Raw genomic sequence first — 288,358 nt, 5'->3', positions numbered from 1 at the left:
GTGCATTGTGCATTCAATGTGTACCATATCTAGAAGCCAAGCACCCCTCCACCCCAGTACCAAAGCAGGGATGCCTAGCATGGTATCAAAAGGCTGACCATACACCTGTGTATTGACAAGCAGTGTTGACTGGCATCAACAGCTTAATGTGATTCAAGTGACAACACTGCAAATGATGCTGGGACAGTAGGCAGGACACATGATGAAAACTCTGGAGGCCGCCCACGTGTGAAGAAGACACAACAAGACTTGGACAGAGTCATTGGCCATTGAACAGGCTGAGGCCTGTGAGCCACACAGATAGTCAGAGCCTAAACATGTGTGCAACGCAGGACTGAGCCACAGTTGACATGGGAAGGCTGATGAGATGGCAGGCAATGTATGTAACCAAGGACTTGTATTACAGTGATCATCCAGTCAAGGACACATAGGGGCATGCGTGCAATGCACATGGAGCATGAATGGGCACTCATGTCCCTGCGGGACATCTGACCCATGCACAGTACAAGTGAGATACCCTGCATCGAGTACTAAGGCTGTACCACACGGCATATGTCTGGCAGATTCTACGCTGGAAGTTAGCATCTACACAGGACACATGAACAAGAAAGTACACATTGGCAAGATTGAAGCAGACCAGTGCAAAGGTGGAACTGGGGTGCAGAGTGGCGGAGGAGGGGCAAGGGAGCATGCCTACATGGAGTCCTGCATGCAGGCAGAGGAGACATGCATGACGGAAGCATTGCATTACTTACACATCAGAACCATGTACACGTCACATGTAGCAGCAATCATGCACAACACATCCCACAAATGAAACACACACGTCCTCAACAAACACGCATCAACACTCACTGGACTGGGCATCAAAGTCCAGCATCTCTCCCACTCCTTCGACCAATTCAGGTGGTATGAACTCCGCAACGAGAGCCTCATGCGGAGTGAGCTCTTCCTCCTCTGGTGCAGGCCCACCGCCAGTCACCAGAGTCAAGTTGTAATTAGAGGCACGCTTAGCCTTAGTGCTGCGCTTGATGTCATTCCAACGCTTTTTGCACTCTTGCGCCGTGCGCACCTCATGGCCGAATGAACTGACATGTTTCGCAACATGCTTCCAGTGGGTGTCACGTTGGGCAGCCGTAGTCTGACTATTGGCACCCACTAGCATGTCACGGCTGTGGCCCCGCACGTAGTCCACGAGGAAGTCCAGTTCCTGCTTACAGAAAGGCTTCTTCCTCGACGTGCAGGAGGTTGTGGCTGTGTGTGGGGTCCCAGCCTGTGCTGCAGGTGCAACCTTCCTCCTCTTGGACTGTGGCACAGACCCTGGCTGGCTAATGCCGCCCAGACCAGTATGGCCAGTGGGTTCGGTGGATTGAGCCAAGGGAGTGGCAGGTGGAGGGATGATCAAAGGCCTGACTTGTGTCAGTGGCAGCTGGGTGCCCACTAATGGACCCTGCGCAGCAACATCAGCTGTGGCAGGGTCATTGACCGCAACGGTCCTGGTTGGCAGACTCACAACCGGGGTGCTGTTGGGTGCATCTGCCCCTGCACTTGCCAACACCTGGCTGTTCGGGGCAGCAGATGACATGACTGCCCCAGGGACACGTGTCTTGGTCTGAGCAGCCCGGCCTGCCCCTATGGTTTCCCCCCTGGCCTGTTGGAGATCTACCAAGGGCTCTTCAAGTGCCAACGCAGCCTGCGCTGGCAGACCCTGAGCCTGGGTGGCGGTGTCCACAGCTGCACCTGCAGCTACCACTACCCTTGGGCCCGTGGCAGTCGATGGAACGGACTGCCGGGTCAAATGGGTGCCAGTGCCAGATGCAGGAGCTGCATCCCCCAGAACCACAGGGGGTGGTGGCATGACTGCACCGACACATGGCTGTCATGACCGCTGTCTCCAAGGAGTCAGACCCAGCCCAACATCCTTGGAAGCAGGGTCACAACTTCCATTCCAGGCACCAGCCGGTCCCCACAGGGGCCTTTTGGACCTTGTCCTGGCGCCAGTGGCACCAGGCTCATAAGAGAACCCAGTCCCGGCACAGGATGCGCCGGGCTCATATTGAGAGGAATGGTGCTTGGGTGGACCTACCTGCTGCAGACCATGCTGCTCACTTACCTGTAGGATGATATCCTCATCCATTCCTGGCTGGAACTACTTTACCTTCTGGGTGTGGCCAGCACCACTCCCTGGGACTGGATACTGCAACTGTTCTGGAAGCTGGAACTTCTTTCTTGTCTGGGCGAGGCTGTGGAAGGAGACACCTAAGCACTCCAGTGGCCTATTTAAACCACACCCGATCAGTGCAACGTGCTTCGCGTTATTCTGCACTAGCAGCAGGACGCTCACTGTGTCAGCTCCAGGGAATCTTCAGCTTCTGCATCTGTGAATAAGAAATCTTCAGTCTTACCTCCCGGAAGATCAGTCTTCAGTCTTCAGCAGCGTCTGAAAGAGAACAAGGACACCAGGTTAGGACGAGACAAAACCAGCGCAGCACTTACCTCGTCCATCGGAGCATCCTGAAGCCGCGTGCCGCACTCTTCATACTCCGGCAATCCTGCGGAAACAAAGGACATTGGTTAGTGAACCTCTGTGATTATTCTGCTTACCTGTGCCACGTACGCCTCGATCTTCGTTCAGGCGCTGTTTGTACGCACCTGCTAAAACAAGAAGGACATCATTAGGGGCACAGTACGCCATCACTACTCACGTGCCTTCTAGCTGTCATCGGCTTGCCCATTCTCCGGCACGTACCTCGGCGTCCATCTCCATGCCGACTGCTACGGCTACCTGAAAAAGGGAAAAGAGACATTAAGAAGTCCATTTAACTTCGAAAGGGAAAAGAGACATTAAGAAGTGCATTTAACTTCGAATAACATTCTTTTACTTACGTGCCTTCACGAGCTCCGGCATTCTTCTCGCTTACCTTATCTACATTCCGGACCTGCAATGGCGAGAGACATTTAAGGGGTCATATAAATAAAACTCCATATTCAAGCAATCACCGTTCGTGCAGCTAACGACGGCCTTGCTCCCTGACTTCATCCTCTGCAATCAAGAGGCTGGGCAATTAACCAGTGAAGCAACTGGCATCAGCACCCCTGCACAGACGCAGGATGGAGAGCTCCGCTTTCACCTATATAAGGTGAGCATATTCAGCCTACGAGTAACGTGGGGAGTCCAGAAAAGGGGAAGGTCAGATTGGCCAACCAGACGTACATTAACCCCTTGTTCTCCTGCTTGCAGACACCTCACCCTCCAGGTCAAAATTACAGTGAGGAGAGGGTCTATCCAGGGTATTACCAGAGGCCTGCGCGTGACCCTAGAAGACACTGAAATCTCCAAGCCCGGACCTGCGCCTCCGAGGGATTCAGGTGAGCGTTACAGAACGCGAAGCCTACCGCAAAATTCCCACCCAGGCGCAATGGAAACCTCGGACACAGATCAGTTGGCCCAATTGCTTGGGGCACTGAGAGCTGAAGTACAGGCATCCCGCCAAGAGACAAATGCTTTACGAAGGGAGTTGATCGTTTCAAAAGAACGAACGGATGATCTGGCCAGACAGTTGTTACACACCCAAGCGGGACAGACACCTCTGCCTGCCTCGGGAGGGAGCTACACTCCTACAACCTCAAATAATCTGGTGCAAATTAATCTGCCAGGGAATGTGCCTTTGGCCCCGCCCGAACGTTTTTCAGGTGATCCAAAACGGTTTGCAGTATTCATCAATCAATGCCGCTTACACTTTCTGTGTAGACCCGCCGCATTCCCAACTGACCAAACCAAAGTGGCGTTCCTACTTTCCTATCTTAGCGGTAGTGCTGCAGATTGGTCCGTTCCTCTTGTGACACAAGATGATCCGATCCTCCATAATTTTCAAGATTTCCAGACCAGTATGGAAAAGTTGTTCGCAAGACACTCACAGGGGCAGGCCTTGGACAATGAACTCCTATCACTAAGACAAGGGAATCAGGATCTCCTAGCATACATAGCATCTTTTAACAGACTGGTGGTTGAGACTAGGTGGCCTGAGGATAAGAGAATCACGCTTTTCTACAGAGGGCTGCGTGGAGAACTTAAAGATGTCTTAGCGCAGGTGGTGAATCCCCCGCAAGATTGTTCCGATTATATCGACCTAGTAGTCCAATTAGATCACCGGCTACAGAACAGGAAGACCGATCGTTCCAGATTTGAAACCCAGAAATTTTCAAGACCTCAGAGCTCCGCTAAAGCCACTGATTCTGTGGAGCCCATGCAGATAGGGGTTGTTAAAGGACCATTAACCCAAAAGGAACGGGAAAGGAGAAGACAATTACAGCTGTGCCTCTACTGTGGGAATTCCGGACATTTCCTTCGTGATTGTTCAGTGAAACCGGTCAAGAAGGCTGTAGGAGCTTCCGATAAGAATGCTGAAAAACTAGAATCGGGAAACGACCTCGCCCGACAAGTGTAGAGGTCCGCTTGCCGAGCGTTAAAACCAGTTCCTTGACCTCGCATTTGGTAATGCCTATGGTCCTCATAAATCCAGATCGACCAGATCGCATGCATGCAATTAAAGCATACATTGATAGCGGAGCGATCGGTAACTATGTAGATCAAGATATGGCAACCAGGATGAATCTTCCTCTATGTTCTAAGATGGTTAAAGACATAATCACTACAGTGGATGGTACAGAAATAGCTTCCGGACCGGTTTCTCACACCACCATGGAAGTGATGTTGCTATGCCAAGATGGACATCGGGAGAAGATCGTGTTTGATGTAATCAAGGCCCCGCAGTTTCAAGTAATCCTGGGTATTCCTTGGTTGGAAAAGCACAATCCTCAGATAGACTGGCGAGCCAAGGTAATCCGGTTTCCAGAATGCGCCCCAACTTGCTACCCTCGACCCGATATCAGGCTAGCAGCCATCGCTTCCGAGAGCCCCCAATTGCCTCCAGAATACCAAGAGTTCCGCGACGTCTTCCAGAAAGATCAGGCCAATACCTTGCCCCCGCATCGGTCATACGACTGCCAGATAGACCTAATACCTGGATCTACTCCTCCGTCCAGTAGAATATATGCTCTCACTGAGCCAGAAAATCTCCATCTCAGGCAATACCTGGACCAGTACCTGGCTAACGGATTCATTCGTCCCTCGAAATCTCCAGTTTCTTCAGCTTTGTTCTTCGTTCCGAAAAAAGAAGGTGACCTGAGAACATGTATCGATTATCGCGCCCTGAACCAGATTACAGTCAAAAATAGATATCCTTTGCCTCTGATTCCCGAATTATTGGACCAAGTTAAAGGAGCCTGCATATACACAAAGCTAGATCTCAGAGGAGCTTACCACTTGGTACGCATTAAGGAGGGTGACGAATGGAAGACGGCCTTTCGCACTAAATACGGATTGTTTGAGTATCAAGTAATGCCCTTTGGACTATGTAACGCACCGGCCGCCTTTCAGTTCTTTATGAATGACATTTTCCGAGAACTTCTTGATGTATGCGTAATTGTTTATATCGATGATATCCTGGTATACTCATCCTCAGAAGCTGAGCACCGAAGACATGTCACAGCGGTTCTACAGAGACTTCGCCAACACCGTTTGTTTGCTAAATTGGAGAAGTGTACTTTTCATGTAAAGGAAGTCGAATTCTTGGGGTTCATCTTGTCACCCAATGGAGTTCACATGGACTCAAGAAAGGTGGACGCTATCACCAAATGGCCGTCCCCAACTTCCGTGAAAGGAGTACAGAGCATGTTGGGCTTCGCTAATTTTTACCGGAGATTCATTCCAGAATTTTCTCGAGTAGTTCAACCCATCACGGCCCTTCTGAAAAAGAATAAAAAATTTGAGTGGACTCCAGAGGCCGAACAAGCCTTCCAAGAATTGAAAGCTAAATTTGTCTCCGCTCCAGTCTTAAAGCATCCTCGTCCAGAACTTCCGTATATCGTCGAGACAGACGCATCCAGCCTCGCAATGGGGGCTGTGCTATCACAAAGAGATCCCGAAACACACCAATTTTACCCTGTGGCATTTTGGTCCCGCAAATTTTCGGCCCCCGAAATCAACTATACAATTACGGACAAAGAACTTCTGGCAATTAAGTCCGCCTTTAAGGCCTGGCGGCATTATCTCCTGGGAGCCCGGCACACAGTCACTGTAATCACTGATCATCGCAACCTCCAGTATCTGAAGTCAGCCAAGGCCCAATCTTCGAGACAACTCCGCTGGGCATTATTCTTCGCGGAATTTGATTTTGTGATCACGTATCGGCCAGGGAATAAGAACGGAAAAGCAGATGCCCTTTCCCGAATAGGAGTAGACGAACACTCAGCTAATTCAGAGCCGATACCAATAATCCCCGAACAAAAGATACTGGGAGCGATCAACACGCTATCCCTTGAAGATATCGAAGCAAAAGTCAGTCAACTAACAACTCCTGAAGATTCATTGAATTGGCAACTGAAAGGGAAAGATTTTACGATAGATCAGAATCTATTGTATTTCCAAGGAAGACTATATTTGCCATGTGTTGACTTACAGAAGCAGGTCATCACCTGCTACCATGATTCTCTAATAGAAGGACATCCAGGGGTGGGCAAAACCCTAGAGAAAATCAAAAGACATTTTTGGTGGCCGACTTGGAGAAAAGACATTAAAGATTTTGTGGCTTCTTGCGGCATCAGCGCACAAAACAAGAGTCAAAAGGAAAGACCAGCAGGTCTGCTACATCCAATAGACATTCCACCATGCCCTTGGCATACTCTCTCAATGGATTTTATCACGGATTTACCCACCTGCTCCGGATACAACACAATTCTAGTAATCGTGGACCTTTTTTCAAAAATGGCTCATTTTATTCCACTGAAAGGTTTACCCACAGCTCCCGTTTTGGCCTGAGAATTCCTTGAAAACATCGTCCGGTTGCACGGTTTCCCTTCAGTGTTAATCTCCGATCGAGGGAGCCAATTTATTTCCCATTTTTGGCGAAGTTGTTGTCGTTTAGCGCAAATTGATGTACGACTTTCCACCAGCCATCACCCCCAAACTGACGGGCAGACTGAGAGGACTAACCAAACTCTGGAACAATATCTACGCTGTATGTTGCAACAATCAGAGGGCACTTGGAAGGATGTCCTTTGGATTGCTGAATACGCCTACAACAATTCAATCCATTCAGGAACTGGAAAAACCCCTTTCTTCCTGCTGTATGGAAGTCATGCTCGAACCTCTAATTTGGATCCACCTCAAGCTCTCGGAACGCCCGCTGTAGACCATCTGCATGCGACAATAACTCAAGCATTTAAGGAAGCCACAGCTCACCTTCAACGAGCCAAGGAAATGTATAAGAAAGGAGCGGATCAACATCGAAAAGAGGCCCCTCAATACCAAGTAGGAGATCAAGTCTGGCTGTCCACGAAGCATTTATCCCTAAAAGGACCACGCACCTTCAACCCAAGATATTTAGGACCCTACACGATCACGGCGGTGATAAATCCGTTGGCTGTGAAATTGGAGCTGCCTACTCGGATGAAGATACATCCCGTTTTCCATGTTTCTCTCCTTAAACCTATGCAACCCGGAACCCGTTTGACTAACCATCCAGAGCCAATCCAGGTGGATGGAGAACTCGAATTTGAAATTCGAAACATCTTGGATTCCAAAATTTCCAAATCGAAACTGTACTACCTGATTGATTGGAAGGGATTTGGCCCCCAGGAGAGATCTTGGGAGCCTTCAGAATATGTCCATGCACCTCGTCTAGCCAGGAAGTTTCATCAAACTTTTCCCAACAAGCCAAAGCCTCCGGAGAAGACAAGCTTGGGAGGGGTCTTGAAGGGGGGTGCTGTCATGACCGCTGTCTCCAAGGAGTCAGACCCAGCCCAACATCCTTGGAAGCAGGGTCACAACTTCCATTCCAGGCACCAGCCGGTCCCCACAGGGGCCTTTTGGACCTTGTCCTGGCGCCAGAGGCGCCAGGCTCATAAGGGAACCCAGTCCCGGCACAGGAAGCGCCGGGCTCATATTGAGAGGAATGGTGCTTGGGTGGACCTACCTGCTGCAGACCATGCTGCTCACTTACCTGTAGGATGATATCCTCATCCATTCCTGGCTGGAACTACTTTACCTTCTGGGTGTGGCCAGCACCACTCCCTGGGACTGGATACTGGAACTGTTCTGGAAGCTGGAACTTCTTTCTTGTCTGGGCGAGGCTGTGGAAGGAGACACCTAAGCACTCCAGTGGCCTATTTAAACCACACCCGATCAGTGCAACGTGCTTCGCGTTATTCTGCACTAGCAGCAGGACGCTCACCGTGTCAGCTCCAGGGAATCTTCAGCTTCTGCATCTGTGAATAAGAAATCTTCAGTCTTACCTCCCGGAAGATCAGTCTTCAGTCTTCAGCAGCGTCTGAAAGAGAACAAGGACACCAGGTTAGGACGAGACAAAACCAGCGCAGCACTTACCTCGTCCATCGGAGCATCGTGAAGCCGCGTGCCGCACTCTTCATACTCCGGCAATCCTGCGGAAACAAAGGACATTGGTTAGTGAACCTCCGTGATTATTCTGCTTACCTGTGCCACGTACGCCTCGATCTTCGTTCAGGCGCTGTTTGTACGCACCTGCTAAAACAAGAAGGACATCATTAGGGGCACAGTACGCCATCACTACTCACGTGCCTTCTAGCTGTCATCGGCTTGCCCATTCTCCGGCACGTACCTCGGCGTCCATCTCCACGCCGACTGCTACGGCTACCTGAAAAAGGGAAAAGAGACATTAAGAAGTGCATTTAACTTCAAAAGGGAAAAGAGACATTAAGAAGTGCATTTAACTTCGAATAACATTCTTTTACTTACGTGCCTTCATGAGCTCCGGCATTCTTCTCGCTTACCTTATCTACATTCCGGACCTGCAATGGCGAGAGATATTTAAGGGGTCATATAAAACTCCATATTCAAGCAATCACCGTTCGTGCAGCTAACGACGGCCTTGCTCCCTGACTTCATCCTCTGCAATCAAGAGGCTGGGCAATTAACCAGTGAAGCAACTGGCATCAGCACCCCTGCACAGACGCAGGATGGAGAGCTCCGCTTTCACCTATATAAGGTGAGCATATTCAGCCTACGAGTAACGTGGGCAGTCCAGAAAAGGGGAAGGTCAGATTGGCCAACCAGACATACATTAACCCCTTGTTCTCCTGCTTGCAGACACCTCACCCTCCAGGTCAAAATTACAGTGAGGAGAGGGTCTATCCAGGGTATTACCAGAGGCCTGCGCGTGACCCTAGAAGACACTGAAATCTCCAAGCCCGGACCTGCGCCTCCGAGGGATTCAGGTGAGCGTTACAATGGCACAACATTGTGCTCAAGTGGCACACCCCTGCCTCTTCCCCCTCTGTGGCCGCCCTGGACACCCTGGAGTCCCCCTACTCCCTGGTCACTACGGCTACGTCCCCGACCACGCACGCCACGAGGAGGACGCCCAGCTGAGGCGCCCCTCACCTTTGGTGGCCTCCCAACCATGGCACTGATGTAGTAGTGCTGGCACAGATGGAGTGGTGCCAATGGGAGGTGTACACCACAATTGACCTGGGCAATTGGGGTGAACGGGGTGGGAAGCAAGATGTTAACAGCCCCCCTGCACCTGCAAGGCTGTATGTGACCCCGGTGATGTGGTGACGGGTCACGCAACGCTCAGGCACCCCAAAACTGCAGTAAAACCGTGCACGCAACCCTGCAGCCTACGTGCATGGATTCAACCTCCCGCAGTACGCGGTGGCACCCAGTAACACGAATAACGCATACGTGTGGGACACGCAGGCTACTATGACATCAAAAATGGGTGCGATACACAGGGGCACCCGCAGTGGGAAAAAGAGCGTGTGCGACTCACTGTCTGACTAGCGCGATGCAGAAAAACACGCGTAGCCAATACCCCCGCCAAAAGAAGAGATACGTCCTTGATAGCTGTGAAGTTGTGATGGCGCGTGAAACAACAGGAAGCAGCAACACACGTCGGTCTCCACGAAAGGCACATACAGCGAACTGCTGGGCCCGCTCACCTTTAACCCGTGCTGAGGGAACGCATGCGCGCATCACGTCACTTACGCCCATGGGCCCTTTCCTCGTATTACACGGGGACGTGCAGTTTTTCACACGCGCTGAAATGCCCATGCGCGCCTGTACACGTCACAGGGGCGCTTGTGCTTCAGGGGCCTTCTGTCCAATGAAATTGCGTATGCGTGCAGACGCGCTTACGCGCTAAGGGCCTTTCCTCGAATTACACGCTGACGTGCCGAATTTTCATGTGCCAAATCACTCCGTATCAAGCTGGCCACGCGTAAGCACATGGAAGACCACGCTCCTGCCCAGAAGGCCGAACTACTGCCCCCCAGAGCTCTGAGCACTCTCCCACCTGCCATCTGCTGCTGCCTGAGTGCCTGCTGCCCACGTGCCCTGCCATTTGCTGCCTGCACATCAACCAGGGGTGCTGTTGCTGTGACCACCCCTGCTGGAACCGAAGACTCCCGACTGGGATTCCATCGCTCCACAGCCCCGCCCCAGGACCCAGTTGCCCACCCACTCCTGCCTCTGGGGTTGTCATGTCGGGGCAAACACCATCTGAGACCACTGGCGACCCCCAGTCAGAGAGGCAGAGGGCCACCAGCTTCAGTGCCACCGAAGTTGGTGTCCTGGTGGAGCAAGTCCTGGGGCAGTATGATGCCCTCTTCGGAAGTTCCCCCGCCGACAAGGAAGGACGGACTCGGATCTGGACTGACATCGTGACTGCCATCAACGCGGAGGGGGTGGCAGTCCGCGACTTACAACATGTCAAGAAGCGCTGGGAGGACTTCAGGTTCAGGACCCTGAACAAGGCCCGACGCCTCTTGAAGGCAGCGGATGCCAAGGGGCGCAGGGGCCACTTGTCGGAAGAACAGATGAGGGTCCTGGAACGCATATTCCCAGCGCTCTACGTCCAGGTCCTTGAGAGGCAGACCTGTCTGGAGTCGAGCGGTAAGTGTACATGCATCCTGATTGTGAGCTGTGCGTGTGGTGATTTTTCAGTAGTGTGCAGGTTGCACATCTGTTTGTATGGGGTCGAGTATGGGTGGGGGTGTACAGGGCCGTGGGGCTAACACATGCAAGGGCTGGAATGTGTGAGACATGGATGGTGCTTGTGTGTGTAGGCTTGCATGCCAAATGCAGTTGTGTGGGCACACATGTTTGGATGAATGTGTATGTAAGTAGACATGTCCGTGATGTCACGCATGTATGTTGGTTCAGTTGCATGTATCGGCACTGTGTAAATGTGCATCTGTGTGTATTTGACAAGGGTGCAACTGTGATGCAACATGGATGCATGTGACAGCGGTATGTGGAAGCCTGATTGGCAGATGTGACATGGATGCCCATCTGAACACTGCGACACTTGGCAGAGGTGTACACATGCATGCAAGTGTGGTGGTGTGTGTACATGTGTGGTGCACTTCCTGTGTTGCATGTGATGTCTGGCTCACCTTTGCCTGCTCATGCTGTTGTATGTGTATGGATGGTGCTGGCAGTTGCGATATGGCTGTGGTATGGCTCATGTGAGCAAGTTGAAATGACATGTGTGTTGGGGATTGTGATGGCATGTCTGAAGTTTGCCGATGCCACTCATGTACAACTGTCATGTGTGTATGTGTCCATTGTACAGTGCCCTGATGCCTGTGTTTTATTTCTCCCTGTCTGCAGCGTCAACTGATGAAGAGGGCGGAGAAGGTGCTGTGGAGCACAGCGATGGGGATCCCACCGCCAGCCAGAGACGCAAGGCCCGGCTCCCCTCCCATGTTGTCATCTCGTCGGGGAGTGAGGAGTCCGGTGCCGCGTCCCAGGCCGCAGCTGCCGGGGGGAGGTCTAAGAGGCGGAGGTTGGAGTTGGACTCCTCGGCAGCAAAAGGGGCAGCTGGGACCCCACAGGGCCCAACGGGGGAAGATGGCACGGAATCATCCAGGTTGGTGGGGGGTTTGGTGGAGGAGGAGGCCGTGCAAGCAACAGAGACGGGGTCTGGAGGTGGGGATCCCACTGGTGCTAGTGGTGCAGTGCAGGACCAGGGACAGGAGGCAGCACAGGCCGCCGCGGAGGTGCCTGTGTGCAATCCTGTCCCTGATCCTGTCCCTGCATCCTCTTTCACCAGCAGGGATGCCTAGGTCCAGACCTGTTTTCAGGCAGGGGATGAGCTCATGACAACTGGCCTTCCTCTGCCTGCGGACGCGGCTATCCAGGTCCGTGTTGAGCCTGTTCTGACTGGTGTGGCGTTGCGTCAACGGGCCATGCGAGGTGACCTGCAGTCTTTTCATGAGGAGACTGCACGTCATCTCAAATGGCTCGTTGACCACGTCAGCCTGCTGGGACAGGTCACCCAGGCCGGATTCCTCCGTATGATGGGGCTTGCTACGACCCCCTCCTCAACTGAACCCCCTACGCGCCAGTCATCCTCTGTGCCATCTTCCCACCCATCAGTCACCTGGGTGCCCTGTGGAGCTGCCTCTGACGGTGCGGCCAGGCTGGTGGAGGAGGCATCCCTGCCACAGTCAGGAGTCGGACGTCCAGCAGGGGTGGCCACCTCAACGACTGCACCCCAGCCGGCGGAGGATGTGCAGGCAGCAGGAGGCAGTGCACGGGCAGAGGAACAGCAGCAGCAGCAACGTGGTGGGAGCCATGAAGGCTCGGGGCCTTCAACATTGGAGGGGCAGGCATCGGCCAGAGGGCAGGAGGACCCAGGACAGAGAGCGTCTTCCGTGTGGCAGCGGTTGGGCCACACCATAGATGCGGAGCGGCAGCGGGCGGAAGAGGCACAGCTCACAATGGTCAGGGCGGAGAACTCCATGCGGAGGGCCCTGAGGCAGGCCGAGTGCCTCGAGGCAATCCGCAGGGGTTTGGAGGTGGACACGTCGACAGCCCTGCGGACCCTCGGGGTCATGGAGGAGGACCGCCTCCGGGACATTGAGCAGGAGTTGGATGATGCCCTGGCCCGGGACATCCAAAAGTGAGCCGTCAAACTAGCCCGCTGCCCTTGTACATAGTTATGTAGGCAGTGTTAGGTTTCCTTTTTTTTGGATTTATTTTGGACCTTTTGGACATTGGCCACATTTTTGTATATAGTTTATTTTATTAGTTAGTGTAGTTAGATAGGTTTCATTTCTTTTGTTGGGATAATGGACCCTGGCTTGTTCCTATGTACATAGTTCACTGTTGGATTGTATTTTTCATTCACATTTTAACCATGGAGCAATGGCTTTCAATTTTATTTCCCATTGGATTTTGTTTTGTGGACAGTGACTTTGGACACCATTACTTTGGATTATGATTTTTGGTTTCGCTTTTTTTCACGGACATGCTTCTTTTCATTTTTGTACATTCCCATTTCTGTTTCTTTATTTTTGATTCTATTTATGTTTCCTTTAATACATATTTTTTTATTGAACTTCAATGTGTAGTATCTCATTGGTTTCATGCATATCATGATATGGGTTTTGAGATTCACTGACACCCATTGGGTGTATGTGAGGGAAATGTGTTTGTTTCGGAACTTGCAATTGGTGTTCTGTCATGTAATTGCCAATTTTGAGTGGGTGGATGCAATACTCGGGTGGGTGTTTTGCATTTGGAGGCTGACTATAGGGACCAGGGATCTAGATTGTGATGACATGTTGGCTGGGGAACATGAGTTGGACATGGGTGGGGGCCTGGTGGCAGATGCCCCACAGTGCTGGGGGGTGGGGAGGGGGGTGGGAGACATGGTTGGGGGCCTGGTGGAGAGTGGCCCTGCACTGCTGGGGGGTGGGGGGGAGACATCGGTGGGGACCTGCTGGCAGGTGCCCACAGTGCTGGGGGGTGGGGGTGGTGGGAGACATGGGTGGGGGCCTGGTGGAGGGTGACCCTGCACTGCTGGGGGGTGGGGGTGGTGGGAGACATGGGTGGGGGCCTGGTGGAGGGTGACCCTGCACTGCTGGGGAGTGGGGGGGGTGGGAGACATGGGTGGGGGCCTGGTGGAGGGTGACCCTGCACTGCTGGGGGGTGGGAGTGGTGGGAGACATGGGTGGGGGCCTGCTGGCGGGTGCCCCACAGTGCTGGGGGGTGGGGGTGGTGGGAGACATGGGTGGGGGCCTGGTGGCAGGTGCCCCACAGTGCTGGGGGGTGGGGGTGGGGGTGGTGGGAGACATGGGTGGGGGCCTGGTGGCAGATGCCCCACAGTGCTGGGGGGTGGGGGTGGTGGGAGACATGGGTGGGGGCCTGGTGGAGGGTGACCCTGCACTGCTGGGGGGTGGGGGTGGTGGGAGACATGGGTGGGGGCCTGCTGGCAGGTGCCCCACAGTGCTGGGGGGTGGGGGGGTGGGAGACATGGGTGGGGGCCTGGTGGAGGGTGACCATGCACTGCTGGGAGTTGGGGGGGTGGGAGACATGGGTGGGGGCCTGGTGGAGGGTGACCCTGCACTGCTGGGGGTGGGGGGGTGGGAGACATGGGTGGAGGCCTGGTGGAGGCTGACCCTGCACTGCTGTCGGGTGGGGGTGGGTAGACATGGGTGGGGGCCTGCTGGCAGGTGCCCCACAGTGCTGGGGGGTGGGGGTGGTGGGAGACATGGGTGGTGGCCTGGTGGAGGGTGACCCTGCACTGCTGGGGGGTGGGGGTGGTGGGAGACATGGGTGGGGGCCTGGTGGAGGGTGACCCTGCACTGCTGGGAGGTGGGGGGGTGGGAGACATGGGTGGGGGCCTGTTGGAGGGTGACCCTGCACTGCTGGGGGGTGGGGGAGGGTGGGAGACATGGGTGGGGGCCTGGTGGAGGGTGACCCTGCACTGCTGGGGGGTAGGGGTGGTGGGAGACATGGGTGGGGGCCTGGTGGAGGGTGACCCTGCACTGCTGGGGGGTGGGGGTGGTGGGAGACATGGGTGGGGGCCTGGTGGAGGGTGACCCTGCACTGCTGGGGGGTGGGGGGTGGGAGACATGGGTGGGGGCCTGGTGGAGGGTGACCCTGCACTGCTGGGAGGTGGGGGGGTGGGAGACATGGGTGGGGGCCTGGTGGAGGGTGACCCTGCACTGCTGGGGGGTGGGGGGTGGGGAACATGAGTTGGACATGGGTGGGGGCCTGCTGGAGGGTGACCCTGCACTGCTGGGGGGTGGGGGTGGTGGGAGACATGGGTGGGGGCCTGCTGGCAGGTGCCCCACAGTGCTGGGGGGTGGGGGGGTGGGAGACATGGGTGGGGGCCTGGTGGAGGGTGCCCCTGGTGGCTGGGGGTGCAGAGGGACATGCGTTGGTGGGCAGTAGTGCAAGTGGACATGTGGGTTGGCTGGGGGGCATGGCCATGGTGGATGGGGTGCCTGCAGGACATGTGCAGGGTAGGCCCCTGTGGTGTGAGCCACCTGCAGGGGCCGTGGAGGGTATAGAGGGAACACCTGGGAGGACCCACACGTGCAATTCACCCTGATGGAATCGCGTGTGGAACTTCCCGCGCACCCCTGGAATACACGTACCCTGCTGATGTTGCGTGTGAAACTTCCCCCGCACCCCGAAATACACGTACCCTGATGAAATCGCGTGTGGAACTTCCCGTGCACCCCTGTAGTACACGTACCCTGATGGAATCTTGTGTGGAACTTCCCGCGCACCCCTGGAATACACGTACCCTGCTGATGTCGCGTGTGAAACTTCCCCCGCACCCCGAAATACACGTACCCTGATGAAATTGCGTGTGGAACTTCCCGCGCACCCCTGAAATACACGTACCCTGCTGATGTCGCGTGTGAAACTTCCCCCGCACCCCGAAATACATGTACCCTGATGAAATCACGTGTGGAACTTCCCGCGCACCCCTGAAATACACGTACCCTGCGGAAATCACGTTCAGAACTTCCCGCGCACACCCTGAAATACACGTACCCTGCGGAAATTGCGTGTGGAACTTCCCGCGCACCCCTGAACTACATGTACCCTGCTGATGTCGCGTGTGGTACTTCCCGCGCACCCCTGGAATACACGTACCCTGCTGATGTCGCGTGTGAAACTTCCCGCGCACCCCGAAATACACGTGCCCTGCGGAAATCGCGTGTGGAACTTCCCGCGCACCCCTGAAATACGCGTACTCTGCTCGCACAGGGCCAATCACGTGTGGAACTTCCCGCGCACCCCTGAAATACACGTACCCTGCTGAAATCGCGTGTGGAAATTCCCGCGCACCGCTGAAATACACATACCCTGCGGAAATCGCGTGTGGAACTTCCCGCGCACCCCTGAAATACACGTACCCTACTCGCACGGGTCCAATCGCGTGAGGTACTTCCCGCGCACCCCAGTGATACACATAGCCCGCATGCCTTGCTGGTACAGGGTTAGCGCAGCCATTTGCGCTGGATTGGGTATTTTGATGGCTTTTCCCTGCGCGAGAGGCGTTCTTGGGGGAGTAACTGGCGCTGCTGCAGGGTCGCTGCGCCACTGTGCGCCACGGCTGGTTTTGGTGCCTGGAATCCATGAATACGCTGTGCGCGGAAATGGATTTTAGCGCACGCGGCTGGCGCAGGGATTCGCACACGCACACTGTGCGCCAGCCGCGTGCGCCACTTGTGCGCTGAATTCTATGAATTACCCCCTGAATATCATAAGCTAATTAGTGCATTAAACAATGCATTGATATAAACAGCATTCTATTATGAGGTTCTATCTAGTATACTAAGCTACTCATGCAGAAACATAGCGTTGTGTGCAGCATACATGATGAAGGTATAATATTCATAATGTTGATATGTTGAATAATGAAATGATAATTGTTTTCTTATTAGAGTTTTGTGTACTGTGAAATATGTAATAAGTAGCTAATAAAACCCATATATTACATAATTGCATTACTACAGACAAAACACAAAGAGACAAGAACACATACAAATATGGGTATATACAGGGAAAGTGAAGTAACAAAAAAGCAGAAGAAGTAGCAGAAACAATTCATAACCTAACTAATCATTTTCATGCAAATAAATGATTGCTCTGTTTCAAAGCTGCTATTCACCCTATGTATATGTATCACATGATGTGACTGGACCCTAAGGAAAGTAGTGTGAGTACTATGAGCATATACAGGGAAAGTAGAGCCATAAAAAAACAACAGAACTATCAGAAAGTGCTGATAACTCTATTGATTATCTTTATGCACAGAAAGGATTGCTGTTTTTCAAGCTTGTCTCTTCCCCTATGTATATGTTTCATATGATGTGACTGGACTCTAAGGGAATTACTGTAAGAACCTACTTGAAGGATAAGTCTACAAATATAGTATGTTTACAATTTTTAGTTCCTGACTGTTACTGAAGAAAACCATGTGGCCTAGATATGTCAGTAAAGGAAAAATGAGGGAGCCAGACATGTGACGTAATCAGTGATGTCATCAATGACATTTGTGATGTCATCTTTGATGTCGTGGGTGTTAGTCTTAGCAGTGCACGGTGGTGGCGCGAGTTATGGTTGCTTAGCTTACCATAACTGGCAAATTTCAGGGGTTTTTCGGTTTTACTTGGAACCATAATGTCCCTTTAACAAAGTTTTTTTCTCTTAATTTCATAGGTTTTCAGTAGCGCAACTTAACCATAAAGTCCCTTTAACAAAGTTTTTTCTCTGAATTTCATAGGTTTTTAGTAGCACAACTTAACAATAATAATTCTGACTTTAAACCCCTCTACTGAATTTGATGTCCGCGAACTCTTTTAATGTCCACGGACATGTTCGGACAACAGCACCACTACCCAAATACTCTGGGGGGGTATGTTTAATTGTTATATCATAACATATGAACATTTCACAAATTCACAATCCAGCACACATACACATTATATGTAGTAATACATAAGAAGTGTAACCCATATATGTAACACACTAACCATTCATTTAAATACAATATTTTCTAAAATGGAATATACCAAAAGAAGAAATATAGGCTTCCAACATAATTACCTCACAGAAACTCCACAACCAAGAACAACAGCAGATCTACAGACCACTCAGAACACCTGATATTATGTTTTCTCTTCTCACAGAAATGTCTACTACTCTGGAGTGGCTAGAGGAGCATTTCCCACGTGAGGAAATGTCAGAAGATAGTGAATCTAATGGTAGACACTTTACAATATAAACCAATTAATTATTATTATTTTATATACTTTTAAATTTAAATACCAAAATTGAAAGTACTACAGAAAAAGCTGTAGTGGATAAGACTCTTCACAACATAGAAGAAAAAATTGACCTACTGTTGGCAAACTTTAATAATTTAAAAAAATTGTGGAGGATAATTTTAAACAAAAAACTATATACCATTGTCCCACATGTACCTGTCCCCCTTCACCATATCCCATTCAAATATCCCCAAACCCTCTCCATGAACCAAAACGTTTTGATGAGACTTCCATCCCTTCTTCGCCTCTTATAAATCCAGTTGAAACCCCTAATTCTCCTGTTTTTGTTTCAGTTTCTGCCTCACCTTCTCTTTCATAAATTTATTATACATGCAAAATAAAGTAAAATTTTTATATTGTGTTCTAATTCATTTCTTGTTTTTTTTTTAAAAAAGCAATTTAGGTGTCAGCGGACAGCGCGGATGTCCGGAATGTTCGTGAAGAAACGAAAATGTAGGTGTCCGAAGAACACTATACCTGTCCATACTGTTCGCTAGCAAGTTGAAACTGTTCTAAGAACACACGCAGTGTCCTGAAATGTCCGTCAATGGACGAAATGTGGGTGTCCTGACGACTCTGTCTGTATTGTTCGCTGGCAAGATGAAAGTGTTCTTAGAACATATTATGTGTCCTGGGATGTTCGTAAATAAACAAAATGGGAGTGTCCTGAAGACACTCTACCTGTCCATATTGTTTGCTAGCAAGTTGAAAGTTTTCTAAGAACACACGCGGTGTCCTGAAATGTTCGTAAATAAACAAAATGGGGGTGTCCTGAGGACGCTATGCCTGTCCGTATTGTTCAGAGGCAAGTTGAAACTGTTCTAAGAACACAAGCTATCTCCTGAAATGTTCGTCAATGGACGAAATGTGGGTGTCCTGACGACGCTGTCCGTATTGTTCGTTGCAAGATGAAAGTGTTCTTAGAACATATTATGTGTCCTGGGATGTTCGTAAATAAACAAAATGTGAGTGTCCTGAGGACACTATACATGTCCGTATTGTTCGTTAGTAAGTTGAAACTGTTCTAAGAACACACGCGGTGTCCTGAAATGTTCGTTAAAAAACAAAATGGGGGTGTCCTGAGGACGCTATGCCTGTCCGTTTTGTTCACAGGCAAGTTGAAACTGTTCTAAGAACACAAGCTGTCTCGTGAAATGTTCGTCAATGGAGGAAATTGGGGTGTCCTGAGGACGCTGTCTGTATTGTTCGTAAGCAAGTTGATATTGTTCTAAGAACACAAACTGTGTCCTAAAATGTTCTTAAAGAAACAAAATGGAAGTGTCCTGAGGACACTCTGCCTGTCCGTAATGTTCGCAGGCAAGTTGAAACTGTTCTAAGAACATATTATGTGTCCTATAATGTTCGTAAATAAACGAAATAGGGCTGTCCTTAGAGCACTATACCTCTCCGTAATGTTTGCATGCAAGTTGAAACTGTTCTAAGAACACACGCGGTGACCTGAAATGTTCATAAATAAACAAAATGGGGGTGTCCTGAGGACGCTATGCCTGTCCGTATTGTTCGCAACCATGTTGAAACTGTTCTAAGAACACAGGTGGTGTCCTGAAATGTTCGTAAATAAACAAAATGGGGGTGTCCTGAGGACACTATGCCTGTCTGTATTGTTCGTAAGCAAGTTGAAACTGTTCTAAGAACACAGGCGGTGTCCTGAAATGTTCATTACTAAACGAAATGTGGGTGTCCTTAGAACAGTATAACTCTCTGTACTGTTCGTAGGCAGGTTGAAACTGTTCTAAGAACATATTATGTGTCCTATAATGTTTGTAAATAAACGAAATAGGGCTGTCCTTAGAGCACTATACCTCTCCGTAATGTTTGCATGCAAGTTGAAACTGTTCTAAGAACACACGCGGTGACCTGAAATGTTCATAAATAAACAAAATGGGGGTGTCCTGAGGACGCTATGCCTCTCCGTATTGCTCGTAAGCAAGTTGAAACTGTTCTAAGAACACAGGCGGTGTCCTGAAATGTTCATTAATAAACGAAATGTGGGTGTCCTTAGAACAGTATAACTCTCTGTACTGTTCGTAGGCAGGTTGAAACTGTTCTAAGAACACATCAAGTGTCCTGGGATGTTCGTAAATAAACAAAATGGGGGTGTCCTGAGGACGATATACCTGTCCGTATTGTTCGCATGCAAGTTCAAACTGTTCTAAGAAAAAGCGCCTGTCGTAACTGTTCGTTTGACATGTGACGCACTTTAATTTAATTACTTCAGGACCCGAACAGTGTCCGTAGAACATCAACGCGCATGCACAAAACAGTGTCAGTACATTTGGTGTCCTGCGGACAGCCGCTCCCTTCGCGGACATGTTCGCAAAACGATCATGTGACCGCGCCAACGCTGATCGTGTGTTCTGATTGCGGACACTGTTCGTGTCCCCAAACAATTTAAAAGTAAAAATAAAAACTCACCATAGCACAAGTCCCACATACTAATCCTGAGTTTCTACATACTTTTTGAAACTTTTTTAACCTTTTTTTGTGTTTGATCTGTCCGCAGACAGCGCGCATGTCCGTGAACCACGTACACACACCCCTATAAAAGACCACACCTTAGAGCTTATTCTCATTGTGTTTCTGGCTATACTACAGAGCACAGCGAATTTTACTGCCAACTGCAGATTTCCATCGAGAACCTGATTGCATCCATGGCTCCACTGCTGCCACCTGGTGCTGCATCTGCCTCAGCAACACCCCCACCCCCTCCACCACCACCACCTCCCCAAGGGCCTGAAGAGGGGAACAGGAGTGAGGATGCAGAGGAGGAAGAAGAGGATGACGAGGATGAGGTAGTTGAACTCCCTACTACCTACACTCGGTGTGAGTCTTGGGTGTGGCGGTTATTTAACATTCGTGGGAATGGTCCTAAGGCGCGTGCGAACCAACTCACCTTCAAAATGGTAGTCAGTCGCGGGAGGCCTGGTTCGTAGAACTTTGGGACCACTACCATGAAGCATCACCTAAAGTCATTCCACACTGGGGCCGTTTGCAAGGTTGTACTTTGCGAGGAGCGTAGCAGGTTGACTTCCTCTACTTCATCCTCCGTTTCTGATCCTGTCACCACAAGGAACACTCCTGTGGGACAGCATATTCCTCAAGCTGCCTCAGAGGCCATACACAATGCTGATGACCCTTACCTTTTGAGGGTCACAGTTGTGTGTATGTACTGCGATGCAGTACTCTGCGGGGGGGGAGAGACTTTGAAGTGTTTTTGAGACTATCGTCTCAGAGCACGACAAGATCTGCTCACTTCCCAAATAAAACCCACTCTACATCTTCCTCTCTCAGCTTGCCCTTTCTTATCCCTGTGGTTGGTGTCATCCCTTACCCTCCTTTCCCCTCCTCTCCTAGTGTGTCTTGTATAAAAAACCAAAAAAAATATAAAGCAACAAAAATCAAAAAAATAAGGCTCTTTTCAGAGCCGCCTTTCAGAGTTAAAAAATAGAAGTGAAAATAAATGAAGTGGGCCTGTGTATTTTTTAGAAGTCCGCTGACAGTCCGCGGACATCTAAAATTTTGGGGTGCTGCCCTATGATAACCATTGCAGTTTTATCTGGGAGGAAGTGGTGGCTCTGAAAAGAGACTTTTGGTGGTGTTTGTGTTTGAAAAATTTGAAATACTCAACACCTACTACAAAATGGATGCTGTAATTCTAAAAAAGGTCGCAATGCATTTTGTACATCTCTCAGAAAAATCTGATTGCCAGCATAAGTAAGATGGACTCCATCTCTGCGCAAAATGTATGTACTACGAAACATAATATTCTCATTGTGAAAAGAGGACATGCCAAAATCTCTTAGAAAGGCACAAACAGCCTTATTGACATTGTGCCTTGCTTTCTCCATTTGTGGACCAAATGAAGAAGAACAAAGCCACATTTGTCTCTGCACAATCCGTGAAAAAATTACTTGGGAATTTGGAAACATGTCCATGAACTTCCCAAGTCCTTCTTTCATTGCAAATTGCAAAGAAATTCCAGACACATGTCCTAAACTGTTCCCTCCACAATGAATTATAATTATATCTGGATGTTGCTCTGTCTCCAAAGTAGCACAGAGAGGTAGCAAGTCCAACCACTTCATTCCACGTACTCCATGCCAGTGTACTTCCACATGTGGGAATCCAAGATCTACAGCTACTCCACAGCTGTCTGCATGCACCTTCAACCAATGTATCCACGAGTCTCCCAAAATCCAAACAATCTGTTTTCTGAAACACACAGCCATAGCTATCTGTTCTTCTCTCAGCAAAAAGAGTATCTGAGAAACACTCTCCTGGCACAACACACCCACTAAACTTTCCTAACCAATCCCTTACTGTGCTCATTCTCATTTGCATGGCTCCCCAACTCAAAATCCCCGGATGCAATGACTACTGCCATGTCCGCGGACATATCATAACATGGACAGCCCTTCTACCATTTCCACTTCACTCTCTGTGCCATTCCCTCATTGGATGTAGCTAAGAAGTCACATGACCATCCACCAATCACATACAAGACCTCTACATCTAACTCCATCATCATAGATCAGCACTGCAAATGTACTGTTAATCTCTCTGAGTTCAAGTGTCATTTCATTGGAAAGCACCTTCTACAGGAAATACTGTACAAGTCTCCAAGATTTCTACTTGCAGCTCCATGCATATCCATATGCATGAACACATACTACAGGTATGCATATTTTCTGTAAAGTACATGTACAATTCTTCCAGTTTCATATAAACAGATTAACTGACATTTAGCTTGCATTATCTATAAAATGACCTTACTGTCTTTTTTTCCATCTCCTAAAATCAACTGCACTTCCAAACCTTTATACTATTTAATTTCTTTTTACACACACATATTCAAAGCATGTTGAACTAACATATTTTAAATAAAATATATAGAGTGCATATAGTCAAACAAAATTGCATGCACACACTATGTTCAAATCTCAAACAACAATACTTGTACAATAACATAAACATTTATTTATTTATTTATTTATTTATTTAATTCATTATCAAGTCTTTAGAAAGCAGCGCAGAAGTAGAAGCAAATGAAAATAAAAGTGTCCAACATAAGCATCCATCTCTAGCAGAATTTGTAAAAAAAAGTTCAAACAAAACAGCTAATACAGTCATTTAGTGAAACAAAAGAAGTTTCAAGTACAGAAACTTTTCCTCCTCTATCAAAATGTAAAACGAACCAGAAAACAATTAACAAAAAATCAGCTATCACTACAGATAAAACTGCTTCTATAAATCTTGATATAGTGCAAAGTAAGCATACCAAAAAAAGTATTTTAGCCAAAATGTCCCATCACAGAGTCCTTCAAAATCTTATAAAAACAGGAGAAACACCAGGCTCAACTCTTAAAACCTAGTGTACGAAATTAATCTTAGAAGCGTTGATAGACAGTGCAATTCTTCTCAAAAGAAAGTTATTTATTTTAGTGTTAAACAAAATGAAACCATTAACAAAACTAATGACTAAATTACAAAAAAGACTTCTCAATAAACGAAATGTCAACAGAAAGAACTTCTTAAATATCTGCGGAGGTGAATGGAGTCACACTACAAGCACAGAACCATACTTTAATGAAGAAGCATACAAACAAAAGCAAACAAATACAATTGCCATACATAGCAGTGGTCGAGGTTATGAAAAAGTTAATAATACCATAATGGAACAAGAAATACTGCTTACAAAAATATGCCCTGAAAACTTAGAATTACCTCTCCATTCAACTGAATCAGAACGTCTAGTATACAAATGGCCATGCACGTCAATGTGTAACATTCCCAAAAAATGTTTCAAGTCTTTACGCCAATTCCTCAATCAATATGTGAAAGGCAAAGATAAAATCAAAATTAATCTTAAACTACTGTAAAATATGGACACCTGTCCAGTGCGCAAGTACACACGACTACAAGGACATTCATTGGCTTGCATTACAGGACCTACTTGCAAAACCACCTTGCATGATATCAAAAGGATATCAACACATCATTCAACTATAAGAAATCTAGTCTATAAACTGTACTATGCTAAAAGTCCTGCTTTAGCACTAGCCAATTTAAATAACATCCGTATACATGGTACAGCAAAAGACCTACTTGAAGAAATTGACTATATCCAGAAAAAATATTTTGGAAGTGAAAGCCACTTACAGAATTAAATAGCTTTAAAGCAAATTAGCAACAATTCTATGCATGGCAACCTTTTACTACACACATACAAAAAATAAATACTAAAATTTAAAAGTACATCAGCTGAAGTACCAAACCATGTGTGTGTATGTTGCAGCAGAACTTTTTATAAAAGTAACACAAAAAATATAGACCTAGCATGCAAAATAGAAGACAATGAAGATTCTAAATGGTTTGAATTAGCTCTCTACCTTATAGCAGAAATCAAATACGAAATAACTGACCCCTTAATACTTTGCAGTTACTGCACTACAAAACTTGACAACAACCAAACTCCTTCACGTGCTATCACAAATAATTTGGAATTATATCCACTACCAAAACCCCAACAACAACTTAATTTATATGAGAGCATCATAATTCAAACAGTGCACCCATTTCAAGCAATAATACGCCTTCAACCAAAAACAGCAAAATTACCTCCCTCCGAATTAGCGAAAGGTATTTGTGGAAAAGTAGTGTATTTACCATTAGATTTAAAAGAAAATGTGCACACTCTAGGAGTGCAACGTCCAATGGAGCAATATTTAATTATCTTAGTAAATGGAGTACCTACAAAAGACAAATAAATATGGCAATAGCTTGTAGATTTACATAAAGTTAGACAAGCCTTGCAATATCTAAAAGAGAATAATGAATACTACAAAGAAATTAATATTGAAGAAAACTTGAAGGATACAACTGAAATAATTCAAGAGACACAAGAAGCTGGTCAATTTGAGCTCCTAGATCCCGCTACAATATCAAATATTTTAGACCATTATACAATTCATCCATTGCACTCTAATGACACCATAGAAGATGCACTAGAAACGTACCAAATGCGTCAAACAAAAGGACACCAATCAGCATATGGGAAAAAAGTATAGAAGCACGTGCTTTTCCTCTACTCTTTCCTACTGGCAAAGGAGGAAGGTACGATGATATACCTATTCAAATGTCAGCATCAGAATACCACTCATTACGGATGTATTCTGAACATCCCAGATTTAGACAAAATGTGGAATATATATTCCACCTACTCTTTGAAAGTGAACTAGCAACTTTATGTTACGGAGTTGCACACACATTAAATTCAGGATCCCACTTTCAAAATATGACAGCTACACAATTATTACAAAAAGTGCAACAAAAAGATGAGGTTTTACAATCAAATATTACAAATCTATTAGCAAATATGCGTGGAACTAAAGAGTACTGGTTTCGACGTCATGGAGATGTACATTGTATGATCAGAAACCTTGGCCCACCCACTTGGTTTGTTACATTAAGTTGTGCAGAATATGCATGGGAAGATTTACATGATTTCCTACGCATATCAAACAAAAAAAACAAACATAAATATACTAACACCTGGAGAACTTTGTTCTCTGGATCCTGTTAATGTTTCAAGATATTTTCACCATCGATTCATTGCTATGCTACACTTTATTTGTAATAAAACTGTTCCTCCCCTTGGAGAAGTGCAACACCTCTTTTGGAGAAAAGAATACCAAGCAAGAGGAGCACCACATATCCTCATGTTTTTATGGATTAAAGATGCTCCTAAATTTGGTCTAGACAGTGATGCCTCTGTTTTACAGTTTATTGAAAAATATGTCACTTGTGAAATTCCATCGAAAGCCACAAATAGTGATCTTCATGCACACATTTTACAATTTCAAAGACACCAATGTGGCAAATATTGTCGTCGCAAATACAAAAACAAAGGGAAATACTACACCAAATGTCGCTTTGGTTTCCCTAAACCGGTTACAAATACAGGTCAAGTGAACAACCTCATGTCTTCACTTAGACATAGTGTTAAAGGTAAATCACCTAAAAATGCATATTACATAAAAAGAACAGAAGAAGAAAAATATATCAATGATTACAATGAAATCATTGCCCACTTACGGAATGCAAACATAGATGTGCAGTACATTGCAGTTGCACAATATGTTACAGCATACTTAACCAAAGCAGAAAAAACAGAGCTCCAAGACCTCTGGAATGACCTGTCATCAGACAAAATAGTGTCTCAGAAATTATACAGCTTGGGCATAAAAATGCTCTCCCATAGAGAATGTGGATCCTATGAAGCAGCAGATCGTTTAACTGGTACTGCATTGTTTGGTAAATCTGAAAATATAGTATGGCTAAGTCTTGGTCCTGCTAAATCTAGAAAAATAGTTCTAAAATCACACAAAGATATAGAAACAATAGCCAAACATGATCCCAACAGCTAAGACATTTTAAAAAACAATTTATTGGACACATACTACCCAAACAGAAGTAATACTTTGGAAACCATGTGTCTATACCACATAGCCCAAAACTTCACATACAAAAATAATATAAAACCCGATGAAAAAAAAGGTAAATACAGAGTGACAAACTGTGAAGGCAGCTTAGTAAAACTCACCAAACCAAATTTAATTAATCATATCAAATTGTCATTAAAGACTCCTCAACATAAAGAACTATATTACATATCCCTGCTACAACTCTTTAAACCATGGAGAAAAGAAGAAGAAATACTGGATAACTATGACTCATATGAAGATGCTTTCAAAGCAAATGAAAGCACTATAACTGATGTAAACTTTACACAGTACAAAACAATGCTGCTTAATGAACAGCAACATGAAGAAGAACTCCAGGCCCAAGTAGTTAAGGACACTCCTGACAGTAGTCAACTTTCTGTAACAGGAAGTCAAGAACCACTGGGAGAACCACTAATAACAAATGAGGCAGAATTAGCTATGACAGAAGTAGAAAACACCATGTGTCAGTATGAAGATAAAGAAGACTTAACTATACTACAATCAAAACTAAACAATGAGCAACGTAGCATTTTTCAAGAAGTAACAAAACAAATTGCACATGGTGTACAACATGAAAACAAAGAATGCACCCGCAAAAATTACAAACTTATACGACTCTACGTCAGTGGTGAAGCTGGTTCTGGCAAAACATTCCTAATCAAAATCATCAGTAAGTTCCTTCAACAATTGACAAACAACAAACTGCCAGCTGTTGTCACTGCCCCCACCGGTTTAGCTGCCTACAACATAGGCGGTGTGACTTTACACTGATTACTACTCCTGTCAGTAGAACACCAAAACAAATTAGACCGTTACAAACTTTCTACAGAAGCTGCAATGGAACTACGCAGTGTATTAAAACAAATGAAAATGCTACTAATAGATGAAGTGAACATGGTGTGTAACCTAATGTTGGCTTTGATTCACCCTAGATTACAAGAAGTACTCAAAACAAACTACGAACAGCTCTTTGCAGGAAAACACATTATTGTTTTCGGAGATCTTCTTCAATTTACACCAGTAAAAGGTGAGCCTATTTTTAAAACATTAGGACACAAACTCTGCCGTAAAACTGTTGGCAGCATTGGAAATGTCAACCTTTGGCAACATTTCCAATACAGAGAATTAACAGAAAACATGCGGCAATCTGCAGATCTCACTTATGCCAACATCTTAAAAAGTATTAGAGTTGGTATACTATCTAAAGAAGCACAAGCAATATTGAAAACCCGACACATTCATACACTTTATGGCGATAATGCATGTGCTACAGATGTTATGGAACAATTAGCCCACAAAAATGTCAATTGTATGGCCTTAATGCCAACTCTTGCAAGCTGTTTCAAATTCAATTAAATAATGTTAAATAAAGAAATGCACCAATAATGGAAATTAGCGCCACAGACAAACTAGATGTACATGGTATGACACTACCCATGTGTGAGCAAGCCACAGCAAGACTAAACAGTTTAGAAAATTCAATCTCCAACACAGCTGGGTTGGAAAAGATATTAAAATTATCCTTAAATTGCAAAGTAATGCTTAAACGTAACCTTGACGTGGACCAAGGACTAGTTAATGGAGCACTGAGTACAGTTGTTGGCTTTCAAACATACCCACGTGACAACAAAATTCAGTTTGTCAATATTCTCTTTGACAAACTTTCAGAAGTAAAAAGGATAGGACGCTCAACAGCTCGATTCCTTCTCTTCAAAGACATGTATGTACGCACAGAACAATTTTCTCTAACTCTTGCATACGCAGTCACCATTCATACATCACAAGGTCTTATCCTAGACAAAGCAATGATAGACATTGGTAACACAGTCTTTAAAGAAGGCATGAGCTACGTAGCATTATCACGCTTACGTACACTTGATGGTCTATTTCTAATCAACTTTGATGCAAGTAAAGTAAACGCTGATATTCCTTGCATTTTAGAATACAATAGACTTCCTTCACTATACACCCCTCATCTAAACTCATATTCTGTCCACAAAAAGTAAAACATTGTACAAGAAAACTTACCACAAGTACTGGAAAACAAAAGCATACCTATAAATGAAATCTTCCACATTTCATACATGTGGAAACATACATGCACTCTATGCAACAATGTGACACAAGAACCAATCCCCAATGAACGCTTCGTATATATATCAATACCTAATTGTAAATCCATTCCATTTCAGCAACTTGTACAAAATGCAAACCATGGTAGATTATGTTCTACCTACAATTCGGATAATCACTCCACTTTACGAATACAAACACATAGTAAATACGTAATACTAATGCTTCTACGTTACAATGCAGATGGTACCAAAAAACAACTGCAAGCTGACTGGATTCACACATGGTCAAGTATCACTTGGTAAGAAAACCTTCACAACAATAGCTATAATCTACCACGCAGGAGCCACAACCAATTCAGGTCACTACACTGCATATATAAAAAAGAAATGTGGATGGTTTGAATGTAATGATAGTACCATTACTCTAAAGCAGAGATTACCAGCAAATCTTTCAAACGCTTATTTAATGTTCTTAAAACCAAAATGTATTAACTAAACTGTACTTAAACCTTAACTAAACTTGTAGTAAAAAAATATAAACTGTTAGAATATTCCAACAGGTATCTAACTGTCTGAAGATTCTACAACTAATCAGATAAATGAATACCACTAAATTATATCAAAAAATAGACAGTTAGAATACGCCAACTGGTATCTAACTGTCCCAAAATTGTACAATATCAAAACTGATAAATCAATACCACTAAATTATATAAAAAAATAGACAGTTAGAATAAGCCAACTGGTATCTAACTACTCCAAATTTTTACAATATCCAAACAGATAAATCAATACCACTAAATTACATCAAAAATTAGACAGTTAGAATACGCCAACTGATATCTAACTGCTCCAAAATTTTACATTATCCAAACAGATAAATCAATACCACTAAATTACATCAAAAATTAAACAGTTAAAATACGCCAACTGGTATCTAACTGCTCCAAAAATTTACAATATGCAAACAACTGAAAACAAACAAACAACTGAAAACAAACAAACAAATAGACTTTTTTTTTCTCCCACAGACCCAATGATTTTAGCAACAAACACAGAAACTGAGCAAATTGCACAGTACACTGGTTTGTAATCTACTAAATATGAGGGTAATTTTTTTTTTCGATTATTCAATGTTATAAGTCATTACAAAATACCAATACTAACATCATCTTTTCTTTTATTACAGAAATGAACAAGAAATACATGTACTCCAGTTACTAAACCAAACAGTAAGTATATCATAATACGTACAACCATCGCAACATATCACACCCATAGTGGCTTTTAACTTTGTTCCTTATAAATTTGTTCTTGGATCCCAAACTTATAAGCCACTATGAGTGTGATATGCTGCGGTTGTTGTGGCCAGGGCATAGAGTCTTGGGTGCATGGCCACCGCAGCATATCACACCCATAGAGTCAAACATTTTAACTATGCCTTAGGGGAACATTTAATGTCCGCGGACATGATGAGTGTTCTTAGAACACTTTCAACTTGCCAACGAACAATACGGACAGCATCCTCAGGACACCCCCATTTTGTTTATTTACGAACATTTCAAGACACCGCAAGTGTTCTTAGAACACTTTCAACTTGCCAGCGAACAATAGGGACAGCGTCCTCAGGACACCCCATTTTGTTTATTGAAGAACATCCCAGTGCACATGATATATTCTTAAAGCAGTTTCAACTTACCTGCGAACAAAACAGACAGGCATACCGTTCTCAGGACACCCCCATTTTATTTATTGACGAACATTTCAGGACACCTCATTCTCAGGACACCCCCATTTTATTTATTTAACAACATTTCAGGACACCGCAAGTGTTCTTAGAACAATTTCAATTTACCAGTGAACAATACAGACAGCGTCCTCAGGACACCCCCATTTTGTTTATTTACGGACATTTCAGGACACCCCGAGTGTTCGACAGCATCCTCAGGACACACCCATTTTGTTTATTTACAGACATTTCAGGACACCACAAGTGTTCTTAGAACAGTTTCAGCTTGCTTGCGAACAACACGGACACATGTTGCGTCCTCAGGACACCCCCATTTTGTTTATTACCGAACATCCACCGTCCTCAGGACACCCCCATTTTGTTTATTGACGAACATCCCAGAACACATAAAATATTCTTAGAAAAGTTTCCACTAGCCTGCGAACAAAACTAACAGGCATACCGTCCTCAGGACACCCCCATTTTGTTTATTGACGAACATCCACCGTCCTCAGGAAACCCCCATTTTGTTTATTGACAAACATCCCAGAACACATGATATATTCTTAGAACAGTTTCAACTTGCCTGCAAACAAAATGGACAGGCATATCATTCTCAGGACACCCCGATTTTATTTATTTACGTACATTTCAGAACACTGCGTTCTCAGGACACCCCAATTTTATTTGTTTACGAACATTTCAGAACACCGCAAGTGTTCTTAGAACACTTTCAACTTGCCAGCGAACAATACGGACAGCGTCCTCAGGACACCCCCATCTTGTTAATTTACGGACATTTCAGGACACCGCAAGTGTTCTTAGAACAGTTTCAGCTTGCTTGCGAACAACACGGACACATATTGCGTCCTCAGAACACCCCCATTTAGTTTATTTAGAACATTTCAGAACAGCCGTGTTGTCCGCAGACAAATCGAACACAACAGGAGGGTCTACCACATAAATAAATACAACATTTAACCCATCTCATACTCTCCCACCCTCCCCAAACACTCTTACACACCAACACACTCTACTAAATACAATTTTTCAACCAAGTTTCACTGCGCTGTCCGCGGACGTCCGCGAATCCAAGATGACGGGTGCTACCAAAAATCTGACGCGCTCCACGCTCTGCGCCGTCCAATCAGCAAACACGTTGCATGTCCGCGGACATGACACAGTCTGGTTGGCCAATCAGGACACTGTCCTCGGAGTGAACAGGGAAGTGTGTTCGCGGACCGAACACAGATATCACTAATTTTTTGTGACCTACTTTTCGGTCATTTTAAAAAAAACGACTTGACGGATTTTCACCAAATTTGCAAAAGCACACTTTCGGGACCAATCCGCTACTCCTGGTCCAAATTTGGTGAAAATCCGTCCAGAGGTTTGGGCTGTAGGCGTGAGCAAAGCTTTTTCCCCATTCAGTCAATGGGGAAAAAAAAAGTTTTGGGACCCCCTTATAACTTTGCCTCCCCTGGACTAATCCTCACCAAACTTTGCAAAAAAAAAGTCAGAGTGAGCCATATACTTTTTTTTGCAAAGTTTGGTGAGGATTCGTCCAGGGAGAGCGAAGTTATAAGACGCCCAAAATGTGCTCTTCCTATGGAAACAGCAACTTAACCATAACTACATGGCCATATATATACATGTATTCTCTTCATTGTTGTATTGTTGTATACTATAGGTCTTTATTGAAAACAGTCTCATCAAAGTATGCATTCATGATGAATTCCACTTTTCAGTTTTATGTTGATATGATGAACCATATAAACATTAAATAATCATCCCACGTCTTGCCTATCGCCCACCAAAACCCTGCGCTTTATCCTTGCTCCAAGCCATCACAACTACTTCTATAGCATCCTTATAATCCTACTGTTCTTCACCTTCATACTGCTGAACAAAGTACTGAACTTTTATACTCACACCATTTCCTTTTAGAACCTCCCATGATCCTCTCTCAGCTCCTCTCATCTCCATGGTTCTGGGTGGCTATTCATTTCACAGATATGTACTATTTGGTTTCATATTCGGCTTTGGCTGTATACTGGACGAACCATTCGGTATCCGGCCGAAGCCAAACATGAAGCCGAATAGTTATTTTATTTAATAAATAATTTTCCAAACTTGAGAAATTCACTATTTAGAAAAAAATGAAAGCACTCTTTAAAAACGTGTTGCCATGTTTCATTTATTTCTCTTCATTTTAATCAACATCTAGTAATTATTTAATGGGCACAAGCATGAAACGAACAGATTATTACAACATCAGGGAACACATTTATAGATGGATGTTGCATATTGTGGCAATCCAGAAGAAGGACTCAGACCAGAGGGCATGTTCTTAAAGGGGAATGTATTTACCTTAAAGACAATGCCTTTCTATCTCTATTTCTAAAAGGGGAGTTCCCTTCCCAACAAACTGTACTAAAGGTGCTTGTTAATAGTCAAAATAACAAATATAGTTCTCCGTCCAAATGCTATTCTGTAGACTAGCCCTACCTCTTAGAAAAAACATAAAAGAAAATTGGGCAGTATGTTCTGTCTTCTGAGTTGTTCACCCTAACCTCTCAAAGGGTTTCCAGGGATCCCTCCTGGTTTCTGGTCCAACGTTTGTCAGTAGAAAACAGTTCTGGCTACTCTAACAGCTCTTGTCCATCTTGCCAAAGTTCCAAATGTTTCTCTGGTTTACAAACTAAAGTCTCAAGTTCCAAAAAAAGATCAATTGTCCCAGTTGTTACAGGTGAAGGGATACCTCCTTAGTCCCTTTTCGCCTATAACATGGGTTTCTCCACCACTAGGTTCACGTCTTGCTTGTTTCCGTGTTCTCCTCGGATGTGGTTCACACTTGCCTTGTTGGTTCCCTCTCACTTCCTTCATTTACTCTGTCCCAACGAACATCTCATTTATCTCCTATGGATATTGGTGCCTTGCCTCCTTTGTATATATCTGTCTCTTGTTTCTTATTAGCTTTTGGGAGGTGATTGGCTAATTACAATAATTAGCTTTCTTGGGTTTCCATAACATCAGGACTCCTTTGGTTTCATTCTCTCGGTTTCCTCTCTGGTTCATGGATAACCCACTGTTCCTACTCTTGTTGCGGGCGGGGGGAACAGTAAACCACCTGGCAGTTTATTACATTTAGATTGTTTGAACCCCCTTGAATTCCTTTGTTTCAGTGTTTCAATTATTACTTTGGGGAATAGGAGGTCCCTCACACTTGGGTTTCTTGATTCCCATATCTCACTTGTCTCCCAAGGGTACGGTGAAACCCCACATGGTATGTGTATCTCTTGATTCTCTGGAGTTTCTGCAAGCTGTCTGCAATATTCAGATTTCTTGGCCTACTGCACCCCGTAATGTTAATTGCTTCCTTATCTCTTTCTTTCTCTCTTGGGCTTCTCTGTACCAATGTTTCACTTCTTTTTATATATGCCTCTCTAATTCTCGGGAGCTGCATTTACTCCTTTGGTTGATTTCAATATTTGGGTTTCTTGGGCTCTCGTAACCTTTGTTTTCTCTCTCTCTGGGCCTTGGATTTAGGATATTCCTTCCGTCTCCCACTTTCACTCTCAGATATCTCCACCCCTTCCACTATAAGCAGCCCCGGGTAGCTTCTCTGTCGTAGGATTTGCTCCAGCAAGGTGTTGGTGGCTCGGTAGCGGTGGCGTTCCTAGCGGCTTTCTGGCCTTCTTTGGTTTATGTGTGGGGGTTTGCGGCTCCACTTGTCTCAGCAGATCTCTGCTTCTCAATTCCTTTGGTGTGAGCAGAGGACTCATTCCTCCTTCGCTCTCAGGATGGGGTGTTGTTTTCTAGGGTCTGGGCCCACCACGTCCTCCATATGGTCGCTCCTCCAGATGAGGCAGGTTTTGTTTGGCCTCACCAACTTCGTAAATGAGTGTCTTGCTTTTACTCCAGTCTCTCTCTACGCCATAGCCAGCTCTGCTGTGCAGCGCAGCTCCGCTCGTCAAAGATATAGGCACGTTGAAGGATCCCGTCTGCATATTGCTTCTTCTCATTCTCCTTCATGCAAGGGGAATAGAGGAATTATTTTCACTCCGTAGCACAAAAAGGGTCTGGTGTTGAGGTTCAGCTATCAAACACACATAGAAACCAGAATTGTCTTGTGGCAAACATCCAAAGACACTTGCAGCATCATTGTGAGATTCTGAGTCCCACAGCAGAATGTAAGATCAGTTTCTCAGTTTCCCATATATGCAGACAATATTGGGCCTCATTACGAGTCTGGCGATAACCCTGCCGTGCTTCCAGCGGGTTTCCACTGGACTCGTAACATTTTACAAGCACCCAGATTCCCGGTGGCACCAGGACATTACAAGTCCCGGCAGAACGGGAATTTGGTTGCCAGAAAATGTTAGTCCCCATTCCTCTGGAGTCTATGGGAATGGTTTCCAGGAAGCACCGGCACCATTTTCAATGGTACCGGTGCTTCCGTGACGAGCCTGCCTACCGGGGCCGCTGCGCCCGGCAGGTCTGTCAGGCGCAGCAGCCCCGGCAGGTAAACTCATAGTGTGGTGGTCCGGAAACAAGTGTGCCAGTGAACTTACCGGGACCCTTGTTTCTGGACCGCTATACTCATAATGAGGCCCAATGAGGGGAGTCACTACCAGTGAGGTCCCATTTCCCCAAACCTCTAGAGAGGGTTTGGCTTAGCGGGCTCACCTCCCTAGCCTCAAAGGGTGTGGCTCCCCCAAAGGAAGAAGGGACTGAACATCCAGATTTGTCACAATATGCAAAATGATTGCTACTCAAGTGGGAGACTTCACAAATGAGTGCTAAATTAAAATTAACAACTGGGTACTGCAATTTACATTTGCCACTGAAAATCACACACATTTCAATGTCTTCCGAGTTGTAATGTAGTTTACGTGGAAAGTGATTTTCTAACCTTCCTTCCGTCTCACACAGAAATGTATAAATGGTTTCTGTCTGATCATGCAGGACACAAGTTGATGGTACACGTGAGGTAAATGGACACCACCTCCCTGTAATTTTTAAAGCAGGGACTCCCATCCAATATAGGCCTAATGTGGGAGAAGACACTGTCATAGAGGGTGTGTTGGTTGGAGCAGGGTAAGCACATGAAGGAAAGTCTGGCATGTAACTGCCCAAACCTGCATTCACTAAGTAGGCTTTTTGAACAGTTGCTCAATTTAATCAAATCTCAATACAAACCCATCCCAGACATTGGAGGATGCTAGGCTGTATGGCTTTGTCTATGTGTTTCTCTCTTCAACATCTCCCCCACCTCTCAACATCAGCAGATACAGTGCTCTTACCCTTCCTTTTGCGAAAGACTAGGCAACAATGTTATTTTAGAGTTTTCCCAAAAAACATGTTCTCTCGGGAGACAAAATTAGGTTGTGAAATGTTGTCCTCATCTTGTACTGCATGACATTTAACTGGCCTTTCCTCCACCCTTATAGACATAGAAGAGGCAGCCCACCTGTTGGGACATATTCTGACTTCAACATAACCTCCCCTCATACCAAATTCACCAACAGAGCTATGCTCTTAGGCTATGTCCAAAACAGTCTACCTACACCTATCTTTCTATACTCCTCTGCTCGATTGGCCCACAGGCGATCCAGAGAGATTTCCCAACATTGAAGTTCCCCAGACACCTCTTAAGTGGAGGCATATCCCTGACTGATATATAACTCAGTACTTCAGTCCTCTTGGTCTCCACTAACCATTATGAATTCACATTTCTCCTTAGGTATTTCCCAAAGGAGCAAACCATTCTCACTTCACTCACTGTTACATTGCATTATAATGAGAAAACAAAGTATTTGTCTGGGGCTGAATAGCAAGATATTATTTGGACGTAGCCGAATAATTATTTATCAGCTGGAATTTGGCTGAACACTTACTTGAAGCTGAAGTTCCGTACATCCCTACCATTTACTAATGATCTGTCTTCAAAATCCTCTTCTTGGTATTTGAATCGGGCTGCCCCCTCCCGACATGGACATATTCTCTGCATCTTATTTTTTTAAAAAATATATATATTTTTTATTATTGGTTTATGAAAAACCTTTAAAAAGAAACGAATCGAAAAAAAAGAAGAAAAAAAAAAAAATGCACACGTTACGAAATAATTACATCACTTAAGACAAATGCAACATCATGAATGTCAAATACAGCACCCAAATTTTGTAATAAGAGAAGAAAACTCAACAGTTCGCACTACACACTGGATTTAATAAGTTCTTCTTCAATTTTTGTAGGAAGCAATGTCAGAGCATAGGTTAGTTTTCTGTCTGTTTCTCTGAAGCATTCTTCCCACCATCCTTCAATTGTCCGGTGAGCTTTTTCTGCAACAATTGTTTCAAACAGTATCTTTCTTATTGCTTTAAAAGCATTGCAGCTAAGGATTAAGTGCTTCATGTTTTCTTCATGATGATTGCAAAACCCGCACTTTGGATGCGGGCTTTTCATATTTGGGCCATCGCATGATCACTTCTTTTGTTTTGAATTGATTCAGTCTGAATTTCATTCTTTTCTGTTTGTTTGGACATTTTTCCAGATATTTATACAAGGAATTATATGCTTTCCCTTCCAGTGGAACATTTTTCATTAACGAATATTTTGCTGTGCTCATATCAGTATTTATCCAGTCATGTTCCCACAATTTCTTCTGGATTTTCCATCAGAGTAGTCTTATCACTGCTTATATGCACCAAGATCTGATAACATTGTTTTGTCCATGCAGAAAAAACTGAATTTGATTGTTTGTTCTCTTGCTCGTGGAGAATTTTCATTTGCAGAGTACCATTGGGTAAGAGTATTCTGTGAAAAATAGCCAAGGTGTTCCAAATGACCTTCGCATTAATAGATATTAGTCCCAATTTGTATCGTACAACTGCTGCTGGCATACCCTTCCCCACTTTTAAGATTCTGGACCAGAAAATATTTTCGAGTGTATCCCACATGGTAGCTGGACATCCAAAGGCAGTTTTTGCACCAAATATTAAAGATGGCACAGCTTTTTGCTTATAAAAATTGATTATGGGTACCAAAGAAAATGTACCATATTTTTTATCAAGTGCTGCTCCTTGGGCGCTTAGCTGGCGACAATTGGATTTCGTTTTTTCTATCCAGATGTGGTCGTTTATGCTTGAGTTCAGCCACAGGCCCAAGTATTTTAGCTGATTCACATGTTGCAGGGGCACACCATCCAAGTGCCATTTACATTTTTTTGCATTTGCTGCACGTTTTCTAAGATCTTGTAAAGTAAGAACAGCTGATTTACTTGGGTTTATATACAACCCATTCTCTTTTACATACTGCTCTAAGGCTTGTATTTTGCGTTGCAGCCCAATTGGTGTAAGATCCATCAGTATCAGATTGTCAGCGTAGAGAATCCAATTCAGGGTAGCATCATCTATTTTGGGAGCAAAAACCTGAATTTTCTCAAAGACCTCACCAATATCAGAAATAAATGCATTAAAAATTATAGCTGCCAAAGGGCACCCTTGTTGACTCCACAACAAGTTGGAATAGATTTTGACAGAGTGCCATTTGCATCCAACCGAATATTAATTTCTTTATTTGTATGTAAGTCTTTGATAGCAGCGAGAAGGCTCTCAGGGCAATTCCAGTTTTTTAATTTTGTCCATAACTTTTCCCTATCAATACTATCAAAAGCATGGGACAGATCAACGGAAGCAAGATATACTTTTGAGCCTTTCCGTATTGCCTCCATTTTCAGAAGGTTAATTAAGATAAGATTTAAGGAACATCCCACGCCCTTCACGAATCCGCTTTGTCTAGCATCTAGATGATTTGTTAAAGCTAGCCAGTCCTTTAGTTTATGCTGGAGTTGGGTCGCATATATTTTGCCTATAGCATCTAGTAAGGGAATTGGACGATAGTCCGTTAGATTTAATCTGTTGCCTTTCTTAAATATAGGCACAACGATGGCCTTCTTCCAAGAAGTAGGTGTGGTTGCTTCTGCTGCGACTTTGTCAAAAAGAATTTTACAAAACTCTGCCCACATTTCTGGGTTCGCTTTGAGCATCGCATTTGTAATGCCATCTGGGCATGGGGCACGGGAGTTGGAAAGTTTTTAAATATTTATCAAGATGTCTTCCTGATCGAAATGTAAATCCCACTGTCGTAAGAATGGCATAGATGGGTCGATGGTATTACCCTTTTTTGCAAATAGCGTGGAGAAATGCTCAATCCATTTTTTTTCAGTCACCATATTTTTTTGTGGCGCCTGCTGCACACTGCATTCGTTGTTAATTACTGTCCAGAAGTCTGACAAATTCTTCTCTTTCAGACATTTCAACATTCTTTCTGCATCATGTTGTTCCATTAAGGATCGATGTGCTATGATCCAATTCGCATACCTTTGCCTGATATTTTTCTTCATCTACATTCCCCTTCACACCCTCAACTCCAAAGCACTGCTAAAAAAAATCTGACCTCCTCTGACAGTGCAAACATCCTGCCCCATCCCAGCATGCACTGCTCACCTGCCACCTTTCCATTGGACTCCTTTCAAACAGAAATATTAAGTCTTGCCACCTTTCAGGGTTTTAGGCATGCGCTTAAGCACCACCTCTGCAACCGTAATGGTGCAACCTTCCATCTTCCTGCATTCATCCCAAGAAACATTGGGAATTTTACTTTATTAAGAAATATTAAACTCCAAAGTTCTCGATCCAGAGATAAGGATTTTGGACCTATGGACTACCCGATACCCTCTTTGAGCATTTTCTCACTAAAACCTTTGAATTTTGACCCACTGTTTAAGGTAAAAAATGAACAAACAATAAGGGAAAGAGGAACCACAATATTCCAAAAAGTACTTAACACTGAAAAAGGTCCCACCAAATGGCCTTTATGTGATTAATTTAAACCATGTCTCCACCTCCCATACCACGAAAGAAATGAAAATAATCAACCAGGAGAAAGAAGTAAACACAGAAACAGAAAAAGATGAACAGTAAAGATATACAGTAGAACAGCTATCATTGCAAATGTTTTCTCCAGCCTTCCTCTATGTAAAGCTGGCACCAGCATACATTAAAATGGCTCAATTAGAAGCATGCACAGCCTTCACCATCTGCCTTCTCTTCCCTATACATATTAAGAAGACCACTCTCACCATACTACCATTATAAAAGTGTTACAGCTAAGTATAAAGTATTGCAGCTCTTCCTATCAGCACTACCTCACCATCTAGTTTCATCTGCACTGTTACACACAGCTGTGAACAGCACAGATTCATCTATAACATTCACTAATCTCTTTACTGACCCATGATGTTCTATGCAGGTTGCCCTGGCAGCCTGCAACAATGTAGAATTATTAAATGTAAAGGGAGACAGGCAACTCGCCAACAACCTGCCCCCATAACTGCAGTACTCACTCTGTAATCTTGGAAGTGCAGGCTCAGAAGTAACATAGCAATGCTTTTAAAATGCAGCGAATGACACAAGTGGCCTCTTGAAACTGATAATCCCCGATTTTCAACAATCATAGTGACCCAGACTTCAAACCTGGAAGACCCAGGTCTGTATGTGTCTGCGTAATGGCAGAACATTTTTGATAGCGCAAATCCAGGAAGATGGAACGTAGTGTTTGGGGAACTGTCCCTTCTATGTCGGTCATCAAGGCACATGTCAAGTCCCAGCTCAGTCTCCTGAGGTAACTGGATAGTGATCTCCTTTTCAAACCAAGATCTAGATTGGTCTCCAAGGGCAGATGTCATTTTGGCATAAACAGGCCTAGGCTTTAGAATCAGCTTCCTGGCACTTTGCAACCCCATTCAGATTAACACAAATTCAGATAATCAGTAAAATCCCTGTGTAAAAATTAGTTGATGATACCTACATTGGTAAGCAAGCTTATCATTCACTTGCTTACGTGATAAAACCATGTCAATGTTTAATGACCTTTCTTTGAAGAATTATTGTCATTGAATTGGAATTGAGATCTATCACCTATTTTTGGGTTTGGTCTATTTGCTATTTGGACAAAGAATAATGCAATACACTCTTGAATAAGCTACTGGATATTTCTAATGGACATTTATTGTATTTTTCAATCCCTTTACTGTGGACTGAGAGAGATTTGGCTGTCCATTTCACTGTAACTGGGGATCTGATACACACCCATCCCTTACTGATAGAACATTACATCTATTCAGATTTGGGAATGCTTAATCCATTCATATTTCATAAGCTAGAGTGTGTGTCTCAACAGTTCTGTACTAGGAGCCCTATTTACCAAGTAGTGTGTCAGTTTAGAAGTACTGCACATTTTTACTGTTTCCACATATCATTGTTCAACTCTTTCTATTTTTTGTGAGGCAGATACTTTAAAAACTAAACTATCCTTTCTGCTATGATTATATATTCTGGTTTTATATCATTTACATATGTGCTGAGTCCAAGTGCCATGAACGTTTGACACACAGGAAACTTACAGGGTAATTCATGGAAATTCGCACAAAAGTGGCGCAGGCGGCTGGTGTTCCCAGCCGCATGCGATAAAATCCATTTCAGCGCACAGCGTATTCATGGAATTTTAGCCTCCAAAACCAGCCGTGGCGCAGAGTGGCGCAGCGACCCTACAGCAGCGCCAGTTACGCCCCCAAGAACGCCCTCGCGCAAGGAAAAGGCATCAAAATCCCCAATCCAGCGCAAAGGTCTGCGATAACCCAAAACCAGTTTCCCGGACTGCCAAACAGCAAACGCCAAGCGGGGAACGTGTATTACGGGTTTCGCGGTAACTTCCACACGCGAAAGGGCCTATGCGTGCGGGTACGTGTATAACTGGGGTTCGCGCGAAGTTTCACACGCGATTGGCCTGGGTACGTGTATTTCAGGGGTGCGCGGGAAGTTTTACACGCGATTGGGCTGGGTACGTGTATTTCAGGGGTGCGCGGGAAGTTTTACACGCGATCGGGCCTAGGGGAGCGGTGTACGTGTATTCAAGGGTTGCGCGGGAAGTTCTACACGCGATTGGCCTCGGTACGTGTATTTCAGGGGTGCGCGGGAAGTTTTACACGCGATTCGGCTGGGTACGTGTATTTCAGGGATGCATGTTTTTTCACACGCGACTGGCCTGGGTACGTATATTTCAGGGGTGCGCGGGTGTTTTCACACGTGATTGGCCTGGGTACGTGTATTTCAGGGGTGCGTGGGAAATTCTACACGCGATTGGCCTGGGTACATGTATTTCAGGGGTGCGCGTGTGTTTTCACACACGACTGGCCTGGGTATGTGTATTTCAGGGGTGCGCGGGTGTTTTCACACGCGATTGGCCTGGGTGTGTGTATTTCAGGGGTGCGCGGGAAGTTTCACACGCAATTTCAGCAGGGTACGTGTATTACTGGGGTGCGCAGGAAGTTTCACACGCGATTTCAGCAGGGTACGTGTATTACTGGGGTGTGCGGGAAGTTTCACACGCGATTTCAGCAGGGTACGTGTATTACAGGGGTGCGCGGGAAGTTTCACACGCGATTACAGCAGGGTACGTGTATTACTGGGGTGCGTAGGAAGTTTTACACACGATCAGGCCTGGGGGAGCGGTGTACGTGTATAACTGGGGTGCGTGGGAAGTTTCACACGCGATTTCAGCAGGGTACGTGTATTTCGGGGGTGCCGGGGAGTCCTACACGTGATTTGGCAGTGTGGGTCCTCCCAGGTGTTCCCTCTACAACCTCCACGCCCCTGCAGGCAGCCCACACCACAGGGGACTACCCTGCATCCCTGGTCATGTCCCGCAGGCAGCCCACCCAACATGGGCATGCCCCCCAGCAAAGGCACATGTCTCCTTGCACAACTGATCACCAACTCATGTCCCCTTGCACCCCCACCCCCCAGCATTGCGGGGCACCTGCCAGCAGTCCCCCACTCATGTCCCACTCATGTCCCCCTGCACCCCCAGCATTGCGGGGCACCTGCCAACAGGCCCCAACTCATGTCCCACTCATGTCCCCCTGCACCCCCACCCCCCAGCATTGCGAGGTACCTGCCAGCAGGCCCCCACTCATGTCCCACTCATGCCCCCCTGCACCCCCACCCCCCAGCATTGCGGGGCACCTGCCAGCAGGCCCCCACTCATGTCCCACTCATGTCCCCCTGCACCCCCACCCCCAGCATTGCAGGGCACCTGCCAGCAGGCCCCTATTCATGTCCCACTCATGTCCCCCTGCACCCCCACCCCCCAGCATTGCGGGGCACCTGCCAGCAGGCCCCCGCTCATGTCCCACTCATGTCCCCCTGCACCCCCACCCCCCAGCATTGCGGGGCACCTGCCAGCAGGCCCCCACTCATGTCCCCCAGCCAACACGTCATCACAATCTAGATCCCTGGCCCTTATGGCAGCCTCCACATGCCAAACACCCACCCAAGTATTGCATCCACCCACTTAGAAATGCCAATTACATGATATAACCCCAATGGCAAGTATGTAAATGAACACATGTCCCTCACATACACACAATGGGTGTAAGTGAATGTCAGAACCCATATCATGATATGCATGAAACCAATGAGATGATACTACACATTGAAGTTTGATGAAAAAAATGTATTAAAAGCAACATAAATGGAATTAAAAAACAAAAACAAACGACAATGGGAATAAAAAACCAAAAGCAGCATGTCTGTAAAATAATGAAAAACCACAAATCATAATCCAAAGGAAAGGTGTCCAAAGTCACAGTTCAAAAAAGTAAATCCAAGGGAAAAACAAAACCGAAAATCATTGCTCCATGGGTAAATCCAAAACAAAAAACGAAAATCCAACAGTCACCTATATACAGATAAACAATCCAGGGTCCATGATCCCAACTGAAGAAATGAAACCTATCTAATAATGCTACCTAATAAAAAAACTATATACAAAAATGTGGTCCATTGTCCAAAAGGTCCAAAATAAATTAAAAAAGCAAAGGAAACCTAACACTAACTACATAACTATTTACAAGGGCAGCGGGCTAGTCCGACGGCTCACTGGTTGTTGTCATGGGCCAGGGCATCATCGAACTCCTGTTCAATGTCTTGGAGGCGGGCATGTTCCCTGGCCCCGAGGTCTCGCAGGGATAATGCAGTGTCCAGCTCCAACTCCCTGCGAATACCCTCGAGGCACTCAGCCCGCCTCAGCGCCCTCCGCATGGAGTTCTCCACCGTGACCATTGTGAGCCGTTCCTCCTCTGCCTGCTGCCGCTCCGCACCTATCTGATGGCCCAACCGCTTCCACACGGAAGACACTCCCATTCCAGGGTTCTCCTGCCCTCCGGCCAATGCCTGCCCCCCTGATGTTGATGGCCCCGAGCCATGATGCCTCCCACGTCGAGCCTGCCGCTGCCTCCGACGCAACTGCCTGTGCCTGCACGACAGCATCCAGGCTGATGAACTCCACCGACGCTGTCGTGCACGTGCCCTGCCCGATGATGCCGTCACATCCTCCATCTGCTGGGGTCCAGTTGCTGGTGTGTCCACCCCTGCTGGACCTCCGACTCGAGACTGTGGCAGGGATGGGATCCCCACCGAGTTGGCTGCGTTGGTCGGGGCAGGTCCACAGGGGGCCCTGGTGGCAGCTGGGCCAGAAGACGGCATGGAGAACGACAGCCGCATAGCCTCCACAGAGGAGGAGAGGGTCGCCAGAGTGCCCGACACATGTACGAAACCCCAGACCACGGCCGCTCCCAACTGGGCCACATTGGCACGGTGCTCTTCGTGATGACGTACGTGCTCCCCCGGGAAGCGCGCACCTCATCACGAATGACACCCGTGCGCAACGCGACACCAATCAGGACCTTCTCCATATGGCCAGGGGTCCCCTCGTCCGCAGGTAGAGGGGAGTCAGATGACATGGACATCCCCCCTACCTGCGGACGGGCCTGGGATGGGGCATCCCTGTTGGTGCATGGTGGTGCAGTCACAGTGTCAGGGACAGTGACATGCACAGGCACCTCCATGGCGACCTGTGCTGCCTCCTGCCCCTGCCCCTGGACTGCACCACTTGCACCAGCAGGGATGCCCCCACCAGGCCCCATGTGCGGCTCAGTAGCGGCCTCCACCTCCTCTGTGGAAACCACCAACCTGGATGGCTCCACCCCGTCTGCCACCATTGCAAGCCCCTGTGGGGGCTCACCCACCCCTTCCGCTGCAGCCGTGGGGGCATCCCCGCCGCTTTGCTCCACAGCGCCGTCTCCGCCCTCTTCTTCACTTTGCGCTGTGTAGAGGGAGACATAGAACACACGCATCAGGGTACTGTACAATGGTCCCCTAGACAGGAAGCAATAGCAGATGAGCGGCACTGTCAAAGATCACTTCCATCATGTCCCTCCACAACACATGGGTCAGTGCAGGCAAAACACGTGCAGTAACAGGCATGGCGCATGCTATGGACGTTAGCAAACATGTCCAAGGGACTCTTGAAACATACAATGTAGTTTTTGAACTCACATGCATCATGGGTCATGCCTATCACATGCACACACTTCACCGTACTTTCATCCATCTGGACTCGTACATCCCAGACACAGTGGATGCAAGTGGACCCAGTGTAAAACCTGTGGTTTGCAATTCTTCTACCACCATTTTGAATGCTACTGTGCCAAATGTATTACCACCTGTGCCCACCACCACTGAAAATGAGCCCCCCAGTGTAAAACCTGTGGTTTGCAATTCTTCTACCACCATTTTGAATGCTACTGTGCCAAAGGTATTACCACCTGTGCCCACCACCACTGAAAATGAGCCCCCCAGTGTAAAACCTGTGGTTTGCAATTCTTCTACCACTATTTTGAATGCTACTGTGCCAAATGTATTACCACCTGTGCCCACCACCACTGAAAATGAGCCCCCCAGTGTAAAACCTGTGGTTTGCAATTCTTCTACCACCATTTTGAATGCTACTGTGCCAAATGTATTACCACCTGTGCCCACCACCACTGAAAATGAGCCCCCCAGTGTAAAACCTGTGGTTTGCAATTCTTCTACCAACATTTTGAATGCTACTGTGCCAAATGTATTACCACCTGTGCCCACCACCACTGAAAATGAGCCCCCCAGTGTAAAACCTGTGGTTTGCAATTCATCTACCACCATTTTGAATGCTACTGTGCCAAATGTATTACCACCTGTGCCCCCCCCCCCCCCAGCCACTACCGGACCACACCTTAAATGCGCCTTGATTAACGCTAGGTCCATCAACGCCCACGCTTTAGACATCCATGACCTCCTAACCACCCATGACCTCGATCTACTCATGATCTCTGAAACATGGCTACACGATGCCTCTGGCCCAGCACTCGCCCTCGCACTACCACCTGGATACTCCATCACTAGACAAGATCGCCTCTCCAAAGGTGGAGGTGTAGCAATTATTGCCAAAGACTGCCTCTCTATCAGAAAGGTAGAGAAATCCTTACTCAACAGTGACTACCTCCAAGTCAAAATCAACCTATCCCCCCAATGTACCATTACTGTCCACATTGTCTACCGCCCCCCAGGCTCAACAGGTGACTTCCAAGCCTCCCTCATCCACCTCCTCTCTGACAACCTCAAAAAACAATCAAAAGCCATCCTCCTTGGGGATGTTAACCTAGGTCTCCTGGACAGAAAGGACCCAGCAGCCAAATCCCTGGACTCAGCCCTCAAGGCTCTGGGGTACAATAACACCATCTTTGGCCCAACCCACACCCAGGGCAGAACTCTCGACTGGATTGCGCAACACAACTGCCCTCTCATTATCACTGGCAACTCTCCCACCCCATGGTCAGACCACCACATCATCACCTTCAACATCCTCACTACCCGCTCCACCACCCCCCCACCCCAACCACTGCCACCCTGTCTTGCCAGAAGCTCCCGCCAACTCACTAAGGAAAAGCTACTGCCTTTCCTCCAAGGCCCAGCCTTCAGACCCCCTTTCTCCACAGACCCAGAAACACTCGCAACAGCCTACGAAGTTGCCATCAAAGCAGCCATTAATTCCATTGCCCCCCTTAAACCCTGTAAGCCCAAACCCACCAGCCACTCCAACTCCTGGTTCACCCCGGACCTCCTCGCACTCCGCATTGAAAAAAAGGCCGCTCTCACTCAGTGGCAATTGTCTCACTCCGACAAAGACAAGACGACTTTTAAATCTTGCTCCACTAGATATAAAAAAGCAATCACCCTAGCTAAGGCCAAATCCTTTGAATCCAGAATCTCTGAAGCACAATCCAGCACTAAAGAAATCTTTGCCATCTTCAGGGAGCTTGAAACACCCACGCCCGCCCCCCAGAACTTCACCAAAGACAAGGCCTGGTGTGATGCTATACAAACAGCCATGAAAAATAAATTGAACCTGCTCCAAAACAAAATACTAGCCACTAAGCAAGCCCTACCCAACACACACACCCCTGCCCCACCACCAGCCCCGGATCCCCCCCAACCTTTCTCATTCAAACCCATTCTAGAAAAAGACATCACCAACATAATGAGGAACATCAAACCCTCCAACTGCAAAGGTGATGCATGCCCAGCCACCATTATCAAAGACTGCTCTGAAGCGCTAGCTCCCTTCCTTACAGCCTTTGTAAATGCCTCCTTTGCTACTGGGAAAGTCCCTGCCTCCCTCAAGGAAGCCTGGGTCCGCCCTCTCTTAAAAAAGCCAACTCTCGACCCCACATCCCCCAACAACTATAGACCTATCACCACTGTCCCTTTCCTCCTCAAAATACTGGACAAAGCAGCCTACCTGCAGGTTCAACACTTCATTGAGGAGAACAAACTCCTAGGACTCCGCCAATCAGGCTTCCGCCCCAGACACGGGACTGAAACCGCCCTACTTGACCTGAAAAACCAAATGGACGATGCCAGAGACATGGCCAAACCAGCACTTCTCTTACTTCTTGACCTATCCGCGGCTTTCGACCTCGTGGATCATGACGTCCTATGCCACCACCTCTCCTCTACTGCCAAATTCTCCCCTGAAGCCACAGCATGGATCACTTCCTTCCTACAAGGCAGAACCATGCAAGTATTCTCGGACTCAGCATCCGCATCTCCAACTACCATTCTCTGCGGTGTGCCCCAAGGCTCCTGCCTCTCACCCACCCTCTACAACATCTTCACACAACCACTCTTTCTCATCCTCGACGCCATGGGCATTTCATACACTAACTACGCCGACGACACACAGATCCTCCTAACCCTCACTGGTAACTATGACACTGACTCCATGACCCTCAACAACCTCTACAACACCATCCAAGCCTGGATGGCAGACAATGGACTATGCCTCAACTCTGACAAGACTGAACTCCTTTTGGTAGGCTCACCTGACACACTGAAAAATCTAGACTCCCAATTCAGCCACTTCACCATAGACTCTATCAAAATACCTCTCTCAGAATCAGTCAAAACCCTTGGAGTCTACTTGGACTCCAACCTATCCATGGATAAACAAGTCAACGCTATAGCCTCTGCAGCTGCATACCATGCCAAACTTATCAACGCAGTCAGGCCCTTTCTCTCCAAAGAGAACTGCACTAACATAGCCAGAGCCATCACTGGATCCAGGCTTGACTATTGCAATGTACTCTTTCTAGGCACCTCCAACAGAAACCTAGAGAGGTTGCAAATCATTCAGAATAGTGCTCTCCGGGCAGCCCAAGGCATTGCCAAAAGGGAACACATCTCGGAGGCCAGAAAGCTAGCACACTGGCTCCCAATAAAAGAACGAATCATCTTCAAGACACTGACACTGACCCACAAGTGCATTCACCTCACTGCCCCTGACTACCTCTCCCAGAGGATCCACCCCGTCTCTTCTACGAGGCCAACCAGATCACCATATACTAACATGCTCTCTGTGCCATTAGTAAAAAAAGTCAGAGCGGGCGGATCCAGCTTCCCATATCTCGCACCCACGCACTGGAACGCCCTACCTCCCACAATCAGAGGCGAGTCCTCCCTCAGCACCTTCCGCAAAACCTTGAAAACAATCTTATTCACATAAGATGCGTTGCACTAGTCGAATACATCTCATATATTCCTAATGCATAAACTGTACTGTAATGACATACTGTACCAACCAAAATGTCAGCTCTATACTTTGTCGCACTCATAATGTACCTATGAATGACAATATGCCTGTAACTAAGATTTTTGCAAGTAACAGCGCCTCAATGCCCGTGGGTTACTTGCGCGCTATATAAATATAAATAAATAAATAAATAAATAACTAGGCTGCATCAGTGATTCTGAACATTGTCACAAACATGTGTCATGCATCCATGGCATTCACAAGTCACAGACACGCAGGTCAGACACACAGACATGAACACCATACATGTACATGGCATCAGCATCCATCCCTCACCCCCACCCATGTCCAGGAACAGAGACTGGCATGCTTTCATGTGTCCATTCCGCATAGGGCTCCCCATGTTGTATTTAAACACATACACCAACCGTGTGCTTCACACATTACTGGTCTCACATGCATGACCATGATGTCCCTGCACACACACACGCGTACATGGCCTATGTCACACATACAGGCAAGTATCAGACAACCAGCACACTGCAACATGCCCTGCCTCACACAGCAATGCTTGGCCACTTACCGCTCGACTCCAGACGGGTCTGCCTCTCAAGGATCTGGGCATGGAGCGCTGGGCGTACGCGTTCCAGGACCCTCAGCTGGATGGTACTCATGCTGCCCCGGCCCCCCTCCACGAGGGGCCGGGCCTTTATGAGGGTCCTGGACCTCAAATCCTCCCAGCGCTTCTTGACTTGCTTGCTGTTGCGGGTTGCCACCCCCTCCGCGTTGATGGCAACCACAAAGTCGTCCCAGATCCTGTCCCGTCCTTCCTTGTCGGCGTGTGATGATCCGAAGAGGGCATCATAATGCCCCAGGACAAGCTCCACCAGGACACCAACTTCCTTCTGACTGAAGCTGGTGGCCCTCTGCCCCTCTGGCTGGGGGTCGCCAGTGGTCTCGGATGGTGTTTGCCCCGACATGGCGACCCCCGAGGCAGGCGTGGGTGGGCAACTGGGTCCTGGGGCTGGGCTGTGGAGCGATGGTATCCCAGTCGGGAGTCTTCTGTTCCAGCAGGGGTGGACACAGCAACTGGACCCCTGCAGATGGCTGATGTGCAGGCACCAAATGGCAGGGCACGGTGGCAGCAGGCAGGCAGGCAGGCAGGTAGCAGCAGCTGGCTCGTGGGAGACTGCTCGGGGCTCTGGGGGGCAGTAATTCGGCCTTTTGGGCAGGAGCGTGGTCTTCCGTGTGCTTACGCATGGCCAGCTTGATACGGAGTGATTTGGCACGTGAAAATTCTGCACATCAGCGTGTAATTCGAGGAAAGGCACTTAGCGCGTAAGCGCGTCAGCACGCATACGCGATTCCATTGGACCAAAGGCCCTTAGCGAGTAAGCGCGTCTGTGACGTATCACGCACGGGAGTTGCCCTGGCAGAGCTTGAAGATCCCACGTGGATTTCCATTGCTCTGTACGTGCTTTTCGTGTGGTGCGGTGCGTGTGTTCTGCAGGCGTTGGGGTTCACACGCTATTACTTCACAGCAGGTGGGTGTTGGCTACGCGTTCTTCTACATGTAAGGCAGACGGTAAGTGGTACCCTGCTCCCCCAGGCCCGATCGCGTGTTAAACTTCCTGCGAGCCCCTGAAATACACGTACCCCGCTCCCCCAGGCCTGATCGCGTGTTAAATTTCCCACGAGCCCCTGAAATACACGTACCCCGCTCCCCCATGCCCGATCACGTGTTAAACTTCCCGCGAGCCCCTGAAATACACATACCCCGCTCCCCCAGGCCCGATCGCATGTTAAACTTCCCGCAAGCCCCTGAAATACACGTACCCCGCTCCCCCAGGCCCGATCATGTGTTAAACTTCCCGCGCACCCAAGAAATACATGCACATGCTATTATTCACACAGCGGGTGTCCGTGTTTGTCGCGTACCCCTTTGCACGTCATTTAGGGGTGCGCAGGAAGTTTCACATGCGAATTCAGCAGGGTACGTGTATTTCAGGGGTTCCGGGGAGTACTACACGTGAATTGGCCGTGTGGGTCCTCCCAGGTGTTCCCTCTACACCCTCCACAGCCCCTGCAGGCAGCCCACACCACAGGGGACTACCCTGCACCCCTGCTCATGTCCCGCAGGCAGCCCATCCACCATGGGCATGCCCCCCAGCCAAGCCACATGTCACCTTGCACTACTGATCAACAACGCATGTCTCCCAGGACCCCCACCCCCCAGCACTGTGGGGCACCTGCCAGCAGGCCCCCACTCATGTCCCCCTGCACCACCCCCCTAGCATCCAGGGGCATCCTCCACCAGGCCCCCACTCATGTCCAACTCATGTACCCCTGCATCCCACCCCCCCAGCAGTCAGGGGCACCCTCCACCAGGCCCCCACACATGTCTCCCAGCACCCCCACCCCCCAGCAGTCAGGGGGACCCTCCACCAGTCCCCCACACATGTCTGTCAGCACCCCCACCCCCCAGCAGTGCAGGGCACCTGCCAGCAGGCCCCCACTCATGTCCCCCTGCACCCCCCCAGCATCCAGGGGCACCCTCCACCAGGCCCCCACACATGTCCCCCTGCACCACCACCCCCCAGCAGTGCAGGGCTCCTGCCAGCAGGCCCCCATACATGTCCCCCCAACACCTCATGACGATCCATAATCATGGCCCCCACACCCCCTCAATACACTGCCCACGCCACCCCAGTCCGAACACACCACCAGGTATGGCATCCACCCCACAAAGAAATCACCAGCACATGATGCATCCCAAATGGCTAGTCTGCACATCAACATATATCCGTCAAACCCACACAATGACAGAATGTGAATGATAAAACACACATTGCGACATGCATGAAACCAAAGAGAGAATACCACACATTGAAGTACCAAATGATAATGTATTAAACAGAAAAGCAAGGCAATGAAATGGAACAGAAGAAAATGGAAATAATAAATTAAATCCAGCATGTCCAATAAATGAAAAAGACGCATGAAATCCAAATCAAAAGCAATCCAAAATCAAGTCTCCAAAGTGTCAGTCTGAGAAAATAAATCCAAGGTGCAAAAATAATAAAAAACCATTGATCCATGGAAAAAAAAAATCAACAATCCAAATCCATTGTCAAACTATGTACAAAGTGAACATCCAGGGTCCATGTGCCCAATCCTTTAAATGAAACCTATAAAATAAAATCCTACCTATTGAAGAACTATATACAAGAAGTTGGGGCATCGTCCAAGTGCCCCAAAAGAAAACAAAACCGAAAGGAAACTTAACACTAAATAACTATTTACAAGGGCAGCGTGCTAGTCCGACGGCTCACTTCTGGATGTTCTGGATGTTCCGGTCCAGGGCATCATCCAACTCCTGCTCAATGTCCCGGAGGCGGTCCTCTTCCATGGCCCTGATGGTCCACAGGGATGACGACATGTTCTCCTCCAACTCCCTGCAGATTGCCTCGAGGCACCCGGCCCGCCTCAGGGCCCTCCGCATGGAGTTCTCCGCCCTGACCATCGTGAGCCGTGCCTCTTCCGCCCGCTGCCGCTCCGCATCTATGGCATGGCTCAACCGCTGCCACATGGAAGACACTTCCCGTCGTGGGTCCTCCTGCCCTCCGGCCGATGCCTGCCCCTCCGATGTCGAAGGCCCCGAGCCATCATGGCTCCCACCTCGTTGCTGCTGCTGCTGTGCCTGTGCCCGTGCCCTGGCTCCTGCTGCCTGCACATCCTCCACCGGCCGGGGTGCAGTCGTTGATGTGGCCACCTCTGCTGGACGTCCGACTCCCGACTGTGGCAGGGATGTGTCCTCCACCAGCCTGGCCGCACCGTCAGAGGCAGCTCCACAGGGCACCCAGGTGACAAATGGGTGGAAAGATGGCACGGAGGACGACTGGCGCATAGGGTGTTCAGTTGAGGAGGGCGTCGGAACAAGCTCCAGCAAACGGAGGAATCCGGCCTGGGTGACCTGTCCCAGTAGGCCAACGTGGTCAACGAGCCATTCGAGATGACGTGCAGTCTTCTCATGAAAAGACTGCAGGTCACCTCGCATGGCCCGTTGACGCAACGCCACACCAGTCAGGAAGGCTCAAACCGTATTTGGATAGCCACGTCCGCAGGCAGAGGAAGGCCAGTTGTTGTAAACTCATCCCCTGCCTGAAAATGGGTCTGGACGTAGGCATCCCTGCTGGTGCAAGATGATGCAGTGACAGGATCAGGGACAGGATTGTACACAGTCACCTCCGTGGCGGCCTGTGCTGCCTCCTGTCCCTGGTCCTGCACTGCACCACTAGCACCAGTGGAATCCCCACCTCCAGACCCCGTCTCTGTCGCTTGCACGGCCTCCTCCTCCACCAAACCCCCCACCAACCTGGATGACTCCGTGCCATCTTCCCCCGTTGGGCCCTGTGGGGTCCCAGCTGCCCCTTCTGCTGCCGAGGAGTCCAACTCCGACCTCCGCCTCTTGGACCTCCCCCCGGCAGCTGCGGCCTGGGATGCGGCACCAGACTCCTCACTCCCCGACGAGATGACAACCTGGGAGGGGAGCCGGGCCTTGCGTCTCCGGCTGGCGGTGCGATCCCTGCCGCTGTGCTCCACAGCACCTTCTCCGCCCTCTTCATCAGTTGACGCTGCAGACAGGGAGAAATAAAACACAGGCATCAGGGCACTGTACAATGGACACATACACACATGACAGTTGTACATGAGTGGCATTGGCAAACCTCAGACATGGCATCACAATCGCAAACACACATGTCATTTCAACTCGCACACATGAGCCATACCACAGCCATATCGCAACAGCCAGAACCATCCATACACATACAACAGCATGAGCAGGCAAAGGTGAGCCAGACATCACATGCAACACAGGGAGTGCACTACACATGCACACACACCACCACACTTGCATGCATGTGTACACCTCTGCCAACTGTTGCAGTGTTGAGATCGGCATCCATGTCACATCTGCCAATCAGTCTTCCACATCCCGGTGTCACATGCATTCATGTTGCATCACTGTTGCCCCCTTGTCAAATGCACACACATGCACATGTACACAGTGCAGATACATGCAGCTGAAACCAACATCCATGTGTGACATCACGAATATGCCTACGTACATACACATTCATTCAAACATGTGTGCCAACACATCTGCATTTGGCATGCAAGCCTACACACACAAGCACCATCCATGTCTCACACATGAGAGCCCTTGCATGTGTTAGCCTCACGGCCCTGTACACCCCCCCATACTTGGCCCCATAAAAACACATGTGCAACCTGCACACTACTGGCACACCACCACACGCACAGCTTACAATCAGGATGCATGTACACTTACCGCTCGACTCCAGACGGGTCTGCCTCTCAAGGACCTTGACGTGGAGCGCTGGGGATATGCGTTCCAGGACCCTCATCTGATCTTCCGACAAGTGGCCCTGGCGCCCCTTAGCATCCGCTGCCTTCAAGAGGCGCCGGGCCTTGTTGAGGGTCCTGGACCTGAGGTCCTCCCAGCGCTTCTTGACATGATGGAATAGTCGGACTGCCACCCCCTCTGCGTTGATGGCAGTGACGATGTCCGTCCAGATCCGAGTCCGTCCTTCCTTGTCAGCGCGCAAACTTCTGAAGAGGGCATCATACTGCCCCAGGACTTGCTCCACCAGGACACCAACTTCGGTGGCAGTGAAGCTGGTGCCCCTCTGCCTCTCTGGCCGGGGGTTGCCAGTGGTGCCAGACGTTGCAGTGTCCGACATGACAACCCCAGAGGCAGGAGTGGGTGGTCAACTGTGTCCTGGGGCTGGTCTGTGGAGCGATGGAATCCCAGTCAGGAGTCTTCGGTTCCAGCAGGGGTGGTCACAGCAACAGGACCCCTGGCTGATGTGCAGGGAGCAAATGGCAGAGCACGTGGGCAGCAGGCAATCAGGCAGCAGCAGATGGCAGGTGGGAGCGTGCTCGGGGCTCTGGGGGCAGTAATTCGGCCTTCTGGGCAGGAGCGTGGTCTTCCGTGTGCTTACGCGTGGCCAGCTTGATACGGAGTGATTTGGCACGTGAAAATCCAGCACGTCTGCGTGTAATTCGAGGAAAGGGCCTTAGCGTGTAAGCGCGCGTGCGTTTTCCATGGCGCGTAGAAAAAATAAGCACGTCAGAGTGTCATATCGTGAAATTGGTGGAAAGGGCCTTAGCGCGTATGCGCGTCTGTGACATGCGTGCGCGGGCGTTTCCCTGTACACGGGTGCATGTTACACGTCCAATGACTGCACGTCAGAGTGTCAGCTTGTGTAATTGGAGGATAGGGCGTAAACGCGGAAGTGACGCTGGACGTGTGGGCATGTTTAAAAGGTACGTGTAGAACGCCATTTCCTTGTACGTGCTTTTCGTGGAGAGCGAGTGGGTGAAATCTGTACTTCTTGTCGGTTCACACGCGATTTTCTTCACGGTGTTCCAAGTTCGTACTCCCTGTTACCTCTGACAGCTTTTTCTCTTTTTGTCTTTTTCCTGGGCCTGTTTCCTCAAACAGCGTTCAATTCTTCTTTTGGTGGGGGTGTTGCCAACGCGCACACGCGCGTCTTTTTCACGCTATTTTTCCAGGCAGACGATGAGTCACGCAAGTATTTAACATCTGTGCTTGCCCCGTGTGTCGCGTACCCCTTCAGAGGTCATTCTAGGCTGTGTGTGACACGCAAACGTTCATTTTTGTGCTTCTGGGTGCCACAGCGTAGTGCAGGTTTATTTTTCCATGCACGTGGTCTAGGAGGGGTTGCGTGCACATTATCTCCCTTTTTTGGGGTGCCTGTGCGTTGCGTGACCCGTCATCTTCCCCCAGGGGTCACATACAGCCTTGCTAGAGCACTAGGGTACGAATTCCATCTAGTACCCTACCCCTTTGACCCCCAATTGCCCGAGACAATAGTTTACTGCAACTCCCATACGCACAACAACATCAGTGCAATGGTTGGGAGGCGAGCACGCGGTAAGGGTGGCAAAGGTGGCCGAGTCTCAAGAGGTGGGCGCGGTGGATACAGTAGGGGACGTGGCCGGGACTTGCAGGGTGCCCCTAGCCCCCCATGTGTGGGTGACCAGTCAGGGACACCCATGCCCCCCCGCCCCTGGTTGAGGGTAACATGGCTGACACCATCCCTGCTCAGTACTTGTTGGACCAGCCCATTGTGGCACCAGGCCTGGCACAGGGTGACTCCATGGCTGACTTCCAGGTCAGCAGGTCTAGGCCACGTGTGGCGGTGCACGTTGGTGTCACCAGGCCACATGGATCAGGGGCAGCTATGTCTTCTGCTGCCCCGAGTAGGCAGGGTGGGGAGGCTGCAGGGGCAGCTGCGGCTCCATCCACCCCAGCTCTGAGTCTCCCAGCCAGGACAGTGTTGGTCCCAGTCCATCCTGCTGACGTTCCCCCTGACTACATCACACTTCAGCTAATGCCTGCACCAAGTCCCATGGTGAGTGTTCATTCCCACACTCCTAGTCCACAGTCCACCGGGGCTCCTGCCCCTAGTGTCCAGAGCGGCGTAGGACACTCAGGATCCCCACCAGCTTCCAAACGGAAGAGGAAGAGTGCTCGTCCAGTACAGGCTGATGCCCCAGACACGGCTACACAGTCCGGCCCGCCAAGGAAGCCCAGCTTCAGTCAGGCCGAACTTGATGCACTTGTGGAGTATGTGTCCGCCCATGACAGCGAAATGGTGATTACTGCACGATGCAAGACCACACCTGCACAACGTCTGGCACACTGGCAGACCATCGCGGACATCATAAGTGCCCTTGGATTCGTGAGGCGCACAGCTAATGATTGCTATAAGCGCTGGAATGACCTGAAGAGCAGGGCAAAGAAAAAGCTGGCCTCAAGTCATGCCGCTACTCTAGTGACTGGAGGTGGGTCTCCAGCAGAGGACATTGAACTCACTCCCCATGAGTATGTTGCTGTGACCTACGTCACGGAGCGACAGATCCAAGGCGTGGGAGACCTGCCAGATTATGAGGCATTGTCCGGTGAGTGCACAAGCATGTGTGTGTCATCCATGTTCATGGTGTTTGTGTTAGGGCTTCTGATTGAGTGCCAGGTGAGGGTGTGTGCCTGAATGGTTTGGGTCACCCATGTGCTTCATCCAATACATTATGCGCACCAGGATTTGGGTATTGCAGTATCCCTTCTGGCAACAGTAGACATTTAGCCCAACCTCACGCCAGTTGCCCTTGAAGTGTCATCTTGCCACAACATTGTTGCGTATTATTCTGTGTTCATTCAGGCTGATTGTTTGCATTCAACCACTTTCACTAGGCATTTCTCAGTCCTATTGTCACATGTGTGACATGGGTATGGTACATGCCATATGTGTGATGGCATGTGTCATGTATGTGTATTGGACATGCCAATCACAGGCCAATGTGTGATGGCACTGCTAGCCAGCATGCAACAAATGTGTTGGTCTTCCATCTTGGTGTCATCAATGTGTGCCATTTGCCTCCCCTTCATACGCAGTGACGGTGCATGCATGGGAGCGTTATAGTCATGTGGGACATGTGTCAATGAAGTACTGGTTCTGTTGCTTCTCAACCCTAATTGTGTGCCATGGTGCTAATGCCTGTTCCTATTTCTTTTCTTTCATGTCTTTGCAGGGGATGACGCACTTGATACTGCTGGGGTTGTGGGGATGGTGCAGACCCAGGAGGGGTCTCAGGCCCGACCGTGCACCAGTGAGGGACGTGGTGTGGTGGTGGGTGAGAACCCACACTTGCTGCAGACCATTCTCTCAAGTGGTGTCTCTTGGTGCACCTCCCCCGAGCTCTATTCAGGTGTCGATTCGGATGATGAAACCTATGTGCCGTCGCAGGTAAGTGTTTCTGGGAGGGATTCTGTACTGTCCAACCCACCTGCACCAGGGGTAGAACCCTCAATGGGGATGTCAGTGTTGGTAGGCCCGCCTTTGGTGGTTACGGATGCAGGGTCACACTTCGCAACATCTGATCCTGTTCCTGGGCCAGCAGATCAGAGGGGGAATGCAGTCCTGCAGCCTCAGGCAGTGCCGGCACAGGAAGGCGCAATTCGCCTTGCCCCAGACAGGTGTGGTGCCCGCCGACGCGGTGGCCGTACGCCACCTGACAATACCGCATGGGAGCAACCCATATAAGGTATGGCAAACCAACAGGCAGCATCATCTGAGATGATGGCTCAGGCCATGGATAGGGTGGCCACTTCCATTGTCCCCCAAGAAAGGCTGATGGAACAACTACAGCAGGCAACAGACTCCATTTGCCAGTCACACAGGGAGGACATGTTGGCGTCCAACAGGGACAGACGGGCGGCACTGGAGACTCTGCGGGAAGCCATTTCTATTGAGTCCCAGGGCCACAGGGAAGCCCTGAGGGTGGAACTCCGTCAGCTCAGGGTGACTCTTGTTGATCTTGAGGCTTCAACTGACACGAGGACAGAACAGCAGCTGGAGCGGCTCACACGTACGCTCTCAGCTGAGATTCAGGCAACTCGGGAGGAGGTCCGGGCATCCCGAGAGTTGATGCATGGGGACCGCTGCACGATTATCCTCCAGAACCAGAGCTTTCACAACCGCATGCTTGCTGCCATGGAGGACCAGACTAAGGCTTTGCGTGGGCTGCCTCCCATAGTACCACCACCTCCTGATGCAGGTGCAGAGGGTGAGGAGAGCGACAGCAGCGATTCTCTCACAATAGGGTAGCAGTGCAGGCCATGAGCCCATGGAGGTGTTTTTTTCCCAGAATCCACACAGGTGGGTTTTGGTGTGCACCCTGTCCTCGGACCTCCTGGGTGGCCTCCCCCAGCCCCCTGGCCCATACATGGCCATTTTTGATTTTTGATTTTTGATTTTTGATTTTTGAATTTTGATTTTTGATTTTTGATTTTTGATTTTTGATTTTTTTTACAGTGTGTTGCCTTGTGTGGCTCCCGTGGGCATACGCTGTATTGTGGCTGGGCACATGCAGGCTTGCCCTGAATTTGGGTTAGATGCTTGGGTTTGTGTGACACACACCCCTCCTGCTTCCCGTTTCCATGGGCTTGCAAAGGGTGTGCCCAAGTGACATTGACTTACTCAGTGACGTTGGACTCCCATTTGATGTGTGGGCAGTCTGTAGGCAATACTGTGTATACATTCCTAGTGCATATTGTTGTTGTATTGTACACTGCATGGTGTATTGATATGTGCCTCTGCATCCATCTCATCCTCCTAATTTTCAGGTCCATTCCTCATGTCTTCACAAGGCGGTCCACTTTGGAAATGGAGTCCATGTTGTAAGCAGTGCACCTACACTTTTGCGTGGGGCTAACACTGTACAGTTGGAAGTGGTCGAAGTGCTGGCATTATCAGATAGTGAGACTACCAATTTTTTAAATCCGTACTGTCATGTTTATGATAGGTTTGAGGTTGTGTAGGTGATTGGTATTATTGCAAAATATTTGGTAATGTGTGTTGTTGGTCCTGCATTACTGTGAGCATTTCGTGTGTGGCCAGTTTCCATTAGGGACACTGTACTTTGTGACACTTGTGTCATGTTGTGGGGATTACTTTGTTTGCTCTCACATAGCATGACATGCCATGGTGTGTTGTGTGGCGGTGCTGGGGAGGGGTTGGGTGACATGGCAATGTTCTCATGTTGTATTTTGCAAGTGGGTATTCATTTTTGCTGCATATAAGTGTGTCTTTTGATGACACTGCATTGGTGGTGTTTGTGTAGGTAGGGATAAACACATTGTGACACTTCCAGGTGAACAATCTCAGGCTGCTATGGTTCTGACAGTTGACTGTCCCTTCATTCATCATAATTGTCGGATTGAGTCATCATTGATTGTCAGATGGTATGTGCCAGGGCTGTGTGCACTCCACAGGGGAGTGATTTCTATGTGAAGTAATTAGCCACCAGCTGCGTATGGGCTGCCTCACCCCGTGCCCTTTCCCCTCCCATGCGCAGCGGGCGTGCATGTGGTTGGGGATGTGGGGGCACCACCATGTCCACAGCCAGGCCCCGGCGTGTTGCAACATTGTGCAGGACACATGCTGCCACTGTGATCCTGCACACTACTGGGGGAGCGTATAACAGCTGCCCGCCAGAACGGTCAAGGGAGCGAAAGCGTGACTTGAGCACTCCGAATGTGCGCTCCGCTATGCCCCGGGTTGCAATATGGGCTGTGTTGTATCAACCTCAGGAGGCGTGATGGGGTTCCAAATTGGCGTCATCATGTGGGTGCTCAGAGGGTAGGCACTGTCCCCTGGGGATGTGGTGATGGGTATCATTAGTGCGGTAGTGACATTACTCTGTATCTGACATGCATGCGTGTGCTGTGGCATTTATACTCACCAAGCAGCCATGCATCGCCATGCCGCCCAGCTTCCATGTCCCGGTTTAGGGTTGACATCCTGTAAATGAAGCTATCGTGGGTGACCCTGGATAGTTGGCATATACTGAGGTGATGATTCCCTTGGCATCACATACTACCTGGACGTTGATGGAATGCCAGTGCTTGCGGTTTCTATAGATGTGTTCAGATGCCCTGGGGGGACGTAGAGCCACATGGGTGATATCAATGGCAACTAGCACTTTGGGGAATTGTGCCACCCCGTAGAAATCCTGGATGACAGCCTGCCTTTCTGCAGGTGTTCTGGGCAGGTATATGTGCCTGTGGACTGATGGCCGTGCAGTGATGATGGCCAACACCTGGTGCAGGCACCGTGACTGCGTGGCCTGTGAAACCCCCCCCACTATGGCACTTGTCCGATGAAATGATCCGGTAGCCAAGAAGTGCAGTACATTGAGGACCTTCTCCAGGGGGGTGAGTGCTTGGGAGCACAGGGTGGGTGATGTGAGGTCATCCTCCCACTCACTGACCAGATCGAGTATTATGTGCGGTGGAAACCTGTACCTCCCATACACCTGGTCATCAGGCATACCAAAAAGGCTGGTTCTGGGTGTAAAGATTCTGGCCCTGACTATCCTCCTCCTGCGGTATCCCACGGCCACTGCTGCTAGGAACGGTATATTCTTCCTGGCGTCTGAGCTTGTTTGTTGTTTGCGCACACTTTTATGCTGCGCGGGTCGACGTACGCCTTCTTCCTGCGAGTCGACGTGCGCCTGCTTCATGCTGGCGTACGTGTTTCCAGATTGGACCGTCTTTTTTGGCGCGTTGTAGGCGACCGTGTAAATCTTCCCGCCCACCCCAGGAATACACGTACCCTGCTGATATCGCGTGTGGAAGTTCACGCGAACCCGTAATACACGTACCCTGCTGTAATCGTGTGTAAAACTACCCGCGCACCCCTGAAATACACGTACCCAGGCCAATCGCACTGCTGGGGGTGGGGGTGCTGGGAGACATGAGTGGGGGCCTGGTGGAGGGTGCCCCAAACTGCTGGGGGGTGGGGGTGCAGGGGGACATGAGTGGGGGCCTGGTGGAGGGTGCCCTTGACTGCTGGGGGGTAGGGGTGCAGGGGGACATGAGTTGGACATGAGTGGGGGCCTGCTGGCAGGTGCCCCTGGATGCTGGGGGGTGGGGGTGCAATGAGTGGGGGCCCGGTGGAGGGTGCCCCTGGATGCTGGGGGGTGGGGGTGCTGGGAGACATGAGTGAGGGCCTGGTGGAGGGTGCCCCTGGATACTGGGGGGTGGGAGTGCTGGGAGACATGAGTGGGGGCCTGGTGGAGGGTGCCCCTGGATGCTGGGGGGTGGGGGTGCTGGTAGACATGAGTGGGGGCCTGGTGGAGGGTGCCCCTGGAAGCTGGGGGGTGGGGCTGCTGGGAGACATGCGTTGGTGGGCACAAGTGCAAGGTGACATGGAGGTTGGCTGGGGGCATGGCCATGGTGGATGGGCTGCCTGCGGGACATGTGCAGGGGTGCAGGGTAGTCCCCTGTGGTGTGGGCTGCCTGCAGGGGCCGTGGAGGGTGTAGAGGGAACACCTCGGAAGACCCACACAGCCAATTCACGTGTAGTACTCCCCGGCACCCCCGAAATACATGTAGGCTGCTGGATTCGCGTGTGGAACTTCCCACGCACCCGAAGTGTACGTACCATGCTGAAATCGCGTGTGGAACTTCACGCGCATCCCGAAATACACGTACCCTGATGATATCGCGTGTGGAAGTTCACGCGAACCCCGTAATACACGTACCCTGCTGATGTCGCGTGTGGAAGTTCACGGCAACCCCATAATACACGTACCCTGCTGATATCGCGTGTGGAAGTTCACACGAACCCGTAATACACGTACCCTGCTGTAATCGCATGTAAAACTACCCGCGCACCCCTGAAATACACTTACCCAGGCCAATCGCACTGCTAGGGGGTGGGGTTGCTGGGAGAAATGAGTGAGGCCTGGTGGAGGATGCCCCTGACTGCTGGGGGGTGGGGGTGCAAGGGGACATGAGTTGGACATGAGTGGGGGCCTGCTGGCAGGTGCCCCTGGATGCTGGGGGGTGGGGGTGCAGGGGGACATGAGTGGGGGCCTGGTGGAGGGTGCCCCTGACTGCTGGGGGGTGGGGGTGCAGGGAGACATGAGATGAACATGAGTAGGGGCCTAGTGGAGGGTGCCCCTGGATGCTGGGGGGTGGGGGTGCTGGGAGACATGAGTGGGGGCCTGGTGGAGGGTGCCCCTGGATGCTGGGGGGTGGGGGTGCTGGGAGACATGAGTGGGGGCCTGGTGGAGGGTGCCCCTGGATGCTGGGGGGTGGGGGTGCTGGGAGACATGCGTTGGTGGGCAGTAGTGCAAGGTGACATTTGGGTTGGCTGGGGGGCAGGGCCATGGTGGATGGGCTGCCTGCGGGACATGTGCAGGGGTGCAGGGTAGTCCCCTGTGGTGTGGGCTGCCTGCAGGGGCCGTGGAGGGTGTAGAGGGAACACCTGGGAGGACCCACACAGCCAATTCATGTGTAGTACTCCCCGGCACCCCCGAAATACACGTAGGCTGCTGGATTCATGTGTGGAACTTCCCGCGCACCTGAAGTGCATGTACCCTGCTGAAATCGAGTGTGGAACTTCACGCGCACCCCAAACTACACGTACCCTGCTGATATCGCGTGTGGAAGTTCACGCGAACCCCGTAATACGCGTACCCTGATGATGTCGCGTGTGGAAGTTCACACCAACCCGTAATACACGTACCCTGCTGATATCGCGTGTGGAAGTTCATGCGAACCCGTAATACACGTACCCTGCTGTAATCGCGTGTAAAACTACCTGCGCACCCCTGAAATACATGTACCCAGGCCAATCGCACTGCTGGGGGGTGGGGGTGCTGGGAGATATGAGTGGGGGCCTGGTGGAGGGTGCCCCTAACTGCTGGGGGGTGGGGGTGCAGGGGGACATGATTTGGACATGAGTGGGGGCCTGCTGGCAGGTGCCCTTGGATGCTGGGGGGTGGGGGTGCAGGGGGACATGAGTGGGGGTCTGGTGGAGGGTGCCCCTGACTGCTGGGGGGCGGGGGTTCAGGGAGACATGAGTTGGACATGAGTGGGGGCCTGGTGGAGGGTGCCCCTGGATGCTGGGGGGGTGGGGGTGCAGGGGGACATGAGTGGGGGCCTGGTGGACAGTGCCCCTGGATGCTGGGGGGTGGGGGTGCAGGGGGACATGAGTGGGGGCCTGGTGGAGGGTGCCCCTGGATGCTGGGGGGTGGGGGTGCAGGGGGACATGAGTTGGACATGAGTGGGGGCCTGGTGGAGGGTGCCCCTGGATGCTGGGGGGTGGGGGTGCTGGGAGACATGAGTGGGGGCCTGGTGGAGGGTGACCCTGACTGCTGGGGGGTGGGGGTGCAGGGAGGCATGAGTTGGACATGAGTGGGGGCCTGGTGGATGGTGCCCCTGACTGCTGGGGGGTGGGGGTGCAAGGGGACATGAGTTGGACATGAGTGGGGGCCTGCTGGCAGGTGCCCCTGGATGCTGGGGGGTGGGGTCCAGGGGGACATGAGTGGGGGCCTGGTGGAGGGTGCCCCTGGATGCTGGGGGTGGGGGTGCTGGGAGACATGAGTGGGGGCCTGGTGGAGGGTGCCCCTGGATGCTGGGGGGCGGGTGTGCTGGGAGACATGAGTGGGGGCCTGGTAGAGGGTGCCCCTGACTGCTGGGGGGTGGGCGTGCAGGGAGACATGAGTTGGTCATGAGTGGGGGCCTGGTGGAGGGTGCCCCTGACTGCTGGGGGGTGGGGGTGCTGGGAGACATGCGTTGGTGGGCAGTAGTGCAAGGTGACATGTAGGTTGGCTGGGGGGCATGGCCATGGTGGATGGGCTGCCTGCGGGACATGTGCAGGGGTGCAGGGTAGTCCCCTGTGGTGTGGGCTGCCTGCAGGGGCCGTGGAGGGTATAGAGGGAACACCTGGGAGGACCCACACGGCCAATTCACGTGTAGTACTCCCCGGCACCCCCGAAATACACGTAGGCTGCTGGATTTGCGTGTGGAACTTCCCGCGCTCCCGAAGTGCACGTACCCTGCTGAAATCGCGTGTGGAAGTTCACGCGCACCCCAGAATACACGTACCCTGCTGAAATCGCGTGTGAAGCTTCACGGGCACCCCAGAATACACTTACCAAGGACAATCGCGTGTGGAACTTCCCGCGCACCCTGAAATACACGCACACGCTATTTTTCACACAGCGGGTGTCCGTGTTTGTCGCGTACCCCTTTGCACCTCATTTGTCCTAGAGGGCCACAGTATGGATCATTCATCATAGCTGTATATAGGTGCCTTTTGTTAGCGCACATTTTGGCGCACATTTATTTCAGGCGCAGGGACGCTACCGCCTGCTTTCTTGTGGCAGACTTGTTTGGCCATGTGTGCGTCTTTGCCCGTGCGCTGGTTTGCCCTATTCGATTCCATGAATACGAGTTGTAGGCGAGCGTGTGGGCGTTCCGCGCACTTGCCTCCTGTACTTCCCCCGTGACGCCCATATTTTCACGCGTTGTTCCCCATACCAAGTGTTACACCCCGTGTTCCGCCTACTTTTGTTATGTGCGCCGCGCTATGTGCGATTTCGCTGTGGCCGTGGCGCACGCCGTTGGATGACCTGTGCGCCGGCGTGCGCCACGCACTTTTTCAGCGCACATCTAATATTTTTCTCACGCACGGACTTCCATGAATCGATGTGCGCTGGTTTCCCTGCGATTATCACACTTGCACTGCGATTCGCACGTTTTGGCACCTCTGCGCCGGAATTTTCGGCGCACATTAATTCCATGAATCGCCCTGTGTGTTGTTGCCTTGTCTCACGTTCCTTTAAACTCAATAGACTATTATTAACATGTATACAAGATGAAGTACCTTTTTTTCTTAAATGGTATTAATAGCATATTTTCCTTTTCAATATAATCTTGTTTATTGCATCTTGATTTATTAATTTTATAGTGGGCAGGGTTCTCCTTGTTTTACCTTTTGTATTAAAGTTTTATAAACTGTTCCATAACCCGGAATTGAGCACTATGATTGCTATGAACTTGGTCCAATCAAGAATTCGATCAAGATCTGACTGCCAATATAGGCTTTAGAACATTTTCTCCTTGACCTGCTGGCTATATGCCCATGTTAAGAACAGTATTATAGACAGATCCAGAAAGCTATTTCTATGTGTTTCATTTTTTTTTAAACATCTTGTTTAAGAGTTGAAGGTTGTTTTTTCAATTTACTTAGAAAGGTTTATGCTTTCGAATACTCATATTGATAGTTGAACTTTTTTAATTAAATTGGTCTTGTACCCTTTTAATATAATCATAAAGAAGAATATAAAACAATCTTCTATGTAACACTGGCACCCATTCAATGTTAGGAACAAATAATCCCGTAAAGATTAGAAAATAAACAGCAACCTATTTGTATCTATTTTCCTTATTTCATTAGACACATTACTTTTTGTGTACCAAGTACCATTCATTTTTATTTGTAATTGTTTCCAATGATTGTTGTTTCATGTTCAGATGTATTTGCGCTTGGAACGGGGGCTAAACACCACATTACATGATTAATATATCACTCCCCATGAACCAGAATATCACCCAGTGACCTGCAGAAGAATATTACCTATCTGAGCTGTTGCTGCCCAGATTTGAATCAGTAACTGGCAGGCTATTGATATTTGGCATCATAACCCAACTCACTTGATCTCATGTTACCTATTTTAGAAGCATGGAAGTCTATGCTTTTACTCCTAAAACTGAACCTTTCCACCTTCAGATTATTAACAGATGCAATTCATTCCATATAGTAAATATGTTATACACTTCGTAACGATGAAGAACAAGTAGTGTGTTTCCAGATTGAACCACACGTGACTTGCAGGTTTCTTTAAAATTACCTTACCGTACACATTGAAAACTCAAATGCTACAGGCACTAAAATGCCAAAAAAGCAGCAGAAGAACGAAGGAAAATACTTTACAGAGATGGTCACCATAGAAAGGGAAGGTGGGGCTCTGTACGGTGCCTCTCTTCCCTTTCCATGGTGGCCTGCGATAAGGTAAGTAGGGGGGATGAAAAAAAGCAGGATAGAGGGTGGGATAAAGATGGCAGCGGGGGAGCTGGCCATCAGGTGGCATGGAATGCTAGCTTTCACTGGCAGTTCAAGCCCGCGTTCCTACCCATCTGATTGGCTGGAACCCCCTGCCAGGGTGCTAATAAAAAATAGAAACACCTAGAATTAATTTCTTGACTGAATATTGATCTTAACATCCCCTGAACTATAGGGTGAGTGGAAAATATCTACCTTCATGCCTGCATCTTGAAATGGGGGTAAATCCTTCAGAGTAAATACAGAAAAGTCTCCCCCTTCAGCCAGCAATTAAGTGTTTGAAAGGGAGAAATTAGGAAAACGGCATTGCCACTTTCCAAGGTTAGCCCTGTTCTTATCATAACAGAATGACTGTTCCCTACAACAGAGCAGAATGCTGATGTTATCCCGTCTTTGACTAATGTGGTTGTGTGAACATATTAACATTCTGCTACAGTGGCAGTGGCTATGTCATGCATGTTATAAACCAAGACTCATTTAAGCGACATGCAAACGAGCTATTTTGATGACTTTTAAATTGTCTTATCTATATCCTGATGCTTTCTTTGAAAAGCAGCAATTTCATTGAGCATTATTTAGGTTTGCGCAGTATTCACATCACCATGTGGGCTTTTCCTTAAAAATGATCACATCAAATCACAGTGGGTAAGATGACTGGGACGGAGTTCCATCTTCTGGAGAAATCACCCTGTTTTTTTCCCCACATTTCAGAGGCTTAAATGAATGATTTCTGCATGAAACTCATTTCTGCTAACCAATTTTACTTTCATAAACACTCTGGACATCATTACAAGTACTGCATTACTGGTGATTCAGCAGAAATTCTGTTACCATCATATTAATGCTGTATTACTTCATCGACATATTATGAGTTTGCCAGTATTGTGGAAGATTTACCACGAGCAAACATCTGTAGGTAAATCTTCCACCTTACTGCCAACAATAGTTCAAAAGAAGGACGGAATTAGCCTGGTGGAACTACCGCCGGCAGTAATTCTGACAAAATCTCAACGGAGTCCTATGGACTCTAACCACTTGTAACCCCACAGTAAATCTGCAGGACTAAGTGAGGGTAACAGTAATCAGGTTTGGTTCTAAATTCGTGATTAGGCCCTCTGTGACTTAACAATTGGTGTTAATGGCGTCTACTCATTTGAATTACTAAATTACATATGTTAGACACCACTGTACCTGCTGGGCATAGACGTTTTATGGGACTGCAAAAGGGGCACTTGCCCAGGGCCCCAACTTGAAGGGGGGCCTGACAAGGCTGCCTGATCTACTATAGTAAGAGTCCATTGTTCACCAGACTTAAATAGCACATGTGAGGATATTTTATGGCATTCTACTTAGGTTCTAAACCCATTGCCTGTCTGTTTGGAAAAGTACATTCTGCTTGATCAATTCATCATGTAATACATTCTGTGTTCACTGTGGTATACATAGTTTGTGTGTTCCTAATGGCACAACTCTGTAGCATTCTTTCCTTCCTGTGGGAATTATGTTGATCATGTGCAATAGCTAAAGTTGAAATGCATATTGGTAAATTGAATGCCACAATAGTTTAGAAGTTATCTCAGTGTGTTAAGCACTCGTTGCAGAGATATGTGTTCATATGCAAGATTAGAATAGCACATTCCAGCAAAGCTGAATGAGCCTTTCCTATGTTTGAGGTTTATAAGCCTGTCTGCATATGTACCTGGTTTTGTAGCACAACAGGTGCTATTATCAGCAATGTACCTGCACCAGATAGGGGTTGCTATAAAAACTAACATATCGTCTGTACGGTGAAGGTCCAGACATCGGTTTGTTCCGAAGGGGTTATAAAACCTAGGCAATCACCTCCAATGATGAGCATAAACTGTTAGTCCAAGAGGTAAATAAGTATTCAAATTCAAGACTGTGGAACAAAAGCGTCCATGCTTGTGACCTGGCTTTGTCAGCAGACGAAACAGTGATCTTACATTACTGTGCTGTCTTCTGTGAGGTTTGCCTTTGTGCATGCAGCGGTATTGTTTAGCCCATTACTTGATCTTTCTTCTTATGTAGGCCATTTGACTGGAAGGGGTGGTAGACAGAAGAGAGTGGACCAGATGTTGTAGGCCTGAGGCAAGCATATTTTAAGGTGTGCTCGTTTGACACAAAAAACGGTTTGCTTTTTGTAAAAGTCAGAGGTTCTTATGTATGTTTATGAAGGTTTTTATGCACGTTTATACATTACAATGCCACAAGTCATTGTTTTGGAAGTATTTAAAGCTTTAAAATACAAAAGAAAACCCCAGATTAAATGTGTTAAATCACATCGATTGGTATGCTGGTGCTTATATACTTCCCTTGCCGATGGAGAGAATTAATCTAGAATCATTCCCATTTTGCCTAACACCTTTCTGTAATATTTTAGTTTTTAAAACGGTCATGTTTGGTAATGTGATTTGTGTACTTTCCAAGTCAGTTTTATAAAATTAGATTGTTTTATTTCATTATAAGAACTGGGAAAGAAAGTGTTCAAATGCAGAAATTGCAGAGTTGGCACACATCCACCCCTTAACTAATGTGGGATACTGATAATCTTATATTGCCTAACCTCTCAGAATTGCTAGTCCCTAATCCCTTTCAAAATGGTCAGCCCTTCAGAGTGATTTCTTTCTCAGGGTATGATCTTCATAAACGCCTCATTCATGATTTCACTATGGTGTTGCTTCCACTAGAATAGTGAAAATTGATATATTGGTATATTGCACACCACAGGAACTTGTTCCTTTGATCTCTAATGGCAACACTATTTGAAAACCATATCCCACTTCTTATCTCAGTCTGTCAGGATACAGACACCTTCCTGTTTGCTTCTATTCTGCATCTACTATCCATGCTGTGGTATGTGTAGCTTTCTCTTTCCTTGCAATTGGTCTCCTCTATCCATGCTTCAGCACTTTTGTATTCTGTGAGGCAATTAATGCGAGTGCTCAATCTATCCTGGGTTGCACGTACATTTTACACATGCTCCTGCATTAATACTACAGGCTGCATTCCTTCCTGGATGATATTGATTACACGTTTCCTGTATCTATACTAGAACAGAAGTAACCTCTTTGTAGACTGCTTATGGTGACCTTCTAATCAGAATGATGAACCAGTAGCATTTGAGCAAGAATGAAGAGGGACTTGGAGGGAGTAAACATGCTTATGTTGAATGCTGCAAGGCAGTATATCAGCCTATAGGATGTGATCGCAACGAGAGGCATGGGGGCGGGGGTGAGACCCAATATTCTTGATCACTTAACTCCTTTGGTTTAGTGGAGGGGGGCCTCAAAGATGTCCGTGCCCAGGGCCCCAAAAGTGGTTAAAATGGCACTGCTGCTGGGAAGGTCCTAATAGAAATAAATGTGTGATTTACCCCGCACTTACCATTTTCAGAAAACGTTTAGGTAAAAAACATAATCCTATTTTGCAGGTCATCTTTAAGTGGTCTGCAAAGAACTCCTGGTGGCAGAACTGCAGTCTGAAATAAATCAAAGACTGAGTTGAGATGAACTTCGTGGTGTAAAAAGAATTGAAGTTTTCTCGAATTTGATGTTAAAAAGATATTGTATACCTATTTAGCTCTCTACTTACTGGATGATTAGTTGAAAGGAATGCATACTGAAAGCTTCAACCCCCCACCCCCTTTGTTAACTATAAACATATGTGCCACCTTCACACCACAATATGCTGGGTGCCACTAGTGAGAATGTGATACCTCATCAGCACGAGAAAAGGCTGTTTTAATGAGCAGGGTTGAGTCACGTCCATTTCAAAGAAAAATTCAGGGGTGGATGGGCTTAGAGGAATTAATTACAACCAAGAGTCTTTGATGCGCCGGAGATATGGGTTGCGGGATACAAAGGAAGTTTAAGCCAGGTGACTGAGAGAATAATTGCTCTTGGAAACTACATTTCCACTTCACTTCCCTTTTATCCCACCTGACTTTACTGCAAAATTAGAGTTGTGTGTATAACAACAGAGAGCGAGAGAGAAGACACTTGTTACTACGACTGTGAGAGGCTCCTGGCAAAGGGGTTTGAAAATACACCAATCCTCTGTCAGAATTCTGCTATAGAGGTTGTGGTGTCTCATCACTCCTGTATATTTTATTGGAACTGATGCAGTTCCAACCCCCTCCCTCTCCCTCTCACACACAGGGCCTGGACATAATCTATCAAAAAGTCTGAAACATCCCTTTCTCAAAAAGCCCGTTACGACAGGTAGGCTTCCTGCTGATAGACCGAATGTTGCCAGGAACCAGGCACCCAGGTCTGTGCTCTATGCAACTGCTGTGGCAAACATCCTGAAAGTGAATTTGGACTGCTTCTCTGGCTTACGAAGCACAGCAACGTGCTCTACCTACATCTCCAAGTGAACCTGTTTGGAACCCAAAATGTTTCCAAGCCCAGTTGCATTTGCTGTTGCTCAGAGTATTAACTTTTCATTCAAGAAGAAGTTGAGCCTTTTTGAGACTGCAAGCCGCATTTTGACCACTGATTGAACTGCAGGCACTTCATGCAATTGGTTCACTTCTGAGCCTGAACTGTTTGCCCCATCAATAAACTAGTTTGACATTCTTGAGCCTACTTAAGACAGGTAGTGAACATTTATTTATTTATTTGGATTTGTAGAGCGCACTGCAGCTGCAGGCATCAAGGCGCTGTATCAGAGCTTAAGAAGTCTTGATTAAAGGTTACCAAGAAGCGGCCCAACAAAAGACTTGTTTACATTTCAGAGTCAATGGTTATGTAGTATCATAGAATACAGGTCTATACAGTCAGACAAAGAGGCGCATCCTGGAAGTGCATTTGGAAGTAATTACCTGGGACTAGTATTGGGTTGTGTTGGGTTGCGCATTGCGCATTGGTGCTGTTGTGTTGGGTTAACGCTGGGAGTGGGAGAGTCAGAACGGTGATCCCCTAATATTTGAACAAGGTTTTCTTTTTGTTTCAGGATCTGTGATTGGTCCTGCCCAGCCCACGCCCACTGACTAGTCCACGCAGTCCTTATAGCCCGGGTGCACGCGCATCTGCACGCGCATCCCGGAAGTGCATTCGGAAGTGCACGGACTGTTGGACTGCCTGTCCTCTTACTCTTCGTTACTGCTGGAACACTGTAGGATGTGTTTCCTGAGAATGCCTGGATTTGACTTTCACAGCTCGCTCGCTCCTCGAGTGCCCGTCGGCAAGAGGAAACGTGTGCAGTGAAACGTGGCTTGTGTGAACTGGTGTTGAACTACTGAAGACAACAAGTAATTACCTGGGACTTTAGGTTGTGTTGGGTTGCGCATTGCGCATTGGTGCTGTTGTGTTGGGTTAACGCTGGGAGTGGGAGAGTCAGAATGGTGACATCCTGATATTTGAACAAGGTTTTCTTTTTGTTTCAGGATCTGTGATTGGTCCTGCCCAGCCCACGCCCACTGACTAGTCCGCACGCGCATCCCGGAAGTGCATTCGGAAGTGCACGGAGTGTTGGACTGTTAGACGGGACACAGGCTGGGCTGGTATGGGGGTACTAATCTCCAATAATCTGTGTAATACACACAATTAAGTACTGCTGTTATCGTAAGGTTCCCAGAGGGATCTTAATTTCACTGGTAACGAAGTCAACCCAACCCTTCCAAGTATGGTTAGCGGCCTGCGTAGCGGGCGGAAACTCTGTGATTCCCCATTGGAACCTTGTAATGACCCAGTCAGGCTCAATCATGATTGCACTGGCGGAGCCTCATTATCTGTTAGCACGAGCATGGGGCTGCCCACGGCTGGGAGATCCTTGTGTGAAGGTCTGCCCCGCTCTCTGTGTTCTGCAGTCCTAAACAACATTGTTTTGTCGGGAAGTGTCCCTGTTGTCCGTCCTTTGAATGGGGCGGGTAGTGAGGGATCCTCTGAGGTCCCGGAAAATATTGCCACCTTTAAGGTGGAAGAATTGAACAAAAGTGCTGATATTGTGGTTGGAGATCTCCCATCTGTGGCACAGATGCCCTATGATGTGGTGAGATCACGTGCTATTCTAGGAGGCACCTCGATCAGGCCCAAGTTCTCTGATGTATCGATGAGAGCCCCGGGAATAGAGGCTGTTCTGGGGAAACGTATGAGGTTTTCCATGGGTCCTTCCACCCCAGTCACTCAATCTAGATATGGCATGGAGAATGTTCACTTATTTAACACAGTGCAGGGTAAACTGCCAATGGGGAGGGAGATGTCTTTTATTCCCCACAAAACTCTCTTCCCTGGTAAAGATTATGGCAATGTTAAATCCAGCTCTCCCACTGACATTAAATCCAACTCTGTCCAGATGGGGGCGCTATCCTTATCACGAAATTGCAATGTTTTCGTCATCCTATAACCCAGAGGCCAGACACTCCGGAATGGGTAATCCAACCGACCATCAGAGTGCTGATATTGAGACTATGGCCACCGATTTTCCAGTAATGACTAGATTGCTAAATTTGCTGGATAAGGGACATGAACAGACCCACTGTGAAATAGGCATCCTAAAAGGTGTCCTAGTCGAAGTTTTGTCAAAAATCAGTAAAATTGAAGGCTTCCTATTTGCCTGCGATGCAGTTGCCGCTTTGACTAGGGACAAAAGGAAATTGGAAGTCCCTAATGTAAACCAAATGACTCAAACTCCTCTTAGACAGGGTACATCTGCACCAGTTCTAAACTTAGAGTCAGTGAAACCTGGTATAATAGGAATACACCAGGCCACACAAACATTAGCTGACCCTAGGATGGTCGTGGTGGGTAAACTGTCATTTGCTGCTATGACTGCCGTACCCAAAATTAATGGTGAACCAATCTCAGACCCACTGGTGCATCAGCTGATGCAGGCGATCTCAGCAAATGCTCTGGCTATCCAGCAGTTGACCAAGTGCCCTAGTGATGTCCTTTCCACAGCCGTTGCTGCCGATCTTATCCCTGGAGATATGGGGAGTATGGATTTGGAGGCCTGTCAAGATGGTATTGAACCTACTACTAGTCCGTCTGATCTACCCAATCTAATAGATCTTGACGAAGAATCCCAAATTAATGGGCCCCCTCCGTCCACTCCGCTTCCCACTATTGAGTCCCAGGTATCGACCCATGCTGCCATGACTAGAAAACAAAGAAAAATGGCTTCAGAGCCCAAAAAAGAAAATTCCATCAAGCATAAAATCTCTGTGCTGCCACAAAAAAAATAAATAGGACTTTCTGAAAGCTAATCCCCCTCTTATTGATCCTAGGAAGCTCCCATAGACTTTCTGAAAGCTAATCCCCCTCTTATTGATCCTAGGAAGCTCCCAATTCCTCTAATCACTGATGAAGAAGTCATTGACTTGAAGCAACTTAATCCTGGATCCAAGGAGCTATTGAATCTCACTGTGCCCAATAATACTAATGGAACACCAACGGGACTCGTGATTCAAATAGTGGTAAGAATGCCAATAGGAAACTCGGCACCCCGGATACCGCAAAAAAAGGGGCGGTACAAGAGGGAACACCAGATACTGTAAACTCAAAACAACTGAACCTGCTGAACTTGAACTTTTATCCTACCTTATTAATCAAAAAGGCCTCACATATAATGAAGGGAGGGGGTGGCACTAGACCTCCCAACCCGTTGTCAAAGGGTAGTAGAAAAGTGGTAGAGAATGAGTCAGCTGACATCGACAAAAATACTCTAATTGAACCTCAATTGGGTGCCCAGATTCCTCGGCTTTCGAACCAACCTCCCGAATCACGTATTGCAATGGAGGGTTGTGGTCAAACAAATAGGGCAGACATCCACAATAATACATTCTCAGATGAGGAGGGTCCCCTGCTCTCGCATGAGATGCCTTCCATCATCAGTTGGGAACATAATGAAGTCTCTAATGGAAAAGTGAGCCTAAACCGATCTGCCATTCTTAAAGCATTTCAGGCAATACCAGCATTGAGAACCATCAGATCCGACGACATTGATTGGATCAGATTATCTTCTAATAATAACAACAGGATGATTTGTGGGTATCACTCACACATCATCATTAAGATGATCTGGGCCCAACAAAGTGACTTTGAATTGATAGGTTTAACCCCATTTATATTTTCAACCGAAGAGCAAGCTAAAACGTTTGTTGAAAAACCTCCTGCAAGGATGATGGTGCAAATGGGACCAAATGAGGGAAATCTCCCTGCCCCTCTCAGTGAGGAACTCTTCAGGCAATTCATGACTTTTGCAACGGCTTTCTCTGCTACCAAGTCTAATGATCTGGGGGCCCAAACTATGACCTCCCAGCACATGGCTAACAAATAGAGTAAGGGAAGGGGGCTGACTCTAATGTCTTGGAATGCCTGTGGGCTAAAGAATCTTAGGCTATGGATATCGCATCTTGACGCAGAGTCTCGCCCCGCGATCATCCTCATTCAAGAAACTATGCATTTGACTCATTTTGATGTGCCAGGTTATTTTACTTATGCTCAGACTGCCAAAAAATGCTCTCAAGGCCGCCCTTCTGGTGGCCTTGCGGTTCTTATAGATAAAGCAAGTAGAATCGCTTCTGAACTGGTCTTCGCTGACTATTCGATCTTAGCAGTTAAATTGAGTTGCATAGGCGGTGCAGGGTGCACGTTGCTGGTAATTTGTCTATATTGGAATAAAGTGAATACCGCACAGAGCGAGCAACTTGATTTGCTGAATAGAATTGTTGTAGATGCCATATCAGAAGATCCAGGAATTTTTGTTATCCTGGGGGGTGATTTCAGCGCTTCATGTATGGAATTATCAATCTACAGTGGCACCCGCCCTGTTACCCCCTCAATAAAGTCGGGCAAGAGGTGGGTGGATTACCTCCTCTCATGGGATATCCAACTGGTACTTCCTAATCTTGACCTATTTAGGTATACCTGGTCTCGCGAAGCGACATCTTCGATGATCGACTATTTCTTTGTTTCTAGTATACTTCTGGCCTACGTGGACACTCTGGACATATGTGATCCATCCCTGGGGGATCATATGGCTCTGCTCCTTACCCTAAATATCCGGATTAGGCACTTCACTCATGATCCGGCTCTAACCTTGGTTATCCCTGATCGCCCCCACATCAGTCTACGGTGGGATTTTAAACTATGTTTGAGAATGATGGCTCGCTTAAGGGATGATATCATGATCCATTTTCCGGAGGTAAGAGCAGGTACTGGCTGTCTCCTGGCTGAATGGACTAACAGTTGTAGAATACAGATTCACGTTGCTAATCTGACGTCCACAACCACACTGCATACCATATTACCGAAACATCGGCACACCTATAACTTATCGGTGGTAAATCTCCGTAAGGAAAAGCGTAAAGACATACGTGGTCTTGGACCGCCGCATCTTGTTGAGGTTAGATATGCTATGGTTAAATCCAAAATCAACCAAAGGTATCGCAATAGGCTCAAGGTTATGAAATATGATCTAATGATGGCAGATAATCAGAGCATGCTTCGCCATCTTCTAAATCATGACTCCTGACAAATATGGTCAGCATTGAGAGTGCTGACTGGAACGGGCGGGACATTGAACGAAGCAGCTGTTTCTGCCACAGCTTGGGCTACATATGTTCAAACTAAATATGCACTTCCTACATGATTTGCCAATATTGTAACTCCTAACTATCATAGTCTGATTCTAAGATACTCACCCTGGGTGCTTGATGATATTAACCGGGCGATTGGAAAGATAAAGAGCTCCCATGCACCTGGCCCCGATGGTATCCCTCCATGTCTGATCAAGGCTGATCCGACTTTTTGGGCTTGGATTTTGGGGAACAAATTTGGCAGTGTCTACTTCACAGGATCTATTCCGCCCAGCTGGTGTTCGGCAAATATCATCCCTATTTATAAAAAGGGGAGGTGGGACGACCCAAATAATTTTAGGCCTATCACGTTGATGGATGTCTCAGCAAAGATCTTCACTTATTTATTGCTGGAATCCATCCACCAAATCATAGTTCAATTGCACGTGCTGCCCCGATTTCAGGTGTGTTTCAGTAAACAACTAGGGTGCTCGCTCAATGCATTTATTTTAGCACATCTATATGCTCAAACAAAAGGTGAACAGACTTGGCCGATATACATCGCTGCATTGGACTTAACCTCTGCATTCGACTCAATTATTCGAGATGTGCTTTGGGAAAAGATGATTGCCTATGGTTTCCCGATATATCTTGTCGCCATGATAGCGCTCCTCCATCAAAATACCACATACCGAATTAGATTGACCAAGGAGGGTGACATGACAGATAAAATACCGACAGAAATTGGCCTTAAATAGGGCTGCAACTTAGCAGCTGTGCTTTTCAACCTATACTTAGCAGATCTTGAATCAGCATGGGGAGATCTGGTGATATTCCCAGTGAAGCTGGGTAGATTGGTTATTAACTGGCTTGCTTTCGCCGATGACCTTCTGTTTATGGACTGAACCCTGTTTGGTCTTCAGGCAAAACTTGCCGCATTTCAATCCTATGCTTACAAAAACAATCCCCAAGTTAACCCTATGAAGTCTTACATCATCGCAATTGCAGATGGAAAGAAAAGAACTGCCAAATTTACCTGGTGCCTAAATGAGACCATAATACCTAAAGTTAACGTGATACGTTACCTAGGCTACCAGCTCTCAGACGTATATTCTATGGGGACGTGGAAAGAGATGATTAACACCAAACTGAAATCACTCACTTCACAAATGAAAGTTGTATACCACAGGTACAGTACATTTTCACTATTGCCCACAATTTAGTTTTACTTATTAAAAGTCGAACCAATATTTCTGTATACTTTAGACATTTGCACCTATGAGATAGAAGATTTCATTGATTGTGTACAGGGGAAGTTGTGGAAACAGGTCCTTGGGATGGCTTTGTCCATACCGAACATGTTGATATGTCATGAAATAGGCATTCTACCCCTGTCGGTCAAATGGCATTGGCGACGAATTAATAGCTATGTCAAAATACTAGCACCACCAAAAAAGACCTTAAACAAAGATCTTGCTAAATTACTGAAAGAAGGTCGCCCACCGTCCATCGTTAAATTTAAAGATAAAATGGATAAAATCCTGAGTGATACTATGATTGATAAGGAGTTCCAGCATCTAAAAAGAAATTTCAATTATATTTTTGGTGTATGTTGGTCGATCGTATTGGTAAAAGCAAAATGTACTATGAATATGCAAAATTTTCCAGGAAATTTGGTGACCGTGCGCGTTACTTGGAAATATTTCCATGCTACATAGCAAGAAAGATCTACCTACGGTTTAAATTGAATCAATTAATCACCAATGAAAGGTTACAACTTTGAGCACAAGATAGGTCCGACAACTCCACTGGCAGTTGTTGTTTCTGCACCCACGGTAATGTATTGGAAACCCTGAAACATCTGACTCTATTCATTCTTTGATTCCCAAAGAAAGCTGTTAATTGGGTCCTACCTGTACAACGATTCCGCTACTTGTAAAGAATCCTTGTGGGAAAGGTTTATGTGGGGTTCAAGTCAACGGCTGATATTATGTCTGACTAATTTTTTAGTCCCCCTTGAGTCTGTTTTGTCTCTAAAATATAAAGCGCTTAAAGAGGAGACGATAGTTGACGTCCGTTTGGTCGTATAACTGAGTCGGACATCTAGGATTGGGGAGGCCGTTCCTCTTACTATAGGGTACTACTGGCAGTTTATATAACTTGTGGGGAGTTTGTGAGTTGTGTATAGAGTTTCAGTGAGTGAGGATTTTATGCTCCGCACCGCAATGGGTCCTAAGTTACCAGTCTGATTTTGTACGGTTTAGCCAATGCTTGAAACATTCTACCTGTTTTACTATACATAGTGAGTATGTGGACAAAGTATTGATGTGTATGTTCTATGGTGCTATGATGTTGACAGAAATGAATTTTATATGTATTTTGAAATTGTAAAAATCGATTTGGAAATGTGAAACTGTTTTGTTCTTTTTTGTACTAATTAAAAAAACAAGAGGTTTGTTTTGATGGCTTTGTGAAAGGCTAAATGGGATTCAATGAGCCTAATGTGAGGTGGTAGGGAGTTCCAGAGTGTGGGGGCAACCGTAGGGAAGCTGGAGCCACCAGCTGGGAACAGATAGCAGGTTGGAGTAGGGAGATCTGGATGGTCTAAGGGTTGTGGGTTTGGTGATCCTGCGTGCCAAGTGGGGGGGGGGGGGGCTAGGCAGGTCATGGAGGCACTTATGAGTCAGGGCCAGAGCTTTGAAGGTGATCCTTTCCTTAACTGGAAGCCAGTTGACCTGTTGTCATGCATCCAGGTCCACAGCATTATGTCTCCCAACACTCAAGCACACAGCACTACAATGGCCAGAATGCACCATCAGTAAGCCAACAGCACTACCATGCACAGAATGCACCACCAGTATCATTAAACACACCCATGTCCCGTGCCTTCACAGCGGCAGGGGGTGGTTCGCCGAGGCTCCAGTGCATTCCGACGGCCTCAGGGTCCTGGCAACCAATTGCGCCCATTCCTCTATTGGCAACTTCCTTGGCGCTTGTCATCGCGCTCGACAAGGAGCAGTGTTGCCATGACACCATGCTTCGATCCATGTCACGTGACACGGGGCTCCCTATCACGTGACCGGATTTCCATAGCAACCGCCTTAAAGCAGTGAAGAACACGCCTTCCTTTGCTTCACAGCTGTGTTTTCTGGCGTTTGGACTCTTGATTACTTTTGAAACTGTTACCTCGACCTCGGATACAGCTTTTTGGACTGCTCTTGGATTTCCCTTGATTTGTTGTTGCTCAGACTGCTCCCGGACTTCTTGACCTCGGCTTGCTTTACGGACTTCGATTTTGGATCACGCTGTTTCCGGATACCTCTTAGTTCACTGCCTCAGCCTGGCACTGACCGTATATCCACCAAGTGAACTATTCCAGTTGCCTTTACACAGGGGTTTCCAGTGAGAGCGCCTGCCACCACCTGCCTCTGCTTTCACTGAGGGTACACTGACACTCTCAGGGGGAGTTTTCTCCTTTGCCATACCTCCAACCCCCCTTTTTGGAATAGTGTTCCCCCACACTTAGGTAAGGTTTCGAAATCCTGCTTCCCTATTGTTTACAATTCTATCTTGTGACCTTTTGTTTACCTTACCTGCATCATTCCTTTTCAGCTGTCTGGGTGACCTGCATTCCTGTACCTACCACCTGTGGCCCTAACAGCAAGTTACTTTACCTTTCTATTCGGTACTTAGTGACGGAGGTCTAATATTCCGCACGACATTCAAGTCTTGACACCTGTCTTCTGTGTTCTGAGATGTGTTCTCTGCGCGTGAGACCAGTGGCGGCTCTGAGTGCGTCGTTTTGGACAATTTGAAGCTTGGTGAAAACATGTGGGCTATATGCCCCACATGGCATTTCTAGGTACTTTGGCCCCCTGGGCTTCTTTACCTTAGCATAAGAGACTTGTTTTGTCCCACTTTCCTACCTTTCCCAAAAACAAAGACATTGGGCCTCATTACGATTTTGGCGGTAAGGCAACAACGGCACCGGTAGTGCTACCGGCGCCTTTGTTACTATGCTGCCACATTACGAGTTCTGCTCGCAGGTGCCGCTCTGCATGCCTGGTCAGGCCAGGTGTGCAGAGCGGCAAATGTGAGCAGAACAGGATGGTAGCAACGGTACCGTTATTAACAGTACCGCTGCTACCATCCTCCCCATTCCCATTGAGCCCTATGAGGGTGGAAATGGGAATGGGGATGTAACGGCTCCGGGTCCTGTGCAAGGGGAATTACCAGACCCGCCGAGGTTGGAATGACCCGGTAATTCCCCTTTCGCGGGACCCGGAGCCGGACCCGGGTTTGGGGGTAGCCATGCCGGTATAAAGAGCATGGCTACCTCCAATCGAGTAATGAGGCCCATTCATTTTTATAAACTAGACAATTCTGTTTTTGTTTTACACTGGGCCTCATTATGAGTCTGGCGGTAACCGAGGCGGTAAAACCACCTGGTTACCGCGGGACTCGTATTACCATTCCACCTCCGTGATTCCCGGAATTACCGGGGCATTACAACCCCGGTTTTCCGGGAATCATGGAGGCGGAATGGTGTTAATCCCCATTCCCATTGAGTCCTACCGGCACTCAATGGGAATGGGGATCATGGAAACACCGGCAGCATCTCGTAATGCTGCCGGCGTTTCCTCGTCCGCCTGCAGGTGAGCTGTGTTAAACCTGCCAGGTCAAACCTGGCGGGAACATCACCTCTCGCCTGCAGGAGTCGGGATCAGGCGGTCCGTAAACAACGGTGGCGGCGGGTTTACCGCCACCGTTATTTCCGGACCGCCTGATTTGTAATGGGGCCCACTGTGTATTTCCTTATTGTCTGCAGTTTTATCCCTTCTGCACCATTCTTTATACCTCATGCCTGCATTATCTACTTGCCTTATAGGCGTGGGTTCTTAGTGTTTTAATTAGTTGTCAGTTTGCAAGCAAGGTTTTTATTGAAACTTGCCTCGACATTTCTTTTACGTTGTGCTATTGTTCCAATGCTTCCGCTGCTGATTTACACCTCTGAACTGTATGGCCTGACTATGGCCTATGTTGCAAAGGTAGATGGGGAGTAGGCACGCAATTCACTGTCTGCATAGTTTCCTTTGATGACTGAACCCTTTGTAGTGAAACTTATTTGCGCCAGATGTGGTAGGATCCGTGCAATTAGAACGTGTCGATTTTGGATTCACAACTCCTCCCTGGATTCTCTGGAGCATTTGCTTTGAACTTCTGTGACACTGCAAGAGCTAAGGCAAGCACACCTTTTAGATTTTGTCCATGATGTTGATTCCCTTGCCTCGCAGGAATTTTCGAAAAGAATATTAGGTGGGAGACATATTTCTCTTATGATTGCTGCTGTAGATTGCATTGAAAGGATTTCAGGAATTCTGTAAGTTCCTTTAGAAGATTGATAGGCCGATTCATGGAATAAATGTGCGCCGAAAATTCCGGCGCAGAGGGGCCTATACGTGCGCTGCGCCGAAAAATAGCGAAAAGCGCAGGGAAACCAGCGCACGTCGATTCATGGAAGTCCGTGCGTAAGAAAAGCATAGGACGTGCGCTGAAAAAGTGCGCGGCGCACGCCGGCGCACAGGTCAACCAACGGCGTGCGCCACGGCCACTGCGCTATCACTCCGAGCGCAGCGCACAGCTCTAAAGTAGGCGGAACACAGGGCGGGACACTCGGAATGGGGAATAAAATGGGGCACAACACTCGGAATGGGGAAGAATGTGGGCGGCACGGGGAAGTACAGGAGGCAAGTGCGCGGAACGCCCACACGCTCTCCGGCAACACGTATTCATGGATTCGAACAGGGCAAAACAGCGCTCGATCAAACCAGCGCACAGGCCCAAAAACGTACGCCACAAGTAAGCAGGCGGTAGCGTCCCGACGCACTCAACGAAAGTGCGCCAAAACCTGCGCCAACAAATACCACCCACATACAGCAATGGGCCATACCGTGACCCCAAAGGACTAATGATGTGCAAAGGTGTATGCCATTTACACGGACACCCACTGTTCAAAAATTCGCGCGTGTGTGTACAACGGGTTGCGCGAGAAGTCACTCGCGCGATTGCCCTGGGTACGTGTATCCCGGGGTGCGGGGAAGTCCCACACGCGATTGCCCTGGCCACGTCGATACCAGGGGTGCGTGTGAAGTTCCACACGCGAAAAGCCAGGGTACGTCATTTACAGGGGTGCGCGGGAAGTTTCACACGCGAAAAGCTAGGCTACGGGAATTCCAGGGGTGCACGTGAAATCCTACACGCGAAAAACTAGGGTACGTCATTTACAGGGGTGCGCGGGAAGTCCCACACGCGATTACAGCAGGGTACGTGTATTTCAGGGGTGCGCGGGAAGTTCCACACGCGAATAGCCTGGCCGCATGTATTTCAGGGGTGCGCGGGAAGTTCCACACGCGAATAGCCTGGGCGCGTGTATTTCAGGGGTGCGCGGGAATTTCCACACGCGAATAGCCTGGCCGCGTGTATTTCAGGGGTGCGCGGGAAGTTCCACACGCGAATAGCCTGGGCGCGTGTATTTCAGGGGTGCGCGGGAATTTCCACACGCGAATAGGCTGGGCGCGTGTATTTCAGGGGTGCGCGGGAAGTTCCACACGCGAATAGGCTGGGCGCGTGTATTTCAGGGGTGCGCGGGAATTATCACACGCGATTTGGCTTGGTACGTGTATTACAGGGGTGCGTGCGAAGTTACACACGCGATTAGGCTGGGTGGGTCCTGTCACCCTCGACGGCCCCTGCAGGCAGCCCACAAAACAGGGGACTACCCTGCACACCTGCTCATGTCTCCCACCACCCCCACCCCCCCAGTCACCAGGGGTACCCTCCACCAGGCCCCCACCCATGCCTCCCACCACCCCCACCCCCCAGCAGTGCAGGGGCACCCTCCACCAGGCCCCCACTCATGTCTCCCACCACCCCCACCCCCCAGCAGTGCAGGGGCAGGCTCCACCAGGCCCCCACCCATGCCTCCCACCACCCCCACCCCCCCGCCACCAGGGGCACCCTCCACCAGGCCCCCACTCATGTCACCCACCACCCCCACCCCCCCGCCACCAGGGGCACCCTCCACCAGGCCCCCACTCATGTCTCCCACCACCCCCACCCCCCAGCAGTGCAGGGGCAGGCTCCACCAGGCCCCCACCCATGCCTCCCACCACCCCCACCCCCCCGCCACCAGGGGCACCCTCCACCAGGCCCCCACTCATGTCACCCACCACCCCCACCCCCCCGCCACCAGGGGCACCAGGGGCACCCTCCACCAGGCCCCCACTCATGTCTCCCACCACCCCCACCCCCCAGCAGTGCAGGGGCAGCCTCCACCAGGCCCACACTCATGTCTCCCACCACCCCCACCCCCCCAGTCACCAGGGGCACCCTCCACCAGGCCCCCACCCATGCCTCCCACCACCCCCACCCCCCCGCCACCAGGGGCACCCTCCACCAGGCCCCCACCCATGCCTCCCACCACCCCCAACCCCCAGCAGTGCAGGGGCAGCCTCCACCAGGCCCCCACCCATATCTCCCACCACCCCCACCCCCCGCCACCAGGGGCACCCTCCACCAGGCCCCCACCCATGTCTCCCACCACCCCCAACCCCCAGCAGTGCACGGGCAGCCTCCACCAGGCCCCCACCCATGTCTCCCACCACCCCCACCCCCCCGCCACCAGGGGCAGCCTCCACCAGGCCCCCACTCATGTCACCCACCACCCCCACCCCCCCGCCACCAGGGGCACCCTCCACCAGGCCCCCACTCATGTCTCACACCACCCCCACCCCCCAGCAGTGCAGGGGCAGCCTCCACCAGGCCCACACTCATGTCTCCCACCACCCCCACCCCCCCAGTCACCAGGGGCACCCTCCACCAGGCCCCCACCCATGCCTCCCACCACCCCCACCCCCCCGCCACCAGGGGCACCCTCCACCAGGCCCCCACCCATGCCTCCCACCACCCCCACCCCCCCGCCACCAGGGGCACCCTCCACCAGGCCCCCACTCATGTCACCCACCACCCCCACCCCCCCAGTCACCAGGGGCACCCTCCACCAGGTCCCCACCCATGTCTCCCACCACCCCCACCCCCCAGCAGTGCAGGGGCAGCCTCCACCAGGCCCCCACCCATGCCTCCCACCACCCCCACCCCCCAGCACTGTGGGGAACCTGCCAGCAGGCCCCCACACATGTCCCCCTGGCCCCAGGTCCTGACGATACACAATCATGGCAGTAATGGCCAGCATACCCAGCACAAACACCCAGGCAAGGATTGCATCCACCCACATAGTGAATGCAATCACATGACACAACCCCAATGCCAAGTATGCAAAAGAACACATGTCCGTCACACACACATACACAATGGGTGCAAGTGAATGTCAAAACCCATATCATGACATGTAACAAACCAATGAGAAAATAACACAAGTGTAAGAAAATATAAAAAATGTATTAAATACCAAAAATAAGTGAATTTTTCAAACATACAACGATGTGGCTAAGTAAATAAATGGTCCATGTCCGAGAACAAAAGTGATAAACAAAAAAACAAAGGAAAAAAAAATTAAAATGAATTTGTCCAAAGCAATATCATGTAATAGGAAATTAATGAAAAACCATTACGTCATGGTGAAAACAATAAGAAATTAAAAAAATGCATCTCCCAAAAAAACAAACTATATACAGGAATGTTCCAGGGTCCATGAGCCCAACACCAAAAATGAAACCTACCACTAACTAATGAAAAATATATGTACAAAAAAGTGGCCATTGTCCGAGCGGTCCAAAATAATAAAAATAAATAAAGGAAACCTAGCACTAACTAACTAAATAACTATATACAAAGGCAGCGGGCAAGTCCTGCGGCTCACTTGGTGATGTTGCTGGCCAGGGCATCATCGAACTCCATGTCGATGTCCTGGAGGCGGGACTCTGTCCTGGCCCCGAGGTCTCGCAGGGACAACCCCATGTCCACCTCAAACTCCCTGCGAGCTTCCTCGAGGCACTCAGCCCGCCTCAATGCCCGACGCATGGAGAACTCCGCCCTGACCATGGCGAGCCGCTCCTCTTCCGCCCGCTGCCGCTCCGCACCTATCCGCTGGCCAAACTCCTCCCACACGGAACACACCACCATCCCAGGGTTGCCCTGCCCTCCGGCCGATGCCTGCCCCTCGGATCTTGATGGCCCCGAGCCATGATGCCTCCCACGTCGAGCCCGCTGCTGCCTCCGACGCCACTGCCTCTGCCAGCACGACGGCATCCAGGCTGATGGAAACCACCGACGCCGTCGTGCACGTGCCCTGCCCGATGATGCCGTCACATCTTCCATCTGCTGGGGTCCACTTGCTGTGTTGTCCACCCCTGCTGGACCTCCGACTCCCAACTGTGGCAGGGATGGGATCCCCACCGAGCTGGCTGCATTGGTCGGGGCAGGTCCACAGGGGGCCCTGGTGGCATCTGGGCCGGAAGACGGCAAGGAGAACGACCGGTGGATAGCCTGCACTGAGGAGGAGAGGGCCGTCAGATTGGCCAACACATGCAGGAAACCCCCGAACATGGCCGATCCCAATTGGGCCACGTCGGCACGGTGCACTTCGTGATGACGTGCGTGCTCCTCCCGGGAAGCACGCACGTCATCACGAATCACAGCCGTGCGCATCGCGACCCCAATCAGGACCTTCTCCACGCGGCCAGGGGTTACCACGTCCGCAGGTGGAGGGGAGTCAGGTGACATGGACATCCCCTCTACCTGCGGACGGGCCTGGGACGGGGCATCCCTGCTGGTGCATGGTGGTGCACTCACAGGGTCAGGGACAGTGACATGCACAGGCCCCTCCACGGTGACCTGTGCTGCCTCCTGCCCCTGGCCCTGGACTGCACCACTTGCACCAGCAGGGATGCTCCCACCAGGCCCCATGTGTGCACCAGTGTCGGCCTCCTCCTCCTCTGTGCAAACCACCAACCTGGATGGCTCCTCACCGTCTCCCGCCGTAGCAGGCCCCTGTGGGGGCTCACCCACCCCTTCCGCTGCAGCCGTGGGGGCATCCCCGCCGCCTTGCTCCACAGCGCCGTCTCCGCCCTCTTCTTCACTAGCCGCTGCGTAGAGGGAGACAAAGGACACAAGCATCAGGCTACTGTACAATGGTCCCCTAGACAGGAAGCAATAGCAGATGAGCACCACTGTCAAAGTACACTTCCATCATGTCCCTCCACAACACATGGGTCAGTCCAGGCAAAACACACACAGTAACAGGCATGGTGCATGCCATGGACATTTCCATGCATGTCCAATGGACTCTAGAAACATTCAATGATATGTAACTCACATGCATCATGGCTCATGCATATCACATGCACACACTTCACCTCAGTCACATCCATCTGGCCCCAAACACACCGAATACAGGCGAAACAAGGGTAAGTTGGGTGCGTCACTGAATCTGTGCATTGTCACACACATGTGTCATGCATCCATGGCATGCACAAGTCACAGACACGCAGGTCAGGCACACAGACATGGCTACCATATATGTACCTGGCATCAGCACCCATCCTTCACCCCCATCCATGTCCAGGTACAGAGACTGGCATGCTCTCATGTCCAAAATCTGCATAGGGCTCCCCATGCCGCATTTCAACACATGCAACAACCATGTGGGTCACACATCACTGGTCGCACATGCATTACCATGATGTCCCTGCACACATACATGCATACATGGCCCATGGCACACATACAGGCAAGTATCATAGAACCAGCACACCGCAACATGCCCTGTCTCACACAGTAATGCTTGGACACATACCGCTCAACTCCAGACGGGCCTCCCTCTCAAGGACCTGGGCGTGGAGCGCTGGGCGTACGCGTTCCAGGACCCTCTTCTGGATGGAACTCATGCGGCCCCGGCCCCCCTCCACGAGGCGCCGGGCCTTCACAAGGGTCCTGGACCTCAAGTCCTCCCAGCGCTTCTTGATCTTCTGGACGTTGCGGGTTGCCACCCCCTCCGCGTTGATGGCAACCACACAGTCGGCCCAGATCCTCTCCCGTCCTTCCTTGCTGGCGCGGGACGATCCAAAGAGGGCATCATACTGCCCCAGGACATGCTCCACCAGGACACCAACTTCGGTGGCAGTGAAGCTGGTGCCCCTCTGCCCCTCTGGCCTGGGGTTGCCACTGGTGCCAGATGTGGAAGTGCCCGACATGGCAACCCCAGAGGCAGGTGTGGGTGGGCAACTGGGTCCTGGGGCTGGGCTGTGGAGCGATGTAATCCCAGTTGGGAGTCTTCAGTTCCAGCAGGGGTGGACACAGCAACTGGACCCCTGCAGATGGCTGATGTGCAGGCACCAAATGGCAGGGCACGGTGGCAGCAGGCAGGCAGGCAGGCAGCAGCAGATAGCACGTGGGAGGCTGCTCGGGGCACTGGGGGGCAGTAACTCGGCCTTCTGGGCAGGAGCGTGGTGTTCCGTGTGTTTTCGGGTGGCCAGCTTGATACGGAGTGATTTGGCACGTGAAAATCCTGCACGTCAGCGTGAAATCCGAGGAAAGGCCCTTAGCGCGTAAGCGCGTCAGCACGCATACGCGATTCTATTGGACCAGAGTCCCTCAGCGCGTAAGCGCGTCTGACGTGACCCGCACGGGCGTTCCCCACTCAGCACGTGATGACGGAACACACGTGGAAATACTGCACGTCAGAGTGTCATCGCGTGATTGGCCTATGTACGTGTATTTAATGGGTGCGCGGCCACTTACACACGCAAGTACGTCAGCGAACCTGTATCCCGTGGTGCGTGTGAATTTCCACACGCTATTGGACTGGGAACTGGATTCCAGGGGTGCGCGGGTCACACGCTCGCCTAGAACACGCGCAAAGCATAAAATTGCGGACTTTAACAATAACAAGCTCAGACGCCAGGATGAACATACCGTTCCTAGCAGCAGTGGCAGTGGGCTACCAAAGGAGGAGGAGGAGGATAGTCAGGGCCAGAATATTCACACCCAGAACCAGCCTTTTCGGGATGCCTGATGACCAGGTGTATGGGAGGTACAGGTTTCCACCACACATCATACTGGACCTGGTGACTGAGTGGGAGGATGACCTCACATCACCCACCCTGTGCTCCCAAGCACTCAGCCCCCTGGAGAAGGTCCTCAATGTACTGCACTTCTTAGCCACTGGATCATTTCAGCGGACAAGTGCCATAGTGGGTGGGGTGTCACAGGCCACCCAGTCACGCTGCCTACACCAGGTCTTGAACATCATGACTGCACGCCCATCAGTCCGCAGGCACATATACCTGCCCAGAACACCTGCAGAAAGGCATGCTGCCGCCCTGGATTTTTACGGAGTGGCACGATTCCCCAAAGTGCTAGGTGCCATCGACTGCACCCATGTGGCTCTACGTCCCCCCAGGGCATCAGAGCACATCTATAGGAACCGCAAGCACTGGCATTCCATCAACGTGCAGGTAGTATGTAATGCCAAGGGAATCATCACCTCAGTATATGCCAACTATCCCGGGTCCACCCACGACAGCTTCATTTACCGAATGTCCACCCTATGCCGGGACATAGATGCTGGGCGGCATGGCGATACATGGCTGCTTGGTGAGTATGTATGCCACTGCACATGCATGCATGTTGGATACTGAGCAAGGTCACAACCCCACCAATGATGCCAATCACCACCTCCACAGGGGACAGTGCCTACCCTCTCAGCCCCCACATGATGACGCCAATTCGGAACCCCACCACGCCACCCCAGGTAAGATATAACACAGCCCACATTACAACCAGGGGCATAGTGGAGCGCACATTCGGAGTGCTAAAGTCACGCTTTCGCTCCCTTGACCGTTCTGGCGGGCAGCTGTTATACGCTCCCCCAGTAGTGTGCAGGATCATAGTGGCAGCATGTGTCCTGCACAACGTTGCAACACGCCGGGGCCTGGCCGTGGACATGGTGGTGGCCCCACATCCCCAACCACATGCACAGCCGCTGCGCATGGGAGGGGAAAGGGCACGGGGGGAGGCAGCCCGTACACAGCTAGTGGCTAATTACTTCACATAGAAATCACACCCCTGTGGAGTGCACACTGCCCTGGCACATTCCATCTGACAATCAATGATGACTCAACCTGACACTGATCCTGAATGTCTGGAGGATGAACCGGGAATACCATGTCAGCCTGAGATTGTTCACCTGGAAGTGTCACAATGTGTGCATCCCTACCCACACAGACACCACCAATGCAGTTTTGTGAAGTTACACATTGAAGCAGCTAAAATGAATACCCACTTGCAAAATGCAACAAGAGGACAGTGCCATGTCAGCCAACCCAACCCCAGCACCGCCACATGACACACCGTGCCATGTCATGCTAATTGCAGGTAAACAAAGTAATCCCCACAACATGACATCAGTCTCACTATGTACAGTGGCACTATTAGAAACCTGCAACACCTGAAATGCTCACAGCAATGCCGGACCAACAACATACTTGAGCACGTAGTACCATTAACATGACATCACAAATGTTACATATTAGTAGTCTCACCACCTGGAAATGCCTGCACTCCCACCACTACCAACTGTGCAGTGTTGTCGCCATGTAGAGTTGTAGGTGCACTGCTGCCAACATGGTCCCCATCTCCAGACTACAGGTCCTTGTGTGGACATGAGGAAGGGACCTGCAAATTGGGAGGTAGACACAGAAGAAGAGTTACACATCAATGCAACATGCAGTGTACAACACAACAGCAATATGCACTATGAATGTATACACAGTATTGACTACAGACTGGCCACACAGCTCATGGGAGTCCAACGTCACTGTGTAATTCACTGTCACTTGGGCACACCCTTTGCAAGCCCATGGAAACGGGAAGCAGGAGGGGTGTGTGTGACTCAAACCCAAGCATCTGAACCAAATACATTACAAGCCTGCATGTGCCCAGCCACAATGCAGCGTATGCCCACAGGAACCACGGAAGCCAACAAATCGTCCCAAAAAAATTGGGAATAAAAGAAATCAAAATAAAAATAAAAATAAGAAACAATCAAAAATGGCCATTGATGGGCCCGGGGGGGTTGGGGAGGCCACCCAGGAGGTCCGAGGACAGGATGCACACCAGAACCCACCTGCGTGGATCCTGGGAAGATAAAACACCTCCATGGGCTCATGGCCCACACGGCTACCCTATTGTGGGAGTATCACTGCTGTCGCTATTATCACCCTGTGCAGCTGCATCCGGAGGTGGTTGCACTATGGGAGGCAGCCCACGCAAGGCCCTAGTCTGCTCCTCCATGGCTGCAAGCATGCGGGTGTGGTAGGTCTGGTTCTGGAGGATGAGTGTGCGGAGGTCCCCATGCAACAACTCACGGGATGGCCGGACCTCCGCCCTCGTTGCCTGCATCTCAGCTGAGAGCGTACGGGTGAGACGCTCCAGCTGCTGTTCTGTCCTTTGGTGTGTTGAAGCCTCAAGCTCAACAAGAGTCGTCCTGAGGTGAAGGAGCTCCTGCCTCAGGGCTTCCCTGTGGCCCTGGGACTCAATGGAGATGGCCTCCTGCAGAGTCGCCAGTGCCGCCCGCCTGTCCCTGTTGGACCCCAACATGTCCTCCCTGTGTGACTGGCAGATGGAGTCGGTTGCCTGCTCTAGTCGCTCCATCAGCCTTTCTGGGGGGACAATGGAAGTGGCCACCCTATCCATGGCCTGAGCCATCATCTTGGACGATGCAGCCTGTTTGGTAGCCATACCGTAAATGGATTGCTCCCATGCGGTATTGCCGGGTGGCGTACGGCCACCACGTCGGCGGGCACCACACCTGTCTGGGGCAAGGCGAACTGCGCCTTGCTGTGCCGGCAATGCCTGAGGCTGCAGGACTGCATTCCCCCTCTGATCTGCTGGCCCAGGAACAGGATCAGATGTCGCGGAGTGTGACCCTGCATCCGTAACCACCGAAGGCGTAGCTGCCAACACTGACATCCCCATGGAGGGTACTGACCCTGGTGCAGGTGGGTGGGACAGAACAGAATCCCTCCCTGGAACACTCACCTGCGACGGCACGTAGGTCTCATCCGAATCAACACCTGAGTACAGCTCGGGGGAGGTGCAGCCAGAGACACCCCTTGAGAGCACGACCTGCAGCACTTGTGGGTTCTCCCCCACCACCACACCACGTCCCTCATTGGTGGTTGGTCGGCCCTGGGACACCTCCTGGGTCTGCACCATCTCCACAACCCCAGCAGTATCAGGTGCGTCTTCCCCTGCAAAGACATGAAAACAAAGAAATGGAAACAGGCATTAGCACCATGGCACACATTGAGGGCTGAGAAGCAAGAGAACCAGTACTTGATTGACACATGTCCCACATGACTAAAACCCTCCCATGCATGCACCCTCACTGCGTATGAAGTGCAGGCAAATGGCACACACTGATGACACCAAGATGGAAGATGAACAAATTTTCTGCATGCTGCCTGGCAGTGGCATCACACATTGGCCTGTGATTGGCAGGTGAAACACACATGCCATCACACAGATGGCATGTACCATTGCTATTGAGTGAAGATGGAGAGGAGGGAAGCACCTATTCATTCAGTCCAGTTCCCGCATGTAATAGCTTTTCTGATTCTAACAGGTCAGATTTTTCACCTGGAGCTGCCAGTCTGAAATGGTCCAATTGCACAGAACATGTGTGTACAAATGATATCCAGGTAACAAAGTCACTCCACTTTACCATACCCATGTCAGACATGTGACTAGTGGACAGCGACATGCCTAGTGAAAGTGGTGGAATGCAAACAAACTGACTGAATGAACAGTGAAAAAGAAGCAAATATGTTGTGTCAAGGTGACACTTCAAGGGCAACTGGCGTGCAGTTGTGCTAGATGTCTACTGTTGGCAGAAGGGATACTGCTATGGCCAAATGCAGCTGCGCAGGAAGGATTGCATGAAGCACATGGCTGACCCATACGACTCAGGCGCACACACTCTCACCTGGCACCCGAACAGAAGCCCTCACACACACACCATGCACATGGATGACACACACATGCATGTGCACTCACCGGACAATGCCTCGTAATCAGCCAGATCTCCCACGCCTTGGATCTGTTCCTCCGTGACGTAGGTCCCAGCGACTGACTCATGTGGAGTGAGTTCCATGTCTACTACTGGAGACCCACCTCCAGTCACTGGAGTTGCGGCATGACTTGATTCCAGCTTACTCTTTGCCCTGCGCTTTAGGTCATTCCAGCGCTTATAGCAATCATTGGCTGTGCGCCTCACGATTCCAAGGGCACTTACGATGTCCGCAACGGTCTGCCAGTGTGCCTGGCGTTGTGCAGGTGTGGTCTTGGATCCTGCAACAATGACCATCTCGTTGTCATGTCCGGACACATACTCGACAAGTGCATTCAGTTCGTCATCCGTGAAGCTGGGCTTCCTGGACGGGCCGGACTGTGTAGCCGTGTCTGGGGCATCAGCCTGTGCCGGACGAGCACTCTTCCTCTTCCGCTTGGAAGGTGGTGGTGATCCTGAGTGTCCTGCGCCGCTCTGGACACTAGGGGCAGGAGCCCTGGTGGACTCTGTATCAGGAGTGTGGGATTGCACACTCAGCATGGGAGTTGGTGCAGGCATTGGCTCTAGTGTGATGGTGTCAGGGGGAATGTCAGCAGCATGGACTAGGACCGACACTGTCCTGGCTGGGTGTGTGAGGGCTGGGGTGGATGGAGCCGCAGCTGCCCCTGCAGCCTCTCCGCCCTGCCTCCTTGGTGCAGCAGATGACCTTGCTGCCCCAGATCCACGTGGCATGATGGCATCAACGTGCACCAGCGCACGTGTCGTAGCCCTGCTGACCTGGAAGTCAGCCATGGAGTCAGCCAGGTCTGGTGCCACAATGGGCTGGTCCAACAAGGGCTGAGCATGGATGGTGTCAGCCACTTCAGCCTCAACGGGAGGGGGGGGGGGGGAGGGGGGGGCCTGGTGGAGGCTGCCCCTGCACTGCTGGGGGTTGGGGGTGGTGGGAGGCATGGGTGGGGGCCTGGTGGAGGCTGCCCCTGCACTGCTGGGGGTTGGGGGTGGTGGGAGGCATGGGTGGGGGCCTGGTGGAGGCTGCCCCTGCACTGCTGGGGGTTGGGGGTGGTGGGAGGCATGGGTGGGGGCCTGGTGGAGGCTGCCCCTGGTGGCGGGAGGGTGGGGGTGGTGGGAGACATGGGTGGGGGCCTGGTGGAGGCTGCCCCTGGTGGCGGGGGGGTGGGGGTGGTGGGAGACATGGGTGGGGGCCTGGTGGAGGCTGCCCGTGCACTGCTGGGGGTTGGGGGTGGTGGGAGACATGGGTGGGGGCCTGGTGGAGGGTGCCCCTGGTGGCGGGGGGGTGGGGGTGGTGGGAGGAATGGGTGGGGGCCTGGTGGAGGCTGCCCCTGCACTGCTGGGGGTTGGGGGTGGTGGGAGGCATGGGTGGGGGCCTGGTGGAGGCTGCCCCTGCACTGCTGGGGGTTGGGGGTGGTGGGAGGCATGGGTGGGGGCCTGGTGGAGGCTGCCCCTGGTGGCGGGGGGGTGGGGGTGGTGGGAGACATGGGTGGGGGCCTGGTGGAGGCTGCCCCTGCACTGCTGGGGGTTGGGGGTGGTGGGAGGCATGGGTGGGGGCCTGGTGGAGGCTGCCCCTGCACTGCTGGGGGTTGGGGGTGGTGGGAGGCATGGGTGGGGGCCTGGTGGAGGCTGCCCCTGGTGGCGGGGGGGTGGGGGTGGTGGGAGACATGGGTGGGGGCCTGGTGGAGGCTGCCCCTGCACTGCTGGGGGTTGGGGGTGGTGGGAGGCATGGGTGGGGGCCTGGTGGAGGCTGCCCCTGCACTGCTGGGGGTTGGGGGTGGTGGGAGGCATGGGTGGGGGCCTGGTGGAGGCTGCCCCTGCACTGCTGGGGGTTGGGGGTGGTGGGAGGCATGGGTGGGGGCCTGGTGGAGGCTGCCCCTGGTGGCGGGAGGGTGGGGGTGGTGGGAGACATGAGTGGGGGCCTGGTGGAGGGTGCCCCTGGATGGTGGGGGCTGGGGGTGGTGGGAGACATGAGTGGGGGCCTGGTGGAGGCTGCCCCTGGTGGCGGGGGGGGGGGTGGGGGTGGTGGGAGACATGGGTGGGGGCCTGGTGGAGGGTGCCCCTGGTGGCGGGGGGGTGGGGGTGGTGGGAGAAATGGGTGGGGGCCTGGTGGAGGCTGCCCCTGCACTGCTGGGGGTTGGGGGTGGTGGGAGGCATGGGTGGGGGCCTGGTGGAGGCTGCCCCTGCACTGCTGGGGGTTGGGGGTGGTGGGAGGCATGGGTGGGGGCCTGGTGGAGGCTGCCCCTGCACTGCTGGGGGGTGGGGGTGCAGGGGGACATGAGCAGGTGTGCAGGGTAGTCCCCTGTTTTGTAGGCTGCCTGGAGGGGCCGTGGAGGGTGTACAGGGAACACCTGTGAGGACCCACCCAGCCTAATCGCGTGTGACTTCCCACGCACCCCTGTGATACACGTACCCAGCCAAATCGCGTGTGATGATTCCCACGCACCCCTGTAATACACGTACCCAGCCAAATCGCGTGTGATAATTCCTGCGCACCCCTGTAATACACGTACCCTGGCTAATCGCGTGTTAAACTTCCCGCATACCCCTGTAATACACGTACCCTGGCCAATCGCGTGTTATACTTCCCGCGTACCCCTGTAATACACGTACCCTGGCTAATCGCGTGTTAAACTTCCCGCGTACCCCTGTAATACACGTACCCTGGCTAATCGCATGTTAAACTTCCCGCATATCCCTGTAATACACGTACCCTGGCTAATCGCGTGTTAAACTTCCCGCGTACCCCTGTAATACACGTACCCTGGCTAATCGCGTGTTAAACTTCCCGCGTACCCCTGTAATACACGTACCCAGCCAAATCGCGTGTGATGATTCCCACGCACCCCTGTAATACACGTACCCAGCCAAATCGCGTGTGATAATTCCTGCGCACCCCTGTAATACACGTACCCTGGCTAATCGCGTGTTAAACTTCCCGCATACCCCTGTAATACACGTACCCTGGCCAATCGCGTGTTAAACTTCCCGCGTACCCCTGTAATACACGTACCCTGGCTAATCGCGTGTTTAACTTCCCGCGTACCCCTGTAATACACGTACCCTGGCTAATCGCATGTTAAACTTACCGCATACCCCTGTAATACACGTACCCTGGCTAATCGCATGTTAAACTTCCCGCATACCCCTGTAATACACGTACCCTGGCTAATCGCGTGTATAACTTCACGCGTACCCCTGATATGCACGTTACCCGCTTTGCGTTCCTTGTTTGGCAGCCCTGTAAACTGGTCCAGGGTTAGCGCAGCCCTTTGCGATGATTTAGCGATTTTGATGGCTTTTCCTTGCGCGAGGGCTTTCTTGGGGGCGTTACTGGCGCTGCTGCAGGGTCGCTGCGATACTCTGCGCCACGGCTGGTTTGGGAGCCTAAAATCCATGAATACGCTGTGCGCCGGATTCGGTTTTGGCGCACGCGGCTGGCGCAGACTATCGCACGCGCACGCTGTGCGCCAGCCGCGTGCGCTACTTGTGCGCTGAATTCTATGAATTACCCTCTGAATGTTTTTTATATGGAATAACTATATACATTTTTTTGGTTTGATTTTTTAAATGTACTTTTGGAAGTTTTGGTGATTCAGGTGATTCTCACTATAATGCGCAATAAATAAATAATATTATGACTCAAAACATGTTGCCATGTCTGACTGAGCCCAGTTGAAGAACACATTTGGACATACGGCTTGAAAGCCTTTGTTCTCCCTTGTACTTCTGGCCAGTATTGACTTTTGTCACAGTAGTGGGCAGCAAGCGGATTTAGTACTGAACAGCACCTACTGCTTAGTCTGCCATAATAAAAGAACAACATAAGCAACTTCAAGAACACTAATGTAGGTCTTTTTAGAGACGTAAATGACATCCTTTTCAGGCATCGGAAAGAGGCTCGGTGAAAGGGGTTTGCAATACCAAGAAGGCCATAAAGCCTGAGTAAAATACTGGCCTGCTAGCTGGTGATTCAGCAAATCAGGTGTGTTGGACCCATGGCGATAGTAACAATCCCATCCCAAAAGTACAGTGGTAGTAGTCCCGGAGAAAGCTAATCAGAGTGGTGATAAGGGGACACAGATTGAATGCAATTATTTAACCTCCTCCATTTCCTCGGATTTCTGCAATGTGCATCTGGATATTATTGACTGGGTACAAATTCTGTGGATACATTTCTACTTACATGACAAGTGTTCTGGTGGATCACTTCTGTGGAGATAGGGAATATGATTGTGTTTTACTATCTTCTGGTGAACAGATGGGCGGGGCTGATCTCAAAGGTGTGCCACGGGTTCCACTGAGAGGGAGTGTATTGAGCAAATGGTGTCGAAAAATTGGTTCTAGGTCTATATCCCGCCTGGCGTAGGCTGTTCCTAGAAAAAGCCATATTTTTTAGACCTCCATTGAGTGGCCTCCAACGAGTGAGACTTTGCATCCATCAGGGTGTTTCACCCTCCAAAAGGCCTATTCCAAGCACCTTCAGCCCACTCTGGACTTGTCTCCCCCGTAGTGTTTTCTGCTCCTTGTTTCCTCATCCCTCGAACCCATCCAGCCCAAACCCTCCAAGTTAAACCCCCTTTCTCCAGGCCCCTTCCAGGCCACCTCACCGTCTCTATCCACTCCCTCGACCCCAGAAACCACTTACCTGACTGGTACCCTAGACATCCGTCTTCTGGGCGAGCTGCATGCCATCCGCCGGTCCAGTCCTTCTTTTGTGTTTCATTCTTCTGTGGGCGGCATTCAATGGGTGGCCTCTTTCAGAGGTGGTTCAGGAAATGTGGTTCAAAGACCAATGAGGAATACATCAGTACTTTTGAATGACCGGATTATAACACACATGATCTGAAATTAATGAGACCACTGCAAAGACGGTTTGTGATTCTGCTGATTCAAAATATTCTTTCTAGTTAACTCCCTGTTTCCCAGTTAATCCCCGTGCTACATCACTCAGGCAATGGGGTGCAGGTAACTGAAGAGTGTGTGAAACCTGAGGAAAAGACAGAATTCTTGGGAAGTATTCAACTTAGAGAAGGCTGCCCACAAAAGCAGAGGATTGCCAAGCAAGAACTACATAGAGAATTAAAAGCATGCCAATCCTGTGAAGGACGGCCAATTGAGATGTGGCTTGAACACATAATTAAAGCCAAACAAAGACGTGGGAATTGGCAAGGTCTATAAGTGTAGTGATATTCACCAGCAAGGGCGCCATGTTCTGAACATATTGTAATAATAATATTAATAATGTATTTCTTATATAGTGCTGCACACCCATAGGTCTCAGAGTGCTGAAATAACAGAATGCATTATTGAGGAAGAAGAATAGCAGGCATTTTTGGGCTTTGGTAAATCACTCGGGTATGAGATCGAAAAAGCTATTGAAATATAGAAAATATAGACAATATAGAGAATATCTGGTTGTTATTCCTTGAGGGTACCTTCAGGAGATGCATGAATAGTGGTATTAAGGATAACGTTGTTGTGTAGGGAATGTTTCTGTAGATAGTATTAGGAATTTAATTGTGAGGCTAAAGCCATTGCATGAACCATGGCCAGAAGGTTTTTATAAAGGACTTCTACCACTGGGAGGGGTTTGTTGAAAACAATATTAGTTAATATTGAGGACTAATTCCCCATTTCATGGAATAAAGCAGGTATAGTCACTATTTATAAGAAAGAAGGCACAGAGAATCCCTGTATCTAGTGGCTAATGCTCCTCTTGAACATTACTAGCAAAGTGTTTTCGACCATGTTACTGGAGTATCTGATCAACTGATCATCAAAAAATCATATTATACCATATAATCAGACTGGCTTTAGCTGAGGGATTATGGGTTCACATAATGGCTTGTGCCCTATCTTTCTGACAAAAAGAGCAATGACAAAAAGCAGCCCTCTATTATATATTTTATTCATGGGCTTTGCAGCAGCCTTCAACAGAGTAGTAAGAGAAATACTGTGGTGAAAATTGCAGAATCCGGGCATTGAACGAGAACCCACCTATCACCAAGAGGATACCAAAAACCCCCCAATAACACCTACAGGGCTATTCTTTTGTCTTCAACACTTGTTAACTTATATATTACAGACTTAAGCACAAATGTGCACTCTATTACAAATGTTCCTCCAGAATTTGGGCACTCTCATATTTCATTTTTGACATATGCTGATGGCAATGATTTTTACCCCGCAGTGTGGTTCTCCAGAAAATCTTAAATGCTATGAATGAATATTCCACATTGCTAAATCTCTAGATAAACACCACCAAATGTAAGGTGATGTACTTTGAAAAGATGGCAGATCAGAAACCGGGAATAAAAACAATCCAAATGTCATGGTTTATCAGGCAGTTAGTTGGGGCAAGCTGGGTGGAGGCTTGGCAGGCCTGGCATAGACACACAAAGAACCCATAACAAATCTGTCCCGTCATTCCTTCCTAGTGTTTGTAGTAACTTCCTGGTTACCACTTCCTGTTGCCAAACAGGAAGTGCATGATAACTCATGAGCTCTTTAGTGTTTGGGTGTGGCTGGCTATATAAGCCACACCCAAGATTCTTCCAGTGCTTCGTGTTGCTTACTGTGAGCGGTATCAGCAACACGCTTGCCGTGCTCTGGATCATCCAGCATCTGCTTACCTGCTCCGGATCATCCTACTTCTGCTTACCCGCTCTGGATCATTCAGCTTCAGTTTAACCAGTTCTTACTCCATGCCGCAGCTATTTCCAGTCAAGAGGGGACTTCTACACCGGCACTTGTAAGAACAAAGAAGAACAGCATTAACACGCGGACATCAGTAACGCTGCGCATACTCACCAAATCTTCCCGCGACGCCGGAATCCAGGTTAGTTTGCCGAGCGCACAAACCCCTGTAAGAAAGAAGAGACATTATTCATTGCGCTCGCTCCAATAAAACGAACACTTATTTCACTGCGCTCTCTCTCTCTCTCTCTCTCTACGTGGTGCATACTTACCAAAAGCCTCCGTGCAAACTTACCTAACCACCAAGTCTCCAGTAGCGCTGAACCCGGACTCGAGGCGCTAATACCACATAATTTCTCCTGCAAGGGAAATGGAGAGACATTACCAGGCGTGCTCGAATAGAAGGTGCTGCACAAACCTACCAGCAGCAAGCTTCTACACGCAGCGCTACTCATCCCAAAAATACCGGCAAACAAAGACAATACGGCCAATTTTGGACACTCAACATTCTCCGCTCAACGGTAACTTGTGGAAGGACTTTCTAGCCAGAGAAGAAATTGGCGCATTGAACTCTCGGCGTCGCTGTGAAGGCATAAAACAGCGTTTGGCATCTGAACTCAGCCTACAGTCATTGGCACCAATCACATGAGTGAATCGCGCCCCTGCAAATGCAGGATGGAATGCACACCCTACTAAAGATCAAGGTAAGCCAATAGGGGGACATCACAGCATGCAGTAAAGAGAAGGGAAGGGCCCAGGGGAATCGGGTGAATTCAGGTCTGAGTGTACACCTTGTATTTGATAGGTATTTCTCCGGGTGAAACAGGGGAAGTGAAGACTCGGGGTCAAGGGAGGCTCGTCCATCGCTCCTGCAGAGACACAGGTGAGTGTGGCAGAACACAAAGCCATCCTCAATACCTCTGGCCGAGCGATGGAAACATCTGAGGTAGACCACCTTTCCCTATTATTAAGTGAACTACGGGCCGAGGTGCATGCAGCCTGCACAGAGACGAATGCCTTAAGGCGTGAACTGGTAGTCAACAGGGACAAAACAGACGATTTGGCAAGATAGCTCCTACATACCCAAGCTGGTCTAGCACCCCTACCAGGTGGAGTTCCACAGGGGCAGCCTACCGTGGCACCTGTAGCAACACCCATTTAGGTATTGCTTCCAGGCAACATCCCTTTAGCACCCCCGGAACGCTTCTCTGGGGATCCCAAGAAATTTGGGGCATTCACGAATCAATGCCGGCTACATTTCATATGCAAACCAGACACCTTTCTGAATGACCAAGCTAAAGTAGATTTTGTCCTCTCCTATTTAGGAGGGCACCCGGCGGATTGGTCTGTCCCGTTAGTGCTTAGGGATGACTCTTTACTGAGAAATTACCCAGGTTTTCAGCGTGAACTGGAAAAACGATTTGCCCATCAGACTCGAGGTCAGGCCCTAGATGATGAGCTACTCTCTGTGACAGGGTGGTCAGGATCTAATCTCATATGTCACCAAATTCAATCGCTTAATAGCCGAATCAGGTTGGCCAGAGGAGAAACGAATAATGTTATTTTATCGAGGACTGAGAGGAGAATTAAAAGATGCGTTGACGCAAGTAGTTTATCCTCCCGAAGACTGCAGTGAATACATTGACCTAACTATGCAACTAGACCACTGGTTACAGGATCGCAAGGCCGACCAAACCAGATCAGAGCATACACCAGTGTATGTCCGACCAAAGGAAGCGTCCCATCGACAGGCCTCAGAAATACACTCAGAGCCCATGCAATTGGGTGGTCTCAGGGGACCACTCACCAAGGCGGAGATAGAACGTAGGCGTCAGGAAAAACTTTGCTTATAATCCGGCCAATCTGGTCACTTCCTCCGGAACTTCATGATTAAACCCCCACGGAAGACAATGGGGGTACTAGATAACATTGGGGAAGACACAGGTGTGGTAGTGGGAAACTCCAACACCCGGCAGATGTAGAGGTCGGTCTGTTGAGCCAGGAATGGAGCACTCAGATCTCACATTTCAGTAGTCCTGTGGTTTTGGTAGACCCTTCACAGCCCACCCGAATGCATGCCCTCAAGGCTTTCATAGACAGTGGGGCTATTGGGAACCACCTGGACATAAACACCGCAAAGACCTTGGGATTAGCATTCCACCGTAAGGACACCGCAGAAAGCGTGACAGCTGTTGATGGCACACAAATCCTTTCGGGACCAGTAACACAGTTCACTTCCACCATCACCTTAATCTGCCAAGATGGCCACAGAGAAAGTATTAGATTCGACCTTATCGCTGCACCCCAATTCCAGCTGATTTTTGGGATACCGTGGCTAGAGACACACAAGCCAAAGATAGATTGGCGAGCACGAACCTTACTCTTTTCCACAGAATGTGCCGCTTGATACGACATCAAAGGGTTCAAAGGAAGCCCATTTATTAGCTTCACAGGACAAGATAGCAGGTTTAGGCTTGGTGGGCACTTTACCAGAGGAATACCAGGAGTTCCAGGATGTGTTCGCGAAGGAGCAAGCTAATACACTACCACCACATCGAGTTTACGACTACCAGATCGACCTGCAACCAGGGGCACAAGTACCGTGCAGCCGCATTTATGCATTAACCGAGGAAGAAAACACTCATCTATGGACCTACTTGGATCAATACCTGGCCAATGTCTTCATTAGACCATCTAAGTCGCCAGCCGCCTCCCCACTCTTCTTCATACCGAGGAAAGAGGGGGATTTAAGAACGTGTATTGATTACCGGGCCCTAAATCAAGTCACCATAAAAAATAAGTACCCGTTACCTCTGATACCATACTCATAGATCAGGTGAGACAAGTGAAGATTTTCACCAAGCTAGACTTACGCGGCGCATGTCACCTGGTACGCATGAAGACAGGGGACGAGTGGAAGACTACGTTCTGTACCCGCTATGGCTTGTACAAATACCAGGTCATGCCCTTTGGGCTTTGCAATGCCCCGGCTATGTTCCAGCATTTTATGAATGATGTGTTACGGGAACTCCTCGATGTCTGCGCAGTCGTCTACATCGATGACATTCTGATCTACTCCACCACTCCCCAAGAGCACGTAACCCATGTGCGAGCTGTACTCCGCAAACTGCGTGAAATCCAACTGTACGGAAAGCTAGAAAAATGCTCCTTCCATGTCACCGAGGTGGAGTTTCTAGGATATGTACTGACACCACAGGGGATCAAGATGGACAATAGAAAAGTGGAGGCAATCCTCAGTTGGTCCTCACCCACGTCTGTAAAGGGAGTACAGAGTTTTCTAGGGTTTGAAAACATTTATCGACGCTTCATACCAGGATTCTCACATATTGTACATCCAATAACGCCCTTGCTGCGCATACACCGAAAGTTCGAATGGACTCCAGCAGCGGAAGAAGCTTCTCGAGCTCTCAAGGAAAAATTCACCTCAGCCCCAATTCTGCAACACCCACAGCCCGGTTTACCGTACATCGTGGAAACGGACGCTTCAAGCATTGCCATGGGGGCCTTATTGTCTCAAGAAAATCCTGAAACCGGATGCCTTCACCCCATTGCCTTTTGGTCAAGGAAATTTTCCCCAGCAGAATTAAACTATGCAATTTCTGAGAAAGAACTCCTAGCAATCAAAAGCGCACTGTGTGAATGGCGACATTACTTACTAGGAGCAAAACACACCATCACAATAATAACAGATCATCGGAACTTGCAATACTTACGCTCAGCAAAAGCTCAGTCTTCTAGGCAGCTCTGTTGGGCCCTATCCTTAATGGAATAGGACTTTGTAATCACCTACCGCCCCGGAGTTAAGAACGGGAAAGTGGATGCGTTATCCCGCATTGGCACAGGAGAGGAAGTCTAAATGCCCCTAACCCGGTGGAGATCATACCCAGCCATAACATTCTCGACCTCTTCATCGGCCCATCTCCGTTAAATACTCTGCAGGAAACAATAAAAGAAAATATGTCTGAAGAAGACCGACTAGCTTGGGACACGAAGGGAGATCAGTTCACCATTCAAGACAAACTACCATACTACCAAAAATGCCTCTATGTTCCAACTAAGGATCTGCAACAAGCAATCATATCAGACTACCATGACTCACTGTTAGAAGCCCATCCGGGTATAGCCAAAACCATGAAGAAAGTAAGCAATTCTTATTGATGGCCAACTTTGCGAGAAGATATTGCCACCTACATAGGCACTTGTGAGGTGTGTGCACAATACAAAACATCCAGGCAAAACCCAGCAAAAACCAGCCGGCCTCCTTCAGCCAATCACCATTCCACCAACGCCCTGGCACACAGTATCAATGGACTTCGTCACTGATCTACCTCCTAACTCAGATTATAATACCATCCTCGTATTAGTGGACCTCTTCTCCAAAGCTCTAAAAGGTATTCCCTCAGCTCAGAACCTAACTCAGGCTTTTCTAGACCGAATCGTCAAGTTACATGGATTCCCTACCATAATCGTTTCTGACAGAGCAGCCAATTTGTATCTCGTTTTTGGAAAAAATGTTGTGCCCTGGCAAGAGTAGAAGTCCGTCTGTCTTCTAGTCACCACCCTCAAGCGGACGGCCAAACCAAGCACACGAACCAGACCATGGAATAGTATTTGCGCTGTCTATTACACCAAACAAGCCAAAGCTGGACAGAAATTCTATGGATGGCAGAGTATGCCTACAACAACTCAACACATTCATCAACCCAAGTAACACCCTTCTTTACTATATATGGTCAAAACCCCAGAACGTCAGTCTACGATCCGCCGGAAAAGATTGAAATGCCCGCAGTAAAGAATCTACATGCCAACATCATGAAAGCAACAAGAGAAGCCAGCAGGAACCTACAGCAAGCCAAAGAAACACAGAAAAGAAACGCTGATCGCCATCGACGAAAAGCCCCAGATTATCAAGTGGGAGACTCGGTCTGGCTGGCAACTAGACACATTTCTTTAAAGTGTCCCAAGAAATTTCATCCTAGATACATTGGCCCGTATACAATAGAAAAAGTAATTAATCCAGCAGCCATGAGCCTGGTGTTACCTCAACATATGCGTATACATCCCGTATTTCACGTGTCACTATTAAAACCACCACACCCAGGAACCCGAACTTCCACACCTCCCGCACCCATACAAGTGGGTGAAGAAGCACTAGAATATGAAGTAAAGAACATATTAGATTCCAAAGAAGTACAAAAGACCCTGTATTATTTGATTGACTGGAAGAGGTACGGACCCCAGGAAAGATCATGGGAACCCAGCACGCACGTGCATTCCCCGAATTGGTGCGGAAATTTAATCGGGACCATCCTGAGAAACCAAAGCCCTCATACACACCATTGGGAGGGGTCTTGAGGGGGAAGACTGTCATGGGTATCAGGCAGGTAGTTGGGGCAAGCTGGGTGGAGGCTTGGCAGGCCTGGCATAGGCACACAAAGAGCCCATAACAAATCCCTCCCTTCATTCCTTCCTAGTGTTTGTAGTAACTTCCTGGTTACCACTTCCTGTTGCCAAACAGGAAGTGCATGATAACTCATGAGCTCTCTAGTGTTTGGGTGTGGCTGGCTATGTAAACCACACCCAAGATTCTTCCAGTGCTTCGTGTTGCTTACTGTGAGCTGTATCAGCAACACACTTGCCGTGCTCTGGATCAGCCAGCATCTGCTTACCTGCTCCGGATCATCCTGTTTCTGCTTACCTGCTCCGGATCATCCTACTTCTGCTTACCTGCTCTGGATCATTCAGCTTCAGTTTGCCCAGTTCTTACTCCATGCCGCAGCTATTTCCAGTCAAGAGGGGACTTCTACAAAGGCACTTGTAAGAACAAAGAAGAACAGCATTAACACGCGCACATCAGTAACGCTGCGCATACTCGCCGAATCTTCCCGTGACGCCGGAATCCAGGTTAGTTGCACGAGCGCACAAACCCCTGTAAGAAAGAAGAGACATTATTCATTGCGCTCGCTCCAATAACGCGGACACTTATTTCACTGCGCTCCCTCTCTCTCTCTACGTGGTGCATACTTACCAAAAGCCTCCGTGCAAACGTACCTAACCACCAAGTCTCCAGTAGTGCTGAACCAGGACTCGAGGCGCTAATACCGCATAATTTCTCCTGCAAGGGAAATGGAGAGACATTACCAGGCGTGCTCGAATGGAAGGTGCTGCGCAAACCTACCAGCAGCTAGCTTCTACACGCAGCGCTACTCATCCCAAAAATACCGGTAAACAAAGACAATACGGACAATTTTGGACACTCAACATTCACCGCTCAAGTGTAACTTGTGGAAGAACTTTCTAGCCAGTGAAGAAACTGGCGCATTGAACTCTCGGCTTCGCTGTGAAGGCATAAAACAGCGTTTGGCATCTGAACTCAGCCTGCAGTCATTGGCACCAATCACATGAGTGAATCGCGCCCCTGCAAATGCAGAATGGAGTGCACACCCTACTAAAGATCAAGGTAAATCCATAGGGGGACATCACAGCACACAGTAAAGAGAAGGGAAGGGCCCAGGGGAATCGGGTGAATTCAGGTGTACACCTTGTATTTGACAGATATTCCTCCGGGTGAAACAGGGGAAGTGAAGACTCAGGGTCAAGGCAGGCTCGTCCATCGCTACTGCAGAGACAGAGGTGAGTGTGACACCAAATGACAAAATAATGACTGCACTTCTTTGCAAGGAAAAACAAGGTTTATTACATGCCAAAAAGGTCTCAAAGGTCCCATAGAACCGAAATGACATGACGCTCTCTGATTGTTCAAATGGTTACATCTTGTATACTCTGATTAGCCATAATTAACAATACTAACATAATAATGAATTACACCTTAATCCCACCGCTCTCATTGGCTACCACATATAGAACATGCAAATCCCCCACTATAGTCCCTTCACCGATTGGCCAAATCTTTGCTACCCCCATTTCCCCAGACATGTGGTCCCCTAAATCGTCACTGTCAAACCCTGGTATATGACTGTTGGGTTCTTATCAATAGGTTTGTAAATTTAGGACCATCGCATGATGTACACCCTTCCATTCCAGATGCAATCAAAGTAACTTGGAAAGGCCAACTCTGCTTTTGATTAGACAATAGGCTTCCTCATTAAACCAGATGCAATGGCGCACATGAGCGGCTCCCCCTTATCTCCTCACAACACCAGGTACCCAGGGATTACATGACCAGGGCACTGCTTTTGAGTCTGAATTTCAAGGATTTGTTTGTATAAGTTGTGTGTCTAGTTATAATTCAAATGGGGTGTCTGCCCCGGGGTGAGGGCAGTGTTCTAAATCTTATTCTGGATATTTGGCATCACAGAGCCTCATTCCCTATTCTCATAAATGTGTCCTTCAAATGGTGCATCCCTTCCTGCTCTTCTACTAGCATTCCATTCCCACCACATTCAGGCCCCGCAGCTGGATATAATTAGTGCTTATCTGTGCAGCATGGGTGTCTCGGACCTTGGTTTCTCTCGTGGGGAAGGGGAAAGTTGATTTGTTTTTAAGAGCCGCATCTCCACACTAAGATCTGCACTCTCTTTTGTTCATCATGTGCTAGGCTTTAACATAAAAAATGGCAACACTTCTTTCAAGTTAACACACAACCTTGCTTCTATCACACTGCCTTGCTAACTCCATCTTCCGCTCATCTTAATCCTTCCCACACCCCACGCTACCCTACTTACTATAGTTACATCAACTAAATACCGGCACTATAATGCTTCCCTGTCTATGACCTCTGCAATCACAACATTAATAAATTTGTTGTTCTATCTGTGTTGCTATATGTGAGTATCTAATATGTATCAGACCTAAGACAATGTATGTGCTGTCCGCGGCACAACCTTTACTGTGCTCCCACGATTTTGCACTCTAAGAAGTTTTCCTCAACCTGAACCTTTTTGTTTGGCTGGGATGCTGTATGTTAATCCCAAAATTCCCCCTTTAATTAATACTCCATTAACTAACCCTTCTCCTTCCTTCCTTCTAACTCATTATCTCTAGTTACCCATGCTCTACATACATTATGTAACCCCCCCGATTGGGCATATTCTTCTGGAGTGCCAGTCATAAAACAGTGCCATCCATCTCCTGCTAAATTGACCCAGCACTCAATATAATTCTCTGGGTCTGGTGGGGGGTGATCACTGTCTCATGGGTCACAAAGACTATTCTATTTTCAACATTATTGGCCCAACAACCCCATGCTCCCTATCAGTCAGGGTGTACTTGTGTTTTGTGAGAGGAGGAGTTTTACCCACCCTTATTATAATCATTGTCCTGGTGTTCTTATGTAACGTCTTCGTGCAGCACCTCAGGATCAATTGACATGAACAATAACTAGCAACAATACTGCGATGGGAACAAGCATTTTTATAGCTATTTATGATGGGGCACATGAAAATATACATGGCACCAAACCAGTAATCTGCATTCACCCCAGCTTCTTTCTCCATGCCAATCCTCAAATTATGAAGGGTTCCTATTGCATGGGATAACGATCCGTTGTCAGTGTCATTTGGGGGTGTGTATGTACAGCAAGAAAGTCCAATTTTCTTGCAGAAGCCCCCTTCCATAGCAGTAAGCAAGTCCAGAACATATCATTCATGAGGGTCATGAGACTAACGGCTCTCAACTCAACCTCTATTAAGGCCCTGCTCTGTCTAGTTTGCCATCTGAATCATCTCCCATCTAGTTCTCTGCAGCCATGTTGTGTTGACTGCAGTCTGCATACCTGGCACCAGAAGGGAGGTAAAACAAATTCTGTTCTGGAGAACAGTCATTATTGGTCTGGAATCGCCTTTTGTTTATCAGAGGAATCTTTGGATAAGTAGTTAGATTTCTTCTGGCAATGACCTCTTAGTGAGTGATGGTTGGGGGCTTAGTTGGTTCAGGGGCCGGCACATATATAACTGATAGATGAGAATCAGGAACTACTAAAACTGCAGATTGCTGGATGGTCAGCGAGCATACACCCCTCCATCATGTTGGGAGGTGTAAATATACATATTGTTCACACACCCAATACACATCCATTAATGCTGCTGTGACCTCAGATCAGGGATAAAGAAGGTCTTGTTGCAATGGCTGTTCGTTCCTATGGGTACCGTGCCATTTCCTCAAAAGCAAAAGGAGTTCTATGTTTCATTTATCTCAATCCATGTCAATTTCAGCACTTAGCTAACCCATGTTTTGCCATAATTCTGGTTTACGCATGCCAACACGTCTTCGGGAAATGCCAGGAAGCCTCGTACTGCACAGCTCACTACTCCTGCCACCCATATAGTTTTGGAAAATAACGCTCCTTCCATCTTCAACAATGGTTGCACCTTGCACAGTTCTTTCTTCTTAGCATATTCTTCATCATCCTTGTTCATAATTACTGCTTGGATAGTGTGCCCTTGGAAAAGACTCCATACTCTGTGCAGGGCTAATTGTACCAGACACTGGGCTGTAAGAGGCAGCATTTCTTGGGGTATAAACAACTTGGGTGCAACCGTCACATGAGGTATCATACTTAGCAGCGCTCATGTGACCTCTCCTTCCCCACATTGTGCATGGATTATACCACATGTTGTCAGTTTCGGGGTGGTGCACATTAGCCATGGTGTCAAATATAATACCCTTATACTGACTGTACTCTCCTCAGTTTCCCTCCCAATTTGTGTTATCCCCAAGTGTGTTACGTTCTCAAAAACATTCCATAATCCCCTAACCCCCTTTTTATACCCCACCATACACAATAATCACACAGAAACAATATACAACCTGCAAAGAAAAACAACATATACAGCATAACATATATATTACACGACGGCTGTGATGTTGCACCTGCATAGGGAAAGAAAAAAAACAGACATCCATGTAAACAACCATAACTTTATCATCATTGAAAAGGTAATGAAATCAGCTGTAGTATTAAAATAGGGACAGTGGTAGTTTTTTGCACTTTAATCTCAATGAGCAATTGGATCAAAAAGGGAACATGGAGCACAGTACTATGTAACAGGTCAATAGGGAATGTAATGCACGATGCCACTTATAGTGGGTCAATAATTGGATCAGTTCAAACTTTGATAAGCAATGAAGAATGTAATGTAATGTGCGGGTTATTCTGGGTCAACATTGAGGTCTGTTTCATGAGAAGGTGGAGCGGTGTCAGGTGCCTTTCCGAACATCGAATAGGTGAACCCAATGTTGCAACTCCTTCAACTTAACAGCAAAGGGGTTCACAAACACTATTGTGAACGGCCCCTGGAGCCTATGCTGGTACCAGCAAAGGACAACATTTCTAATATATATGCTTCTATCCTGGAAACATTTGTAGAGGTTGCAAGTTCAGTTCATCGGTCACCGGAGTTACAGCTGAATCTTCACTTCTTGGAGCAATCTGTTGAGAGAGCACTTTAATGCATTTGGTTAATTCACACAAGTAACCATTAATCCCCTCCCCAAAACTCCTGCTGTCCTGTGAGCATCTGATGCTGTACATGTGGGAGTAAGAGGTGTGTGCATCCTCCCAATCACTATTACATGTAGTGAGAGGTGGGGTGTTTTGCTGCGCTGCATTCTTAGGCTAAACAAATCCAGAGGCAGACATTGCACTGAGTTCCTCCTTAATGTTACACATAACTTAGACAATTTTCTCTTTAAAAGTCTGTTAATCTTTTCTACAACACTGTTGGCTTGGGGGTGGTAGATGGAGCACAACCTATGCCGGTACCCAACAGAGATGCAATCTCCTTAAATAAATCATTAAAAAAGTGAGTTCAGATTTCAGGACCGCACGTACACCCCAATGAGGAAATACCTTGCATACTAGAATTGTTGCCACAGAGTTTGCATCTGGGTGTGCACAACGGACAGCCTCAACCCAATGTGAGAATGGAGATATTATAACAATAAGGTAAGAGTAATTACTACGCCTGTTAGACATATCTCCATAGTCCATGTGAAGCTCCCGTAATGGCCCAACAACCTCCTTTCATCCATATTCGGGACGCACTAGTGCTGTGCCCATGTGTCTCTAGCGAGTCTCCTGGTCAATCATCGATGAACCATCCACAAAACGGACCTCCGCAATCCCCCTTGGCGTCCTCCCGTGCCTGGACCACAACATTTTTGGGACCTTCATAAGTGATGCAATCATGTACCTCCTCCCCTTCCTCAACAGGTATAGCAATACATGCAACAGGGTTCACTGTGTGGCACCTTAAAATGTGAATAGATGGACTGGACAAAATCACTTCAATGCAGAGGCTCTGAGTGCAGGTAATGTGGATTTTGATTGTTCCAGTAATGCGAACAGAGCATGCTCTACATATACTGTAACTGAGCACCCCATAGTGATGGTTGAGCTATTCTCGATAGCAAAGGCTGCAGTAGCCAAAGCCTGTTCACAGGGAAATTGACCCTGCATTACTGAATCTAAAATACCACTTTAATATGCTAAGGATTTCTGTCCCAGGAATGTTTGATGATCCAATACGGCAGTCATTACTTGTCCATACGAATGTGAGAATAGATACAACTCTTTTGTGTAATCAGGTGTTGCTAGTACTGGAGCATTATTTATAGTATTTTTTAAGTCTGCGAAACATGTCACCATTTCGCCTGCCCATGTCTTGTCTTATCTTGTCTATGTCTTGTAATACAATTAGGATGTGAAAAATATGCTTAGGTTTTTTGCGTTTATTCCAATTTCATTTTTTTCATCTCATTTTCTAATTTCCAAAGGTACATTTTCTGTCTCCAAAAGAGTTCAAGCCTTTAGAGTTGGTTAATGGCTGTTGAAGTTCATTTACAAGCTGTGTACATTGGACATGCAGGTTAGCAGTGGATGCAACATGCCATTCCAACATGGCCGGTGTCGTGCATCCATCAGGGAACCAGGTCTGAGGTTGCATGAACACGACTGGGATACTGGCTTATGACGGGAAGGGTCGAACCTGCATTAGTTTGCCATCGGAGCTGTTGAAAAAAAGGCACTTCTTTGCAATACAATTAATAGGTGAGTGCATTTGGCATGCGGCCCCCTACATGCTGGATATATGGGTGATGCTACAGCCTCTTCTCCACTGAAGTGACCGTGACACTAACAGGTGTTTCCTCCCTTTTGCCCACAGTTGTATTGGCATGCAGTATTTGTGCTATGGTCAACATTAATCTGTTTTACGATTCCAGCTATGACTGACTGCAGCTATGTTTGGGAATCTCAAAACCTGCCAGAGGTCAGTCCTTTGTATTTGGCTTACTTGTGCACTATCTAAGTGTAGATTTTGTTAGGTCTTTGTAACAGCCGTGTCTATATATGTAAGAGTTTTGCTCCTGCATGGTTTATATTACTGTTTGAACTCATGTATTTTGATATGCTTGCTGCATAATAACCTTTACATTTCTGTAATGGGGCTCTGCATTTATTTTTAGACTATCCATGGTGTGAGGTCAGGCTCCAGCTGCTGGAAGTATTTCTCTGCGTTTGAATTATTCTAAGTATCCATGATTGCCTAGGTTTGCATATGGCTAATGCAATTAGGGTGTTTATACATTTCATGAACACTTTAGTTTTCACATCTAATTTGTTGACTTGTTTTTTAATAGATGGAGGAGAGTTGCCCATCCATTCTTTACTTCCTGAGTACATTTTTGCCCTGACAAAAGCTGATGAAGCAATCGTGGCCGCCGAGACTCCAGTTGGCATACTTGGTGAACCTACATTGGCCATTTTTCATGGATTTGTTCCATCTGTTCAATTACGAACCACTAATGTGCAGTGGGCCAACATAAACATGTGGCCCAAGGTGTAAACCTGTTATGGTTCTTCATCTAAAATTTGCATTTATTAACTTTTTACTTGGCATTGTCTGCCTTTCTGTGTACTTTGACCTTGTGTCTTCCTGGTGCACTGTTGTGTTCTTTCCTCATATTAGCCTTCTTGGCATCATGGGTTGGGTCTCAGTCTCTCATTTTTCTTTAATTTGTGCATTGTGCCTGGTGTATCATCACTAGCCTACATTTGGACATGTAATATGGATGTTTATGTTTAATTATAAAATGTGTTTGTATGATTATTAATTACTCAAAAAAAGACAATTTATAATGCCAGAATTGATAATGCCCAACAGGAATCTAAAGAGGTTTTTAGAATACTTAAAGAACGTGAGAAACCGAACATCTCTCAAGAGGATAGTATTATGAGAAATGCTGACTGATGTACCAGTATTCAAAAATCTATGTTAGAGAAGTTAGAAAAAATTGAGAGCACCATTCATAAAGAGAAACTCTTAGATCAGACATCTCCACCGATCTTCGACACAGGCCCCTCTCTAAGATTTGTCTCAGAGCAGAGGTTAGATTCATTCTATCTAAGCTTAAACCCTCAGCCTGTAAAGGGGATACATTTCCTGTCACGACAATTAAGGCCTGTTCTGAATGCCTCATAAGCTCTTTGACAAGAATTGTTAATGCATCTCTCAAAGAAGGGTGTGTCTTCACGTGCTTGAAACAAGCATGGGTGACCCCACTTTTGAAAAAACAAGTTCTAAATCCTGTGAGTCCCACCAATTACAGACCTATTACAAACTCCCCATTTCATCTCAAAATCTTGGATAGAATTGCACACAAACAGGTTTTAGCTCATCTAGAGAATTATATCCTTAATAAATACCAATCGGGCTTTCGGCCGGGCTTCAGCACAGAATCTGCTCTTTTGGATCTTAACTCGAACATGTTGAGAAGAATCAATGAAAGACTAAACCTGTGCTTATGGCTTTGGAATTCTCTGCTGCATTTGATCTGGTGGATCACTCTATGCTCCTCAAAAGACTTTGTGAAGTTGCAAACTGCAGTGACCATGCTTTTTTAAATTTTTTTTATTTCATTTCATTTAGTTTATACAAACTTTTTGAAGAGAATTCTTTATCCCTCCTCCTTTAGTGTGTCGGCGGGCCTAGAGAAAACAACTTTTAGCAGAATTTCGATACATAGTAACAGCAGAGTCTTTGCCACAGCTAGTCTCTTGACTGTCCTATGGTTCCCAATGATTCCCTCTTGTTCAATCAACCAGCTTTGTTTCCACCGCGCCGGCATCCGAAGAATAGTTTGGCGCAAGTTCGCACTTCTTCGTCTCCGACACACTGGTATTAGTTTTGGTATGATTTCCATTCCTTTCTTATTGGGTTTTTAACAGAATCTCCAAGGATTGTAGAAAGTTTGTCAACCCATATATGTCTTTTTCACGCGGACTGTAGAATTTTCGCCATAAATCTTCGCCACAGAGGGTAGAGTATTGTCGTACCAGGTTTCCCAAATGCACAGATCTCAAGTCTTTCAATCTTTCACAGTATAGGGTTAGATGCTTGAGAGTCTCTTGCTGTTTACTGCAAAAGCGACAGCTTAAGATCGCTGTCATTTTTCGTGCCCTTATCGCTTGACTCACCCGGTGTTAAAGAGATTTAGTCGGAATTTCATGTAGATAGCTGGATGTCTTGCATTAGCTGACTTCATCACGTATTGCAGCGGTTTCCTTCGATCTTTAGCCTCAGTTGCTGCATCTTCCATGAGCTTGTGACGATTCCGATCATCAATCGTTGTACACCAGTCAAGCTCCCATAACTTTTTTTTTGGGTTATTTTTCAGTGTGTCTTGGTCTGCACCCACGAGTGTTAGTTGATTGCTGCATCCAATGGCCCATTTACACAAGAGGGCTTCTTGGTTGCCCTGCAGTGCATTTTGTAGGATCTTAAACTGTGGAGTACAGTTTGTTAGGATAGTTTTCCTGTATATGGATAACATATTCCATAACACTCAGGCCTGCATGGATATTAGATTGAGTTCATATCGCACGCAAGCACTCGAGATTCCCTTTTGTAGGTGTAGTACTCACCTCCAGTAATGATTTTCTAATTCTGGCCACAGCGTTGCTGATACTCCTAAGGCACTTTCAGCACCATAGATAAATGTTGGTGTCACTTTGATTATAGTGGGCTAGCACAGGCAACAAGGAACATTTTCCGAACTTTTTGTTTATGATTACTCCTTGACATGCGAGTTGTTTACATTATTGTTTGGCGTTCCGACCCATGGTGCATCAGTTATATTACTGTTGATCCAAGTTCCTAGGTACTTTGCCTTATTTACACATTTCAGATTTTCATTAGATAACCTCCATTTTGGGGCACATTTCGTGTTTCTGTTATTGGTTCGAGAGAGATCTTGCAGTATTATTATTTTGGACTTGGCAGGATTGATTTTTAGTTTGTTTTTTCTTACATAACCTTCAAGAGCGGATAGCTTTCGTGTTAGGCCAATGGGCGTTAAATCTAACAATGCAATGTCATCCGCATAGAGCATAAAGTTTACAATCATCCCATTGATTTTCGGTGGGAAGGAATTTACAGCTTCTAAATCTTCTATCTTCTCCAATGTCTGACAGAAATAGGCCAAACAGCGTGGCTGCTAGGGGACAGCCTTGTTTCACGCCTTGATTTGTTCTTATTGACTTACTTAATGTTCTGCAGGCGTCTAGTCTGACCTTAATTTCTGTATCTGTGTGTAGCTCTTTTATGGGTTGGAGCAGGTTGTCCGGGCATTTCCATTTCGTTAGCTTGTTCCAGAGCATCTCTCGGTCGATGGTATCAAAGGCACTGGACAAATCGACAAATGCCACGTAGATCTTCTTATTTTGATGGATTTCTTCCATCTTTATGAAATTTAGAATTGTCAAATTTAGTCCGCAACCAACCCCCTTCACAAATCCGGATTGGCGTGGATCATATCTTTTGGAATCCTGGATCCATTTTAACAGTTGGATTTGGAGCTGAGTCGCAAACATTTTTCCCACCACATCTAGCAATGCTATTGGTCGATAGTTCTTCGGGTTTGTGCGGTCTCCCTTTTTGAAGATCGGTACAACAATAGCACTTCGCCAGGATGATGGAATCATCCGGTTCTGTAGGATCGATGTAAACAATGAGTGGGATAAGTCTACCCAGAGTTCCAGATGTTGTTTTAAGAGATGTTTTGTTAAGCCATCTGGCCCAGGAGCTCTTGATGTACTCAAATTTTTTATATTACAATATATGTCTTCTCTCTTTATTTCAATTGACCACTCAGACTCTGAGGTTAATGATGCAATTCCCTTCGCGATGTCATTATAGAAAGTTTCTGTATAATGTTTTACCCATGTTTCTTCCGATATTATGGATTTTATGATTGCTCCTTGGGGACTTGAGATGTTATTCAAGTATGCCCAGAAATCGCTTGTATTTCGGTTAGCAAGCGTTGTCATCATGCTTTCTGCGTCTCTTTGAAGCATTATGTGTTTATGGCTAATTAGCCAATTCTTATACATTTGTTTCAATTGTTTTATTTTACTTTTGCTATTTAGATCAGTTTTATTCTTTAGCAATCTTAGTTCTTTGTTCATTTTTTTTTTCCTCAGATTAAGCTCAGCATCCCATACATGACGTTGTGAGAAATTAGATCTACTTTTGTAAGTTTTCTTCTCTTGATAAGTTTCCAAGAGAGTAGTATATTCGATTTTATCCTTGTCTTGTTTTGTTTCTAATGATGTCTGCAGTGAAATTATTTGGGTTGCATTCAGTCGCAGTCTGTTGCGTCCTGGCCCCACTTCAAGAGCATTTTTGACTGCGTCTATTGTTCTGCCACATTGTTGTAATTTCACATCCAGCTTAACCAGGCTGTGGTCACTAGATTTCATTTCGATGATTTCCAGCCGTTTTACTTCACTTCTTAACTTCTCATTTATGAACATGTAATCGATTGTTGAGCTTTGCTCATTTCTTCGCCAAGTTGGATGGGTGGGAATATCTCCTATGGTCTGTCCGTTTGGCATCTGTAAATTCCATGCGTTCATTTCTAGCATCCAGAGTGTTGCCGCGTGTCCATCTTTGGTTTTTGTCTCAACATGGTTATTATGGATTTTATCTTGGAAGCAATTTATATTGAGATCACCACATATTAAGATATATACATCTTTTTCATGTCTTTTAATTTCGCAGATGAGTTCCGAAATTGTTTCAATTAAGTTTTCCAGTTGTATGGCAACTTGTTGCCAGTAGATATTTACTAGTATTAACACGTTCTCCTCTTTAACATATCTCGCCAGGAGTTTGATTTTACATACTTGTACGTACGTTGATACGTTAGTTGATGATAAGATTCGTATACCACTTTTGATTTTGGCAAGGATCACCATCCCGGACATGGGGCGTCCTTTGGTCCCTTTAATCGCTGGATTAAACTCGATCTCAAATCCTTCTGCAATTGGTGGTTCTAGTAGCCAAGTCTCTTGCAGGCAAAGTAAATCTACATCCTGCACCTCCTTGGGTATGTTTCCAAATAAATGCGTATGCCCTCGCGTGTTCCATGAGGCTACGCACATGTTACCAGGATCCTTAAGGTTTAAATATTAGCTGTTTTTAGTGATGTTGATCGTTTTAGAGACCCATGTCCAATCAAGATACTCATTTTTTACATTGATGTTCTTCTGTGTTTCATTGTCTAGGTTCACATCAATTACTACAGAGCAATCATTGATCTGATTTTTCATTTCGTCATTATTTGTTCTCATGACAGAGACAAATTTGCTCTCTGGGTTGCCTTTTTTGGCTTGTTGTACTGGCCCACAATTAGATCTTGTTTCGAATTTTGGAGATAATTTTGAATCTCTCAATAGTTCTTTCTCTTTTGGGTTCCAGATTTCATTTATATCGAATCCCTATGAGTTCAAGATCATGCTCACATTTAGTATTGAATCACGGATAATTTTGGAGGCTATGTGTAGTACCACACAGTCATTGATTTTTTCCCTTTCGAATTCCACCACTTGGATGTCTTTGGAAACCACAGTTCTTAGTTGTGGGATGTGGTGTAATAAGTTCATCACATTTTTCCTATTAAGCAGGAGTCCATCTCTTTCTCTTACTATTCGCTCAAGTCGCAAAAGATATTTCCCTGTTTTTTTGTTGTTTCTATCTTGACGACCTTGATAGTCATAGTTATTGCTGGTATCCGTGTTACTTTTAGAATGATAATGCCTGGTCTCTGACAATGGCTGAAGGTGATCGTATGATCTCCTTGATTGTAAGGAAAGATCTTTATTCAACTTCTGGGAATAAAGTTCTGATTTTTCCGAGTGCAGAGCTCCGCATCTTCCTTCCAGCTTTGGTAGGGCTTTGGTTAAGCCAACATCCATTAAGGCCATTTTTGCCTCTAGTGCTCCGAATTATTGCTCGTATTTCCACAAATTCGTATTACGAGAACTAGGCTTTGTGACAAATTGATCCCGTTTCATAGAGGTCAGAGTTAATATTCTTTTAGCTTCAAGTGTAATGAATTTTTGGGATGTGTCTCCTGATGAAGGTGGTGAATCGTCATCATGTTTCACTTCTTTGCGGATTTACGAGTTTCTCACTTGGAAGACAACTTAAATTGTGGTTATTTCCAGTTCCAGAAAGAATTGATGGCTTATTTGGAATAGTCTTTTTTGCAGATGTTGTGACTTCGTCCAGTGGAGCAGTGAGGTCGATGTTAATTAGGACCTCAGTAGATGCTTCGTTCAGTGCTAGATCAGGAGTCTCGATTAGGCTGCCTTTGTCTCTTTCACATTCATCATACGTCAAGAAATTTAAAAGATCTTCAGTAGAGCTCTCAACGAGCATTGGCTCATCATTTAGTGCCTCGATGTTGTCCATATGGTTGACATTTACCGAAGCTGTTTGGTTGGCGGTATTAGCCTTTACCAATGGTCCTGCCGCTTGCTTGGATGATGTTGTAAAGCTAAAGCTTTTAATATTCCTTAGAAATGAACGCACGCTTGCTCTAGTTCGCGTTTTCCTTTTCTTCATATTTTTCGTTTGTTTCCCATTTTTTGGTTCCACTGTTTTAGGATTTTTGTCAGGCTCCGTTTTTTTTGGTTCGAAAATTGCAAACACATCTTTTGAAGTAGCCTTTGCTTTCTTCAACATAGCATCCTCTACTTCGTTCTCTTTACAGTTTTCCAGATTATGATTGTCTTTATACTTGGAAACCAAGTTAGATTCAGATTGATCAGCATGTAATACAGATTCAATCGCCACACTTTTTTTCAAGTTGGTCGCTGATCCACCACTTCCAGATAGCAGCGGCGTTACAGCATCCGCACATCTAGGATGAATCACAATTGATCGAGGTAAATTCTGCTTTTCTTTCTCTCCAACACTTGCAGAGGTTCCATTTATTAAGGCAAATTTCTCATTAGTTTGGTCGGCATTGTTGTTGCTAGTTGAACCAGTTAGTCGTTTCAGTTTTTGTTTACATTTGGTCGGTCTGTCATTCGTACAATCTTCTCCGTTGCTTAGTTCTTGTAGGTTCGTCTTAGCAACGTTTCCCGTCCTCAGGACTGCAGGTTGCACATTCGAGTCGGTTAGATTGGTAACCGATGTCATTTTCGCACTGACGTCCAGGAGCTCTCTGTTCTCATTTAGTTCCATCTCCGTTGATGCGGAGTTCAGCTTCTGTTGTTTTAGCAGAGCAATTGCTTCTCTGGCTACTTCTGCAAATAGTCGTTTGTCGAGAGCACTGTTTTTGGTGTGTTCCAAAATAATTATCACATTTGTTGCAGCTCTTAAAGGATCATCTTGCCATATTTGTTTTGAAACTTTCAGATCTTGCTCTACATTGATCATTTTTGTGTTCAACATAGCTAAAAGTGTGGTTTGGTCCTTTAAATTCTCATTCAATTGTTCGTATAGTTTCATATATGGCACCATAGATATGGTGTGTGCGGACATTATAAGTGCATTAAATTCTCTAGAGATTTCTTTAGATAGGCATTCTGCTATGTTTTGTATTTTAGTGTTTGATTTGTTGTTATGTGTCAACCTTTATCTGGTGATTTTTGACATTTCTTTCCAACGCTTCTTTTTCTTTGTGGGTAGATCTCGTATATGGGATCAGCGGAGAGCGGCACAAAGTATGACTCAAATCCAAGACAATCCAGGCCCGCTGATTCTCGCACCTCGGCATGTCTTTTTTGCGATGCAAACAGCTGGTCTCTGTGATCATCATCTAAAGAATCAAGTCTTTTCCTTTTCGCCATAGGTTTGAGCCACGGATTCTGTTTTTCCTGGGATTCTTGGATTTCGGGTTGTAAATGTAAGGTATCTTTCATGTTTTCCGCTTGGAGCTCCATTTGGGGCTCATGCTTGTGTTCTTGTTCTTTGTGCAGTTCCCTAGAATGTACTTCCGCTCTGTTTTCAGCAGTATACTTGCTTCTCAGACGGGTATTTATTTGGATAAGATCTTTTAGTACTTTGTCCACAGTAGCAATCGAGCTACGTCGATTTGGGCTTCTGGTAATGCTGACTAGTTGGTCAGATAGGCAGGCTGAGTTGGACCACCCAGCATTGTTTTGTAAGCCAGTTGAGCCAGCCACTGGCAATTCACTTGTGGAATTAGATAAATTGTCGCTGGTGCACCATTCGATTTGAATTTGGGCACGGTGAGTTGATGTAATAGAGTCTTTATGGCTGCTTTCAATATCCTCGTCAAGCGATCGATCAAAGCTCTCTTCACTTTCATTCTCCTCAGACCTAACTTTACAGTCGCCTAAGGCGTGGTCCATTGACAGAGGCGCCGTGATAGGTTGGCTTTCACGGGCTCCAATTTTATTATCAGCTGTCGTGATCTGATGAACTTGTGTATCACTAGGGATATCTTTGTTTTCTACATTTTCGTCAGTGGCAAGATCAATAACAACCTCTGGGAATACTTCAGATATGACAAGGCTCTTGTTTGCTCTCTCATGGTTTATATCATGAGTTGTATCAATTATGCCATTCGATGTATGTGTTGTTAAAAATGTTTGCAGTGTAGAGGGGGTAGAGGGAGTAGAAGGGGCTGTAGCCATTGCAAGTAAAGGAGAGCTGCTTGTTCGACAATCAAAAAAAGTTTCAGAGTTAGTTGAAGGAATAGAAACACAGGTCCTTTTATGGGACCTGCTATAGCTTACCGGCGGGGCCACTCACGTTTCAATAGGCGTGCTTCCACAGGCAGCGGTAGCCAGAAAGCGACGCTGCTGTCTTGTGAGCGGGTGTGCACCTCCGCCATCTCCAGGAAATACCGCAGCCGCTTCGGTCAGGAGAAGACCCAAGGGACCTGGCTCATTCATTCGACCTCCATTAAGCACTCCGTCGATGTTCATTTAAATTAAACTTTGCTTGGAGTGAAAGTGAGTCTGCCCGGCACCTCCGTACACCCCTGCCAACACTGACAACACTCAGCTTCACTCCGCGTCGCTCCACGACAGAGCAGGGTATTTGGAAGATAGAAACGAACTTCCTTGCACAACGATGCCAATAGCCTGCAAAACAGCGAGTCCAACACTGACAACACTCAGCTTCACTCCGCGTCGCTCTGCGACAGAGCAGGGTATTTGGAAGATAGAAACGAACTTCCTTGCACAACGATGCCAATAGCCTGCAAAACAGCGAGTCCAACACTGACAACACTCAGCTTCACTCCGCCATGCTTTAACCTGGATCTAATCTTTTTTGGGTAAAAGAATCTTTAGGGTCTGTAGTACTATGGAAAAAGCCTCTCCTGTTCCTTTGAAGTATGGTGTCCCACATGGGGCCTGTCCATCACCCGTTTTGTATAATATCTTTACAACCCCCTCTCTACCCTTCTAGAAAAGAATGAGATCCATTTTTCTAACTATGCTGATGATACATAGTGACTCATCACTCTACAGGTAATTACCTACCTGGAGGATGTAAAATAAATTAATAAGATACATAGTCTGATTAATGGCTGGATGTGTACGAATGGCTTGGCACTTAATTGTGAAAAGCCAGAACTTATCATTATAGATTCCAGCTGTAGACTGAACAATCTCAGTACTGACTATTACCAATTCCTAACAGGAGACTGTGTACTCAAGATTAAAGAAAAAATAAAGACTTTGGAGGTTACGTTTGATCAATTCCTCACAATGAATGCCCACGTCAGTAGTCTTGCTTGTATCAACGTCTGCCTATTACATCAGATTATTGTGCCATATCTGACCCTATCTTTCGCAGAAATCAGGTGCAACTGTAGCAAGGACCATCAGTGGCTCTAAAATTGATTATTGTGGTACTCTCTAGGTAGGTATTGGTAAGAAAGAGATAGCTAGACTCCACATTATTCCATAGTACCGTAAGGGCCATTCGAGGCCTCAAGAAATTTGATCATGTCTCTGATACTAGGATACATCTGCATTGGCACCCCATAGAGGCAAGAATTAAATTTCACCTGCTTCCGATCACATTTAAGTGCCTAGCCGTTCAATTACCAGCCTATGTGGCACATAACTTGAAGAGCAAGAGAATTACCATGAATTTGCCATGCAACATTCTCAAACTCTTAGAAGTCCCCATGACCGACCTTGTTTTTGTCAATAAGGGTGATTTAGCAGTTTGTTTTGAGAGCCCCCTCAATGAAAAAGATCTGTGTTGGGCAAGCTGGACAGTAACAATTGGGATGATTTGAGAATTTAGGATTTCAGAACCCCCCTCTTAAAGTCTTGTGCTGGGAAGCTGGACAGGAAAATTTTGGATGATTTGAGAATTATGGATTTTAGACCCCCCCTCCACTTAAAGGCATGTGTTGGGGAAGATGGACTGGAAAAAAATTGGATGATTTGAGAGTTTTGGATTTAAGATCCCTCTTAATATAAAGGCCTTGATTTGTCTTATTGGGTCTTTCACAAAACCCTTGGTTTGTTCCCTGTCTGTGTCTTCTGACTCATAGCTGCTCTGCGTACTGCATTCCCTGTCCTCTAGGTGTTCCATATCTCTGTGAGATCAGGAATATCTCCCAGAGTCATAGGATCTGAACTCCTCTCGTCTGAACCACACTGAGCTCTCAGGGTCACTTTCACTGTGTTACTTTTAGGCCCAGGATTACATTGTCTCTTCTTCCCTCCTTTCAGGTAGTCTGGGGAAATCCCACCACCCCCCGAAAGGATGGACGTTTTTAATATTCTCTTCCTGGTTTGTATCTCTGGCTTTTTCTTCCAGCGAAGTGGGCCAGGTAGTCTCTTTGTATCCTCATCGTCTGCATATCTAACTCCCGGATCTTGTCATCATTGGAGTTTTCCGGGTCAGAGTTACTCACAAGATTCCTTTTGGCCTTCCAGGACACACTGGTCCAGCCACCTTCCATTCTTTGTGGTAGAGATGAATACTCATCATATCAGACAGGGGCCGGCCTTCCAGATCAGTTGGACTAGGCCTGGGTAAGTCTAACTGCCTCATGTGACCCTGTTCTTGATAGGTGGCATGCATTAGGTCACTTTCCATTTGTACATCAGAGGTTATAAGTGACTGTCCCATATCCTGATTAGTCAGTGTGCCTTAGAGCCTGTTTATCATTTTCAATTTCCTTGGTGAGACTCTCACACCTGTGTCTCTCTTTCCTTAGTTGCTGTTGGTAGTCAGAGAGCTGGCTTTTTGATACTGGCACTAAGGCCTGATAGTGTCAAGCACTCTGAGGTACCAACTGATCTTTTGTGTGCTGCACCTCATGCTGAAGTGACTCATTCTCCCTCTGTGAGCCTTGTATGCTGTGTGCATTTTCAAGGCACTTTTCCTTCAGAAGAATAATCTCTTTCTCTTGCTCATCCCTACAATTCGCTGCCTCTAATAGCTCAGCTTCTATTTGTCTCACACACTCTACTAGCTCATTCATTTCTTCTCAAATTCTGGTCAGTTCCTAAGGGCCTGACTGTTCCTTCTCTGCATCCACTTTCAACCTGAATGCGTCTTGATCTTCGAACAGTTATAAATTCAAGTTGTTTCAGAATATTTACATTCTGCCACATTTCATCAAACTCCTTTTGTGAGTCAATTTCTTTAATGGTGGACTGATTAGTCTCCCTTTCCAATTACCTAATGTGTTGTTTGAAGGCCATTATGTCATCTAACAGCCCTCTGTTATGACCAGTCTGGTCATTTAATTGGGGATGTAGGCGACTTGCAGTGTCTGCACCCTCAATGCATTCATTATGCAGTGCAGCAAACTCTATTTAACTCTCTGCACTGGCTTGCTGTTGTGTTTTCAGCTCATCCTGTGGCTGTTCAAGGAGCCTTTATTGTTGTAACTCAAAAGCTTTGCTTTGCTGCATTTTATCTCCAAGCTGCATGAGTTCTTTCTGAGCCTGTTTCCAGGCCTCAGTCTGGTACATCACATCAGCCTCACTCTTTTGCACTCGCTCTTCCACTAACTGCAAGTGCAAGTATAAATAAGCTGTCAGCTGAGCCATTTGACTCAGCTATTCACGAACATTTTAGGTCATATAAAATGCCTCTAATGCTTTGTGCAATGTCCCACCTTCACACCAAATATCAGTGCTGTTGCACCATCATAGATGGCCTGTTTCCAAATTCACCGTCACTCCATTCTCCTCGAATAAATAGCTTAGCCACGAGGTGCTTCCTGGCATCACTCACTTCTATGGTAGTCATATTAAAATGTCTTTTTTCAACTTTTGTAAAGCTTTCATTGTACAGGTGCAAAGATCACCCTGTTCCTGCTTGATTTGTACACAAAATGCCAAATCAAATATCAATTCTTACTCAATCTCCTTTTTGCCTTAGCACTCTACACAGCTTTGTTCGTATACACCTATACACCTCCCTGGAACTTAGGGGTCAAGCATTACAGTGGCCTTTCAACAATGCACAGCAACATTATATCTACCTCAATGCAGTTAGACCAAAATGAATATCCTGTCACCAATGCACCTGTCATGAGTCAACAATAATAGAGCAGATCCCAACCCACAAGATGCCAACTTGTTGCATTATATTGGGACCACCCTTAACCTGGTGAGTTCCATCCCCGCCCCAATCAAGAAGCCCTGCAATTCTCACTTACGTGTTTTAGTGCTGGCCTTACTGAAGACTCATATCAGGTCACACAAATCTCCCCTCCTGTGGCCACAGAGAGCCCAGAACCATGCCGGGGTTTAGGAAATATAGTTGTATTTATTTGGAAGATAGGTAATAAAGATCACACTAAAACAACACACACACCACCTTCTTTGTGGCTCACAATTAAACATCTTGTTACACAAATAAAGAACGCAAGTTGGTTGGGAGAAACTCAAATCACAATACTTTATACAGATTTTGCATCAAAAAATAATCAAACTGGTCAATGAACACAAGCAATTTACATCTATTTTTTTTTTTTTCAAAGTATTTTATTAGTTTCGTGGTAAGGTGAAACAATACAAACTCGTGAATTAAACAAGTGAAGAAGAAGGAAAGAAAGAATGAGATGGGGAGAAAAAGAAAACAAAAGGAAACTTATCTTAAACAACGATAGTCTTCGTGTGATGTGGTAAGTGAAGTTCGTGATGGTGGTTCAGTCCAGAGTGTGGCTTCTCAGGAAGTGGAGGGGAACAGCTGCAGGAGGCATATACTTTGTGATGGTGGGAGCCTGTTACTGTGAACTGCAACAAGTGTTCAAGGGGGCTTATGGTCCGCATTGAAGAGCATGTTCGTCAGAAGGGCCCTCCAGGCGACCAGGGAGCCGCTTGTAGCTTCTCCGCTGGATGTAGTTCCTTCCTGCCAGGCTCTGGTCTCTGCAGCCGTCCACCTCGCCATTTCGTTTAACCAGCGCTCATGTCTGGGGCCCGCTGGTGTCTTCCAAGCCATCGCTATGGTCCTTTTGACAAGTATACATGAAATGTCCATTAGTTTCACGAGGTGTTTGAATTTGCTCGGTCTGGGGTATGTACCCAATAGGCACTCTCCTGGTGACCATTCGTATCGCTCCATGCCGGCGTCTCTGCAGGATTGCTTGGCTTTCGACCAGAGTGTCATCACTTTGGTGCAGGACCAGAACATGTGGATCATGTCTGCCCTGTCGTTCCCGCACCATGGGCACACCGGTGGGACCTTCGCGTTGAATGAAGCAACTCTGTGGGGGGTCATGTAAGTTCGATATAGGACGTTCAGCTGTATCTGGCCAAATCTGGAATTTCTCGACACTTTCTTGGGGAATATTAGTGCTCTTTCCCATTCTTTATCAGTGAGCGGGGCTGCGAGGTCTGCTTCCCATTTTGCCCTCAGTGTCGCTCCCTTAGGGTTAGGTTTGTCGATGAGCCTGTTGTATAACCTGGAGACAGGTCTCCATCCATCAGAGAGGTCGTACATTTCTTGTAGTAGAGGGTCCGAGATTGGTTCCTCTGGCCAGGTGGGCCACTGATTCTTGGCGGTACGTTTGAGCCTATGGTACCAAAGGAACTGGCCTTTGGGTAGCCCTTCGATTTCTTGGATCGATTCGAAGTCCCTGAACAGTCCATCTTCAAACATATCTCCCCATGTGTATATCGCGGCTTCTTCCCACCTCCTTGCTATGGGGAGGTCTGCCTCCTTCTTGCACACATCTGCCATTATGGGATGGTCCGGAGAGTATGGGTGTTGCACCTTCCTGATGTGGCAAGTCCTGGTCCATATCTGTCTGCCAAGCTCGACAACCATGGGGGTTTCCGGAGAGCGGCAGATGGGAACCCATAGGATTTCCTTGGGAGTTAAGTTGGTGTGGTGTTGCTTCAGTAGCCCCAGTTCGGCTGAAGATTCGTCTGACAGCCATCTCGTGATGTGACTGAGCTGGGCGGCCAAGTAGTAGAACTGAAGATCTGGTAGTTTTATTCCACCTTCTCTGTGTGGGAGGGTCAGAGTGGCCAGTGACAGCTTATGCCTGTGAGGACCCCATATAAAGTCCTTGATAATAGCTTCCAGTTTCCTGAAGAAAGGGGGCCGTATGTAATGGCAAATATTCACAAAGAAGTATAAGAAGCGAGGGAGGATTATCATTTTGACGATCGCCGCTCTTCCCACCATCGCCAGTGGGAGTTTGGACCAGAATTTTATGGACCGTCGGAGGTTGGTGACGGCTGCTTCTGTGTTGTGCTCATGTGTGAGCTGTGGGGTGTGGCCGAGATTAATCCCCAGGTATCTGAACTTCTCGGGTTGCCATTTTATCCCTATGTTCGGAAGGTCCTCCGCTGAGACGTCTCTCAATCCGGCCAGGGGGAATGCTGAGGATTTGTGTCTACTAAATTGGATTCCGGAGTATCTCGCGTAGTTGTCGAGTACCTCCAGTGCCGTCGGTGCATTGAGCTCTGGGTCTGTTAGGTACAGGAGAACATCATCAGCGTACAATGATATTATGTTATGAACGTTGCCCACCTTGATGCCGGCGTCAAAGAGTTGCTGACGAAAGTATAAAGCAATCGGTTCCAGTCCCAGTATGTACAGCATGGGCGAGAGTGGGCATCCTTGTCTCGTGCCCCTCTGTATTTTCCAAGGTTCTGAAATTGTTCCGCCTGTCTTGACCCTGGCCACTGGGGAGTTGTAGAGAACCTGGACCCATCTGATGAAACCATTTCCGAAGCCAAAAGCCCGCAGGGCCTCCACCAGCCACTCCCAGTAGATGGAGTCAAAGGCCTTAATGGCGTCAAGTGACAGTATCGCTAGATCTTCCTCCGAGTCATGAGTTTCGGCCATGATGTGTTGAAGCCTCCTCAAATTGGCTGTGGTGTTGCGACCTGGGACAAATCCGTTCTGATCCTCATGGATTATGGACCCTAGCACTTTAGCAAGTCTGCTGGCCAGTATTGAGGTGAGGATCTTGCTATCATAATTGAGCATGGCCAGGGGTCGGTATGAGTCGCAGTCAGTAGGTGGTTTGTGGGGCTTGAGCATGGGGATGATTATAGTTTCTCTCATGGTGTTGGGGAGGATCCCGTTTGTGTAAGCTTCCTGATAGACTTCGTGTAGGATGGGGGTGAGGATGGGTTCGTATGCTTTATAGAATTCCGGCGTGAGTCCGTCGCTACCTGGGGTCTTGGAGGTGGCGAGCGACTTGATGGCCCATCTTACATCGTCGGGAGTAATGTCCATGTCTAGTTCAGTTCTCTGTTCGCTGGATATTTGGGGCATGTCGATCTCATCCAGGGTGTCTGTTATTTCGGTGGTGGGGATCCGGGCTTCATGAGCATATAGTTTTGAGTAGAACTCGGCAAATGCTTTGTTGATCCCCATCTGTGTCCTGTGGGATGCACCATCTGCATCTATTATTTCTGTTGGTAAGTGTTTAGGGTGCTCTCTTCTGCATAACCAGGCCAACAGCTTACCTGGTTTGTCTGATTCCCTGTGGGATCGAGCGGTGTATGTAGCGAAGTCAAATTTTTCCAGCCTGTCCCAGGAGAGCTGGCATTTTTCTCGGGCCGCTTTCAGTTCCGTTTCGACTCCTGGGGAGGTGTCAAGAGTGGACTCCAGACGGGTGATCTCTGATTCTTGGGCCTCAAGTGATGTCTTTAGTTGTCTGCGGATGCCTCCAGCTCTAGATATGATTTCTCCTCTGGTGACCACCTTCATGGCTTCCCACAGTGTGCTCCAAGTGGAGACGGATCCTTTATTGATATCGACGTACTCCTCTAGCCTCTCGGCAAGGTCCTCTCTGAACTGTGGGTCCTCTAGTGTCGCGGAAGGCATTCTCCACATGGGAATCGGGGGTCTGGGTCCTCTCTGCCTCCATTGCATGATTAACGGGGAGTGATCAGAAATAGATCTCCCCAGATACTCTGTGGTTATCGCCAGCGGGGCTTCGTCACGATCAATAAACAAGTAATCTATCCTTGTGTGGACGTTGTGTGGGGCTGAGTAATGGGAATAACTCCTATCGGCTGGGTGCTGTATCCTCCAGATGTCCACTAGGTTGAGTTGGTCTAGTGTTTCCGCCAAGGCACGGGTTGCAGGGTTGCTAGATTGGGGGGGAGGAAGCGATCTGTCCATAGTTGTGTCCATAACACAGTTAAAGTCTCCTCCCCACAGGAAGGTTTGGCCACGGTGGTGTGCCAGCTTGGAGCTCAGTGTGTTGAGGTACGACGGGATTCCATGTTGCGGGAAATATGTGTTAGCTAAGCAGATCGGGGTCTGCTCTATAGTTCCCCACATTATTACATATCTGCCGTCCTTGTCAGATTCGCATCCATGTAATTGGAAGGGCACATTAGGGTTTATCCATATTAACACACCCCTTGCGTATTTGGAATATGGGGATCCTCTCACAGTTCCTTCCCATCGGTCTGCCAGTTTAGACAGAGCGTCCTCGGTGAGATGTGTCTCCTGTAACATCGCTATCGAGACTTTCTTCCTCCTGAGGTAGGACTGTATGCGGTTCCTCCTGAGGTACGAGCCCATTCCCCTTACGTTCCACGTCATAACATTGAGTTGTGATGCCATTGGTGTGGTGTTCTGAGTTTGGCGTGGGGGGCAGCCGCGGCGGCCCAGTGTGGCATCAGAGCGTGATTGATAAGTTGTAAGTGATAGGCCTCTGGTTCATCAATTCTTGAAGCGTATCTTGTGGCCATCACGGTATTTTCAAGCATCAGTGGAACGAAGACTATGGTACTAACTGAACTGATAACATAACTCAAACTGGTGCGCCCAGCGACTACAACTATGTCGCGGTGCTCAGGCGCTCTCGCGCCGTCTGTGCCCATCCGGGAGTTGGGCGCGAGTTGGGTCGGGCAGAAACTCGCCCGGTTGGTTCTTTCGCTGGGGGCGGGGTTGCTGCGAGGCGGCGAGGCCAAACGAGGGTCGTTTCCATATGATATACTGTTAATTGAGTTACCTGCTTGGGTCCGGCTGTTTATGCTTCATGTGTGGGTGGTGTGGGGGGTCCCTGGGGTCCAGCCCTGCTCCCCCAAGGTTCAGTCTTCCCCACCTGGGTTATCTGCACCGTCGGCAAGGTTATTGTCTTCTAGCCACATGTTGGCCGCTTCTGGATTTTCGAGAAAGATTGCTCGCCCTTTGTGGATAACTTTCAGGCGGGACGGGTACAGCAGTCTATATTTAAGGTTCAGTTGGCGAAGCCTCGCTTTGACCGGAACAAACGAGTTCCTCTCCCTTTGTACTTTCTGGGTGTAGTCCGGGTATATGGAAATCTTAGCTTCGCCCCGTGTGATAGGGCCTGTTTCCCTGGAATATCTTAATATGGTTTCCCTGTCCTGGAAATTTAGTATCTTGGCTATAATTGGCCGTGGGTGTGATCCAGGGGGGGGTCGTTTCTGTAGGGACCTGTGGGCCCTCTCCACCGAAAATCCCTGAGTCAATTTGCCGGCCCCAATTTCCTGTAGCAGCAGGGTTTCAACATAGGACGTGGTATTTAGGCCTTCATTCCCCTCCGGGATACCTAAGATTCTGATGTTCCCTCGTCTGGCCCGGCCCTCGGCCTCCTCCGCCCTTTCTTCTAGGAATGTGACCTTCCTTTTCAGGTCCGAAACTTCAGATTGTAGGGTCGCCGCGGCCGCGGACCCCGCCTCTGTGGTTTTCTCCATGGCCGTCACCCTTTCCGTTAAGTTGCGGGCATCTTGGCGAATGAGTTGTATGTCTATTTTAAACTCGTCTATCTTGGAGTCGATGTGGGTCTTTAATGAGGCAATAGCATCCATTATCTGGGAGTGGTTATCTTTGGGGTCCGTCTCTTGTGAGCGAATGGTTTCGGTGGAGCTGGCCCTGGCTTGGGTGGGAGTCTTTGCCCTGGCTGAGACAAAGGAGTCCATGGTGGCGGCCCTGGTTTTATTTTTGGCGGCCATGTTGGGGACGTAATAGTGGTTGCCCCGAAGTCTTGAGTCTGGAGGGGTGAAGTTCGGGGCCGCTCTCTTGTGTAGCCCGGAGCGGTGTTCTAGGGTGGGTTGTGCCCTGGGAAGTTGTTGTTTCAGTAGTTGGAGGCTGTCCAGGGCGCATGAGGTGGGGCGCTCCTCCGTACTTCCAGGTGCTCTATCCGCTATCCTAGCACCTGCGTCGCTGTCCCTGGGCTTAGGGGTGATAGTGTTGGGGCGCTTAGGGTAGAAGTTGTCCCCTCTTGGTGAGGGAGTCCTGCTGGGCCGCCCGACCACGGGGACAATGCAGGCTGTGGTTGGGGAGGGTAGTTGGGGCCGTACTCACAGTTGCTCCTTGGCTCGGCGCACCGTCACGGCTTTCCGGGTCGTTTCCGATTTCCAGGCCTGGTCAAAGTAACGGGCCACAGTGGCCCAGCGCCCCAGCAGCTCCTCCGGCTCAGCCACCGAGCGGTGGCCTCCCTGCAGTTGAATGTAGGCTCAGGAGGGGGAAGGCCGGAGTTGTCCCCCCCTGGTGGAGGAGTCCAGTTGGGCGGCCCGGCTGCATGGACGATGCAGGCTGTGGTTGGGGAGTGCAGCCGGGGCTGTGCTCACGATTGCTCCGTGGGTTGGCGCTTCGTCGCGGCCCTCCGGGCCATTCCTGATTCCGGGACACCGGGCGAAGCAACGGGCCACAGCGGCCCAGTGCCCCAGCAGCTCCTCCGGTCCGGCCACCCGGCAGCGGCCTCCCTGCAGAAGATTGTAGGCCCAGTAGGGGGAGGCCGATGGTGTCGCCGCGTGCTCCTGACCCCGGAGTACGCGGCGTGTTCGTTTTCGGCTGGGTCTCCGGTAGAGGGGAGAAAGTAGGAGGCAGGTGAGCTCCCCACCGCCGTCTCCAAAATGCAGTTTGTGCCTCGGTGGAGCTCCGGAGATAGGGCAACTCCGGCACGTAGTGTCGACCGGGGCCTTCCGAAGTGGTGGTAGGGGAGTAGGGCGAGGATCGGGTGCCAGCCGCGGTCAGGTGTTGGGATGAGGGCCGCTCCGCTGTGATGCTCCTCCGCGGTGTTCCCCGCCTGGATGTGCTGGCGGGGGTGCTATGCGGAGGCTTCGCTAGACTCCGTGAGCCGCCATCTTGAATCCAGGCGCGGCGGGGGGAGGGAGTGCGTTCGGTGATCAGCGCCGGCGTCTGGGGGGCCGGAGAGTCCGACCCCTCAAGGAGGATTTATGTGGGATCGCCTCACACACCGCTGCGTTCTATTCAGGGGGCTGCTAACCCGCTGAAGCCGGAGATAAATGATTCGGAAACGGCGTCTCGGCCGGAGCTCGGCGAATCAGCCTCTGCTCGCCATCGACTCCAGGCCACGCCCCCCAAGCAATTTACATCTATAGTGCTGTGCATTTTCGATCATTCTGTGCACTTAAAAGGCTGGAGGTTTGGTTTATAAATTGGTACAAATGCATATGGCAATTATGATTTCCCCCACACTTTGGGTTTAAAATAAACACAGACTGATTTAGCGGTTTGTTTTCAGAGCCCTCTCACTGAAAAAGGTCTGTGTTGTGAAGCTGGACTGTAAAAATGGTGATTTCAGAATTTAGGATTTCATACCCCCTCCACTTAAAGGCCTGTGTTGGGGAAGCTGGACTAAAAAAATTGGGATGATTTGAACATTTTGGATTCCAGACACCCACCCACTTAAAGGCCTGTGTTGGGGAAGGTGGACTGAAAACGTTGGCATGATTTGAGAATTTTGGATTTCAGAACCTCATCCACTTAAAGGGCTGTGTTGGGGAATCTGACCAGAAAGAAATGTGATGATTTGAGAATTTTTGATTTTAGACACCCTTCCATGAAAGGCCTTTGTTGGGGAAGCTGGACCAATACGATTACCCAATAGAATTACAGTGTATAGTTTTCAGCGCACACTGGGAATGAGCTTTACTAATTTTGAATTTTAACAAAATTCACCCCGTGGTGTTCTGCCAACGGGAATTAATTAAATTCATATTTTAGTTAAATAGGCTAAGGATCTATACAGTTTTCCCCCCTCCTGGCCATGGTAACGGAAAAGGATTTATGAAAAGCAGGCGCTCCCACCTTCAAATGGCGCCATTCGACTTTCATGTAAAACCTCTGTTTAAAGTTCAGTAAAGCCATCTGAAATTCAGGACCCCCTGGGAGGACAGGGCAGGAGTCTGGTCACTTCACTCTCAAGGATGGTCCCCAGCTCTTCACCATAGGACCCACTCAGCTTTTAGGCCTTCCCAGCTATAGACCATGCCACACAGATGCAATTTCAGCAAAATCTCCTTTTGGTGTTTCCTTGCGGCTGTCAGATGGTAAATTACACCAGCTCTCCCCTTTCCTCATAGTGCATCCACTTTATATACCAGTGATGACACCATCAAGATTTAAATACTGGGCAATGCCCTGCAAGAATTTTCGTAACCAGGATTGGACAGTTACGCTTCTCCCTACCCCCTAGTCCAGCCTCTCTCTAAGGATTGGTGTAGCAGTCTGGAGCAGACATATGGCAACTTCCATTTGAAATCCCCTTTTGTTCCTATGTCACCTTTTGGCAAAAATATGGGTATATGTCAAAAACATCTGAATTTACTAGTAACTGCCAATAGTACATATATATGCCTCTCCAGCTAATCGTATGGAATTTAATATAACAACAGCCCGGTCCGCACAATGTTGCACAGCCATTTGGTAATTTTCCACTGTTTTTTCAAAAAGTTAAACAATTAGGAAATACAATTTACTCCCCACATTCCTAACTTTACCCTCCACCAGTTCGCCAACTCTCAAATTCGGTAAACATTTTCAGAGCAGCCGGGAACCCCTTTTAGCTGGTCATTACAATTCCCTAAATCACAGGGGGATGATTTATTTTTCAACCAAATTGCTTGGTAATTTTCTAAATAATGACACAAAAATGAAGGCAGTATGACTTACAGTTGCTGAGAAAAATGCATAAATGATAATAGTCTTTTCAAATTAATAGTAAATCTTTATGTCGTGCAAATTGTAGCTTTCTGATCTCCAGGCCATTTGCTAATCTGAGTCAGAGCTTTTTTGTATTAGTTTGTTTGTTATTTGAAGTATAGGCTAAATACCTGGGATCCACCAGCCACACAGAGATCCACCTGGCCTCATTCCAGTCATGCACTGGCTAAAACATTTGGCCTGCACAAAATACCCTCAGAAATAGCAAGTCTAGGGAAACTTTTGACACCTTTCGGGCAGGCCACATTTTATTGCAGTTGTAAATAGTGGGGATGCAAGCTAGGCTTTCAGTGGGGGAGTCCTTTGTAAATTTTGATCAGAAACCGACCATTTGTCTTTAGCTGAAAGGAATTCACATATTGCATTTTATGAGTTCAGCTTCGATTCTTTGACATACAATGTGTTTTGCTGATCAGGGTTCACTTTGCTTTTGCGCTGAAAGCACAGAGATGTTCCTTTCAGTCGTTAATAAAATACACGTTTAATTATCTTCTGCTGGTTTTTGTTCTGCTGAAATGTGGGTCTGAATTTTCACAGTGCACCACCTTTTGATGGACGCAGTTTCATTGAAAATACTGCATTTATTTCTCAGCTAGCAATGCGATGTGCTCTTCCAATCTGCACTTAGATTACATTTTTGTTTTTAGCTTTCTCTGAATTTCCACTACAGAAAGAGATCCACATAGTCTGCCTCAGGGCAACAAGAACTTTTCATGGAAACAAAGTGGGTTTTTCCTTTCAAATGTTTGTCAGTACTTTGCATGTGAACCATAACATACATAACATTTTGTCAACACACACTATGTCTTTCCCTGGCATCTTTATGTTAGCAGGGGAATTCTCATGTCTTGCTTTAAACTGCAAGCACAAATGCAAAGCCATGTTGGTGTCAAAGTTTGAAACTCCTGTTTTTCATGTGAAAGGGACCTTTGAATTTATTCTGCCACTTGTGAATTCAAATGTTGCTTTTCCTTTTGTAATGGCAGTTAGACCTTTTTCACGTGGCCCTTCCTTATGTTACTTGCAGAAACCCCACAATCTGCCATAATAGGCCTGTTTTCAGTGTGAAGGTTTTGTTATAAATGTGGGCAGGTCAGCTTTTTTCTCTGTCACTTTTTTTTACATTTTAACACAAGAAAATGTGTCCTGAGTTTTGCTTTTTACTATATGCCAGTTTACATTTCTAATTTGAATAAAATAAATGATTGCTTTGCCTTGCCCATTGCTGAACTTGAGACTGTTCCAATTCAGGCGCACGATTGTGCTCATTGCTAGGCCCCATCTTTTACAGGTTTTAATTTTTGCCATATGAATGCATCTGCATTAATTCAATGGAATATTACAAGATGGAACGAGGTAGAGCAAAACAACCAAAGCGCTTCAATACCAACAGTCCATTAACATACTTCTAATTCACCAATGTACACCATCAAATAAGGGCCCTGCTTCCCCAGTTATTATTTACTTTGCAAGGTCAAAAGAGGCTTGCATCACTGAGAATGAGAGCAGACTTTCTTAAGAAAATAAAAAACAGCCCTCAAGTCAGATGGCCTAGCTTCCCCGAAAAGTCAATGAAACTACCACACTGAAAGAGACTGAATAGCAAAGAGGAGAGTGACATATTTGGGTCTGCTTCTGCAAGCGTTTTTTTTTTTAAAGAAGCTTTTATCAAAGCAGCCGATCCAAGCACCGCGAGCTTCAGTCCATCTGTGAACACTGTGTCCTTAATCTCAACTTGCAAGATCAGGCGTTGTGAGGCATCCTTGTTTTTCAAGGGCAGGCTGCTGCAGTCCGTAGCTCTTTACTGACAATGGCAGCCGAGACGGATGCTTTGCATTTTACAATATCAGTGCGGTAAAATGAAGATGAAATAGGTCTTTATGCCTTCTGTGCTTCGCGCTAAGAGCCGGATTTATGTAACCTTTTCAGCGACTAAGAGCAAACAGACATAGGTTGTTAATGTTTGTGCTGGATGTTCTTTCTGCTGCCTTGTCACGGTGCCCCCACAATGTGTATTTGTTACTCATTGTGCAAGGACAGCATACACAAAGGTAAACTCAAAGAAGACTTCTGTGGCATTTTAATTTGCACAAAATGAATGGGTACTTTACATGATGTTATTTTTTTATATTTTGCATAGCATTCTGTACCTGCATAGGAAATATACTTGTGTTTTATTGACATTTCGGGCATCACTCAGAACAATTCATGGGAGGTGTGGATTTCTTATGTAGGTCATAAAATAGGCTTTTCATGACTCGGCATCTAGATTTTCATTGACTAGTACCAAAGAAGGTGAATTTCCGCTTAATGAAAATGCAGCCCTTAGCAAGGGCTTCCCGCAAGTTAGCAACCAGAAGGGCAGGAAGAACTAATGCTAGAGTGTTAGCACAAGCAAGCCTTGTATTGAAGGCAACACCCACTGCTAGTGCTTTGCCTTTAATAGAGAAGTTTCTCAGGACATTCATTAATCTTTTGTAACACACTCGAAACTGTGTTGCTCTGCGTTGACTTGCTTCCAAGACAAACGTGTTGCCCCTGAGCTATTCTCCCAGCCTACATTGAAATAAAACCTGTCAAGAGTTAACTTTTGCCTCCAGGCGTATGTATATTGACAGTCCAGGACAGAGGGGCGCACTCTGGTTCCCTGCACAGTTAACCTACTCAGCCACTGATGTTCTACTCCTGCTAGTTTCAGTGCTCTTCACATCGTCATGGAGGCAGTCTCAGTTTGGTGCTCACTGCCAGTGCAAGGACTTCTGGTATCTGTAGTACCGAGGTCTGCAGGGAAACCTGCTCACGTCCAGACCCATAGTGGGGGTGGGGAGAGTAGCCCACAGTGTGACACGTGTCACCCTGGTGCAGCACCTATTACATGGCCACGGTAGTGGCCATGTAGTTATGGTTAAGTTGCTGTTTCCATAGGAAGAGCACTTTTTGGGCGGCTTATAACTTCGCTCTCCCTGGACGGATCCTCACCAAACTCTGCAAAAAAAGTAGTTGGGTCACTCTGAATTTTTTTGCAAAGTTTGGTGAGGATTCGTCCAGGGAGGGGAAAGTTATAGGGGGGGTCCCAAAACTTTTTTTTCCCATAGACTGAATGGGAAAAAACTTTGCGCACGGCTACAGCCCGAACTGCTGGACGGATTTACACAAAATTTGCGGCAGGAGCGGCGGCCTGGTCCCAAAAGCATGCTTTTGTAAATTTGGTGTAAATCTGTCCAGTAGTTTTTTTAAAAATGACCAAAATGTAAGGCAAAAAAATTAGTGATATCTGTGTTCGCTTCGCGGACGGACTTCCCTGTTCGCTCCGCGGACAGCACCCCGATTGGCCCATGGCCTTGCGTCATGTCCGCAGACATGCAACGTGTTCGCTGATTGGACGGCGAGGGGCGTGGAGCGCGTCAGATTTTCTGTGGCGCCCGCCATCTTGTATTCGCAGTCGACCGCGTACAGCGCAGTGAAACGTGGAGAAAAAATTATATTTAGTGCCGTGTGTTGGTGTGTAAGAGTGTTTGGGGAGGGTGGGGAGTATGAGATAGGTTCAATGTTTTGTTTTTTTATGTGCTAGACATTTTTGTTGCGTTCGATTTGTCCGCGGAGAACACGGCTGTTCTGACATTTTGTAAATAAACTAAATGGTGGGTTGTTTAGAGGACGGAGTATGTGTCATTTTTGTTCGCAAGGAAGGTAAAAATGAGCTATGAACACTCACGGTGTACTTAAGTGTTCGTAAATACACAAACTGGGGGTGTCCTCAGGACGCTGTCTGTATTGTAATCTGTCTAGTTGAATGTGTTCTAAGAACACTCGCAGTGTCCCGAAATGGTTGCAATTACACAAAATGGGGGTGTTCTGAGAACGTTGTTTGTATTGTTCGTTGTCAGGGTGAAAGTGTTTTAAGAGCACTCCTTTTGTCCGCTAATAGTACAATTTCCTAGGGGCATCAACCGACTTTTTGTCCACTAAAGAAACGATAAATCCGGCTGGTGTGCGCCGACATTATGTGATAATCCTATAACTGGCGCTATTGACCTGGCTGACTTGCTTTTGCGACACTAAATCATATCTCCCGCCCCTAAGCCTGATATTATCAAAGCATTCATATTCCCCGCCTCTCTCCGTGACGTTACAGGGTGCGTAATCAAACGCGCCCAGTCGTCTCCAGTACTACGCGACTTTACACAGAACCCGGAAGACAACACACATTATGTCACAACACAGCGCGCCACAATTCGGAATATGAAACTGTGATTTAAAAGCAAACAGCAAGATTGTAAATGTTTTAAAGTACATTTATTTGACATCAAATGTTTAGAGAATATTCAGCAATTTGCATTTGTCTTTGTTGTCGATCAGCAAAAGTTTATTTGGAGCCACGCGTTGTTCCTTTGCGGTAGATAGGCTGTTGGTTTATGATAAAAGCAGTAAATGGTCGCTCTGATAATCGGTGGGTTGCTCCAACAACGAGCCATTAGACCACCCTATTGGTTGGTATGTTGTTTGTAGCCGCTAGTACTGCGTAAGGGCATATTGGTCCTTGGCGATTGTCCCATAAAATGGTGGGGGTCATGAAGTTGCATATTTGGACCGGCACCTGGCAGTTGAAGACCCCATCCGCTGGAGTCTGTAAATCGTGACATAGGCAAAATGGAGCCACATACCTGTTTTAAAAAACATAAATTAGTCTCACCAGCCGATCTTCATTAAAAATCATCATTTTATTTATTAGGGCGTGAAAATATTTGCTATCGAAGATAGTGCAACAGAGTATGTTAATAATAAAATAATAATATTTTCCCATTCATATAGCGCTAAGAACCGTGAGGTATCTAAGCGGTGCTTATTATTAACCACGGTGTGTGGTGCTCATTTATCGACCACGGAAGGATGAAAGGCTGAGTTTGGCCTTGCTGGGATTCAAACTTGCGTTAGCAAGCTGTGCACGGATGTCAAAGCGAGCGCTGTACTCGCTGTGCCACTTGACAGGCTACAGTGAAGTGGCACAGCGAGTAGAGCGCTTGACCGCCTATAGACCGGTTAAATTATTTCTATTAACCCACCCTGTGTCGTCTGCCTTTTTCAGAGCCCTCTAAACGACAGGGGATCAATTCGGCGGTGATAGTGCGCGGTATAAAACATTATGCCACTTTCAACGAACAAGTTCAACTTGAGCGGTCTTTAATGCTACGCTATTGTAATTATATTTGGTATAAAGTAATCTAAAGGGTTACTTACAGTACAATTGCAATTTCCATTGTCTACGAGTGGTGCAGTCCCAAAATACGACTTCGCGTGTGCCAACGATCTTTCGCATAGTGATATAATATGTAAAAGTGGTTTCGTTTCAGAAATTTCATCTTTATCTTCTCTTACGTTTTAGCAACACTCCTTCAAGAGAAGTCTTTCATCACAATCTCTGTCTGTCAAGGTCAAAACACAATACAACCTTATAGTACGCTTCGTGAGCCTCTCCGGGCCCCGAGAAAAAAATGGAAGCAGCTGACCTTCACTGTGAACGAGCATTAATTCTTACTTTGCAACATTCTGTGTAAAGCCATCTGTAGAAGTTGTGGAAGCAGCTGACCTTCACTGTGAACGAGCATACATTCTTACTTTGCAAAATTCTGTGTAAAGCCATCTCTAGAAGTTGGTTTTTGCACGCCATGTTTGTATATTGTTTGCGTGATATTAAAAAAAGTTTGTTTAAAGGACGTTATGGTTCTAAGTACAGCCGAAAGACCCCTGAAAATTGCAAGTTATGGTAAGCTTTGAAAAATAACTGGCGCCACCACCGTGCACTGCTAAGACTAACACCCAGGACATTAAAGATGACATCGCAAATGTCATTGATGAAATCACTGATGACATCACGTGTGTATGTACTTTTCATGGAATTTGTGTACTAGGGATTTTTATTATAATGTTGCGAAAAAAGTGTCAAGGATATTGCAATAAATATCATACCGTTATTAGTGCTTTGAACGATGCATTGATATAAATAGCATTGTATCATGGGATTCTATCTAGTATACTGAGCTACTAATGGAGAAACATAGCATTGTGTGCAGAGTACAAGATGAAAGTATAATATGGGTAATGTTAATATGTTGAATAATGAAATAATAATTGTCCTGAAATGTTCGAAAATTCACAAAATGGGGGTGTTCTGAGGACGTTATTCGTATTGTGTGATTGCTTAGCTGTATGCAATGAGGGAATGGCACAGAGAGTAAAGTGGATGCCGTCCGCGGACACCGCGGCTGTTCGTGGACAGGGTGTGCTACATCCGGGTTTTTCCAGGAAATCTAACATGGAAAGAAGACTGTACGGATCAGCCAATCAGATGTCGAGGTTGTGGATTTGTGTTGAAAGAGACTGTGTGTGGTGAAGATGGCAGAAGTGGAGAAAGTCAGGGTGTTGGTGCTCGGAGATATGTTTGTGCATGGTTTACAGCAGTACGCTGAATGCAGGCATGTTGCAAAGAACTTTGATGTGAAAGGAGTGGAGGTGGTATGGAGCAGTGTGCCTGATTGCAATGTACAGGGAATTGTACAAGTTTGTGAGGATATGGCCACGATGAACAGTCCGCATGTGGTAGTTTTGCACTATGGTGCTTTCCATTTGGGCAACGTCAGTGCCCCTACTTTGTTGGCTGATTTGGAACGCTTGGTTCAAGCAGTAATGAAGATCCTTCCAAATGCAAAAGTAATTTTTTCTGGATTAATACCTAGGGCAATATGGGACAATAGTTCAGTTTTTTGTCCTCAGCAAAATATTGCTAGGTGTGTCATCAACCGAGGCATGTGTGCCTTCATGCTTAGAGCTGGTATGTTCTTCTGTAACAATGAGAATATTGATGCCAGTAATGCTGTTAATTTTAAAGAAGATGGCATTTCTTTATCTTTTACGGGAATTGCCTTTCTATTTTGGAATGTAAGGGTTGCTTTGGAGAAGGTTATGTGAAGATTTTAGGAGTAAAGTAAGAAAAAAAACAAGAAAAAAAATACAAAATAACAGGTGTCTGTCAAGCATCTGTAAAAAAAAAAAAAAAAAAGGCTCTTTTCAGAGCCAACTTCAAAGGGGAAATGGGGCACACTATTTAAATTTACATTCACCACGCTCAGATTTTCGATGTGTCCGCGGACATGGCGGTAGTCCGCAGACATGAAAATCACTACAAGGGGGTTAGTATGTTCTATGTTACATGTATATGAAGTCAGGGATATTATGGTTAAGTTGTGCACTAAAAACCTATGAAATTCAGTGAAAAAACTTTGTTAAAGGGACGTTATGGTTAAGTTGCGCTACTAAAAACCTATGAAATTCAGAGAAAAAACTTTGTTAAAGGGACGTTATGGCTCAAAGTAAAACCGAAAAACCCCTGAAATTCGGCAGTTATGGTAACATAAGCAACCATAACCCGCGCCACCGTGCACTGCTAACACTAACACCCAGGACATCAAAGATGACATCACAAATGTCATTGATGACATCACTGATGACATCACATGGCTGGCTCTCCCTTTTTATCCTTTACTGACATATCGAAGCCACATAGTTTTCTTCAGTAACAGTCAGGAAGTAAAAATTGAAAAGGTACTATATTTGTAGACTTAGGGTCCAGTCACATCATATGAAACATATACATAGCGGAAGATACAGGCTTGAAAGAGAGCAATCCTTTCTGTGCATGAAGATAATCATTATGGTTATCAGCACTTTCTCATAGTTTTATTTTTATTACTCTACCTTCCCTCTATATGCTCATATTTGTATACATTATACTCAATCTCCATAGAGTGAATGGGAAAAAAATGTTGCTCGCGCCTACAGCCCAAACCGCTGGACGGATTTCCACCAAATTTGGACCAGGAGCAGCGGCTTGGTCCCGAAAGCATACTTTTGCAAATTTGGTGAAAATCCGTCCAGTAGTTTTTTTTAAAATGACCAAAAAGTAGGTAAAAAAAAATTAGTGATATCTGTGTTGGGTTTGCGGACACACTTCCCTGTTCGCTCCGCGGAAAGTGTCCTGATTGGCCAATCGTCTTGCGTGATGTTCGCGGACATGCAAAGTGTTCGCTGATTGGACGGCGTGGAGCGTGAAGCGCGTCAGATTTTTCGGTAGCGCCCGCCATCTTGGATTCGCGGACGTCCCCGGACAGCGCGGTGAAACTTTGTTCAAAATGTGTATTTTGTAGAGTGTGTTGGTGTGTAGGAGTGTTTGGGGAGGGTGGGAGTGTATGAGATAGGATGAAAGTTGTGTTTTTTATGTGTTAGACGTTCTTTTTGTGTTCGATTTGTTTGCGGCCATCACGGGTGTTCTGAAATGTTCTAAATAAACTGACTAGGGGGTGTTCTAAGGAGTCAATATGTGTCCGTTTTGTTCGCAAGCAAAGTGAAACTGTTCTAAGAACACTCGCGGTGTCCGGGGAGTGTTCGTAGGGGGTGTCCTGAGGACGCTGTCCGTATTGTTCTCTGTCAAGTTGAATGTGTTCTAAGAACACGCGCGGTGTCCTGAAATGTTCGCAAATAAACAAAATGGGGGTGTTCTGAAGACCTTTTTGAGAACACTCCCGGTGTCCTGAAATGTTTGTAGGGGGTGTTCTGAGGACGCTGTCCGTATTGTACTCTGTCAAGTTGAATGTGTTCTAAGAACACTCGCGGTGTCCTGAAATGTTCGCAAATAAACAAAATGGGGGTGTTCTGAAGACGCTTCTAAGAACACTCGCGGTGTCCGGGGAGTGTTCGTAGGGGGTGTCCTGAGGACGCTGTCCATATTGTTCTCTGTCAAGTTGAAGTGTCCTAAGAACACTCGCGGTGTCCTGAAATGTTCGCAAATAAACAAAATGGGGGTGTTCTGAAGACGCTTTTAAGAACACTCGCGGTGTCCGGGGAGTGTTCGTAGGGGGTGTCCTGAGGACGCTGTCCGTATTGTTCTCTGTCAAGTTGAATGTGTCCTAAGAACACTCGCAGTGTACTGAAATGTTCGCAAATAAACAAGATGGTGGTGTTCTGAAGACGCTTCTAAGAACACTCGCGGTGTCCGGGGAGTGTTCGTAGGGGGTGTCCTGAGGACGCTGTCCGTATTGTTCTCTGTCAAGTTGAATTTGTCCTAAGAACACTTGCGGTGTCCTGAAATGTTCGCAAATAAACAAAATGGGGGTGTTCTGAAGACGCTTCTAAGAACACTCGCGGTGTCCGGGGAGTGTTCGTAGGGGGTGTCCTGAGGACGCTGTCCGTATTGTTCTTTGTCAAGTTGAATGTGTCCTAAGAACACTCGCGGTGTCCTGAAATGTTCGCAAATAAACAAGATGGTGGTGTTCTGAAGACGCTTCTAAGAACACTCCCGGTGTCCGGGGAGTGTTCGTAGAGGGTGTCCTGAGGACGCTGTCCGTATTGTTCTTTGTCAAGTTGAATGTGTCCTAAGAACACTCGCAGTGTCCTGAAATGTTCGCAAATAAACAAGATGGTGGTGTTCTGAAGACGCTTCTAAGAACACTCCCGGTGTCCTGGAATCTTCGTAGGGGGTGTCCTTAGGACGCTGTCCGTATTGTTCGTTGTTAAGTTGAAAGTGTTCTAAGAACTATCGCGTTGTTCTGAAATGTTCGTAGGGGGTGTCCTGAAAACGATGTCCGTATTGTTCGCTGGCATGTTCAAAGTGTTCTAAGAACACTCCCATTGTTCGTGGACATTAAAAGTTTACCATAGATCATAGTTGAAATGTTTGACTCTATGGATGTGATATGCTGCGGTGGTTGTTGCCAGGGCATAGAGTCTTGGGTGCATGGCCATATTTGCTTATAACTTTGGGTGAAAAACAAATGTATAAGGAACAAAGGTATTAGATACTGTGGATGTGATATGCTGCTATGGCTGTCCTTATTATTGTATACTTACTGTTTGGTCTAGTAATGGGAGACCATGTTTTTCTTCTTCATTTCTGTGATAAAAGAAAATAGCATGTTAGTATTAGTATTTTGTAATGACTTATTACATTGTATAAGCAATATACTTTTATTTTTTTTCGACCCTCATATTTAGTAGAGTACAAATCAGAGTACTGTGCAATTTGCTCAGTTTGTGTATTTGTTGCTAAAATCATTGGGTCTGTGGGAGAAAAAAAAATCCATGTTGGATTAAAAAAAAAACCTTTTTCTGTTATGCTACAGTTTATTTGTTTGTTTGTTTTCAGGGTTCACTTGTTGTTTCTGGCTAATGCTTTATACTTTTTCTTGGAGCGGTAACAGATTCTTCATTTGTTTTGATATTATAAAATTTTGGAGCAGTTAGATACCAATTGGCGTATTCTAACTGTCTATTTTTTAATATATTTTAGTGGTTTTGATTTATCTATTTGGATATTGTTAAATTTTGGGACAGTTAGATACCAATTGGCGTATTCTAACTGTGTATTTTGTGGCCTAATTTAGTGGTATTAATTTATCTGATTAGTTGTTGTAGAATCTTTGAGCTGTTAGATAGCTTTTGGAGTATTCTAACAGTTTATATTATTTTAACACAAATTTATAATTTTGGGACAGTTAGATACCAATTGGCGTATTCTAACTGTGTATTTTTTGGTCTAATTTAGTGGAATTCATTTATCTGATTAGTTGTTGTAGAATCTTTGAGCAGTTAGATAGCTTTTGGAGTATTCTAACAGTTTATATTTTTTAACACAAACTTACTTAAAGGTTTAAATACAGTTTATTTATCAAATTTTGGTTTTAAGAACATCAAATAAGCGTTTGTAAGATTTGCTGGTAATCTCTGCTTTAGAGTAATGGTACTATCATTACATTCAAACCATCCACATTTCTTTTTTATATATGCAGTGTAGTGACCTGAATTGGTTGTGGCTCCTGCGTGGTAGATTATACCTATTGTTGTGAAGGTTTTCTTACCAAGTGATATTTGACCATGTGTGAATCCAGTCAGCTTGCAGTTGTTTTTGGTACCATCTGCATTGTAACGTAGAAGCATTAGTATTACGTATTTACTATGTGTTTGTATTACTAATGTGGAGCGATTATCTGAATTGCAGGTAGAGCATAATCTACCATGGTTTGCATTTTGTACAAGTTGCTGAAATGGAATGGATTCACAATTTGGTATTGATATATATATGAAGCGTTCATTGGGGATTTCTTCTTGTGTCACATTGTTGCAGAGAGTGCATGTATGTTTCCACATGTATGAAATCTGAAAGATTTCATTTATAGGTATGTTTTTGTTTTCCAGTACTTGTAGTAAGTACATTAGAAATTTGTGTGGATCTTCCTGTGAGTTTATAGTGAATTTCACCATTCCAGCACAGTAGTCCAATTGTCGTCTTATTCCAAAAACACTATATGTGTTGTCAGGATTGTTTGCTGCATTTCTGTGAAGTACTAACATTTGCAAACACGATGGGTCTGTACTGTGTAAGTAAATATTGTCAACAATTGGTGGTAATTGAAATAGAATATTCATTGCTACATTTGCATAGCAACTTACACCAACTATATTTGAGAATTTAAATGGTCCAGGTAGTTCTGTATCTAACTGCTTTTTTTGGAGTTTGTCTTCCTTCTTTAAAGAAGTACCTGGTTTAGTTTCTCTAATTGATTCTTTTTTGTTTGTGGTACTTGATGAAGTATTAGTTTATTTTACTCTCTTTGGAGGATTTGCAGTGACGTCCTGTTGCATTTCTGTTTGATTTAGATTTCTTTTACAACGTTTTAGTTTTTGTGGAACAGAATATGTGTTTAGATGGGGAGTGTATAGTGAGTGAAGTCTATTATATTCTAAAATGCAAGGAATATCAGCGTTTACTTTACTTGCATCAAAGTTGATTAGAAATAGACCGTCAAGTGTATGTAAGCGTGATAGTGCTACGTAGCTCATACCTTCTTTAAAGACTGTGTTACCAATATCTATCATTGCTTTGTCTAGGGTAAGACCTTGTGATTTATGAATCGTGACTGCATATGCAAGAATTAGAGAAAATTGTTCTCTGCGTACATACATATCTTTGAAGAGAAGGAATCTAGCTGTTGAGCGTCCTATCCGTTTTACTTCTGAAAGTTTGTCAAAGAGTATATTGACAAACTGAATTTTGTTGTCACGTGGGTATGTTTGAAAGCCAACAACTGTACCCAGTGCTCCATTAACTAGTCCTTGGTCCACGTCAAGGTTACGTTTAAGCATTACTCTGCAATTTAAGGATAATTTTAACATCTTTTCTAAGCCTGCCGTGTTTGAAATTGATTTTTCTAAATTATTTAGTCTTGTTGTGGCTTGGTCACACATGGGTAGTGTCATACCATCTACATCTAGTTTGTCTGTGGCGCTAATTTCCATTATTGGTTGCATTTCTTTACTTAGCATGATTTCATTGAATTTGAAACAGCTTGCAAAAGTTGGCATTAAGGCCATACAATTGACATTTTTGTGGGCTAATTGTTCCATAACATCTGTAGCACATGCATTATCGCCATAAAGTGCATTAATGTGCCGGGTTTTCAATGTTGCTTCTGCTTCTTTAGAAAGTATACCAACTCTCAAACTTTTTAAAATGTTGGCATAAGTTAGATCTGCAGATTGGCGCATGTTTTCTGTTAATTCTCTGTATTGGAAATGTTGCCAAAGGTTGACATTTCCAATGCTGCCAACAGTTTTACGGCAGAGTTTGTGCCCTAATGTTTTAAAAATAGGTTCACCTTTTACTGGTGTTAATTGAAGCAGATCTCCAAAAACAATAATGTGTTTTCCTGCAAAGAGCTCTTCATAGTCTGTTTTGAGTACTTCTTGTAATCTGAGGTGAATCAAAGCTAACATCAGGTTGGAGACCATGCTCACTTCATGTATTAGTAGCATTTTCATTTGTTTCAATACTCTACGTAATTCCATTGCAGCTTCTGCAGAAAGTTTGTAATAGTCTAATTTGTTCTGGTGTTCTACTGGTAATAGTAGTAATCGGTGTAATGTAACACCACCTATGTTGTAGGCAGATAAACCTGTGGGGGCAGTGACAACAGCTGACAGTTTGTTGTTTGTCAATTGTTGAAGGAACTTACTAATGATTTTGATTAGGAATGTTTTGCCAGAACCAGCTCATTGTTTAGTTTTGATTGTAGTATAGTTAAGTCTTCCTTATCTTCATACTGACACATGGTGTTTTCTACTTCTATCATAGCTAATTCTGCCTCATTTGTTATTAGTGGTTCTCCCAGTGGTTCTTGGCTTCCTGTTACAGAAGGTTGACTACTGTCAGGAGTATCCTTATCTAGTTGGGCTTGGAGTTCTTCTTCATGTTGCTGTTCATTGTGCAACATTGTTTTGTACTGTGTAAAGTTTACATCAGTTATAGTGCTTTCATTTGCTTTGAAAGCATCCTCATATGAGTCATAGTTATCTAGTAATTGTTCTTCTTTTCTCCATGGTTTGAAGAGTTGTAGCAGGGACATGTAATATACTTCTTTATGTTGAGGAGTCTTCAATGACAATTTGATATGATTAATTAAATTTGGTTTAGTGAGTTTAACTAAGCTGCCTTCACAGTCTGTCACTCTATATTTACCTTTTTTTCATCAGGTTTCATATTATTTTTGTATGTGTAGTTTTGGGGTATTTGGTATAGACAGATGTTTTCCAAAGTATTACTTCTGTTTGGGTAGTATGTGTCCAATAAATTGTTTTTTAAAATGTCTTGGCTGTTGGGATCATGTTTGGCTATTGTTTCTATATCTTCATATGATTTTAGAACTCTTTTTCTAGATTCAGCTGGACCAAGACTTAGCCATACTATATTTTCAGATTTACCATACAATGAAGTACCAGTTAAACGATCAGCTGCTTCATAAGATCCACATTCTCTATGGATGAGCATTTTTATGCCCAAGCTGTATAATTTCTGAGATACTGTTTTATCTGATGACAGGTCATTCCAGAGGTCTTGGAGCTCTGTCTTTTCTGCTTTAGTTAAGTATGCTGTGACATATCGTGCAACTGCAGTAGAATTGTCTGCAATGTACTGCACATCTATGTTGGCATTCCATAAGTGGGCAATGATTGCATTATAATCATTGATATATTTTTCTTCTTCTTTTCTTTTTATGTAATATGTATTTTTAGGTGACTTACCTTTAACACTATGTCTAACTGAAGACATGAGGTTGTTTACTTGACCTGTATTTGTAACTGGTCTAGGGAAACCAAATCGGCATTTGGTGTAGTATTTGCCTTTGTTTTTGTATTTGCAACAACAATATTTTCCACATTTGTGTCTGTGAAATTGTAAAATTTGTGCACGAAGATCACTATTTGTGGCTTCTGATGGAATTTCACAAGTGACATATTTTTCAATAAACTGTAAAACAGTGGCATCACTGTCTTGACCAAATTTAGGAGCATCTTTAATCCATAAAAGCATGTGGATATGTGGTGCTCCTCTGGCTTGGTATTCTTTTCTCCAAAAGAAGTGTTGCACTTCTCCAAGGGGAGGAACAGTTTTATTACAAATAAAATGTAGCATAGCAATGAAGCAATGGTGAAAATATCTTGAAACATTAACAGGATCCAAAGAACAAAGTTCTCCAGGTGTTAGAATATCTATGTTTGTTTTGTTTTTACTTGATATGCGTAGGAAATCATGTAAATCTTCCCATGCATATTCTGCACAACTTAATGTAACAAACCAAGTGGGTGGGCCAAGGTTTCTGATCATACAACGTACATCTCCATGACGTCGAAACCAGTACTCTTTAGTACCACGCATATTTGCTAATAGATGTGTAATATTTGATTGTAAAACCTCATCCTTTTGTTGCACTTTCTCTAATAATTGTGTAGCTGTTATATTTTGAAAGTGTGATCCTGATTTTAATATGTGTGCAACTCCGTAACATAAAGTTGCTAGTTCACTTTCAAAGAGTAGGTGGAATATGTATTCCACATTTTGTCTAAATCTGGGATCTTCAGAATACATCCGTAATGAGCGGTATTCTGAAGCTGATATTTGAATAGTTCTATCATCATACCTTCCTCCTTTGCCAGTAGGAAAGAGTAGAGGAAAAGAACCTGCTTCTATACTTTTTTCCCATATACTGATTGGTGATCCTTTTGTTTGACGCATTTGGTAAGTTTCTAGTACATCTTGTACGGTGTCATTACAGTGCAAAGGATGAATTGTATAATGGTCTAAAGTATTTGATATTGTAGCAGGATCTAGTAGCTCAAATTGACCAGCTTCTTGTGTTTCTTGAATTATTTCAGTTGTATCTTTCAAGTTTTCTTCAATATTAATTTCTTTGTAATATTCATTATTCTCTTTAAGATATTGGAAGGCTTGTCTAACTATATATAAATCTACCAGCTGTTGCCATATTTTTTTGTCTTTTGTAGGTACTCCATTTACTAATATAATTAAAGATTGCTGCATTGGACGTTGCACTCGTAGAGTATGCACATTTTCTTTTAGATTTAATGGTAAATAAACTACTTTTCCACGAATGCCTTTTACCAATTCAGAGGGAGGTAATTTTGCTGTTTTTGGTTGAAGGCGTATTATTGCTTGAAATGGGTGTACTGTTTGAATTATGATGCTCTCATATAAATTAAGTTGTTGTAGAGGTTTTGGTACTGGGTATAATTCCAAATTATTTGTGATAGAACGTGAAGGAGTTTGGTTGTTGTCAAGTTTTGTAGTGCAATAACTGCAAAGTATTAAGGGCTCAGTTATTTCATATTTGTTTTCTGCTAGAAGGTAGAGAGCTGATTCAAACCATTTAGAATCTTCATTGTCTTCTATTTTGTATGATAGGTCCACAGTTTTTGTGTTACTTTTATAAAAAATTCTACGGCAACATACACATACATGGTTTGGTACTTCAGCTGATGTACTTTTAAATTTTAGTATTTCTTTTTTGTATGTGTTTAGCAAAAGGTTGCCATGTGTAGAATTGTTGCTTAATTGGTTTAAATCTATTTCATTCTGTAAATGGCTTTCACTTCCAAAATATTTTTTCTGGATATAGTGAATTTCTTCAAGTAGGTCTTTTGCTGTACCATGTAGAAGGATGTTATTTAACTTTGCTAGTGCTAAAGCAGGACTTTTAGCATAGTACAGTTTATAGACTAGATTTCTTATAGTTGAATGATGTGTTGATATCCTTTTGATATCATGGAAAGTGGTTTTACAAGTAGGTCCTGCAATGCAGGCCAATGAATGTCCTTGTAGTCCTGTGTACTTGCGCACTGGACAGGTATCTATATTTTGCAGTAATTTAATTTTGATTTTGTCTTTGCTTTTTACATATTTATTGAGGAATTGGTGTAAAGATTTGAAACATTGTTTGGGAATGTTACACATTGACGTGCATGGCCATTTGTACACTAGACGTTCTGATTCAGTTGAATGGAGGGGTAATTCTAAGTTTTCAGGGCATATTTTTGTAAGGAGTACTTCTTGTTCCATTATGGTATTATTCACTTTTTCATAACCTCGACCACTGCTATTTATGGCAATTGTATTAGTTTGCTTTTGTTTGTACGCTTCTTCATTAAAATATGGTTCTGTGCTCGTAGTGTAATTCCATTCACCTCCGCAGATACTTAAGAAGTTCTTTCTGTTGACATTTCGCTTATTGAGAAGTCTTTTTTGTAATTTAGTTATTAGTTTTGTTAGTGGTTTCATTTTGTTTAACAGTAAAATAAATAAATTTCTTTGGAGAAGAATTGCACTGTCCATCAATGCTTCTAAGATTAATTTCCTACGATAGGTTTTAAGCTTTGAACCTGATTTCTCTCCTGTTTTTATAAGATTTTGAAGGACTTTGTGACGGTATATTTTGGCTAAAATACTTTTCTTGGTATGCTTACTTTGCACTATATTAAAATTTGAAGAAGTAGTTTTATCTGTACTGATAGCTGATTTTCTGTTTATTTTTTTTTTTGTTTTTTTTTACATTTTGATACAGGAAGCGAAGTTGTTGTACTTGAAACTTCTTGTGTTTCACTAAATGATTGTATTAGCTGTTTTGTTTCAACTTTTTTTTACAAATTCTGCTAGAGATGGATGCTTATGTTGGACACCTTTATTTTCATTTGCTCTAATTTTGCGTTGCTTTCTACGGAGTTGTCTTTTGGTAGGCATTCTTTAGGGTCTGTTGAAAAAAATAAAGAAGATATGGGTTGGGGTGTTCTGGGATGTATGTGTGCTGTGTGCATGAGTGTTTGAGTAAGATGATAAAGATGATTGTAATGGTGTGTGATTGTGCATTGGGAACTAAAACTAGTAGGGATAGGTATTCTTGAGTTTATGTGTTACTAAACTGGGGTTCAGATGACAAAAAAAAAGTAAGCTAGTGATGTGGAAAAGTACAAATAGTAAACCTAATGTATACAATTAAAACAGTTGTTTGTTCTATAATATGAAAATTGTAGTGGTTCAGTTGGCTAATTTGTGTGTCCAAAAATAGAAATTTGTGGGCCGTTCTGGCTGTAAATCGCTGTTTAAGACATGGAAATTTTTGGACAAAATGGTACAAAATCTCTATTTTAAGAAACCAAAATAGCTCGTATTAATGTTATAGTATATTTGATTAATAATATAAATATTATGGTGATATTTTACTTACTTTTTTTTTTAATTAACAGGTAACTTCTTAGTTTTTCTTTCTTCTTCGAATTCGGCTGCTTCTTTTCAGGAAACTGGTCTTCACTGCAATTGTAAAAGCTTCAAATTAGTAACTTTGTTTGTATATAGCACTGTTTTTAATTTAGATATTGATTTTTTTAATTGAAATCCTCAGTGCCTTCTGTAAAACCATTAAACTAATTTATTTACATAAGATACATTGCATCAGTTCAGTACATATGATATGTTCTTAATGAACAAATTGTATTGAATGACTAACTGTAGCAAAAAAAAAATATCTTTACTATGTCTTGTGAAATTTATAATATATTAGTGAATACCACTATTTCTATAAGTAAACTGTTCTAGGTAATAGCGCCTCAATGTCATGTCTAATTTAAAGTAATTAAGTAAATAAATAAATAAAAACAAAAAATATGAAATTGTATAAGTATTTTTATAAAGGTTTAAACATAGATTGTGTTTGCATGCAATTTTGTTTGAATATATGTAGTCTATATATTTCATTGAAAAAATGTTAGTTTAACATGATTTGAGTGTGTGTGTATAAAGAAAGTAAAAAGTATAAAGGTGTATAAGTGATAGTTGATTTTAGGAAATTGAAAAAAGTACAGTAAATTCATTTTACAGATTTTACAAGGTAAAAGTCTGTTTGAAAATGTGTTCATCTACCATAGCTCTCAACTCACACGCTTTTGGCGGGTGTCACACACCTTGTAAAGGGCAGACTCACCCGCCAAGCCTCCTGCACGCCCATTCATTCCAATGGGCGTCTCACCCGCCAAAAACAAAATCGGGTGATTTCACCCTCCTGTAAAACAAAAATGGTTGAGAGCTATGTCATCTACTATACAGAAAATATGCATACCTGAAGTTTGTGTTCATGCATATGGATATGCATGGAGCTGCAATTAGAAATCTTGAAGACTTGTACAGTATTTCTGGTAGATGCTGCTTGCCAATGATATGACACTTGTACTCAGAGAGATTCAGAGTACATTTGCAGTGCTGATCTATGATGAAGCAGTTAGAAGTAGAGGTCTTGAATGTGATTGGTGCATGGTCATGTGATTTTTGAGGTACATCCAATGAGGGAATGGCAGAGAGAGTGTAGTGGAAATGGTAGAAGGGCTGTTCATGTTACGATATGTCCGCGGACATGGCGGTAGTTCACGGACATCGGGAGTTACATCCAGGGATTTTTGGGTTCAGAAGTCATGCAAATGAGAATAAGCACTGAAAGGGATTGGTCAGGAAAGTTTGGTGGGTGTGTTGTGCCAGGAGAGATTTTCTCAGATACTCTTTTTGCTGAGAGAACAAAAGATAGCTATGGCTGTGTGTTTCAGAAAACAGATTGTTTGGATTTTAGGAGATTCGTGGATACATTGGTTGAAGGTGCATGCAGAAAGCTGTGGAGTAGCTGTAGATCTTGGATTCCCACATGTGGAAGTACACTGGCATGGAGTACGTGGAATGAAGTGGTTGGACTTGCTACCTCTCTGTGCTACTTTGGAGACAGAGCAACATCCAGACATAATTGTAATTCATTGTGGAGGGAACAGTTTAGGACATGTGACTGGAATTTCTTTGCAATTTGCTTTGAAAGAAGGACTGAGGAAGGTTATGGACATGTTTCCTAATTCTCAAGTGATATTTTCACGGATTGCGCAGAGACAAATGTGGCTTCGTTCTTCTTCATTTGGTCCACAAATGGAAAAAGCAAGGCGCAATGTTAATAAGGCTGTTTGTGGCTTTCTAAGAGATTTTGGCATGTCTTCTTTTCACAATGAAAATATTATGTTTTGTAGTACATACATTTTTCGCAGAGATGGAGTCCATTTTACTTATGCTGGCAATCAGATTTTTCTGAGAAATGTACAAAATGCATTGCGACCTTTTTTGGAATTACAACAACGATTTTGAAGTAGATGTTAAGCATTTACAATTTTTGACTTACAAACACCACCCAAAGGCTCTTTTCAGAGCCACCACCTCTTTCCAGAGAAAATTACAATGTTTGTGATGGAGTAGCAACCCAATTTTTTTAATGTTCGCGAACTGTCCGCGGACTTCTAAAAAATACAAAGACCCCTGCTTCATTTATTTTCACTTCTATTTTTTAACTGGGAAAGGCGGCTCTGAAAAGAGCCTTATTTTTTTTTGATTTTTGTAATTTTGTATTTTTTTTTGGTTTTTCAGACACGACACACTAGGAGAGGAGGGTAAAGGAGGGTAAAGGGGGGACACCAACCACAGGGATAAGAAAGGGCGAGCTAAGAGAGGAAGATGTAGAGTGGGTTTTATTTGGGTAATGAGCAGGTCTTCTCGTGCTCTGAGACGATAGTCTCAAAAGCACTCCGAAGTCGCTCCCCCTTCAGAGTACTGTGTCACAGTACATACATACAACTGTGACCCTCGAAAGGTAAGGGTCATCAGCATTCTGTATGGCCTGTGAGGCAGCTTGAGAAAGACGCTGTCCCACAGAGGTGGTCCTTGTGGTGACAGGATCAGAAACAGAGGATGAAGTAGAGGAAATCAACCTGCTACGTTCTTCGCAAGGTACAACCCTGCGAATAGCCCTAGAGTGAAATGACCTCAGGTGTCGCTTCATAGTAGTGGTCCCAAAGCTGTAGTTACCGTGCTTCCCGCGACTGAGTATCATTTTGCACTCATTGCAGGTAACATGTTTCGCACGAGCCTTAGGACCATTCCCATGAATGGTAAATAACCGCCACACCCAAGACTCACGCCTAGTGCGGGTAGTAGGGATTTCCTCTACCTCATTCTCATCATCCTCTTCTTCCTCCTCCGCATCCTCAGTCCTGTTCCCCTCTTCAGGCCCTTGGGGAGGTGGTGGTGGTGGAGGGGGTGGTGGTGGTGCTGAAGCAGGTGCAGCACCAAGTGGCAGTTCAGCAGCCAAGGATGCCATCTCGATGATGGTGTAGTCTGCAGGTGGCAGCAAAAATCACTGTGTTCTGAAGAATAGCCAGAAACACAATGGGAATAAGCTCTTGGGCGTGGTCTTTTATAGGGGTGCTTGTGCGCGGTCCGCGGACATGCGCACTGTGCGCGGACAGATCGAACACAAAAAAAGGATCGGAAAGTTTCAAAAGGTATATAGAAACTCAAGATTGCTATGTGGGACTTGTGGCATGGTGAGATTTTATTGAAAAATATTATGGATTAACTGAAAATGTACTTTTAAATTGTTCGGGGACACAAACAGTGTCCGCATTTCAGGACACACGATGAGCGTGGGCGCGGTCATATGAACTGTTTGCGAACTAGTCTGTGAAGGAAGCGCCTGTCCGCAGGACACCAAGTGCACGGAGATTGGTTAGCGCATGCGCATTGATGTCCTACGGACACTGTTCGGGTTCTGAAGTAATTAAAAGTGCGTCACACGTGAAACAAACATTTCAGGACACCGCGTGTGTTCTTAGAACAGTTTAAACTTGGTAGCGAACAGTAAGGACAGATATAGTGTTCTTCAGGACACGTGTAATTTAGTTTATGTACGAACATTTCAGGACACCAATTGTGTTCTTAGAACACTTTCAATTGGGTAGCGAACACTACGAACAGTTGTACTGTTGTTCAGGACACATCATTTTCGTTTATTTACGAACATTTCAGGACACCAATTGTGTTCTTAGGACAGTTTTAAGTTGATAGCGAACATTACGGACAGATATAATGTTCTTTAGAACACTTTAATTTTTGTTTCTTTACGAACATTTCAGGACACCACATGTGTTCTTAGAACAGTTTCAACTTGCTAGCGAACAGTACGAACAGGTGTGGTGTTCTTCAGGACACCTCCATTTTCGTTTATGTACGAACATTTCAGAACACTCGCACTGTCCGCAGACACTTTTATTGTTTTAAAAAAAAAAAACGGAAACTATTCACAATACAATATAAAAATTAAACTTTATTTAACATATATTAATAATTTATGACAGAGAAGGTGAGGCAGAAACAGAAACAAAAACATGAGAATTTGGGGTTTCAACATGATTGGTATTAGGTGAAGAAGGGATGGAAATCTCATCAAAACGTTTTGGATTATGGAGAGGGTTTGGGGATAATTGACTGGGATATGGTGAGGAGGGACAAGTACATGTGGGGCAATGGTATGACGTTTTTGTTTTAAAATGATCTTCAACAAAAGTTTTCAAATTATTAAAATTGGTCAACAGTAAATCAATTTTTTCTTTTATGTTGTCAAACGTGTTTTCTCTAACAGATTCTTCAGAGGTAGTTTCTATTTTGCTATGCTCTGTACAAAAAATATATATATATGTTAAATGTATACAAAATAATAATATTTAAATGGTTTATATTATAAAGTGTTTACCATTAGTTTCACTATCTTGTGACATTTCTTCATGTGGGAAATTGTCCTCTAGCCATTCCAGAGTACTAGACATTTCTGTGAGAAAAAAAAAAAGATAATATATTTTTAATCTAATACAGAAAGTTTATAAATATATGAGTAAAATGAAGTACACTTACTATTTCTGGTAAGATAAGTCCTATGTATTCAGTGGGTCTGGTCTTGTTCTCAGTTCTGTTGTGTCTGTGAGGTAATTATGTTGGAAGCCAATTTATGTTCTTGTGGTATATTCCATTTCAGAACATATTGTATTTAAATGAATGGTTAGTGTGTTACATATATGGGTTACATTTCTTATGTATTACTATATATAATGTGTTTGTGTGCTGCTTTTTGAATTTGTTAAATGTTCCTATATTATGATATAACAATCAAACATACCCCCCCACCCCCCCACAGTTTTTAGGTCGTGGTACTGTTCTCCGAACATGTCCGCGAACATTAAATAAGTTTGCGGACATCAAGTTCATAAGAAGAGATCTAGTCAGTTCCATATGACATGTATATAAAGTCAAAGTCATTATTGTTAAGTTGTGCTACTAAAAAACTATGAAATTCAGTGAAAAAACTTTGTTAAAGGGACGTTATGGTTAAGTTGCGCTACTAAAAACCTATGAAATTCAGTGAAAAAACTTTGTTAAAGGGACGTTATGGTTCCAAGTAAAACCGAAAAACCCTTGAAATTCGCCAGTTATGGTAAGCTAAGCAACCATAACTCGCGCCACCACCGTGCACTGCTAAGACTAACACCCAGGACATCAAAGATGACATCACAAATGTCATTGATGACATCACTGATGACATCACATGTGTATGTACTTCTCATGAAATATGTGTAGAAGGGATTCTTATTATGTTGCGAAAAAAGTGTCAAGAATCATTGCAAGAAATATACCCTAATAAGTGCATTGAACGATGCATTGATATGAATAGCATCCTATTATGGGGTTCTATCTAGTATACTGAGCTACTCATACAGAAACATAACATTGTGTGCAGCGTACAAGATGAAGGTATGATATTCGTAATGTTAATATGTTGAATAATGAAATGATAATTGTTTTCTTAATAGATTTTTGTGTACTGTGAAATATGTAATAAGTAGCTAATAAAACCCATGTATTACATAATTGCATTACTATAGACAAAACACAAAGACACAATAACACATACCAATATGGGTATATACAGGGAAAGTGAAGTTAGCAAAAAAGCACAAGTAGTAGCAGAAACAATTCATAACTTAACTGATTAGTTTCATGCAAATAAATGATTACTCTGTTTCAAAGCTGCTATTTACCTTATGTATATGTATCACTTGATGTGATTGGACCCTAAGGAAAGTAGTGTGAGTACAATGTATACAAATATGACCATATACAAGGAAAGTACAGCCATAAAAAAAAAAACAGAACTATCAGAAAGTGCTCATAAGTCTAATGATTATCTTTATGCACAAAAAGGATTGCTGTCTTTCAAGCTTGTGTTTTCCCATATGTATATGTTTCATATGATGTGACTGTACTCTAAGGGAATTACTGTAAGAACCTACTAGAAGGATATGTCTACAAATAAAATAAATTTCTTAGTTTCTGACTGTTACTGAAGAAAACCATGTGGCCTAGATATGTCAGCAAAAGAAAAAATAGTGAGCCAGACATGTGATGTCATCAGTGATGTCATCAATGACATTTGTGATGTCATCTTTGATGTCCTGGGTGTTAGTCTTAGCAGTGCACGGTGGTGGCGCGAGTTATGGTTGCTTAGCTTACCATAACTGGCGAATTTCAAGGGTTTTTTGGTTTTGGAACCATAACGTCCCTTTAACAAAGTTTTTTCACTGGATTTCATAGGTTTTTAGTAGCGCAACTTAACCATAACGTCCCTTTAACAAAGTTTTTTCACTGAATATATATATATATATTCAGATAAAGCCACCTTAACTTCTCACCCCCTGTTGCACAGCCTATGACCACATTGATGACATAATAGATCACATCACTGATGACATCACTAATTACATTACAACAGTAACTGGCATTAATGGCCTTCATCCATGGTCAGTGTGCATGGCTAAGGTATCCAGTTAAAATTTTGAATGCACAAATTCGAATGCATTGTTGGAAAAAAAAATGTCGAATTTCTTTTTCTGAATATATATTGTTTTTATTTTATAGTTTTTTTTGGGGTTTAGTTAGTAAAAAAAGGTCAATAAAAAAAACAGGGGGTTGGGGGGGAAACCCCCCCCATTAAAAAAAAAAAAAAAAAATCGACATTTTTCATTCCACATTAAGGCATTCGAAATTATTACATTCGAAAAAGTCAATATAAACCCATGGCCAAATATATGTTAACACATTAATGTGTACTAATCATGGCCTTCAGTCATGGACACTGGACACAGTCTTCACACATATGCACTGTATATTTTAGAACACTAACAGGCCACCAACCATGGATTTTAGCCTTCACCAGTGGCTACAGCATTATAATATACATTGGCTCTAGCATTCAGCTGTGTCCACTGTATATTATATACACTCATCAGCCACTAGCCATGGGCTTTAGCACAATACTGGCCAGTAGCCACAATCTTTGGCTGTGTCCACTATATATTCTAATATATAAATTGGCAACTAGCTATGGCCTTTGACCATGAGCAGTTTGTACATCTTTCAGCCATGTCCACAGTATATTTTAAAATACTAACATGCCATAAGCGATGGACTTCGGATGTGCCCACTGTGTATTATACAATGCTAACCAGCCCCTATCTATGGCCTTCAGCCGTTCCCACTGTATATTCTATACACTAACTAGTCACTAGCCATGGTATTCAACACAATACTAGCCAGTGGCCACAGAATTTGGCTGTGTCAACTGTGCATTCAAACATATTAATGGGCACTAACTATGGCCTTTAGCTATGGCCACTGACTACAGCTTTCAATGTTGCCCACTGTATATTTAAAAACAGTGACGGGCCACTAGGCATGGCTTTTAACCATATACATTGGTATTTTGCAACACTAACTGACCACCAGCTATGGTGTTTGGTGATGGCCAGTGAACGCAGCCTTCGTCATGGCCAAGTCCATGGCCCAAATTGTTATTAAGATAATTAAGGTTTTTATGAGCTAACTTATTAATCATGTTATGTCTAATGTCATTATTGATGTAATCTGTTCTATTTAATGTAACTAGTGTCATCAGTGATGCAATTTGTGATGTTATCAGTGTTCTCCTACAACATGTGATTAGTGATGTCATCAGTGATGTGATCTGTGATGTCATCATTGGGGTCACAGGCTGCGCAACAGGAGGCGCACAGTTAAGGTGGCTTTAGCTGAATTTCAGGGGTTTTCTTGCATTAAGTTCTCACCTTTATCTCCCTACAGCTTAGGTTTTCTCCTTGAATTTCAAGGGTTGTGTTATTCCATAGAATTTTCAGGCACATGGCCAGTAGCTACGGCCTACAGCCAAGCTCACTGTATATTTTAGAAAACTATCAGACCACTAGCCATGGCCTTCAGCAAAGTCCTAAGGCCACTCTATATTGGAAAACACTTGCACCCCATCACTTAAAGACATTAATCAATCCCAGACTAATCTTGACCTGTTTTGACAGTGGTATTGTTATGTATAAAAGATTGCAGACTTTGAAAACTCACAATGTTTTTAGTCAATGCGCTGTGTGATAAAAATGATTTGCAGAGGATCACACACTTTGGTAAATCAGCGTGCTACAAGCCCCTTGTTTTATGGCTGGTCTCTTGGTGGCTGTTGTGATACATCGCACAACCCCAACTAACCTCATTTAAGCAGCAAGGAAAAGGGAACAAAATGACCTGCTGCAAGAATAACATATGCCCAGGTACTTATTCCCCCACATATGTAAATCAAAGCTGGCCCCCATGAATACATGCAGAGTAAGTGAACATATATTATAAAGCAGAATATACAAATGTAGTTCAATTGACCTTCTACTTAAAAGAAAGTGCACAAGATTGTTACGCTCACCTGGTCTCTGCTGGGATGTTGGGGCACGGTTGGAGCCCTCCCAGGAGTTGACTCCCTTGGATCGCTTCTCTCCCCCAACTGCAGCGGTATCGTGGGCCCGAGGTGCTGGTACTGTTCCTGAGAGAAGATGAGAGGTGATGAGAATAACGTGGTGGTGCTGTGATTCCCCTTGATCCTTTCATGCCAAAAGGTAGTATGCAAGAGTTTTCTCATGCAAGCTCACCTGTATTGATGCAAAGATGGGCTCTCCGTCCTGCTTTCCTTCAGCAGGGGCGCTGTGGATGGACCTAGTTGCATCAGTGGTCCTGAGTGTGGAGGTCCAGACCGGCTGTAAACATTCCGTCTTGAAGGTAGGTTTATTGCTATGATTATTGTCCATGTCCTTAGTGATCATTTTCCCCAATGATTATTGTCCGTAACCTTTGTGAAAATGTTCCCCAATGATTATTGTCCATAACCATATATTGTCCTTTCTCTCCCTAGGTATGAAGATGGGCCCACGAGCATGTGAGGATAAAAAAGTCTGTCCCGGAGAACCTACTGGTGGTAAGTAGACTGTTCCAGAAACTGCGCTAAATTCGTGATTTGCGCTGCTTAACGTGTTATAGTCTATGCGATTGCTCACCTAGTGTTTTCTTGTTCCCTCTGCAGGTGCAGCTGGTCAGTGTTAGCTGATGAATGGTTTCCGGACTCCTGCAGACTGCCGGAGATGAAGATCTGCATGGATGCTGCACCGGGTGATGGCCCTGGTTAGATGGGAGTTTGGGACAGGTAAGGATGCTTGGAGGCACCCATGGAGGACTCGAGAAGACTGGTAAATTGGATGCGGCTGCTGCAGAGTCGGAAGCAGGAGCAGAGCTTTTTCAAGTGATGGTGAGGCTGACTCAGTTTAAGATGTGTGTGGAGACTCAAGAGTCGGAAGCAGGTAACAGGCATTCCGGCGGTGGCGTATTCTGAAGGTAAGATGTGCTGCGGCTGCGGAGGGAAGCCGATGGCAGTGCTTCTAGCGATGTCGTGGCTGATTCCAGGTAAGATGTTGGAGGGTTCCGGACACTGAAGATGCACATGCTGAACCAGGTAAGAGTTTTCTGGACGGCGGTAAGCATTACGCTGCACTAGTAGACTAACGCGAAGCAGGTGGGGCCGGCTTATATAGCCTGGCCACAGCCACTCCCTTTAAGCCCTGCCTTGTGGCCCCACCTTGCCACTCCTCTTACCTTCTGCATGTGCCTTCCCTGTACTGGTAGGGCCCTGCCTAGATGCACATGCTCTCTGTATTCTGTGTGTAGAGCATACTTTATAATGTGCTTGGTGCCACAGGCACCGAGACTGGGTCCATTGGGATCCTGCAGGTAGTGAAATGATTGGCCCTTGACCAGTGGCCATTACAGCACTCCCCCTCAAGGCCCCTCTCATACTTGTTCTTCCCTCCGGTCCCGGTTTGGTGGGGTTGTTCTGGTGAAATTGCTGATGAGTCGTGGAGCATGGACGAATTCAGCTGGCTCCCAAGTATGATCCTGGGGGCCCGTAGCCCTCCCAATCAATGAGATAATAAAGTTTTGAGCATACGTTCTTAGAGTCCAGGATATTCTTTACTTCATACACAAGTACACCTGCGATAATCTCCGGTTCTGGTGGTGCTGAAATTCGAGTGTCCGGTTTCACTGGTTTCAGAAGAGAGACATGAAAAACTGGGTGTATTCGCATGTTGGGTGGTAAATCCAATTTCATGGCCGCAGGGTTTATGATGGCTTTAATTGGGTATGGTCCCAGGTATCGTGGCCGAAAGGCACGAGGTCCTTTTAGTGGAATGTTTTTGGATGCCAACCACACTTTATCCCCAACGTGATATTGTGCAGCCTCCCTCCTATGTCGGTCTACAAATTTCTTTTGTTGCTCCTTAGCTCGAATTAAGTTTTCGCTAGCTTCTTTAAGAAATTGGGTGATTATTTTATGCAATGATGTAACAACTGGCATCTGCAACTAATCAACGGGGTCAAAGGAAGATGTTCTTGGGTGTCGACCGTTCATTGTGTAGAACGGGGTCTGTCCAGTGCTGGTATGAATAGAGTTGTTATATGCAAATTCACTTAACCAGAGGATGTTTTTCCAGGAGTCTCCTGTTTGTTGTAACATACATCTCAAATATTGTTTGAGCGTCTGTTTCGTCCTTTCAGTTTGAACATCGGTTTGGGGATGGTGACTCATGGAAAGACAAAGGTCAATTTGGGCTAATTTACAACACCTTCTCCAGAAGGCTGAAGCAAATTGAGATCCCCTGTCAAAGACCAATACGGATGGCAAACCATGCAGTCTGACGATCTGTTCCAGAAATACTGTGGCCAGAGTAGCAGCGGTGGGAAATGCCATCAGTGGGATGGAATGTGCCATTTTGGAGAAAAGGTCTACCACGACCAGTATTGTATTAAACCCATCACAGGGTGGCAGATCGATGGTGAAGTCCATTGACAACGTGTGCCATGGTATTGGTGGTATTCGGCCTCAATAGTCCTGCAGGATTTAATTTTTGGAATTTGTTTTGTGCACAGACACCACATATGGTAACGAACTGGGCAACATCCTTCCTCCAAGAGGGCCACCAATAATTCCTATGGATTTTGGCTCTAGTCTTGTCGATTCCTGGGTGTCCTTCCACCAGGCATGGATGGCCACTCATGGACTATGCCTGAATGATGAGAAAACAGAGCTTATCATCTTGGGTACCACGTCTAGCCTAAAGAAACTTAGCCCGGCCTACATCTCCTTCATGATAGATGGGAACAATATCAAAGTTGGACAGGAGGTCAAAACTCTGGGATTCTACTTAGATTCCAACCTTTCCTTCAAAAGACAACTGAGTTCCCTGGCAACATCATCGGCATACACATGCAAATTGATCCGTTCAGCTAAACCATTCCTTTCAGACACTAGCGGCGTCACACTCACCAGAGCCCTTATACTCTCCCGCCTTGACTACTGTAACGCCCTTTACCTGGGAACCTCCAAGGCTACTACCAACAAGTTACAAACCGTTCAAAACAATGCCCTGAGAGCAGCCCTAGGCATCCCTAGAAGAGAACGCATTTCAGGACTCAGCCAACAGAACAACTGGCTATCAACTAGAAACAAAATACTCCTAAAAACGGCATCACTTACCTATAAATCTCTCAACAATGCTGCCCCGATCTACCTGATCAAAAGATTCCACAGACAAGCCTCCTCGAGACCCCTCAGAACTGCATACAAAGACTGCCTTTCCATCCCACATTTCAAACTTGCCACTATAGAAGGCAACAGCTTCATGGTAAAAGCAGCAAAACTATGGAACTCCCTGCCTCCTAACCTGAGAATAGACATGCCTTATTTGAAGTTCCGCGCTAAGGTAACATCATGGTTGAAACTGAATGACCACTCAGATATCTAATGCTATGGCTTCTTTCATGCCTTCCGCACACCGTGTAACATGTGTGCCCACCCTTGTAATTATGTTGTTACTGCTTACATTGTTTGCCCTCCCTACCACTTTGTATATACTCCTTACTGTCAATGTGTACCTCTATACCTGTAAATAAGCTTTGCATATTCTTGTAACTGCTGCGCCCTGATACCCGTGGGTATAATTGCGTATTATAAATAATAAAACAAACAAACAAACAATGACTCATGATAATTCGCTATTATCTTAGTACGTATTTCCTTGTCCTGAACATATAGCCTTCCTTGAAAGTACGGCAGGTTATTTCTGATGGAGTATTGATGTCCCTTACTCAACCATTCATTTTGGGCTGTCGGATCCATCTGAGCTTGGAGATTAGTCTTTAACTCTTCCCAGCAGGTAGTTACGGCTATCTGATGTTTAATCCGGTCTTCGGGAATAACGGCTATGGGGTCGGATGGATTGAAGGCATCTTTGTCCTCTCCCATTCTCGATAGGGTGTCTGCCTTTCCATTACGCACCCCAGGTCGGTAATTTATCACAAAATCATACTCGGCAAAGAATAAAGCCCAAAGGAGTAGACGAGAGGATTGAGCTTTGGCTGTCTTTAAATATTGCAGATTATGGTGGTCTATAATAACAGTAACCGTGTGTTTTGCCCCTAAAAGATAGTGTCTCCAGGTCTTGAAGACTCCTTTGATTGCCAGGAGCTCTTTGTCGGTAATTGCGTAATTCTTTTCAGGTCCAGAAAACTTGCGGGACCCGAATGCTATAGGATGGAGCTGCCCTGTCTCATGGTCCCTTTGCAATAACACGGCTCCCATGGCAATACTGGAGGCATCAGTCTCAACCAAATACGGTAGATCCGGCCGAGGATGTCGAAGTATAGGTGCTGAGGTCAAGGCTTGTTTTAAGTCTTGGAAGGCGCTCTCAGCCTCTGCGGACCAAAAGAATGTCTTATTCTTCTGTAGAAGAGATGTGATTGGATGGACGATCTGTGAGAATTGTGGTATAAATCGTCTATAAAAGTTAGCAAATCCCAGAACACTTTGTACCCCTTTGGTAGATGTCGGGGATGGCCATTTCAGGATAGCTTCAACCTTGCGTGTCTCCATATGAACTCCTCGTGGAGTAAGCATGAAGCCCAAAAACTCGACCTCCGTGACGTGGAAGGAGCATTTCTCTAGTTTGGCAAATAACCGGTGCTGACAGAGCTTTTCCAACACTGCTCTCACATGGCCAACATGATCTTCCTTGGACTGTGAATAGATCAGGATATCATCAATGTAAACAAGAACACAGACATCCAATAGTTCATGGAGCACATTGTTCATAAAGAACTGCAATGCCGCTGGTGCATTGCATAACCCAAAGGGCATCACCTAATCCACGAAAAGTCTGTATTTGGTCCAGAATGCTGTTTTCCACTCATCACCACTTTTAACTCGTACGAGGTGATAGGCGCCCCGAAGGTCTAGTTTCATGAAGATTTGAGCGCTCTTTACCTGGACGAGTAGTTCTGGGATGAGTGGCAGAGGGTATCTATTGTTAACCGTGATTTGATTCAATGCCCTGTAATCGATGCACGTTCTGAGGTCATCTTCCTTCTTCGGTATGAACAAGAGCGCTGAGGAAGCAGGGGACTTAGATGGACGAATGAATCCGTTGGCTAGGTACTGATCTAGGTAGGTTTGTAGGTGTTGATTTTCTTGCTCTGTCAAAGCAAAATTCGGCTGCACAGGATTTGAGCTCCGGGTATCAGGTTGATCTGGCAGTCGTAGGGTCTATATGGCGGCAGTGTATTTGCTTGTTCTTTTTGAAATACGTCTTGATAATCCGAATATTCCGGAGGTAAGGCACCAGCAAGAGCCAGAAGTCCTTTTGCCTTGCTTTTGTTTTTTTGCAGATTCTTGCGATAGCAGGTTTTGGCGCATTCTTGTGGAAAGTTCAGCACTTGTGTTTTCAAGTCTATACTGGGGTTATGGGCCTCTAGCCACGGCATTCCAAGGATCATCTGGAACTGTGGTGCTCCAATAAGATAAAAAGAGATGTCTTCCCGATGACCGTCCTGACATATCAGCATAACTTTTTCAGTGTGTTGCGTTACTGGTCCAGAGGATAGTTGAAAGCCGTCCACTGCAGTCACGTTTTCCACCTGTGTTTCATGTTGAAGAGGGAGGCCTATTCGTGTGGCTAGACCCTGATAAATATAGTTACCTACTGCTCCACTGTCGATATATGCCTCCAAGGTGTGTACCCTTGATGGTTGCTGGTGGTGGTCTATGAGTACCGGAATGACTAGATGTGAGGTCTGAACTACTTTCTTCTTTTCGCTTGACAAGGGGACCCCTACCCTTGTCGGGCACTGGAGTATTCTGGAGCCTTGTCGTTATCGGTATTATCCATTGCACCTACAGTTTTCTTGGGTGGTTTCGTGGGGCAATCTTGAAGCAGATGTCCTGCCTTGCCACAATATAAACAAAGCTGTTGCTGCCTTCTCTTTTCTCTTTCTGCCTTGGATATAGGGGCCCGTAACCCCCCGATCTGCATGTATTCCGTTATTTTATGGGCCTTGACTAGATTGTCCCTGGGTCGCATATAGACTGACCTCCCTTCCATTCTTGTGCGATCGAATTTTTGGTCTTGTAACCTATGATCCAGTTGCAACGTGTCGGGGTGATTCTCCCAGGGCCGGCAGAGCTGTCCGCGGACCTCCGGGCTGGGGAGGCCCCAACTCCTCCCGTGTCCCCAAAAGGAGTATGAGACACACACAAGAAGCAAGGCGAGTACTGCTGTTTATTATAATAACGGCAGGGATGGGTCTCGGCTCGTATGCATCCGATGAGACTCTCATTGTTAGTGGGGCTCGCAGGCCCTTTTTCCAGCAGTATGACGCGCTACTCGTGTCACCTGGGAAAAATCATCACAAAACCTATCGCCACTCTGGATTGGGTCCCCGAGTGGTAGGGTTAGTATATGTCCCCTATGGGAAGAAATGTTAATGGATAAGGACGGGTCAGGTGGTACATTTGGGCTGTCCCTAACAGTTGTTACTTTAGAATTGTTACAGGAGGACCCTTGGTGATTGGCTAAGAGTACTGGCATCAGTAATAAGCCCCCCTGTATTCTGATTGGTTCTCCCGCAAGCCCCCAAGCCTGGGACCATCGTCGTTCCCAGCTCGCGGTGTACCTGTCATTAGCAACAATGTGCAACTATGTGTTTGTGCGGACAACGGACAGGTCTGCTCATGAGCTTGTGAGCAGGTCTTTCCCATCGCTCTAGGTGTCCATCTTGCCACTTCGTTGTTGCAACCTGTGTCCCAAACGTGGGACCCTGGCGACTGTCTGTCTCGTGAGCTTGGCACCTTGTCAGTTCGGCCTGTTCACGTGTGGAGAGACCGTAGCTGGAGCAGAATTATGAGCATTAGTTTTTGTATTTCGCCTCTGAGGGCTTGGCACATACAGGCGTAACCTTGGCGCTGGGCTCGTCGCATGCGAGTTGCAACATTGTGGCCTTGGCTGTGAGCTCTTATTGGGGGCTCTTTCTGCATGGTCAGCACTTGTACTCTTGTCGCTGAGAGGATTTTCATGGCGAGGCTCCTGTCTGGGACTCTTGCTTGTGGCCTACTCGGCCCTAGTTCATGAGTGGCAGTACATAATCCATAGTATGGAGGTCGCAGGGCGACAGAGTGTCACAAGCAGCACTAGATATACATGATGGTGTCGTCATAGGGATGGGTGGCGGGGAAAAGCATCAGCAAGCATGTACGCAAGCTCTTCATGCGTCTTGCGTTTCTGCGGTCTGTAGAAGGCCTATGTAAAAATAACAACGATGTACGTCAGTGGGTGTGTCAGTCCCCTACGTCATAGCACTGTGTATGTTCTTCATGCAGGTTGGTGTGTGAGTGACCAGTGTGCATGGTGGCACGTGTGTTCTTGTCTGTTGGCTATGTCGTCATGGGATCTCTAATGATGTGGATACTTATGGCTGTTCTAGTCAAGCTGGTCCATGTCGCAGGTGTCGGCTTGAGCCTGTTGCACTGGTGGGCACACTCTTCTTATGTTTAGGTTTCTGAACCAGGGTATTTTGTCATCTGGTAGGTAAATGAACTCCTCTCGTGGGGGGTGTCTGGGTCGTGATCCCCTAGGCCATGGTCTGGATGAGATTTGGGGAAGGGTGTTATCCCATTCTCCTACCTCAGTCCCCCCTCTGGTCGACTTGTCGACCACAAAATCATCCTTTCCTTTATCTCCTTTCATTCTCCATACTTTCGTTATTCCGGCCAGGTGTCCATAGTGGTTAACAGGATCTTCAAATGACCAGTACATATAAACACAGCCGCCGCCTGGTTTGCAATAGACCCATCTTCCAACATAGCTTCTCGGGTTCCTTGGGTTCTCCACTTTCACAGATGGTGGATCTATGTGAGTGTCCAATATTTGTTTGCGCAGTCTCTCACGTTCCTGTATAATCATGTCTGTGTATTTGTCGTCTTCAGCTGGTAGTAGGGCGTGCATGCCGACCATCTCCATCATTTCGTTCGTCGTACGTGCTTTTCTAGCTTTACAGAACTTTATTACGATCAACACAGCTGTCACCAGTATTATGCATCCTAGTATTAGCTTCAGTCCATCTGACAGCCATGAAGGCATCCATAACCATAGAAATGAAAACCAGCTGCCATCTTTCTCTACTCCTTTACTTTCTTCCACCATTTTGGAGTGAATCAGGGCGAGTTGTGATACTGCTTCAGAAAGTGTTCCATTCTCTGCGTCATTAGCAGGGCAGAATGTGCAACGTGATTGTCCTATTTTTGCACAAACTCCTCCTTCCATTGACTTGAGAAGGTCTAGCAGATACCTGTTTTGTAGTGCTACCATTCTAACTGCTCTGAGTTCTTCTTTTATCGCATTGAATCCATTGACAGTCACATTTATTGTAATTATCAGCTCCCTTCTGGTGATCTGTAACCATTTTGCATTTGCATATGCCTGCAGTCCTGGGTGTATTATGGATGAAAAGAACATTGGTGCTCTGCTAAATAGCCTGTGTTCTGGTGGGATGGAGGTGAGAGCTGTTTCCGATCTTCCCCACAGGTAGTTCTCCTTGTTTTTTCACTCTTGGCAAAACGTTATTGTTGTTGTTCTCGTCGCCTTCTTCTGATTGTACAGATCTTTTCCTCCCTTTGTTTCCTTCGTCCATCTGGGGGAAGTTGGCCATGTTGACATGTTTCTGAGGCACAACCAGGGATGGCACATTGATGTGCACCATAGTGCATATTCCGTTCCATGATGGAGACAAGGTGTGGTATGCCTTATCGCCGCAGGCCCAATAGTGGTCCATTAGAACTGCTGTGCCAACACCCCCCTCTGGTATCTCTATCGTTCTTTCACAGTTGGTGTTATGTCCCACATCCACATCGCCGTTGTGTTGATAGCACAATGTGGGTGCAGTTAGTGGTAGTATACTTATTGGATCTTCGTCCTTCTCCAGCCACGTCAGCATCGGTACATATTTGACCCACATTGTTCAACATCTGTCGTTGTGCTCTTTTATCGAGGTAATATTTTCGTGTGTTATCATATTGATCCCAGCAACTCCTATTTCCCATCCGTCATTCGTATATATTTTCCCAGTTATTGTTATTAGAGGTCTTTCCCAACACCCTTGTTCACCAGCAATTTCGCTGGCATACCAATCACACGGCAGGTATTGTAACGTTACTTTCTTCATTTCTCCTTTTTCGGTACCATCCGTAATGTATCTGAAACCTTCAGTATGTAGGCTCCTTTGATGGTACATCAGATATGTTTTGAGGAAATTATTTTCTGATTGATATGCGTCCCTTGTTTTCCATTGAAGTGTTACCACTGTCGCTTGAAATCGTCCTTTTGTTTGGAATAGTGCCAAATATATCAGACATTGCACTGTTTTTGCTGGTACTTCAGTAGCTACAAATATTCTTGATGCGCTCATAGCGTATGGGATCAACGAGCACACATAGCAGTTGTCTTCAGTTGTCTGCTTACCAATTTTGGTCATGTGCTGATACCACATGTTGTTCGAGACGTGTGCTGAATCTGTGATGTATGTGTCAATTCCCTTATCATCTCCATATGTGCTGCGTTTAACCCTACGTTCCTTACTTCTGGGGTTGTTTGTACCACCTGACACCGTACCTGTTGCAGCCGTGGGAGGGGGTAAGTTAGTTTTGGGTACAGCCATCATATCGTAAGCATAGTGTTTCTGCCAGACAGAGGCAGCCAATAGACCAGTGACAACCAACACATCTATGAACTTTATTACAATAGCTAATCTCACTGGCATTGTTGCTCTTACCTTTGCTGCTTTCCTGCAGCTTATTCTTGTGATGTTAAAGATGCCCGCCTGAAAATTCTGAAGATATGCGTTATTTGGTTAGTTTTCTTTTAGTCAAGCTCTGCCTACCAGATAGTCACATTGTACCCAGGCGAAAAGCTGCTCCCACGCTAATCTCAGCGACCTATCTCTCAGAGCTGGTAAGTGCTCGTGAAGATGTGGGAATGATTGTTCTATGGCCAAAATGAACGTGTTGTAATACACGCGTACCCTTTTCCTTTTTAGATACTTTGGTCTCTTTATATGGTATACAAATTGGTGTGACAGGGCCTCAGGGGAGTCATCATCTGTGGGTAGCATTTACTCCTGGGTAGAACACGACTTTAGTCACTTCACTTTTTATACAACACAGTAATATGCGGTACCTGCGTATGCGAGACAAAAAGAGAGCATACATGTGTTTATATGTGTGTGCAGCATTCAAGTTAGACAATGTCCTTTATTCGGTGATGGCAGGGACGGGGCTGGGCGGGGCAGAGGTTTGTTTGCTTTGAGATCTCGTGACCATGGGCTGGGCAATGGGCGATTGTCCAAAGTCTATGGCTGTGTCTGTGGCTGGGGAGGGGTCAAGGGCATTGTCACAATTGTCCTTTGTTGCTGTTGCTGTGTCTTTGTCTATCGTTGGTATTGCTGATGCTGTTGTTGTTGTTGTGGCCCTGTAGTCAACGCGAGGGTGGGTCTGGCCTTTGTAGGGCTTGACGTCATGGAGGTGGGTCCAGACTCTCTTGTCGGCTAATTTAATGGCTCTTGGAGCCACTGCTTCCACCTAGTGGGGCCCCGTGAACCTGGGGCTGTTCCACTTTCTGTTGAAATTGCATAGGAGAACGTGGTCTCCTTCGGCAATAGTCCACTGTTTTTGCTGCTCTTGTTCCTTGTTTGTTTCTTCTGGTTGGGTGATCTTCGACCCGCCCCGCGTGCGCTCGAGCTGTTGAGAGATAAAGGCAACAGTAGTAATCAAGGAAGATACGTATTCGTACATTTCATCACCAAAAACATTTGCAGAGCTGTCATAGTCAGTGAAGGCCCTTGACGCTGGTGTTAATGGAAGGCGCATCTGATGTCCAGTCACCACCTCCTGGGGAGTGAGGTGGTGATCAGATCCTGGCCTATTCCTCAGCTCAAACAGAGCCAAGGGGAGGCAGTTCAACCAGCTTTTCTTAGTTGTCTGCTGTATTTTGGCAATCTCTTCTTTTAGCAGGCCGTCCAGGCATTCACAGATTCCGTTGACCTGCGGGTGGTATGCGCACGCAAACTTATGTCCTTTTTCTGGGGGGGTCCACATTTCTCAAAAATACGCAGCATGTTTAGCATGTGCATCTTCTGTTTCGTTACCTTTTGAGATAGGGTCATCCCCGTTGGTGTGGGCCTGACACTTTACGAGGGCTATCTCTTTCGGGTCATCAATTACTTCAATTAGTTATGCAAGTAGTAGGGCATGTTGTACTGGCGTACCATCTGCTCTTCTGAACCCTCTCCTTTGCCATTTTATTAATCCTGAGTGTACTGTTGACGTGACGTATGCACTGTCAGAATATATCATTACTCATTTATCAAAGCTCTCTTTTAATGCCAAAATTAGGGCCACTAGCTCTGCGGCTTGGGCTGAGTAATGTTGTGGTAGTTGAACACACTTTACTGGCACATACATCCAGTCTTCTGTCAACTTAACCACTGCTGCTCCTGTCCTTCTAATACCATCGCTTTGGTTGATCGTTGATGACCCATCAATGTACATTATTTCTCCCCCTGTTAGTGCATTTTCCTCAACTTTTCTTGTGCTGGAGTAAAGTTCAATGGCTTGTGTGCAGTCATGAGCCTAGTCACCATCCTCAATTACTTCAGCTATGAATCTTGCTGGGTTTACATTGCTGCACCTTACAATTGTCAACTCTGGCCTGGAGAGAATAATTTCATAACCTGATGCTCTCCGGGTGATCAGTGTGGATTTAGGCCTGTTCAAGATGACAAAGAGAGCATGTTCCACGAATAGTGTGGTAGGGCACCCCATTGTTATCGATGAAGATTTTTCCACTGCAAAGGCTGCGACGGCCAGGCTTTGTTCGCAAGAGAAGTGACCTAACATTACAGAGTCCAAGTGTCTGCTGTAGAAAGCCACGGGCTTGTGTCCCATGCTTGTTTTCTGTGTCAGCACTGCCTTCATTACTGCTGAGTCACAATGTGAAAAAATGAAAAATTGGTGTTCATAGTTTGGAGTGGCTAGCACACATGTGGTGTGTTTCAATTCACCGAATGCCTTTTTCATTTCTCTTGTCCACCCCAACATTTTGCACCATTTTTGTGCTTCTCTGAGTGCTTCGAACAGGGGCCCTATGTATGAACTGTAGTCAAAAACCCATGCCCTGCAGTAGTTGCATAGGCCCAGAAATTGCTGTAATTCTCTGACTGTCTGTGGTTGTTGTGTATTGGTTATGGCTAGTGCTCTTTGTGGTGCAATGTTCCTTCCATGCTGAGAGATAAGTTGGCCAATGTAGAGTACCTGTTCCTGACAGTACTGTAACTTTTCTTTGTCCACCTTGTACTCCTTCTCAGCTAACACTGTGAGCATCTTTACTGAGTCCTTTTTACACCTCTCTTCAGTGGTGCTGCAAATGATGATGTCATCAACGTATGACATCATCGCTCTCCTTCTCAATGTTTCCCAAAAACATCTGTATTATTCTGTTGAAAATGGATGGTGACTCACAGTACCCTTGATGCAACCTTGTATGTTTCCATTTTGTGTTCCTGTATGTGAAGCTTGTCAAGTCTTGTCAATCTGGGTGCAGAGGTATCGAGAAAAATGTGTTTTTGAGGTCAATCACGGTAAACCGTGATGCCTCTGATGGTATTCCACATAGTATGGTGGCTGGGTTTGCTGCAATGGGGTACTCTGCCTCTACAATGTAATTCAAAGGCCTAAGGTCCTGAATGAAACGCCAAGACCCTCCTTTCGCTTTGCGCACTGGGTACACAGCCGTGTTGCATGGTGATTCTGATGGTACTAATATGCCATTGTTTATCAGGGCTGTTATTGTTTCATATATGCCCTCATCTGCCTCTTTTGAAAGTGGGTACTGTTTCACCCTGGGTAATATTGCTCCCTTTTTCAGTTTTATTTTCACTCTTCCAATGCTCTTTATGCAGCCAACGTCATATGGACTGGTGGTCCACATGGATGCTGGTACTGCTGCCAAGTCCTCCTCATAACATGGTACTGGTGTAGAGGCAGGTGCCTCTAGTGCCATTGCCATTTTTAGTGCCACTTGCTTGTATGTCACTCTCAACCAGATGTCAACACTCATCATAAACACCATCTCTCCTTCTCCTTTATTGTCTGAGAAGAGCTCCTCATCAGATACCTGTGTGAGCCTGCACCCCTCAGCCAGTGCTATTACTGCTCTTCAGGCCCTCCCCTCCCTGTCTTGGGCATGTACTGCGATGTAATCTGCAGTTGCCATGATGCTCCAGATGCTTACTGAAATTATCTTCACCTCTGGTTCACTTGCTGGGGTCTCTGGTCTGAACAAGTATGCTGCTGGCCTTCTCCAAATCTTGCCCTCAATTCCAGGCATCCATGCAAATGCCATGTCTGTTCCATATTGGAACATCTCTCCATCTACAGTCTCAGCCCGAGCTACAGTTTGGCCACAGTAAGCTTGCAGTATTTGTTGTGCTGTGAGCATGTTTATTCCTGGTGTGGAACAAATTATGCCATTCTCCGTGAAGGAGATTGTCATATTTAATTTGCTCATTATGTCCCTCCCAAGTATGTTTACTGGTGACTGCTTCGAGTACAGAAGTGGAAGAGACATGTCATGATCTCCTATAGATAAGAAGATGTTATCAGTAAAGGAAACCAACCCTTGAGCCCCAGAGAATCCTTGAGTGTACATGGCTTCACCTGACAATTTAAGCTTCTCTTCCCTTATGCAAGACCTAGGGGCCCCGGTGTCAACTAAAAAGGAAACATTTTTGTCACCTATCGCCACCTGTATGTGTGGTTCCTCCGCAGTGTTAGGTGTTTTCGATAGGATGGGACACATCAAGGACATCTGTGGGCTGTCCTATTGTGGGTATAGTGACTGACCGCTCCCTGTGTAAGGGTTGTGGCCCAATATCGTCACCTTCCCCAGCTGTGTATGCTGTAGTTGTTCATTAGTTGCTGATACTGCATTGTCTTGTACTTGTGTGAGATGTTGTACCGGTTGCACTTGATGGTGTAGTGTTGCTATCGTCTGCTGCTGTTGTGTTTGTACCTGTTGCTGTGGAGGTGTGTATGTTTGTACCTGCTGCTGTGGAGGTGTGTATGTTTGTATCTGTTGTTGTGGTGATGGGTGTTGTAGTGGCGCTTGTTGTTGTGGTAGGCATTGTTGTATACCCTGTTGTTGTCGAACCTTTTGTTCTTCAGTGTGGTCTTGTTCCCCCAGGCTGGTTGGGTAGGCCTCATCCTGCACGTGCGTGACATGTGCCCTACCATTCCACAGATCCAACATATTGGTGGTTCTCTGGCCTGCCATGGGAAACCCCCGCGTTGTCTTGGTATCCTTGCTGTCCGTTTTGGCAGTAGCCCCTGAACCCTCCTTGTTGTTGTGCCTGTTGGCCATAGCCCCTCCCTCTTAACATACCACCCCTCCCCCTGTAGTTGTTAGAGTATACATTTCCCATTTGCATGAATCCTCCTCCTGTGTACGCCGTGTATGGTGGGGGCAGGTGCATCTGCTGTGTTATTACTTGTGCTGGCTGTTGAAGTTGTGCTACCTGTTGTTGTGTTGTGTCTTGTGCACCCGTGACTTGTGTGGGGGCAGGTGTTGTTATTAGTGCTCCTTCTATGGCATATTTGGATAACTTCTTTTGTACTAGTTTTGCCTCTTCGGCCTTCCTATCTTCCTGCTTTTGTTTCATCTTTTCCTGCCACAGCCTGCAGTGGTGTACTATAGTCAGATGTATTTCCGACCAGGCCTTAACTTCCATACTCACTATTTTCTTCAGCTGCCTTTGTACTTGCTCCGGGAGCCCCTGTATTAGTATATGGTAGAAAATTGCTAGTGTTTTATCCCACGTTTCCCGCTTTTCCAAGCGCCACTTCTCCTGAATCTCCTGGATGTAATCAACAGGATTTTCATTCTCACGCATCTTGCGTGACGTTATTGCCCCTATGTCTGACGTGTCTGGGTACTGAACCCTTAAAGCTTGCCACAGCGCATGTCTGCAATTTGCAAATGGTGCTCCATCATGTGACGTGTCTGTTACTGTGACCCCTGGGAAGCCCGCCCTTTTCTAGATGTCATCTGCAGCATCCCCCAGTATTTATATTAAGAGCTCCTTTACGTCCCCCACCGCTAGTTTTTGTCTCGCCGTGTGTTTTTCCATCTCATATATCCACTTCCCTCCTCCTCCACTTAGCGATGGGAGTCTGCATTTAATATTCTCTTTATAGGCATGCTTCCAGGGGACATATTGTGGTCTGGCCCCTCCCCTTTCCAGAAGTGGCATTAGATTGTACCCCCTCATTTCCCCCCGTGGTCGTGGGGTAATGTTGGTGTATTCATCCTCATCCTCTGTGTCAGGTAATTCTTCAATCATATCAATAGTACAGTGGTCTGTTTTTCCATCTCCTCCATCCTTCCACCCTCTCCTGTTACCCTCTTCCCTTACCGTGGGCGTGCTCACCCACTCCTCCTGCCTGCATCCTGGGAGGTCTCTAAGTCTGTCGACACGTGGGGTGTGTGCAGAGGTGGGTGTCAGTGGGCGTGGTGCTAGAGGTTGTGTTGTTAATGTGCATGGCGTTTGTACCAGTGTCGGTGGTACTAGTTGTGACGCTGTACTTGCTACCTCCTTTACCTTCTCCTTACCTTTCGAATCTTCCTCCCTTCTTTCGCACGACCATGGTGACTCGTGGTTTCTGCGTGTGATGTACAGTTTCTCTAAACTTTCCCCATTGCCATCTCCGCTTTTCCCTAAACATTCTTCCTCCTCGCTACAAAATCCATCAGGAAAAATAATCCCCAGTTTGTGCGTTTTTCACCCACTGTCCCCGTTTTTAGATCTATTAGGTGTGTTTCCTTGTGCTCTTCTCCTTTAACAGCTGCCCCTTGTGTTGACGTTGTGGTCACCTCCGAATCCTGGCGTGTGTATGTTCTTACACCATGCTCCACCCTTCTATCTCCATTCTCCTCATCCTTTTTCCCTATTATTTCACCACCTATTTCCTCTGTTTTTCTTTTTAGTTCTTCCAACACTTCCGCACTTACCTTCGCTAATATCCTCTCTTCCTCTTCCCTCCTTTCCCATTTTGCCCGTTCCCTTTTCAATATGCTCTCTATCACTTTACCTTCTTGTTATTTCCTGGTGCTTTCAGATAGTATTTTCTTTTTCCACAGTTCCATTTCTCTTTCTTTCTCTTCCTCCCTCCTTTTCATGTCTCGTTGCTCCGCTCGTGACACCCTCTCTGCTATTGCCTTCATCGGCTCTGCATCCTTCTTCCTTTCTTCCATTCGTTCTTTCATCCTCTCCTGCTCGTCCCTATTCTCCTTTCTCTCCATCTTTCTTCCTCATGTTTCTTGCTCGAACTGTCTAATCAGTTCACTTTGTGTGTCTCTTAATTCAGCCAACCTCTCCTCCAACATTTTTTCCTCTGCCTGTGACAGTTGACCTTCTCTGTTCTTACTCACCTCTGTCCCTGTCTGTGTGTCACCCATTTCATCCTTTTACGTCCTTCTCACTATGTCCTCTTCTTCCCCTGTAAGTGTCCCTCTGAGTTTTAGGAGCACCCGTGCTGCTACCCATTCGTCTGGTCCTATGGTTGCGATGTGTTCCCCACTTCCTTTCCCCCTCGTTGTTACTGCCTGTGTGGAATTTAAGTTCACTGTGCTGGTCACCTCCTCCCCCCTCTGGTAGCTATCCGTAGGGGCATATGGTGGAGGGCTGTATGCGGGGTTGGAGTACCCCTCGGCGGCCGTCAGTTGTGGGCTGTCGGCTTCTCTTAATTCCGTTAATGGGTACAACCCCCCTTCTTCCTTCTTCACTACCTTTTCCAGAGGCATATTGTCTGTCCCTTCCTTCTTCACTTTCTCTTCTGATACCTTACCCGATCCTTCCTTCTCCTTCTTCCTCCCGTCTGCGCATAGTGCGTTGCTGCTCGCCATGCCCATGCTCTCTTAGCTGTCTTTCTCTTCCTTCACTCCCTTCATTTCCTCACTCCTTTTCTCCTCTTTTGCCTCTTCCATAGTAAACATTCCCATTGCCCCTGGCCTTGCTCCTTGGAACATCTTCCATAAGTTGAACACTTCTATATGGTGAGCTAATTTCTTTCCCTTGCATGTGTTATGTATATATGTCAATAGCGAGTTTTATGTGTATGAGTCAAAACTGCCGTTAGGCGGCCATGGTGTCAGTATTTTGTTGCTGTTCCTTGTGTCCAGTCGATACTGTACTTTATAATTTTCTCCTTGTATGGTGATAGCGATGTACAAATGTGTTGGAGGGGTGTAGTTAAAGTGTTTCCCCTCACCCCAGACTCCGACCCGTAATATGTGGCCATGTTACAGCTTTGTTTCCACAATATCAACCTTCTTTACCTGGCCCCGTAAAACTGGGGACTTCCGGCCGTCCGCTGAAAGGTAATACAAATCGCAAAATATACAGTTCTCTTCCTTTATTGTTTGTCCCCCTTGATGTTACCAGTATTGCCCCCTACGGCCGTGGCGCACAGAGCCCCCTGTGGCTACGTGCCCTGTGTGGCGTGCTTTTACAGCCGCCCCCCTTTTCTTCTTCTTCAAACCTCTCCCTCTCCTTTTCCAACCCCCTTGCTGAGCATGACCGGCGTTCTCCGTGCGCGGCCCTCTCACCTCTTCTATCCTGCCCTTCCCTTGTCCTATCCCCCGGCCACTCCTAGATCAACCCAAGATGATCGTGGTGTCCTATACAAGCCCTAGGGTGACGTCACCAACTTCTGCAGATTAATACAGGTAAGAGAATTTTCATAAGATCAGAACGTGCGCAATATGCTGAACCACCTCTTATCTTCTTTAACCCCACAGCTGTCTTCACACAATACCAATAGTGTAGAATGCAACAATCAATTAACTCATTACAATCGGACTGCGCACACTGCGTCGCCTCGCGTGTGATACGCCCCTTCTCCAGAGGAACTTAACCAGCCGATTGTCTTCCGCATTTGGGACCAAAACTAGCTACCTCCTGTGGGTAAATGTCATCTACCTAACAAGCTTCAACACTCAATCGGTAGGGATCCTCGTCTATTCATTGATCAAAAACGTCAATTCATAGGAAAGCCACACAGGTGCCCGCGACCTGGACAAATCAGTGCCTTCGAACAACTACATGTGGTACCTTTTTGGTTCCACCCACCTTGCTCTGTGACGCGGTAGAAGACGGCCCTTGTGCCTGTCCCGCTACCGCTCACTCGTCTGTCAACGCTTATTAATCAAATCTTTTGCAATGCACTGTAAAACACCTCCCGCTACCCTTACTACAATTCCTACCCCCTCTCGCACAACATTGCATTGCTTGTTGGGTGTGCCATACTCACCAAGTCCTCTTGAGGCGGGGGCGCTCGACTGCATGCACCCCTCCAAAGTAGCTCGCCACCTCCCCTCGTCTGGACCATGTCTGGACACTCGCCAACCGCGGGTGGGATACTTCTCAATCGGCTCCCGAGGGCCAATATCCGGATTGCATATCCGGACTTCTCGCAGTTCCGCGATGGTCCTGTAGTCCTCAAAAGGGGGCAATGGCAGAGGGGGCCGCGCTGCCGGGTCGCCTCGCTGCAAGGGGCCTTGCACTTGTGCTACCAGGCCAACGGACATCAACGATCTCAGCAGTGCCTCCAACTTGTCGGGGTGATTCTCCCAGGGCCGGCAGAGCCGTCCGTGGACCTTCGGGCTGGGGAGGCCCCAACTCCTCCCGTGTCCCCAAAAGGAGTATGAGACACACACAAGAAGCAAGGCGAGTACTGCTGTTTATTATAATAACGGCAGGGATGGGTCTCGGCTCATATGCATCCGATGAGACTCTCATTGTTAGTGGGGCTCGCAGGCCCTTTTTACAACAGTATGACGTGCTACTCGCGTCACCTGGGAAAAATCGTCACAAAACCTATCGCCACTCTGGATTGGGTCCCTGAGTGGTAGAATTAGTATATGTCCCCTATGGGAAGAAATTAGTGGATAAGGACGGGTCAGGTGGTACACTTGGGCTGTCCCTAACAGTTGTTACTTTAGAATTGTTACAGGGGGTCCCTTGATGATTGGCTAAGAGTACTGGCGTCAGTAATAAGCCCCCCTGTTTTCTGATTGGTTCTCCCGCAAGCCCCCAAGCCTGGGACCATCGTCGTTCCCAGCATGCGGTGTACCTGTCATTAGCAACAATGTGCAACTATGTGTTTGTGCGGATAATAGACAGATCTGCTCATGAGCTTGTGAGCGGGTCTTTCCCATCGCTATAGGTGTCCATCTTGCCGCTTCGTTGTTGCAACCTGTGTCCCAAACGTGGGGCCCTGGCGACTGTCTGTCTTGTGCGCTTGGCACCTTGTCAGTTCGGCCTGGTCACGTGTGGAGAGACCGTAGCTGGAGCAGAATTATGAGCATTAGTTTTTGCATTTCGCCTCTAAGGGCGTGGCACTTACAGGTGTAACCTTGGCGCTGGGCTCGCGACATGCGAGTTACAACATTGTGGCCTTGGCTGTGAGCTCTCGTTGGGGGCTCGTTCTGCATGGTCAGCACTTGTACTCTTGTCGCTGAGAAGATTTTCATGGCGAGGCTCCTGTCTGGGACTCCTGCTTGCAGCCTACTCGGCCCTAGTTCATGGGTGGCGGTACATAATCCATAGTATGGAGGTCGCGGGGCGACAGAGTGTCACAAGCAGCACTAGATATACATGGTGGTGTCGTCATAGGGATGGGTGGCGGGGAAAAGCGTCAGCAAGCATGTACGCAAGCTCTTCATGCGTCTTGCGTTTCTGTGGAGCTGTAGAAGGCCTATGTAAAAATAACAACAATGCACGTTAGTGGGTGTGTCAGTCCCCTACGTCATAGCACTGAGTATGTTCTTGGTGTAGGTTGGTGTGTGAGTGACCAGTGTGCATGGTGGCACGTGTGTTCTTGTCTGTTGGCTATATCGTCGTGGCATCTCTAATGATGTGGATACTTATGGCTGTTGTTCTAGTCGAGCTGGTCCATGTCGCAGGCGTCGGCTTGAGCCTGTCGCGCTGGTGGGCACACTCCTCTTATGTTTATGTTTCTGAACCAGGGTATTTTGTCATCTGGTAGGTAAATGAACTCCTCACGTGGGGGTTGTATGGGTCGTGATCCCCTAGGCCATGGTCTGGATGAGAATGGGGGAAGGGTGTTATCCCATTCTCCTACTTCAAGCGTAAGGTTGATATATTCTGCACAGCCTTCAGGAGGATTAACCACCTGGGCTAGCACGTCCTTTAGTTCCCCACGTAGTGCTCGGTAAAATAATGTGGTTCTTTTTTCTTCAGGCCAATTGGTTTGGGCAATGAGGTGATTAAAAGTGGCTATATACATCAGTAAATCATGATTTCCCTCTCTTAGGGACAACAGTTCGTTATTCAAAGCCTATCCTTGGGTGTGTCTCGCGAATAGCTTCTCCAATTCCCGTTGGAACTCCCCAAAATTGGGAAGTACAGGGTCGTCCTGGTTGACCAAAGGTATCGACCAGTCCACTGCGCTGGCTCCTAGATACGAAAGTACAAAGGCGTCCCTGGAACTGTCATTCGGGAATGCACCTAGATGGCACAAAAAGTGCAGGTGACACTGATTCATAAATATGGCATATTTGTTGGGGTCGCCGGTAAACCATTCAGGTGGAGCCAATGGTACAGCCCCTGGAAGTACCACTTGAACTGGTGGTGATAGTGGCAAAGGGGTTGGCGTGATTCCAGGTAGCAGAACTTGCCCTGCATGAGTTTGAAGCACCTGCCTTGCCAGTTTGTCGGTTCGTTCTCGGGCAACAATGAGATCTCTACTCAAGGAATTTGTCTCTTGTCTGGAGGCATGCACTTCGGCAATTGGGCCAATTGGTCAGTCTCTGAGGTATTCATAACTCCCAGGCAGAGATTCGGAGAGGCTTTGCGTTCTGTTACACTCACCTGGTCTCTGCTGGGGCGTTGGGGCGCGGTTGGAGCCCTCCCAGGAGTTGACTCCCTTGGTTTGCTTCTCTCCCCCAACTGCAGCAGTATCGATGGCCCGGGGTGCTGGTACTGTTCCTGAGAGAAGATGAGAGGCGATGAGAATAACGTGGTGGTGTTGTGATTCCCCTCGACGCTTTCGTGCCAAAAGGTAGTGCGCAAGAGTTTGCCCATGCAAGCTCACCTGTATTGATGTAAATATGGGCTCTCCGTCCTGCTTTCCTCCAGCAGGGGTGCTGTGGATGGACCTAGTTCCATCACTGGTCCTGAGTGTGAAGGTCCAGACCGGCTGCAACCATTCCGTCTTGAAGGTAGGTTTATTGCTATGATTATTGTCCGTATCCTTTGTGATCATTTTCCCCAATGATTATTGTCTGTAACCTTTTTGATCATTTTCCCCAATGATTATTGTCCATGACCATATATTGTCCTTTCTCTCCCTAGGTATGAAGATGGGCCCACGAGCATGTGAGGATGAAAAAGTCTGTCCTGGAGAACCTACTGGTGGTAAGTAGAATGTTCCAGAAACTGTGCTAAGTTAGTGAGCTGCGCTGCTTAACATGTTATAGTCTATGCGTTTGCTCACCTAGTGTTTTCTTGTTCCCTCTGCAGGTGCAGCTGGTCGGTGTTCGCTGATGAATGATTTCCGGACTCCTGCAGGCTGCCGAAGATGAAGATCTGTGTGGATGCTGCGCCGGGTGATGGCCCTGTGTAGATGGGAGTTCGGGACAGGTAAGGATGCTAGGCGGCACCCACGGAGGACTTGAGAAGACTGGTAAATTGGGTGCGGCTGCTGCAGAGTCGGAATCGGGAGCAGAGCTTCTTCAAGCGATGGCCAGGCTGACTCAGGTAAGATGCGTGCGGAGACTCAAGAGTCGGAAGCAGGTAACAGGCGTTTCAGCGGTGGCGTGGTCTGAACGTAAAATGCGCGCCGGCTGCGGAGGGAAGCCGATGGCAATGCTTCTAGGGATGTCATGGCTGATTCCAGGTAAGATGCTGGAGAGGTTCTGGAGACTGAAGATGCACATGCTAAACCAGGTAAGAGTCTTCTGGATGGCGGTAAACGTTACGCTGTACTAGCAGACTAACACGAAGCGCCAGCATGCCGGTGGGGCCGGCTTATATAGCCTGGCCCCAGCCACTCCCTTTAAGCCCCTCCTTGTGGCCCCATCTTGCCACTCCTCCTGCCTTTTGCACGTGCCTTCCCTGTACTGGTAGGGCCCCCCCCCGGCCTAGATGCACATGCTCTCTGTATTCTGTGTGCAGAGCACATTTTGTAATGAGTTTGGTGCCATAGGTGCCAATACTGGGTCCATAGGGACCCTGCATGTGGTGAAATAATTGGCCCTTGACCAGTTGCCATGACAAAGATGAAATAGCATTAGACTTTAAAAAAAGTAATGAACACCAGAAAAATAACGAGAGAGGAAATCTTCCAATAGATAAGCTGGCAAAGTATTAAAGACGCTCACCTTTTAAACCCATCAATCTGTCATGAAATAGTCCCTGGAAAACAAAATCCCAATACAAAACAAGTGCTTGTGGTCTTGTGCGTAAGAGTCTGCACTGGGAACATGACAACCTGAGTACAAGCCTGATAGTCAAATACTTGATCAAGCTTGCCGACCTCATAAAAAGCAAAGGGTTGAGTTTGCCCTCTGAAAAACAAGTTATGCTGTGCACCCACATGTGTCCTTTACTTGTTGGCCGAAATGCTGCCCCAATCAGGTGAAAATAACTACACCAGTGTCCAGGATTGCAAACTCTCTTACCACATTGTGGGCAAATACACAGGGCTTTCTTGTCCTCTCATCATTTCCCCTCTACACCCCCATGTCTGGCTTGCAACAATACTCTGCTCTATAACGATAACTTGAAAAGTACACATACCATAATGTCACTCAAATGTATAAATACTAGAACTATGTTAGGCAAAAAGTGTCCAATTGTGGCATTATTCCCCCCATTTTGACTGAGTGAATACAAATGCTAAAATACAATTCAGCTAAAGGCAAAGAAATTGTCTCTGAGTGCAAAGGTTTCAAGGACAGACAGAAGCGCGGTTTTACAAAAAAGAATGTGGATGCCGTGTTTTATGAGATGTTTAAAAACAGGAAAACACACAGCATTCAGGACTGTGTACTGTCTCCCATTCATGGTGTAACCAGGATCAATCCTGCTTAGTTTCAAATCAAGGAAGGATCCAGCCCCCTTAAGCCCATTCATGCATGACCCTGTTTAGCTTCAAAGTAAAGAAAGGGCCAGCCCATTTCTCTAAGTCGTCTTGTAACGTTGGCTCATTTATCAGGCAACATGGCCCGAGGGGGTTGGCCCCTTCCTCACATTGAAGCTAAGCAGGGCTGTGTTGGTTACTGTATGGATGGGAGTCCTGGATGGCCAGTGACCCTGCAGCTTACTATAGCTGTACAAATATCTTTTTTTTAAAAAACAACAAACAAAACTCTAACTTTGGTTACAGAACTACACATACCCTCTGCTATCTGGACCCTTCATAGCCTGGAATATTGGAAAAATAGCTGAGAATACTGGAAGAACTGCCGAAAATGCTTTCTTGCCCCCTCATCTGTGCCAGCTCCCCCCACTCTTCAGATGGCCTCCTCACCTGGCCACTGCCTTTCCCACCACAAAACACACTGATTCTGTGACGCAGTTTGCTTTGAGATGTCGGCTATTCGGGGATATGGCCGAGGCTACAGAAAGCTTTGTGTTGCAAACTCAGTCCCTAGACATGCTCCAACTCCCAAATTTCACTTGGTGCCTTGTAGCCACTCCTCCGCTTCACCTGTAGTAGAATGGCATGTTCATCTTTTTGACCTGCAAGTAGCTTTTTTCCTACATTTCATTTTCCCGTAGCCTCAGCTATATCCGCAGCTGTCACTCACATCGAGAGAAATGCAAGATGGGGGCTGTTTTTTATTTCTAAAATCCCACTGTTATGGTAATTTACTCAAGATATATCTATCAACTTTTGAGAAAGGGGCACCCACTTCTCCTTCAAATATTATAAAAATGACTGGATGGAATAACCCCAAACCACACATGGATCGCAAGTGAACGCTTCATGCCCAAGTTGTTTCGGACCTGGTCCAAATCGATCCAGCGGTTTGGGCTGTGCACTTTGGCAAAAATGTGCCTTGTTTGTCTATGGGAAAATGAATGGGAAGTAGGCGGCAACTTTGAAAAAACTTTTTTTTGTCTTCTGTTAGAAACCTGAAGGTGTCTCACCCGCTAGTCCCCAGGGAAATTTCATCCTGGTGGCCAGGAAAAGGGCATCACTTTTGGATCCAGTTCCTAGGGGTGGACCAGTGCGCCAGGATCACCTGGGTGAGGGGTCATCAGGGAGTGGGAAACCAGATGGCGAGACGCGGTATCCCCTTCCCAGTAACACCTCCCATCCTAACAGGTAGGATACTTAGGAACTCAACCCCCCCCACCTTCACAACACAAACACTTTCTCACGGACAGCTCGCTATGAGAGAAAACAGACTAACACCCGAGCCATACACCTGACATGTCCCAATTTCAATAGTCAGGCAGGGTCACGCAATTACTGACCATCACACACACCTGACTTCCATTACATTTCCCCACACAGATAAAATGCGGAGCACGAGAGCACACTCTGAGCATAGCAAAGCACACAAGGACACAGCAGTTCCAAGATAGCAATTTAACATGAGGCGAAAGATGGCAAAACAGAATGGGATTGCAAGGACGGAAGTGTCCTTGATCTTTTCGACGAGGAATCATTCCTTTCATGAAACCTCGAGAATAGAAAGTGTAAGACCAGGAAACGAGGCTTAAGAATCCTGCATTGTGTGTCGTAAGTACCTGGTGCCGTCCCGCGTTGATAATCAAGGCGGGGAGAATCGCCTGCTGCTGTGGTACTATCCTTGGCTCCTACAACAAAGCAGTGCCAGTAAAATCAACTAAGCCGGTGAGTTGGGGAGACCGATGCCAGACCAGTCAGTATTGAAGCCCAGGTTGCAAGCAGCAACATTGTATGGAGAACCCTGAAGCGAACAGTGTATGAATTGCACGTGATAACCAACACAAATAAAATTGGACAACGGATGAGTGATTGAACTTTTAAACCAAGATACCCTAGACAGAGTGGTCAGGCACTGCGTGCGTGCTCATTTCAAAGTCTCTTTGAGGTATCCAACTGAGAGGTGGCAAAAGCGAAAGAGTGACAAAGAATTGTGAATCAACGTGGTCCTGAAGCAGGTGAAGCAAAATCCTGTGCACAATCAAAAGTCTTCAATGTTAATAGAGTGAAGAAAGTTGATGTCAAAGTAGATGAAGTTGGTCCAAGCCCGAATGAGAGAGATCACCTGAAAGCTTTTGGTTAAAACAAGTTTGTACTAAAGTAAATTAAACTTGGTCCGAGCACGGCAGAGGGAGACTGATTGAACATTGTGTTGGAACAGATCTGAGCCCGGCTGAGGGGGATCAAGGGTGAACTGTGAATCACCCAAGAAATTGGATACATAAGTTGGATACATGAAAATCCTATGAGCATTGCACTAAAGGGAATCTGAGCCCAGCTGAGGGGTATCAGAGCTGAATAGTGAATCACCTGAGAAATTGAGTATGTGTGAAATTCTAAGAGGAAAGGAACTTATTGTTTGTCCCATCAGGCCATCTGAAAGAAGATATTTTGAAAGGCAAAGAGACCTGGGCACAGAAGGCACTGATGCTAATGCTTGAACAGCACCCTCATGCCAGAGAAGCCGTAGACTGTGCTAAGCTCATGTGTGGCACCTTGCCCCATGCATTAAACGTGCAGCAGGGAGGCCAACGGCCTGAATATCCTGACATATTTCTTGAACACTTTTCTTTTACATAACATTATTTCCCACACTATTTGTAAGGAATTGGAGTTGTTTTATTATTATAGGCCCTTTTATTTTGACAAGACACCACTAGGACTGGCTTATTATTATTTGATTGTCGTAGCTTGCTCCCATCTTTAGATGTAGGATTGGATAGGTGCTTTTCAAACCTTTTCTTAATTTCAGTAAACACTCTTGAACTGTGGTCACTTGTGTCTTTCTTATTGTTAACACCATGCCTTCCTTACACTTCTTAATAACCTTTTTGTTTTTTAACCTTTGCGCATTGATAGGTGGGGGAGCTGCAAATCCGTCCTCACTTTTGGAATTTCGGCCTAATCCGTACTCGAATCAAAAGTTATTAACAATAAAATTTTACCCACCTTAACTATTGAGTAGTGATCGTCACCCTATTATATATATATCACATGGCTTGCAGTAGCGCCCCTGTAGTTATGGTTAAGTTGCTCAACTCATAGAAAGAGCACTTTTTGGGTGGCTCATAACTTTCCCTCCCCCTGGATGAATCCTCATCAAACTTTGCAAAAAAAAGTATATGGCCCCCTCGGAATGATTTTGTGAAGTTTGGCGTGGTTTTGTTGAGGGGGGCAAAGATATAGGGAGGTCCCAAAATGTGGGAAAATCCTCATAGATGCAATGGAAAAACATTTTTGCTCATGCCTACAGCCCAAACCGCTGGACGGAATTTAGCAAGCTTGTGCTAGGAGCAACGGCTTGGTCCTGGACGTGTGCTTTTGCAAATTTGGTGTAAATAAGTTCAGTAGTTTTTTTTTTAAATGATCAAAAAGTAGATAACATATTTTGTGATATCTGGGTCTGGGATGCAGGCTCACTTCAATCAGGGGGCAGTGTGATGTTTGGTGACATTGTACGCAGCCGCTGATTGGACTTTAAAAAAAGTGAGGTGCGTCATGTTTTCTGAAACGTTCATCAGGTTGAATCTGTGGACAAATGTTGGAGTCGGCTGATGGCGCAGTGAGGAAAAAGTGTGGAAAACACAGGTTAATTGATGGCCGAAAGAGGGCCTCGAAATGGTCGTGGAGTGGAATAAAGTTGATATGGAGCTGTTTTTATCTGTGAAAAAATGCTTTGCTGGTGTTGCTGAGTCTGCGGTCAATTTTAGTGTCCACGGACATCATTTGGATGGCAGGGGATTCTGGTGAATCTTGTTATTTGAAGGTGTATTGTATGTAATTGTGATATGGTTCAATTTTATTGTGGTGGTTATGACCATTGCCCAGATTCCTGGCAACTCGTAGGGCCTCATTACATCTGTGCTGGTCCGGAAACAATGGTGCCAGTAATGGTGCCAGTAAGCCTACCGGCATTGTTGTTTTCTGGACCGGCACAGTACAACTCTGCAGGTGGCTGCTATCCTGCCCGCCAGGGTCTGACCTGCTGGGCGGGATGGTACCCACCCGCAGAGTTCTCACAGAGGCACCAGCACCATTGTTAATGGGGCTGGTGCGTCCCTGTCCTCATTCCCATGGAGTTCTATAGGAATCCATGGCAATGGGGACTAACACAATTACTGGTGCCTGACTTCCCGGCCAGCAGACTCGGAATAGCCTGGTGGCACTGGGAAGTCAGGCACTGGGAAGTCAGGCACTGGTAATTTCTTTTGGCTTTACCGGCAGGGTTACCGCTGGGCCAGTAATAAGTCCCATGGTATAGTATAGTACATAGTATAGTATTATGTGTATAGTAATTATAGGTACTGTAGGGGGAATACAGTATTTGCTATATGGTGGAATGATATATATGGTATTTATGATTGTAAGACAGTTGAGAATAGCGTTTAACGGATATGTTAATTTATTTGCATTTTTAAAGCGCTCACACAACATCGATGCTCTGTTACAGGAACATGTTTCTCTTAGTTGCGTATTTATAACGCGCTTAATACCTGGAGGTTTCTAAGCGCAGACCAGGGAATCGAACGGTGTTGCTTCGTGTGGTCTTGTTTTCAAGGCGAGCACCTTACAGCTGAACTATCCTCCCGGGACTAATGTATTTACGTCTGTGTGAAGATAACAAATAGGATAATATTTGGTATGGTTACATACAGTAATAAAGCTGCAATCTTTGGTTCTTTGTCTGTGAAAAGAAATGGTAAAATGTTCTAAGCAGGATAAGTGCATACAAAAGTGATCAAGCGCTCAGTTGAGCGCGAAACGCGTTGTGGTTGGGCCGTTTACCAGGCGTCCTGCTTTTGTCTGTCCTGCTGTTTCCCCCCCCCCCCCCCTATTGTGTCCTGTACACTTCGTGCAGGCTTTGTCTACTATTTTAAATCATGAAAATTACTATGTAATTCTTCACGTGTGAGCTTGCATTCATTGCCTGGGTCCTCTCCTGCCACGGGATTGTAGGACCCTTTCTAGATTCACGGCGAGTGCGGTCCGCCCTGTTTCCTCTAGTTTTCCTGATATATATATATATATATATATATATATATATATATATATTTTACAGGCATTTGTTAGATCTGGTGGTAACCTTGGCGTATTGTTATTATATTGGACTTTACAAGAAGTATTGCAGTAACAAGAACTGTTAAGGCATGTTTGAAGTGTATTGCAATTAATAGTAGTTAGATACCTCTTGGCGTATTCTAACTATCTTGCATTTTAAAAGAACAATTGTAGTTTTATGGACGTAGTTAGATGGATCTACATTATAAAACCGAATCCCAGAAACTTGCATTTAGTAATTCAAGCTTTCGGGATTTTGATTGGACACCCCTGCAACCTGCTCCCCTTTTTCGGTATTATGGGCTTTGGTCTTTTCTACCAGGCTGAATGCGCACGAAAAGTGCATTCAGCCTTTTATTTTGTATTCTGGGGTAAACCCAGTTAGTTACTTGTAGTTGTATTCTAACTGTTGATTGTGCTACAGTTTAGTGACTACACTTGGGTTGAAGCAATATTAAGTAGGCATTTGTTAGATTTTCCGTTAACCCATGTTTTGAAGTAATAGAGGTGTTGTTACATTCAAACCAATCACTTGTTATTTGTACATATGAAGTATAGTGGCCTGAAGTGGTTGCGGCACTAGTGTGGTAGCGTATGCCCACTGTTGTGAAGGTTTTCTTGCCAAGAGATACTTGGCCGAGTGTGAAACTTCCAGTTGTTTTTGGTACCATCTGCATTGTACCTTACACGCATTAGTATCACATGTTGGCCATGTGAGTTTATTTGTATGCTGGAATGATTGTCCGAATTACAAAAAGGCATAATATGCTGTGATTTGCATTCTGCAGAAGCTGGTGAAATGGAATGGATTCACAATGTGCTATGGATAAATACACAAATCGTTCATTAGGGATGTGCTCTTGTGAAACATGTTTGCAGAGATTGCACGTATGTTTCCATGTGTATGCAATCTGAATTATTTGATTTATAGGGATAGAGAGTAACTGTTTGGCTACTGCAATGGCTGATATGGGTAAGTGAAAACTTTCAAAGCCCATGCCATTGCAAGTGGCATTTGATGGTTGGTGATGGGGGAAATGACCATATGCTTTGTGAGAACGTTATTGAGGTTTAGTGGCCGGTACACTGCTCAGAGGCACTTATAACAGAGTTGCAAAAGTACTGTATAAAATATATTGATATCTGTACTTTGTGGTGATGGGTGCCGATGTGGATGAATCTGGATGCAGAAATCTTGCATAGTTTCACAGAACGTTCTACTGGAGGTGCTTTACAAGCACTCAACAGTTGTACTCTGAGTGTGTTGCTCAAAAAAGATACTGTTAGATGCAGAGGTCTTGCATGTGATTGGTGGATGCGTGTGTGACTATTTAACAGTACCCAATGAGGGAGTGCTGGATAAAGAGTAGTGGAAACGGAAGAAGCACTTACCCTGTTTTAGTAGGGCGCGGTCCTCGCAGTAGTTGGGGAAGCGCACGTGACACAACCTGTACTCCTCAGCTTGCTGGTTATGAAAATGCAGCTGTGGGGACTATCCAATCAGGTGTTGAGGGTGTGCTTCACAGGAAGGGCTGGTAATTCTTTTTTCATTGCTCTGTGTAGTGAGGATGGCAGAGATGGACAGACGCACAGTGTTGATCGTGGGTGATGCCGTTGTGCAAGATCTGCACAGGTATGCTGTGGAAAGAGGCTTTGATGGCAATTTTGATTTGGAAGGACTGGAGGTTTTGTGGTGCAACGTTCGTGAGTGCAGTTTTGGTGCTGTGGTTGCACTTTGAAGAAATGTGGGCACTGTTGCTACTGTTCAGGTTGTCGTGGTGTACTATAGTGCGCGGCACTTGGTTAACATGCCTTGTGCACGTTTGCTGAGTCAACTGAAGAAGGTGCTGAAAGCAGTAAAGCAGATTTTTCCCACTGCCAATGTGCTTTTCTCATTCATACCACCAAGAAGACTATGGGATTATCAGAATGTAATTTGTCAGCATCCAGAAGTCGCAAGGTATCTAATAAACAGACCCATATTTGAATTTCTGTGCACTGCTGGGATGTTTTATTGTCACAATGACATCCTTAATTCTCGAAATGTAGTGTGCTTTTTCCACTCAAATGGCATTTCTTCGACCGCTATTGGAAATGGTGTTTGTTTTACAAAATGCAGGATTCTTTGAAGAGATTCCTGTAAGAATGTAAGGAGGAGAAGAAAAGAACCCCCCCCCAAAAAGGTGTTTGTTTTCAAGTACCACAAAAAAAAGAAAAGGTATTTGTTTGCAAGCACCACAAAAAGAAAAGGCTCTTTTCAGAGCCACCACTAAAGACGAAATCCTCTACCTTAGTTGAAATGGGTTCACCCACTCCCTTACGCAGTACGATGTGTCCGCAGATATTGCGATATTTGCAGGATCGCACATGCCACATCCGAGGTTTTGAGGATGCCAGGCATGAAAATGGGATTGTGGAGGCTAACGGATTGGGCAATAAGGTTTCTGGGTGTGGTGTGTAAGCAGAGAGTGCAGTGTTGTAAACTTGGTGACATTCTCACTATAGTTAGCTAGAAATCACGGCCCCCCTAGCAACTTTGTACTGTAAAAGCGCATACTTGCCAACATTCTGTGACCAAAAACGTGTAGGAGTTTTCAATTTTCTAAAATAATACTTTGCATAACAATTACATCTCAGAAAAAAACAAAACATACATTGTTGGCACCACTGAACAGGCTAAAATACACAACCAATCAAACAACACAACATGGAAAGATATTCAAATGTTTAAAATGTATCATTCTGCATGGTAAGTTAACATCAAATTTAATTACTTACCTTTACAGAAGGTAATCACGCAGAGCTAGGAGGCAACGTTTGCCACTGCTCTGTAGCATCAGCCTAGGTAATACATATTTATTCCTGCAGTGAAAGATAAATAACTGAACAGCATGGAGACTGATACTCTCTTCAGTCTGATATGCTGATGCTGTGTGATGATGGTACGCTATGCCACTTGCATATACTGGTGGTTCACCTAAGGCCTGTCCCGGCCAGACTGCAGTGCAGAGTCACATAGCTGTCAGGTCAGTGGATTGGTGTGAGCCCATAACTCAAAGTAATCAGTTACCGGCCACCGCACAGACAGACTAACTAATGTGTTGTATTCTTTGTCCTGGGCCAGTCTCAATCAGCCTGCCTTAAAGTTACATAAATTACTTGGCCCTGTAAAAAGCAGTAGGATCTGCCACCCAAATCTGTGGCAGATCCTACTGATCTGCCTAAAAAGCAGTAGCCTACTGCCTAAATCAGTAGGGTTGGCAAGTATGAAAATGGGCAGAGCGTAATCTACCTACTTTCTTCCATTGGTTTGGAAACTTACACTTTTTTCTATTGCTTTCCAATTCAATTGAAAAAAGTTACTTCATTTCTTGCTAGCCGTGTGTCTAGTAGTTGACCATTGTTTCTGAATAAATACTCTGTAAAGTGCACAATTTGCATCACATTTCATCAACAACTCACAGTTGCGTACTAGTTAAAATAGTCTGCCACAAAAAGAAGGAAGAGCCATTTGCAACTGCGGCCCACTTTTTCATTGGTACCCGAGAAAATGTTATGCCCCAGTCCAACCGTGATGCTGGCCTAGCAGGGGTTTCTGCACATCAGAAGCAGCAATGTGAGTGGCTTTGGCAGAGCAGTGCATTGTGTCAGTCCTGGAACTGTCAACTTTCATGCGCTTCAAGGTTCCTACAGCATTGAAACTGTAGAGCTATTTAGAACTGAAATAGTTTCTGGTTTGGAAGCGGACAAGGGCCCTGCAGAGGAATTTTACATGTTTTTACCTTTTTCCTGCAAATCATAAAGTAGCAAAATATAGTTATTACTATTTCTGATAGGTATTTACTTCTGGCTATGACATATTGACATACATGATTCACTGCACTTATGCAGTATGTTATGTACTGTCATCTGTGGGTCATCAGACCACGCCCCACGTATACTTAGGCAGCTAGCTGGGTGAGAAATTGAATGAGAGGCTATAACAACCGTGCCCTCGGTAATTACCCATCATGCATATGGCCAATTATGCAAATAAGGGGATGACATTATTTTGCTACTTCTAGCTACATTTAGGACAGCCAATGGCTACTTTTCTTACTGATATGCTGGCAACACTGAGAGTCTGTGGCAGAAGGTCTGTTTGTAGAGAGGAATGAAGAAGCCTAAGGTTATGGTTGTGTGCTTCAGGAGGCTGAGTGTATGGGTTTTGGGGGGAATCTTAGATACAGTTGTTGGAAGTGCATGCAAAACAGTGTGCATTGGCTGCACATTTTGGATTCTGTCATGTGGATGTGTGCTGGTATGGAGTACGTGCAACGAAGTGGCTGATTTTGGTTCCTCTTTCTGCCACTTTGGCGATGCTCAAACATCCAGCCATTCTTATTCTTCATTGTGGAGGAAATAGTTTAGTACATGTTACCAGTATTTCTCTGCAATTTGCAATGCGGAAGGCACTTGGCTAGCTCATGGGAATGTTTACGAACTCCTGAGTAATTTGTTTCTCTAATTGCGCAGACAGATGTGGCTGCCTTCATCTTGCTTTGGTGCGTAAATAGAGAAAGCGAAGTGAACTGTCAAGACGACTGTTTGTGCCTTTTTGAGATATGTTGCCATGTCGTACTTCCACAATGCCAACATTGCAATTAGTAGCACAACCATTTTTCACACAGATGGAGTTCATCTTACTGATGCTGGTAATCAGCTTTGTCTGCAAAATATGACAAATGCATTGCTGCCCTTTTTGCAAGTACAGCAAGTATTTTTCTAGTAGGTGTTGCTCATTTCAACTCTTCAAAACACACTCATACACCAGAAAAAGCCTCTTTTTAGAGCCAGCACTTTTTCCCGGAAACAACTACAATGTTTTTGACTGAGATACCACTCCCATTATTTATCGTGCATTCTGCAGAGCTCATCGGCTGCGTGTCAGCCTGCATCCTTTCATTGGCAATTCTATTTTTGAACTCTGCAAGGTGGCTCTGATAAGAGCCATTTTTTAAAACTTTTTTTCTGTTTTGGTTGTTTTGTATCTTTCTTGGTCTTTTAACACACAGCACAGAAGAAAAGGAAGGGAAGCGGGTAGGGAAGAGGCACCAAACACAGGGATAAGATAAGGCACATGCACAGAGAGGAAGATGTTGGGTGGTCCTCAGTTAGGTAGGGGACATTAATTCTCATGCTCCCGGACTGACCCCTCGAACACACTTTGAAGTTGCTCCACCCTGCAGAGAAGCGCGTCACAGTACATGCACAATCCAATGACCTTTGAAAGGTAAGGGTCTGCTGTGGTGCATATAGCCTGCAAGGCTGATTTAGGGATGCGTTGCCCCACAGGAGTGTCCCTGGTGGTGGCAGGAGCAAATGCGGAGCATGCTGTAGAAGAAAGTAACCTACTGCCTTGTTTGAAAGGCACTACCGTCTGAACTGCTGCCTTCTGGTTCGCTTTGAGATCTCGTTGCATTGAGGTGGTGCTGTAACTGTACATGCCAGGTTTTCTGCAACTGAGTGAGTGCATCTTACCTGGTTAGCACAACATTTTGGCACGTCTCCTACGCTGCCAAACTGTTTGCACACCCAGCACTCACACTGCCTGCAGGCATTGGGGATTTGCTCTACTTTATTCTCATTTTCCTCTTGATCTATATGTAAGAAAAACACAGGTTTGGCAGAAAAAGTCACAAAACCACAGCGCTTGTATGAATAAATATTAAGAGTGCACATAGGCTGCAGGTGCCTGAGAGGTGTGGGAGTACTGCCAAGTACAACCCACTGTTGTGGAAACAATTAGAGCACGGGCAATTCTCAGTCGCACTGCGCCCAAGAGTGCAATATAGGCATGTGTTGCAAGTAATTGAAGAGAGATGTGGTTATAAGTCCGATGGATTTATTTGCAAAGGCGCCTGACACGTGTTTCGAGTCTAAACCGACTCTTCATCCGAGGCTGCAAATGGGAGATAGGACCTAAGATAAATTGAATGAAGGACAGTGCCAGAAAACTCTCTCACGGCTTCGCAATTGCGGAAATTTCAGCATAGCAGGAAAAGCCAAAGTGATGTGAAAGGGGCTACTTTGCAAATAAATCCATCAGACTTATAACCACATATCTCTTGAATTACTTGCAACACATGCCTATATTGTACTCTTGGGCGCAGTGCGACTGAGAATTGCCCGTGCTCTAATTGATCTATATGTACATACACATGTCTGTTCCCTTGTCCAGGCCCTTCAGAATGAGGTGGTGGTGGTGAGGGTCAGGGTGTGGGTGCTGGTGATTTAGGGGCAATAGCAGCAATCATGGTTTCCATTAGTTGAAGGGATAATATAGCACAGTAGAAATGATGAGAAAGCAATTCCAGCACAAAGCAACGTGGCCCCCTACTCTGCTCTGCAAGGACACAAACTGAATGCGGCACACCTCTGTGGTGTGGCTTTTTGTAGGATCTGCTGTGCAGCACTTGGTGCCAGAAAACGGACCTAAATCGTTCAAAAAATTGTTACATGCACAGTGGCACTGTGTGGGACATTTGTAAGGGTGTACTTTCACAAGAACACTCCTTATATTGCACAAAACACTAATTTTCCAATGCCGTGGGCCCCCATTGTCTCTGGCAAATAAGGGTCTACGCACAGCGAGTATGCGGTCACATACTATTTTCATGAATGTTATCCACTGGGACGGCTGTTTGAAGGACCTGTATTGGGTGGAATACTTTGTGCGCATGTGCATGTGTGTCCTACGAACAGGCTTCACCTCCCCGGACTAATTAAAAATGCAACACATGTCCGGGGACCATTTTCGCACCAGCTGGTTGTTTGTAGGCTGCAGCCAGTGCAATGTTTGTGTGCACAGCTGTCCGTAGGATGTGGGTGGATGCCTCGAAGTAATGAAAGTACATCACAACTTTCTCCTACCATGCTGCACAGGGCTGTTGGTACCAGGACACAGAGGATGATATACGCATGTGCATAGCTGTGGGACGGACAGACCTGCGCTCCCACAACTAATTAAAGGTGCATCACAAGATGCAGGCATGAGGCCAGTACAGGCATGCTATGGATACCTGCATTGTGATTGCGCATACGCCGGGCAGGTGCAGTGCCCGTAGGAAACCTCCTTATTGCTTAACTACAGCCATCCAAGACAGCACTGTGCTCTACACACTTAAGAAGGAATTTTAAAATTAAAGAAAAATCCACTCACACGCAGCAAAATTTAAAATCTACACCTTTAATTTCTGACATACATAGACACTATTAGGAAAGGGAAGGGGTACCTGAAATGTATACGTACACAGGGGAATTCAGGATTTGTACAAGGTCGTCATGAGGGGAGGCAAGGATTGAGGTTTCATCGTAATGTCTGTGCTCACAGGGAGGTTGTTGGGGATGGTGGGCTGGGAAATGGGGAAGGGGTACAAGTGCAGATGGGGCAGTGGTATTTCATGTTTGCCACATTTTGTCCTTGCACAAAATCTTTTAAGGTGGCTACATTGTTTAGCAATTGTTCCACTTTAGTGTACAGTCTGTGTAGACTGTTGCTTACAGAGTTTCCTTCCTTTCGTGTGGCCATATGTCGTTGTGGAAGAGGTGCCGGTTGTGGTGCATTCCTTTCATTTCCACTATGTCCTGTTAAAGATAAAAATATGTGTGAGGAATATATGAAGCAATACATATTAACTGTCTGACTTTTCAGACTGTGCTGCGTACCAATGGGGTTACTATTGTTACTCACTTCGTCATGACGTAAATTCTCTTCCAGCCATTCCAAGGTGCTCGGTATTGCTGCGTTCAATAAGAAAACTCATGGTTTTCCACTATTGTACACTGATCAAGCTGTGTAATTATAGAAGAAACGTCAGTGTACTTACTGTGTTGTAGTGATGTTCTGCTCTCAAAACTTTGCAGTCCAAACTCTGCCATTTGCTTCCTCGTTCCCATGTAAAGCCGCAGTGCTGTAATATTGAATATTGTTCCACAAAGACGTTATTTCCCTTATTGGTACATTCCATTATGGTGTATACCCTATGTATTTGCTCCATTTGTTTCCCTAGTACCAACTCTACAGACCTACTATATGTTTCCTTGCAATGCACGCACATGGTGCTCTTTGTATATGTTCCTTGTCTTTGCTGAATGTTACCACTATGTAAGAGAACCCCTGCCTTTTCCAGCAGTGTCATAGGTAGCTGCTATCCGCTAACAGATGCATAGTCCGCTGTTACTGTGCCCATCGGTATGCCGACATCCATTTGGTGTGCTGTATGATACATCTATGCAAACTAAGGGTATCCTGGTAAAAACCTATGAAATTCAGTGAAAATCATTGTTAAAGGGACGTTATGGTTAAGTTGCCCTACTAAAAACCAATCAAATTCTGTGGAAAACTGTTGTGAATGGCACTTTATGGTTCGGTTATCCTAAGAAAAACTTACCACATTAAGTGCAAACACTTTGTTAAAGGGACGTTATACTTACTTTGCACTACCAGCTACCTATCCACATTATGGGTACATGTAAAACTGAAAAACCCCAGAAATTCACCAGTTATGATAAGCTAAGCAACCATAACTCACGCCACCACTGCGCTCTGCTAAGATTAACACCCATGACATCAAAGATGACATCACAAATGTCCTTGATGACATCACTGATGACATCACATGTGCTTTTAGTGTTCATGAAATGCCTTCACAAGGGATTGTTATTATAATGTTGCCAGAAAACTTTTACAGTTAATTGGAAGAACTATGATGAGATACATAGTTCATTAAAAAATGCATTGCTATAAACACCCTACTCATGTAGAAACGTCGGCATTCTCTGCAGCATGCACAATAGAGACGCATTATTCAAAAACTTACCATGTTGCATGGTGCTATGATGCATGCTTTCCTTTCAGAGGTGTGTGTTCTCTGAAACATGTAATAAGTAGCTAAGGATGCCTCACTTACGATTTAATTGTACTACTACACAGAAAACATAAACAGACCACAACCCATAGAAACATGAGCATATATAGGAAAAGCAACGTAAGCAAAAAAGCAGAAATATCACCTGAAAGTGTTCATAACCTAACTGCATATCTTGATGCACAGAAGTGATTAATGTGTTTCACTCTTGTTTCTACCACTACGTATATGTATCATATGATGTGACTAAACCGTAAGGAATGCAGTGTAAGAACATATGAGAAGGCTAAAATCTAAAAATGTAGTACCTTTGGATTTTTAACATCCTGACTGGCCGTCGAGAAAACCACCTGGCGTAGAGATGTCAGTGAACAGAAAAAGAGGGAGCCAGACATTTGATGTTATTAGTGTTGTCATCAATGACATTTGTAATGTCATCTTTGATGTCATGGTTGTTAGTCTTAGCAGAGCACAGTGGTGGCGCGAGTTATGGTTGCTTAGGTTACCATAACTGGCGAATTTCTGGGGTTTTCCGATTTTATGTGTACCCATAATATGGATAGGTAGTTGGTAGTGCAAAGTAAGTATAAAGTCCCTTTAACAAAGTGTTTGCACTGAATTTGGTAGGTTTTTCTTAGGACAACCAATCCATAACATGCCATTTGCAATGTTTTCTCACTGAATTTTATTGTTTTTTAGTAACTTAACTTAACCATAACGTCCCTTTAACAACGTTTTTTCACTGATATATATTACACAGCCACAGTAGTGGCTGTGTAGTTATGGTTCAGTTGCTGTTTCCATAGGAAGATGCCCGCAGAACAGAAGGAGCGATGAATGATGGGCAGAAGCGCTGCAAGGTAAGGCTGTTCCTAACGGTGTTCTTGTTCTTGCAGGAGCTGAGCGCAGAAGAAAGATGCAGGACTACTGGAGACCGATCCGAACACGGTGAGTGTCACGCTGCAGGGGCAGAAAACACAAAGCATGTTTCTCAGTCTGGGCGTGGCTTAAATAGTCTCTGGGTATCCCAGGTGTCTCTGGGCTGAACCACACCCAAAAGACTAGACTGCACATGCACTTCTGGGAACCGAAATATGTGGGGGCATCCATCTTGTCCCCATCAATGCACTACAAGCCCAATCCCCAATGTTATCCTATGGGAGTGAGTGGGTCTGGTGCCACAAGCGCCAAGTCTGACTCCAAGTGGGTCTTTGGAGGGATGGAGAGGCCCTTGAGGGCCATGTAGGAATTGTGGCCTGGCTCCAGCCTGACATCTTGGAGGGATGGGGATATGAGGGGCAGGAATCATGACAATTAGCCATAAATTAGATTTCTCCCTAACACTCGCCCCCCCCCAGACTAAGGGACAGGAGGATTTAATACACTCCTTGATGGACCTCATACCTCTAGTTGGTTATAAACATCCTAGAGAGACCATCAGCATTTTGGTGGTGACTTTCTGCTCTGTGCTCAATGGTAAAATCAAACCCTTGCAGGCAGATTGAGCATTTTAGTAGTTTAGGGTTTTCCCCTTTCATTTGCATCATCCATCTCAAGGGTTGGTGGTCAGTCTGAATAACAAAAGTAGACCCATATAAGTATGGTCTAAACTTCTTCAGTGCCCACACAATAGCAAAACATTCACGTTATATTGTTGCCCACCTTGTCTCAGGATCCTTTAACTTCCTGCTGATGAAACAAATGGGATGTTCCCTACCTTTCCCATCCAGTTGCCTAAGCACTGCTCCTATACCTGCATTAGAAGCATCCGTTTGTACAATGAAGGGTTGGTGGTAGTCAGGAGCTCTTAGGACTGGAGCTTGACAAAGGGCTTTCTTCAGGCCTTCAAAGGCTTGAGTGCACTCGTCATTCCATCTGACCTTTTCAGGGAAGTCTGGAGAGGAGATCACATTCAAGGGAGAAGCTATGGCCCCATAGTTCTCTATGAAGTTCCTGTAGTACCCTGTGAGACCTAGGAAGGCTCTCACTTGGGTGTGAGTAGTAGGGGTGGCCCAGTTTTGTACAGCCTGTACTTTGCTAGGCAATGGCCTTATTTCACCCCCTCCTACCTCATATCCAAGGTAGACCACTTTGCTCTGAGCAATTTGACATTTACTTGCCTTGATGGTCTGATGGGCCTGTTCAAGAGCCTGCAAAACATATCCTAGGTGATCAATATGTTCTTTCCATGTAGGGCTGAACACTGCAATGTCATCCAAGTATGCCATGCAGAAGTCCTCCATCCCATTCAGAACTTGATTGACCATCCTCTGAAATGTAGCAGGTGCATTCTTTAGTCCAAAAGGCATTACCTTAAATTGGTAGAGGCCTGCTGGGGTGGAGAATTCAGTCTTCTCCTTGGCATGGTCTGTCAGGGCTACTTGCCAATAGTCTGACGTTAGGTCAAATGTGCTGAGGTACTTGGCTGCACCAAGTTTGTCCACCAGCTCATCTGTCCTAGGTAAAGGATGGGCATCAGTCTTTGTGACTGCATTTAGAGCTCTATAGTCCACGCAGAATCTCATTTCTTTGGATCCTTCCTTTGGTACAAGCACAACTGGGCTAGACCATGGGTTAGTAGAGGGCTCCATCACCCCGAGATCAAGCATCTTGTTGACCTCATTCCTTATATGGGTTCTTACATTGTCTGACATTCTGAACCCCCTGCTTTTCACAGGCAAACAGTCACCAGTGAGGATATCATGCTGGCCCCAAGGGGTCAAACCTGGTGACAGTGAGAACAGGCAGGAAAACTGATTTAACAGTAATTTGCACTCTTCCTGCTGGTCAGATGTTAGACTGGAAGAGAGATTAACTCCTTCCACTTTCTCATCTAAAGGTCAACCTCTGAGAAGGTCAGGCAGAGGTTCACTCTCCTCCTCCTCCTCTTGAGCTGAAGCTAGAAGTAAAGCTCCCATTTCAGGTCTAGAGACATAAGCCCTCAAACGGTTGGTGTGAAAGACTCTGGGAGCCTCCTTAGGATTGCCTAAATCCACCAGATAGTTCACCTCTCCAAGTTTATCCACAACTTTGAAGGGTCCTATCCATTTGTCCAGCAAGTCCCTCTGCCTTCTGGGTACCATAACAAGAACAAGATGGTCTTTAGTAAACCCAACCATGTTAGCCTTCTGGTCATGCCAATGTTTGACCAGAGCTTGACCAGCCCTCAAGTTATCACTTGCCTCTGCCATCATGTGTGACATTCTCCTCCAGAGGCCTATCACATAGTCAGTCACTCTGACTGGATTGGGGGAAGGAGCACTCTCCAACCCCTCCTTAATCAGGGCCAATGGACCTCTGACTGGATGGCCATAGAGAAGTTCAAAGGGACTGTAACCTACTCCCTCCTGAGGGACTTCTCTTTATGCAAAGAGAAGCCATGGCAGTAGAAGGTCCCACTTTCTTTTAAGGGGTTCTTCTAAAGTACCTATCATACTCTTCATAGTTCTGTTAAACCTCTCCACCAATCCATTGGTTTGTGGGTGGTAGGCAGTAGAGAACTTGTGCCAGCTCCTCTTTCTTAAGCCCAGCTTCTATTTCCAACTTGCGGCATTCAAAGGCCAATTTCATCCTTAATAACTCAAGTTCCACGGAATGGATGGGGTTTGGAAGAGAGGCAGCAGGAATGGTGGCATTCCCAGAAACAGATTCAGCAACAACCCCAGGGGAAGAGTCCTCATTGGTTGCACCCCCCCTTCACCATCAGCAGCTATCAGCTCAGCCCTAGACTTATCCACAAAGTGTAACTCCCTGGCTTCACAAGCACTCTGGAGAGCCTCTAAGCTCATCCTAGTCAATTTACCATTTGCAATAGACTCCATTGTTTGTAATGCAGTTATCTTGTACACAACTAAACCTTAATTTAACAAAGTACAGATATTTTGTAAGTGGCACGGTTATACACTGGTTCTTAAAACCATAAGCATCCCACCGCTGTCACCAGTGTAAAGACTGGAGGGGGTTGTCTGTACTTCTGCTCTCTATATGGTAGAGGAGAGACACAGAGGACCCCAGCCAAGATTCTCTATTATTGGTAACGTAGTCGAGCAATCAAGGCCTACCTTCTCAGGAGGTGATGCAGGTTGATTCTTAAGTACAGTGTAGTCCACAAGCCCCCACAAAGGAATGTCCACACACTGTATTAGTTACAACACAGTCTTTATATAATTAATATTCAAGGTTATGTACACTATCACAATAACTCACTTTGTACTCAGAAAATCTACAATGGTAAATATATACAGTTCTAAAGTGGTACCACAATTATTATCAGATCTCAATAAAGTGCATCAACTATACTCACTTAATAAAGGCAACTAACAATAGACATAGGAGGAAAGCAGTTGGTTAGAACAATTGTCAGAATACTGGCCTCTACAGTTAAACACAGTTCAGTGTGGAGATCCCCCGACCTGGGCAACCTGTAAAATAAATAGATATAATAAGCCCAGTCCATATATTGTTCTACAAGTCTTATTTCCTTCTATAATGTTTCTACCCCTCCAATACAGAGTTATTCGAAGAGGCATTGATGCATCCTTCTTGAGTGACTCCCTTTAAAGCAGGAGTCACGGATCGCCGAGTGGTGTCGAAGAAAGTGAACTTGGCGTCGACGGCGTCGATGGAAAGTTCGAGGGTGCCGAGACCAAAGCGTTGATCCAGGTGGTGCTTGTAGCCGAAGTCCTGCGAGGATGTGGTGTGCGGGGCACCTCGGCATTGTATAGTTCAGGACCGCAAAGAGTTTCTGAAGAACTGTGGCCCAACAAGGGCATCGAGTTGTCAACGTCTTTGTGGTCTTTGGCTGGCAAGAAACCCACCAGCGGATTCTCCTCGGTGCGTCGGCGTCCTCGACTTTCTCTGTGGGATAAAGTGGTCGACGGTGCGGACAAGGGAGTCCTTCGATTCAGTGGTTTTAGGCAAAGGAGTGGGCGGCTCCGGTCATCGGCGGCACAGCATCAATCGGTCCCCTCTTCTGGGCAACATGGCTTCAACGGGCCTCCAGTGGTTACAAAGATACTCTGAACCCTGGTCGACGGTGTCAATGTCCAGGTGCTTCACTTCCTTCTCCTCGGCGGTCCCCGTCTCCGGTCGGCAGCCTTTCGAGGGTCTGACTTCCAGGGAGCTTCGGCGAAGGTCGGCAGTGCTCGATGGTCCCTCGGAGCATGGGGAGAGGGCACCTAGCCAGGCTCTCTCTCGGATCAGTCCTCGACGAACTTGACAGCTTTTGGATCGGGTCGAAGCAAATGCAGAAGCAGTTCTTCTTCTTTTAGCTGGGCGTCGAGGATAAGCAGATCCAGTTACTTTTCAAGTGTTGACTCAGATTCTTAACAATTTCCAGTGGTGAGAGGTCCCCAGATATACTATTCTGCCTGTCATCCACACTGCTGGGTCACACTCAGCAGCCAATCATACAGAAGGGCATCCATGCAGTCAGTCAGCCAATCCGGCATACAGTGCATTCAGGCCATACTCCTCCCTCTCAGACTCTCACTACAAGAAATGTGTATTGGGACAAGTACCCAGCCATTCAACACTACACACTGCATTCATACCAGTTTTGGGCAGGGCTGTCTCAGTCTTTGTCTCTCATACCAGAAACCAGACATCCACAACAAGAAGTGCATATTGGTCACACACTCCATTCACCCAGGTCCCACCCACAGGGTGTACCCACAACATACAGTCACTGGGAAGGCTCCAGCCAGTCTGGCCCGGACTTCCCAACAACACCATATATGGAATTTCCACCCAACAGCCAGTCAGGGGGAAGGGACAGAGCCAGGGCTTCCCAGGACTTTGGGAAAACAAGGTAACAGGCAATAGAAAGGAAGAGGCCACAGGGGCCATCTTGTTTCTTATCATGAATCAACTGATTCCAATGGCAGGGCCTGGGTATCCCAAAATCGAGGATACTCAGAGCACCTGTCAAATTCAGCATGGAGCTGCCACCAGCCCGTACCCTGCTCTAGGGACACAGGGTTGCACCCCCACCCATGGGTGCAATAAGGGTATCCCATGGGTCTGTACACCAGAACAAAAACAGTAAGAGCTGCACTGCCAGGAGTCCCAGAGGGACTCCTGGGCAGAAAACAATACAGATCACAAATGAAAAAGGACTACAGGACAAGGACAGGGAGGCCCTGTCCCTCCAATGCATTTCCAACATCACACTCACCTCTCCCTTTCTTTTCAACCCTACCCAAACAACCCATTCCTCCATCCACCCAGCAAACTCAAATGAGGGCCCGACATTCCACATGCTACACTCAGCCTGCCCCAACCCACCCCACGGAATAGCCAATCACCATGTTAGTTCTTCTGCCCCACTTACTGGTATTTTAAGCTGCTATGCAGCGGCACAGAGTGATTTCAAGTTAACTGTGGACCCAGAATAATTGTCAAATGGTAATGAATATTTGTCCAGGGGTTCAAAGAGTAGGGCTAGATAAATATTCAAAAGAACCATGAAAAGGGAGAACCCTCCGTGCCTTCACAAGTGAAAACAAAATCAACCTACAGATTCGAAAAAGCTGGTTGCAGCGTGGAAGCATACTGAAAGATCAAGCATGACCTGAAGCGCTTAACAGCGTTCATCCGCTGTGATCATCAATGCGTTGATCTAGAATTCTAGAATCCTAAATGTGCAAATTTAGTTTAATGTTGCTGCTTAAAGCCTGACTGTGGTTAAAAGGTTGTGATGACCCACGAGAAAGGCTTTGTCATAGCACAACCACTGACTTCTGAATTTACATGGCAAGGATGGGTAGCTTAATGATGGGCATGGTGGTATCAAGGGTGCCTACATTAATTTGTTTACCCTGAACAGCATGTGATCCCGAGTTGCAGTGGCGCTGTTAGTCCCCATTTGTTATGGGTCCATAGGACTACATGGGTTTCTTTGGCGCTATTACCGCACCAGCGGTAATAGCGCTGAAAAGGGGTGGAAAGCTGCAGATTTACTTGCAGCTCTTTCCGCCCAAACTCGGGATTACCGCCACATTTTTGCTGCTCGCCCCAATCCCTGATGAGATCCTATGAGTGATAGATATTGTAATTTGTCTTCTCCGCAGTGGTGTGCTTGCCATTTTATTTCTGCATGTATAGCTTGTTTCATGTTTGGGATTAAGATTCGGGCAAAATGCAGTATTGATATAACTTGTAGATGACCTGTAATTGGTATTATCACCAAAGTACCTGATCTACGTGGTTAAAGAAAATGTGTCATTTAGAACCGTATTGGAAAATATTTGAGTGCGTTGTCTTAAAGTGTCCAGAAGTCTTGTGAGGGTTGCATGATAGAACATTATATTGCATAATCGTGGATGAGAATTTAGAGCCTGGTGACTACTTCTGGAGTGAAGATATGTCAGCATTAGTGGTGTAGATGACCTCTGGGGTGTGAGCTTTAAAGCGAGTGGGGCCATGAACAAAATGAGAAAAAACAATGGAGATGAGGGGGGTGTACCTGCTTTCTCCATGGCATAAACCTGTGGGCCTAACCACAGGTTCCAATCCCTGAGGCTAGTGAAAGTAAGGAAAGAAAAAGTCAGTGGTGCAAGGAGGTATAGCCATGACTTCAAACATAGGAATGCAGGGCCTGGATGTGCATAGCAGGTCAGTCATCCAGAGTTTGTGGCAGCAGAGCAAGTAATTGCAATGTGACATATGATCTGAGTGGTGCTTTGATGACTCAGGGAGTTTTTTCAAATAGCAGCTGAAACCTAGAGCTAGGCTGGTCATGCCATAGTTGTTTATAGTCACCTGGGTCTGAGTTAGCAATGGTGGAGCTGCTGGGTGAATGAGTCTGTTATAGGCAGCCGAACTCTAGTGGTGGAGGTGTGAAGCCGAGTATCTTGGATCTCAGCGTGCCATTTAACTGCTGAGCAAGTGTTAAGCATTTTACAGTTTTGCAGTGAGAAATTTAATCTGGCAGAGTAGCAAGTGATCCTAAACTGACAGACAAATAAAACACAAATGAAAAAAAGTTGTTGATTAAAAGTAAGCCTGAGAAATAAAAAGGTTGGTTTTGCGACTTCTGGCCGTGGACGTGTGAGGAAATCTGATGGGGCTGTGGAGTTTGGTGCTAGCCCCACTCCCGCCAGAGTCACCTATAACCCCTCAAAGTCAGTATGGGAGTTATATGAAACCACAGTGAATCTGCAAACTGAGATTGGAGACACTAGAGCCTCAATCTAGGGAAACATTGGCCAGGCACTACATCAACCAGAATCGTTTATGGAGGCATGGTATACGATGGCTACCTTGCAGATACCTATTCGAGATGATGTGGCATCCTTCACCACCTACCTTGAGCAGCAGCGAGACTGGAGGCCACCTTCTGGGCGCTCCCCTCAATGGTTCCCACTATTTGGGGGTCTCTCAGGCTCCTACATGGAAAAATGCCTCCGGCGGGTGCTGGGGCTGCCGGTAGGCATCTTCGCTAGCAGGGGTCGTCTGTTTTAGAACAAATGCGGCAGGTGGCACAGGCAGGTGATTAAACATTCCTCCCTGCGCACTACGTCCTCCATTGTGCCCCATGCTGGAGCACTGCAATTCCCTGGCTCTGGGAACAAACAAGCTGATAGCCGCATATCTCAGTGACTGATGCCCTTTTGGAACGAGAGTGGATACTGCGTATGAATGGGGCATAATCAGGAAAGCCACTATCCCCAAGAAGGATTGTGTTTGCTTCACTTACACCCCCTCCTAGATGGTTAAAAGAGTGGAATGAAAAGCAGGCTCAAAAGTGGTTAGCACTCTGGACTTTTGCCATCCCTGCTGGATATTAACTGGGGTTCTCCGCCTGATTAGAACATGAGCTGTAGGCTTAGTGCAATCAGCAGTTTCATTGATTTGGCAGTCACACTAACACTATGACCCTGGTGCTATGAATAACCGAACATCCGATTGGATGCGCTTACCTCTACAATTTACATACAGTAGCACAGAGGGGACATTCTACATTGGGCATTGGCAGCCCTGGCCTCTCTTACTCGCCTTTTGCTCAGTAGACACTGCTGGATGCTCCCTACATTTTCCGCTCCAGCTATGGTCCCTGGCTGTCATAAAGGACCAGTCGATGCCTACTGTGTGCAGCCAGAGACATCAGCACACTCCAGGGTGCCACAGAACATCCCCTCATAAACAGTTGACCCATATGCAGTGCTAACATGACCTGGGTGACAACGCGCCCCATGCCCCCCCCCCCACCAGGTACTACGCAAGACATTGGGTAAGTGTTGGCAATAAAAGGCCATGGGATTTTATTGCACAGTTATGGTCATAACAAACATAATCATAATTACAGTAACCATAATATGCTGTACCTTTGGGCATCGGGTCCCAAGGTTACCCCCTCTGTCCCGTGCCGCCATTCTTGTCCCACGACAGTGTGGTCACCGTACAGTGTCCTGTTTTCTTTCTCTTTCTTCTCGTCCTTTTTATAGGGTGGGAGGTTTCTGGGAAAAAGAAGAGACTCTGAGTGCACAGAGTACTCTTTGGTTTGGGTCCACGCACAGGGTCCACAAGCTGATTCTGTTTTCTGCTGTCAAAGCAGCTCCTTATATAGGACCCCGGGGCTGTCCCCTGGGTCTTCTCTGTGGTGGGGGCTGTGGTGCCAGCCCCCTGGCCTGCTGATGCCGACAACAAATTGCACCTTATGGTGCCTAAGACTTGTTCCCCCGCCTACTTCCTGTCTTTGGGGGCCCTGGTGCTTTGCCCTTACCTCTGTGTTTCCTGGTTCGCGACTCTGCATCGCCTTTGTAGGTTGGTGGGGGAGAGGGGGAGCACTGGCCCATTTGTTGGGCTGCTGCTCCCCTTCTCCGCTGCCTGGCTGCCATGGAGCACAGGCTACCAGGCCTCTCCTGGTGCCTGTGGCGTTGCCCATAACCAGTGAACCCATATGCAGTCAGAGTGGTAATATGACCTGGGTGACAATGCGCCCCATGCTCCCCGCCCCAGGTAGTACGCAAGACACTGGGTAAGTGTTGGCAATAAAAGGCTGTGGTATTTTATTGTACAGTTATGGTCATAACAAGCATAATCATAATTACAGTAACCATAATATGCTGTACTTTTGGGCATCGGGTCCCGAGGTTACCCCCTCAGCCCTTGCCGCCACGACTTGGATGGGTTACCGCCTGTCCTGGTTTCCCCAAAAGTTGTTTCTCGTTTTTCCCCTAGCTGAATTGTCTGTTCCCAATAGTTTGGGCTAGTCCCTTGACCGTGCCCGGTACTGTCCCCTGTAAGGGTTTTGTCATTACCTGGTCTTATCCTTAAAGGGGTGCGTTAATGCTGCAAAACCGTTCTCCCGCTATTTGCCCACATATTGCTGGCTTGTAGTTATGTGTGGCCCAACATCTTGTGTTGGCCTCTTATTTTCCCTTGTACGGCTGTCTAAGTTTGTTTCTTTTTAGTAAAACAATCAAAACCAGATTGTTTAAGAAAATTCGACCTTGGCTACCCCTTTGGTGGGATGGTTCCCGTACTGACTGCTCAGTGTCTTAAATGGTTCTAGGCCCCCTTCTATTTCATCTACTTGATGTAGTGCTTACGTATAGCCCTGCTTGGAGGGACCTTCTGCCCGTCTGCTGTGGTGTTGGTTTTCTACCCTGTATTTGCTGCAGGGTTGGTTTCGCTTTATTACTTCGGTTGCCTTGTGCTAGTGTTTGCACCTGTTCCTGGGGAGCCTCCTGCGCTGCCCATGCTTATCAGTATTGCTCATATTTCCAAACCGTTTCGGTTATCATGTTATTAGCTGCTTTCTGGCCCCGGCCCGTGCAGCGTTGGCCTATTTGTCTATTTCAACCCTTATTGGTTTTTATGCTTTTAAATGTTTTGTGCCCCGCCCCTTTGTGGCGTTGACCTGACTTCTTGTGCTGCGTGGTGTGGAGTGGACTGCGAACCAAAATTGGGAGCCCTGGAAGTAATTGTTCAAAATGGGCCCTGGTACATATTTCCCGCAAATCAAAAAACATTTTTCTTATAAAAGTGAGTTACCTCCCCCTTGTGACCCGAGGTGCAGTAACCTGTTGTAAAATTTCCGGGTTTCCTATGGGATGGTCCACCCCTGTTTTTCTATTTGCTTGTTACATTTTTAGCACCTGCATTCAGGTTCAGTGTTAAATAGTAGCTCCCTGGCCCAGGCCCTCGGACGTTGGCCTGTTATATAGTGCTGTGTGGTGCTTTTCTCCACTGCTTATTAATTTGTCGAACCCGTTTTCAGGTTCCGTGCTACCTGTAGCTCTCTGGCCCCAGCCCTCGGTCGTTGGCCTGTTATATTGTGCTGTGAGGTGTTTATTCCCCACTGCTTATTATTTTTGTAGAATCTGTTTTCAGATTCAGAGCAACTTGTAGTTGAAGAGTGGCCTTCCTCAGGTTCAGACATTGGAGCACTAAGCCTATCCGTTCGCATATTTCTTCCCAGACAGTTTTTGTCTTCACACAAATCCACAGTAAGTGACTTAGAGTACCCAGTGCCTGATTACACTTCCAGCATTTGTCATTATTTAAGAGTCCTCTTTTAAACATTCTGGCTGGCGACCAATATGATCTAAAAAGCAGTCTTTTTTGCAAGGCTCTAAGTCCACAGTCCATGTTCGAAAACCAGACATTGATGCAACATCTCTGCCAGCATTCAGGACTAACTTCCTCATCGAGTTCCACGGCCCAGACAGCTGCAGGTTTCAGGGCCTCCCTTCCTTTTGGATGCGAGGATATTATACCGAGTGGCAGCCAGATAATTTACTTGGGCACGAAGTTCCATTGTAAGCCAGGCTGCACTTTGCCCAAATTCCTCAGGCCTAAATTCGAGTTTGGCAGAAATTAAGCTTCTCAGTAGTCTATATTTGGCATAGCTGCAATTTAGCAGCTCAAAACGCCTTTTTAATTGAGTTAATGGGACTCATGATCCGTTCTCCAGGAGGTCTTTCATATATCAGATACCACTTAGGTATCAGGATGCCCAGAATATCACTTTCCCTTGTCTGGTTATGGATGGATTCCGCCAGATTGATGTTTCCGGATGGATGAAAGGGTCACACTCCAGGCACCTGGATAAGGATTGCCAACATTCACGTAAAAAGGTAGTAAGTGGGCTCAACTGCTGGCTTCCATTTGATGCTGTCGATGAGGCACATGGTTCCAGCTGGAAGACACGGTTGGATTCTAGCTCAACTCATCTATTCGGGTCAGCCTCCATTATACAGGTCAAATGCCTTATTGAGAATGCTAAGTGGTACTCTGGCAAATTCATACCCCCCTGGTTTAAAGGCAAGTACATGTTTTCTAAGGCAATCCTGGGTTTACTTTACCCCATAATGAGAGCCTTAGAAGCGAGCAATGAACAACGTCTGCTCTCAGCTTTGGCAACAGGCAATCGAAATTAATTCATGGCAGTGTTTTTATCTCAGGGCTGATCCAAATTCCAAGGTATTTAATCCTATCTGCACACCATGTAAAATCCATGTTATCGAACATGTGACGCATGCACTGCCTTGAGACAGGAAGGATCTCCGATTTACTCCAGTTATCCTTGTATCAGAGATGACAGAGAATATCCAAATGTCTTCCATTAGGTAGGACATGCCCAGTTCGGGATCCTGCATGACCACCAATAGGTCATCCGCATAAAGTCAGAGTTTTCCGGAAAAGCCAATGTTTCCAACGCCACCTATGTGTTCATTTGCCCTGAGCATTATTGCCAGAGGTTGCATCACAAGGATGAACAATAATGGAGAGAGCGGGCAACCTTGCCTCGTCCCTCTACCCAACTCAAACGCCTTCAAGACTAGACCATTTGTGAGTACACTCGTAGTTGGACTTGCATACAGAAGACCCACCCAACCCAAAAAGTTAGGCCCAAATCCCATCATCCTCAAATGTTCAAACATGTAGACCCATTCAATCCTATCGAAGGCCTTCTCTACATCGAGTGAGATTGCTGCCACTGGAGTATCCAATTTGCTCCCTTCTTTGATGGTTAAAAGTAATTTTCGCAAATGTCTGCCACAGCTCTTCCACTGACGAAGCCAACTTGATTTTCATGTATAAGCTTATATACAACCCTCTCCAGTCTTCTTGTTAATATCTTGGCTAACAGTTTGCAATCCGTATTTATCAGACTAATGGGTCTGTAGCTTCCACATCTCGTTGGAGATTTGTCCTTTTTAAGTAACACGGTCACTAGTGCATGCCTTGTGGTAGTGGGCAGCAGTCTTTTCTCAAATCATGTGGTGAACAAATCGCGTAGAATTTCAAGAGCACTTTCCGGCAATATCAGATAGAATTTTGTGGGGAGACCATCTGTTCCATTTGATTTGTTGGTTCGTAGACCCAGGATTGCGTTTTGGATTTCTTACACAGTGATAGCAGCCTCCTACGATGCTGTGAATTCCTCTGGTAATCTAGGAACTTGAATTTGGCTAAAAAAAAGAGACAATAGACACTGACACATTGTTTGATTCTGATTCATATAAATGCTCATAGAATTCTTTGAATCTGTTGTTAATATCCTTGTGCCCTAACAGCAGGTTGTCAGTATTATCTCTCACTGCCGCAATCATCGTCCCACTCGCTGCCATTTTTAATCTGTATGCTAACAGCCTCCCGGCCTTCTCTCCATTCTCAAAGTAATTGATCTTATTGCGGAACAGTGTGTATTCTATTATTTATCAGAAATTATCTTTTTCAATTCAAATGTCTTCTTCCTCAGTTCTACATGTAGTGCCTGGTCATTACTGTTGGCATAGCATCGCTCAAGATGTTTTGCTTTCCTTGTGAGCCATTTCATCTCCTTTTCTTTATCTCTCCGGTATCGACCAGTGTTTGCCATCAAGTATCCTCGCGCATAACACTTCAGGGCTTCCCAGACAGAGAAGATAGAAACATCATCTGTTTTATTTATTTCAATGAAGTTATCAATTTATTTTGCAATCTCCTCTTTCAGTTGATAATTTTGTATTAGATAGGTATTCATTCGCCACAAAAAGATTTTAGTCAAAGTTTAGTGCAATGCCAGGCGCATTGACACTGGTGCATGATCAGTGATCCTGACGACTCCGATATCTGTATCATAGCAACTCGGCGTCACACATCCAGAGGTTAGGAAGAAATCAATTCTAGAATAGATATCGTGACTCGTGGAATGAAAACTATAATCTCTATCTGTTGGATGCTCCAATCGCCATATGTCCGACAAATGAAATTCCTCAACCAAGTTGTCCAATGACAGACGACTCTGCCTTGGCAGTCTACTTCTTGCCCCATTCGAGCAGTCCAGCCTTGGATCCATCACAAAATTAAAATCACCCCCCAGAATGACAGAGTCCACTTGGCTGCTTTGGATGTGTTGTGCCACTTTATGAAAAAAATTAGAGTCTATGACGGTAGGAGCAAAGATGCAGCAAAGCAGTGTTATAGTATCCTGGATTTTTACCTTCACAGATATTATCCTACCCTCTGTATCTTATTATTTAAAGAGGCAGTTTTCTCTTGAACAGTATGGAGACTCCCCTTTTACTTTCTGCGAATGTGGAAAAGTATGTTTTCCCCACCCACCCCCCCCCCGTCTGAGTTTACCAACTTCTGTATCATAAAGGTGGGTTTCTTCGAGCATGGCTATGTCACAGGACATTGTTTTCAAATACGACAACACCTTTGTACATTTATCAGGGTTGTTTAACCCATTAACATTCCATGAGATTAGCTTCAAGTGGTCACCTTTTGTAGAGTCCAAAGAATGCATGTTTACAAATATAATTAGAAAACAACAAAAAACATAAAGGAAAAAAAAAGCAATAATAAACAGCCCCAAACCCAGCAAGGGTAAGGGGGAACAGGAAAAACCTGTTATCAGACCAAGGTGGATAGATCACCTGGGAGCAGAGCAACAGGATAAACAATAATAGCAGGAAGAGTATTATTAGAAGCATTTAAAACATGTCCCCCTCACCCCATTGAGAATGCTAAGTACTCCAATCCTACTCTACACCCAGACCCTTCTGTACAACCAGACCTGTTACAGGCTCGTCCTGCTCCCCCCGATACCAGTGCATATCCATCTCCCACACGACACCTCAGGCACGTGGCACTCGGACACAAATAATACACATGAGACCAGAAGTAGAGAGGAATGGGCTGTAATGCAAACACACACCAGTGCATGGGAGGGTGCTCACTGCTCTACCCCTCCCAGGCCTGGCCCATCCTTATGTACAAATGGGGTAGCTAAACCCATTCTCCACACATGACATAGCATCTATAATGCACCTATGATAAAAAAAACATGTTGATTTCAGAGAACAGGAGGAACAGGAGGAAAAAAGTAAATTTCACAACTGCAGGCTGTTTCTGTGAGGCCGCCTCTGGCAGCCCTAGGATTTGAGCCAGCAGCATCGTTGATGTGCACATTCTCAGGAGGGGCTTGTCCTTAGGCATCACAATCCCACAGCTCAGCTGTGCTCTGCTCTGCAACATCACTTGGCATGGTTGTTCAGCTATTAGGCCAGTCTCTTAGGGAAGTCTGTAGGCCAGTCCCATTGCATCTGATGTAGCTCAAAGAAACCAAAAGAAAGTGCAGTCTTAGAAATGCTAAGAAGACCTTCCTGTACACTTGAATCCTTCTGTACATGCAAACCACCCTGCACACTAAGACCCTTCTGTGCATCCAGCCCTCCCAGTAAACTCTGATGCTTCCTCACACCGGCCTTCCTGTACAGTCAAATACTTCTGTACCCAGAATGCCCTGTTTACCCAGACTTAGGTCCTTACATAGCTCTTCACTGACATGCTTTGGGTGGGTGTCACCCGCATTGTAAACGGTTCAATCACTCACCAAGACCCTTATCGCCAATATAATTCAATGGGCTCTCACCCGCTTGACCCAGCCATGGGCCTATATGTGTGATAATATTGGGAGGAATGTCTTTCTGTACAAAGAACTCCCCATCTACCCAAACCTTAACATGCACGCATACCCTTTTCTACACCCTGACCTCCAAGTATCCTTTAATCCTTCGTCACACCCAGACCTTCCTGCACACTTTTGTATAAAGATCATCCAGTATGCTCAGGGCCTTCTGTACATGCAGATCTTCCTATACACTCTGATCCTGTCAAACCTAAAAGACACTTTTGTGCACCCAAATCTTCCCATACGTTAAAACTATTTGGTACACAGACCTTGCTCTACTCTCAAACCATTATGTACAGGGGTTTCTGTGCATGCAGTCCCTTCTTAGCACCAAACATTACACTTGAGCCTCCTCCATCCATGTTCCCATAGCCCATTACCTGCAGAGGTGCCAGCGCTATCCCAGGCCGCAGCCTAGCGGTTTCTAGGCAGGATCTGCAGTAGTGGTAAATGGAAAGGGTTAAAGGAAGGAGTGCAGCAGCTTGGACTGTAGAAATTGATCACATATGCTACCAGAACCGCGTCACACATGCCACGGGTACCTCCTTCCTGTCCCCTTCCTCCCGTGCCCCTATCACAAGCGTTCTTACAGGCGGCAGGAGCCATGTCTCAGGAGGATAGCTCAGGTACAACGCGCTCGCCTTGGAAGCAAGACGACGTGAAGCAACACAGGTTTGTAAATAAACAATTACAATTACAATGTGCAGAGTGTGCTCAGAACTTCAGGCTGATCTTCATTCCGCCAGATAGGGGGAAAATAGGGGGAACACCGCATACTCATAATTCACCCTTCATGCACGCACACAAACACTTCCATCATGAACATGAAAACACCCTCGCTCGCATGCACCTGCACATACAAAAAAAGCTATTTTATTTCTTACCTGCTGCCGGCGAAGGACTCCTCAGCAAGGCAAGCATCTGACTCCCTGGGCTGCACCACGCTGATAGGAACCAGGAAGCTGGAGCTCTCCAGGCCCTGGTTCCTGTCATGCGCAAAGTGTTGCCTACATTAGAAATAAACTTTCCTGTTGCACAGCGCGAATGGATCTTTAATCCTGTGATGCAACAAAACATTTCTTTCTGAAAGAAATCCTCTCTTTCAGAAGTCGAGTTCTGGCTTCTGAAATAAAATATTTCTTTCAGAAGCTTTTGGAGGCTGGTCCCTACAACAGGACATAGCGTGGCGGTGCCGCCCGTACCGGGTGAGCTGCAGTTGTCCCTGCAACACCAGGGTTGGAGAATTTGATGCAGTCATCAATTCATTTCCCAAAACACATAATGGCTCTCTAAAAAAAACTTTAAAATCTCTCTAACCAGGGCCCTGGAAAATCTTGAATACATTGTTGAATTCCAGCAAATGAATACAATTGACGTCTGAAGCTAACATCTGTTTTACTCTTAAAAACTGTTAAACACTCACTAGAGTGTCCTTACCATACAACAGCACTCTTAAAGCTGGACATGAAAATCTTAGCATAGCTCCTAGCTCAGGGTCTTAATCCAATCATTTCTGCCTTGCTTCAGCCACCCAGATTGGCTTTATCTCACACGGTCAAACTTCTGACAACATTGGAAGAGTGCTTGGTGTCACAGCATAAGCTTGAAGGGATTTATTTATTTTACATTAATATAGCTCACAAGCAGCCCAAGCGCATCGTGGCGCTGTTTCAAGAAGGCTTACTTGGTTGCATGAAAAACACAGTGGGGAGGGAAAAACAAGGGAGACAAAATAGAACCGCCTGACTGTGGTTCAGGTCACAGTGAACCTGACAGCACTGAGGTAACATAAAAAGTAATGATAATGGTGTGAGGGAATGGGTGACAATGTTACAGAGAGCAGGATGGGGCGGGTCCATAGAGGAAGAAATAGGTCTAATGATTGATGTCGGATAGAATGGATTAGTTAAAGAGAATAGTTTTCCAAAAGGACAAATGTGAGGTCTCTGCCCTGAGGTAGTTTGGTAAGGCATTCCATAGTTTAAGAACAATGTGGGAAACTGGTGCCGCCTGCTTTTGCCCTTTTTACAGTGGGAATGTGCAGCTGGTTGGCGTGATGAACTCTCTTAGGTCTGGAAGAAGTGGCTCTAACAATTTTCTGAGACAGGTAAGTGGGGGCTGTGAGCGCCAGCCACTTATGAGTGATGGCTAGAGTCTTGAAAGTAATCAGTTCTTTGACAGGAAGCCAATGGTCCGAGCACCTGGCCTGTGAAATGTGGTTGCTTATAGGGATGTTTAATGAGGCTCTAAGCGCATTATTTTGAATGACTTGAAGTTTATCCACATTTTTAGCCTAAGTGCCCACTAGAAGGACATTACAATAGTCTAATCTGGCCCCAATGGTGGCACTAGCAATTGAGAGGCATTTCCGGTTGGACAGGGTTTAACTGCGATTATTAGTTTGGTTGTGATACGCAGAGAATTTGTTCGCACTCACCTGGTGTGACATGGAGAGCATGGAGTCTAGGTACACCCCTAAGGTCTATACTGATGGTGAGGCTGAAATAATTAAAGTCACAATATCGTTTACTGTGTTTGCTGAGAGTTTCTTTAGGTCCAACTATGAGAATCTCAGTTTTGTCTCCATTGGGACAAAGCCCTTTGGCTGCCATCCATGCTTGCATGGTGGTGGAAATCATGTGGAGAGACTTGGCGTCTTGATTGTAGGAGCCCGTGAGAGGTCTGAGGACCTGAGTGTTGTCGGCATAGTTTGTTTATGCTATGCCGAAGATGTCCAGATTGTCAAAAAGAGCCTTAGTGAATAGATTGTACAGCTTCACCTCACTGATGAGGCCCAACAAGGCTGAAACACATGTATGGGGTTGCTGTTGGTACTCTTGTTCAGAAAGGAATTGCCATAGCATTTTGGTGCTGGACTGCCCATGTGGGCGGGACAAAGACTGATATGAAAATGGATATTTCCCATCTGTGAAAGGTACAGTGAGCAAAAAGCAGATGGCTGCGAACTCTCAAATTGGTTAATACCCACTGAACAGGTTATCATGCCGTGTCCTTTCGAGAGAGGGGTGCCTGCTACCTTTTTGTATTAGTGAATAGATTGTTTAGGGTGGGTACCGTGCAGGAGCCCTGAGGGACACTGCAGTGGATAATTGCTGGTGCTGCACAAGCCTGGTTGGAGAAGACCTTCATGGCTCTCCCTTCCAGGAAGGAAATAATCCAAGTAGTGGCTGCTGAGGAGAATTGAGCTGCATTGGTGAGGTGTCTACTAAAAGTCTTTTGATCCACAAGATCAAACCCAGCAGAGAGATCCAGGAGGAGGAGGAGCGCTGATTTGCCTTCGTCCATCATTTCCAAAATTTGATTTTTAAGGTCAAGAAGGGCAGATTCTATACCGTGACCTTGGCGGAAGCCTGACTGCCTCTTCCAAAGGATGTGGTTGGACTCGAGGAAGTGCTAGATTTGATTGTACGCCGCCTTGTCAAGGATTTTAAGGCGGAATGGGACCGTTGTAATAGGTCGGTAGTTCTTTGGTGAGGTTGGATCTAGTGAAGTTTTTTTTAGGAGGGGGCATAACCAAGTTTCTTCGAGACAGGGTGGGACAAGGCCGGATGAGAAAGAAGCATTAATGAAGGCTGTCAAAAAATATGCAAGGGAGTCATCGTATTCTTTAAGGATATTGGCTGGACAGTTGTCACCTTTGCAGATGGACAGTTTTAGGTGTTTGAGGAGGAGGTCTAACACTTCAGTTTCAGTAACATCTCTGAAGGAGAAGAGGCATTTTTTATGGATAGTGGTGTTATTGGTGGGTGACAGAGGTTTGTCAGACTTGGCCAGGGCTTCATGGTGAGCTTGTATTTTGTTCTGCAGAAGGTCTATTTTTTTTTAAGCACGGCTGTTTGAATACTAGAACACCACGCTTCATCTTTAACAACGTCATTAGAACTCTTGGTGGAAGTGACTAAGTCTCAGAATATGGCAAATATTTCCTTTGAATGGGACTTGGCATTTGATGTTCTAGTGTTGAATGAGTTAGCCTTAGCTTGGATAATAGCTTTTTTATAGTGGCCAGACATCTTTTTGATTTCATCCTTCGATACATCACTGGGATTAGTTTGCCATTTGGTCAATGCATTACGAGTTCAGCTGTGTACCAGGAATTAACATGCATAGATTTTTGGGCTTTTTTTGCTTCTAATGGGGCGATGAAATCAATAGCTAGTTTAAGGGTGTCGTTGTATAGAGCTGGTAGCAAGGCCGGGTGATTGGAAAAAGGGGGCTTAAAGTCAGGGGCTTCAAGAAATGGTAAGAGGTTTCCTTTGGAGAGTTTTTGTGCACTTCTAGCCAATGCTGGTGGTGAGGATGCAAGTGTTTTAGTGGTGGCAGTTCTAGGGATGGTGAATTGAATGAGGTAGTGGTCCATCCAAGGGTAGGGAGTGTTGGATGTTATAGTAACGGAGCAGTTGTGGTCAGCCACCGAGTCTACGGTACGACTTTTGCAGTGGGTGGGGTTGGCGATTCTTTGCATGAGCCCAATTCCTTGAGTTCTTTAGCAAGTGCTTTAGCTGCTTGGTCTTTAGGGTCATTGAGGCCCAGGTTAAAGTCGCCAAGTAGAATGCTTTGGTGGAAGTCTTAAAGTTATCCCCAAGGCGGTGGAGTAAATTACCCTGAAAGTCTGAGACCAGGCCTGGGGGCCGGTAGACAATATGGATGGTGATAGTGCAGTTAGGGGAAATGGCTAATTTAGCGGATATGGTATCAGTGTTGCCTTTCAGTGGGGAGCTGACAATTCTGAGGGATAGAGCTTCTTTGATTTTAATAGCTACTCTGCCACCTTGTGTATGCTGTCTTTCTTGTCGGTGTATGGTGTAGCCAGGTGGGAGAGCTAGTGAGATTGCAGGACCCCCTGCTTCGTGAAGCCAGGATTCAGTAATGGATAAGAAGACGAGGTTGAGGTCCAGATTGGAGAGGAGGTCACAGATGTCAGTGGCATGGGCAGGGAAAGAACATGCATTTATGAGAGCGCATTTTAGGGGTCGGAGGGGGGTTCTGTTCTTTGATAGAGGAGAGATAGTGGATGCAGTGGGCAGAGGGTAAGGGACTCCCAATGGTTCTGGCGTAGTTGAGCGGTTCGAGGAGAGAGATGCGAGAACCCAAGGGGTGACCTGAGAGTTGTTGGGGAATTTATCAACCCAATGGGGAGTATTTTGGTAGCGACTTTGGAGGAGGTTGCAGGCATGGGGAATTTGTAGTCTGTGCGCATAGATAGATAAAGAAATGGTGAATGTGAGCCCAGCATAAGGTTCCTCAGAGCCGTAGACCTGGGGCAACTTTGGTATTGTATAGGATTAGTACGGGCCCTTAGCCTGTGAAGTCTAATCGCAATGTAGGCCGGAAGGCTGGTTGTGGTAGCGGCTTGCAAGGTAGAAACAGCATTTTTAGTAGGGGTGAAGGTAAGAAGGGGGTTGGTGGATGTCATTAGAATTGGGGGGAGAGGTGGCCATTTCAAGCCAGGGAGGGTGTGGCGAGCAGGTTTGGTGAGTATCTGTGTGCTGCAGATGAGCAATGGAGGTGTGCTTAAGCGAGGCAGGCTGCTCAGGTATGGCAGTAGGCCTGCATGTGGGGAAGTTCCTATGATGAAAACAGTATGGCAGTGAGTGCAGAAGAGGGCAGGGATGCTCTGCTGTGTCGCCGATGAGTTGTGGGGGGCTAGCATCATGCAGATGAGAAAAAATGGCAGCGATGCCGTTAAGAACAGTGTGCTCGGCAACAGCAGTAAGCAAACAGATGGCTAAGCTATGACATTATACATTTGTGAATTGGCAGAGATACTTAAATAAGTAGGCTGCTCGGGATTGGGGATAGTTCAGCAGAATGCTAAGTTGTGTCATTGTACATATTATGCAGAGGCAGCTGTACTATGTAAGGCGCAAGAGGCACTATGCATACATGCATACAAATATAACAACCCAAGCTATGTTAGCACGGGTGGTTTCTTGTCCAAGGTGTGGTTGATGCAGGCTATTGTGGAGCAGACTTTGCAGCAACTGTGCGACAGAGAGAGAAGGTGGCTGCAGCAGCAAGCAGGCAGTCAGAGGCACGAAGGGCCTTAACAGGCCAGTGACAACTACTGCAAAAAGTACCTTGGTGATGGATGGTGCCGAGTAGACCTAGGTGAGACAGATCAGATTTGACCAGAGGATTGGATTTTGTGGGCCGTGAGCATCACAGGCATTTTGCTAGCTGGTGCAGCTCAGTAGTGAGAGCGAATTGGGGCCATATGACCCGGGAAGCCAATGACTACAAAAGGCAGCACGAGAAGGGTCACAGTCAGAGGAAGGGAACAAGTGTGGAGCGGGAATAGAGGATTGGAACGTTACGTTACCCCATTCTTCCTGGCTCCAACTTGACTCCTGGCTTGAGGGGCCGGGTTTCGCCTGCCGAATATCCCTGATTGGGGGATAATGTGTTGGGCCACCAATCAGCTACGGTGGACAATTTCCTAGGTCTGCAGGTGAGAAATAACTGTAGTGGCCATCTTGGAATAGTTAACTCTTGCGGTTAACTTTAAAACAATGTTACAAGTTTCGCTGAGTAAGATGCATTCGCACAATTGTGCGCGATGCAATATTGAAAACACAAGTATTATGAAGCCGAGCTAGGAACTCGAGGCAAATTTGAAGAATAGGCAGATCATGTGGAATGAAGCAATAAGAGCCCACAGGCTTACCTCCAGCTGATGCTAGAGCACTGGATACTGAGAAGGTATTCAACAATCCCAATTGGCAATATCTAAGTGATGTCCTTAATAATTTGTGGTTTGGCCCTGTTTTGCCCCGATCAATATTGGCAAGTTTTAAACATACAGCAGCTTCTACTGGGGTGAACAGGTTTTTTCCATCCCTCTTATCTCCATTATTATTGTCATTAACTTTCAAACTATTTACAAAAAATCAGGAACAATTGCAACATATTGAGTGAGCTTTGCGACCCTCAGCACACCATAAACTGCTGCTTTTTTTTTTAGGTGATGTGATGTTTATGATCAGGGATTCCAGGTACACGCTGAAGGTTTTCGTTGCCAAATTCAAATCATTCCAAACTGTCTCTGGATTCAAAATGAAACATATAAACTATCCAGGGAAGCTTTATCACCGCCAGTGCTGTATAAAATTAACCCCACAAAAATGGTGCAGATGAGATCTTTTTAAAACTACATTAGTGTATCATAACTTAAACACCTAATGTGGGTGTACTAATACCACACCATAGCCTAGTGTTATTTCTGATTGTATAGGTAAATGAAGTCACAGTAACACACAGACATACGTTGTCATAAAAACAGTCTGGCAAATGCCAACTAATGATATATTTTCTTTTTTTTATTATTTTAGCTGAAACTAGTCAACTTTACAATTTTCATGCAATTCTAATAAAAAATAAAAGGAACAAAACAAAAAGAAACCAAAATAATCATACAATTCAACATTAAAAATTATACATAATATTACACTTATTATCAGATTTTCATTAGACTAAAAGTTTATACAGCACCACAATTCTTCCATATGGGTATTTAGCTCTGGTATATTTTTTAAGAATCGAATAGTGCCAATTCTCAAAGGTAAAGATAGCCCAGACATAATCATTAACCACAGAGTGTCCATAGTTACATCGCTAAGCTCTTTCAGTGGAGATTTTAAGTATGGTAGTATTTCATTGCATAAAGCTTGGCTTTCTACAAATAAATGTCTTAGAGTTTCCACTTGTCTTTTGTTTTTACATACTCTGCTGAATTTTTCTTGTAATGGAATGATTTTACGTTTTGCACGGACCTCTTGTGCTGGCCATAGATTTAGTCTTATTCTTAAGAAGTATGATCTGTGTCGCATGGATGAAGATTTAATCATATAGGATTCTGGTAAACTGTATTTCTTAAGTATAAAGAAGTTGCCATCAAAGGGCCTCATTACGAGTCCGGCGGTAACCGAGGCGGTAAAACCACCTGGTTACCGCTGGACTTCTATTACCATTCCGCCTCTGTGATTCCCGGAATTACCGGGGCATTACAACCCCGGTTTTCCGGGAATCACGGAGGCGGAATGGTGTTAATCCCCATTCCCATTGGGACCTATGGGACTCAACTGGAATGGGGATCATGGAAACACCGGCAGCATCTCGTAATGCTGCTGGTGTTTCCTTGTCCGCCTGCAGGCGGGCGGTGTTAAACCCACCAGGTCAAACCTGGTGGGAACATCACCTCCCGCCTGCAGGAGTCAGGATCAGGCGGTCCGGAAACAACGGTGGCGGAGGCTTTACCGCCACCGTTATTTCCGGACCGCCTGATTTGTAATGAGGCCCAAAATCTTGGTACCGAAGACAAATAGATCTATTTCTTGCCCAATCCCATTGAAATAACTTTGTTTTAACACATGTGGGATTTTGTGTTAATACTTCAATTGACGCATCTGCATAGGCCAGAGCACTTATTACTTCTTGACGCCAGTTTTCTGCAAAATTATCTTTAGATTGCAGAAGGTAACGAGCTAAGGACCCTAACAGCATGTCTGAATCATATGCTAGAATGCACTTTCTAAACAAGTTTATTATTTGCAATAGGTATTGGGCATATAGCGATGTTAATCCGAGTTCATTATGAATAAGCGCAATAGGTGTACAACCTGGGAGGCCAAGGATACGTCTCCAGAATTTGGCTTCAAATATTTCCCATACAGATTCCAGTAAAACTGGTAAAGTTTCTGATCCATACAGTAGAATTGGGGGGACTTTTTGTCTAAAGTATGATAATGAAGCTTCTGTGATATATGAAGATCCTGACCTTGAATCCAGTATACATACACATGGGGAAGACGTCCCTGAGATACAGGCGAAAGATCCCGATGAACTTAGCTTAATGGACCAGAAAAAAATTGGGAGCGAGAAATCTACCCAGCGTATATGCTTCATTAAGAACTTATACCCAAGTGGCAAAAACCCCTGGTTAGCACGCTCGGAGTTGCTAGCAAGATTATATCATATACCTCAATTGCGCGTGTTAAAATCGGAGGATTTTTTGTTTATTGAACCACTGGGGTGTCCGAATCCCAATGTATCTGCCATACACTGTGTTTTTCCAACTACGGCACAATTAATCAGGAAATATAAAGAAGAGTTGTTAATAGTGGACATTGAGATTGACGTGGACCCCCTGGAGAAGGATCCTGCACAGGAATCCCAGGATTCTACACCAGTAACTGTGGTAGACACTGTGCCTATAATAAGGGGAGGGGAAAACCCGGCGCTGAGGGAAATACAGCAAGTACTGAAGTCCCTACTAGAAGCAATTCCGCAATTGATTAAGAACCATTGATGTCTATCATTACTCTCCTGGAATTGCAGAGGTTTCTCTCACTTGTTGAGGTCGGAAGGCTCTGCACATATGATAGCCCAATAAGGCTGTATTTGCCTACAAGAGACGTGGTCTCTTGATCCGTTATTATTTGACGGCTTTGTGATACATCAAGCGCCTGCTAAACGGGGTAGTAAGGGGCGCCCCTTTGGAGGGCTCCTAATCGGGATTGTGAATTCAATTGTGTCTCGCAAATTACAGTGTAAAGCTGAGGAACAGCAATTGGCAGTTGAGCTTGAACTACATGGTGAGAAAGGCCTGGAAAGGTACTTACTAATTAATCTATATAATCCACCAGGAGACTTGGTATGTGACTCTCTGCAGGAGGCGATACAGGATTTGTTATCCGATTGGTGGCTAAAAGCAGGAAATGTTGCTGTGATGATCATGGGGGATTTCAATTGCCATATGTCTGATGAATCAAGCATATCTTCAAATCCAGACCTCAACACAAGATGCAAAATGAATCATGGAAAGAGGGATGTTGGGGGTCTGGGTTGGCTCAAATTGTTTGGAGCTTGGGACATGGCCATGATTAATGGCAGAACTCTGGGAGATCGACCGGGGAAACATACCTGGTCTAATGGAACTGCTGTTAGCACATTAGATTATATATTTATGTGCCCCGAGCTCCAGACAAGAGTAGTCGACATGAGTGTGAGGCAAAATGAATGGAGCGATCATGCGTCACTGCAGTGCTCATTTAATATCCCTTTATGCCCTTCGTCGGTTCTGAACATGGGTACCATCCAAACAAACGTGGTAGGCTCCAGAATTGTGTGGTCAGAGAAAAATATCAATTTGGCTACGGAGTCACTTAAAACCATTGCAACTCTGGGCCTCCACGATTTTGATCATATGACTATAAATGAAATTGAGGATTGGATATCCAGATTCACTCGTAAACATGCTTTAGCCAAGAAGGGATATATGTTAAAAACAGGGGGAGCAACGCCCTATTTTAACAAAGAAATCAGGGAAGCCAAGAGAGATTTAAGAGCGGCCATTCGGAGCGTTAAATGGGGGAATGTATATGGAACCGGGTACCGCGAGAAGTTAAGAAAAATTAAAAATCGATATAGAACAGTGGTTAAAAATATCAAGGCCCGCGAGAAAAATACTAGGTATCAAAAATTAGTGCAAACTATTTGCACTAGAAATCCTCGTGGTATCTGGGCCCTTCTTAATGAAAATAGAGAGAAGGTTAAGGGCCCCCTTATTAGCCCAATAAGTAAGAAGACGTGGGAAAAATTTCTATTGGACCGAAACAGAGGTGATATCGAAACCCCAAATAAAGAGGGGATAGAGGTGCCCTTTCCTCCGCCCATTGATGTTTCCCCTGAGGCAATATTGGAAAAAATAATTAGCCTCAAATCATCTAGAGCCCCTGGACCCAACGGTCTGGCGAATGTAGTGATTAAGAGCCATCCCTTGTTTTGGGCTGATTTATTCTCTTTGCTCTTTAATAAAATCCTAGAGCAAGGAATAATCCCCCGCACCTGGCAAACAGCTATCCTTATCCCTGTGTTCAAAAAAGGTAACCGTATGGAGCCTAATAACTATAGATTATTATCGATGCTAGATATTTCTGGTAAATTGTTTGCGGCACTGTTACTCAGTGAATTGCAACAATGGGTTGATAAGGCTAAAATACTTAGTAGATTCCAATGCGGTTTTAGACGAGAGTTTTCCACCTCCCATAATCTACTTGTCATGGAACTACTTCGAACACGGGCACTCAGTAAGGGGCAGCCCGTTTTGTATGCTTTATTTATAGACATTCAGGCTGCATTTGATTCCATCCCGCGATTAAGGTTATGGGCCAAACTTGAGAAATTGGGATGTCCACCTAACCTATTATACTATCTAAAATTACTCCATTATAACACAACGGCATGCCTTAGATTGGACCAGGAAGGTAATTCAACACGTAATGTGATACAAGATAGTGGGGTTAAGCAGGGATGTGTGACAGCACCTTTAGTATACAATCTTTATGTCTACGACATCCCTGCAGCCCTGGCTGAAGCAAATAACTGTCCCCTGAAAGTGGTTGATGTGCATTGTATGGTACTAGCGTATGCGGATGATCTTGTGATCTTTGATAATTCCATAAGCGGTTTGAGGCGTTCTGCTACCGCTTTGTGGGATTACGCCAGAATAAATGGATTGAAGATCAATCTAGATAAAACGAAGGTACTGAGATTCACGAGTAAAAAAGCATCCAGGGTGAATCTTATGGTACATGGAAGTGTCATACCTTATGCTCCATCCTACCGCTACCTCGGAGTGGATATTGAACCCCTAGGGGATTACTCATTGTGCAGACAGGGGCGCTCCATGAGAGCCATGCAAGTCACTTCACTCATTGCCTCATTTACAAAAAAACAGGGTGGCTTTACCCTTTGGGGAACGCGTCAGCTCTATATCCAAGTAATGGCACCAATGATTATATATGGGCTTGATTCTCTACATACAATGGACCTAGGATGGTTACAAGTTTTGGAGGGTAAGTTCTGGAGACGGATCCTCGGGTTACACCCGGGGATACCAATGGCCCTGATCAGATTAGAACTGGGACTACCCTCCCTTAAAGCCATGGTCTTAAAGAAAAGAGCTGGTTTACATCTCAAGATGACTGATGATTCGATCAATCCCCTCCTATTGGTGATCCATCAGGAGGTGACCAATAAATATACTACGTCACCCCTTTACAAAGATATGGTGACATTCCTAACTGACATTGGATGGACACATAGAAGGGTTAACACCTCCAAGGAAATCCTATATGCCCTAGGTAAAAAAGTGGATCTATGGGATTGGCTTGAGAATTACAATCACATGCGCAACCTCAAGTCGTATCAGTTTATTAAATATCGTTTGTTTAGCTTTATGAAGCCACAAACCTATTTATCCCTCTGTCCCTCTAGTAAACTTAGACGTTTTATTCTCTTACTTAGATTTGAGCAATTGCCCACCCTGCATAACAGAGGGGGTTGAGAAAAAATCCCGTCCGACAAACGTATATGTCGCTTGTGTAAATCCCCTGATCACCTAGAGACAGCTCGACACCTACTTACGGAATGTTTGAAATTGAGAGCGACAATCATTCGACATCTGGGTGATTTTGCACATGATCATGCTACTATACCTGAAATGTCCTTTTGGTTATATTGCACTAATACCAGCAATATGCATTTATTTATCGCCCTATATAACATCTGGCAACAAGCCGAGCGGGAGTTGAAGTGTGAATTAGTACCATCCTAAAATGGAGGAAATGTAAGGGGGTGCATGATGAATCCACTTAGAGACTGAAATGAGTAAGTTTGATAGTCCATATACAAAGGCCTCAATTAGACTCGGGTGATAGAATGTCAATGCTTATTCCTTAGTTAGGGTGTTTAGTTTTTAGTTTTTATATCAGTTTTTATATGACTTTTCTATTTCTTTTTAACATGAATATGTATATAGCTTAATTGAGCATAAGGTTATGTATTTGTGATTTGTAATATGTAAAAATTATATGTGTAAAGTTTGAATTATTTCATACTACATCACATTAAAGAATAATAATAATAAAAAAAAGTATGTTAAAGCTGGAATAATGGAGAATTTTCCAAATTGGGCCTGAATGATAAGTGATTGCGAGATCATTGTATCTAATTTTGTCATCTGTGCTATATTCATAGTACCAGAGATAGCAACACCCAAATATATGTATTCTTGGACACATTCTAGCTGCTTCCCTTGTTTAGTCCATTTGAAATTTCTGCAGTTAGATTTTTTGGTCGAGTTACATATCATTACTTTAGTTTTTTCTAAGTTGATTGTTAATAGATTTCTATCAACATAGTCAGAGAGTGCATCTAAGAGTTTGTGTAGTCCAGCCGGATTCTTCGATATCAGTACCAAATCATCTGCACAAAGAAGTGCAGGTGTTTTTTTAAGATCTAACTTTAGTGATTCTGATTGTATTTCGCTGAAAGCTTTGCACATATCTGCTATGAAAAAACGAAATTACGCTGCAGCTAAAATGCAACCCTGTTGCAACCCTCTATGGGTGCTAATTGATTATGATAAGAGACCTTCCAGATTTAATCTCACTCAAATTGGTATTGGTGTGAAGGGCGTGAATAAGTGTAATGATGTGGGTCAGACAGTTCTCTTGTGTCAATTTCCTTAACAACAATTTAGGCAACACTGAGACGAATGCTGCTCGTAGGTTGACAAATACAATGTATAATGACTGTTTGCTAGACTGATGATGATTTATAATAGATGTCAAGGTTAATACGATAACTGAGTTTCCCAATCCAGCAATAAATCCAGTCTGACAGGGGTCATGTAATGAGTGGTTATAAATCCATTCATTAAGGTCTCGCAGTATAAAGTGGGCGAAGATCTTGCCTGAACGTCCAAAAGGGTGATCGGCCTATAGTTGGATGGACCGGCTCAATCGCCCTTTTAAAAATAGGTACTATTACTGATCCTCGGCAGGAATCGGGAATGATGTTAGTTTCAAGTACTTGAATAAAAATAGTATACACGATCTTAGCCCATGACTGAGGGTGTTGTTTAAGGTTGTAATTACTAAGTCCATCAGGCCCAGGAGCCCTGGAGTTACTCGATTGGTTTTAAAGTATTATATGTCTTCTTCAAATATCTGTATTTGATCTAAGCTCTGTACTGAGTTTTGAATGTCAAACTCTTCCAGTTCAGTATTGGAGTACAGAGTTGTGTAATGCTACCCAATTAGCTGCCAGGACTCTGTTTGTTTGGACTGGGTAGTGGGTTAGATGGTTTGCAGTATTCAAAAGACCCCAAATTTCAGCTGTATTTGTGGAGCGTACTGCTGCCAACATAGTTTCTCCCTCATTTTGATACAGCCAGGTCTTCTAGGCTCTAGTCCAATTTCTGTATGTATTCTTTATAGCTCTAAGAGCTTCGAATCTTACAGAATCAGGTAGTTGTAGGACTAGTCTCTTCTCTTTTCTTCACTGTTGCATTTCTTTGTTAAAGTTAGGTCTCAATGTATACTTCTTCTGAGTGGTAGGGTAGGGATTCAGTTTATATAGATGTAAAGCTGAGATGTATGTTTGGTCTTCCCAGTTAGATCCTGCTTTTATTCTCAGAAGAACTCTGTTGAAACTATGTAGCAACTTTTCGTTCCATCTAATTCGGAATCTAATTTGTGAGTTGTTTACACTAAGTTTTGGTGTATATCTAGTGATGTGAGAGTCCAATGTTGCGCTGTCTGAATACCAGTGGGCGGTGAGCATTTCATGGTCACTTTTAGAACACTGCACCACTTCAAATTTAGTCACTAAACTAAATGTGGTACTATCGACATACATGTAATCAATTATGAAAGTATTCATACCTCTCTGCCAAGTATAATGGGCTGGGATATCGCTCTTGATAGAACCATTGAGCATCAGTAGGTTACGATTTTCCATAATTTCTTCCTATTTGACACATGAATTATTTTTCTTGTTAAATGTTTTTTCGCCAAACCATGTAGGTTCAAATCTCCAACAATAAAAATATTTGTCACCTCAGATGTTTGTAAAATGAGGTTTAGCAGTTTCTCTAACTCTATGAAGAATATCTTTTCTGCCAATCCCATAGGGTTTCGATAGACGTTTATTAGGGCCATCGTACCACTATCAAAGGTCATCTTATCCATTTGTAAAAATGGGTTTGGTTGGGCCCATGGAAAAATTCTGAATCCAGACTCAAGGCAGACAGCTTCCATTAACCCAGAGGCCGGTCTGCCTTTGATTCCCTTAATTGCAGGTGAAAGTAGGATTTCGTATCCATTCCATACAGGCACTGTGGTAAACCAAGTTTCTTGAAGGGCTATGATGTTATAAGATAGTAAGTGCTAACAGTCTTTCAACAGATGACAATGGCCACAAATATTCCAGCCTATAATCGAGAATTCTATGTACTTTTTCTCTAAAGGTAGTTATGAAGTATAAAAACCTTTGGTTACTTTGAATTATTGTCATGCGCCCTTGTATTTTGAGAAAAAGCAGACAAATGACCCTTCTTCTCTGTGTTTTATGAGAAATTGACTTTTAATTAAACATATTTAGTATTTCTTATAGTGTCCTTTGTGATAACACATGTTTCGACGTTCACAACATCTTTTTCAAATCAGGGCTAATCATGTCACACTTTCAAATTATACAATCCTTTTTCAAAAGCAAAAACCAAATTAATTGAATGAAAATACCATATGAAATTAACATATTCATTCCATAAATGCATTCATTCAGATGGCCAAGGGTAGGAGTGTTAGGGATGATTGAAAAAAAGGAAGAACAATGGATACATTTTGGCCCTAATATTCATAGATGAATTTCCTATGGTGTTAAATATCATATCATCTCTATTGGTAGGTTGAAAGGTCATTTCTACTGTTGTTAGTTTAGATATTATGTGAGAGGCAGTTGTATTGTACATTCAGAATTTCCTAGGGGTTCATTTGCTAAGGTTGTTATTACTTCAGTTGGTGTATCCTGATGGAGGAACAAAGCAGGTTTTGAAGAATTAGAAGTCAAATTGAACTGTTTGAATTGTTTATATTCTTCTAAAGATCTTCGAATTTCTGCTTGAACGTCCCTCAGGATTTCATCAGAAAGGAGAGATTTATTCTTACACACACGTATATCGTTCGAAGTAATAGACTTAGTTATACGTTCACTGTTAACATGTTTTTTCTCTTCGGAACTTTGCGTAACTGTATGTTTATTAATATGTCGGTTGAGATTTTTCCAACATCAAAACAACATGTTGAAATAGGAGTACAATCAATTACGCGGTCAGCAGCAGGTTGATTAGCTTTGAGTTCACTGTCTTGAGGAATGAGAGGAGTCTTTGCCAGTGCTCACATTCTTATTCAGATGTTCTTGTTTGTTTAGTTATTTGTATTTATTCCGTATTACTTTCCTTGCATTGGAACTTGAATTTTTAACCGATGTCAGACGTTGAACAAACCGTTTGACATTTCAACTACTGCTATACATCAAATTTCTTTGATTCTTAGTTTCATCGGGTTGTTCATTATCACATTTTTGGCAGAGTCTTATTTCTATTTTGAGTGAATGTCAAACAGATTGTACACCGGGACTGTTTGAACAGCTGGTTCTACAATTGGTGAGGGGACATTTCTGCATGGCAAATCATGTGGCTCCTCCTCGCAACCTCTAAGACAGATGATTTTTTGAAAGGTTGGAAGTGGGCAAGTGTGGATTGGAGTATTTGGTTCAAGAAGTTGTTTATCACATCTAGGAGTGTATTGAGCCATTTTGTCATTTTGTTCGGCAGCAGCAGTATCTCGTTTGATTTTAAGATTTATTTTCTCATCCCAATCATTCATCCACTTTGTAATTTTGTCTATTTTCTTGGTTTGTTGTGTAATTTTTGTATCTAAAGACTCAAATATTTAACCAATGACATCATTGTTGTACTCATAGCATCAAGAGTAATTTCTAGCAAGGAGTTGTGTATGTCTGGCACATCTTTCAGCACAGGGGACAAATAAGAGGTACAAATACCACGTTCTTTCCTCAGTGTAGGTCGAGCAAATGATGTGGGGCTATCTACTAGTGTATTGTAAGAATGATTAAATAAACTTGGTTACTGGTATAGACTTATCTCAACCACGTGTGAGGGTGTAGCAATTGGGGAGAGAGACTTTCTTAGAGATTGCAACCCTTCATCAATACTAGGTGGTATTTCCACAATTTCTTCATTGTTCGGACATACACTAACTGCTGAAATATTGTTCCATAAAAGGAAATATCCTTTCTATTGCTACATAGAACTCATAGAAGGACTTACTTGGTCAGCATTTATATTTCTTTGCGTGGTCAGGTCTACAACAGGTATATCACCCAATACATTCAAAACTACTGCCATAATTTGTGTATCTGAGATTATTGCATATGATGCTGGTGCTTCAATTCTATGATCACATATATCATTAATTGCAATTTGGTTGGTAGGCACATTAATGCTGCAATTCACATCAGGAAAAGAGTCAATAGAAGTACGTGGTGAATAAAATTCATGGATGTCTCCAGTAGCAGTTCTTTTTTCCGAGGAATTTGGAGGTTGGCCACAGATTTTCCTCTCAATTGCTATTGTTGGAGACGGTTTCAGGGGAGAGGCTTTGAGCTGAACAGAAGCCTGTGTCACCATTAAACAAGAAGGCATTCCGGTTTTCAGGATGTAACTGGCACCTTTTCGTGACATTCAGGTTTATAGAGCCCTACCTCGAAAGATTCTTTCCAATACCTAAAGTGAACACAATATCAAGACGAATCGAGAACACGAGAGGGAGGAAGTTAAGTTGTGTTGCGCTGTCAGCTTAATCAGCTTAACAGCGTAAAAGCAACTTCAGCAGCAACTTCCTTGAAGCGTGTGCGCAGAAGCATAATAGCCTGGCACTAACTCCTACCAAAAAAGAAACCTATGTTATGCGTCAGAATGTATGTTTCCACCCCTTATTGCACAAACAACCATATGTGTCTCTCGGAGGATGCTATTCCCTCATAAATCATCATTCCTTGGTTACATTTTCTTATATTAAATGTGAAATCTCCAATTTATAAGATGTTGTCAACCGTTTTCACTTAAATATACATGAATTTGAATTGGGGCAGCCTCAGTTAATTTGAACATATGGTCCCAATTTCACGATATCTTGTCAGATGGTATGTATCAAATTCCATAGATAGTGAGTGTAAGTAACTGGTGTGCCTATGTTTGATTTTCTGTCTGGCCTTGCCAAGATTCGGCATCCCGCTCCTATCCTCAGCAAGAATGCTGAACGTATGTCTGGTATCACTTCCCGCATTTGACCATACTTTCAGTTTCTCTTCCACTTGTCCTTCGAGTTGCCGAAATGCCAATAATAAAGCTTAGGCCTCAAACTTGACAGAGTCCCATGACACTATTCCTCATTTACAGGATTCCTTCCCATTCGCATGGGAACAAAAATATAACAAATATTTGGGAGGAAATATTACCCTGAGTTAGGATCAGCTATAGAAGCACAATAGAAGCACAATATCTGCTGCCCAATATGAGTTGCTCTCCATCACGACCTTACCATGGAGATTTTCTTACTGGGGAGAATGTCAAGTCTAAAAATTAATGTAATGCCTATCTCTTATCCATATTTCAAACCCTCCTGTTACAGCTCCCAAAAACTATTCATTGCAGATCCAGAACAAAATGGTGAAGCAGGCCACCCCCAAATCTCACAACGTATTTTGCAATATCTGTGGGTTTGGAGTGGCCTGTAGGCTTCAAGTATATGAAAGTTTATGCAGATATTCATAAGCTTCCCAACCAAAATTGAGGTTGAAATGGCAGTTATAGCATCCAGATAAATTTTGGTTGCGTGTGGAGGGGACTTTGCTGATGATATTGGGCCCTATCTTCACTGGGCGGCAACAAGCCCTTCACAGAATCCTCTCGGGACTCCCCCCCTCCATGGCTGCTTCTGTGTATTATTGTAGGAAAGCAATTTCCCATGAAAGGTTTACTACTTGTATCTCACACCTGAGCCCATTATTTGTGAATACTGTATTGTCTTCTAAAGCATGCATCTGGGTGACTGTTTCAACACTTGGCAGGTAGTGGGTCTGAAAGTGTTGGGTCAGTTGTATCATGGGTAAATGTGCTGGAGTTCACAGCTTACCAGTAAGCCTTTGGAATCTTGTAGTTTTTCATATGCCCAACTTTGCCATTGTGTATCATACAGGGTGACAACCAAAAGGGGTTATTCCAGACAATTATCACATTTCGAGAAGCTCCTCCATGAAGGTTACTCATCACATTTGGTCTCATCAATTCATAAAGCTCTTAATTTGGATAGCGGTACCAATAGACTACACTACATGATCCGGTAGGGTGAGGAGATGAGAACTACAATTCTTGAGGCTGCATGGACCTGTATCTAATAGAGTACAGTTACATTATCCCATTGCGTTCACTTTTGGGGTAGTCATTGCAAAGCCCTTTTAGGCTGGTATATGATTTCCCCCCGAATGCAGTGAGTATATCCCAAAGGTTCTCATCAGTATTGAAAGAATTATAGGTCAACTGATCGATGCTGCCTATCTGGTGGCCACGCCCGATATGCAAACCTTTCTAAAGGAAGTTCTGTCCCGGATTGAAAGGATAGTGCAGATGTGGCTAGCCTTGAATCTTGTGGTTGTGCTCCTAGGCAAAGTATATGCAGGCATGGTTTACACGCTACAGCCCCTTTCAAGTAAACTGCTGAGCCCAATGTTGTTAGGGGCAAGAGTCCCACTAACCCACTTATGAAAAAATATTGCCATATGAATATATTCAGGCAAAAACATTGGCACCAATTGGTCATGGATAAATATACACATGCAATCTTGAAAACATTTGACAAATTTGCAGAGATCTGGGGCCTCCTAATTGATTTCATTCATGCCAATAAGAGACAGGCTTCCGCACCGGAAGGATTTACAGCCTCATTTTATATGAGACAGTAATTGCCTGCAGAGGACCACCAACTTTAGCACTTAGCACTGCTGTAGAGTCCCATGCATGCAATTTTACAGGTAAAAGAGACAGAGTGGACATGTAAAGCGTAATACAAACTCTTCCATTTTCCACTGCGTCTAATGGAAAATTAACAGCATCTGCTAAAAGGTTTTGCATGTGGCGTTTGCTAATGGATTCCTATGACCAGTTACAAGACCAAGGCAGATTGCATAGGAATCCGTTCATTGTATGCCTGCATTAAAATATCATGCAGGTGTACAATGAGGCACCATGCCGAGACAGAGTAGTACTGCACGGTGGATACATTGGGCCTCATTATGAGGTTGCCGGTAACCCGCTGCTGCTACCGTCGGGTTACCAGCAACCTTGCATTACCGTTTCTGCTGCCTGACATTCATGTGTTACCAGGAGCTCCAGTGAAAAATCTGCCGGTAGGGGCCTGATCTACTGGCAGGTCAGGCCTGCCGGTTGTTCAGTGCCCCTACCGGCAGCGTCAGAGGGAACCTTGTGTCGAAAATAAAGGTGCCGGTGTTGTTACCGGTAACTTTATTTCTAGACCGGGTCACTCGTAATGAGGTCCATCTACTCTCTGTGCCGCTCCTCCGTCTCATCAGTGCTTCAAAATGAAGCAGTGCTTTAAATGGAGAAATAAACACATTACACCTCGCTTGTATGCCTCCATTTGATGCACAGCGTCATTTAAAATGAGTCTGTTAGTGTTTTCTCCCTTCGTTAATGGGTGGTAAATGGGATCTCACAATGGATGATGGAATCTGAGTATCTGCTGCTTTGTGCTAATCCACATGTACTAATCGAAACCAAGTTCATCATGTGTGCTGGAATGACTGCCTAAATGTCTCTCTCTAGAATAATCAGAATCCTTATCTATTAAATTGCCATGATATGCTGAGCAGGTTGTCCTTGTATTGCTTTGTTATAAAACAAAGTTTATACAGTCAGTTCTATTTTGAAGGTACATTTTTTTACACTATTCAATATCCTATAGAATACTTTATCATTGTTAATCTTGTAATAACAGAGTTGGCTGCCACAACATTTTGAAGCAACATCCATTTTATGAGTGAGTTTAATTCTCTTGTAATGAATTACAAATCTAACAAAAAGTTGTTCCCAAAAATAAAAGTTGATTTTGTAATATTTTATAGTACATATTATTTATTGATTATAATTCCTGCTCTGAAAAAAGCTTTCAAGCATCCCTTATACAAAAGCAATCAGTTTGTCAATGTTAAAACCAGAAAGATCGGATATAAGCAGTACGCTTCCCACTTTGCATATTCAAGTCAAGATGTTCATGTTCGTTGCTCGGGCTCTATGCAGCCCTTACATACAGGGCTGGCCTAAGAGGCAGCAGCGCCCTGGGCGAACTAGCCTAAGAGGCAGCAGCGCCCTGGGCAAATTGGCGCCCCCCTCCCCTCGCGCCCCTGGTCAAGAGGTGGATGGGGGGGGTTGGGGGTGGGGTCAGGAGCAGCACACCTGTTTTGGCCCTCCCTGCTCTGGCGCCTCGCAGGGGGTTAATCACTAGAATAGGACGCTCATGCTAATTAATGCATGATCATCCGATTCCAATAAAAACCTCCTCTCTCCCGCGTCGGAGCAGGGAGGTAATCATCATGTGAATTGGGTGCCATAAGCACCCTATTGTTATTAAATGCGCCCTGCCATCGCGGGCACATTTAAAACCAGAAGGGCACCTTCTGGGCCTTCTCCCACTACGCCAACTCGGGGAGCACTTAAAAAACTCCCCCGAGCTGGCGTGGCGGGGGCTAATGGTGCCCTGGGAGAGCATGGCGCCTCGGGCGGTCGCACGGCCCGCCCTGTCATAAGGCCGGCTCTGCTTACACAACCATATTATTGTTATTTTTATATCCCACAGGCTACGGTGATCACTGCCACCATTGAGGTAGATTATAATCTATTGTTGCACCAGATTTAGAAACTAAAGTATGTATACTGCCCTATAATTATGCCCCCCTGCGAGCGACCATTTTCAGTTCAGCAAAACCACTATGAATATTGATCAAATTTCTCACAGAAGATTATCCTTTTCTTAAATTACAAAGGTATGCACATATTTTGCCAATCAATTTAAATAAAGATCCAGCATTGTGGGGCTGCCCAAACTGCACTCAGGCACATACATTCTCTCATGAACTCTCTGGTGCACCCATAAAGAATTGCACGCATAAGTGCACTCTTCCATATCCTCAATTCCATGTTTTGCCTTCATACACAAACCAAGCATTTGTTACTACTATGTATCACACTAGAGCAGGGCAGTGTCACATGCGCGCTCATTAGTATGTGACACTTGAGTCAAAAGAATGGCTCTTTACAGTTACTGTTACAAAAGTGATAACATTGTGGTAGATGTGTGATGTTTTGTCTGTAAAGAATAACAGGTACAATCATCGTTCAAGGCATAAGGTGTGCTTTGAAGCTGCAAATTCACTCATACTTGTCCCCATCCTCCAGTCTATAACCCCTCGTGTGCCCCCATTGACTTGTTTGCTCCAAGACGGTCAAAGAGATGGTGCCTCTCACGTGCTCACATCTCTCTTCCCTCTGAAACCGTTCCCTTTGTCTTGGTGTCTTTCCAGGTTGCTTTAAGGTGGCCTTTGTCATTCCGATCATCAAAACGTCATCAGGTGACCCTGCCAATGCTGGCAACTGTTGGCTAGCACCTCTTTCCCCTTCTTTGTTTGAAATTCCTTCAAAGTCACGACTTGAACATTCTCCTCCTACCTGGATGCTATCAACCTTAGAGACCCATGCAATCTGGTTTCCGTAGCTGCTGCTACATTTTAAAAGCCCTCACACATGTTTATAACTTCCTCACCCCTTTTCACCTCTGCAAACATTTCCATGATAACTCGCTGAAAACAAATGACTTTGTTTTAATTAACTTCAAAGTGATTACTTCAACATTTGAATTCGAATTTTTTGGTGTGAAATGTGTGGGTTCCTCCCTTAACACTCCATTTCCCTTTACTACCACCCACCCTAAACCCCTTCCCAGCCCCTTTTTACCCCTTAACCCACAACTAATTGAAACACTTGTGTATAGGCGCGTTACAAATGCCATATCATATCATATCCTTCCTACCCAACCTACTCTCCCATTTGCCTAAGGCTCACAACCTTGGGGTTGCTTTAATTGTAACACCCGAACCTCCCTTGTTTGACTACCAAACTACAACCAAGTCCTGGATAAACCTTCTTCTTATCAAATAAATCCTCCCCTCCCTTATTTTCAACTGCACCAAAACCCTTATTCTTACCCTGGTACATATCCGCCTGCACTATTGTGCCATCCTTCTTTTTGGCCTCCTTCTTTTTGGTTTTTGCTCTGGGTGGGGAGGGAAAGGGGCCATGTATGGGGCTCTTGCTCTGGCATTTGGGGGGCAGTATGCCAGGTATGGTGCTTGCTGTCTTGGCGGTAGGGGGAAGGATGCCAGGTATAGGGCTTGTATGGTGGGTGGTGGGGGCAGGATGGCAGGAATGGGACCTGAGTGCTTGGTGGAGGGAGACAGGATTCTAGGTAATGGGTTTGTGCGTTGGGAGGTGGAGTACAGGATGCCAGGCATGGGGTGTTCAACCCTGGTGGTGGCAGGATGTGAGGTATGGGACTTGCTCACTGTATGGTGGGGGCATGTATTGGGTTTATGCTGTGGGTGGTGGGTGACAGAATGCCAAGAATGGGGCTTGCAATCTTGGGGGTGGGGGCAGGGAACAGGAAGGCAGGTACAGGGCTTGAACACTTGGCAGTGGGGGGCCAGGAGGCCAGGTATGGGGCTTTTGCTCTGGGTGGTGAGAAGAAGGAGGCCGGGTATGGGGCTTTTTCTCTGGGTGGTGAGAAGAAGGATGCCAGGTATGGGGCTTGTGTTCTGGGTAGTGGGGACAGGATGCCAGGTATGTTGCTGGAGCACTGGTTGGTGGAGGGGGGCAGAGTGCCAGGTGTGTGGCGTGCTTCGTGTGGTGGGGTTACAGGTAGCTAGTTAAGGCGGCTCACACACTGGGTGTTGGGGGCAGGTTTCCAGGTATTGGGATTCTGTGTGGGTGGTGCAGGCAGGATGCCAGGTATGGGGCTTCTGCTCTGGGTGGTGGAGGCCAGAATGTCAAGTATGGGACTCATGCTCTGGGTAGTGGGGAGGTGTAGTGGGGAGGTCGGATGCAGTAATGGGGTTTGTGCTCTGGATGGTTGGGGGCCAGGATGCTGGTGATGGGGCTTGTGCTCCGGGTAGTAGGGAGGCCTGATGCTGGGGGTGGGGCTTGTGCTCTGGATTGTGAGGTAGTGGTCTGGGTCATCAGGGACAGAATTTTAGGTATGGGTATTGTGATCTGGGTTAGGGGGCCGGATGCCAGATATGAGGCTTGTGTTCTGGTTGGTGGTGGGGGAGAATGCCAGGTATGGGGCTTGTCCTCTGGGTAGTGCAGGACAGGATGCCAGATATGGGGCTTTCAATATAGGCAGGGGGGATACTAGGTATATTGCTTGTGCTCTGGATGGTGGGGGCCTGACACGATTTGTATCACCCCTACCTCCAGAGCCCTCCCTCCACCTCCATGGGAGTGTCCAAGATCCCCCAGCAAGGGCTGTGGTGGGAGTAGGGGTAGGGAAAAGCATGGAGCTGTCAGTGTGCAACATTAAAAAGAGCAGGCAGAAACCCCTGCAGTAGGCGGCTGCTTTCAATTGCTAACACAGGATAGGTTTACAAATGTCCAATTATATTTTAATTGATAGTACACTGCTCACACCATCCAGTAACCCTTGGTGTGTATTAAAGGACACATACCCTATATAACACATCAATACACAATAGTTCAAATAGATGCCCCACACTTAATATGTTCAAATGCCTTTGATAACTCTAAAAAATGAAGAGTCAATGAATGCGTTTAACACTCTCATAAACAAAATCTTTCAATTCTGAGAAATATGTAATGAAGAAACATTCATGCTAGGCAATGGTCACAGAAACATCTGCCTCACCAAATCATGATCAGCAACCTTATAGAAGCACCTGTCCAAATACCTCAGTACCTCTTTCAATGTGATACTAATGAAGGGTAAAAGCCCTCTCATACATACCAACTGTACAAGGTAGAGAGATGAGAGCTGGATTTGAGTGGATGCCTGAATCAGTTTACACAACCTAGGCCAAAATGCCAAGAAATGGGAAAAAATATCAAAAACGACCTTATCAGAGTACAATAAGAATAGCATGAAAAATAGGATACAATGTTTCAAAAATAATTAAATTGTCCATTCAGATATATGGTGCCAGCATGTCGCCCGGCCCATCAAGAACAGGGCCTGCTTTTAGGTGGCGAGCTGATTTGCCTTGGGGAAGAAAAGCAGGATTATTCCCCATGCAGCCCACTCCAAATCAGAATTCTGCTCAAAAGTCAATAATCAAGCTGCTTTGGGACTCAAAATGCCTAAAAACAGCCATATTGTCCACCTTAATGGCTTTAAAATCCAGTAAACAGAGAAAGAGGGAGTTGGCCCATTCCTTCTTATAAGCCTCTGTCCTCTCCTTCCAATCCTTCGTCTTCTGCCCCCTCGTCTAGCACCATCACAGAACAGAGGCCGGATATTACTGCTCCATAGCAGTAATTTCAGCGAACAGCATTCATCTTATGTAAACTACAGCAAGGGCGACATTGTCATCCAGCACTAAAATGCTGGCTAAACAAATGATCAGTGAGCAGCATCGAACTTTTGTAAACTATAGCTGTCATGTTGTGTAGTCAGTTAGCCTTGTTATGTGAGGCAGGGCTAGGGTGGGGCGTTGATTGGGATATGACGGTGAGGACACGAAGTCCCCAATTCAATAAAGTTGGGAGTTGAGACCACCAGTACTGTGTGAACCTCCCTTTATTTGTACACTGTGCATTTAATAACATGCCCGTTGCTAGGGCATGACAAATGTCAAATGTGAGTTCAGGAAAAAAACACTAAAGTTCTTCGGTCACATATTTTCGGAACAAGGCATGCACCCGGACCCAGCCAAGGTCGCTGCTTTGAATGAAGCTCTGCCTCCAAAGAACACATCTGACCTTAGGTTGTCTTTGGCCTTGCAAACTACTGTTCGCGATCGTAGAGAACTATGCGACAGGGAGTGCTCCACTCTGGGAACTCACCAGAGGACAAGCAGGAGTTTCTCTGGAATCCTGGATGGGACGCAAGTTTTAAGGTGATAAAGGTGAACATTGCCTCCGTCACGGCATGGCTTACTTCAGCTCGTCCAAGTAGATGGAGGTAACGGTGGATGCCAGCCCGGTGGGCCTTGGCACCATCCTGGCGCGATTTGAAAGGACACCACACATCAAATTAGTTGTGTCATATACCAGCTGCAGTCTGTTGCCTATGGAACAGAAGTATTCACAAGCAGAAAAGGAGAGCTTGGTTGTAGTCTGGGCCTGTGAGTATTTTAATCTTTTTCTGTTTGGAAAGGCATTCACAATCGCCAGAGATCACCAGGCACTCCTCACCATCTATGGGACCCCAAGTCCAGGATACTTCCTTGCATAACGAGATGGGGGCTCCACGTTCAAATTTGCAATATGCCATTGGTCAGAGAAAGACAAGAACCCCACTGATTACTTGTCCTGCCGCCCCAAGGGGCCGACCAAGCCTGGACATTCCATCGCAGATGCATCCCTTCACTATGTCATCCATCAGATGAAAGCCCTTCCCAGTAGCCTGGCAAACCCTGCAGCAAGAATCGACGGCTGACAAGGCGTTTGCCATTATTGCACAGTGCTTCACCCAAGACAAGATAAAGCATGCAAGGGACATGGCATAACACCTTGACTTCGCCTCTCTTCTCGACATCAGGGCACTGACACTTGTACATTAAGAACTCACTGTTATGGAGGACCAGATCATGACCAAGGGCTGCAAGATTGTTCTGACCATGTCCCTGCACCAGCAGGTCGTAGATCTGGTGCAACAGAAGATGTAGTTCCCAGGGCTGGACAGTACTGTTGGGGACACACTGAAGAACTTCTCCATCTGTTGCATGGCGGCACCTGCTCCCTGACCCAATCCACTACAGATGTACCCACTGCCTGGGGATGTCTGGAAAGAATTAGCGATTGACTTTTTCAGCCCAATAAGAGACATTTCCTATGCACTGGTGGTAATTGATTAATACTTGAGGTTCCCCGAGGTATTGCTCATCCCCTCCATGGCCGCAATGGTGGTCATACCAGCACTGGCCCACATACTAATGCCCTAATGCATCCCCAAAACCATCAAGACAGACAACAGCCCACTGTTTACTAGCATGGACTTTGCAAACTTTGCACAGTACATGGGGTTCAAGCCTCGGAAGATCACTCCCCTCAGGCCCCAGGCCAAAGACATGGTTGAGCGCTTCAGCGGCAACCTTAAGAGGGTGCTGCATGTAGCCCACATGTCAAGGAAGCCTTTCAAACAGACCCCCTATCGGCTGCCAAGAGACAACCGCCACACGCCTCACAGCACCACTTGTGAATCCCCAGCAGACCTCATGTTTGGCAGGCGGGTGAGGACCCATATCCCACAAGTGCCGAGCCAGAAAGGCCAACATTCTTGGACGAGAAGCTGTGGGAAAAGGACACACTGGAAAAGAGGAAAATGAAGGAGGTGGCTGATTCCAGGAGGGGTGCGAGAAACAGTCCCCTCGCCATAGAAGACAAGGTGGTGGTGCGACTGTTTTAATGCAGGAAGGAGGACTCCAGGTCCTCCCTAAGGATCCTCATGGTCACGAAGAAGACTGGCACGATGGTCACGGCGACAGACACTGAGGAAAGGAAAGTTACACGCAACATTTCCCACTTCAGAGAATATGAGGGGAAAGACATAGGGGGCAGTGTCTCCCGAACCGAGTGGTCTGCTGAGGACCCGGTAGACCTGTACCAAGGTGACCGTATGGCATCTGATGGAGAGTGGGAAAACCCAGAGCCCAGCCCACCAGGACAAAGCCTGGTCCCGGGAAGGGCAGCCCGTTCGGGCCAAGTTCAAGGCCGTAAGACTTATCAAAGTACGTTATGTTTCCGTTTAAGAAGGGGGAAGGCGTCATGTTGTGTAGTCAGTTAGCTTCGTTATGTGAAGCAAGGCTAGGGTGGGGCGTTTATTGGGATATGAAGTTGCGGAATGGGAAGTCCTGTTACGGATTTTAAAGAGGTGTCACACTCCAGACCAGGACTCTTTATACTGGCCAGGGATGCAGGGCACAATTAAAATGCTTTTGAACCCATCTCACACCCCCCTTAGCGGACACCCCGTGTCGCAATGGACCATGTACCAGGCTTTTATGTAATGAATGAATATTTATATATTTGTTATTTCGAATAAAAATCAAGCATATTCAAAATAGGGCAGCAATCACCAGTGTGGTGATAATTACACAATAAAATGATAGAATACACTTAGTTTGACCTTCTATCATGAGGGACACAATGCACAGTTGAAAGAAAGCAAGATTACTTTTTGAGTAGTGCTTTTAAATGGCACCACAGTTAAGCATTCCCCCTGCAAACCCCCCTCAAACCTCTGTTAACCACATTTTGTGTGTGTGGAGAGGAGTAGCAAGGAGTCAGGTATAATAGGCAAAAATTGGAATGAGAATCCGACCTACGCCCCCTGAATGGGAGGCAAAAATCGGATTGAGCTCCCTTGAACAATGAGCAAAATGGCGCTCAGAATTACTCAATGCGTATTTTACATGTGCGGTTGAATGGAAAAGGCAGGAATGTGTGTGGCTGTATCAAAACAGCAAGACAACTTGCAAGCTACAAGGCAATGTACAAAACAACGGGCATACAGTTTAGGAAATCGACTTTGGAAGGAAAAGCAGTGCAGCAAGAATCATACGTGGCAAAATTGCAATTGCTACGTTACACGAGTTTAAAATAGCAAAATGGCTTAGAAAATGAGCTAAACAGACAAAATCGGAATAAGGTTTTAATGGTAAGGTACAAAGGCACATAGCCAGTATGATATGAAAGTGAAAGGGTGATTCTGGATGGATGACAATATGAGATTCTTAAAGGAAAAAGAAAAATTGGCTTTTTAAAATGAAAGCGGTTGCACTGAGAAAATCGGTTTAAAAAGGAAAATGACAAGTTTTACTGAAACTATATTTTAGTGGCTAGAAAAGAGGAATGCTGCCCACAACAAAGGTTAATTTGCAATTTTAACCCCTTCACACTGTGTGTCTCTTTATATGGGAATTAATTAATTCATCCCTGTTCCTCTAAAACCATTAAGGACCACATTGACACCCTGGCTCCAGCCCTTGCTGATTTTTGCAACCACTCCTTTGCCTCAGGATCCTTCCCTTCTCCTATGAAGCACTCCCTTGTGCATTCTCTTCTCAAGAAACCCAGAGCTGATCCTTCCTGTCCAGCTAACTATCGCCCAATTTCCATTGCTCCCTTTCTGGCCAAACTCCTGGAAAAGTTGGCCATCTCTCAGCTTAACCTTCATTCCAATTCAATTCTGTGGCTGTCTCCATGACCACCAGTCTGGCTTCAGAGCAGCCAGAAGCACGGAAACTGCTCTCCTGAACATCCGTGAAGATCTGCTCTCCAACCTTGACTCTAACATTCCCTCTATCCTCATCCTCCTCGATCTCCCTACTGCCTTCTACAAGGTCAACCATACCATCCTTCTCAACCGTCACTGTGATAGCTTGAGTATCACTGATCAGGCTCTGGCCTTGCTGACCTCCTTCCTCTCTGATCGACCCTCCGAGGTCCAACTTGGGTTTTCCAATCATCTATCTTCGTCTCTACCTTTGGTTTTCCCTAGGGGTTTAACCTCTCGCCCTGGCTTTTCAACCAATACCTGGCAACTCTCGCCCACTGCATTGCTATTTTCCGGTGCTATGCTGACGACACTCAACTCATTTTCAGGCTGCCCTCGGCCACCTCCTCTCCCTCTCTCATCTCTGATTGCCTACCTGCCATTCAAAATTGATGTGCTGCCAATGAACTTTGTCTGAATGCCAGCAAGACGGAGATCCTCCTAATCGGCACACCTTCACCATCCTTTCCCCTCACTATCTGGCCGGCCTCCGTTGGCCCTCCTCCTACCCTCAGCTGCGAGACTAAGAACCTCTGGGTCATCTTTGACTCTACACTTTCCTCATCCGCCCACATCTCTAATGTCTCTAAAAAGTCAAACTTCCTACTGCACCTCCTCAGAGGTACTCTGCCTTTCCTCTCCTTCCCCCAGAAGCTCATGTTCTCCCAAGCTTTGATTCTCTCTAGGTTGGACTATTGTAACGGCCGCTTTCTAAATCTACCTGCCTCTACTCTCTGCCCTCTACAAGTAATCCAGAACAGGACTGCAGGACTTGTCCTTGGCCTCAAGCCCTGGGATCGTATCTCTCCAGTTCTGAAATCCCTCCTTTGGCTCCCAGTGGATGCAAGGATTAAATTCAAAACCATATAACGGTTGTGTTGAGCTATCCCTTGATAGTGCGCCGAAAAATAATGGAATGGCAAGTAGTGATGATTAATAAATTCCTTTTATTTTTGTGATGTTAGAGCCTTTTGTCATGAGCACTACTCCCGAGGAGCCATGACTGGCCCAGCGCCCCCGGAAGCAGACCCTTCTTCCACATCTCCGGACCCAGCAGACTCCTACAGGGGCCCTTTGGACCGTGTCCTGGCGCCTTTGGCGCCAGGCTCATAAAGGACTTCAGTCCCGGCGCCATGGGCGCCGGGCTCATATTGATAAACTGTGTAATAATGCTTGGGTGGACTTACCTGAGGCAGACCATGCTGCATACTTACCCAGAACAATCCAGTCTGGCTGAAGTCCCCAACCATCAGGGCTGGGAGGAACTATTTCCTCTATTCAGGAACTCTTTTCTTACCTGGGTGGGGCCTGTGGAAGAACACACACCTGAAGCACTTCTCTGCTATTTAAACCACGCCCGATGGAATACACGTGCTTCGCGTTATTCTGCATCAGCAGCAGGACGCTCACCGAGTCAGTTCCTGCATCCTGGCTCCTGACACGCCCGCCAGCACCTGGAACACCTGCAAACAGACAAGAAAAGAGAAGGCGAGCATTAGAAATTATACGTACCGGAATCCGGCCTCAGCAATCCTACCTCCGACGATCCTGCAAAGGAAAGGTACAAGATTAGCAGCGCTCTCAAATGCTCGCAGCCGCACCGCCTTGCCTTACCCATCCGTGGCCTCGCCGATCTCCACCGCAACCACGACGCCGGCAGCATCTTGGCACCTGAAAGACAGAAAAAGACAGTCATTAGAGGTGCCCGCTCTAAAGCGGCCACATTTCTTCCACTTACTTACGTGCCTCATCACGCGCGACAGCGGCTGTGTCGCCGGCAGCATCTCGGCACCTGTAAGCAGAAAAAGACAATCATTAGAAGTAAGCAGTCGCTTTTCTTTCACTTACCTTCCTCCACCGTGGCCACGACGCCAGCTACATCCCAGCACCTGCATAAGAGGAATACATGGTGAGCACTAACTAAGCACGGAGAACAAATACTCACCAAGAGACTTACCTGCTTTAGGTTTCTGGGCCCCGGCTCCTGTGGAGAAAAGACACTCATACTTACGGCTACCGCAGGAGAGACGAAAGGACACAGTGTCCACAACTATTTCCCATCCAGTGACGTAACTGGATTCTACGCACCCCTGCACCTGAAGCAGGATGGAGAGCTCATCTTTACAATACCTAAGGTGAGAGCTCGCAGAAACCAAGTTGGGGGTCAAGAAGAGTGAGAAACGGGAGATTGGTGGGAACACATATCCACCCCAGCTGGTAACTAATCCCTTTTCTTCCACTTGCAGAAAACTTACTCTACAAGCCAGGCAATCCAAATTCGGAGGCCCCGTCCAGAGCATCTTCCGGGCCCTGCGCCTCACGATAGAAGAAACGGTAGCAGTCCAGTTCGGGTCAGCGTCTCTGTGGGAATCAGGTGAGCGTTACACCTATGTGGATGACACGTGTTTCGGCAGAGCTGCCTTTTTCGGGCAAAGAAGTACCAGGAGGGATTCATGCCTGTGAACTTCAGCACCTTTATGCATTATGCAGTGACTTATGAGCTATCTATATAGCCTGGATTCGAAAAAGGCAGCTCTGCCGAAACACGTGTCATCCACAAAGGCTCTAACATCACAAAAATAAAAGTAATTTATTAATCATCACTACTTGCCATTCCATTATTTTTCCGCGCACTATCAAGGGATAGCTCAACACAACCATTATATATTTTCACAAACGGAGTGGAGGGACTCTAAGTCTCCGTAGTAGCTAAACCTGGTGCGACGCAAGATCTTTAACATCACCTCAACTTTCATGGACAAACCCTTTTAATTTAACGGGGCGCGTAGGTACTGCAGCAGGTGTCATCACAAACAGTCCCTCATTAAGAATGCATTAAATTCAAAACCCTCTGCATTGTCCACAAGGCTTTCTGGTACCTGGGTCCAAAATACCTTCAGCTGTCACTCTGCAAATACCTCCCCCCTTGAGCTCTTCGCTCCTCTACCTTAACTCCCTCAGGGTCAGTTGTTTTTCAAAGAAACAAGCTGGGGGAAGATCTTTGTCTTTTGCTGGGGCCTCCCTCTGGAACAGCCTCCCTGCCACTCTAAAACTTGAGGAGAACCATCTCTGGTTCCGGAAGCCCCTCACGTCGTTCCTCTTTTCTTCTGCCTTCGCTCCCCCTCTCTCCTGCTGATCTGTTCTCTTTTGGCACTGTGCACCTGGCCACCCTCTATACTCCGGGCCCAGGTACCTGCTAACCCTGCCACCCTCCCGCACTGCCTCTGGGCCACCCCTTGCACTGGGGTCTGTATCTGTACCCATACAGCCCCCCCTTTTCTTCCTGCACTTATAAAACCTACCCTGTCTGCTGCCTTAAACCTAGCACTTTGTACAAACAATAGGGGTGTCCCTTTGTGCAAGCGTAAGAGAGGGCAAGGTATACTTTGTAGACAAAAACAGAAAGTACCCACGCTACAGACAGTCCTTATTTCTGTAAATTATTTTTGATTATCACCAAAAAATAAAAAAGGAAATGTGCTTTGAAAAAAACTCACATAAAGGAAACCAAAGAAAATTCCTTGAGTACAAGGTTAATTTAAAACACAAAAAACATTTTATATTCAAACTTATAATTCTTTCTTTACACAAATGTAATAAAAAAAAATGAAAAAAGGAAAAAGACATAAAACAAAGCATTCATAATATATACATGATTTACAAAAATACAGAAAAAAGTTATCATCAAAGCAATTTGAATGATTTTTGGCAAATTAATTGGAAGGAACTCTGTAGGAAACCAATTGTATCTGCAGAAAAAGAACTATCAGGGTGTATTAAAAATCACCCTGATAGGTTAAAGGGGGATGTTAATCAATCAACATGATTTTTATTGTCTGCCCAACCTATCACTTGCCAATTGCTGGCTGCACTACCACTGTTTGTTGCCTTTATTATTTATTTATTTATTTATTATTATTTATCTGTTTCTCCTTTGCTTCGCACTTTCCACTTCTCGCCCCTTCCATGCACTTTTCCCCTCCCCCTCTCCCATGCACTTGCGTGTTCTCAATGTCACTGGACCTAGTAAGATCGCTGTTTTGTTCTCCCCTGTTCCCCTCCCTTGCCTTGTCGTGCTCTGAAACACTTGTGTACGAGCGCGATAGAAAAAAAAATCAATATCAATAATATCAATTTATTGCAAATAGTACTAAGGACTTATATAGTGGACTGAAATGATTTGGAAAGAATGGCGCTAACAAATGGAAATTAACACAGATTTTCCTAAGGACAGGATGCACAGAGGATTTAGAAATTTTAAGGATTTTACCACAGTATTTTTATGATTTCTATGGGATTGGACAGGATACCAGGTTACAAAGAAAAGGATGCAGTTTTTGGTTACTGGGGAAGGGAAAAACTTAAAACAAGCACTTGAATCGAATACAGTCAGCCGGGTCGTTGGACAGCGGAACAGGGGTCTGGTCACTGCTGCAACAGCTTGGCTCTCCTCTAGGGACATAGCGAGGCAACCAGGGTATGGTCTTTTGGGCAGCGGGGTGCATCAGCTGGGCAAAGCAGGTAGCAGGGCAAAGCTGATCTGGTCACTGGATAATCCCAAAAAGGATTCCACAGCCTTTCCCCCTTTTTCCCTGAATTATCGGGATTTTTGTAGGGTTTAATTCTAAATTAGAGGTTCAGCCTGGGTAAAAGGTTCTGCCTGGATCTGCTATCAGCTACCCCTGGCCTGGGACTGGAGTCTGGAATCTTGCAGGGTGAATGTGGAATGTCTGGATCTCTGGATATTGTCTTATGAATGCAAGATTTTCTTGAATCTTGGATTTTTAAATGTCTCCACCTTATATAGACCGGATAACATCAGAGGATTTTTACTATGTGGGCAGAACTAAGCTAGACATACCTCGAAATCAGATAGGTCAGCATGTAACTGTTGCCGCCTCCCTGTAAGCAGATTGAACTGAAGGAAGTGACTCAGTTTTAGTGTGTTTGTTTTTATGAGATGCATTTTATGCCACAGTTACTTTTACCAAAATCAGTAATGACACAAAACCCCTATATTTACAATTGTTATCCTCCTGAAAATTAGATAGGCAGACTCCATATTTTACAAGGAATAAGCTGTTACAAATCTCAAGTCGGTGCAATTCTGTTTTAGTCATTCTGGCAATCTTTCACCATTTCCATGGAAAACATTTCACCTAAAATTCTACAATTGTCTACTTATTTACATATTATCACTGGGTATATTTGCATTACGTTTCAAAACTGTACCATGTACGCTTTCCCCAGAAATGACATTTTATTGCTATTTGCACCCACCACATGTCAGAAAAATCTACGATGTCTTATTTTAATGGCTTAAAAATGACATTTAAAACCGTCATAATTTCACCTTACTATTTTTTTAGATTACTGAATTAAATGTCCTGATATGAACAGTCTTTGAAATCAAATGGGATGGCTTTGTTTCCAAAAATGGGCAGTCTTTCCAACCCCCAGCCACATGTCATGCTCTGGTCAAATTTGCCCAGGGTTGCTATGGATTCGCCTTTGATCCTAGGCAGCTGAAGCTAAGGAGAGGTGTCAGAGGATTTCACACCTCTGTGCCCGGGCAGTCCATTGTCCCATGCTAGGGGAAATGCCATTTCGTCTGACAAGGTCACAACTTCTCACACCTTGGTCCTTTCATTGGTAAAGGGCTTTCCTTTGAAGTGTGCTCCTTTTACCAAACTGGTTATGCTGGTCTCAAACAGCTTTCAAACATTTTTTCTCTCTCTTTCTTTCACAAAAGCCAGTCGTTTTGTTAATAAATATATTATACATTTAAACCAAACCCCATCCCCACCTAAAATACTATTTCTGTGCGAGTATTTGGGATGATTTCACATTTTAACTTTAAAAGAGTTATTTCATGTTGTTGCAAAAACGAATTTACACATATTTATTTTACATGGGGATTTCACCAGATGCAGTTTCTTTAACACACATTTTCAGAACAGCCTGGACAGGTCAGATCAATTTCATGGTAGGGAAATGTGCTAGAAATAGTTTTCTTTTGTAATTGATGCATAGCCAGGGAGAAAGGCTTTTTTGTAGTCCTCTGCATGAGTTAATTTGTTCCAAAAGTAAACACGGGTCATACAGCCTGATACACATTTCTCTGCTGTTTATAGATTTTGCTTGACACACAATGCCTTTCAGGGAGGAATGCCCTCCTTTGCTGGTGTACAACCTGAATATAGATGGGCGTGGATGTGCCTTACTGGAACCAAACTGTGTAATGTTGAAAAGATGAAATAGCATCCGTATGCAGTCATTTTAACACAGAACATTTCCTCTTTCAGTTAGAAATCTTGAGCTTTCAGCATAGCAGCTCTGCACCAGGCTGCTTTTGAATTCTTCTTTTTAGTGCACATGAAGAAATTAACTGTAGCAATTCTTTGGGTGTTCTATCCCTCATCTCGCCCCATGAGTGCTCAACAAAGCCAGTACAGCCATTATTTTTGGTAACTGCTAAAACGCAGTTTTGATGCAAGGGAATAAGTGCTCAACAGAGCCAGCGCAGCCATTCTTCTTGTAACTCCTGAAAATGCAGTTTGGTGGTGCAGGGGAGTGCTGATGGGCTGGTAAATGTACCCCAGACAGAGTCCCCAGTTCAATAAAGGTGGGAGTTGAGACCGGCAGCACCATGCAGGCCTCCCGTTATTTGTGTGCTGCATATATGATTATATTCCCATTGCTAGGGCATGACCAGCAGGCATATCTCACCTGCTAACAATAGCAAGAACGACCTTGAAATCCAGGACTAAAAAGCTTTCCAAACAAAAGTATCAGTGGACAGCATCTATCCTGTGTAAACTACAGCAAGGACATAGTTTTGTAGTTTATTCACAGTGGCAAATTTCTTTTGCATTCTTATCTCTTGTTTTCTATTTATTGGAACATTGGTTTTTGGTCCCAGAAAATAGCCTAAAAATCAATGAATGGCTTTGTTCATACAAAAGGACTGTAATTTATCAGCCTCAGGGTCACTGGTGCTCGTCCCAGACCCCTAACAGAAACTCTCCATTGTAGTGTACGTCAATAATTCTAAGTTAATGCTTGTGGCTCACGTTTACTGAACTGCATCACACTTTGCATTAGCATCAAGGCTGGGCCTATGGTTCATATAACACTTGGCTGACATGGTTAGATACAAAATTACATGTTAGACCAGGTATTCCAGGTGTGGGACTTTTGCTCTGGTTGCTGGTGAGCCAGGATACAAGTTAAGTAACTTGTGAAATGGATATGGGGGGCGGGATGCAGGTAAGGAGTATGTGTTAGGGGTGGTGGAGGAACAGAATGTAATGTCAAGTATGGAATATGGGCGCTGGGTAGTGGGCATGCAGGATGCAGGTATGAGGTTTGTGCTCTGGGATATTGGAGGCCAGGATGCCAGGTATGGGACTTTTGCTCTGGGTAGTGGGGAGGCCTGCTGCTAGGTATGGGGTTTGTGCTCTGGGTAGTGGGGGACTTGATGCCAGGTATGGGGCTTGTGCTCTGGGCCATCAGCGAAAGAATACTAGGTATGGGGATTGTGATCTGGGTGACGGGCCGGATGGCAGATATGGGGCATGTATTCTGGTTGGTGGTGGGGTGGGATGCCAGGTATGGGGCTTGTGCTCTAGGTTGGTGGAAGGGCAGGGCACCAGGTATGGGGCTTGCAATTTTGGTTCTGGGGGGCAGGATGCAAGATGTAGAGCTTGCTTTTGAAGGTGGTTGACAGGCAGAATGCCAGGTATGGGGCTTGTGCTCTGGGGTGGTGGGGCCAGGATGCCAGGTATGGGGCTTGTGCTCTGGGTGGTGGGGCCAGGATGCCAGGTATGGGGCTTGTGCTCTGGGTCGTGGGGGCAGGATGGCAGGTATGGGGCTTGTGCTCTGGGGAGTGGAGCCTGTATGTCAGATATGGGCCTTGCACTCTGAGTCTTGGCAACGTTGGGTCATTTGAGTTTGGACATGTGGGGCACTATCTTACATATGGTAACTCTGCCAACCACATATTACCTTATTTGGTCATTTAAAGCTGCACTTGGCATATATATGCAGCCCCTGCAAGCCTTTATATAATATATGTTGACTGACTCGGCATATGATGGTATTGTGAGTGGATTTGAGGATGCATGTACATCAGAACATGTCATACTGGGGCAGGGTTGGGCAAGGATGAAGAGGCACCATTGGAACTGGCATTATGTTTACTGTGATTAAGTACAGTTGTTTGAAACTGGCAAGTCAATGCCTAACTGGCATGCTGGCACTTTGTGCTGAGCTTGTAGTTTTTAAGAGAACCAGGGTATATTCAAAAATTACCCCGTGCAGGTTTGTACTTTGATGAGCAACTCCCTGCAATAGGTCACACTGAATTGAGAGCACCCTGCAGCAGTTGAGCAATACTAAAGCAATATGACCCAAGCGGCGGGGGCATTACTGACTCAGGGATGGCCCTGCGCTGAGTCTCCACACTGCTGAAGGCTACCATCATCCCCCACAAGGGACAAAGGAGCAAGAAGGTAAGTGGGGTGGGCAGGGGAGGGAGGGAAAACAAAACAAAAAAACCTTAACTGAGTCCCCGGCGGGGGCGAAGGCAGCCTCTCAGCCGTGGGGAGGCTCGGAGTGGGGATGGCCCCACTTCGAGCTTCCTCATTGGCTGAGGGGCTGCCACGCCCCCGCGTGGACAAGGAGGCTGGAAACCTGGCCAAGAATCCAGAGATTCTCGGCCGGGTAACGACCCTGCGAGAGCCAATCAGAATGTGTGTTGCAGAATTCTGCTTGACTCTCGCCGGGTACTAATAAGGTATACTTTGAAGTAACCTGTTATTTTGTAGTAACACTTTGCTACTAAACATGTTATAGTGTGGCACGTCTAAACCCCATGCTGTGCACTGCATACAATCCTGTCACAAAATTAACACTAGTGTTATTTATACTGACCTATGAGGCATGTTTGGCATGGTTGGCATTGTTCTTAAAGTTGACGCTGGGGCATCAGAAGTATTAGACAATTTAATATGCCCTGCAAAATGGATTGTAAATGTCTTTTTATTCAACTTTCCCCAGACATTGAGCTGTAGAATTGCACCATGTTTACCTCCTCAAGTTCACTTTGTTTGGGCTACTTCGCCCATGTCAATTTGGGAAAATCATTCATATAGTGCATTTTTAGGTGACCATCTTACTTTTGCCTGTGGCCCCTTCTATGCCCCCATAGATTGTATTCCTCATGATGCTGCTGCTCTACTGTGGTACATAAGTGCATTAGTACCTGTTCTAAACTGTCTATTTTAGGTAATTAACCTGTCACTAATATCTGCACCACTACCCTTCCACTGGTCTGCACTCATCACCCCTACCCCTCCCCCCACATTCTACAGCACCTGATCCAGGAGTACCCTGTTGACTGGCATTGCTTGTGTAAGTGTTTCTGGTCGAAACCCATGTAAATAAATGCTCAAGATTTGTGGAGTCCTATCACTGTCACCTAAATACAGGGCCTGCTGGAGGTACATATTTGTACGTATTTCTGCAGAAGTTCTCTAATCATTGTAGTCTTATTAACAACATAACAATACATAGTTTAATACATTCCCACAGCATAATTGCCCTTAAGAAATACAATTGTAACTACACAGTGTTCTAATACAATTCTATGGAGGTATTATAGTGTATTAGAACATGCACACACGCATCAGCACAAATATACCTATAGTGTAGCTGCACTGGCATCATTGGGGTTGCAAAAGTACAAACAGCAGTTCCCCATTACCTTACGTGGTTGTGCACGTGCAAGCAGCGTTTATACATGAAAAATGTACCTTAGTACTACCAGTAGTGTGGTAAGATTCTGCCCCTATAGCTCCCATGCTGCAGGCTAACGAGTTAGGAGCTGTGGAATGATGACTACGAGTGGGTAGCCATACAACTGTGTGCGAGCAAACACCGTTTCCGCTAGCCGGGTTGCTTTAGTGCCAGAGAAACGGCATTTTCCTTAAATGTTCACATGCCCGTGTATATGGTAATCCCACCCTGAAACGTTCTATGCAGCAGGTGCAAAAACTGAGAAAAGTACAGAGGTCAACTTTACACCTCTGTTTGCACCACAGCTTCAATACCAGTCTTTCCAGTTTACCGCAATTCCCATCCTGTAACTAACGTGTGTTGCTTTAGTCTTCTGAACATTTAAAGTCTGAAAAAATAACGTTTTATTTTTCAGTCTCGATAACATATAAACTCTAGTGAATCTGTCAAACGCAGACATGTCTACACTCTGAGCTGCTAGCATAACAGAATCGCTATGCTTGGCAGCAGAACATTAAGAAAGGACATTCTATTTAGTAAGGGAGGCTGTAAATTCTAATGTTCTTAATGAAAACTAAGCAATGTGCTTTTAGGAACAGAATGATACTGCTTGATTGCCCAATTTTGAAGCTTTCTAGAAACATATGCAAATATAAAAGCAACATTTTTCACAGCACCGAAAACTAGTCTTTCCGCAAATGAACTTATGCAAAATCTATGCCATCCGATTTTCGGTTATTTGAGGTTTCATCACTAAAAATGTCAGTGACTCCTCAGAAACGTTTTGAGCGGCTGGGAGTTGTTGAAAAAACCAAGCGACCATCACCCAGAACACACTGTGCTACCCCGGCAGAGGCAGGTCAACTCCCCCTACAACCTCTTACCCCAAGTGAAGTGGTTCATATTTTTTTATTTTTTTATTTTATTGGTTTCAATACAAACCTTTAAAATGTTACACAAAACACACAACAAAAACAAAACACAACAAACATCCCTCCCATCCCATCATTCAATGGTATTACAGCCGCTAAAGATTAACGTATGTCTTACCTCCACTTAAATTGAGTCACACTAAAATTGCTCACACGGGTTTAACCTGACTTCAATTACAGGTAAAAAGGATGTTAGAGGCATTATTAATTTCATGTCAATACCATTACAAATTCTCAACCAGCATTCTTCCGCACACAAAGAAGGATGTTCCTCGCTCCATCTTCCCAAGTGAATTGATCGCGCATCCTTCAGGTTAGGGCAGAACAACACCAAATGTTTGAGTGACTCAACTTCGCTGTCACAAAATCGGCAAGAAAGTTTCAAGCCTACATTACATGCCCAAGTACTTGTCCGCCCTTTGGTTTTCAGAGCATTTAAGCGAAACAGCATAAAAAGCCTTCACGCTTTGGGATTCGGAAACAAATGTAGATATTTTTGTAGGACATTGAAACCTCTTGCCTCAACGGGTGAATTTCCCATCACTCTAGCAGTGGCTCTCTCAGTACACGTGGACTCCCAGTCTGCTCGCCATATATTCAATTTCGCTGCCACAGGATTGGAATGAAGAGTTTCCATACTGATGTCGTACTCAAGTAATAGCTTTTCGCAACGTTTTAACCACAAAGAGACAATGTCCGTTCTGTTAGAGGGAACATCATGAAGAATTTGAAATTGAAAGATTTTCTCACTCGCTCGTGATTTTCGAAATAGGGCCAACAAATTCCAACTAATCCGAGCGTGCAAAGAAATTAAAGCCAATTCATATCTTATACACCCAGTCTGTATGCCACTTGGTAAGCTTAAAGCTTTAGACCAGAAAGTGTTCACTAACGATGCCCAGTGATTACACGAGCAGCCCAAAGCGTTCTCTGCTCCATACGTTAGAATAGGCGACACCTTTTGTTCGTAAAAATCTCTCAATGGTCGCATTGAGAAGTTTCCGAACCTTCTGTGCAGAAGTAGAGCCTGACATGCTAATTGACTGCATTTCCTCTTTGACTCTAGAATCCATGGGGCATCACAAATGCTGGAATTCAGCATCATGCCAAGATACTTTATACTTTTCGAAATGCGTAATGAATCGTGGCCTAACTTCCATACAAACTTTGGAACTTTTGCATGTTGGAAAGCACTTAGGTTGTTGAACACCAAGATTTCGCTTTTAGCTGCATTCATTTTCAGTTTATTTAGGGTCACATAATTTTGGACTGCCTCGAGTTTTCATTGTAAGCCAATTGGGGTTACATCCAAGATGACCAAATGGTCCGCGTAAAGTACCCAGCTGACATGTGACAGATGGAGTTTAGGTGGAAATGCTCGCACCGAATTTATTGCAGCACCAATGTCTTAAATAAAAGGACTGAAGATCGCAGCTGCCAGCGGGCATCCCTGTTTCACCCCCTTATGCGTCTTGATCGGAACAGACAAGTTGCCCATTTGATCTAAGCGGATTGTGATTGAAGTGTCCGTGTGCAATTCTTTGATGGCCTCTAACAAACCAGCCGGGCAAGCCCACGTGCTCGGCTTTTGCCAGAGTAACTCCCGGTCAATCATGTCGAATACACATGCGAAGTCAACAAAAGCAAGATATACTTTAGTGTTCATGCGTAATGCTTCTATCTTCAAGAGATTCAAGATTAACAAGTTCAAAGAGCATCTGACGTTTTTCACAAATCCTGCTTGTCTTTCATCAACTCGATTTGCTAATTGGGCCCATTTGATCAGTTTTTTTTTGGAGCACAGAGGCATAAATCTTTCCCAAAACATCCAGCAATGCCATCGGTTGATAATTTTTAGGGAAAATTCTGTCGGCTTTCTTAAAAATTGGGACAATTATCCCAGTTTTCCATGAAGAGGGCGTCTGTTGATGTAGATTAATTCTCTCAAATAGATTGAAACACGAATCCGCCCAGAGGTCAGGAAACTGTTTGATGGTGAAATTCGTCAACCCATCGGGTCCGGGTGCCCTGGAGTTTTTAGCTTTCGTAATAATGTCTCAGGTTTCTTCTCTCGAGAATGTTAGGTCCCACGATGTTACCTCCTGCACTGCTGTTAAAGTGTTTACCTTGTTTTTACTGTATATGGTCTTGAAATGAGACACCCACTCCAGCTCTGTCACCAGGCAATCTTGCAAAGCATTCTGTGGCGTTTCCATGTTATTTATAATTCGCCAAAACTCCCCACTGTTCTTATTTTTTAGGGTCTTCAGCATGGCCTCAGCGTCTTGCTGATGTAGAAGATATTTATGGCTCTTTATCCAGTTCTTATAGGATTGTTTCGACGTTCAGTTTTTTGACAATCTTTCACCCGGTGACCCATGATTATTTCTACGGATCTCAGCATGCATCACTCTCTTATGCTGCATTACCTTCAAATCGAAGCAATGAGTCTTTCGAAACAACTGTTTTAAACCAATATTTTTCGCTTTAAATTGGGATAGTAATGTGGCATATTCAACTTCTTTCAGTTTGGTCTTAAATGAGACAGCTCATGTTCATCCAGCCTTAGCCGTAGTTGATTCGCTTCGACCTGAACCTTTGTTGACCATTTCCGTCCTGGATCAAGTTTGGACGCTAAAAATTTATATTGCAGCATTTCGTGATCACTGTTCTGCATGACAAGGACTTTCAAGGATTTTACGCGTGCATGCAAAGAGTCAGATGTAAAGATGTAGTCAATTGTTGAAGATTGGTCGTCACATTGCCAGGTTGACTTCGGAGGGATATCGCCTTGCGTACAGCCATTTAACATCGATAGCCCTCGAGCATTTAGTTCTTCCGACCAGTCATTTGCTAGTTGCTCTTTATCTGGTGTCTGGGACTTGAACAGATCAATATTCAAATCACCACAAACTATTATTCCGGCCCTATGTTTCGATTCAAGCAGGTTATCGATAATCATTGTTACTTGGTCAATGAAAGGGTAAGTCCCTGTACGACGGTGATTCCAGTATAGGTTTATCACCTGAATCATGTCCACATCGTTTTTCAGGCGATCGATCTTACCTATCTCTGAGACTTGGATGTATGGTGTGTAGTTGGTAGATTTTAATAGGTGATAGCCTGAAGAAGGCTTGATCATGGTTAAAAGGCCTGCTGTCGGCCGGCCCTTCTCTGCCTTGTTTGCCGGGTTCAAGGCACATTCTGTCACAAGTCTCTCCCCTTTTCACCTCTTTCTCTTTGCTTGCGACCTTCTTGGATGTGACTTCCTTCTTTCGCACGGTCCGGGATTTATACAGGCCCGTGTGCAGGTCTTTGGATTCCAGCGTGAGGATTGGAAGTCCTACACCAAGTAGCGTTCAAATATCCAGGACCGGGAACCAGGAAGGAAACAGTATCCTGACTCAGAGGTACGGAACGCTGTGAACCGAGCACAGGAGAAATCCAGGAAGATGAGCACGGAAGAAGGTAGGACAAGTTTAGGGGACGGAAAGGGAGTATAATCAGGAAAATGGGAAACAGGACTCGGAAGGAGGCACCGAGCGAACTCCGGCAACACACGTCTGACTACTCCAAGTGGTAGCGTTGACACACGCAGAGCCGCAGGGGCATGACTGTTTTGTAGGAAGTTGAACGTAGCGCGTAAAGGCTGGTAAGCTGCGTTTCGTATTCAACGGCCATGTTGGAAGGATCACGGAATTCAGTCATCTATGTGTCAGGGACCATGAAGTCCAGAATGGACATAATCGGCGGTTCATGACAGTATGCCTCCTCCGAAGCCCTGCACCTCTGGGTTTGCCTGGGTGGATAAGATGATATCGTCATATCAGCCGGGGGGCATTCATGTTTGAGACGGGTTCCCAGGTGCGCTCACTGGGAGGATATCCCTTCCATTCCACCAAATACTGTAGTTGACCTCGTCGGTACCTGGAGTCACAAATAATAGACACCTTGTATTCAAGTTGGTTGTCGACAATCACTGGAGTAGATCTTGGAGCAGTTCGAGTGGACTGTACGTATGGTTTTAAAAGGGAAGTGTGGAAGGCTGGATGAATCTTTTTCCACGACTCTGGAACTCGGAGTCGAAAGGCCACTGGATTAACAATTTCCTCTATGGAAAAAGGTCTGTAATACCTCGGAGCCAATTTATTTGGTCGTAGGTGACGAGGAAGGAGTTTCGAAGATAGCCAAACCTTATCTCCTATTGAATAAGAAGGACTAGGCCTTCTTTTGGTGTCTGCATATTGTTTAATATCTTTTCGGGCCTTTTCCAGGTGTTCCTTTGCTTCTTTGTGTACATTGATCAGTGTTTCAATCCAGGAATCGACCGCAGGAACTGGGATAGGATGTGGGAGAACAGATGGTAGAACTGAAGGGTGAAATCCTTGGCTACAAAAGAAAGGGCTGGTCTCGATAGCTGAATGATCCGAATTGTTATAAGCCAATTCGGCCACAGGTATCAAGAGTGACCAATCAGCCTGGACTTTGGTGGCGAAGCAGCAAAGATACTGTTCCAGGGTTTGGTTTACTCGTTCTGTAGCTCCATTGGTCTGTGGATGATAACCCGAGGACAAGGCACACTGGATCCCCAATATCCAACATAGCTGTTTCCAAAACTGGGATATGTACTGGGGCCCTCTGTCGAAAATGATTTTGGAAGGTAGTCCATGAAGCCGGAATATGTGTTCCAGAAAAATCCCAGCTAGTTCAGATGAGGATGGTAGTTTGTATAGAGGTGTAGACTGAGCCATATGAGTGAACAAATCGATGGTAACCATTATGGTCGTGTATCCTCTGGTAATCCCACTATAAAATCTGTGGCAATGATTTCCCAGGGTTTTGTTGGTATTGCTGGTTGGTGTAGCAGACCTGCTGGTTTTCTATTATCATGCTTATTCTAATTACACACTGCACAGGTTTGGACATAGGTTCTTATGTCATCTTTCATCCTTGGCCACCAGAATTGTCTCTGTATAAGACGGAGGGTGTTGGAGATTCCACGGTGTCCCGAATGGAGGGTATCATGGCATAAATTTGTGATCTGGAGTCGGAATAGCCAGCCGTGTATCCTTGAATAGGTATCCGTCTTTTATCTTGAGATTCCATCGATTGTCTCCTTTAAACTCCCTCCAAAGTTCGGAAGACTGTGTTTTGGCTCGAATATCCTCCAGGAGAGTAACGTCTTGTGCTACGAATACTGTGGTCGGAAACATCTTGGGAAAGGTCCGGTCCTCAAGGGGTTCATAATCAGGACGTCTGGATAAGGCATCGGCTATGATGTTATGTGCTCCAGGAAAGTGATGGATTTGAAATTGATATTGGGCAAAAAAGAAGGACCAGCGGGCCTGACGGCTGTTTCTGCACTCCAGGGATTGCAGGATTAGTAGATTTCCGATGGTCCGTACAGACTTGTGCTGGGTGTGTGGCTCCCAGAAGGAGATGGCGCCAGTCAGTGAAGGCTTGTCGGATGGCTAGCAACTCCTTCTCCAGGACGGAATAATGAGTTTCACTGGGAGTCAAAGTACGGGAGAGATATGCAATGGGGTGTTCCATCTTGTCATTAAGTTCTTGTTTCAGAACTGCTCCGATGGCGTAGTCGGATGCATCAGTCTCAACAAGGAAGGGACGGTCTGTGTCTGGTTGAGCCAGGATGGGGGCTTGTGTGAACTCCGACTTCAACCGTTGGAACGCTGAGGACCACTGAAAGGGGGTGTCTTTCTTTAATAGTGTGACACTAGGGTGTACAATATCAGAAACTGCTGGTATGAATTTCCTGTAAAAGTTAGCGAGCCCCAGGAAGGATTGAATTTGTTTCACAGTGGTAGGAACAGGCCAAGATAAGATGGAATCAACCTTGGAAGAATCCATTCCAATACCCTTGGGGCTAAGAACAAATCCAAGACAGTGAACAGTTGATACATGGAAAGGGCATTATTCAGGTTTGGCCAGGAGCTTATGTTCTGTAAACGCTGTAAAACTGCCTTAACGTGTTCTTCATGTTTCCCAGGTTCCTTGGAGTAAATCAGTATGTCGTCTAGGTATACAATGATGAAAAGGAACAACATGTCAGAAAACCCGATCCATGAAACGTTGGAATATTGCGGGGGCATTAGCAAGTCCAAAGGGCATAACCAGATACTCAAAGTGACCAAAGGGTGTTCTGAAGGCTGTTCTCCACTCCTCACCTTCTTTTATACTAATGAGATGGTAGGCACCCCTGAGATCTAGTTTTGCGAAGATGACTGTACCCCTCACAGCTTCCAGGATGTCCGAAATAAGAGGTAATGGGTAACGGTCCTTGCGGGTGCATTGGTTAAGGCCACGGTAATACAAACATGGTCTAAGCTCCTTGGAATCTTTATTAGGAACGAAGAAGAGGGAGGCTCCCGCTGGGGACTTAGAGTTTCGAATAGTTCCATTCGTTAAGTTGGTGTCCAGATACTCCCGGAGGGCCCTTTTTTCAGGTTTTGGATAGAATGAACATTCTTCCAAAGGGAATCACTGCTGAAGGCTCGGTGTCAATGGCACAATCCTCAGGTCTGTGGGGTGGGAGAGATTGAACAATGGCTGTTGAGAACACATCTGAGTATGTCTGGTAAGCTTGGCGAATCTGGATAATGTTGGAGACAGTTACTGGGATTTGCTGGGTTTCTTGGAAGTCTTCTGAGGGGCTTGGCAAGGTGGTAGGAGATAAACAAGGGGACATACAATGTTCTGAACCAAGAAACAAGGAGCCTGCTGCCCAATTGATGTAGGGATTATGTTTCTGCAGCCAGGGCATGCCTAGAACCATGGGATAGTGGGCAGATCTTATGATGTCAAATCTAATCCTCTCTTGGTGGTTGTTTATCGAAAGAAGAATCTCTTTGGTTTGGTGGGTTATGGGTCCTGAAGACAAGGGTCCCCCCATCAATGGCTTCAACAGGTTGCATTGTCTCTTTTGTTTCGCGGGGAACGTGATGGCTGATGGCCCAATCATGATCTATGAATATTCCCATGGCTCCGCAATCCACTAAAACCAGGATGGGGTAGGATTCTTTCTTGGAAGGTTACAGGAATGCCTGTAGAATCAGAAGATTGTTCTGTCCTGGGGAGTTCAAGGAAGGAATTGATGAGGAGCAGACATCTTTCTCCCGAAACTGTGGTGGCGCAATAGGGCACTCTCTTATAAGGTGTTTATCAGAGGCACAATACATGCACAGTCCAATATTAATCCGACACATCCTTTCTTGTAGGGTAATGGGTCCTCGGAAGGCACCTAGTTGCATGGGTTCTGGGTCCGAGGCTGGAGATGCAGCGGTTTCTTTTTTGTATGGGTGGTCAGTTGCTGCCTTTGGAGATGTTGGTTTAGACTTCCTTTTCTCTGCCTTTCTTTCCTCTATCCACAAATCGATCTGTAGGGAGAGGTCCATGAGAGCTTGGAAGGAGCTTGGGTGGGCTACATTGGCTAATTCATCCTTTATCTCGTCATTTAGGCATCTTTGAAAGAGGGTGAAGCTGGCTTCTTGGGACCAATCAGCCTCTTTTACTAATTGTTTAAAGCAGGTAACATACGTGAGCATATCCTGGGACCCTTGTTGGAATTCAAGCAGTCTTTCTTGAGCACTGTAAACAAGTTCTGGGCATTCAAACATGGCTTTAAGGGCTTCCACAAACCCATCGTAATCATCCAGGAGTGCGTCACCCGCATTGACTAGGGGGGTTGCCCAGGTCAGGGCATTGCCCATGAGGTGTGATATCATAAATCCCACCTTTGCTCTTGGGGTGGAAAAGTAGTATGGCTTGAAGATAAAATGTACCAAACAGGAATCAAGGAAGGCATGGAGGGTTTTTGAGGAGCCATCGTATTTGTCCACTACACCTCCCAACAAGACACTTCCTTTGGCTGCAGAGTCATGAGATAAGACTAACTGCTTTAATGCACCGTTCTCTGCCTTAAGGTTCTGGACTTCAGTGGTTAACTCCTGCATACCTCGCATGAGGTCTTGAACCGCGGCTTCCATCTTTGTCTTTGTATCAGGTTTAAGGCGTCTCAATCTGTCACAAGTCTCTCCCCTTCTCACCTGTTTCTCTTTGCTTGCAACCTTCTTGGATGTGACTTCCTTCTTTCGCACGGTCTGGGATTTATACAGGCCCGTGTGCAGGTCTTTGGATTCCAGCGTGAGGATTGAAAGTCCTACGCCAAGTAGCGGTCAAATATCCAGGACCGGGAACCAGGAAGGAAACAGTATCCTGACTCGGAGGTATGGAACGCTGTGAACCGAGCACAGGAGAAATCCAGGAAGATGAGCGCGGAAAAAGGTAGGACAAGGAAAGGGGACGGAAAGGGAGTATAATCAGGAAAATGGGAAACGGGACTCGGAAGGAGGCATCGAGCGAACTCCGGCAAGACACGTCTGACTACTCCAAGCGGTAGCGTTGAGACGCGCAGAGCCGCGGGGGCGTGACTGTTTTGTAGGAAGTTGAACGTAGCGCATAAAGGCTGGTAAGTTGCGTTTCGTATTCAACGGCCATGTTGGAAGGATCACGGAATTCAGTCCTCTATGTGTCAGGGACCACGAAGTCCAGAATGGATGAAATCGGCGGTTCATGACACATTCAAATTCTGAGGTGAATGGAATCTCACTCATCCATGTTTCCTGGAGACAAACTAGCTGAGTATCTTGTAGCCAGTCATTATTTAACAAGTGGAGAAAGCCACACGTATTCCAAGAGGCAAAAGTGCAGACTTTAGCGGCTCTATCCGTCGGGCGTTAGCTTCGGGGTTTGTCATTCAATGCTTTTGCAAGCCATTTCCAGTTGCAGCTATTTTCCTTACGTATTGGACTGGTAAACAAAAGAGTTGCACTGTCGTCCACTGATCTGCAACTGTTTATGGTGATACAAATTTTGTCCATTGGACTGGATCTCAGAGCAGAAGCCGGCTCAACAGACGTAACCCTATGTGAGTCCAATGAAATTGGCCCCACTTGTTGTAAAGACTCACTCATTAGGTTTTGGACTGTTGGCGCCTGACCCACCAGAGAAGTTAGCTGTTTCGTTGCCGGTGTAACTACTTTATCCTCCTGTATAGCTGAAACTGCCAACATTGCAGACAAGCTCTCTGGGATTTTTGTACTTACATTATCCATTATTTTAAAGATGTCAAATCCCAAAGACAGAATGTCTTCTCCGACTTCAAGGATTGTGTTTGCATTTATGTTTGATTCAACGTGCAGAACTAACTTGTCATTGCGAGTTTCATCAGGGAATTTGACAATTTTTATGTCCTGAGAACCCAGTGCTCGTAAACTTGGAATGCGATGAAGTAATCTTAAAACATTTGTTCGATTCAAGGTTAGCTTATAGCGTGACTCTAATCTCTCCAACATCAGTTTCACCAACAAAATGTGATCCAAATGTCGGTCTGCCTCGTGCCCTTTAATGTTTCTCTGTCTCTTTCCCGTTACTTTCAGCTGTTGACTCTCCTCTTTCCATGAGTCAAATGAAACCGTTGGCACAGATGAAAAACTTAGAGCGATACTGTCTCTTTCCAAGCTGACAGAGTTAGTGGACAAGTGGCTTGACTTCAAAGTTTCATGTTGCTTCATTTGTAGGTTAGCCATTAACCGATCTCTTTTTTCTGCAGAGTAGAAAACACCGGGCTCACAGGCGCAAAGTCTCTTTTAGCTAGTAATGCAGCATTCGGGATTATTAAACAGGTTCTGCCCCCTTTAGGAGCTGCAGATCTGTTTTGTTGCTTTCGTGTAGAGAGGGGCTGATTCCTTTCGGCATTCACCCAAACGTCTTCTGAACCCCTTGCAGGGCTAACCTCACGCTGCGTTTTGGGTAAAGCCGTTGCTCCTGTCATGTTAGACTCAACTGCTTGTGGCGTAGCTGGCACGCTTTCTCCGCAGTCAAAGTCCTCATATACAGACAGTTCCAAAAGCTCATCTTGGACTGACTTTGCGGAATCATCAGACTGGCTTTCTCCCTCTTGAAAAGAGATACGCGTTGGGACAACAGGCAACTTGTTGCTTTCCTTTGTTGATGCACATGATTGCAACTGTGTATTGATTGCATTATCTACAAACTTTAGCACATTAATATTTCTTAGAAATTCACGGGTACCTCTTTGATGGTTCTTCTTTCGCCCTGGCAGGATTGTTTTGATTCTTTGCTTGCAGTGGTTGTAGTTTCTTAATTTCCACATTTTTTAGTTGGGTAACATCCGGGCCAACAAAAATGGGAAACAAACCTGCTGATTTTGCAACGTCAACAGCCACACCTTTATTGACAATAACCAGTTTGGGAACTGATGTTGAGGGGCCGAGCCGGTCGCAATTTGAACATCTAGTTGTGCAAGGTTCACTAAGCTTCTCGATTGAAGAAAAGCTGTATTAAATGAGGTTTCTGCTAAGGGTTCCAATGTGATATTCTCACAGTGTAAGTCCTCGATGCTTCAGAGTCCTGAGAAATCAACTGCCAGGGGACCGCTTTGTCCATCTACTTCGGGTTCAATAGGGCATTTGGGAGCCAATAGAGTGCTTTCTGGGACACTGGCCATCTGGCCAAGGTTGCGTGCAGGTAGAGTTGGCTGAAGTTTTACTGCTTCATCCGCCGTTGCCGTCACACTAATTGGCAAGAGAGACGATACCAAAGGCTGTCGCGGAGGCTCAGTTGGTGGAATATGAGGAGCGTTTAAGAGACCAGACTGCTCACCTGCTCCTATGCTCATATGGGGTTTGTGAAAGAGGGCCAGTGCCTCCTTTGCCACTTTGGCAAAGAGCTTTTTGTCAATTGTGTCATTGCGTTTTAGATCATTTGCCGAGGCGAGGGCTTCCAACAATTTGTATGTTACTTCATCTTGTTTATTGCTATGCCCACTGTGCAGTTCCTCTGAGTAGTTTTGAATTCATTAAGGCTACTAATGTGGTTACATCCTTCATGTTGTCGTTTATCGTTTCATAAAGTTTAGTAAAGGGTACCAGTGAGATTGCCATCGCAGAGGTCAAGGTCACTTGTAAATCATTTATAGGCACATGCGCACATGGTGCCACACGAGCACCTTTATCTTTCCTTGACACATCAGTTGCACGTGCCGCATGGCCCGTAGCAGTACCTGCTCTTCTAACTTTAGGAAATGGACGATCCAGAAAGGATGAGTCCCTAGATGATGACTCGTCTGATGTATCGTTGGTATTTAAGTGCTGAAGCAATTTTTTTTTGGGCCGACAAGGACTCGAGTGCCGATTTACAGTGGTATAAGATACCAACCGTTTCTGTGATTGCAGCACATTTCCAACTGATGTTTGAGATGAGTCCCCAGTTGACACAGCTTCTGTCGTTCCTGCACGTTTGTAATTCACTAACCCCCAGATGTCTTGATTGGCACCAGTCAGTTTGTTACAATTTCTTTTCAGAGATATTTTTGTCATCACATCATTTTCAGGGATGGGAGCATTAAGCTGTTTACTTGAGCGTGCTTTGTTTATCGTGATTAGATTTTGTAGGACATTTGATACAACTTCCAACGAATTTCTCCTATCAGAATATGACAAACCCACCAATTCATCTGCCTGACAAGCGCCACTTTGCATTGCAGCTGACTCTCCAATAGATGCTACATGATCATTGAGTGTCATTCAGTTCGGGGCTGTACAACAATCCGAAGAAGGAACAAATGTAAACACCTCATCTTGTTGTTGCAGCTCGTAAATCTTTTCTGAAGTGAGAGCAACTTTACTTGATGGCAAAGAAACTTTATTGCTTACCTCCCGTTTTTTTCTTTGGATCGCTCTTGGGCCATCGCCTCCAATCGCTGGATCTGTTACACAACGGGGAGCCCAGTACGCGGGCGGCGCAGGGAGCTGGGGGGGCGCACCACATGTCCATCCGAACACCCACCCACCCGATCCAGCTGCACCTGCACCTCGGTGACTCCCTCCCCGGGATCCCGCAAGTGGACTGCCTCGAGGCCCCACCCCTCCACGTCATCCGCCGCGACCGCAGAGTCCGCCGCAGCAAAAGACACAGCGGCTGGCAGGGAATGAGGGGCTGCCGCACGCACCATGGACCGCAGAGATGGCAGAGCGAACCGCGTGGGCCCCACACCTCCGCACAACCCGGCCACCCCCGCACCACCAGGCCCCAAGGCAGGAAATCCCCCACCTCCACCGTAAGTCTGACAACAGCATCAAACAGGCTGGGGACTATTGGGGGCAAGTAGAGCATTGGTGAGCACGATTGCAATGTCTTGCCAGTGGGATCCATGCCAGGGTTTACCTGAGGTAATGAGTCATCTAGGATGAACACCACAGTTCCTGTTGACTTAGACTCGCCTTTAGTCTTCGGTGTGTATAAGTCCTCCATTACAGAGGCACAAGAAAAGTACTGGCTTACATGTTGTTATCTGGAGCGTTTAGCTATCCGCTCTTCTTGCCTGCCGGAGCGTTTTATTTGGGCTCTGGTCCTTGATGATGACATAACAGGTTCCATTTCACCAGTCCTTGTTAGAGTGTGTATTCCTAACTGGCACCTTACGCCACTCTCCACAGCCAAACAGTGTCAACTCGCCCTTGCTCCTCAGGGCTTACGCCGCAAGGGCGTAGGAGGCGGCCTTTTATGGGCTGACTCACTAGGAGTCTTAAAGGCACACGCACCTCCAGGCACCACAGAGTAGAACACAGGAAGCTCACTGGTAGAGGGTTAGAGGATAAGCACATACCTCCACTCGTCACAGCCAAACAGTGTCAACTCGCCCTTGCTCCTCAGGCTTACGCCGCCAGGGCGTAGGAGGCGGCCTTTTATGGGCTGCCTCACTAGGAGTCTTAAAGGCACACACACCTCCAGGCACCTCCAGGTACCACAGAGTAGAACACAGGAAACACAGGAAGCTCACTGGTAGAGGGTTAGAGGATAAGCACAGACTGCCACTCGCCACAGCCAAACAGTGTCAACTCGCCCTTGCTCCTCAGGGCTTACAGTGGTTCATATTCCCTTGCAAAATGTATTTCTAGCTTAGTTGGACCTCTTGCTAGAAATAGAAAGAAGTAAAATGTCAAGAGCAAGTCCAACTTGCACTGTAAATAGAACAAAAATAAAACAGTGTCAACACCCTTCCTACTAGAAATAGTAAAAAGACTTTGCCTGTTTGAAACTTAAACACATAAGGAAATACAAAAAATGCATCTATAACATGGGTCAGCCTTGCAGTAGAACAAGAACAATTACAATTAGTCACAGGGGGCTGGATAGTGCTAAAAATGTATTTTTTTCCATTTGTATCACTTGTAGAGTATCGATAGAAATAGATCTGGCTCCACTATAGAGGCCCATGCACATATTATCGACAGCCACATCGACATCCAAGTCTCTGCTGCGTAGGGGTCAGCATTTAAGATAAGCCACCTGTACCAAAACTAAGATGATCATCCAATGATGGTGGCAAAGATAAACTTTAAAGATAAACTTTAAAATAAAGCTATGCCTGAGTTTAGGCATAGTGCATGGCGTTAGCTATGATCATGTCGCCACATCCAAATTGGTATCACATATTTTGCTTATGTGAGCCAGCTCTGCTGTGAAAGTTGATGTTTATTCTGGTCAAATGGGTTGAGAAGGCCAAATGACAGGACAGGAACCTTTAAGGGCCATATCTCTTCTTTGATTTCTTTGTGAGGGCAAGTAATACCCTATGCCAGAGACAGCCACACCACAGGCAGCTGTCCTGGGCCCAGGCATCGAAGGAGCACACCCAATTAAGAGGAGTAGCCTCCCACCAGGGTGCTGCACATCTAACCGCCTTAGTTTTTAGTGAGAAGGGAAGGGGGCTGTATTAGAGTAGACAGGATGCCTCTGTTCCTTGGAAGGAGACTGTCGCCATTTTGTTTCTCTCTATCTCTCTTTCTCTTTCCCCCACACCCACTTCCTCTGGAGCAAAGCACTTTGGGTGTGATGTCAGAAGGGCAACATTCACTTCTTCCAAGAGCAGGGATTGAGCCACTAGGGCTGACTAGCTTTAGTCCAATCACCTGTGGATGTTTACCTTTAAAGGAATGGGTGTCCCTTTTTTGATTCACTCTGGAATAACACCTGAGAAGGATTTACTGGACCTCTTTTGGGAAAATTGCACTTTCCAAAGCCCTCGGTCTAAGGTAAAGAAGGAGTAATCCAAGTCCTACCCACTCCCTGGGCAGAATGGGGGTGACTTTTGCTCTGAACCAAGACCTGCCACCCACTCTGCACCAGAATTTCCTGAATCTGGGAGCACAGACTCTAAACTAAATGTCCTGTCCTCGAGTCCCCCTGTGTGGGCTCACAGACCACCTGAAGCTCCCTGTTCTTCCACATTAATTGGTTGCACCTTGTTCACTGCTCATAGATCTAGAACACGCCAGTGCTGTCTTTTGCGCACCTCCACCCATTCAAACTTTATGGCTTGTACCTTAACCATTATGATGCTGCATCATGCCCTTGCTGAGCCTGTCACCTGCTAGGCTTGAATCAACTGCTCCATGTCAGGGACTGACTCAAATCACTGGACGGACATGTGCCGAACCTACCGAGAGGTTACAACCAGGACTCAGCTCGACTAGCCCTCGAACGAGTGCCTCACCCTACCGCACATCGTAGCAACCAAATCACCAATTCAACGACCGTCAGCCACTAACTTGTACCGTTTGAGTGTCAGGCATTGACCGATCCCATCGATTACATCTCGACTCACATCGCACAACCTCAAAAAGATCCTGGTGACTGCATCGACCTGTATCATTGAAAGCTCCCGATGAACCATACGTCCGCCCATGCTTGACGCCGGCTTGCTGCTTGGGCCCACATGATCCACCATACCCAAACTTAGCTTGATCATCAGGATTCGTCCAGGGAAAGCGAAGTTAGAAGCCGCCCAAAAAGTGCTCTTCCTATGGGATTAGCAACTTAACCATAACTACATTGCGTGTGTTAGGCAGAATTATATGCAGTACCCTTTGGGAACACTACACACAATTAAGACTACAGTGTAAGTACAATTTCATCTTTAGAACAGGCCTGTACTACACAGTAAACTGGAAGCGATAGCTGAGCAGCCAGACTTATCTCAAGAGTAAAGTGAGCAGTACAAGAGATTTCACAAAGGACAACAATTACTATGGTTCAAACAAACACTGAGTGAAGGTTTCTGAGTAAAAGAATATACATTTATTTACACCATAATTTATAAAACAGTTCACTATCATAAAGCAGCAGAAAATCACAGTCTTAATATACTACCACAACACCCAATCAATTCTGGACAAGTTAAGCTCGAAATGAAGTGTGAGCAAAATGGCACTCCAGCAATTTAAAAGGGAGGAAAGACAAGGTTATCCAAAATCAATAGCACCAACAAGTTATAGGCAGGGCGATCTAGAAAAGGTTACTAAAACTAGGATTCAAGTCAATAGGTCTGGGCCAATGTTAATGGTTCAGAGTCTTTGCAGAGAATGACACAGTTCAAAGTAGTTTGCGGTTAAGTCTTTGTCAAGAGTTCAAAATGAAGTCGGTCGGAGGAAAAGTTACTTAAAGGAGAAGAGAAGGATGAGCATTCGGAGAGGCTAAATATTTCCTGCGCTTTCACCGTGGTCAGACGGAACGAACGACCGAATTTGCACAGTACCTTTAAAGAAGAAGAATGCTTTAGCTGAGGCAGATGTTCCTGGCAGTTCCTACAGGCTCACGGTTCCTTAAGCTTCTGTCGTTGGGACAAGAAGGGGGACGACTGGAGGGTCCTGCACTGCCAAAGGAAATAGCCAGCAGCGGAGCAAAATGACAAATAAAAGGTGCGCTCCTTAAAACCCAAACTGGTTCTCTTCCCACTGGCTATCCGATCTACTGCATCGATGCATAGTAAATTTGACCAGGATGAGGACCGGTGTCTGGTGTTTGGTGTTTGGTTGTTCCCAACAAGCTCAAGGCAAGAATATTCCTCACAGATCTCCTCTGTCGTCGAAGTTTCAGGCGATTCAGACCTGCAGCAGGGCATCACCAGGTGTCCAGTAGTTGCAGCAGTCGTCTTCCTTCAGCTTCTCTTTGGTTCTCTCATTCCAGTGGGGACTCTGCCTTCCAGTCCCAGAGACAGGGTTTTTATGCACCAAATCCCCAATCACACATACTGGCTGTCAATCACACAGCAGGGTGGCTGTCCTGGGAGGGCAGCCACCTGGCCAATCAAACAAGAGTGTGACAAGGTTATCCAAAATCAATAGCACCAACAAGTTATAGGCAGGGCAATCTACAAAAGCCTAATACAACTAGGATTAAAGTCAATAGGTCTAGGCCAATGTTAATGGTTCTGAGACTTTGCAGAGGATGACACAGTTCAAAGTAGTTTGCGGTTAAGTCTTTGTCAAGAGTTCAAAATGAAGTCGGTTGGAGGAAAAGTTACTTAAAGGAGAAGAGAAGGATGAGCCTTCGGAGAGGCTAAATATTTCCCGCAATTTCACCGTGGTTGGACGGAACGAACGACTGAATTTTCACAGTACCTTTAAAGAAGAAGTATGCTTTAGCTGAGGAAGTTGTTCCTAGCAGTTCCTACAGGCTCACGGTTCCTGAAGCTTCCGTCGTGGGGACAAGAAGGGAGACGACTGGAGGGTCCTGCACTGCCCAGGGAAGAACCCAGCAGTGGAGAAAAATGACAAATAAAAGGTGCACTCCTTAAAACCCAAACTGGTTCTCTTCCCACTGGCTGTCCGATCTACTGCAGCGATGCACAGTAAATCCGACCAGGATGAGGACCGGTGTCTGGTGTTTGGTGTTTGGTTGTTCCCACCAAGCTCAAGGGAAGAATATTCCTCACAGATCTCCTCCGTCGTCGAACTTTCAGGCGATTCAGACCTGCAGCAGGGCATCACCAGGTGTCCAGTAGTTGCAGCAGTCGTCTTCCTTCAGCTTCTCATTGGTTCTCTCATTCCAGTGGGGACTCTGCCTTCCAGTCCCAGGGACAGGGTTTTTATGCACCAAATCCCCATTCACACATACTGGCTGTCAATCACACAGCAGGGTGGCTGTCCTGGGAGGGCAGCCACCTGGCCAATCAAACAAGAGTGTGACAAGGTTATCCAAAATCAATAGCACCAACAAGTTATAGGCAGGGCAATCTAGAAAAGCCTAATACAACTAGGATTAAAGTCAATAGGTCTAGGCCAATGTTAATGGTTCTGAGACTTTGCAGAGGATGACACAGTTCAAAGTAGTTTGCGGTTAAGTCTTTGTCAAGAGTTCAAAATGAAGTCGGTTGGAGGAAAAGTTACTTAAAGGAGAAGAGAAGGATGAGCCTTCGGAGAGGCTAAATATTTCCCGCAATTTCACCGTGGTTGGACGGAACGAACGACTGAATTTTCACAGTACCTTTAAAGAAGAAGTATGCTTTAGCTGAGGAAGTTGTTCCTAGCAGTTCCTACAGGCTCACGGTTCCTGAAGCTTCCGTCGTGGGGACAAGAAGGGAGACGACTGGAGGGTCCTGCACTGCCCAGGGAAGAACCCAGCAGTGGAGAAAAATGACAAATAAAAGGTGCACTCCTTAAAACCCAAACTGGTTCTCTTCCCACTGGCTGTCCGATCTACTGCAGCGATGCACAGTAAATCCGACCAGGATGAGGACCGGTGTCTGGTGTTTGGTGTTTGGTTGTTCCCACCAAGCTCAAGGGAAGAATATTCCTCGCAGATCTCCTCTGTCGTCGAAGTTTCCGGCGATTCGGACCTGCAGCAGGGCTTCACCAGGTGTCCAGTAGTTGCAGCAGTCATCTTCCTTCAGCTTCTCTTTGGTTCTCTCATTCCAGTGGTGACTCTGCCTTCCAGTCCCAGAGACGGGCTTTTTATGCACCAAATCCCCCATTCACACAGCCTGGCTGTAAATCACACAGCAGAGTGGCTGTCCTGGCAGGGCAGCCATATAGCCAATCAAACAAGAGTGTGACTTGAGTCTCCAAGGAGACCCTGTACATGGGGCCTCAAACCCCTCACTCACATCCTGTCCACCCAGACACTCAGGCGCCTAAAGAGGGCTTCTGTGCAGAAGCCCGCCAAAGGAAGGCGAACAAAGGAACCAAACCTGGTTTGGTGCACAGAGTAAAACACTAAAAAGACCTTTACAAAAAAGATATGGTAAAACAACTTGACCGGAAACAAATTAAAATAAAAGTGGATTACCGGGTCTGAGTTTGAGGCTACCATCATAGCCTCAAATGGTACGAAAGGCTATTTTCATAGTCTGCGGTAGAATAAAAATGGTAGATACCACTGCCACCAGCCATCATAGAGAAAGGGGAAAATACTAATGTTCCATGAGATTCAGACAAAAGGGGATAACTATTACCCCCTCCAGTACTCTATTGGAAGATAGGGTGTACTGGGTCTGTAAATTTAAAAAGACTACTAGGTAATAGTTATGCCCTTTTGTCTGAATCTCATGGAACATTAGTATTTTCCCCTTTCTCTATGATGGCTGGGGGCAGTGCAAGAATGTATTTTGCACTATGTCAGAATATTATTGTCTATGCACTAATTGCTATCTTGTCAAGTATACCTTTGTTTCATCACTGTACAATTGTGCCCTACCTTGCCTGTAACTCGAAGCTTAAGCGCCCATATACCCTTGGGTCAGGTGCGCTATACAAATTAATAAACAAACAAACAAACAAACTAGTAAAGTCAATGGTAACTTTACATGCTCTGGGAGACAGTAGTCAGTCCCAGAAAATGGAGTTTAAAGTGGGAAGTCTGAAAAGACAATCCTGTGTCACTCCACTAAAGGTGCTGGGTGACACACAGTAAAAAGATGATGCCTATGGGGTGGGTGAGACTCCATAGTCCATGTGCATAAAAATGTACAACACACACTGAAAATGAAAAGTTCAAAGCCCAAAAATATAGCAAAAGCGCAGGAGGGCTCTAAGGTAGAAGGATTTTAGCACTTGTGTGAGAAATCTCCCTAACACCTATACACATGTGTCCAGATGAGCAAAGAGATGCGATTAAATTACAAAAAAAAAAGAACAGCATAACCAATCTCCACCTACATGTTGCATAACTATGTCTTGAGACCACTGTATATAATAGCACTTGCTAAATCACTTAACCAGAATGTCCCTCCAGGGTTTGAGACAACCACGGTGACCACTGGGGTGTACCAGAATGTCCCTCCAGGGTTTGAGACAACCACGGTGACCACTGGGGTGTGGTACAAGCCAGACTCCATTCCTTCCATCAGCATCATGTTATATAAAGGCGGTCAAGTGGCACAGCCAGTAGAGCGCTCGCTTCGACACCCGTGCAGAGCCTGTTAACGCAAGTTCGAATCCCGGCAGAGCCAAACTCAGCCTTTCATCCTTCCAAGGTTGATAAATGAGCACCACACACTGTGGGTAATAACAAGCAGCGCTCAGATACCTGAGGGTTTGTAGCGTAAATAAATGCCAAATATTGAGCACATGGGTCAATTATATTATCAAAAAAGTATAATAGTTCATAAACATAGACATCTATGCACATTGTGAGTCTGGCAGGGCATATTTAGATAAGTCAAATACACAAAAAAGGACTGCGTATCTGTGGTCTGCCCACATGTATCAAGAGCACAGTTATAAAAAAGCACTAGTCTCATCTACATTCATCCTTGTTGCAAATTCAAAATGTTAGAAAAAAATATGTTTAAGTGTGCAGTCAATTGTGCATTTAGATTCATGATAATGCTCATGCATACTTTGCAAAGAGTAATACAAACTAGTACATGTTTAAATTATAATCTTATTTTGCAACTTGAATTATGCATTCTAAAATAATGTTTTTATTTATATTCAGGAATTTGCTTTTGCTGGTAAAATGTCATCTTGCATCGTCATTGCATATACCAATGATACACATACGAGATGAAAGTATGGATCTAAGCATTTTGCTAGAAAGAAATGTTCTAATTTTCTGGAAATGGCCTCCAAAATGTGTCGTTCCACAAGATAACATTGTTGGATGCGTAGATGAAGCGTTAGGAAATAAAAGAGAACATCAGTTCTGCATTTGCAGCCAACATTTCAGCTATGAGGAATTTACAAAGAAGAGCCACTCCAGAACGACCACAAGATCACTTACACTTGCTAGTGCTGGTCGAATTTTCTTTCAATATCAACGCCAGTGCAGATAGTATAGATGAATGAAGTCATACGTAATAATTGCTCCAATACATGTGTACTTTGTATATATCAATTGCTCTTTTCCTTTTGGACCATTTTACTTCTTATCTGCAGGAGGAGTCAGGAACCGCCAGTGATTTATTGTTTCCAACTGACACATCTTAATCCATGCCGGTATGGCCGTCACAGTTGCTTTCTGCATTACCATTAATGTTTTCCTCCGTTAAAATTCTGAACAAGAATGTCACTAATATATGTCTGTTTAGTTTAGTGTCTAGGCCTATTAGAATGTATTCCCCCATTACATACGCTCGTTGGATAACTGTGCCTTTTACTCTTCAACCATTAGATTTTTTGTCTGCAAGAGGTGACATGGCCAGCCAGTTGTTTCACTCTGCCAAATATCATGCTGCACACTCCCTGACACAATATCCAAAATTCAGAATAATGGACACATCCCAGTAGGCAATGAGACCAGCAGATAGATTGCAAGTAGAACATAGTTTATATAACATAAATTGTGCACGCAGAGAACTCTGCTGCCCAGAGAGTGCTCTGCCAAACATTACACGGGCAGCACATTATGAAAGAGAAAATCGTCACTGATGACATTGTGTTACAAATGCACAATTCTGCAATACAATTGGGTTGAGTCGTCCATACTGTATGGATATGTAGGCGCCGACCACGTTGGATTGGTTGTTGCTTGGGTGTCATTCCTGAAGTGCGTGGGTCAGCTGGGCTCATCTTCGTGAGGTGAAGGTCAGGCCAGCAAAAATGACACTTTCTCAGACTAACTGATCTTGCAATAACAGGATTTGAGAGCATGAGACAAATGACAATCGTAAAGTCTGGTAGGAATGTGGGTGCTTCCCAGAGTTCATAGACAAGTTATAGGCATGCATTGTACCCTCTGCACCCCGGTACCCATAAACCTAGAGTCCCCAACCCAGGTGCCCCACCTTGGAGGTTTTGATCTACCTAATGCCTTATGATACGAATAGACAAGTGTTAGGATTAGAAATAATATATGCATGTCTGAGGTTAGGGAGGGCTTTGGGGGGTGCCTTCGTTTGGTCACTACCGGAGGTCAGATGTGTATCTGTATCAAATAGCAGAAGGGCATGGACCTGGTAGATTACAGCTCAGCAGGGTGGGGGTCAGACAGGGCAGGTTAATGGAGATGGATGGGCGCTCAGGTGGGGGGGGCTGTTCTGGTCTCACACGGTGCAGTGAGCTCATCTGCTCTGGTACGGCACTGAAGGTTGCAACAATGAATGGCTGAACTTCTGTGAGAAGAGGGTTTGTGCGAAGCTGACAGGAGGCAGGGGATGGGAGCCTGGGCTGGTGGTGTGAGGCATAGGGCAGAGGGAGAGACAAGCTTTTAGAGATCATTTTCAGACCTAGTAAAAGATTAGGGCTGGTGGGCTACCTAAAATGGAATCTTTGCACTTTAATACAGCTTTGGTTACATGCTTTCTTTGTTAGTAATTAGTAGGTGATTAACACAGATTAGAGTTGGAGAGAGGGGGGACATCTCCCCCCTTCAGCACAAGTGAGATCAGGTGAGAGGGGCAGGATAGACCACCTCTCCCCCAACACTCCCCCCTTTTGTTACTTCTAAAGTAACAAATATTCTCCTCCAGAACATTTACATTCCTCTGCCCTTTTTACCTCTTCATCCCATGCAGATAGACCCTTTATTGGCATCCATACATGGCACACACTTCTTAGACTTTCCCCCCGCTGTGCATATTCTTCAGGAGCCATATAAATGCACCCTCCATCCCCCTCTAGGTTAACCCACACCTCCTTGTGGTTTTCTAAATCCTGGGGCTGTTTGATGGTTGTGTGCCATAAGGTATCTACTATATCCCCTGTGTTGTAAATGGCCACCATGCGATATTTGGGTTCACCACTTTCGCCTGTTCGTACTTGGGCTTCCCTAGTATCATGAGACATTTTCCCATTTCTATTTGGGTTGTCCACAGTCACCATCATCATCGCACTATTAGGAATCGCCTCTACACAGCATCCTACTCCCAGCTGGCACACACAGAAGATCATGATGGTAGCCAGTCGAATGCAACATTGAGCCAGTAAATAGACTGGACGCCACCTTCTTCTTTCATCCGCACTCCGAGTTCATGCACTGCTGAGATCACATGAGAGAGTGTTCCATTTTCAGCATCTGACGGAGGCACGAACGTGCAACATGCACTCCCGATTTTTTGTGCAAACACCACCTTCCATAGCCGTGAGCAGGTCGAGCACATATCAGTTCTGCATTGTCATGAGTCTAAGTGCTCTTAGTTCTACCTTGATTACAATGAATCCTTCTTCTTTGTCGTTGGCTAATTGGATCAGCTCCCAGCAGAGTATTTGTAACCATTTGGCGTATGCTCGTGCCTGGATGCTGGGGATAAGTGATGCAAAAAATGTCTCTGCTGAGTTGAACAGTTTATACTGATCAGGGATTTGTGCCAAGAGGTATGAAGAGTCTTTCGAGGGGTAATTGGATGCTCTCTTTCTGTGGGACACTTGATCCTGCAGCTTGTCTTCTGATAACACACCACAGATCAGGGGCTCTTCGCTTGCAGGTTTGGGTGCCAGTTGACCTGGATTGGACCCCTGACCCCTGAATGTGTTTCTCAGGAATCACCAGTAGCGCAGAGTGCAGCGTTGCTAGAGCACAATGGCCCCTCCATGATGGCGAGAGGTGCAAGTATGCCTGTTTGCCACACACCCAATAGTGGTCCATCAAAGCTGCAGTTCCCTTTCACATGACAGGTATTACGAGAGTTCTGTTGCAGCGTGTATTGGAACCCATGGGTACTCTCCCTTTGCCTTGGAAGCACAGTTCTTATTTTTCTTCATGTTGGATCTTGATTGGTTTTTCGAGAGCTGTGACCCATGTTAGGTTTGTGATGTGTTGAGACCATACATGGGTACACGTGTCCTTCATCATTGCAGTCTATTATCTGATAGGCCACGTAGTGCTTCTGCCTTACACATCACTGTTGCATCTTGCCATTTATTTTCAGCAACTATTGTCCCTTTTATTGCAAAGAATGGCTCTTTAAAACACGTCCCACATTCAGGTTTTTCTTGCATATCTTTTCATCAGTTGGAAGCAGTTGTAGTTTTACTGTGTGAGCCTGGAAGGCGCTCCTTATCCTATAAGGTGGAAGTTGAACGAGACACTGGGCTTCCACTAGGGGGGATTCTTGTGGCAATAAAACCTTAGGCGTCCCTGACACATGAGGTATCAGTGAACTCACATAGCAGCTACCATTTGTGGCCTTTCTCCCTGTGGCACTCAAATCAGATTCTCTATTTTATCCAACTCCAACCCATGATATGCACCATATTTGTATTGCTTTCTTTACCGCTTCCGTCTGTACATTAACTTGTTTTTATCAGTGGTTAGTGACCTTTTATGTTGTGTGTGTGTACTGAAAACATGTGAGCGATAGATCGGAAAGAGACCCACATCTAATGTTACATTAGTACCATTAGTAAAGTGCCAGTATTGGGTGCTCGAAAGTGCATCTGACATGTCAGTAGGAGACAGAGTATATACATTATTAACATTTGAGGTAGGATATCTGGTTGTGTAAGGAGGTATTATGGTCCCATATTAGTTTCAAACCATCCCATATTAGTTTGCTCCCTTCTTGTATTGGTTCCCCCCCCCACTTCTTTTGTGTGTCCAACAATAAAAGAAATGCTCCAGTACAGCCCCAAACACAGTAATATTGTGGAAAACACAATGGGCGTAAAATAAAGGCTGCATTCATAAGAATATGCCCTAGTGCTGTCTGACTGAGTTCTTGTTGTAACCAATGAGTTAGTTTCTGTCATTGTAGCACCTACAGAGTGGGATGTAAGGGGTTAAACATACTTTGAGTTTATCAGCATTTTCAAACATTAAAAGTACAGGTGCAATTTTGTGAGAGAGAGAGAGAGTGAGAGAGAGAGAGAGAGAGAGAGCGAGAGAAAGAAAGAGATAATAGAAACATGATGAGCAATACATTATTTTTAAAGAAATACATTTCTCTGAATGACTATGTTGCTATTGGTTAGTTATCTCTGATGCTACTATGCAGTTTTATCCTGTATTCATTAAGGAGTTGTTGCTTCTTGTTCATTTTGTGTGATTGTGTCTGGTACTACACTGTCATGCGATTTTCTAACATCTGACAGGTGGATCCAGTATTTCAAGGCCCTTCATCTTCACTGCCAAACGTGTGCTGTATATATCATCATAAGGGCCATACAATCTTGGACTGTTCCACCTGCATACAAAGCTGCGGACATATACTAGTTCTCCAAGCATTAAAGGACTTGTCGGGCTATCTGCTGAGGGCACTGAAGTGTCTGTTTCATTTTCTCTAGTGAATGGCGGGGCTGTTCGTTTTGAAAATACTCATACTGCCCTTGTGAGCTGTGTGAGGTATTCCTTAAATTCCTCTCCCAGCACTGTGGCTCTTCTATGGGCATTGGACATTCTTCTTACCAGGGACAAGGACATTTGCATTCGTCGCCCAGTTACTATTTCGTGGGGGACAAATGGTGGTCCTTACTGGGTTGAGTACGCAGTTGGAATAAGGCCAGTGAGAGACAATAAACCTAATTCTTAAGCGTGTGGCACAGTTTGGGCAATCTGCTTTTAAGGAGGCTGTTGAATTTTTTCTACCACCGCATTCGCTTGCGGGTGATAAATTGAACACAATTTATGCTTTATTCACAATAATGAAGTTACTTCTTTGAAAAGGTCATTCACAAAATGTGTCCCATTGTCGGAGCGTATGACATTGTATATGCCCCATCGTGGGAACTCTTCTCTTACTAAAAACTTAGCTACACATTTTGCATCTGGGTGGGCGCAAGGTCCAGCATCCACCCAGTGAGAAAAGGGACAAACCACTACGATTAAATATCTAGCCCCATTGCACCTTTCTCCCATGTCTGCTAATCAATGTGCAGTTCACGGAAAGGTCCGATGGTGCAGGGTAATGTTCCCTGCAGTGTCCTGAGAGTCATTCCAGAGCTGAATGTTTGGCATGTTATGCACTCAATTGCTAATTTATTAATGTATTCCTGGAGGCTCAGGATGAAACAATCCTCCTGGATGTCTGCCACAATGTGTTGTTTTGATGTGTGAGCTGGAAAGTGTAACTGTTTAAACGCTATTTGCAACAATTCTAAAGGCATCACTACTTTCCCTGTTGTGTCCTGTCTCCATAGGAGGTCTGTGGGTGACTGTGTGCAGCCCCGTTTTGCCCATAGTTCTTGTTCTGACTGGGGTCCTTTCTTTTGGAGCTCCATTATTTGTGCTGTTGGGAAGGAATTATAGCTGCTGTCTTTAGGCTATTCCGTTCGTTCTTTTATCACACATTCTGTTGCTAAGTCTTTCTGGAAGTACGCTGCTTGTTTTGCAGTGGCATCCGCCACCGCGTTTCCTAGTGATGTTTTGTCTTTGTTATTAGTATAGGCTTGGCATTTTACCAGTGCTACTATTGATGGTTCTGCAAGTGCTTCAATCAATTCATTTAGATATCGCGTATGTTGCACTGGTGACCCATCTGCTCTCCTAAACCCTCTTCTCCTACATCTAGATAGTCCAGCATGTACCGTGGTGGTTACATATGCTGAATCTGTGTATATTGTCACTGCACATCCTTTGGTTGCATGGAGTGCTTCAATTAATGCTACCAGTTCTGCTGCTTGGGCCGAATAATGCATGGGCAATCTCTTCTGTATTAACACCTCGTACTCCCCTTCCTCTGATCTTTCTACCGCTGCACCAGCATGCTTTTCACCAGTCTCTGGACAAATAGACACTGACCCATCTACAAAATGTACTTCTCCTTCACTCAAGGGAATTTCACTTGTTTTGGGAATGTCGTCTCCTTCTCCCTCATAAGTGGCACAGCCATGCGTTTGCATATCTTTCAATGTACATGGCTCTGTGAGGAATGTGGCTGGGTTCACTGTTTTGCAATGTATCACATGAATGTTTGGGCTTGAGATGATGATCTCATAGGCAGTGGCCCTTTGTGTGGTGAGGGTGGACTTCGATCGCTCAAGTAAGGGAAACAGAGATTGTTCAACAAATAATTTCACAGAGCATCCCATTACAATTGTGGAGCTGTTTTCAATTGCGAAAGCAGCAGCTGCAAGAGCTTGTTCACACGTGAAATTGCTTTGCATCACTGAATCGAGGTTACAGCTGTAGTAAGCCAGTGGTTTATGGCCCAATGATTTCTTTTGTGTCAACACTGCGGTCATCAGTGTTCCGTTTGAATGTGAGAACAAGAAAAATTCTCGTTCATAATCAGGTGTGGCGAGGACAGGTGCTGTGCATATGAGTTCTTTTAATGTCATGAAGGCAGTATGCATTTCAGGTGTCCATGTTATTGCTGTTGTTTTATTTCTGTGCTTCCTTTAAACCTTCTAGTAGGGGTTGTGTGTATGCAGCATAATCTAAGATCCATGCCCTGCAATAATTACATATGCCAATTAACTTTTGCATGTATTTCACTGTGTGAGGTCTGACTGTTGCCCGTACTGTTGCTGCTCTGTCAGGAATTATCGTCTTACCATCTTTGGAAATTAATTGGCCCAGATACAACATTTCTGCCAAACAGTATTGAAGTTTGTTCTTATCTACCTTGTACCCCTTGTGGGCCAGTAATGTTAACAAAGTCTTTCCTGCATATTTCCTCCCCTTGACTGTACAGTAGGAAGTCTTCAACGCATTGAATGATGGTGCTTTCAGCATGAATATTGCTGAGTTCTTTGTGCAATATTCTTTTGAAATTGCTCAGGCTTTTGCAGTACCCTTGGGGCAGTCGACAATGCTCGTATTTTCCCCCCTAGGGTAAAGACTGTCAGGTTTTGAGAGTCTGGGTCGACGGGCACTGAGAAAAAGGGATGCTACACAAGATGGACGCCGGGTTGGCAACAAGAGGGAACTCTTTTTGGACAATGTCATTAAGTGGCAGAGGTCCTGCACCATGCGCCACAACCCCCCTTTCACTTTTTTAATTGGGTTTATTGCGGTATTGCATGGGGAATTGGAGGGGACAATAATGCCCTGTTGTAAAAGTGCATATATACGGGGTAATTCATAGAATTCAGTGCACAAGTGGTGCACGCGGCTGGCGCACAGTGTGCACGTGTGGCAGTCTGCGCCAGCCGCGTGCGCCAAAACCCATTTCGGCGCCCAGCGTATTCATGGATTTTAACATCCCTAAGCAGCCGTGGCGCAGAGTGGTGCAGCGACCCTGCAGCAGCGCCAGTTATGCCCCCAACCCCGCCCCGTGCACCATGAACAGCACACAAATCCAGTAAATGGTGCACAGGCCAGTGGACCAGCATACAGCCCCCCAACTACGAAAATGCATGTAAAACTCCCGCGCATCCCTCGGAATACACGTACCCCGCTCGCGTTAGGCCAATTGCATGTAAAACTACGTGTATACGTGTATTTCTGGGGTTCGCAGGGAGTTTCACCTGCGGTAGGTCCTCTGCGAGCGGGGTACGTGTATTTCTGGGGTTTGCGGGGAGTTTCACACGTGGTAGGACCAGTGCGAGCGGGGTATGTGTATTTCTGGGGTTCGCGGAGAGTTTCACACGCAATAGGCCCTGTGTGAATGGGGTACGCATATTACTGGGGTTCGCGGGAAGTTTCACACGCGATAGGCCCTGTGCAAGTGGGGTACGTACATAACTGGGGTTCGCAGGAATTTTCACACGCGACAGGCCCTGTGCGAGTAGGGTACGCGTATTACTGGGGTTTACGGGAAGTTTCACACGCGATAGGCCCTGTGCGAGTGGGGTACGTGCATAACTGGGGTTCGTTGGAACTTTCACATGCGACAGGCCCTGTGCGAGCGGGGTACGTGCATAACTGGGGTTCGCAGGAATTTTCACACACGATTGCACCTGTGCGAGTGGGGTACGTGTATAACTGGGGTTCACGGGAAGTTTCACAAGCGATTGGAGTGGGGTACGTGTATTTTGGGGGTTCACGGGAAGTTTCACACGCGATAGGCCCTGTGCGAGTGGGGTACGCGTCTAGCTGGGTTTCGCGGGAAGGTTCACACGCAATTTTGCTGTTAGAGTGGGGTACGTGTATTTCGGGGGTGCGTGGGGAGTCCTACACGTGAATTGGCAGTGTGGGTCCTCCCAGGTGTGCCCTCTACCCCCTCCACAGCCCCTGCAGGCAGCCCACACCACAGGGGACTACCCTGCACCCCTAGTCATGTCCCGCAGGCAGCCCATCCATCATGGGCATGCCCCCCAGCCAAGCCACATGTCACCTTGCACTAGTGATCACCAACTCATGTCCCCCAGCACCCCCACCCCCCCACCATTGACGGGCACCTGCCATCAGGCCCCCACTCATGTCCCACTGATGTCCCCCAGCACCCCCACCCCCCAGCAGTGAGGGGCACCTGCCAACAGGCCCCCACTCATGTCCCCCAGCACCCCCACCCCACAGCAGTGAGGGGCACATGCCAGCAGGCCCCCACTCATGTCCCCCAGCACCCCCACCCCCAGCAGTGAGGGGCACCTGCCATCAGGCCCCCACTCATGTCCCATTCATGTCCCCCAGCACCCCCGCTCCCCAGCAGTGAGGGGCACCTGCCATCAGGCCCCCACTCATGTCCCACTCATGTCCCCCAGCACCCCCACCCCCCAGCAGTGAGGGGCACCTGCCAACAGGCCCCCACTCATGTCCCCCAGCAGCCCCACCCCCCAGCAGTGAGGGGCACCTGCCAGCAGGCCCCCACTCATGTCCCCCAGCACCCCCACCCCCAGCAGTAAGGGGCACCTGCCAGCAGGCCCCCACTCATGTCCCACTAATGTCCCCCAGCACGCCCACCCCCCAGCAGTGAGGGGCACCTGCCAGCAGGCCCCCACTCATGTCCCACTCATGTCCCCAAGCACCCCCACCCCCAGCAGTGAGGGGCACCTGCCAGCAGGCCCCCATTCATGTCCCCCAGCACCCCCACCACCCAGCAGTGAGGGGCACCTGCCAGCAGGCCCCCACTCATGTCCCCCAGCACCCCCACCCCCAGAAGAGAGGGGCACCTGCCAGCAGGCCCCCACTCATGTCCTCCAGCACCCCCACTCCCCAGCAGTGAGGGGCACCTGCCAGCAGGCCCCCACTCGTGTCCCCCCTACATGAAGTAAAGATGCACAATAATGGCCCACTTCTACACCCAAACACCAGAGCACGCCACCCCATTCTTGAGACGCAATGATTTCCCAATCCACCCCACACTGACATGCCTATCTCAAGACATAAACCAAAAGTCAACTATGTACATCAACACATGTCCGTCTCACACACACACACTGGTTGTCATTGATTGTGTAAACCCACATTTTCACATGCATCAACCCAATGAGGGAATCCCACACATGGAACTAAAATATGAAAATGTATTATGTACAAAAATAAAACAATGAAATGAAAGCATAACAAAATAGCAAACATGAAATGAAAACCATGTGCAAAAGATGAGTAAATGAAAAGTATAAACAATCCAAAGTAATCTTAAAGAAAAATAGTCAAAACTCTCCCTCCACCAACGCAAATCCAAAGGAAATGTAAAAAGAAAAATCCATTGGTCCATGGTTAAATCAAAAGAAAAAGTTCAAAATAACCCATTGTCCAACTTTGTACAATCCATTGTCCAAAAGAAAAATCCATTAATCCATGTTTAAAATCAAATAAAAAGTTCAAAAAAACCATTGTCCAACTATGTACAATCCATTGTCAAGGGTCCATGAGCCCAATGAAAGAAATGAAACCTACCTAAGAAACTACCTAATAAAAAAACTATATACCAATGTGTGTGGCATAGTCCATTCACCACAAATCAAAGGAAAAGGAAACCTAACTCTAAAAACTATTTACAATGGCAGCGGGCTAGTCCAACGGCTCACTTTTGGATGTCCCGGGCCAGGGCATCATTGAACTCCCGCTCAATATCCTGGAGGCGGTCCTCTTCCATGGCCCCGAGGGTTCACAGGGATGACGACATGTTCACCTCCAACTCCCTGCGAATTGCCTCGAGGCACTCGGCCTGCCTCAGGGCCCTCCGCATGGAGTTCTCCGCCCTGACCATTGTGAGCCGTGCCTCTTCCCCCGCTGCCGCTCCGCATCTATGGCGTGGCCCAACCACTGCCACACGGAAGACACTTGAAATCCGTGGTCCTCCTGCCCTATGGCTGATGCCTGCCCCTCCGATGTTGAAGGCCCCGAGCCATCATTGCTCCCACCATGTTGCTGCTGCTGTGCCTGTGCCTGTGCCTGCGCCCTGGCTCTTGCTGCCTGTACGTCCTCCTCCAGCTGGGGTGCAGTTGTCGTGGTGGCCACCCCTGCTCGACGTTCGACTCCAAACTGTGGCAGGGATGTGTCCTCCACCAGCCTGGCCGCTGGGTCAGAGGCAGCTCCACAGTGTACCCAGGTGATACATGGGTGAGAAGATGGCATGGAGGACGACTGGTGCGTAGGAGGTTCAGGTGAGGAGGGGGTCGCTAGAAGGTCCAGCACACGGAGGAATCCAGCACCAGTGACCCATCCCAGTAGGTCAACGTGGTCAAAGAGGCATGCAAGACGACGTGCAGTCTCTCCACGAAAAGACTGCAGGTCACCTCGCATGCCCCGTTGATGCAAAGCTATCCCACTCAGGACAGACACAACACAGTCCCGGATAGCCACGTCCTCAGGGAGAGGAAGGCCAGTTGTTGTGCACTCATCCCCTCCCTGAAAACGGGTCTGGACGTAGGCATCCCTGCTGGTGCCAGATGAAGCAGTGACAGGATCAGGGACAGGATTACACACAGGCACCTCCGTGGCTGCCTGTGCTGCCTCCTGTCCCTGCCCCCGCAATGCAACACTAGCACCAGTGGAATCCCCACCTCCAGACCCCGTGTGTGTCCCTTCCGCGGCCTCCTCCTCTACCAAAACCCCCACCAACCTGGATGACTTTGTGCCATCTTCCTCCATCGGACCCTGTGGGGTCTCAGCTGCCCCTTCTGCTGCCGAGGAGTCCACCTCCAACCTCCGCTTCTTGGACCTAGCCTCGGCAGCTGCGGCCTGTGACGCGCACCAGACTCCTCACTCCCCAACGAGATGACAATCTGGGAGGGGAGCCGGGCCTTGCGTCTCCGGCTGGTGGTGCGATCCCTGCCGCCGTGCTCCACAGCACCCTCTCCGCCCTCTTCATCAGTTGACGCTGCAGACAGGGAGAGATAAAACACAGGCATCATAGCACTGTACAATGGACTGATACACACATGACAGTTGTACATGAGTGGCAGTGTCATACTTCAGACATGGCATCACACTCCCCAACAAACATGTCATTTGTACTCACACATGAGCAATTCCACAGCAATATTGCACCAGCCAGCACCATCCATACACATACAACAGCATGAGCATCGGAAGGTGAGCCTTACGTCACATGAAACACGGGGAGTGCACAACACATGCACACATGCCACCACATTTACATGCATGTGTACATGTCCACCAACTGTCACAGTGATGATATAGCCATCCATGTCACATCTGGCATTCAGCATTCTACATGTCAGTGTCACATGCATCCAAGTTGCATCACAGTTGCACACTTGTCAAATACACACACATGAACATGTACACAGTGCAGATACATGCAGCAGGAACCACCATCCATTTGTGACACCACAACCATGCCAATGTACATACACAGAAATTCGAACATGTGTGCCCTCACTCCTGCATTTGCTCAGCATGCTTACCAACACATACACCATCGATGTGTCTCACACCTGAGAGGACTCACATGTGGCAGCCTCACGCCCATGTTCATACACATTCCTACATGGCCCTACAAAAACACATGTGCAACCTGCACAATTCTGGCACACCACGACACGCACAGCATCCAATCAGTATGCATGTACACTTACCGCTCGACTCCAGACGGGTCTGCCTCTCAAGGACCTGGACATGGAGCGCTGGGCATATGCGTTCCAGGACCCTCATTTGGTGGCCGGACAGGTGGCCCCGGCGCCCCTTGGAATCCACTGCCTTCGAGAGGCGCCGGGCCTTGTTGAGGGTCCTGGACCTGAAGACCTCTCAGCGCTTTTTGACATGTTGTAAGTCGCAGACAGCCACCCCCTCCGCGTTGATGGCAGTCACGATGTCCATCCAGATCCTGGTCCGTCCTTCCTCGTCGGCACGTGAACTTCCAAAGAAGGCATCATACTGCCCCAGGACTTGCTCCACCAGGACACCAACTTCCCTGGCACTGAAGCTGGTGGTCCTCTGCCTCTCTGGCTGGGGGTTGCCAGTGGTGCCAGCTGGTGTTGTGCCCGACAAGGCAACCCCAGAGGCAGGAGTGGGTGGGCAACTGGGTCCTGGGGCTGGGCTATGGAGCGATGGTATCCCAGTCGGGAGTCTTCGGTTCCAGCAGGGGTGGTCACAGCAACTGCACCCCTGGCTGACGTGCAGGCAGCAAATGGCAGGGCACGTGGGCAGCAGGCAGTCAGGCAGCAGCAGATGGCAGGTGGGAGCGTGCTCGGGGCTCTGGGGGGCAGTAATTCGGCCTTCTGGGCAGGAGCGTGGTCTTCCGTGTGTTTTCGCGTGGCCATCTTGATACGGAGTGATTTGGCACGTGAAAAAATTGCACACCAGCGTGTAATTCTAGGAAAGGCCCTTAGCGCGCAAGCGCATCTGTGACGTTACGCGCGTGGGCGTTTTCCTCGTGACGTGGGCATAGTGGTTCAGCGTGCGTGAAAAAACTGCATGTCCGCGTGTGAATGCGTGTAATCCGAGGAAAGGGCCTACACGCGTAAGTGACATGACGCGCGCGGGCGTTTCCGTCAGCACGGGTTAAAGGTGAGCGGGGCCAGCAGTTCGCTGTACGTGCTTTTCGTGGAGACCGACGTGTGTTGCTGCTTCGTGTTGTTTCGCGCGCCATCACAACTTCACAGCTATCAAGGACGTATCTCTTCTTTTGGCGGGTGTATTGGCTATGCGTGTTTTTCTGCATCGCGCTAGTCAGAGGGTGAGTCGTGCATGCTATTTTTCCCACTGCGGGTGCCCCTGTGTATCGCACCCCTTTTTGAGGTCATAGTAGCCTGCGTGTCCCATGCGTATGCGTTTTTCGTGTAACTGGGTGCCACAGCGTACTGCGGGAGGTTGATTCCACGCACGTAGGCTGCAGGGTTGCGTGCACGGTTTTACTGCAGTTTTGGGGTGCCTGAGCATTGCGTGATCCGTCACTACATCACTGGGGTCACATACAGCCTTGCAGGTGCAGGGGGGCTGTTAACATCTTGCATCCCACCCCCTTGACCCCAATTGCCCAGGTCAATTGTGGTGTACACCTCCCATTGGCACTACTCCATCTGTGCCAGGACTACTACATCTGTGCCATGGTTGGAAGGCCACCAAAGGTGAGGGGCGCCTTAGCTGGGCATCCTCCTCGTGGCGGTCGTGGTCAGGGACATGGTCGGGGTGACCAGGGAGTAGGGGGACTCCAGGGTGTCCAGGGGGGCCTCAGAGGGGGAAGAGGCAGGGTTGCGCCACTTGAGCATGATGTTGTGACATGTGTCGGTGCAGTCATGCCACCACCCCCTGTGGTTCCGGGAGATGCAGCTTCTGCATCTGGCACTGGCGCCAGTGTGAACCGGCAGTCCGTTTCATCGACTGCCACGGGCCCAAGGGTAGTGGTAGCTGCAGGTGCAGCTGTGGACACTACCACCCAGGCTCAGGGTCTGCCAGCGCAGGCTGCGTTGGCACTTGGAGAGCCCTTGGAAGATTTGCAACAGGCCAGGAGGGAAACCGTAGGGGCACGCAGGGCTGCCTTGACCAAGACACGTATCCCTGGGGCAGTTATGTCATCTGCTGCCCCGAACAGCCGGGTGTTGGCAAGTGCAGGGGCAGATGCACCCAACAACACCCCGTTTGTGAGTCTGCCAACCAGGACAGTTGCAGTCAATGACCCTGCCACAGCGGATGTTGCTGCACAGGGTCCATTAGAGGGCACCCAGCTACCACTGACACAAGTCAGGCCTTTGGTCATCCCTCCACCTGCCACTCCCTTGGCTCAATCCACCGAACCCACTGGCCATACTGATCAGGGTGGCATTAGCCAGCTAGGGTCTGCACCACAATCCAAGAGGAGGAAGGTTGCACCTGCAGCACAGACTGGGACCCCACACACAGCCACGACCTCCGGCACGTCGAGGAAGAAGCCTTTCTGCAAACAGGAACTGGACTTCCTCATAGACTACGTGCGGGACCACAGGCATGACATGCAAGTGGGTGCTAATTGTCAGACTACGGCTGCCCACCGTGATACCCACTGGAAGCAGGTTGCGGAACATTTGAGTGCATTTGGCCATGAGGTGCGCACGGCGCAAGAGTGCAAAAAGCGTTGGAATGACCTCAAACGCAGCGCTAAAGCTCTGCATGAGTCACTCGTTGCGGAGTTCATACCATCTGAATCAGTCGAAGGAGTGGGAGAGATGCCGGACTTTGATGCCCAGTCCATTGAGTGTTGATGCGTGTTTGTCGAGGACGTGTGTGTTTTACTTGTGTGATGTGTTGTGCATGACTGCCACTACATGTCACGTGTACATGGTTCTGATGTGCAAGTAATGCAATGTTTCCCTGATGCATGTCTACTCTGCTGGATGGTGGACATGTGGAGCAGACGGGGACTGTCCGCATCACCACTATTGCACCCAACTCACATGCTGGTTACCAGTATGCCCCTCCGGTCCATGTTCCAGCTCACTGGCACTTCTGCATGTAGCGTGGGGTGACCTTCCTCTCAGCCCAGGGACTATGCATAGCATGACTGACATGCATGTGTTCTCTGCCTGCAAACGGGTACTCAATGTAGGCATGCTCCCTTGCCCCTCAACCCCCCGCTCTGCACCCCAATTCCACCTTAGCATTGGTCTGCTACAATATTGCTGTTGGGTACTTCCCTGTTCATGCCTCCTGTGTACATGCTAACATCCAGCGGCCAATCTGCCAGACATATGCTGTGTGGTACATCCTTAGTACTTGATGCAGGGTGTCTCACTTGGACTGTGCAGAGGTCAGATGCCCTGCAGAGACATGAGTGCCCATTCATGCTCCATGTGCATTCCACGCATGCCCCTATGTGTTCATGACTGGATGATCACTGTAATACAAGTCCTGGATGACCTACATTGCATGGCATTTCATCTGCCTTCCCATATCAACTGTGGCTCAGTACTGCGTTGCACACATATTTAGGGTTTGACAATCTGTGTGGGTCACAGGCCTCAGCCTGTTTAATGGCCAATGACTCTGTCCAACTGGTGTAGTGTCTTCTTCACACGTGGGTGTACTCCAGAGGTTTCATCATGTCCTGCTTACTGTCCCATCATCATTTGCTGTGTTGTCACTTGACTCGCATGATGCTGTTGATGCTAGTCAACACTGTCTGTCAATACACAGGTCTATGGTCAGCCTTTTGATACCATGCTAGGCATCCCTGATTTTGCAATTGGGGGGAGGTGTGGTTTGCTTGTAGACATGCTACCCATTGAATGCACATTGCACGTGATGCCTGAAGTTGACCTTGCACCGCCTTCACATTTTCTGACACACACCATGAAGTCCTTGTACATGTAGATAGTGAGTAACATACATATTTGCTGCACTGCATAGACCCACTTCAGTGCAAACTGCCACCTTTCCACAGGTCTAATCACAGAAGCAATTTCAAGTTGACCGAGCATGCATGCCAGGTTCTATTTTGTGTGTCACATGTCTGCCTGATGTGTTTGGTGTCGGTGTGTGTGTGTGTTGTGTGCTTCTAACATGTGTAGTGACCTTTTTTCTCTCTATTTTTCAGGTGATGACGCAATGGAGCCGGAGGATGGTGTTGTCATGCCAGGCACAGGGTTGTTATCACTACATCAACCCAGCACAAGTGGGGGTCATGGGGTGGTAGGCCACAAAAACCCCGAAGTGCTACAGTCCATCTTGTCTCCGGCTGCCTATGAGTCCAGCCCTGATGAGCACTCTGACGACCATGTCGAGTTGGATGAGCATCAGGTCCATATGTCAGGGGTGAGTGATTCTGATGTGGACACTCCTCTGTCCGCGACACCTGCACTGATGGGTCAGACAGTCTTGACCCTCTGCCCGTGGTGGATCGGGACACAGGGTCACCCTCCACACTAGTCACTGATGTGCCTGGGACATCACGTCGATGGGGGCATGTAGTCGTGCAGCTGCGGGCGGTGCCAACACAACGAGGACACCCGGTCCTTGGGTCCCACAGGGGTCAAGCCCAGCAACGCGGCCGCCGCATGCAACCGCTGTATACTGAGTGGGAGCAAGACATGACTGCCAATTCTGAACGCCAGGGGGCAGAAATGGAGAACATCGCTGAGAGCATGGAGCATGTGGCCCGATCCGTGCTCCCCCCTGCTAGGCAGGTGCTTCTCCAGCAGCAGGCGGCACGGTCCATGGCCCGCTCGCTCAGGATGGGCATGGCAGCTTCAGACAGGGCATGCCAGGCTGAAATGTCGTCTCTGCATCAAGCAATTTCTGCTCATGCAGAGGCACACATGGAGGCCCTG

Source organism: Ambystoma mexicanum, chromosome 6q (assembly GCF_040938575.1).
Source record: "Ambystoma mexicanum isolate Mex_15411 chromosome 6q, UKY_AmexF1_1, whole genome shotgun sequence".
Classification (NCBI taxonomy): Eukaryota; Metazoa; Chordata; class Amphibia; order Caudata; family Ambystomatidae; genus Ambystoma; species Ambystoma mexicanum.
This window is presented reverse-complemented; position numbering follows the sequence as displayed.